This window comes from Rhamphochromis sp. 'chilingali' (genome assembly GCF_963969265.1).
Source record: "Rhamphochromis sp. 'chilingali' genome assembly, chromosome: 11".
Taxonomy (NCBI): Eukaryota; Metazoa; Chordata; class Actinopteri; order Cichliformes; family Cichlidae; genus Rhamphochromis; species Rhamphochromis sp. 'chilingali'.
In genome coordinates, this window is record NC_137938.1 from 32,134,487 (window position 1) to 32,375,590 (window position 241,104).

General features: G+C 39.9%; 2 protein-coding genes and 1 long non-coding RNA gene across 11 annotated transcripts; all 3 read left to right on the top strand.

Annotated features, from left to right (window-relative positions):
- The first annotated feature begins 36,589 nt into the window (after positions 1-36,589).
- On the top strand, positions 36,590-187,278 carry sema6cb (semaphorin 6Cb). 9 transcript variants are annotated; one of them, XM_080897276.1, is made up of 23 exons: positions 36,590-36,775; positions 55,832-55,919; positions 77,907-78,047; positions 97,683-97,864; positions 120,549-120,751; positions 126,972-127,086; positions 128,530-128,587; positions 131,691-131,747; positions 132,143-132,244; positions 137,966-138,056; positions 138,973-139,095; positions 140,164-140,252; positions 140,431-140,648; positions 141,661-141,792; positions 142,069-142,224; positions 144,270-144,311; positions 145,872-146,048; positions 146,497-146,634; positions 153,866-153,943; positions 166,760-166,818; positions 167,272-167,322; positions 171,428-171,583; positions 183,754-187,278. In XM_080897276.1, the coding sequence occupies exons 5-23, from the start codon at positions 120,610-120,612 to the stop codon at positions 185,082-185,084; spliced, it is 3,315 nt and encodes a 1,104-aa protein (XP_080753402.1). In that variant the 5' UTR covers positions 36,590-36,775; positions 55,832-55,919; positions 77,907-78,047; positions 97,683-97,864; positions 120,549-120,609; the 3' UTR covers positions 185,085-187,278. The 9 variants fall into 9 exon arrangements, with proteins under 9 accessions (XP_080753402.1, XP_080753408.1, XP_080753409.1 ...); XM_080897282.1 differs by having other exon boundaries at positions 171,428-171,505; XM_080897283.1 differs by lacking the exon at positions 171,428-171,583.
- Positions 112,710-113,553, top strand: LOC308406188. Its single transcript, XR_013973472.1, has 3 exons — positions 112,710-112,821; positions 112,920-113,325; positions 113,436-113,553. It is a non-coding gene; the product is annotated as an uncharacterized lncRNA (long non-coding RNA).
- A 36,460-nt stretch (positions 187,279-223,738) lies between the features above and the next one.
- LOC308405786 (cortexin-3) lies at positions 223,739-229,647 on the top strand. The gene is made up of 2 exons (XM_080896531.1): positions 223,739-223,848; positions 228,937-229,647. Exon 2 carries the CDS (start codon positions 229,014-229,016, stop codon positions 229,263-229,265), a length of 252 nt encoding a protein of 83 aa, XP_080752657.1. The 5' UTR covers positions 223,739-223,848; positions 228,937-229,013; the 3' UTR covers positions 229,266-229,647.
- The last annotated feature ends 11,457 nt before the right edge of the window (positions 229,648-241,104 follow it).

Below are 241,104 nucleotides of genomic sequence, written 5' to 3' on the forward strand. Positions count from 1 at the left end.
GGGGTTACTGAGTTTACAGTCAAAATGAACTTGAGATGTAAGGACAGGAGTTTGAACTAATCCTGAATCCTTTTCAGCCACGCATCTGCTTCATGATATTCTGAAGACACTGTACTGAATTTTTTGCACCTGATTCATTGCAGGTGACAGCATATTCATATTCAGAGCATGCTGCATTAACAAAAGCAATTTATAAAGCTGTGGAAAATGATTTAAAGGTATCAGATAGAAGCTTATTACTGGAGATGTGTTCACTAGATAGATAGATAGATAGATAGATAGATAGATAGATAGATAGATAGATAGATAGATAGATAGATAGATAGATAGATAGATAGATAGATAGATAGATAGATAGATAGATAGATAGATAGATAGATAGATAGATAGATAGATAGACAGACTACTAAAAAGCATCCCATCAAAAAAATCTAAAGATTGTGCAAATTCCAGAAATCTTTTAAAGAGACAATTATTCGTTGACTGTGAGTTCTATTCACTGCTTCTGCTTAATAAGAAAAATTCTAAAACACTGTGCTTACTGAATATTGAATTGTGTTGATTAAATTAACCGAGCATTAACAAAGAACATAACTGGTCTGTTTCATATCAACCATTAACAACCAAGACAAAGTTGACAAATCCATTAAACCAAAGAGGATGGATCCTAAATGAGCTGCTTTTTTTTGAGTAGGTTCCTTGTGTTATTGACCAGTCATGACTTTGTGCTGGCAACCACATTAACCCATACATACATTCAGTGATAGAGTGATCATTTTCTAACAATTGAACATACCTATGCACTCATTGGAGGAGCCAAGATCAAATCACCGGTATGCCCTATGTCATGGTCTGGCTGAGTCACAGTAAATTTCCACAGTGCCTACTCTCCTCCTTCGGGGGGAGCCTGTGCTGCTCCTCGCCAGAGTGCCACCTGAGACTGATTAAACCAGCTGCATATAAGACCAGCGTCCACAACCTGCCTTCGCCAGATTGTCTGCTAACCCACTTGTTTCATGACTCACATTACAACCTTGCAATAGTCTCGCTCTCCAGGACGTTGGACTCCGTTATACTCCAAACAGCTGGTAAAACTCTCAGTTTTCTGCATCCTCACCTGTCTGCCTCCCTGCCTTCAGTGTTTTTGGACCATGGATCACTAATCCACTGGACTCACCGAGGCCTCGTTATCCTGCTTTCCCCCTCTCGCATGACTCCGCCTGCAACCAAGTAAGACTGTTCAGGCTAACAGTTTGGATTAATTCAGTCATTTCCCCAAGGACCACCCTGACTCTGTTTTCCCTCTGTTTCAGTGCCTCCCCACCACCCACTCGCGTACCACTGTTTTTCTCGCTGAGTCCTGTCAACCACCATTCATGTTCTGGGACAATCTAGTTTAAAGCCCCTTAGTGCTTCATGTCACCTTCTTAGTTCTTAGATCATAGCATGTGACAGTTTGCTCATAGCTTCTATTCATAGTCTCAACTTCATTCATATCTCCGAGTCACAGTTTGTTCTTAGTTTGCGACCCTTGTATTTCACAGTTCATGTTCTTATCCTCTTGTACCTTCACGTCATTGTAAATAAAACCCTTGTTCACATCAAAGTTCTGATTCTCAGCTTGAATCTGTTTTTGGGTTCACTCTACGTTCTGGCTTCCAGCCGTGACTCTCTACCGCCTGAGCCTTAACTATATATTACCATATATTTCATTTTAAAAAATAAGGTTTTTTATGTTTACCAGCTGGACTTGTTTTAAGCTGCTTTTGAACATCAAGCTCTTTATTATAGCAAATTAAATTTGTTGTGAATTTATGCATGTGACCTTTCCACTATTATAGTGTTTTTAATGCCTACTTTTGATGTTCTGAAGAATATTTTCTCCAACAGGATCCTGTGTATGGCAATAAGTGCAAATAAACTGCAGTTGTAATTAAGGAACATGCCACCCTGTGATCAGTGTGGTAGACATGAGTTAATCTCTTCTTTTCATTGCATTTATCGACGAGGTAAAGTTTCTGCATATGTCAAGTTGCTGTAGACTGTATCACCCCCTGTACAAAAAGTAGAGGGAAGAGTGCTAACATTGCTGATAGAGGGCACCACAGAACATTATATGGATCATTTAACAGCCCTGCTACACACAGTCCAGAAGTGGTGAAGGTTGTTTTGTGTCCTCCAACATTTTGAAGTAGAATCAAAATGTTGGAAAATCACTGAACTTCACCACCATTAAACTCATATCTGCTGTCATTTCTGTTGAATATTTTTCAGTACGTGATTTTCCTCAAGTCTCTGGCGATGCCTTGAGCAGAATCGCAAACTTACATTTATCAGAACATGTGTAGATATAGAAATTTATGATCATTATTAACATTTTAATTATTAAAATACAATAAACTGAATAGTAAATAACATTTGCAGTAAGAAAATAATACAATTTCTGTCAAAAACATGTATTTCCCATTAATCATTGGCTTCTGCAGCTTGCTGCCCCTTTCTTCCCTGGTATTATTGTTTCAGCTGCTTCTTCCTTACTTTTAGTAATACCATTGTTTTACATTTATCGTTTCCATGATATGACTTTATTATCATTAGCTTGACATAACATATTTAGTGCAGCAGCTCTCCAGACATGTCCAGCTGAGCAGCAGTAATTGGGGTTTGCTTTTCAGTTTTCACACTGGAAAAGGGGGCATTTCCAGGATTGTTTTTTTTCAATGAGTTATAATGATTTCAGCGTGCACAGACCTGCTGCCTCAATAAACACATAGTATAAGACATAGCACTCCTGTCAGCAGCATTAAAGCACAAGATTTAACAACGTAATGGAGCTAATAAAATACAGTTTGTTTACAGTAATTAATAATATTAAGCACATTTAATTTTACTGAGAAGTAAATAAGAGTGTTTCAAACATACTTTCTTTACAGTTTGAAAATTAAGAAAGTTGAGGAATGATAGGCACTGGACCAAACTGCTGTGAGACACACAGGGGAGTGTCCAAGTTTCCAATTTCTTTCTTTCTTTTTTTACAGAAAAAGGAAGCTATATCTCCTTTTCCCATCTGATAACCCAATGTCAGGAGGTCTCACCGGGGGGTCGGCAATAAATTTATGGGGGCAGAGCTCCTCATGCCAACCTTTTAGCCTCTCCATGGGCTGGAAGAACATTTGGGCTGCTCTAGAAAGATTTCTGTCAGATTTCTCCCAAATTATTCACCAAAATGGGCCTCACATTAGAAGTAGAACACATCAGAAGTACCAAATAGGCTATCCAGCTGTATCATGCCTAATTTAAAAAGCCTGACTGGACCGACTTACTAGATGTTTTTCAGATTCATATCCCATGAAAAATGAAACCTGCAAGACTTATTTTGACTTTAAAGGCTACAGTTTTCTTGTTGTGAATAACAGGCAGGTTCCAATGTTCCTTCAGTTCCCCAAATTAATTTTGTTCAATGCAAACATAGTTCCTGTGACTTCAGTCTTATAGACTGTTTGCAAGCTATTGTCACTCTGTTTTATTGTTCTTTACTGCATATATTGGAGTCATGATGTTAAGTTGTTTTCATTTTCTTCTAAGTGTTTTTTCTAATTCAAGTTTGGATAACAGGTTTGCCAAAAGCACAAAAATACTGATAACTTCATACTCACTGTGCAGGATGGGAGACTATATTAAAATAAATGACATTTTTCAATAAAAGTTGTTGTTTTTTTTAAAGTACATAAAAAAATCAACAACAAAAACATTTATAATGGTTTAAGACTATGCACTTTAACCTTTTCATAAACAATTTGGCCATTTGACTGAATGTAGTGTGAAGCGCTTTGGGGTCCTATGGACTAGAAAAGCGCTATACAAATGCAGGCCATTTACCATTTACCATTTACCATTTATTTCCATCCTATCTGCCATTCCTATCAAATCAAACTGTTCTCTTCACATTAACTAATCTTAATCTCTTGTGTGTTTGAAGTGGGGCCTTTTTCTTCCTTTGAAGCCTGAATGTGTCCTGATAGCTGCAGCATACCAAAATAAATTCCTCGCGCGTAATACCATACTTGACCGAAAAGAAAATCTTGTCCTGATTCAGATGTAGTATAAATGTTAAGACTAAAATTGAATTGCAGCAATAAATTCCTAAAATTAAACAGCAAAATATGTTGCTAGTAAATGCTCACCGGAACAAAACGCAGTGTTGAGCTCTATTCCAGTTTAAACCCTCTACCAGCGGGACAACATCCTTTTCTGAGCCTTTCACAACTGTTGGAAATAAAACTTAAAATAAAGTCGCACCATGAACCATTTAGCTTCATTCAGTTAAGAAATGTACCGACTTTGTGGCAGCATTCAGACACAAGCACTGCTATTTTTAAATGCGGCAGTGCTTATATCAAAAATCCTTTTAGTTCAGCGATACTGAGGTTAAACATGTACTGCGTTTTGGCAATTTACTGTTGTTGTCCAGCGGTGGACTTTTTAAAGTACAGAAGATATTTCTAAAGCTGAAATGCTTTATGATTAAATAATTCCTTTGCCAGTATCATAAAGGAAGGAATAAATCCTACGAGAGGCGCCTCTGGAAGCTGTGACAGACAAGAATGTGAATTGCAGCTATATAAAGACAAATTAAATCAAATTTCTATTTATGTAGCTCAAATCATACGTCAAGCAATCTAACTATAGACTGTTAACTCTAATAAGGAAGACGTCCCCAGAAACTCACTAACAAGGGGAAAAAAAATGGAAGAGCAGCATAGGAAATCCTTTTCCCACGACAGACAGATCATTGTTGTGTGAACAGAACAGAGCAGCATTGTAAGTTTATAGTAGGGAAGATATTTACACTCACTGGCCTCTTTAACAGGCGAACCCCTTTGTGTTAAGTGCTTGGTAAAGCAAATATCTAATGCGCCAATCACATGGCAACAACCTAATGCAATTAGGCATGCAGATATGGTCAAGATGACCTGCTGAAGTTCAAAGCACGGGTCAGAATGGGGAATAAAGGTGATTTAAGTGACTCTAATCATGCCATTGTTTTTGCCAAATGTGCTGGTCTGAGTATTTCAGAAACTGCTGATCTACAGGAATTTTCTTGCACAACCATCTCTTGGGTTTACAGAGAAAAAGACAAAACATCCAGTTCTCTAGGCAAAAACATCTTGTTGATCTCAGAGGTCAGAGGAGAATGATCAGACTACTTTGAGCTGATAGGAAGGCAACAGAAACTCAAATAACCACTCGTTACAAGAGCATGTCTGAATACACAAGCAGACTGGCTACAGCAGCAAAAGACTACACTCCTATCCGCTAAAAACATTAAGCAGAGGTTACAGTTCACATGAGCTCACCAAAATCTGACAATAAAAGACTGGAAAGATGTTGCCTGGTCTGATGAATATCGATTTTTGGAGCAGCATTCAAAATTTTGCATAAACAACATGAAGGCATGGCTCCATCCTGGTTTATATCAGCACTTCAGGCAGGTGGTGGTGTAATGGGGTGGGAGTTATTTTGTGGACTCCTGAGTAAGTACTGGGCATCATTTAAACACCAAAGCCAGCACGGGTATTGTTGCTGACCCTTTCGGTCCCTTTATGACTGCAGTGTACCCATCTTCTGACAGCCACTTCAAGCAGGATACGGCGCCATGTCGCAAAGCTCAAATCAACGCAAACTGTTTTCTGATCCAGTTGGGATGTGGTGAAAAAAAGATTCACATCACTGATGTACAGCTGCAGCCAACAAATCTGCAGCAACTGACGCTAGGATGTCACTATGAACCAAAATCCAGAGGAATGTATTTAGCATCTTGTTGAATCTTTGCCATGATAAATTAAGGAAGCTTTTAAGACATGTTTACTCTGAGAAGAGGCTTGTCTTTTTAGGTAGAGCACAGCAGTGTTGCTTAAAAGCAGCTTTTTCATATTTTTTGAGGCTGTCTACAGTAAAAGTTGCTTAGAACAAGTGGCTGACAGCTCCATATATGATATGAGTACCAGAATGAACATAGAAGGAGGGAGATAGAGCGTTTGCAATAGACATGTTCTTTTCTCTCTGCACAGAAATAGTAAAGGTCAGACAGGAGCCCCTAATCAATCTACTATGTTTCACTATTTTGGATGTAAGTGGAGTGCTGATCTGGAGGTCAGTGGTTTCACAATATTAACTTGGTAATCACAACATTTTTTTTTGTTCGGTTTTTAAGAGGAGCCCTATAATTGGACAGTGTCAATGGGTTTTTTTTTTAATAATTTTAGTAGAAATAAGGCTTCAGAGATTGCAACCCATCCACATAACATACTACTTCATATTTGAATTACACAGAAATCATAGTGAGGCCCTTCGCCAGGTAAAGTGCTTGTATCTGCTGAACAAGGTTTGATTTTCCTCTGCTGCCAAGTCAAACCCCACAGTGTGAGACAGACAGCCGTGTTATTTTGGCCAAGGCCAGCACGTCATTATCTTGTTCTCAGCTTGTCTTTGGAGGATTTCAGGGCAACAGTGATGTGTCCTCTCCATTCACACTCAAACACAGAGTAAATATGCACACAAACATAACTCAGCGTGATGTTTTTTGCTTTTATCTTGCCTTTTCCCCTCTCTGTTTTTGTAGCAGTGACCTGTCCTGTATTATTGTATGTCCTATGCTACCTACAGGGATCCATATACAAATTTATAGACTTAGCATGCATCAGGGCACAATGTACTTCTTGGACACAAACCCTAGCCTTAAGGGGTAAATTCCACTATATTGTTAAAGAAATAGATCTCATTCACACTGGGTGCTGTGTGGATGAGATCATATTCCTGTTGATTTTGGCCTCTAAACCCCTGCTGCTTCACACAGAGGAATTATATTATATATATTATATTATATATTATAAAATAACCATGGCTCTGCCGACCGTTATTATAGGAACTAAGTTATTTATTCTAAAGCTGGAGCAAGTGGTCTCTGTTCAATTATATCTACTTAACTAGATTCCGCTAACTAAACTTCACTAATACTAATTATAAACTTACAGAGCACTGCAGCCTATTTACCAGAAAGTGTATTTTTTGTACTTAATACACTAAATAAAAGTAACAGTGCAATACCAATACATTGCTTATGTGAATAATAGTATTAACAATCTGTCCAAGAAGCCTTATGAGTAACATTAATCAGCAATGCATCCATATTGGACACCAAGCTTGCTTGTAACTTAGCATTCTACCCTGGCATCCATATATGGTCACTTCTAGCTCCAAATAAACCAACATGGCAGCAGCCAAAGGGCTTATGTTAGAGACTGAAAACAATACAAGACTGCACTTGACATTGTGTCGTTACCTCGTCATTTTTTCCAGACCTTAGCTATTAACCTGTTAAACATGCATTACCATATCAGCAACAATTATGCTGCTAAAAACAATAAAAACAAGATCCAGTCTTTTGTAAAGTCTCAGCCATGTCTGAAACAAGCACTGGGGGAAAATGGTCTCCTGTCTCAAAAATATCCTCACTCTAATAATGCAGCCAATATGGTCTTCACAAAGGTAAAGGCACAATAGCGCATAGACAGACACAAACAACTCATAAAACACAAAATATGTCAGCCTGTCACACAGCCCAAACCATTTTAAATCCCCTGTCCCCCCTCCCTTTAGTACCTGTTTATCACATCCACAAATTCCCAGCTGTGCACACACAGTCTCACAACACACCAGCTCATTTACTGATCAAGGGCTTGTCTGCATGCTGTACGCCTCTTTTGAGCAAAGGTGAAGATGTAAAGGCCCAAGATAGCTTTAGTTTGAGGGCTTGGGATACTGAGACTGAGCCAGATCTTATTTCTCCATGACTGGGGTTGTCAAAAGCTCAACTTCCTGCAAAGTTGGCTTCTCTCATAGTCAAAAGTGACAATTACCTTAAAAGAACATGTAAAAAGGATTTCTGATGGTTGAATTATCTTTTCATCTGAGCAAAAGCCGTGAGGAAAGACTGTGAAGACAAAGACGTTGCTGTCTAAGAAATGCCACCATTTCTCCACTGCTGCACAAGATATTCACATTTCAAATGCCACCAGGCACAGGCATTGGGGGGGGGGGGGGGGGAGTTAGCAGAGGGGGGATATTGTGGGAGGGCTGATTTGATCAAGCAGCAGGCGGCTACAGATCACCCCCCACCCCCCTTGCTCTCCACCATCCCATCTCTCTTCCACGGAGCGAGGGAATAAAAGTGACAGAGTGCAATCACTGTCTCTTATCTACCAATGAGGAGAATGGGTAGGGATGAGATTGAGTGACCAGCCGGCTGTGGCGTGTCTGCCGTGTCAGCCTTATTGAATTATGACTCGGCAGGAAGTGGCATGTTATGAGCCGCACGGGGCCACGGCAAGATATCACGGACGTGGATTCGGGATGAGGCGACAGGGCGGTAAAGTAGCTGAAATGAAACCTGTCTGTATGTAAAGTTCATGATGTCTTTTATGGGGTAATGAGATTTGAAAAGATACTGGATTGGCTGTGATGAAAAGATGAGCTACAGCAGGTTTCAGGTAATGTAATATATCCTGCTTTGAACATATTGACGTTTTCAATATAAGAAACAATGGCTGTGGATGGCTAATTGTCTAAAAAAAAACATCACTGAGATACATTTGATCAATAGGGGGCAGTAAGACACAGACAGAGACAGATGCAGATACAATCACGTTGTAAAGATGCTATGGCTAAACTTTAAGAAAGTAATAAGAAATCATGGAACACAAAATTTGATATGTTTCCCTGATGAAATAACTGTAAAAGAGCCAATATTTTGGATCTTATCTCTGATTTACTTTCTACCAAAACTTGAGAAAATGAAGATGCTACATTGGCCACTCAACCATAAAGTCTTTTGATTATTGTTTGTTTCATATTTCTTTGCACGAAATCAGACAAAAATAACTGTAGACAAGTCAACCAACAGATACGAAAATACCTGTAACCCTCTAAAGCCTGGACCATTAAATAATAATTGCCAATAACAAAACTGTAATATTAATTTGCGTATATAAGTTTTAATGTGTATCATATTTGTACATGAGGGGTTTTTTGCAGTTTATTCCTTATTCCTTATGTATTGTGCAATTTATTTTGTTTTTTCAGGGTTATAATTTGGTAGAGTCTCAAAAACACACAAAATTTCAAGTATCAAATATGATGCACTTGCTTGGACTAAGGACTGGGCCCTTGTTAAAAAAATCAAAGCTTTTTCATACTGAGGGTGTGGCCATGAAAACAATGTGACATGCCATTGGATGTTGGGACACATAATAACATGACGCTAAGCGTCGGCCAATGAATGTGAACTAACAACCACAAGGTCGGGGGTATGGCTGCACTGTAGGAAAGAATCCTAATATAAAAGTATTTTACTGTGCATTTTACAGTTCTGTTCTGTTCTTCTAAAATATCATTAAAGTTACGTAAATAGACTGTGACTTCACATTTCAAATGTAAATTAACGTTAAATCACTGTAATGTAATAAAACATAATTCTCATGATTATTAAATGTATCTGTCTGTACATATGCATATTTAGATTGTTAAAATACATTCACAAATGTATCATGATTTCACAAATATCTGTCCGTTATTTGAAAGATTGAACTGTTCAATTCAAATGTAATGCTATGGAAAATTATATAACATGATTCCTATAAGCTTGTGTTACATCACATAAGTATTATTATCACTGCTCTTTAGGGCGATCGTGGCTCAAGAGTTGGCAGTTCACCTTGTGATCAGAAGGTTGCCGGTTCGAGCCCCGGCTTGGACACTCTCGGTCGTTGTGTCCGTGGTCAAGACTCTTCACCTACTGGTGATGGCCAGAGGGACCGATGGTGCGATATGGCAGCCTCACCTCTGTCAGTCTGTCCCAGGGTATCCGATCCATTATTTTTTAAGTTAACTGTATATTTCTGTACATTTACGTATTATGATTCATATTGCCACATTCAGTGACCTGTTTATAGGTAATTTCATTGTTTGATCACGTTAAAATGTTCCTAATTTAATGTTTAAGATCACTTGAAAAGGCAAGATCGCATGTAAAATTAGCACAACAAACTGTATTGTCATTACTGGAAATAACTGTATTTTTATGAGGAAGTTATTTTCTGTTATTTTACGGTAGTATTTTGGTGCCCCAGCTGCCGGAATATTACCGTTTTTTAAAGATGTTTTTTTAACAGTGTAGTCTTTAGGACTTTAGAGTATCCTTTTTAGTTCTTGTTGCCTTTCAGTGTGAATTTTTTGATTCACCGTGCTTTTGTTTTTTAGGATCTTCTTTCTATGATAGTGCTGCCTTGTTCGTTGTCTGCCTGTGTTTCCAGCGTTGTGTGTTCCTGACTACCTTCTAATTATTTTGGAGTTTTTCCAATTGTTTCCTGCAGTAGAGTTTTGCCGTGTTTGCTTTGGACTTATTGTCAAGTAATTCAACGTAACAAGTTTTGCTTTGGAGTCCTTGGATTTGATTAGTCTTCCTCCATTAACCTTGACAACAATAATTTGTGGAAGTTCAGTGCTAGTTGGAATTTTTCACCCCAAGACGTTACCAGATGGTTTGAGAGCAACTTCTTAATTGCACTATACGAGCCCAGTAATTAAGCATTCAGACTTTGTAATTGTGAAAGTTCTTTGTGTTTCTGCCTTACATTTTTTTCCCCTTAATTTCAAGTCAAAGCTTGATGTTTTGACAGTTTTGACATTCACGTGTCAAATTGTCAACTCGTGAGGTTTGCAAAAACGAAATCAAGTCAGACAGCAGCCCGACTTAAGAACAAGAAGTCCAAGTCTGCAGCCCTAATTAATACTACTACAATTAAGCTGGCTGATTACAAAGAATTTAAATGGCAAAAGCTGTCACTAGCAAAGATTTAAAGATTAATGAAGCAGTACAAACATCTGCAAAAAATAAAAGTAGTATCTCCCTATTGGCCTACCAAATGATTAGTATATTATTAGTTCAAATATTAACATACAGTTAAGTGCTACTTTTATTACAGTCTTTAACTATTTATAGTACTACATTTATTTAACCTCATGGTTAAATGTTCAGCTATAATGTGGCAAAATATGACTTTTGTATCTCTTCATTTTCATCTTTTCATTTTCTTCTTCCTTTAACTTTACATTTTCAACATCCTTCCAGATCTTTTTCACCCATTTCACACTTTCATTGTCTGCTACATCTAAGCAGCTGACCCCCATATGAGCAAGAGAACACACAAGGACAGGACAGCAATTATCAAAGGTACATTGAGGCCTGCTCTGCAGCTCAGGCTTGGGATTTGTGGAAAATTACACGGCAATAAAATGGTTGCAGTATTTCTATGCAGATATATATAGATGTGTGTGTGTGTGTGTGTGTGTGTGTGTGTGTGTGTGTGTGTGTGTGTGTGTGTGTGTGTGTGTGTGTGTGTGTGTGTGTGTATCTGATACAGAGGGCAAAGGCTGTATTATGGCTGTTGAGGTATTATATGAGAGAAAAGATACAGGCAGGTGTGTGACTACATGCCCTGCCTTGAAATGAGTTCTGAGCAGAGGAGTCACCACAGAGGGCAACAGTCAAGATACCATAGAAAAGAGTAGATGAGAGGGAGGTAGTTCTCTCTCTTGACCATTTATGTGCTTTGTGAAATCACAGATATCTGCTGTCTGGTCTAATAAGTGCTACTGAAAGCATCACAAGTACAGCTGCAACTGTGAGGGAGCTGCTGTCACCGCTGGCAGTCAGACTTTACTCACACAGCCGTCAAAACATGGCGCTGATATGAATAAATTACAACCAAAACTAGAATACTCCTCACTTCCACATCAAAAAGTCTTTTTAATCATTGTTTTGATTGACATTTATGTTTTTTGTTGTTTTGTTTTTTTCTCTGCTAAATTGTTTACTCAATCCTGAGTCCCAACAAAAGCAAACGATGCCACTGAACCTAATTATATGTTATGGATTGTTCAGTCTCGATTAGATCTGTGGATGCACAAGCGCTTTTTATTAAAAATTAATGAGTCCTTTGATCATATTCATTATTATTTAGGTATTATTAAAACCCTCAACATCCAAACAACACCTACCTATTCGGCACAGAAATTACATTTCATTTTTATTCTGTATTTGAACTCTTTTAGTGTTTTTGCTAAAATGATCCCTTTAAAATGGCCAACAGAGAATAAAAGTGAAACTAAACTGGTGTAATTTACCTTGTTGTATTATTTCATGGGTATTTTTTAGCTGTGGGGTGTTTTTTTATATATATTATTATTATTATTATTATTTGCCTTGCAGAAGGAATTCAAAGCCAGAATGTTACACATGAAAATCAGGATGAAGTATCTGCAGATTTATTTTATGGCTACTTTTCTAATGATGTTGTTGTATTTCAAGGTCATCACAAGCCAAGGGAGTAAAAACCTTTTGTTTTCTTTTTGTATTTTTTGTTTTTTTCTTGAATCACAGGCATGTGGATGTCACTGTATAGACATGAAATAATGGAAAAACTCGATGCCGTCCATCCTGTCATCTGTGTAAAAGTGATTCGTGTTGCTCTAGTTTGAGAGCAGGTAGTGGGGTTTTTAAACAATCCAAAGGTTGGTGGTTCAATCCCCACCTCCTCTAGTCTACATGTCAGAGTGCCCCGGGGCAAGATACCAAACCCCAAATTGCTTTGAGTTCATCCATCAGAGTGTGAGTGTGTGCTTGACTGTCACAAAGCACTTAAAAGGCATCGAATCAAGAGCTGTAGGAATAGCTGAACGACGCTTGTCGTGGAAAGTGGTTTGAGTGCTTTAGAGCAGAAAAGTACAGTATAAGTACCACTATTCTTTGTTAACAGTACATTTAGAAATATACATTTTCTGGGCATCCATATGAACATCCAATTGCATTTGCACTTGCATCTGCTTTACTCCTCTGGCTTTCATTGGAAAAGCAAACCAGAACATCTTTCCCTAAAATGCCCAATCAGTTTACAGAGACAGAGTGCTGAGTCCAGAAACAGATGGATTCAGTTTCCCTTTCTTTAAAGCATCACAGACCACAGCCAAGTTGGTAGTTAAATCTCTGGTCTCAAAGCAGCTGATTATGAGAAGAGAGCTGTCTGTGGCTGCAGTGTTTTCTTGATATATTGTTCTGAAATGAAATACTTTGTAGGCTTAATAAGTAAAATAAATATGCATGGTTCCAAAGCAGTTTCACAGATGTGCTGAAAATGACCTATTTTAGCAGAACCTGGCAGTTTACCTAAAAGAATGTCATTAATGTGGGGTTCAGTGAAACCTACAGTGACTCACAGTCTATGCTGTTTTATGGACCTTTCCACTATCCAGAAAAAGGGTTTTTGCAGGGAAACTGTTCCCCGAATCACTTCCTTTTAGCCAGTTGCCCACCTTTTGTTTATCTGAGACTTGTGTTTGACCCTTGACCCTAATGGGCTGATATTTTGCTAGCGGTACAGCACTGCTTCTCAAATATTATTTCATCTTAATGTCAAAATATTGTATGTGTTTTTGTTGTAAATTTTCTGTGAACGGTGCTTTTCCAAGAAATAACCCTACTATAGGGAGAGTTATTGTTCCTTGTTTCAGTAAAGGTCAGAAATAAAATAGCTGTTTCACTAGCAAAAAGACCGGAAGAGATTTAACACAGCAAATAAAATGGGATGCCAAACTATGGAGCGTTTATCACTTTGATCTTTGCTGGCATTAGATTTAAAGGTTAATAAACTTTTTTTAAAATGTAAAGCAGCTCCATAAAGTTTCACAAAGTTAGCTGTCTTTCAGTTTATATCAAATGTTGTGTTCAATAGAGGACATGTATGAATGATTTATATACATTCGGTTTTAAAGGAATGCTCTAGCAGTTATCCTGAAAGATTTCTACTGAAAACTTCTCTTTCTTTCCCCTTTTTGGAGGACAACAACTACATCAAAGTGATAACAGGACGCAGCAGTTGTATATGTATTTCTGTCAGGCAGAAACTGGGTTTAGAAACATTAAACATACAAATACTGATCAAAGGGAGAAAGGGGATGATACTGCAGGATCTGTGTGACAAGTTGGATATCTTAAAAGGTTTTGACACATTTTTGCCATGGTTTCAGTCTGATCCTGTGCAGTCATAAATCTTGGCTGGTTGACAGATTTTCTCTCTGGTTCAGTGCTTCAGTAAAGACATGAGGAAATACTGTGAACTCAGTTTTATGAGTAGTCATGAATTCATTTCCTCTGTTTATGTACCAACAGTTTGAGGTCATGGTTTGGGTGTCCACACACCACTGAAAGCAAACAAAAGAGAGATCACACAGGAAAGGACAACTAACTCAGATCAGTGCTCTTTTAAAAGCATTTAAAATATATATTCTCCGATTATGAGGTTTTGCAGTCATGTAGACGTGTAGCTAACTCCAGTGTGTTAACTTGTCTGCCATATGGGATGTTTGACAATCAGAAAGGCCAGGTGAAAATTGTTCTCAGTCACAAGGACCCAGAGACCAGTAAGGAGCCTGTCTAGAGACCACTGGTCATGAGGGAAAAAAAATATTATATTATATATATCCCCCAACCAGTTAGCAAATCCTTGTGATTGCTTTGGTCAGTTGCTTTCACAGCTGTTCATAGTTTACATGGAAGACAAGGACTTGTTTACAAACCCTTGCCAGCTATTCTCCAAGCTGTAGTGAAAAAGACTGAGACGAACCAGAAGCAGAGACTCATTCTGAAAGTCAAGGTTGACCTGTTGAAATGTGTTGACTTCAATGCTGAGGGAGAACTTTGGCTTTGAAGTTGTGTCTCATCTTTAAAGTCAAAGTTGTTTACAGCTTGCATCACACTTTTTTAAGTTTTACAGCCACTTGGCTAAAAGTTAGCAAGTGTTTGCAGACAAGCCAGCAAGCAATCTGCAGCAATCTGCTGATGACCAAAGGAATCATAACCACATTGAATATGGAACCAACTCTAAATTTAGATGCAAAAATATGACCACAAAAAAGGCATGCTGTTACACAATGAATCAGTGTGTTACTCGTTCTTTGTAATTGGACTTGTTAATGAAACTCAAGGAGAAACAGCATGCATGTACTCAACTGGAAACATTACAAATTTATACAGGACATGCAGAGCCAGCTGCACATCACCAGCACCCATGTACTGATTCTTCACGTCTGTAATTCTACTATATAACTATGAGGTGACAGTTAAAATCCATGTTTAATCTTTAGTCATATTTTCCCAAATTAGCATTATTTTTGTGTTAGAAGTAGTTCACTCACTGGGCCCACGTCCTCACTGTGGGTTTGATAGCGTTTTAGTAGATAAAGGTGAATGGCTTGAACGTGAATTGAGCTGCATTTGGGGAAGGCCTTGAAGGGGACTGGCAGCAGCTCCCGGGCCTGGCAGATCCCCGTGTGCTAAATAGAAGTGAAGAAGTTAAAGACCTGAAAAGGGGAGGGAGGGTGGAGCAACTAAACGACAACAAACAGCTTGTAAAACTGGGGGAACGTATATAGATAAGAACTGGAAGGAGCATCTTTGGAGACGTGGTCCTGCTCCTGAAATTCAGATATTTTATCTCCAGTTGTAGTGTTGAGCTTGGTGGCAAAAGCTGTTGCTTGCTGCTTTGGTTAAGTACTGCACTCCCTATGGATTATATTCTTTAAAGTGAATATAAAGCTCAAAAATGCAATATTGGGGTTACACGGGCCATCGGTGTGGATTGCAAAACATAACCTCTTTTTCTTAGTGCTAACTATTCAACAACATTGTCAAGTGCATGAAGAGAAGAGTGCCATCTGCTGAATCACAAACTACATCAACAGAAAATCAAAGTAAGATGCTGCGTCGTGCTGCCCACATTGTCTGGCAGGTGATCTCAGGGAAAACTGCGCAGGAGCACACAGTAGTAAGAGCTTAGCAACAAAGATGGAGACAAAATGAAAAAGAAAAAAAAAGAAATAAAACACTCTGTCACAGATTACCCCTTCATAAAGGATTCTCATTTCTAACACATCCTTTCTCATCAGAGCCAGGGCTGCTGATCTAACTGAGCCAAAGATTTTCCACCCAAATAAAGATGAAAAAGGAGGAAAAAAGCAGAATAATCAGGGACACGCAATATGTCTCACACGCATCATCATACTGCTGCCACTTCTCTTTTCGTGGCGATGTTTTGTTTGTATGTTTTTGCTTCCACAACAGCCTGAAGATAGAGTCAGGCTACCACAATGTGGCAGTACGCCTGTCACCTCGAGGTGGTGGGGATGGGGATGAAGGGGGTTAAGGGGGGTTGAGGGGGAGGAAGTCACATGCAATTCTGCATTAATTGGTGTCACTTCACCAAGGGAGGGGGCATAGTGTTACATTAGGTCTCCCTCTGCTCCTTTTTCCCTGACAGTCTAATTAATGTTTCTGAGCTGCAGTGCACCTCTGTGTCTGCAGGCATGCATGTGCTGTGCGTGTGTCCGTGCATGTGCGTATGTGTTGAGGGGGCTTGTAAACAGGTATGTGGGGCACATGAAAAATTTCCTGATGAGTTATGGGTCATCAACACCTTATCTGCTGCTAATCAGCACTGCGTTTCCTCCCTCTCTCAGCCCGGCACCTCTTCATCACCCCTGTGCTTTTTGCAAACTCCTGGGTCCTAAAAGGAGCTGCTCTGTCACTGGGTTACTAACCAGTGTTTTTCATGGTAAATCACAGAAAAGGCTCTTTCTTTCTAACTGAGTGCTGTAAACATGTTGTAGAAGACTGGAAATGTTTGACGGACCTATCAGTGACATAATCAAAAATAGCATCCAGGCCCCAGGAATTTAAATAATGTAGAAGAGACTTTAAGACAAAACACAAAGTCCTTGATTATTTTATATAAACAACCATCGCCAGCCCCTAAAGTCACAAATATGTTATACTTAGGGATTTGATTTGATAAGGTTTTATGCAAGTCAATGCCATTATCTAACCTGCTCATCGATCCAAATCTTTATTGATTTCCATATTGATCGTTGACCCATTTTATATGTGGAAATAAATATACCTACACAGACTTTTCAGGGTCAGTACAACTGCTTTATTATCTAAAATCCCAAACAGACTGCTGCTTAATGCTAAACGTAGCATCTTAAGTGGAGAGAATGTTTGTATGGCCTTATTTTTCATTCAGGCTTTGTGAATCACATAAAATTGTGTTAAGCATCTGTACAGATGTTCAGTTGGGGAGCAGTAGCTGCAGCACCTGTGATTGCACATGCATACACAGAGTGTTAAATACATGGCAGCTCTTCCATGTTGTGTAGAAAAATGTTTCATCGTGTTGCTGTGATTGGTGTTTCCAGCCTAGTTGAAATTATCATGTATACAGACATTACAACTAGCACATCATCTTTCTCTGGGAAGCAGTACTTTAGAGCACTTTGTCCGCTCTGCAGTGACTCCTTTTTTGGCAACGCGAAACTTGCATGTATGACATTGTTGATTGGTAATCAGTGTGTAGTGGCAGCAGGTGCGGGCATTGATAAAGGAATTGATAAGCTCAGGCGCATATGATACTGATGCTCTGGAAAATTTGGGACCCGATTTCAATTCCCATCCTTAACAGAGCAGCACAGCTATTCATCGGTTAGTACTGTTGCTTCACAGTAAGACGGTCCTGTGTTTGAATCCAGTGGCTTATTGCTGCTTTAGTGGCTTTGCAGTTGATTGTTTCTTAACTGTGTGATGTTTAGTATGTTTCAAGTTATTTTTCCCCTGCAGCAGGTAACCATATTAGAAAATTTTCATTTAAACCTTTAATCGTTTCAATAAATTTCTTACCTGTGTGAGCATGTCACCAGGTAGAAAACAACAGAAGCAAAGTCTGGAATTAGCATTGGCTCTTTAACATCACAGCTCTATGACATTAAACAAAAAAGTCATAACCTTCATAATTTTATGACTCATGGACTGATATGAGTGAGCAACTTTGTTGATTTATCATCCTCACATTCTACGTATGTGTAATATGTAAATATCGATCGGGTTTTTATTATCTGCAACATCCCCGTTTCTGAATAGATCCAATTTTCCTAAAAGATCATCTGACATTAACCCAGTTTCCCTCTTACAGTTTCAAAAGTTTCAAAACCAATCATTTATGCAGGGAAAGTAACACACAATAAGCCACCATTTATGTTTTATTAGCCCTCTTATTACCTTGACATTTTCTTGACATTATTATCTCGGCGTTATCTTGACAAACTACGACTGTGTTCTGCTCGTCTGCGCTGCTCCCCCTCGACAAACAGGAGCTTCATTGGGAAAACTCATATTGAGGGTCAGGAAGATTAGACTTTTTAATAACAAGGCCAATATTTGACTCTAGACTTCGCAGTGCAAAAAACATCAATATTTTTAGTCATTAAACAAATGCTGAACAAAAAAAAAAATTACTCCCGGACCACTTCCCACTCCAGAGGCACGGCAGACGGATGCTGTAAAACATTTAATCACCGCTCTTTAAAAGCTCAGATTTACTCACCCCACACTGTAGAAGGCTGCAAACGGTGTGATCTGATCTGTTTAAAATACTGCCCTTCATTCGCCCAGGGCAAGAGGGCTTTTCTGGCTCATTTTGTAATGTGACTTGCTATTTAACTGCCCACAAGTGATGTAGAGAGAGGGAGCTAGGGAGCCAGCAGGCAGTAGAAGGTCAGCCCAATGTGAGCTGCCGTGCCTGCCTGGTAAACTTTCCCGCATACCCAGTGTCGACCCGCAGCCCACCAGGCGCGGCGCAGCTGATGAGGCAGGCATCATTGAGTGAACCAGCCAAATCTCCCACCTACCTACCTCCCACTAAATTCATTCTTATTTGTTATTCACATGCCCTTAAGGGCCCGGTGCCTGCCTATTGACATCCATGCCAGCCTCTCTGTGTCCATAACACCTATCTGACTCTGGAGCTGGTGGGTGGGTGAGTCTAACACAATGCCCTTTTTAGAGGCCCCTAGCCTCACCTCAGACCATAAATTTAAGAACTTTGTATACACAAAGCAAAAGCGTTTCCAGTATCAAGTAGACCTTTTTTCTGCGTAACCTTGTGGTGCCCTGCATTATTTCTCTCTGATGAATCTCAGAAGGGTCTGCAGCTGTCTCACCATGTGCTGTTTCTGCAATTGTTTGCTCAGGTTTGATGGATGTGACGCCTGATCCTTGTGACAAAGTGGCTGCTGCAGCGAGCCCAGAGCAACTCCTCGTGCAGCCCGCCTTGCTTGCCTCGCCTTGGGCGAGTGATGTAAGCATCCAAGACAAAACCGTGATGACGAACACATGACGAGGTCACAGGACATTCTTCATGACTGACAGGCAGCATAATAAGGGCCTTTGTTTAATTAGAGTACATGAGGAAAACTGCTGAGTCAAATCCTGTTCTACTTGCGCCAAACAAAAAGTCACCAGGGTAGGTGATGCTTAAAGAGCAAAAGACAAAAAAATAAAAACAAAACAGATCATTAACACTGTGACGTCCAGGCCAATTATATTATCCTCTAATGCTGAAACAGTGGTTGGTACACAGGGCAAAAACAAAGTCCTCTCAAAGGTTATACACTTTGTCGTTGCATTTTTGGCTGTCCAGTCTCTCAAATTTCCTTGTTAAAGTTCAGTAAAGTTCAGCTCTTAAAGGAGATTCCTCAAGCAAATCCTCTGATCATACCAGCTACATTGGAATCTAATTGATTTTTGCCATCTAAAGTCCTGGTGTGACGAGAGTCTTAATGCTAAAAATCATTCACCATGTTTGGAAAAAAAAGTCAAGTCAATTGTGACTAGTCAGAACTGAGTTTGAATTTCAGTTCCACTTCAGGGATCCAGTACAATTACTCTGTGTGTATCAGCCACCTGAGAAATTTCTGCAGTGGGTGCAGGTAATGGGTTATTGTCCAAGATAACTGTGAGCTAGTGCGAACTCCTGGACAATTCTCTGAGTAATAATCCCTGAAATCCTGTAAACTATCAGGCAGATCAACTAGTGCACAATAATGGAGAGGATGTGAAGATTGCGGCTCTTCCTCTTCTTCCATCTCCACTTGCAAGCCTGTTTTCTTTCAGATGGGTAATGACACTATTTGGGAGGACAGCCTTGATAACTCTGCTGAGATAATCTGATGTTGTAATCCTCTCTTCTGTAAATTGGGCCTTTTCGACTGCCAAGACGATGGCGCTCTGAAGTGCTGTTGAGAAACACTCTCCTACATATTACCCCCCTCGTTTCCCATCTTATACCCCATTTCACACATTTTCATGTTGCCATTTTTCTGTTTTGTGCACTGCTTTTTTGCAAGAATAAAAAAAACTGTGATCCTTTTAAACTACAGCCATTTTTTTTCTCCAAAATCCATTTGGAGAGTTTTCCCATTTGGTGTCTATGAAATGGAAGCTTTTCCAAGAACTGTCAACAAAGTTAAGGGCCCTGCATGAGGTGGCTGTTTGTAAGATTATTATTGCTCATAATAATCAGCATGCCTTCAGGCGAGACTGTGTCTTTTGCTGCTTCATCGAACGCAGATGAGTGAGGTAGACATTTGGAATGAGACTGTATATTGTATTTTGAAATGATAATGATGATGATAGGATTGTGCTAAACATGCTTCATGGGTGACAGCTTGGAGAAGCTGCAAGCCAGCATATCTATTTTGTTACTAGGGTTCTCGTGCCATATGGTCTATTAATGTAAGAACTGTAATAAAACACTCTTTTTGTCTAGTTATGAGCTGGCTCAAAGAGCAGTTAAGTTGCACAATGACCACTCGTACATGTATGCAGACCTTTTTTTATTTGTAAAATTTGCCACTGAAAATTGGACCCGGAACTGCGTAAGTGGTGAAGAAAATGGATCGGAAAGTGTTTATAACTTATGACAGGATCTGATATCGTCGTGTTGGTGTTGTTCCCAGATCATCATGAAAATGTTGTTCCAGGTTCAACATTGCAAGTGACCAATCACATTGTTGTGACGTTATTCTTTTGCGTGCCAAGCCATTCGTGCATTTATGAAATTCCAATGTTGCAAGGACAATATCAGTTCTGCTTACCGTTTATTAAAGGGTTACGGTTAGGGTCAGGGTGCGTTGATTGGCGGACAGAGGCGATTTCTCTCAGCTTAAGTACAGTTTTTTGTTTAACAGCGGGTTTTCCCGAAGTCGCAAAAGTATGACATCACAACATTCTGATTGGTCACTTGCAATGTTGATCCTGGAACATCATTTAGTATGATGATCTGGGAACAACACCAACACGATGATATCAGATCGTGCTTTTTATAACATAATAGAAACTGGATTGGGAAAATGAAACTAATATAAAGAGATAAATTTATGTAATGACTTAGATCATTAGTATAGTAATGATATACATGACTCAGTGTTTGAATGTGAGAGTGAATGAATAGTGGCATTGTAAAGCGCTTTGGGTGCCTTGAAAAACGCTATATAAATCCAATCCATTATTATTATTATTATTATTATTATTATTATTATTATTATTATTATTAACAGTTTCCAAAAAGATGCTTTTTTTTAGAAAGTAGTGGTGAAAAGTTGAACCACTTAGGTTTTTGGACCTGTGCGCCAAAGGAGCAAATAAGTAGATAAATCAAGACATAAAAATGATGAAAGACACTTCAGGCATTTTTCGTATAATTATAAAGAATGATCATCATGATCAGATTGATCATTACACTGCCATCTATTAATGCGGTACCTCAAGGTTTGAGGTAATAACGGCAATTTTGGACCATTTTGTGAAGTTTTGTGTTACCAGAAAGAGAAAAAGGGAGGAAGAGCAAAATACAAGGTTAATTTAGGTTGACCAGTTGGACCCTTAATGATTTCCTTTCCTTTATTTCTACTAAAGTAGAAAACAAACTATAAAGTTGGTCACAAAAAATAACTCATCGTTCTTGTCCTTTGTACTTAAGTGTTTAACCCTGTAATGCTGAGAGTATCTGACTATCCTCTACTTGATTAGTGCGATTTTGTTTTTCATCGTTACCTTCTTACATGTTTTTATTTGTTTAAATAATCAAACTGTTGGTAATAAATTCCCCAAAGGTTCAGATGTGGCAACAATGATAAGAATACAAACTCAAATATGCAAATTGTTCAATAAACACTGAAGTTTGGTTTTTTGTTTTTTTTTAAATCAATTTTCTAACAATTTTTTCATGGCTCAGGTCATACAGAGGTAAGTAAATGTAACTGTTTTTCCTCTCCCTTCAGTTAGTAACATTTGTTTTAATCTATACAACAATGTACTATATAATAGTTTTCCTAATTTGCAGTATGTGTGTTGGTTTCCCAGCGGACACAGTTTGTTCGTTATCGAAAAGTTCCACTGCAGACACAATCACAGCCTTGAAAGTTAAAGTAACAGCGAGGCACTGAATGAACCCAGCAGAAAAATGTCCTTCTCACACTGTTTTGTTGCTGCATTGAATGTTGTTTTGGAGCCTTTGTCTGTGCCAGCTCTGACTTCTATTCCAGGTGTACACATCGTACTGTTAAAGCTATGCACATTAAATGAATGCAATGAGATCATGAACAATATCACTGAGCTGAGAGGATTTTATACAGCCTTTTAACTGACCTCCCTGATGTGCCAAAAAATGTGTTACAGAGGAATTTTTAAAATGAAATTACAAATAAGTGAATTTGGGTGAAAAACGACTTGGATTTAAGTTCAACTTTATTCCTTAACCTTTGGGTTTATGATGCAAGTCAACACATCTACTGTATGTTCAAAGTTTGCCTCTCACTACATTCTTCTTCCCAGCACCTGCTTTGTTATCGATCCACATAGGGTCATCTCTCTAATGGTGGAATGACCTTCCTATTCCAGTCATAACAAAGGATTCACGCCTCGCTTTCTTTGTAGACTGAAAACTCACCTCTTCAAGGAGCGCCTCATATCTCTCCTACTCCAAACACTGAATCATATCCATTCTCCATATCTTTCCTCTCCTCTTGTTCTCACATGTTCTCATCAGAAATCTTTCATCTTTTCCCCTTAGCCTCTATTTCTATTTTTTGCTCCGACCTTTCATCATTCTGTCACAGTAACGTTCTGAGGGTGCTGCGGTTGTAACCCTTGACCTTCCTAGTATGGTTTTCTTAATATGACGGTGAGCTGCTGCCGGGGGTGAAGTTCATTCTGCTTTTAGGTTCGCTGCTATTCGTCAGCTAAAGGTCTACACTGTAAATGAAAGTGGATATAAATGGATAAAAAAAAAAGAAAATGGATTATTGGGGGGAGAAAAAAGAAAGCCTTAGGGCAAAGTATATATACGATAGACCAGACAGAGGGGTAGTGCAACACTGTAATGGATGCAAAAAGCTGGCACACTTTGGAGGATGTTCAGAGTACATGTTATTCCTTTCACTGGAAATGGAATGTAATAACCGAATGGAGTCTTCATTATAAATCTGCCTTTTTAATATGTTCCTTACTTGTTAAGGGGATGAGAAAATTATTTTGCATCCTTTTTTACTTTGGAACATGCAAGTCTAATATTAAAAACCCATTGTACTTTGAGGCACGTGCGGAGTACCATTTAACCTGGTGCCCTGACCATCAAAGACCGTGAAAACCACCATTTGGCTCATTTTAATCTGAATATGAAGCATAGTAGAGTTAAATCTTAAAAAAACAAAGAAGAAGAAGAAGAAGAAGAAGAGAAAGTATCCAGAACCTAAACAAGGACATTCACAAGTTCCTAAAGAATACAAGACTTGCAAGAAAATGTAGCTATAAGTGGAACAATTTAAATGCTTTTGTATGCTTAAAAGAATAGGATCAGAACGTGTATAAACTCCAAAATTTGTCGTTTTAGAAGTCCCTCAAAAAGCATTTACGGCTTTGAAACTGGATGTGCAAATGACAGCTGACAGAAGCAGCTGTTAACTGTATAAAGATGTAATATGTCATGTTTTTTTCTTCTGTCTGTTTTCTGAGCGACTTTGAAGAATATTCCATATCTTGTAATAGTTTGCTTTTTTTCCTGCCATTGTGGGTGTCTTGTTTTCACCAGCTGCTTATTGCCCTTTCCTCCTTTGTAATTTGGGCTTTTCTCATTTATCCACTTTGTGCCTTCTTGTCGCCTCTCTCCTCCTGCATATGACCCAGAAATTGATCACAAAGCGCCATCTTGCAGGACGTCAGGATGCATCTGCATCTGCATCTACATCAAAGAGGAACAGGGAAAGAGAACTGCTGGAGGAGCTTTGAGCAAGAATGCACAGGCGCACTCTTTGTGGAAATGTTTCTAACCATCAGTTATAAACAAGGTGTGACACCCAGCTTGAATATATAAAATGTGACAGTCATTGAGGGGTGGACACAAACACAGGGCATGAACAGAAAAGGGTTCAAGTCATAAAAAAGATGTTAACAGGTAGTGGTCATACACAGGGCATCAGACACAGTGGGAAACAATCCAAGTGAGGCCAAAGCAAAAGGCAACGTCAAAAAAACAAGCCAGAGGTCATACATGAGGAAATACAAGCAAAACAACAGGAAGAAGCGATAATGGGCAGAAAGCTAAAATAAGAAAAGACAATCTCACAACTGGGAGGTGAAGGCATGAGATATTTACACCGAGAAGAAAGATCGACTGAACACAGGTGTGGCTCAGAAAGGGCAGAAAACAGGACAAAGACTGGGCGTAGAGCAAATTAATGTAGACAAAACAGATTTGAGAATAAATTCATTATCACGATAGAAAAAATCTACATATGAATAATTCTGTTGTAGTCTTTGTTTTCTGTTAGTTTTTGTGGGATGAGCCACTGTGTAATAAAATGTTCTGTTCTCGGCCATTTGTGGCTTTGATGTAAAAACAAAAGCAAAAGCTGGAATAATGAACACTGATATGGTCATCTGGGACAATAAAATGACAGGTAGCTTGTCAACAAAACAACTGATAGATGATGCAGCCCATACCTACCCATACATCATAATTAATCAGCATTGCCTTCAAAGGATTGGTCTAAATGGAGAACATGTTTTCTCACAGGCTTAGGTGAGTTATTTTGTTGTGCTCTCTGTGGGGTTTTTTTTTCCAATATACACTCCATAAAGACTCAGGTGAGATTAGTTTTTTTGGACCTATTCAACTTTTTTGTATATAAGGGCTTATATAAAGACATTCATGTGATTTGAGTATTATTATACACTTAGAACCAAACCACTACATACTGTGCGATATGTGCTAAAAGCAATATATAACTAACCAAGACTATTTCTAATCTTTTATAAAGTGTTTTTTTTTCTATATAACTGGTACACACTGGGCTTTTTTCTGCCTTGCTGCTCTTTGGTTATTACACTAAATGGTCCATAAGCTTTCCTTCAGTGTCCCTTAGACTGTAACAACATGTATCAGCTGTGGTATTTTTCACATTTCATAAGTATTATGTAACACAATATGAAACAAAATTGTTATGGCAGTTCAGTATAAAAATGCTCATTTTCAAGAAAAACACTATGAATCAGGCCAATTTCTGGCAGTTAGGTTTCTAGGAATGCTTTTATTCTCATGGATGTCTCACATGCTGTTTTAGCCACACTGTAGTGGGTGGATTGCTGCATCTTAAGGTCCTTGGGTTCAGACTGTGAGTGTCCTTCAGCCAAGTGGCCTAAGTTCAAATTAAAGTGTCAGCAAATGTCCACTCTGCCAGAGTGCCCTTGTGTCAGACGGTGAAGCTACTGTGAAACACTATGTTTTCACCGTTCACCACTATCGATTCTGTATTAGTGTATTTTGGGCAATTTTTAACACAGAACAATGGACCATAATTTGAATAAAAGCATTCAGTGTCTGATCCATTATTGAAACATGAGGGCATGAATACCCAAAACACATATATATGGCAACACAACATCATAAGCTACTTAAAATGTGTAATAGAATTCACGAGCTTATATAAGCTGGGGGCTCGTGTGGTCTTAAATTTAAGACTTTTTTTCTTTTCTTCTCTTTTCTTGTGATCACAATGCTCCGTTGTGCTTGCAGCTTTTTTGTCTGTTCTTTGATGTTTTGTGTCTGCCGCTGAGGTTGATGAGGATGGCTAAACTAAACCAAACTGTACGGTGATAAAACTTAAACGGTCTATAGAAAAACCCTAAAATACAAAAATAGAATCGAGAGGAAATGTTTTGAGTTCGTGATCATTTTCTATTGGTTTTTCACTACTCTCTCTTTATTCTTCTCCATTCTTTTTTCATTGGCTCCATGGTTGACATAAACAAGTCATTACTGCAGCTTTAAAACAATTGAGATGCCTATAAAAACTTTCAATTCTGAGAGGAATCTTTTCACAATGCTTTAACAAAACCATAAATAAAGGATGCAAGCATGTCCTGTAATTAAAAAAAAGAAGAAGAAACATGAAAGCCATTTATTATCAGAGATAATAAAATAATAATGACAACAGAGCAGCTTTTTGTAACTAAGTCATAACCTCCAGGAAGTTCACATAAAATATTGTTACGCCTGAGGTAATGTAATTGCTTTGGTTTATCTCTTTATTAGCACGATTACTCAAAAGGTTCTGAACAGATTTACACTGAAAACTTTTCCCATAGGAGAATCTTGGTCCAGTTTGCTGGGGTGCAGCTGTTTTCACACATGGCAGGAAATGATTGCATCCACTCTTCTATTGTAGCTGCAAATTTCAGAAGCAGCTCTAAATAGCCAAAGTGCTATTTTTTAATCAAAACGTGTCAAGCTGTATGAAGCACTGAGGATGACAGAAATCCAGGCAGGAAGATTCCAGTCAGTTTTCAAAATAAAAGACTTCATGAAGACTAAGCAGGTGTGATTTTAATCTCCGTTAAAGATGGAACTGAATAGCATAACAGACATTAAAAATATGCACCCCATTCACTGATGTATTTCCAAATTCAGAGGTGATTGACTTTTAGAGTCAATCTGGATCTAGATTGGATTTTTTCCATTGTGAGATGGTGCAAAATTGGGCCTTTCACTGCACTAAACCCCAGAAATTAATATCAAATTGAAATGAGAAAAACTGGAGAGATCAACTTCATATTCTCAAGAAAATAAAACCAAAAAATCCTGATCCAGATAGTTTTCTGAACACAGAAACTCGATTCATTCGTTGTGTGGTGGTGCATCAAGTGGGCATTTTGCAACAACAGTAGATTTCTGTCTGAGGCTCAGTGTCTTGGCATTGATGGGAGTAGTGAGAAAAAATTAGAGCGCCATTTGTTCTGCTTCCATTTGTCCTGAAGCTGACCTCTGACATTCATTCAGATGATAAACAAGCAGCCAGATTCCTCCTAATCTTTGTTTAGTTGAAAAACCTGCTGGGGATAACGAACCCCAGTATTGGATTAAGATCACACAGACAGCAGATAAACACAGCCTATCACTAATACAGCCAAATGGCTAGACATGTTTCCAGACTCTCCTTATGCCTGCTAACATTATGAAATCACCACTTGTTCACACTCAGCTGTGAGGGGATAAGTATTGTAAGAGTTATTTAGATCAGATACATGAAGAAGACACATGTTTTATTTTCACTCTGCAGTGGAACATGTTTTGGTTTTGTGGTCCTGCAAATTTCATTTAGTAAGACACAGCAATAAATGTTTTATCAATTAGGTGCTCTGTGTCAGCTTTTATTTTAGTGTGTTTGCATCAGAAATTTATCAGATATAGAAATCGACCTAATGTTATCACTACATACACATTTTCACAAAATTCAGCCTGACATAAACAACAAAAACGTTGTCAGTCTGTGTCTGATCTGACCTTCAGTTTTCTCTCCTTGTGCACTTCTACAGCACTTGCATTTATTTTTTACATTTGTTTAAACCGTTGTGTTTGTATGTGTTCCACTATCTAGTTGCCATATTTAGAAACTGCTGTGCCCAAGTTTTGTGAGTTTGAAAAATGTTTGTTTTCACACTGTGAGTAGATAATCACTGACCCACGTATAGTCTCTAAGGGTTACATATTGAAACATAATAATTCATAATCTGGTCTATACCACATCTTAAAATAAGGTAAATAGTAGGGGTGCAACGATACACAAAATTCACGGTTCGGTTCGGTTCGATACTTTGGTGTCACGGTTCGATATTTTTTCGATACAAAAAAAATGGTCATGCCTTTTTAATTTGTCATTTATTAAAATTATAAATATATATTTTAACTCAAAAGTACAGTTTTTAAATTTAACCCTAACCCTTGTGCGCGTTTTTTATTTTGACAGCGAATGCGCACCTGCGGACCACTTATGTGCAGCCCTGGTTATTTAGCTCGTCATATTGCAGCCACAGAAATTCTTTTGTCCATGAAACCATAAAGCTGCACTTTCTTTTTGCCTTATAGTCTCATTTGTTATAACTTCTCCGTTTTGCGGTAAGCTTTTCTTTGGCTGTCACTTCTTCACCCCGACCTGTCTTATTTGGCTCAGCAGAACTAAAATATATATCCTGCTGCTTTTACACACGCACTCACATAAGCTCAGCGATGCTCTGCGCGATCAACCTCTCACATGTTTAAGCTGCGGAAGATTTCACTTGTCATGTTTGCATAGTAAGCTAACGATTAATAAGACGATGTCAGAGGAATTGGTGCACAAATTATCATCACTCACAGATCAGTGCTTTCGCTCTCTATACACCGTTCGCACGATTGCAAAGTGAAAGCAAAAAAACAAGCGCAAATTCAAACGCGATTTCAATATGTCACATATTGACAGTGGCTCACCGATGCCAATGACATAATTACCCGGCTACATTTCTGAAAGAATGCAAAAGCATTGACATATATTTTTCCTTCCTACAATAGCCCGACGGGCAGGGTAGCCCGTCTGGAAAAAATCGCTAGCCCCAGGACGTCGGGCTAGCGATTTTGCGAGCCCTGTATCTGATTGAGGAATCACTCATCTTTGGAAAAGAGAGTTTATTACAGAGAAATGTCTCTTTCCAAAATAAAAGCTATACTATCCGCTTCTTCTGGGCTATATTCTCAGCAGCATAAGGAGAATCATGTGCTAACAGCTGTCTAAATGACTCGGCTAAAGTTAGTAGCATGCTTGCTTTTTTTTGTCTGCTTCCACTTGTCTTTGCACTACGATGATGTCGGCGTAAATGTGCAGTCATATTCGTTGTGTTCCCACTAGTGCTTTCAGGTTAATCTCGTTGAAATGACCTTAACGCCACAACACGGCAAATCTCCGTTAACGAGCTACCGCCGATCGCCCCGTGCATGGGGCTAGACGGCCAACACGTTAACGAGCTAACTGCGCTAACACACTAGTTCACACCCATGTAATTAAGCATTGCGTGGCACATCCAACATACTGTTTTACTTTAGTCCATGACTCGCTTACCTTCAGGGTCATACTTCACATGAAAACCAAAATAATTCCAAACGCCAGATCTGAATGAGGGTGGGGGAGGTCCATCTTGCAAGGAGAGCTTAACTTCTGTCTTGCTAGCTTGCCCTGCGCTCTTCCTTCTGACTATGCTGTCTGTGTTGAGCGCTCAGTGGATCTGCGCTCGACAGTGCAGCCTAGGCGGAGTAGTCGAACGCAGATTCACTGAGCGCTCAACACAGACAGCATCGTCAGAAGGAAAGTTGATAAAATAAATTACAAATGTTGTATTGTTCGATACATATGCGTACCGAACCGAAAGCACTGTATCGAACGGTTCAATATCGATACGAATATCGTTGCACCCCTAGTAAATAGAACAGATGAACTGCACATGACTTATTATAGTGTGTCATTATTTATTTACCAAATATAAGCCGATATGCAGGAGCAGTTTGTGAAAACTAAATGCTTGATTAATTGACCATCAGCAAGTGCCACTACATCTATTAAGTTTTAGTTTGTATTGAGAATCCAGGTTTGTGATAACACAATGCTAAGGACGAAAAACCTCAGCAATGATCTTAGGGAAGCAATTTTTGCTGCTCTTCAGTGGGATGGGTTATGAGGTCATTTCCAAACAATTTGAAACACATTGTTCTACAGTGAGAAAAGATTATTCACAAGTGGAAAACATTCAGCACAGTTGACAGTCTTTGCAGGAGTGAAACCAAGGCAGTCTAAAAGTCTACATCTCAGCCTCAGGTAGGCTGTTAACTGTTAAAGTTCATAATACTAGAAGACAGACTTCAAGAAGAAATAAAAGACTTATTTCAAACAATTGCCAGGAGAAAGTCTCATCTCTCTAAAAAGACCATACAGGACTGCTTCTGTTTGCAAAGCTGAGTCTAAACAAAATACAAGACTTCTGGAAAAATGTCATTTGGAGATGTCTAGCCAGGATGCACAATACCATGTTTGTTGAAAACCAAGCATAGCATATGTCGAGCATAACAAGTATCAAGCATGTTGGTGGAGGGGTCATGATTTAGGCTGGTTTTGCTGCCTTGCAATCATTCAACTCCTCACTATGTCAAAGAATTCTAGAGTTAAATGTGAGGTCATCGATCTGACAGCTAAGCTTGGTCATAACTGTGTCATGCTACAGGATAATTATCCCAAAATGATCCCACACTAGCAAATTTACACCAGAATAGTTAAAAAAGGAAAGAAGGTGTAGCAATGCTGCGGTTAAAGCTCAAACCTCAACTCTCCTGGAATAACCTTAAAAGAGATGGGCATAATCAAACAGCCACAAATCTCAATGAGCTTAAATAACATTGTAAAGAAGAGTGAGCAAAAAAAAAAAATACTTGTAGTATGCAATGCATAATTTTTCAAACATAAACATTATCTTTGACAATAATCTCAACACCACCTTCTAAAGTTGCCACATAAAATTTTATGGTATTATTTTCTTGGCAGTTTAAAGTCAGACAGTAGCATTACCATAGAATACATGAACAAATTCCACTCATATTCCCCTAGAGCTTAAAAAGATAAATTGTGCATTACATTAGTCCTTTGCCACATACTATCAATCCAAGTTTATAGCAGCAGTATAGCATGAATATATTTACATTATATTAATGATTATTGACAGGCAGGGATAAGTCCAGCTTCTGCGTAAACACAGGGGATCTGTGGTGTACAGGCAGTCTTTGCAGTCCTGTGAGAGGACGAGACACCAAAGCCTTGTAGAGCACTGTCATCATTATGCTGGATTCATAGCCCACACTTCTTCTCTTCTGTTCTTCCATTTTCATTGCTTTAGCTTGCTCAAAGAGACCCATGGGACCAAACAGGGAATATATTGCTTGTGTGTGTTTTTTATAATTGACTCTAAGGTGACACGAGTCCTCGAGTTGTTCCAGCAGACTCCAAAACAGGTTGTTTGAATTTGCCCATTGTGTTTACATGATTCTCTGTCAATGCAGGCATTTGTTGATATGCTGCATGATTGCCAGTATAAGTTGCAGGGGCAATTTTGGAGACAGTCTTGTGGTCACAGGAGTATTTTGTATGCATTAACTTGTTTGGTATTTAGATTGCTGGCTCTGTGAGTTGGGTTATTGCAGTATTGATGCAAGCCTTTCACTGAAATGGACCAAGTGATTAATCCTGCGATTTCATCAACAACATATTACCACTTTATATCGATAAATATACACTTTACTTATAAAAAAAACAAGTACAAATTGTATTTCTCATTTAGAAATTCTGATCACCTCAAAGTTTTTACAATTTTAACATGAAAGAAATGCATTTAGTTGAACAAATGTTATACAGCGTTGTAATATACTGCAACGGGCCAATGTTTAACGCAGCCTCCAATATTGCTGTCTTGTAATATGCAGTGGATATATTAGTGGCAAATAAAAACCTGTCTATTAAATGTTGGATTCCCGTCTTAATCTGACTCAGCAGAATCACCTCTTCATGATTCCTAATGTTGGCAAGGAAAATGTAGAGGGTACAGTAAACAGAAGTTAACTAACTTTAAGTAAAAATAACACATTGACAGGTGTGCATTGGTGGACAGTGGTGTAAAATAAATGAATGGAGACAGTACTGAAATGACATCGATCGGGCATAGCACTAAGACCAGTGACAAGTGAAGTGAATAACACTGTTTATCTCTTCATCATGGCACCTGTTAGTGGGTTGGATACATTAGAGAGAAAAGAGAACATTTGTGCTCAAAGTTGATGTGTTAAAAGCAGAAATAATTGGCAGGCATATGGATCTGAGTGAGTTTGATGGGGTCAAATTGTGATGGCTAGATTTCTGGATCAGAGCATCTCCAAAACTGCAGCTCTAGTGGGTTTTTTCCAGTGGTCAATATCTATCAAAAGTGTCTATCAACCACTGGCTCACCGACAGCCAAGGCTCAATGATGCACATGGGGAACGAAGGCTGGCCCGTGTGATCTGATCCAAAAGGTGCAAAAAAGTTAATGCTGGTTGTGTTAGAAAGGTGTCAGAATACACAAAGCATCACAGTTTATTGCATATGGTGCTGCATAGCCAGATCTGATGATTCACGTTACCTTTTGCATCACATGGATGTTTGTGTGCGTTGCTTACCTTGGGAACATTAGGCACCAGGATACGCTATTGGCAAACCAGCAGAGGCTGCGCAATGCTGTGACCCACAATCTGATGAAAAACCTTGGATCCTGGCATCCACGTAGATTTTACTTTGACATGTACCACCTACATAAGCATTGTTGCAGACCACGCATGCCCTTTCATTGAAACAGTATTCCCTGGCTGTGGCCTCTTTCAGCAGGATAATGTGCCCTGCCACAAAACAAAAGTGGTTCGGGAATGGTTTGAGGATCACAACAATGACTTTGTCCTCAGAATTCTCCAGATCTCAGTCCAATCAAGCATCTGTGGGATACACTGGACAAACAACTGTAATCCATAGAGGCTCCACCTCGCAACTTAGAGCTCATGCCTCGACAGGTCAGGGCTGTTTTGGCAATAAAAGAGGCACTAACACAATAGTAGACAGGGAGCCATAATGTTTGGCTGATCGGTGTACGCTGACAAAAGCGGTAAATTTATACACAGTTCATTATGTCTGTCTTTGTTCTGTTATTTTTCTTCTTCATTTACAGTTGCTGCAATGTGTTCTAGATTTTTTTGTCTTGTGATATATCAAATATCACAGGATCATATCATGGTGTGATGGTACCATCATGTCAGGAGAATGACTGAAGTGTTTTATTGTTATATGTTGGAAAACCAAGGATGGACAAAGGGCTAAAGCTCCCGCAAAAAGGAGAAAATTCCTGAATGAATTTGTTGGTATTCTTGTGCACAGTTTTCAAGTTGGTTGTTACAAAAATCTTGGCGATCCTTCCTCAGTTGATCTGGGTATCTATTCTGAGTCGCATCTGTCTTTTTTTGTAATCCCAAAATCACTTGATGAGGCCTTGATAGGGGCTGTGGGGGCTCCATGCAATCTGTTGCAGTGCTTCTTACAAATAATTCTTCATGATTCTCACTAAATGGTGCAGAATGAGCTCAAAAACTAACAAAATAGTGAGATTAAACTTTGAACATGTTAAATAGCTAAAACAGTTGTATATTACTGTATATATTCCACTTGTCTGATGTAAACACACAAATAATTTTCCAAATTTGTTTGAGTAGGATTGAACAAATTTTAGCAAGAAAAATAATTAAGACATAGGCCTGCTGTGCCATAAGTGTGCTCATATCGGTTTAGTCTAACAACATCCTTGTTTCTGTGTAAACAAATGAGCATCAGTTTGAATGATGACGATGATGACAGCTGAAACCACTGCTCCCATTTTCCCAGCAGTTACTGTGTTTACATCTCTCAACACCTTTGTTGTATTTGCTGTGTGTTTTCGTTAGATAAGAAGGCAAAAAGTCAAGTTCAATCCTCGTTGTATGCAGAGAGTCACAGAAAGAAAATGATCTGCCCCGTATTTAAAATGTCATTGTGAAATAACGGTTGGATTGACAGAGTGAGAGATGTATTATTATCAAATAATTATTATCAAATTAAACAGATGCATAACCTGAAATGCTGAACTATGGTTATTGTCAGCCCAGCAATTATTTTGTCAGAGTGGCCTTGATGTCCTCTACACATGAAATGGTCTTTATTGAGAAACCACCACATCCCTAGGCTACAAAGTTATTTACATTAAGGCTCTAACCACTGACCCGCTTATTTAAGGAAAACAATAAAATAAGGAAAACAATTTGCCAATCTTTCAAGCCTCTCTACTGCCAAAACCACTGCAAATGTTGTGGTGAAGTGAAAGTTGCCAAAGATTTACCAAATCCATGTAAATCATGGCCCTCTGAGCTTGTGTCCTCTCCCTCTCCTCAAAAGCCCTTCAACACAACAGGCAGCATCGCACTGCCAAAAGAAATGTCTGGAGTAAATCTGCTGGTGTTGAGTCACAGCTAACCCAAGGCACATCCATTTTTTTTCTGCGGCTCGAGGCCAAAGAGAGATCTAATAAACAAGTAGGACCTGAGAGAAGGGCCCCTCATTTATCCGACTACCAGAGCAGTTAGTATCATAGCACAGAGGCCACTTGAACTATTGTCCTGTGTATAACTCATGAGCATTTTGACAAGAAAGACTGACTGAAATGGTAATGCAGTAGATGAAGGCTAGAGATGAATGAGACACAGAGTCCATGGCCATCTATTAGATTATCATCAAACAAAAACGCAGTCAAACCAAATTCCTCAGCGCTGCCGTCTCTACACAGGTGTCTTATTAGTGTTTCTGGCAATGCATGGCACATCAGCATCACAGCTGATTAACTTTTGTGGATACATTTTGTTCCCTTCTTCAGATTATACTCAGCTATTTTCCTCAGTAGGATACTGACAGAACATGCACAAGTTTCATAGTGTAGCATCCCCTATGGAAATGTGAATGTGTTATGTATGAAATTATAGTATTTGTGGAACACAAACCAAAATGATCTGAAAGTCTTTTAGTTAGTTCCAGCATCTACAACTGATTTTATCCTCTGCTTTATAGCCATTTAAGCTGAATATCTTAAGGTTTAAGAGTGTTAGCAGGGCAAAATAAGAAACTGTATAAAGAGCTTTTGTAGCACGTAAAGAAGAGTATTTTCATTGTTTTCTAAAATTTTATATTTCTAACACTTCATGTATAATATCAATTACTGATAATTACTGTAATGAACGGCTCTTACACTAACAATATTCACTCATACATGTATATTCTGTACAAACAGCAGAGATTAGTCGAATCCACTAGCATGACTATACTAAATTTTGTTTCTGTTATAAGATGCTTTATTATAAAGTGTAAAAAAAAAAAAAAACTGAATTCAGAAAAATAATTCTCTAACAAACATTTTATAATACCCTATAGTGCGGGCTAATGTGCAAGATAATCCGGTTGTTCAGTGATGACGCGACGAATCCTACTTCCGGGTCTAAAGTAGTCTGCATTTAATATGGCTTTTGTGTTGTTAACATGTTTAATGTTATGTATTTTCTTCTATTTAATCTCAAAAAGCTCCTAAAACAGTCAGTGATCACTGTTGACCTCCCTCGGCTTTTATTACCACTAATCATTTATTTAAGCTCAGTTTTTAAAACCTTAGGATGTAACTACAGCCCAGCCCATGCAGCAGTATATGAATGACTAACCTCGTATTGTGGATGGATTATCTCAGTTGTTCTCCTGGCTGAAGTTTGGTCCTTTTACAGCATCCTGCCATGCGATTACATTTGTTCCTGACCACCGAGAACACTCACGTTAACTTTTATCGAGTGGGAAAAAAAGTTAGCTTGTTTATATTATGCTAACATAGCTGTGTCGCAAGCACGTAGCACATCATTATATACCAGCTAGCCAAACTTCAGTAACCCTACAAACGTCACTGCTATTTAGTTTTCTGTCTTCATTTATGCTGGAAGTGATAGCAGAGCTGTACGTTTTAATTTGTTTCCAAAACCCCGCAGTCAGGACATGCTATATTGTATTTGGATAGAAGCTAGCGAGCTAACTTCCTGCTAACTTCTAACTCCGTTAAATGTCATAAATTCAGTTTTCATGGATGCCTGGATGTTAAACTCAATTGTTACACCCGGTAGAGCAGAACGCTGATCATTTTATTAAAGATGAAAGACTTTAGACAGTTTTTCAACTCTCAGTAATGCCATAGTGATCGTTTGATATATGGACCTGCAGCAGAGTTTAGACCCAGACACGGCTAGTGACGTCAGACTGAACAATCGGATAGTGCGGCTAAAGTACTTTCACATTGGTTTAAATAGATTCAACTCCTCCCATAAAGTTAAATTATCTGCGTTTAAACCTCGTATCTCGCGCTCTGATTGGCTGGCTAAACTGTATGGGGACCCTGGTGCTGAGGCATTCAACATCTGGGAGAAAAGTGAGCATTACAGGGGCGGGGCGTAGCGCAAAAAAACTGCTCCATTGGCCAATCGAAGGCAACCTCATCCTAACTTCACTCGTTGATTGGTTTGAATCCCTGTCAAACAGCACTACGGGGCGTGGTCTGAGCTGCAGCCGAGGTGTTGTGATTTTAGTCTAACCAGCTTCAGTCCTGTCACAACAGTGAGGGGCGTCTTTTCGCTACGCTGGCGCTCTGGGAATACTAACCATTTCAGAAACAACTAGCTAAAACTAACAACCCCGCTTTTTTTCCTTCGTCATTCTCGAGACTTTACAGCTTGTTCTCTGCGACAGTATCTCAGAAACACTGCGACGTGTGTATTTTCAAGGTGGAAGCACGAAGGTAAGTGGTTCGTTTACTAGTTGAGGACTTTGGCGATGCTGTTGCAGCTGTGCTTACTTTGCTAAATACGAGACAGATGCTTTAAGTTTGCCACAGAAGAGAGCTTATTTAGGCACGTGAAGATCGACGATAATCACTTGAAAACAACATATCAGACGCTTTTAATAAACCTGAACTGTCCCTGTACTCTCCCGGAGTTTCATTTATGGTCCGGAGAAGCCGCTGCTTTTCTCGGCTGTGTTTCGAAGTCCCCGTTTTTTCTGCACTGGTAACTGAATAACAGAAATTACAATCTGACATCAGCCAGGGTTAGACCAGTTTTATATAATAGTTATTTTTTTTGCAGTAGCCATGTTCCTTTTTGTTTTCATTATTTTCATGTGTGTATCACGGACGGGTTTGGAAGCTGTGTTAACATCGGCAGCGAAAACTATATGCATAGTCATATGAAACCCTGACATACACGTTTTCTCTCTTGTTGCTGCAAGAGTCCCCAGCAACTTATCACAAATAAGCAACCGATAACACGTCTCTGACTGGCATCTCGCCTGAGACACTAATTGAATTTTTGGTTTATTTTCTGGCGGAAGCAGCCCAAACTTGTTTATCAAGGACCTGATTGTGGAAAAACAAAAGAAAGAAAGAAGGGAAAAAAGCGGGGGATTAGTGCGTAATGGAGACTGTTCACCATCAGATAGAGGGGGAAATCAGTGTGAGTTTCTGGAAAAGAAAAGCAGCAATTACGTGGCAGTTGGATTATTGTGAAACGGCACATCTCCCTCTCACTCTGCACAGATTTTACCTCTTAAATCACGCTTACTTGTCTTAATGCCAAACTCGGAGGGAAAACGATGAGCTCATTGTTCTAACAGGTTTCAACGGGAGAACCTGCATTAGACCTCAGTGTTGCCTACGGTGCAGAAAGAAATTGGAAACCTGTGTTTTTCTTCTCTTCTCCTGCTTTCCTAGGAATCGCTGGTGAATGTTTATGTTGAAATGGATGCTCGTGGCTGCTTTTAAACCGTCCTCCGCACAAAGGGAGACCACGATTTGTCTCAGCCCGTTGTGCATTAGTCCTCTAATTTCCTTAAGTGGGTGTTCAGTTTCAGTTGAGGCTAAGAACATTTCAACAATAAATAAATCTCTGTTGTGCATAAACACTGACAGACTACACCACTGCCTTTTCGATCCTGGACTCTTGCAAGGTGATATTGTAGACTGCATGCCCTCTTGCTTAACTCAAAGGCTGCCCGCTTCTGCCGTTTCTCTTTGCTGTATCTGTAGCCTTGCAAAAGTTTCCCAGGCATTTTAAAAATTCATGTTCAGCTTAAGGGTTGCTTTGCCTGGATTGAACAGCAGAGCCAGCACTTACTCGTCTAGCATGTGCCTTTTTGTTCTGGCTGTGGCATGATGTTTTCCTGGAGCAGTCAGATGTTTAAGCAGAAAGTGTGATTAGATCTTGTGATCTTCTTTGGGGTTTTTTTTTTTTTGCCTTGTCCCCACTCCTCACAGCTGCTGCAGTGATATCATAGGATGATGAAGCCACAAATGGCTTGCGGTTTCCTACCCTAGTTGTACAATGACTTGGCACTCTTTGCTGCTGCGAGGACATTGCAGTGTGCCTTCAGGTTATTTTATTTGACATGTAACTGGTGCGCTAACCAGAGGAAAGGTGCTGCTGCTGTTGTGCAGGACTAGTGGGATGCTTCTGTGTAACGTATCCAATGCTTAAGCAGCAGCAGCAGTGGTGGTCTGTGGTCCCATCTGTACTGTGCACAGTTCATACAAATCTACATTCAGCCCTCATTTGTGGTTGTCGCAATGAACCAACTCTTTGGTTTTTTTGTTTTTTTCATTCTCTTACCATTAGGAAAGTCACATTCTGCTGATGGGTGAGTTATAGTTGTGAATGTGAGCGAGAGCAAAGTACCAGCAGTGCGTTCATTTCCCTGTCACTGCTGAAAATTGCTTGCTCTTCGTCCAGCTCTCATTTTCAGGCCCCGATAGGTCGGTCGCTCAGTTAGCATGGTTAATGGTGCATTTAGCGCAGTGTGTAATTTTATTTCCAATTTCCATTCCGCTGCTTGCTTTTAGTTTGAAGTGACAAGAAGCCCCGATGGAGGGGCCCTGTGTGTGCAGATGGCATCTTCCTAATGGTCCTCAGGGTAATGATGGTTGAAATAGGCTCCTAACCAGGGGCTGAGGACTGTGGCCCTTGGGGGACATTCAGCAAGCCTATTTCCATTTTCATCATCAAGATAAAGTACTCAGAACATAGGCGTATGTACACACACACAGTTAGTCTGCACTTTGGATTGGTCAGAAGGAAAAAAAAAAAGAAAAAAAGAAGAACTTCAGCAGGACTGATGAAGACACTTTAAACCCTCAGGCGAATTTGAAGTTTGTAAATTGCTGTGCCCTATTTTGAGCTCAGTGGAACTTGAGGGCATAGATAATATATTTTGGGATAAATTTTGTTTCACATCATGTTCAAAATTGTCTGAAGCGCTTTAGACTTTAAGCACTTGTGCAACTGCTGATGTCTAAAGAAGGGTGGGTGCAGTGCCGTGCTTCAGGAAGCAACAGTTAATCGCCACTCCTCATCCGCAACATATGGGACTTTGTTTGGCCCTGTACCTGAGAGAGTCACCGGTCTGTGGCACCTCATATTTCATTTTGATAATGGCTGGTAACCCGTGGCAACTGTGGAGGCAATGAGAGCTTGGCTTCTTGAAGGGCATGGTTGAAAAAGGGAAGAGGGTGGGTTAAGAGGATGTGAAGTCCAAGGCTGCTTCCCCTGCTCTTTCCTGGTTGGTTGCGTTGTGTCCAGCGAAGGATGTGGGACCCCTGGGGAGTGAATTATTACCTGTCAGCCCCGCAGGCTCCCTGTCATCCATAATCCAGGGCTGACACAGCACAGGCTGGTCCAGGCTATCTGCTGGGACCACAAGGCCTTGGCCTCCAGGTCTGGCCTGGTTTGGCCGTAGCTGGTAAGAAATCGCATTAACATGTTGAATCAAGCGTTACAAATGCACAGTTTAAGACTATCATACAAACCTACCTTGTGCCTTTTGCATTATAGCCAGTGGGTCTTTGTTATTATTCTGACTAGTGTAGCTTTTGGGGGGGTTTAAGTTGGTTCTTTTTTTTTTTCTTACTGAGCAGAAGGAGCTTCTTTACTGTGCCTTGAAGTAAAGCTGTTGCTCATCATTTTGCTGATTCAGTGTACTGTATCTCCCAGGTTTATCAGCCTGTGTGGTTTTTAAAGTTCATTTACAGATTGCCAGTGGCACAGACATAATATATACTGCCAGCTGCATCTGTTTTCCTGTGATTGTCGCAGCTTGTTGAAAGTAAAGGTGAATACGGCACTGACAATTTTTGTCCGACAGGTCTAATCATTAACTGTTAGATGTGAATCCTTAGCAGGCATATTATTACTTTTGATTTCAAAAACAGGCGTGCAGCTTCATCCTGCAAGTGGTCCTGTGGTTAGTGTAGAACTGAAAATTATAGCCAAGCTGATGAGTGTGTAAGTTTTGGGAGGAAAACCTTTGAGTTCAGTGAAAGGCTAGAGGGAAGAAGTGAAGGAAGAAGAAAAAGATGGCGGGAGGCGGCAAACCACAAACTGGACAAGAGACAGGCCTTGGTGCTTTTATCCAGACTGGCTGTCTTCCTGAGGTTTTGTCAAGCTGTTCCTCAGAAACATTAACCCCTTGTCAAACATGGACTGGGTCTCTGTTTTCCAACTCGCCACAGCCACATGCAGTGCGGCAGGAACACAGGATGATTGTCTGGTAACACTTCATGAAGCATGGTGGATGCAGTCCAGCAATTGGAGTGGAAAATATAACCTGTGGCTCTCAATGTCAGCAAATTAGCTCAAATTCATATTTTTAGTCTAAATGGGGGTCTCGTGTATCACAAAGGAGTCTTTGTCAAAAATCAGACCTCAGCTTTATTCTCCTTTGTTTCTTTTCTGTATTAAGTCATGCACTGAGGTTTCACTGTTTTCAGTGTGGTTTGTCTTTTTAAAAATGCTGAAGTCGAGTAATGATACTTATAGTTTCATGCTTTTTGTCTCTCTCACTCCATATCAGTTGCCCTTTAGATGAAGGACAGAATACCCATCTTCAGATATCAGACACACTCACTCTTTGATTTGTGTAACAAGGAGGCTGTGTACGCTACCTACGGGGAAGCTTGGAAGCAGCATGCACCACAAAAAGGATTTCTTCTGAATGGAAAGAAAATGAATCATCCAAAAATAAATTCTTGTCATTTTTCATGCATATTCTATGTGGAGAAGTAGCTGTGTGCGCTTGAAGTTTTTTATATAATATATAAAATTATTAGCTATTGAATAAGCACAAAGATCCTCCAAAATGCCCATTCAGCTGTGTGATCCACAGAATCCAGTTTATTTTGAAAACCACAACAGTCAGTAGCAGAGCTCCCCAAAGATTAAGATAATGCAGACATCACAACAGGCTCTCTTACATCCACAGAGAGCAGAAATCCCCACATTTATGATTCCATTTCTTGCCTCTATGTTTAATTGTAGGAAGCAACTGATATGAGGAAACACGTGTCTCTTTAAGTAGCCTCTGCTCATAAATACTAGCTCTTGATTCTTGAACTCTTAGTTGGGTCAGCTAGGGAATGGCAGAAGGGCCCAGTTTGTTGCTCCAAATGATCTCTTAATTACTTCATAATGTGGGCAGTCCTCCTGCATCATTGATTAGCCAGTCAGGCTTAACATGGAACAAATTGCTCCATGACTTTCCAGTCTCGCGCCCTTATTGCTTGTATTGGTAAAATTGGAAACTACAGTGAATGTTTTATGTTTTTTATAAACTAAATATTAATTTCATTCAAATGGTATATACTGTACACCAGAGACCTTATTAGTTGTTTAGCTATTTACCAATAGTTACCAAAAGTAACATCATAAATGCAGAACATTAAGGCAGTATGGGATCATCTTGACAGAGAACGTAACTAAAGACGACCAACATCCGAATTTCCTAAAGACTACTTAAAGAAATTACAAGAAAACTTTAATTCAATTAAGTTCAAATCAAGTTAATTCAGTTCACTTTTATTTATATAACACCAAATCACAACAACAGTCATCTCAAGCTTTCCTTAAGATAGTCCAGGGTGCGTTGAAGAATAAATGGTCATACCAAATATTGACTTATATACTGTATTTACGCCTATGTTTGCATATTATTCAATGCACTGCACCTATTTCTAATTTTTAAGAAAAATATAAAGTAAAAAGGGGGGCAGGTCAAGACTTTTTCATAGTGCTGTACTTAAACATGCTGGTATGTTAATAAAAATGATCAGACATTAGGCACTAAAGTTGGCTTGTACTTGCCTATTACTGCAGTGCATTTGAAAGTACTAAAGTAGACAGTTGGATATCTGATTATTAATATCAGCATTGTTACTGAGCTTGTCTTGCAGTGTTTCGTTTTCTGATTTTATCTTTGTCTCCACACAAAAACATTGTTGAAACCTATAAAAAGGCCCAAGTGTACAAAAAACTCTGCGCTTTAATGTCACTGTTTTGCGATGTGTGACTCTCAGAAAAACATGCCAGCTCTGATAAAAGGAATTGATGAGCTTAGAGGCTTAAAGGCATACAATTCCAATGGATTGAAAAATGTGGAGAACTGTTTCTCGATTCCGATCCTTTGTCCCATCTAACTGTTTTTAGCAGTGCAATTTATTGAGACTGCCCAGTCTATGTCACACACATAATGGCCGAAACACTGGAAAAATTGCAGCTGGTGTAGCATATGGGGAAGATCGAACAAAGAACAAAAACCTGTATTAGTTATGCCAGAACAACTGGCTTCGATAAACAGAGTACAGAACAACACAAAACTACACTTTAAAATTAGTGTGTGAGGGAGCGAACAAACTATGTATTTTATCGCCTGAAACACAGCCATGATATGTTACAAATGCTGTGTAGCAAAGAGAAATGTTGCACATTTGCTGCAGTCAGTTACAAAAGCTTTGCTAATGTGAATTAATTAGGTCATATTTGGTTGTTTATGACACTTTTTTTTTTTAAGTGTTTGAGTATTTTAAGATAGCTGCTCTGCATGTATTCTTAATATTTTGGTGGCACAGTTGGAGAATGATATTCAATTCTTGGAGTTAAACTTTGTAACTTTAATTTGGCCATAACCCAAGAACTAGAAAACACAGATCTCAAAGTAGACAAGAATAACAGCAGTAAAAGTTACACATGTGCAAAGTGTCCTCTATGAATTACCCAGTTGTGTGTTTTTGCAGACCTGGGCTCACAGAGCATGCAAATTGCCATCCTTCTGAGCTGAGCTTGCAGGGAGTGTGTGTAAGTGAGACGGCCTCTGGCCAAACCAGCCAGCTGACTTCCTGTTGGCTCCCCACACACATGAAAATAATCACATTGGTATGACTCCTCCGCACTTTCCAAATGATGTTGTATCGGATGGATCAAATTCTGGTAATAATTGGGGTCATTCTCTAATCATTGTAAGCTCGACCATCTCCATATACATTCACTGAAATGGGAAAGTCAGCCTACTTCCAGCATGTTTTTCACACTTTGAAATCTGAATGTTTGAACAGGAACATCTTCAAAACTGTTAAAGATAAAAACCTGAAATTTTCAATGACCTTTCTGGCCATAACATTGAAGCAGGATCTATAATTCAGGACAGATGCATTTAAAAAAACAAACAAACAAACAAACCACTTGAATAGTGGCTAGTCAAGAAACATGTTATGGGTAGACACAAACATATTTGCTATATACAGCTATAATTATATATGTCTAAATTTTAAACTATAGATTTTACAGGCAGAAACTTTGAGCAGAAATTGTTCAAAAACTGTAATGATTTGATATGGAATAAACCAAAGGAGTTTTGGGTTTCTTAATACTCGTAAAACAAATGTGTTTTAGCAGCTCCTTTTCCAGCAATTTGGTTTATTGCTGTGTGCATCACAAGATGAATGTGGAAGTTGTAGTAATGTGGTTTGGCCAGTTTGCTGTGCAGCCCAGCAACATTTCCTCGTGTTGGATTTTTGTTTTTCTAGAGCAGGAGGGCTGGTAGATCTTTGATTTGGGTTTTGTTTTGAGTTTTGTTTTTTATTCGCTTGTAAAGCGAAAGATAAGAGAGAGATTAATTTTGCCTTAATAATTAACTTATTTCAGTTCTGCGCTGCATCAGTGCAGTTTTGAAGTTCTTGTGTTTTGACAATTAACCACAAAAGATTATATCAGTCCTTTAGCTGGCAGTATGGCAGTTTAAGTATGATGAAGTTCTTTATTTTGTTTCCTGTGCATTTTCCTGTTTTATTTCTGACAATTTTTGATCGCCTTTCCACTAAACCTGGAGCCTTTTTATAGTGCATGTTCTCAACAACGTTTATCTATTTTCTCTGTTGTGCAGTATCGTGTTTTCTTCAGCATTTTCGTCTTCATTGCTGGTTGTTGTTTCTTTCTTCTTCTTTTTTTTTTTCTGTGTGTGCCTCACTTTTCAGAGATTGGCTCTCAATCAAGTGGTGTGGGCAAGACTGTAATGCTGTTTTCAATTTGTGAAGTTTTTGCTTCTTTTAGTGGAGCTTTTTTTTTCTTTGCCTGTTCAGCCACAGTGGCTATCACAGCTTCTACTAACAGCCAAGTTACTCTCCTATTTCCTGCAAACAAACAGCTGTTGTTTCTGGAGGAAATGTAACCATCCATCTTTGTCCCTGGCAAAGACCTACAAGATAACCAGAGCTCTTTTTGTTTTGGTTTGCACTTTCAAAAAGAACATTAGGCACAGCTTATTTTCCGTAGAATAAGTTGTTACAGACATGTATTGCTTTGAATTGGAGCACGTCTCTATCCAAGACAAACATTTGGGTCTTTTTAAAAAATATATATTATTAATAAAAAAAGGGCTAGTTTGTCCCTACATGTTTGGCTGGATATCATTACACACAGAGCTTTTGGTGGCACAGATTAAAATCTCACAACTCCTGAAATGGTGAACTGAGAGAAAACAAGGCTGATCCAGATCGGGTGGCAGAAAAAAGACTGGCCTCATTTAAGCTGGCTAACAATGCCTGAGAATCAGCTGTCACCCGTGTCTGTTTTGTTACAGTTGTTTTTAGACTCTTCATTAGTCTGCTGTTTAAACAGAGTGATACTTTTTAGTCAGATGCATGCCTGCTTTGCGCATTTCGAGGATGAGAGACTTTATTTTTGTAAAGATTGTGAGTACTGTGTGTAAGGAATTTATGTTGTGTCAGTAATCCAGTCTGCTAATGTTTTAGAGCAATATTGGAGCTGCTGGCATCATTACTTCTTTTTTTGTTTTTTAAAACACAAATGCAGAATGAGGCCTGTTTTCATAGTAAATCTTTTGATAGCTGATCATATGAAACAAGCAACTGTAAGTGTCATATTGCACTTTAAGCCACTGTATTTATTTTATTTCTCATACTATAAATCAACTGATTAGTTTTTGGAAATAACAATAAAATGAGTTGATACTTCCAGGTCTGCATGCACGTAAATGTATCAAGTGTATAATGGGGGGAAAAAAGAGAATCCTGCCAAATTCTCACATTTGAGAGGTTTGCCAAACATAATTGAAATCCACCAGAAGTGGGTTGCACTGAAAGACTTGGAAGGAAGTGTGCAAAGTGTTGATGTTGAAATGGCCATCGCTAAGGCTGTAGAGCAGATATGCGGAACGAATTGGGTGATGCAAAGCAATGTGGGTTAAGAGTTTCTGGCAGAGTGAGACTGAGAGATTGAATATCTGATTTTTCTCAGGTTTCTCTTTTGATAATCTGTTGCACAGAAATTGTCTGGCTTGTCAGATCTCGACTGAAGCAATTAGGTTGACTGCATGAGGGAGGAGGGGTCTGGTGTGTTGTTGCTATTGAAGTAACTTTGAGTTATGATCATGCCTCATTGTTGCTTATTGCAGTTTTTTTGAAATGAGAATTTTTTATGGCCCTGAAACGTGAAATGAAGCAGGAAATTAAAAACCTACGTTTTTTTTCCCCCTCCTTCCCTCCTGTCCTATTCATCCACAGCTGATGCCTTCAAACAGTAGTAGTTCCTCGTTTCTATTCTCCACGCACTCAGGTGACAGGTATTCACATATTTAATTCATTTAAGTGGTCAGAGAATTGATTTTTTTTCTGCAGGGAGTTATCTCACATCTTTTGAAAATGAAATGGGCTCTTCTCACAGCTGGATGGTAATATGACAGTCATACTTTGAAAGAAGATCATAAATGCATCTAATTTCCAAACTTTCCAAAAATAGCCCAAACCACTTGACCCCATTCCTTGAAAGGTTGGGCAAGTCTACATGCACTTACCGTACTGGTCTTACTTTAAATGGATAGCAGAAGTTAAACTCTGCAAACCTTAAATTTAGGTGGAAGGTAGATTGATATTTTCCGGAACCGAGACTGGCTTCCCAACTCTCGGCCTCCCTCGGGGTCTTTATCCGATTTCTTATGCATGCACCCTGCGCTTTGCAGATAGGAATTGTGGCTGATTTTGTGCAAACAACACTCTGCATACCCTTGTGCTTAAATCTGTAATGTGTTAAAATTAGAATCTATAGTGTGTTTTCTTTTAAGATTTAACTGTGAATTCCTGGGTGAGTATGAAATGTTTTACCTGTGTGAGCATTTGGGGCCGGATGTTGGCCGCTTTAATCTGCTCTGACGCTCTCATGCTATTATTTGTGTATATTTTAGTGGTCACCATATGTGCAGTGAATGTTTGGCTTGGACAATGTGCGATAAGTCTGCTCGCCTACACTTAGCTTGGTCATTTTCATCCATTTCTCAGAACTCCGGGCTTGTTTCCATTAAACTGAGGCTATTTTTATATCAGTGTTTGAGGGGGAGGGTTTATCAGGGGGTTTCAGTTAGTGTCATATGAATCCAAACCGGGCAGGGGTCCAGGGTGAGTAAAACAGACCTCCTCCTCCTCTCAAGTGCCCTGAACTCTTTCCATTTGGAGAGTGTGTGTACCAGTTTATTAACCATGTGTTGACTCACTGCCACAGCTGTGTGATTGTGTATGAGTTTGCATTCTTGTGGTTAGGGGAAAAAAAAGAGGAATTCTTCATAGATTCAGCATGAATCCCTTGATGGTTAAGCACTGATGCAAAGAAATGTTAAGAAGAATTAAAATGTCACACTGTGTTGCTTTTTTTTATTTCTTGACCATAGACTAAAAACGCCAAACGTGAATTTACTGACACAAATCAGAGAAAAACAAATTAAAATGCCCCAAAACATGAATAACATAATTGGATTAATACGTTAAAGCTTGCTCTATACCTCTATAAGGTCTTGACTAGGGATGGGTATCGTTTAGGTTTTATCCGATACCGGTGCCAAACCGGTACTTTTGAAATGGTGCTCAAACCGGTGCTTAAAGAATGGAGAACACAAACTTTGTCCAAAAACCTCTCATGTTCAGCTGTTTGTTACCTTTTTACAAAAAAAAAAAAAAAAATGTTAGCCTTTTCTGCAGCTATGGGGCATATATGGTATCACTCTTGGCTGGAAGCAGTGCTTAATCAATGGAAAAAACACAAACTTTGTCCAAAAACCTCTCATGTTTAACTGTTTTCCACTTTTTCTTTGGTCATTTTAGCCTTTTTGGCCAGGGTGAAGGGAGCATCTACCATCAAACAAGAAGACAGCTGCATGTAGCTATGATGGTGTTTGCTAGTTCACCTTACATGCATTAATGTAATAACGTGGTTAGCCTACTCAACGTAAATTACACACGAACAACATTAAGCTACTCACACAGAGAAGAACGGCTGCTGCTGCCATCATCACCCGTCATTCATTTCTGCTACACTGGCAGGGCTAGGGGCCAGGACTCTATTCTTCGGGTCTTTGGGGGATGTTGCTCCGGGTCCGATAACTGGCAACCCACCCGCAGTAGATGTGCACGGTGTGAGGTCTTGCAGCAAGCTATCAAATACGGCGCATTTCTCGGCTTTTAAAAAAAAACGCTATGCGTCGCCAGGTGTTTCATCGGATTTGAGGTGTTACCTCCTTTGACAGTATCAGCTTAAAGCACTTGTTGCAGGCTGCTGAGTTTGCATCTTTTGCTGTGAAGTACAGCCAGACTTTTGACCGCTTCGCCTTGGGCATTTTAATCTGTAGCTCTGCATAAGAGAACGTACGTACCTAGACCCGCCTACTATCCTCGGAAACGTAAAATGATTGGCTAGAATCTAAAATGTATCACAGCTTAGGAAAAATAAAGCACCGAAATGTGCGCTGCTTTTCGGTCTGGTTACTACCGTTTATGTCAGAACCGGTACCCATCCCTAGTCTTGACCTCAGTAAATGCACGGAAATTACTTTTATTTTGATTTTGCAATAGATTAAATTGAATTCAACTTAATTGCTGCTTATTCCCTAATCAAATAAGCAGAGGATCATTTGAGCACCAAGTTAACATTTCTTGCATCATGCTTCATGTGTTATCTCAGATTGTGAGCTGTTCATCTTTCTTCTTTTTGCATTACAAAAAAAGCATCTTGCATACATGACACATTTATAATTGGGTTATAGTGAGTGTGACTAAATAAGAAAGCAAATGGAAACAAAGGTTGAATCTTCTTACTTGAGCATATATAAATAAAATATAAAATAACCATCAATTATGTCAATTTGCAGCTGTGTTATTGAATTTTGGATATCCACTGGTGAAGGAAAAGGTCATGTTGCTTGTCAAAAAATTCTGTTAGTCAAACTATAATTCCCCGAACATAAAAACAATCTTAGAGTAATTGCACATGATAATTTTGGCGTGTGTGTGTGTGTGTGTGTGTGTGTGTGTGTGTGTGTGTGCGCGCGCGCGCGCGCTCCACAGTGATGTGGATGACTGTGCCGGGATTTAAAAACATGTTCATTAATTTACTCTGAGGCTGTAAACTTATTTCCACCAAGAGACACACAAACACAACAAAACACACCCACTCAACCACATGAGCAACTTCCAATTTCCAGCGAATGAAACCTTGTTTGAGCTGTCTTCATTGCCTCCCTCTCTGTCCTCCCGGCTTCCATCGTCTCTCCCTGAGGGGCAGTTTTTAGTGACTGATGGCATGAAAGCCAGCTGAGGGTAAACAAACCAGCAGACCACACTTTTGCTTTAATGTCACAAGTCAATGACATGCAGCTGGGTGAAAGGAATGAGAGGGGGGGGGGCAACACCTACACTTTCACTCTCAGGGCCATATCTGAGGCTGACAGTAGCCCTCCAGCTAAACACAGACAGTCTGCATTAGTGTTGGCCTGTAGCTACAGGTGCCAGGAGAATCAAGCCCAGTTTTATAACTTGGACAGAAAGACATGGTACGAGTGTTTATGCTGCTCTGAAGCAGGTTTATACAGCTTTGTTAAAATTATCATTATTAGGTGTCAATTTTGCAGCCTTATGGAAAAGAAAGAACAGTTCTATGAGCTACAAACCTTATTATGTACACTTAAGTGTATTTCAGTTGAGCTGTATTTTTTTTGCACAATCACTAAACAAACACTATTTCTCGTTATTCAACTATGAAATATGTGGGTTCTTTAAAAAAAACCAAAAAAAAAACCGAGGGGGGCTTCCCCTCTGTGTGAGGCACCCCGGATTCTTACTCGTTTGTGGGCCATGAAGTTATCAAATACCAAGTTTCCACAATATGGCAAGATTAAGAGGAAGGCCTGTTCAAATTGCAGTGTCTCATAGTTTTCTTTTGTTTGGTTTTAAGATTTTAGTCATTTAGACCCAAGTAGGTTTGACGTGGGTCAACCTTTTACAGTGCAACTCTGTCCACCAGCAGCTGTCAGATCCTTCTGGAAAAATAAGGTTTGATCTCACAGGATAGTTTTTGTCAATGGAATTTAAATGAGTTTAAAAGTGCCACTGAGTTGGCAATATTTCTCCTGGATTACTAAGTATCAAACCCTTTCTACTAGGATTGTGACAATAGTAGAATTTCACATTGGATATCAATACCCAGGAAATACTCAGTATGACTTTGATACCAGATTGTCTGACTGTGCTATGTTTCTGTTGTCAGAATTTTGTTGCTGATCAGAGTTGGTAAAGTAGGGTGCCGCTCTTGTCTAGTTGCTAGTGGGCTTATCTCAGCTTCAGAAAGCTTGCAAATAGCTGTGATATAAATTAACACTGCCTGTTGACTTTACAGACACGCAGGACTCAACATTTGCTTTCTAGTTCCAACATTACTGTCATCATTTTTTGTACTATCCCCCACCTTAATGATAACTTAACAGATGGCTGATGTGCCAAAGGGGTAATTGCTATTAGTTTTACAGTTACTGTTAATGTTTGCAGTGTCTGTGTGAAGATATACAATAACTGCTAACGGGCGCTTTAGTGGTGTTGAAGTGTAAAGTGCTGTGTCAGCCTGGAGGCAAAGGTGGGATGCTGCAAATAGTAGTTGTTGTTTTTTCCTACCTACTTATCTGTCTCATACAAGCAGGTAAAACAAAATGGACTAATGCAGAATTATTGTCACATGCATGGGGTTTGGGGTGTGTAACATATATTGACACAATAAAAGAGTGCAAACATTAGGCTTGGTGTCTGTTTTGTGATAAAACAACCAACTTCTTCCAGTGAAAGTAAAGTGCTATGCCATATATAATGGTTTTTATTGTTTGTTTCTTTTTTTAAAATATTTTTGCCATAAGTGTCTTTTTTGTAATTTCTTTTCCAAAGCGTCTTGAGAAGTAGATCTCTTCGATTTCTAAAGATCTTTCAGAAACACTTGACTCTGACCTATGAATCATCAAGCATATAAAAGGCACCTAACTCAAGGGATGGACCAGTGTTGTCTACCCATACCAGAAAACCTTTTAAATTGTATCTTTAGGCACTTTAGTAGCACTTTACTGCCTGGGACATAAATGCATAATTTGTTCCTATTTCTTTAGTTGAATCTATGAAAAATGCCAGAGATAATGACACACATGCACGCCATTCGAACTGGCATCAGAAATGACATCAGTGAAAGTGTGGCTGTCAAAAAGCCATTCTTAAGGAAAACTGGGAGAAAAGGCTGAACTGTTCCTGAAGACTACTTAAAGAAATGATTAAAAAAAAGTTTGCCTACAAGGGTTCAGGCTATGTTGAAGAATAAAGGTGGTCTTACCACATTTTCACTTTCAGGCTTGTTAGAATTGTACAAACTCACATTGCACATTTCAGTAAATCAATCTATTTTTCCAATTTTTGAGCAAAACATAAAGACAGTACTGTATGTTCCAGAAACATTGCTCTCTAACAATTCAAGTCATTAAAAAAAATAGCAGAATAACTTTAAGGCATAGTCGTGTGTGCATGTCAAACTGTCTTTGAACACATTTCAAATTTGTACTAACTGAAAAACTCGATATATTGACCTTTTTGTGAAAAGGTTCTGCACGAAAGATGGGGAATTAAATCAAATGTCATGTGCAAGTTTTATTGACTATATAATAGCAATTCAAAGCCGTTTATCAAGTACCAGCACCCCAACCGAGATCTAGTGCACTTCCTGCAGCGTACTACTGTGTTTGCCGCTCGTCAGTCAAAACCCCTCTGATTTGAAAATTAAATCTGTGAAAGAAGAGAGCTACTGACTGGCCTATGCCTAACATGTGCAGGAGACAGAGGTCAGTAACTCCATAGACGGCAGTCTATTCACAAGGAAGATCTTTTTAATTAGACTATGTTCTTTTAATTAACCAGCCAGCATAATATCTGTGTCCATTTGTCAGCCCTTTACAATGCTTAGCGGAGCAGGGTGAAAATACCTTCTTTTGTCTCCTCACTGTTTCAGAGATCCCTGCTTCCTATTATTATATATCATTGTTCACTGAAATGTATTTTTTCTTGTCTTTTAGATTAGCATGATAATACCCCCATGGAGGGGAGGAAAAGTGGTGAAGAGCTATTGCAGGACTGCTCGTCAGGCTCACTGTGTGCAAGACCGTGGTTATTATCATACTGAATGCACCATCAGTTAAGCTAACAGCCCAAATTTCGACATTTATCTCCAATATCATAGCCTGACTGTCAATTGCACAGGGAACACTATGGAAAATTACAGGTTATGTCTTGCTCCTTGGAGCCTGGATCGTTCCCCAGTGTAATTACGTTATGCTAATTCTGCCCCCCATGTACTTCCCATGACAGAAAGAAGGCTTTCCAACTGTTCAGATATTAAGTAAAATATGAAGGAATAAATGTGGCGATTTACGCTACGGCATTGCTCGCGAAACCCGAGCACACCCCTTGTTTCTCCATGGAACTCTAGGGGATTGAGGAAAAGGCTCAGCTAGAGCTTGTAGCCATGTTTCCATAGACCGGTTCAGCTGCAGGTCAGGCCACCTTGAACTCCTCAGCTGGAATTATTGTGTCAGAGGTGGACAGGGTCAGGCCACGCTCCTCCCTTCAACACAAGGACTTTGTTAGTGTCGGACACGCAGCAGACACTGGCAGCACAAATCCCTGTCACGCTCTCGGAGTAGAACCCTGCATGGGTCAGAGGTTGTGTGTTAAGGGGGCATCCCCATTTCATGACCTGAATACTGATTGATTTCCTTGAATGGCTATCAAGGTAGGGGGCCTTGCCTAGTGATTGCAGGGACTGGTCAAACCACTTACCCTTACCCCATGTGGCGATTGGCAGTGAGAGAATGCGGTACAAGGGAAGGGAAAAGCCACTCTTTGTCACAACATGCGCAACTCCTCTGCTCAACTGTGTACCTCAGCGGGCGTATGTTTTCACTTTCCCTGAAACAAGACACTAGACCACATGTTTCCCTTTTAATAGGCAGCTGAGTGAGGAAAGGGCAGGAGTGTGGTCTGTTTGCCATTTGGTAGAAGATGGACGAGGCAACACTCCCTAGTTCCTCTGATAGATTTATTAGTTGTTCAAAATTGCACAACTGAAGTGGCCATTGACCGTTATATCAGTCATTCAATTAGCGGTGTTCAAAGTGCTTGACAGTCACCTAAAAGGCTGAACAATTTTCTTTATTTTCACAGCCAGACGAGTAATTAATCATTCCTTTCAGTAACCATGTTCTGGTAAACACTAACCAGAATATGGCAACAATGCTAAAGTTGGAATAAACAATAAACAAAATCAAAGGCATGATAAAATGAGCCCTTCAATTACTGTAAACTTCAGAAAGTTTTCACTGACTTTGTTTACCATAAACTGAATTTGATCTGTTAAAATGACTAGCACAGGGAGAGCAGAATAATGCACAGAACTGTGATTATGATTACTAAAAAGTTCATCCTTATAGAGTATCTGCAGTGGGACAATGCCATTTAAATGTCTCCCATCTCCTCAAGTGAAAAAGAAAGGTCACAAATAAGACTGAAACATGGCACTCATCATCACTATAAAACCTCATGATCCCTTGTACTGATGGGAAACCCTTTAAACCTGAGTTTCCCCCATCAGGGTGGATTTGATATTTGAAGTTGGCTTGTTTCTGCTTGAGGAAGCAGCACAACATGTCCTTGTGTCCTTTTACTGAACTACTAGTAAGTGAACACATTTAACAATGTTGTCAATTGTTCAACTAAAAAAATAATCTTACCCATTGTTATGATTTTGGTTGATCATGTTGTTAATGTCTGTGTAAATTAGTTGTAAAACGGCCTTATTGACAAGAGCTTGTGTATTTAAAAAAAAAAAAAAACAAAAAACAAAAAAAACAAACTAAAATATTAGTTTAAAAATAAGGTGAGAATAAGTTCAATGTGTGATTGGCCTAAATATTTTAGTGGCTTTCAGCTTTGAGTCATCACACGAATTGTCACAGCCCAGATCATACACTCTGGAGTGATATGAAAAGTGAATAAAAAAGCGAATAAATATTCCTACAGCGAACTCGGATGATTAACCAAAGGCTGAGAGTTAGAGAAGATGTGAGCGTTCACACTGAGGCTTTTTGCTTTCCGTGCAACCTGAAAGTTTGTGCTTTTTAGTATAATTAAATAGTAATTAAGAACTGCTAATCACTCCTCCCCACCATTGATCTGAAAAAATGTGCATGTGGTGTGTTTTGTTCATTGGAACTGAGAAATGATAGTGTCATCTCCTGTCTCATTGTGGTGCATTTCTTTACTTTGGTCACTTGAAAAGTCGTTCCCCAGGCGTGAGCTTGGAGGAGTCGATATAACCGTAATTGATTCTTTATACTGAAATGACTAAAAGCTTGAATTTGCAAAAGCAAGCAAATAAGAAAACAAGTAAACATCCAGTACAGAGATGAGGCATCAATTTGATTACTCCTTCAGCTGTAGCTCCCAGTTGTGGTTTTGAAATTATTCTATTAGAAGGATCTAGTTTATGGGTTTTATTAAGAGCTGAGTGTGAGCCCAGACTAGTCCAAAGTTCTAATGATCAGGGATTCTCTTTCATGCTCGTCACACGCTCAGGACAGATTAATATAACACTAAGAAGAAAAATCTCCAGTACTTCTCTTTAATGTCAGGGCTTATTTTTTGATTTTTTTTTGTCAGTATTGAAAATGCAATTTAAACCGTTTGCAACCTTAGGTAATATGTTTGATATTTTATATATTTATGTAGCAATTGCCACACAATACTGAGTTGTATATTTTGTGGCAATTGCCCCCCTATTTCTAGACACGTTGCACGAATCTACCAGATGGCCTGATGTATGGTATTTAAATCTTCCTTAGTTCTGGTAAAAACACAAGAACACAGTACTGAAATCTTCTAGATGCATTTAGGGGCAATTTAAAGTCTTGAAAGTGCACCAGAGATAGCTTTGTAGCTCAGGCAAAGGAATTTGTTTTCCACAAGCCCTTATCTTCCTTTTGAAGTTTTGTGTTTTTTCTCAGACAGTATTGTAAGTTCCAACAAATACCAAACACAGATCCTTATTGTCAACATACCACTGATGCAAGAAAATAATGACCGCACGCCCAATGGTGTCACAATAGCTGGTATAGGCTGTTACTGATGCACAGCAGTTCTACTTTCCATTTGGGACTTGTGGTCCTTTTGTCAAAACAGTGAGAACTTGAGAGAGAAGAAAATATGCTGGCGAGCTGGCTATGCCTTAACCTTAACTGAACCATCATCAGCATGTGGCTGCCAGCTGGAGTGTTTGCTAATCCAGAGGATGCTGCCTCTGCAAGTCTTTCTGGGCTCTGCTACTTGAAATTTGCAGGGTGTAAAGGTCTAAACCTCAGTCATCACCATTTGTCTGAATTAATATTGGGACAGGTGGAGATCCAACTAGGTCATTATATTACACAGTATTTCACAAAAATGCTTAATAGTTATTGCTGGTTTAATAATTGAGACTCTACATACTCCCTATGGCTATATGATAAAGCAAATTAAATACTTTTGCTATAGGATCAGGAACTACATCCTTCTAAAAGAAAGATAATCACTTGTCAACTTTTATGCATCAGTGACTCAGAATTTCACATTTTACATTTCAGCTTTCAGCTCAGATGGAATTTTTTAATTTTTTTTTGGTAATATCAGGCTGTATGAAGCTCTGTTTAGGTTTGTGCACTGGCAAGGTGAAGACGTTTTTTCTGGGAGCAGACTGCCAGAGCAGATTGTGAGCTGAGATGCCATCATCAGATTTGGCAAGTTTGGGCTCTTGGATTTGTCAAAAGATTTTGTTCACTTATTGCAAAAGCAACCTGTTGTCATGCGAACAGCATTTCCAGCAACGTCTTTTCCTCAGAGTTCAAAGCAAGTTGATTCACATTTTCATTTCACATTCTGGCATTTTTCTGATGAAAGTGAATAGGACACCCAGCAATGGATACTTGTCATTGTTATCTATACTTTGGAGTTTTAGAGATTTGTGATGGAGAATACAACATGACTACTATGACTGTTTTTCAAGGCTTAGGCAGCATCACCGTAAGCTGTCCTGCATTATGTCTGAGATGTACACAGATCTAAGAGGCATCTCCTATTTTTCATTCACAGATTCACTGACAGCTGGAGTGTGTACCAAGCTGGTCTAGTTACCTGTTTGGTGGATCACTGGATTCAGCAGAGTGTTTGAAAAGTTAAGGTAAGCTTTGCCGCTTCTTTCTAAAAGTGTGACTTTCTAAATGGATCCAATGTAATTAAAAGTTAAATAAGATTTGATTTGATGAGGCACGGAGTCACTATTCACTGATCTTTCAAATGCAGTATTTAGATTGAACTGAATATATGTGACAGTGAAAGTTCTACTTTCATGAGGCATCTACAGAGGATACTTAATTAATGGATGGTCTATGGAAACACTGCTACTGCTGCTTTTTTTTAAAAATAGGTGATTGAACATACAGCACTGTATCTATCTAATTAATTTAATCAAAGGTAAGGAACCAGCTTTAACACATTTGCCATACAGCATTATCCAAGGACAAACTTAATTTAGTCCACTGGTTTTTAACTGGTGGGCTAAGCAACTGAATGAATATGCTATTTTTAGGTAAAGACTTTGCTGATAGTATTCCTTTATTCAATTAAAATATAATTTTTTTTCTTGCAAATCACATAAATTGTGAGGTGTTGAGCATGAACTTTTTTTGTTTTCGAAATAGGGGGCATTCATAAATTTAGAGAACCACTGATTTAGTCAGAGCGTGCATAAGAACCACATATTACAGTGATACGTAGAAAGTGTGACGGACTGAGCTCATGGTTTGAGTTTGCAAGTTGTCAAAATTGCTTGAGTGGTCAAGATTTCTATATTTCTGTTTTTGCTCTCACTGGTTTGAATTTGATGAAGCTCTGTTAATGGCAGTTGTTGAATTTGATGACATATGGGACTGTTTGCCTACATTGCCAGAAAATGAAAATGTAGAGTTTGTCAGATTGCACAGCGCATTTGTTAGAATGGACAGATGGGAAATGGTTACTTTAAATCAAGAAGTTTTGGTTCCTTATGTTGATTTAGAGTGCTCATCATCACTGTTACTTAATGTCCTCAGGGGGAAAAATGTCCAAAGTCTCTTCATTCATCGATACTCGATAATTGCAAATTGGCACATGTCTGGTGTTGACCATGTCAATGTTTTCTGGTGCTGTGAGCTCTGTTGTCAGGTAGACAGGTAGTCAATGGGGAGAATAACTGAACAAATGCATCAGAAACTTGTAGCATCACTGAAAAGCTATTGTGTCTGGCCAAGCATTTCCCTTGTGAGCTTGAATGTGGACAGTAGAGGACAGGGCCAAGGAGTGCCGATGACAGGATGCCTCATGGGAAGGCTGGAGACAGATGGCTGGCCAGATGTAGCCCTGCTGTGACCTTGAAGGCATCTGAAGGTAAAAGCATAAAATGTCTCAAAAATGGCAGACAGAACAGCAAAGAAATGGGAGTGTTTTGTTGTGGTCTTCTCATGAGCTGTTTTGGTTTTTAGACTCGTTGTTATGTTCTTTGTTCTATTAGCATGTCATCATTTATGCTCCTAATTTTCTTTGCGGTGAGCTGAAGTTTTTGTGCACATCCGGTTTATTTTTTAGCTCACACTGTTGAGGGATTATTAGACACACGAGGCACTCACTTAGTTGTGCAGCTTTACGTTGAAAAACTTTTCTAGCAACCCTAAGAGTAAGATCTGATGTTGCAGGTAGGTAAAATTACTCAGGTTTCAGTTCATAGTCATTTTCACACATGTACTGCATACATTTTTGGAAGAAAAAGGTCAGCACACTGTGCACAATTGCCCTTTTGCACTTCAGGACCCACAGCAGGAGTTTTTGTCAGGCAAGGGTGCTGCCTCGGCAGAGTCTGCAGGAGGTAACCACTAGCTGGCTGTGAATTTGCTGAACTATTAACCATGCTGTTCCTGCATTAGTGCAAATCGTACAACACACAGACTTTGTACTATGCAACTCTCTGCATAAAGACCATTTAATGTATTTAATGTTCCAGCAAACTGTTTTGGATGTTTGCACCAGCATCAGAAAATGTCTAGAAAAGTACTGAACTGCATTGTATGTGTGAATACAGATGCATGATGGACTTATGTATGCTATTTTCCATAGTTTACGTTTACTGTTATTCATGCCAGTTAATAATAGACAAAGAAACTGAATGTAAACATAAGTTAAGAGTCTTGTTCATCTTTGCTTCACTGTACAATGTTGGGCTCTCTAAACACTGGGAAGTATCAGGTGTCAGCATGCACATTCTTAAACCCAGTGTTTAAAGGTTTCTGTGAGAATATCTTATTTGGTCATGTCTTCTTGATTCTCTCTGGATCGTGGAACTTTATTTTAAATTTGGAGTGAACTTTCCACTGTTGCTGGCTGAACAGTAGTGATTTTATGTCAATACTAGAAGAGACACACTCCTGATGCAATTCAAGCAGCAGACTGTGAAGCAAACGCCACCAGCAGCCCGATATTGTACAGGCCTCTGGGGCTTTGAGCACAGCAAAGGGACAGCCTTGATCAGAGCTGGGAACTGGATGGTGAGCTAAGGGTGGGGGGGTTGCTGTGAGAAATAAGAGGAGATGGAGGAGGGTAGAGGTGTCAGGCGAATAATTGGGGTGAGGAGATCTCAGGGGTGGATAGAGGGAAGCTTTATTAAGACCGCTCAAGTCTGATGTGCTTGCATGGCCGCCTAGCTCTTCCTCACACACCCACGCCTATGGGCCAATCCGCCATTTCCACAAGAGACTCTGTAACAACAAAGGGATGAAGGCCAAAGTCCTCAAGCTCCTTTCAGTCACAGATAAGACAAAAGACCCCATTACTTGAAAAGCGCTGATGGGAAAGCAGCAGTATATGGATCTGCCTTTTCTTTTAAACCAAGGCTCATTGTTGCTTCTTTTAAGCTATGCTGCTGTTACTTGCTGCTGTATTATATCCTGAGATCCTGTAGATTTACTAAGTTCGATGAGGTGCTGGTAATGTGTTTGTTGTTGTACCGTAACTGGTGAATGCTTGATAGTCTTTTTGAATTCCTCCGCTCGTAGAGGAAATGTCCTGACCTCTTTGCTAAGTTCCTCTGAAATGCACGCTTTTGTCATTAGCTCACTGTGACACATTTAGACACGTACTTAGCACACTGCACAATACGGTTTGCTTTTAATGCATTTTGTTTGTGATACAATGAATGCACAACTTGCAAATGTACAAGCTCAAAGTGCAGACAAATATTACCACTTAATATGGATAAAAGATGAGTAATCTTTTTTGTTTTGCCTCACAATGGGAAAACAAACTTTCCAGGGTGACCGTGACCGATCGTATCAAGTGTGATGGTGAGATTAGGAGCTTAACTGCTTATTTTCCCCTGCTCTGTGAACATTGAAATGTTACTTTTGAGTCAATGAAGTTCCCATATCAATAATTGAATCCTTTGTAGATGTGTGCTTCCTTGAGTTTGGTATTCTGAAAATGTTTGCAGTTTCACAAAAGCAGATTTTTGTGAGTGACACAACAAGGATTTTGAGTTGAAGCAGGAGGCGGTTATGGGGAGAATTAGCGGCCTCCCCCAGTTCTCTGCTGTAAATTGGTTTCTGTGGAAGTCATGAAAAAGGGGGCTTGGAGGTCTGTTTTCTGCTTCCTTAGTAGCTTGCTAATCCCCCACGGCTCTGGCTGGAGGGAGAGCTGCTTGCACATATACAACCGTTGTGGAAAATGGCGTTTCTCCTCCTCCAGCCCTCTTTCGTCCTCTTTCCACTCGGTCCTGCAGGGCTTGGCTAATCCTCTGCCTGGTCATGGCAGGGAGATTGCAGCCTTTTTCAAAGCTGGCTGGACTTCAAAGTTACAAGGATACAGGGACTAGAGGAGGTGGGAGAAAATTGGGTCCACCGCAAGCAAAGACTGCAAGGGGTTCACCTCAGCTATTTCTTTTGCTGTTTATGAGGTGACACTGAAGAATTTGTGGTCTCAAAGGAGAGACTTTGTTGATCGTAAAGACAAGACCTTAGAGGTGGTGGCTTTTTTGGATTATGATTTCTATATAAAAAGAAAAAACAATACCCTTATGCAACAATGTGGGGCACCAACATGCAAAGTAATAATAGACACACAAATGATGCAAGATTCGTGATAAAAACACTAAAAGCTTATGTATGCTTTTACCTCTTTAGAAAATCAATCATGTTAGGTTTTTTTTAAACTTTTGTAAGAACTACTGCCAAAATGCACAACGAAAAGGGAAGTGGTATTTTTTTCCCTATTATTTTAGAAAGTGTGTTTACTTTGAAAGATCAATAGATTTTGAACTCTTTTCTCTACGCGTTCCTTTTATGTTGGCCGAGTCTTATCAGGTTGTCATCAATTTAGCATTGCCCAGTTGGACTCACAGGTGCTCAAGATTTTGGTTCTGTCATTAGACTAGTCTTTGTTAGAGCTTCAGCACTGATGTTTTGTGCCAGTTTTTTTTTTTTTTTTTTTTGTCCATTACTCTTTATTCTGCTGGCAAATTGTCTAATTTGCTGGAAATGCCTTTGAATGCTGATCCTTTGTTAAATTCTCAGATGACAGAGAGATTAGAGTGAGATCATTCCAGATGAAGAAAAATGTCTGCTATTGAAATTTTGTGTAGTAGTGTGTAGTTGGCTTTGTGATGTGTTGACAAGCACTACGCATGTTCACTCTGAAAAGTCAGACGGGAACTTAATTTGCATGTGAGTTTGCATGTGTGTTGCGACACACATCTCGTGGCAACAAAGCTCTTTGCATCCTTGAAGCCATAATGTCTCAGTTTGTGTTTAAAAATGCTTTTTTACTACTTGGAATAGATTAATATAATGAAATTGAGAAAAATGAAAGACACACTTCAAGGATATACTTTTAAAATAATTCCAATTCTTATTTGCCAATGTCAGAAATCAGTTTTAAGTAGTTTTACATAAGTCTTGATAGAAATTACTCAAAATGGCTTGTAAATCCCTTTTTTTTTCTTTTTTTTTTTTCTTTCTTACAGACTTACTTGGTATTTCAGTAGACTGCTGATCCCAGCTGTCCTTTAATTTAAGAAAATATTGGCTAAAAACAACCCAAGAAAAAAATGGTCAATGGTCACACTGTATTTCGTCTTTCTTTAAGCTACTCAAACCCTTTAGGCCATTGTGTATCCTTCTTTATTTGGATTTTGTCTGGCTTTTTAAATATAGCTTTTAAAAAAATATTTTCGTGGCTTTAATAACTTATTTTATTTAAGGTCTTGACTACAAGGAACCAGGATTGCAAGTTTATTGGTACTCCCTATTCACCATCAACATGGTAATTACTTTAAGTGGACTCTTGGGGAGGAGGAGGCACAGGGTTAGAATTTTACATGATTCCCTGTTTTGGTGTTCAGGGAAGTGTGCAGTCAATATATATTGCGTCAGTCAGATCTAATTCACACCCCTTTAACCAAGCGGGTGCGAGATGTCAATAAGCTTTTCTAAGCTTCACCCTGGGGTAACCCTTCATGAAGGTTGGTTAGTTTTAGCTCAACTAGGAGGATTATGTAATTAACCATGGTTTCCTTAGTAACTGCTGTTATGGAGTTTCATTGCGTTCATTTTATGTCATTAGTACCGCTTACTTTAAATGGATTTTAGATGCTATCAATATGCTCATGGTGCAGAAGACCTGCAATCTGCTTACTTTGGTCTGAACCGTAGCAGAAAAGTTTAATGTGTTTTTGTTTTTTTCTTATATGCTTTAAGGTTTAAATGGTTTAATTTTGGCATATTGAGCTCAGATAGCACTGGCCGATGGCTTTGAAACAAAGGTTGGTGCTTACAGGAAAGTTTAACAATCTGAGTTTATGTGTACTTCTATGTTAAAGAAAAAAATTATTATTATTATTATTATTATTATTATTATTATTATTATTATTATTATTATTATTATTATTAAATGGAGAGGGATCACATGGATGTCAAGTACACAGCTTTAGGTTTTATTGGCATCCACCCTGCAGGTACAGTAAATGAAGTGATTTTATAATTTGCTTCCAAGAGATGCACTTGGGCCAGGTGAACTTCTTATTCAAGCCACATTATAAAGGTTAAAACAATGTCAAAGATGTATCATATGGAGGCGTAACAAACTATTACACGCCTAGTTAACATCAAAAGTGCAAACAGTCATGTAACAGAGTGAGTATTGTCCAGGAGGTCTGTGGATTCCCTGCTTTCTGGCTCCTTTATTGTGTGGGTCAAACCACACCAACCTTCCAAACTTGACCTGCATTTTGATTGCAACTACATGCTGTGAAGCTTTGTGACTAACATGTTTCAGCATGCTTGCATTGACATTTTGTTACACAGCTGCCAAAGTGTTTAAAACTGATGCCCTGAGGACAGACGAACTCAAAGGGTCAAAACATAACCAGCTATGTTGTCTTCTGGGTTAATGATGGGCAGAGTTGTTTGATTTGGAGATGTAACTTTTCAACTTCCAATGAGATTATTATATTTTTTACTGCGAAGAGCATGCCGTAACTGCTGCAGAGCAGGAGGCACTTTATCCGAGAGCCTCTCATATTTCTTAAATTGATGTTTACAAATTCCCTAGGTGGGGCATTAAGGAAGATTGGTATATTAATTGCCATCGCATGCCATCTAAACGGGTAATTGCAAGCTGTTTGCTGGAATGCAAATGTGCTCAGCTTCAGTTTGATGGAGCTTGTTTATTGAAGTGCTGGTCGCTGACAAATTAAGATGGTTAAATTGATGCCCTTTACTTTTAAGTAATCAGTTTGTTTGCTGATTGTTGTATTAGAGTAATAGCAATTTGCCATTTTTCTTTTTTTTTGGGGCATATCAACACATTAACAACAGCTCAGTGGCAAAAAGGACACGGTTGGGACCTCTGTGTGCTACACTAACAATTATTTTCATTATTTGTTAAACCTCCAGTCATTTTAGATTATTTATTCAAATGTTTAGAGTAGCTGTTTGAGACTTTTGGAAATGAGAACCTCTAACTTATCTGAGAACTATGACTTTTACTCGGGTGTTTAACATATAACAACAGCAGAATGTAACAAAACAAAGGAGCGGATGAATTAGTTTGTATGGAGTACATTCCTCTTCCATTTGTGTTGTTACTGTTTTGAGGCTGAAATATTAAGTATCGAAGTCCATAGCTACATGAGTTAACCCATAATTACTCGTATGTATAACAATGCCAGCCCTACAGATGGTTGTGATTTATTTGTTTTTTATTATTGTCTTGCTCATGTATATCAAATTGAGGTAATATTTTTTTGGCTACATCACCACACTCTGTGAGCAACTAATCAACTCAATGTTTCATCACGATAACTCATGCACCCCAGCTTGTAAATTGTTTTTTCCATATCCCGGGGTTCAGCAGTGCAACTGTAAAGTATGCAAATGTGATTTACTTGCATAAAAATACATTCTGAGCCTCTTGGGTATTCTTCCTCAATAAAAGTGTTTATATCTATGAGAACCAATGAATATGAATGACTTAGTTTTTTTTCATTTCTTATCTTATAAAAAAGACATTTACCTGAATGCCATTTTTCTCTGCACCACTGTGATTTGAGTTAAGCTACTTTCAGCCATCGTTACCATGAGACTGATCATGACTGATGAATGTCTGTGGTAGTCAGCTTAAGATATTGGCATCCCCCTCTGTTCCAGAACACCTCAACACCTACCGTTTTTAATAATATTGGCCGTCCCATATCTTTACATATGTGTGGGTGTTTGAAATAAGTTCATTTTCATTCAACCCTTCTCGGCGGGCTTGACTCCTGCACTTAGTATCCAATTTCTGCCCATTTGTGGGCGTAAGCAGCAGAACACTCTTTCTACAGCTCCCGTTCGCTTCCTGAATTTCTCCACACATCAGCACACACCGTCTGCAGGGCTGATCCATGGAGAGGGGGGTTAAGCGCTCTCCTCATAAGCACCTGTGTACCTCAAAGATCAGGGGATGAGAGTGGGCGGGTGGGATAAGAACAGAAGGCGAGGATGAAGCAGTTGAGAGGGTGAGGAAGGTGATTACTGAGGGCCAGCTTCAGAGAAAGTGGCACTGGGAAGAAAAGATGATAGAATTCTCTTTTCATTGTGGTACAGCTGAACCATTTCTCTCTCACTCACACACTCACTCACACACACACACACACACACACACACACACACACACACACACACACACACACACACACACACACACACACACACACACACACACACACACACACACACACAGTTATTTGTCAGTCCTTTCTTCCTGTTTGCGGTTATTTTCAATCACTCCGCCTGCCTCTTAGAGCCCATCGGCCTGTCCTCTTTCTTGTATTTCTTTTCACCTTTGTTATCATTTCACTCTTCAACTTCTGTGATTGGAGAATACTGAGCATCAATGATCTAATCTCATCCCTATTCATCACTCTAGGGCCTCCCTTTCCCTTTTTCCCCTCCCTTTCGTCAGTCCCCACATCACTCAGTACACAACTTGCCGCCTCTGATTTTTACCTCTTTGTTTCACATGTTTTGTTTAGCTTTTAAGTCCCCTTTTTACTCATCCGGCTGACTTGCCTACCGTAGAAAAGTTGACACGGCATCACAAGCAAAAGGCTTGGTAAGCTTTTTAGAGCCAGTCACGGTGCACCATTTCCCCCATCTTAATTACTGCTGAAACAAGCAGCTATGGGAAGTTTCAGCACTGGTGGACCCGTCATTACTGACAATCTCCCAGCCTTTATCTGCCATAGCTAAGACGCTCTTGCACTGCGGGGCTGTGATGATTGCTTTACTGAGCTTGGGTAAGAATACGGGGGGGGGAAGAGGATGATCAGAGACTGTGCAGTTGGAGGTTTTTCATAACGGTGAGAGTCATAGCGGTGAAGCTAAAACCCTTAAACTTAAAGTATTTTAAACCAAATGCTGCCCAAACCCTCCAAACCACCATCTCAATGTCCATGGTGATTTAACACTCTCCAGCTCCAAGAGGAGAACTTCAAATCTATTACACTCACCCTGTCTCGTCAAGCATGCTTTTGCTGAGGTGTCCAGCTCTTGGCTCCCAGCCTCCTGTCAACACAAGGCGCTAAAGAACACCAGATTGTTTGTGCCCTTCAGATGAAGGCATCAGCACTTGGAGCTCAGGATGTCAGGAGTCATTTACTTGTCCTCAAGCAGTGTTTGCATCAACTAGCAAACCTATTACTTATCAGTTACAAACCAGTTCTTAAAGCATCGTGTATGAGTGGATTGAGACCATGATGCAATTTGGAGCTTTTAACTGTTTTAAGGTTTCTGTAAGGAGAACTGTTATGCTCATGTATTGATTTTGTGACTCCTAAAAAATATATATAGATATAGATGTATAGAAAGAAAAATAAATAAAAATCTATTTCATACTTTGCTGTGGTGCAGCTCTTTCACTGCTCTAAACACATCATTCTCACTTCCATCCCCCTCCCTTTAAGACAACTTCCCTCTGATTGGATGTCACAGACAGAATACTTGAGCAGTAGGTGTAGCTTCTGGACTCGCAGCCAGAAATGGTCTGAGATGACCATATTAATCCTGCCTGTTCTCACTGACATTGTGCTGACCCAGTTCACATATTTTACTGAGCCAAAAAACTGCCAGAAACACAAAATAATTGGAACAGTCTTGAGCTTTTGAATAGCAAGAATAACTTGCACATACTCTGACTACATTATTTAAAAAAAAAAAAAAAAAAAAAAAAAAGAGGGGTTGCTGAGGCGCTCTGTAACACCATTTTATTCTAAACAAATGTATTATTGGAGCAATTCAGCAAGCAAAACAGACTGATGTGCATTGACTTCCAAGTCTTCAGCAGGATCTCTACGTCTTTGAAACTCGTTACGTTTAATATAAACAACTATCATATATATATATGTGAGAAAATAGGCCCACTATAAAGGTTCCCTGTTCCTTTTTTTGGAGTACACGTCCAGTTTGCAGAATAATGTATGAAGTCCAAAATCAGTGAATTGTATAAAGGTCTAACATGTGTATTTAAAAAGATTTTGAAAAACAGATCAGAAGTACTTGTGATATGTCTCAGAAATAAATGATAACTTGGAAACTTCTGTATCTGCAGAAAGCTTTTTGCTCAATATTTCTTGGGTTATTTACATTTGACGAAGCATGACTCATTGCTTCGAGAAACTGTTAAGTCTGGCATTCTTTGTGGTTGAATTGTTATTTCAGAAGCCTTTTCTTCCATTTTTAGGAAACAAATGTATTTCTGGCTCTGAGATGAGTCACTAAATGTGAACATAGTGATAATCAATCCGTAGTAGTAACCCAAAGGCTCTGGAAATGTTCGCCGCTGTAGACCAACCAACTGTTTTCACCAGCCATTGTGCAGCATATAGTCTACCTTCTGTGCTCACTGCTTGTGCTTCAGTGTTCCATGAAATAACTTGGCTAAATTTGCAGGCTCGTGGGTGTGTGATTGCATGCAAGTGCGTGTTTGTGCGTGTGTGTGTAGAGCTCCATCCGCTTCCAAATGGACGTGGGACTGTGCTAAAAAGGGAGAAGTGAGGCAACTGCTGGCAAAGAGCAACTGCGACCCAGCAGGTGGAAACAGGTGTCATTACTTACCTGCCTGGCTGTTAGCACCTGCCCCCAGGTGGAAAAAACCTGTTCTTGAGAAAACAACCCAGGTAGAGGGACACAAGGGAGTGAACCTTTTTATTTTTCCATTCTGTAAGCTTGGGCGGGCTGCATTTCTTCTTAAGTGTATTCTTGTGGTCATTGTGCTTCACACAAGCTTGAAAAAACAACTTCAATGCACAGCCTTGCTGTAATTTTGAGTCTCAGAAGAAAGATTTGGAAATTTACCATAATTTTATTTCCACAACTTGGAGCCGGACTGCAGATTTATATACTTCCTTAAACAACTTCAGAATAACTTTGAAAGCCAGTATTTCACATCTTTTGCCATTCATCTCAAGTTTACATTTTCTGACTATACTGTTTTTACTGTACTGAAACTAGATGATGGCTTGTATAGTGTATATTCAATTTGTTTAAGCTCTGTTACCAGTTTTTACACTGCTGATACTCTACCACCCCATAATCTCATAAATTACTCATCACTTGATTTCTACTCAGAGGTCACATGCATAATTCAGAAAACATACATAATATCATAAAGGAGTAGATTGAAATTCCAGCATTATTGGTGTTTTGTCTCCTTCTAAGCTTGGGTAGAATATGTAAAAGTGCAGCATGGGAGTTTATTTTTACAAGTAGAGCACAGTGGGAGGATTTTTTTTCTCCCCGAGGTTGTTACAGTCTTCTCAGTTCTCTGCACAAGCTTTGGATATGCTTTCCAACTGCATAATACCAACTCCAACCATGCCGGTGTTGTCTCAAGGGCAAAACCTGAATAGGGAGTAGCTCGCTGCCCCGTTGATGGATGAAGCTCATCCATGTGCCAAGTTCAACAAGTCACCCGCTCTTCCCTTGCCATGCACCCCTTCAGCCTTTCTTTCAGCATACTGGTCTGTGTGCCCCCTGCTATTGCACTCATCTTCTCCCTTTTCAAATGGTAATAAAACTGAACCATGCTGGAACTCTTCAGCTAGGAGTGAACTCTCTCTTCTCAGAAGAGAAATTATGGATGGTCATGCAGAGTTTTTAAGGTTTGGCCCAGCAGGCACCAAAAATTTTCCTTGTGGCCGAATCATTTTGGCCACAGTCTAGGCAGCTTACCGCAATACACCACGGGTCTCTGGCTATTGTTATTATGCATAATGGAACAAAATCCAGTTTCAGTGCCCTCTCTGCACACCCCCTCCCCTCACTCTCTGCTCCACAACCACTAATGTAGGGGATGTTGCCTGGCTTCTGCATGCTAGTGTGCTGACAACTGCCCATATTAAATTAAATTTGCCTCTTGAGCAACATAAACAACTCACATCCCCCCCCCCCCCCCCCCCCCCCCCCCCCCCCGCCCAATCAAAGCCCGTTTAGCCAAAGGACAGACATTGACGATCAAAAGCTGAGCTCCAGCAAGGCTGCTCTTGGTGTGTTTGGCTTGTGGAAAGCGTGGACACGATCACACATAAAGTAGAGAGAAAGAAGAAACATAAATTTGCATCTGTCTTCTATTGTTTCATGGTTCCTTGTCTACTCATCCCACAGCCATCAGCTGTCAGTACACCTGCCAGATAATATAAAGAAAGCTTTTTTTTTTTTTTTTCTCCAGAGCTTTTTTTTCCCCAGAGTTTTAACAGATGCAGCAGTTTCAAAATATTTTTAAAAAAAATGTACAAAGCAACAGTATTTGCGTCAGTCTTAATTGTTGTGGAACATTTTCTTTCTATAGTTCATCAAAAGGGTGTTGCAAAAATGCAGTGTGACAAATATTCATGACTGCTCTGAACATAAAATATTAAAGGTGCGCAGCTGTGGTGCATTAGAGGTATGCATTACGACTGTGCCATTGGCAAAGGTGTAAAATATTGCCCATTACAGCAAATAAATAACAGGGCATTGTTAGAAATAACAGAGCGGTGCAATCAGCTGCTTCTGCAGTGAGCCTGTCATCCTTTGGGAAAACTGCAACACCGCCTTCTTGGACTGCTCCACTCCTTATTCTGGCTTGCAGCCTCAGTTTGCGCACTGCACATGTATTAGATTTCCACCTGCTGTTGCTGGTTCTACTTATAGTGACCCTTAAGCTCACAGCAGATCTCCATAGCAAAAGGCAGACTGATGTCACCAAATGCCATCCACAACAGTGGAATGGAACCACTGTAGCTCCTATGCTCTATACATTTTTAAAAGTTGTAACGTCCGCCATTTTCTTTGAGTATTTATTACACGGCGTGCTTCTGGGAAAAGCCTGTTCTAACGTTTGAGTCTAAGGTTTATTTTGTTTTGAGTTGTCTTTCTGTTTCTCATCATTTCAGTTTATTTTGAAAAATCTCAACAGGATCTTCAGCTCTATTGTGAAAGGTTTATGTGGAAAATAAACAAGCGGACGGTGGAGCCACACGCTGGGTTTACCGTTGTCGTTACTTATGACAACGCGTAAAAACAGTCGCTTGTCCATTCGTAGTGTAGTTATTTTAAACATAAGAGAAAGAGAGAACTTTAAGAAATGAATATAACCACTACAGTACCATCAAAACGATGAAAAAATATTGCCGTAACAGTTGATTTTTGGGACACCACGAAACAACGATGGTGTAATTTGAAACGATAGACGTTTTCACATCTTAATCCGATATATATCGTTATATCGAACAGCCCTGTTTGATTTGTTGATTACAAATGTGATTGACGTATAAGGACTTAGGCCTGAAGTAACAATCGAAAGTATCAAGTTTGCAGCAAGTGCAAAGTTAAGATTTAACATTAAAACTTAACATTTAAAGGCTTGTTTTAGGGCTTCTGTCCCTAATTCTTTGAGTCCTAATCTTCCGTGCCTCACAGTCATTAAATGTTCATGTGTGCTCGTGGTTGAGGTTTAAAATCACTTCCAGGTGCATGAAGATTTTCAATGAGGCAGCAAAAGCGTTGGCTTCTGTCTGTCGCATTGAACTCTTGCAAAACTGGTTAGTAGGACGAAGTCTGAGATGCATTTACCATATGTTGCCTGCCAGTTCTTCTTGAAGGTTTGACTTTGCATAGAGCAATAAAGTACTCACAGCACTGGTCAGCAAAATAAAGTGATATCTTTTTCTTTCTCTCTGTAAAAGAGACAGAAAGAGAGACAATCTTGGCAACACTTAATTTTCAAAACAGCCAGACGTGTCCATGAAGGCAAGGCTACACCCTATTAAACATTGAGATGAAAAGCACTTATTAAGTTCTTGTCAACATAAATAAGTTTAGGCGTGTGCTGTGAGCCAGCAACTATAAACCAGTTCTTGGCCAGTTTCCAAAGCTGTTGTAGTGAGCAGCATTTACTCATGATCGATTGTCAGCTGATTTTTGTTTTTAAATCCTTCACGAGGTTCAGGGTTCCTCCGAAGCAGCTTCTTGTAACTTGGCTTCTATCTTTCTTATACTGCACATGTGAAAGGCCACAAGTTCCTAGAGTTCATGTAGCGGAAAAAAACACAAGAGTACAAGAGTCCAGCGCTTGTTCCTGCAAATAACACGAAACAAATTGGATACAGAGACAGAGGCTGTTGAGAGAGGACAAGCCAGACTAGATGACCATCTAGCCCTTGCAGTGTCAGTGACCCAACCAATATGCTGTTGATCTTTTTCCCTTAAATAACTCCAGTCTTTATTGCTACAGCCTTTATCAAAACCTCAGATCATGGAAGAAAAACTCTGGGTTGTAAACAGTGGGTTGTTCGCTTGATTACAGTTGCGTGCTTGTGCTAGTGTGTGCGTGAGTGGAATCTTGTTGATTGTCTGCATGAGCTGATTGGTGGTGATTTGTGCGAGGGAGGGATGGAGTGACAAAGTAAATTGAGGCGGGGAGTGGAGTTGTTGACTGCCAAGTTGTAGGCTCACTGTATAACTTGTCTGCAGCTTGCTACATAAGTCATGTTTTTTCTTGGGGCTTTTCATAGCACAAAAAGGCAGCAAAGCAACAACTAGGGTCCTCTCAAAAGACATTAATCTGAAGCTGGCACCGCTCTGAAATGATCACCTCTCACTTCGTATGTCTTTATTATGGTTTAACAACCCTCTAGAGTTGAAGATTGTTCTGTTTGTTTGGTTCTTTGTTTTCTTTCTCAATAATTAAAGCCTAAGCCTAAGCAACACAAACTTGCCTTTTAAAAAAAATAATAAATAAATTCTGTTTGGGGTACCTATTGGGACTAAATATTGGTTCACAGTATGAAGGAAAGCAGCACTGTATTCAGCTACAGCCATGCCTCCCAGTGGTGCCGCAGCATTGTCACTGCTACTGGATTTCAACATGGAAAACACGGCTACTCTCGCAGAATCCAGGCGTGTGTTTAAGAAGTTTGCAAAACAATGCCTGAGTGCCTTTTTTAATGTCTTTTTTTTCTTTTTCACAGTTTATTACTTGTGTAAAACTAAGAAATACAGAAACAATCAGCTGACATTTGTCCAGGAGGGAAATTCTAGGGCTCTGTAATTTAGTCATTTGTGTAAGAGGGTGGCAGTTTGGAGATTTTTATTTATTTATTTATTTATTTATTTATTAGGATTTTATTGGAAAACATTCCCACTCATATTTCCAGTGGCTTTGACTCTTAATTAAATGCAGCCTCTAAGCAACCTTTTAGAATTTATGAGTGTATGATGACAGAGACAAAAGAAATCCTGTCTCTTCAGCAGAAATATACACGTCTGATGGTTTAATGCTACATTCATGCAAATATTGCCTGCTGTCCTTGTTTCAGCTCAACTGTTTGTTCTTTCATTTTTTCCTCTTTGCTTCTCTCTTTGGTACCCCTCCCTTTCTCTTCTGTTCTCTGCTCCTCCCTGTCATCACCTTGGCAAAAACCCTTTCACAGGCCCTGAAACACTTAATTGACTTTTCATTGGCACAAGCTGTAATTGGCTTTTAATCACCGTTTTACATGTTTTGAAATTCAAATCAGCAGTGTCAGCTCAGAGAAAGGGGCCTCTTCAGTGCTTTGCTGTCATTCACGGATGCTACAAGAGGAGCATCTCAGTATTGATGGCATGTTTAACATCTTTCACTTGCTAAGTGAGTGAACGGAAACTTCAGGGTTTGTGTATAAGGTCCCTTCTGCAAGCACCAATCTACAGACTGAGTGATACTTGATAGAAAACATTTGGTTTCGCTGTGGCTCTTTCTGACAGGCAGCAGTTATGAGACGTTAGCATCATTTGCACAAGAACCAGGTAGATGGTGCCTTTCTTGACCTCTCTCACCATTTAATGCTAAAAGAACCCAAACAAGTTCTGAGTATCATAAAACTAATATGTCATATCCCAGTACATGCAGTGGAAAATAATGGACAGCTTAATTTATGTAACAGTAAAAAGCAAAGGTAAGTCATAAATACGTCAGCAACCTCAAAGTGTGCATTGTGTTATGCAAACAATGCTTTTTTTTTTTTGCTCTTATGGTGTCTATAATGTAACTATACAGAGAGAAATGTGTATATAGGTTTATAAACTTGCCATGGATTTGGCTGAAGGCCACGTCAGGCATGAAGATGTGCATTGTGAGCACTGTTCGATAAGTCAGGGTCAGTCTTCCACCTCCGCTCAACACTCTAAAAGCAGTTCCCACGCTCTCTGTTACCGATGGATGAGAGATGAGAGCAGCCGTGTACACTTGGATGGCATCAGTTTTACAGTACCCCTTTTGTGTGTGTGTGTGTGTGTGTGTGTGTGTGTGTGTGTGTGTGTGTGTGTGTGTTAATTTCTGTCTTTGTTCTGACCAACTGTGAGCCTGGCAGCAAAACCTGAGCCGTGCTTCAAGATGCCTGTAAACTCCTATACTTCAGCATGGCCTGTAGTTATTTGTGCTTTGCTTGGATAGCAAATCCCTTCACGATTCCCAGCTCTAACCCTTTCTCACATTGGTTAAAGAGCCATAGGAGACAAGGATTAGCATACATAAGTGTTTTTTTTCTTTCTTCACTTTCTGTCTCCCTTTCAACTTTTAACTCCTTTGTTTTTTTGTTTTTTTCACATCAACCCTCTCTCCTCTTTGTCGATTCCTGTCACTTTCTCTATTTCCTCCTTTCATTTCCTCCTTTTTACTCCTTTCTGTGTTTTCACTCTCTCCTCTCCCTGGTGGCTGAATGATCGTGAGTGACGTTTAGCAACTCTTCAGCCGCCAGGAAGGCTTTGGGAGAGAGCCCACTCTTTTTAGAGCATCCGTGATGCTCCCCAACAAATTGTGACACTAAGACGAAATGTAAGCTGGCAGCCAGCGTGTAAACCGTTCAACTCCTTAGACCCTGGACAGTTTTTTTGCTCCACTGCTGCATAAGACTTATTTCATTCTCCTTTCACATTCCTTCGGCGCCCAGCTGGAGAATGGAAAATAATATTTTTTATTTATTTTTTATTTTTTTTAACTTCTGGAACAGAGCAGAGGAAACCCTGTTGCTCGACAATCCCTCCCACCACAGCCTTTCAGCTGCTCCAGTGTCTTTCCTTGATTTAGGATGTAATTCAAAGATTTGCACTTAAATTCTTCGTTTTCTCACTCATTTCTGTCTCACCTCCACTAAAACGTTCCTTTCAGTTTTCATTATCATTGAACTGTCAGGACAAAACCTCCTTGTTGTAAATCACGGTTCTCTTTCCACCCCAGCAGGAGGGATTCATTTTCCAATTCACTTGCCACATGTGATTAATTTTGGTTGAATTGTGAGGGAGGCAATTATGATTTCAAGTAATTCATATATTACTTAACATTGAATAGTCTCCTTAGGTCATCATTCAGGCGCTATATTAACTTTAAATAATCAAAAATAATAAGACTGTGATAATGCACATTCTGAAACTGAAATGGGAACGCCGAGCATTAATATCGTTCGGGTTTGTCACTTGGCAGATTCATGTGTTATTAAACACCCAGTCAAATTTGAATGAATGGAAAAAATTTATTAGATCAAATGATTGAAGGTCTTTGCTATTTGCCAGTAGCTGATCTAATCAATCAAATGTTCTATTCTAGTTCATTAATTCTAATGTTCGAAACACTGTAAAATGCTAATGTTGTTGCTAAATCTTGATGTACATATGCCAGTTTATTATTTTTAATAGTCCCGTTAATGCTCAAAAGAATTACGTGGACTAAGTTGCCCATTTGTGCACAGCCCTAATTGGTACACTATGTGCAATTCTAGTATTTTATGAATAATACTAGCTTATTTTGAATTTGATGGAAATTCAGTTCAAATCAGCAAGTCTCACAACAGTTGGGATGGGGCAACAAAAGAGTAAAATAATAAGTGGCACTGAAATGAGAGAGCTGGAGGAACATTTTATAACAAACTGACAAAATGTCATTTAACCTAGTTAGCTCACTGGGTAAAAAAAGAAAGAAAAAAGAGCATTTTAGAGAGGCAAAGTGTTTCTGATGTAATGCAGGTTGAAGCTCTAGCATGCAGAGAAGAAGCCATATGTGACCATGATCCACGGGTCTCGGATTTGCAAGTCATTGCATTGTTTTTCTATAAAGCGCCCACACTTTTTTGGATTTGGGATGTACATGAGCAGTGCATCAGTAGCTGTGGGTTGGGATGATAAATGCTGGCAGTGAAGATGGTTTGTATGAGCTTATTTAATTGTAATAAGGGGATAATCCTTAAATTCCAGCTGGCTTTAATAAAAATTAGAAGTTCCTAATGTAAAATGGCCACAGTATGGTTTCAGTGTGGCTCGTCTGAGCTGCGCTGTCCTGGTGAATAAGGGCTAAAATTCCCAAAAATAAAATCTGTAGAAAAACCCCAAAACATAAAAAGTCACAGTGGTAGAAGTTTTTTGTGGTGCTAACACACAACACACATCAATACGACTCTTCACAAAATCAATCCATTGCTGCTTTTGATTCGGGAGAATGAGCTGTTCTGCAAATTTTGGCTTCCAGGACGGATACGTTGGACAAGGACATAGCTAGTGTAAGAAGCTGTGTGCTGCTGTACCAGTAAATGTAGTAACTGATTGAGCGGGAAAACCACAGACTTAAATGTCAATGGTAAAACCGCACACACTGTGTAAAGTGTCTCTCCCACATTAGCTCAGTAGTTCAGCAACCTCTCATATTAAGCTTCAGCAGGTCTTCTGTCCAACCCTTCGTTACTGATGACCCATTATCAGAATCTTTGTCCCTCTGAGGCTGTGAAACCAGACTGATAACGAGGCTTGCCATTTGAAAGGCCACAGTATTCTCACTGTGTCATGTCTCATTACAAACCACCACGATATTTGTTTACATCCTCTCCTGGCCCCTGAGCGCTCTTATCAAGACCTTTTTTGTAAGAGCCCCTGCAGTCCAAAACACCTTCATCAGAGATGGGTCTGACAATTTCTGCATTAGTGTGAAGTGCAGTTGCACTCTATATTTTCCATCCTCTGCTGCCCCCTCCTCAATTATTTCTTTTTCTTTTTCAGTGAGATGAGTCTTATTTCTGTACAATTGCACTGATTGTAATCTATTCCAGCTTTTTTTTTTTTTTTTAAAAAGAGCTCAACCTGAAATGAAGCCATTCATCACAGAGTAAACAGCATAGCAGAAGGGCAGGAGCAGGAGAATAAGAGAAAATGCTTGGGGTAGAGGCAACAGAAGAGAAATCCATGCTGAAAAAGCAAACAAAGCATGACACCCTTTGCCTGACAGAAGTTCGCCATCCCCTGCTCTCCTCACGAGGATGTGACATTTAAGAGGGTGGTGTCTTGTTATTGCAGGCCTAATTAACATTCCACGTTACGCCAGCTGGAGATGGACACCCTGCCAGTGCCGTCCCCCTTTTCACCCTCGTGTTTGTCCATGAAGTTCTTTGCTTTCTCTAAGTGTAACTGGCTCTCAGTGTTCCCTCATGCCCTGAGGTCTTTATTGTGTGACGATGCACACGGGCTCTGCCAATGTCGTCTCAAATGTTCCACTGTGGTCAGTCTATTTGCCATTGCCAGAGGTGTCAGGCAGTAGTAACCATGGTGACAGTGTAAGGTCTGAATTGTTGGAGGTGTCGGAGCCCTCGGGGGTGCTGCAGATCTAACTACAAGAATCTGTGGCGCCCAGTGAACTTTCTCTGTCAGGTCAGTTACCGTCTTATGACAAGATGTCGAAAGTGATTGATTTCATTTTTTTTTTTTTTTTTTTTTTTTTTATGAAGATGTATTTAAATTTAAATATATTTCTCAATATATCAAAGTGGCCATGTCTGTGGAAGTTTCTCTTTGATAGTTTTGTTTCCACCATGAATGTTATGATTGCTGATGTGATTATTTTTGTATTTTTATTTCAACCTTAAAGCTGCTGTTTTTAGAATGGGGTTTAGAGGAGAATTCCTGTCTGACCAAATCAATTACCGTCAGTTTAAAGCAGTAAACCGGTTTGTTAAATTTAAAGATCCCAAAGCAACAGTTAAATAAATGGGCGACTTTAGTCTAAGAAGACCTGCACAACTTCCAAACTGCCACGAGGATGGTTTTGGCAAAGGATTTCTCTCTGAAATAAAGTAGGTTTAAAGCAGTGAGCTGTTTTTGAAGCCTAAAGTTGACAGAGGTGAACGATCCTGTTCACTCCTGTGCTAGTGATTTGGTAAATATAGAGAAGCTTAGTATGTAGAAATATGTGAGTATTCAAGGAAATTTATATAAAAATGGTATTGACGTAAACTTGTATGCACAGCCCCCCCCCCCCCCCCCCCCGCCCCACATCAAAGAGTTTAAGTTATTACCCCATGGCTTTACTTTTCAGACCCTGAATGCTATGACCATCATGTACATGCATTTCTATAGAGATTAGACGGGGATTTTTCGGATTTCTTTTTTTATTATGTACTTTTTATTATGTACTTATGTACACAGTCGATATCACCACAGAGCTCATTTAAAATTTGAAGTAACTCTTCAAAAATGTTACACCAAAAAACAGGTTTTTTTTTTGTTTTTATTTAGTTTGGTTTGATGTTGGTAATGATCAAAGCAACGATTTAACAAAAAAAGAAAAAAAAACATCTCTATATTCACTCCCCATCCTTCAGTGATTTCCAGAAAGAGCTGAAAACATTTAGTGTGTGAGAACAAGGAGCAATCTGACATGCAGGGCAGGGGGTACAGAACTGAAAGAAAACAGAAAATTGCAGACAACAAATAGTGGATAGTGACTTTGAAGTATATATATTTTTGTTTTGGTACAGGCGCTGTACTTATTATACTTGATGCTTAGATGTTATCCTTTTTGCACAAAACCTTAAACACTCTCTTCAATGGAGAAACAGAGTGACATAATATCGGACGTTGCTGCAAAGAAAGTTAATTAACGTTATAGCGTTTATGGACCTCTTGAAAAAATGCGAGAACTCTTTTTTTTTTTTTTTTTTTCTTTTTTTTTTTTTTTCCTCCCTGCTGTTGGTCCTCATTTCAAAAAAAGGGGGGGAAGCTTAGATATGGAACAACAATTTGATATTAGAGCATTAATTCTTGAGTAAAATTAAAGAATTAGAGAACCAATTTTTTTGAGAGATAATTTCAAATACAAAGCTTGAAACATTGTTAGTCACACAATTGTCACACATGTCACACTGACAATATTGTGAAATGGTGTGAATGTGAGGTATCAATCATTACCATAAGTAGTGGTGTGTGCACCTTAACCAAATAATACAGCATGAAGCTGTGCACAAAATGTGTCCTAGAATTCTTCAAACTAGCCAAAAATACACCAAATAAATTGGCCTCCTCCTGGTTTTAGCACATGTGTATGTGCTTCATTGTGATTTATTCATCACCTCAGTGTTTGGCTACTTATCAGCAGTGCAGGCAAGTATTGAGCTTGTGGAGATGATAGAATTGTGGGACTTGCTGTGCCGGGCTGGAACAATAGACGATGAAAATAAGAGTGGCAGTGCAGAGTGGGGGTGGGGGGGCGTTGTCACTCGTGTGAAAGATGGATGCCACACAGAGCCAGGGCTGAAAGTGGGACAGCTCTCAGAAGGACAACCGGGAGACAAAGGGCTAAGACACCAAAAAGCCTCAGAATCGGCAGTCTGAGGAGATCTTTCAAGGACTGATTCCGCAGTCCTCTGTTTCAGGCATGCCAGTCTAATAAATAATAAGCATGCGCGGTTTGGTTTTGAAGTTTATGGCCCCTTCTCTGCTGTCAGTTCAAATCAAACTCCAATTTAGATTGTATTCCTCTGCGCATTTGTGCCTCTAACTGTAGTGCTTTCTCCCACTGGTAGTAAATTCCAGTGACATTTCATCGTCTTTGATATCCTTGATTGTGTACTTCACCTCAACTAAAACACAGCCTCTGAGTCTGTGCTGGTCTCTGTAGACTGTCTCCACTGATCAATTCTTCAGCCCATCTGTCTGCCAGGCTTATTCACAGGGCCGCACCATAGGCAGACGAACTCTCACGGCAGGAGTCTTCATTAAACCAATCCTCCCTACCTCCTCCTCTCCCTCCCTCCTTTCCTTTTTCTATCTCTCCACAGGCCTGGGGAAAGTTAATAAGAAGATTCGATCAGCTGGCAAACCACCCCCCCACCACCCCCACCTTCCTCGACGCCATCCTCTTATCCCAGCCATTGTCTTTGTCCAGTGTTGCTGTGACTCACTGACATAGTTGGATGCTGGTGAGTCAATAATGGTCTAACCTCAGCTGTTTTTTGATGGGGGTTAGTTCACTTAATTTGAGAAATATTGCTAACTGTTCCAAGTATCAGATGTAACTACAGCAGTATTAACGCAGCTTTATCAGTTGTAGCAAACGTTGTTCTGCCTTATGTTCATATCATAGCTTGATTAAAGCTGCTAAGTAAGTGAACTTATATTAGCTGTAGTTTCTTGTTTGTATACTGTTGGAAACTAATGATCCAAAGTAATCCCATCTTTTTCTGTGATCGGTTACCTGTAAATGAAAATCCTGTAAATAGCTTTACCTCACTTCACACCAGTGTAAATCACTGCTGTCTTGATCTTAGGGTTCAGGCTTACGTTACTGTGCATACACAGAAATAACACTGGTGTCTGTGTCGGGGCAGTATTTGTTATTTGTACCAAAGTTTTTATGTTGAAGTCGGGAATAGAAGAGCACGGAAATGGGGCAAAATATGTGAACAGCAATCTTAGTGTTATTTTCATCTAAGCTGTGTTGGAGAAGGCACATTTTTGCCGAGTGTTAGGAGGATTAGAGCGAGAGGAACTGTAAACAAAAAAGGGCTAGTAATATATGGTCATCTTCAGCCTAACAAGACTTCCCTATTTACTGAAACCATCAGAACCCTTGTATTTTATATTTCTTTCTACCTGCTGCTGTGCTGTGCTTTGCAAGGTGAGGGGGTGTCGGTTTGGCTCAGTTGTCCTGCCAGAGAAATGGATTTGCCATGATGGATGGCATCAGTGGCACTGTACAGGTCTCAGCCTGTTGCTGAATCACAGCTTTAAACTAATTTTGTGGGCACAGCAGAGCCGTTGTGCTTTGTGCCCGAGCTTGGGACCTGGCTCATCTAACAGCCCAGCTGAAGCTTGCATGCCAATTACACCCCCCCTCCAACCCCCACCATTGGCCAAGAAGAGCAGGCAAAGCAAGAAAATAAAGAAGTATCTGCTCACTTGCTGAGGCAAACACTTTGCTTTAGTGCCCTTGTAATTCAGTAGTGTAGGTAACAGCCATGCGCTGTAATATCCTGTGGGCGAGCACCGAGTTAATTTAATTATACTCGTCATGGTCACTTTCCTTCCCTGTAAAGATTGTTAACGTAAGTGTACTACTTTTATAGTCGCAATTTCTGCTTGATTCAAAACATCTCGGACATGTTGACATCTTGTTGTGATTTATAAGTAGCGTGTGGGGCTCAGATTTGTCTTAAGCGTTGAAGCTCAATGAGCACTGTTTATCCTGTGCATGCTTTGAAAAGTGATGCGAAACCCAAACTGACGAAATGTCCAAAAGTTTTTATTGATGGAATTAATTTTGCTCAAGATACTTTCATGTCACGCCCTGTTTTTAATTTTCCATAGACTGCTGCACTTGCATGTGTTTAGCTTAGATTAGAGGTTTGCTATTGTGTGGCAGGAAATGTCTTGAATTCAAGGTCTGCATCACAGCAAAGAAGAATGTCTATTGCATAGTGTTTTGACCTTGAGCCCTTTCTTGTTCTAATTACTGGTTTTGCTGTGTTCTTTAGACTTCTGTGATTCGACTTAAGCATTTCCCCGTGACATAAGATTTTGATGCAACTAGGAAGATGGTGAAGTTGTAGTTGGATTCGCAACTTGTAGGTGTCATAGGAAAAATCAAGTGCTTTCACATTGTTGGATGTCATCTCAGTCTGATATTCAGTGCCTTTATTTTATTTTTTTTAAACTTGGGATTCAATTTACTCTTATGGCGTAACAACCATAAATAATGAGCATAAACTGATTTAAATCAAAGCGCTTTTAGTCATGGTGAGTAAATGTAAACGGCTTAAAGGTGTGTTTGTTATGTTTTGGGGTATAATTAATCATGATTGTGCTCTTGACTCCAATCTCTTTGTGGGTGCTTTGCATTATTGTGCTTTTAATTTACTGTGTGAGAATTTTGACTTGGGGCGCTTTCAGAGTGAGACGCGACAACAGCAGCAGCTGCCATTTATTCTGCACGGCTCTCACCAGATTACACAGTGGCCTGCTCTGCATCCAGCAGCAACATTTTTGACATGGTCAAACTCGAGCAGCAGCAACAGAAGAAAACTGCTCATTCACGGTTCTCTACCCCCACAATGCCCTCTCTCTGTTCTCTGGTCAGAAATGACATGCGGGTAAAATAGCATGGTGGCAACATGCTTCTGATACTCGGACCTTTTTTCACACCGACATTCTGACTTGTCACAATAGGTAAAGCAAGGCTGCATAATGGTGACTGCATCCATTCAGCAGCAGTCAGGCTTCTGAACATGCTGCTTGGCTGCCATCGCTTACTGGGACACTTCTTATGCTGAGCACAGTCTACACAATATTTTTGTTTATGTATATGATGGCCAACATTTCAGATTAGATGATTAGAGCCATAAAAGCTTGTTTCTTGTTTTTTTTTTTTTTTTTTTTTCAGTCAAGCTTGCTGGCTTTCACGACATGCATGATGTCAGTGGAAAGGAGAGTCGAGCTAGAGAGTTAAGCTGTGTGTGTGTGTGTGTGTGTGTGTGTGTGTGTGTGTGTGTGTGTGTGTGTGCGTGTGCGTGTATTCTGCTTCACAGTTCCACCTACCTAAACTGGATAATGAAGCAGTCATGGAAGATTTTTTTTTTGGGAGAATAAAAAAAGTGACATGCAAGTCATTGTGCAGGGACATTATAATGTACCCCAGATATGAGAGATGTGAGAGAAAACAATCAACTGACATGCACGTTAACCATTTCCAACAAGACCCTATGTTGTGTGTGTTGGACCATAACTGGGCTGTTATTGTGCAGTCTGAACTTGGTAAGTATTAATTCCACCTGCGTTTCCTCCCCCTGTGGAAATTGTGATGTAAGAATTCTGCAAATCCACAGTTTGAAAGGATATAGGCATCATTACTTAATCGTAATTGGATCATGAATGAACTCTTATTCTAATACACTGTTTTTACAGTTCACGGTTTACCTGAAATATCTTTAAACATGAAAGCTTTCAACACGCTGGCATTTGTAACAGTTCAGGACAGTTAAATGCCAAAAGTAACATGGCGTCACCTCAAGACTGGTCTAGTCTTGAGGATGTTTGTACCTCAGTTTTAGTCAATAGTGGAAAAAGTTCTGGCAGTGAATCCAGCTTAAAAGAAATTAGTCTTAGTCACGCAAAGTATGCTGCAGTTGTGCGTCATAAGGATGCATTTTAGGGTGGCTTTACCCTATTAGAATTGGTAAAACATTCTATACTCTTAGGACAGCTTTTACTGATGGCCTGTCACGATGCAGGTAGTGCTAGGAGGTGATACAAACATTAAAGTGACAGTATTGTTCTCCTGCTATCTTTGTGCACCCACCAACAACTCCCTGGCCATCTCATCTCTCCTCCTCTTTTAGAATCAGACACAGGGATTCATGGCAGCAGTGTGTGACCTGGGACCTGTTTGGGTCTGCAATGCATTAAGATGAATACAGCCATCCCACTGTCAGATGATAAATGGCGGGCTGCAGGGAAGGCTCTTCACTATGTAAAAGAGGTGCTTGCAGACATGGCACTTTCATCAATCAGAATGGGAACCGCTGTAATGTTGTTACACCACAGAAAAGATGTACAGTCTGTTTCCGTGCAGCACACAAATGAATCCTCTTTGTCTGTTTGGATAATGCCTTTCACCCTCTGCGTTGCAGGGGACGTGATTTGGGTGCAGTGATGAGATATTTAGGTGCATAAAGTCCTTGTTTTGAGCTTCATTTAAACATAATCCCACTGTGTAATCAGCTGTCCTTACACAGGTGTAACGTCGCCTTATCTGCGCTACAATTTTTCCGTTTCGCTCAGACGGCAGCATCAAGGTCTCAATTAAAGTGACACCTGGTATCTCACATTCACACTTCCTCGCGAAACCCCAGCAGAGCTCCCTGACAGTGAGCCTGGAGCTGCTTAGTTAACACTTCAGAAACCCTGGAGATGATTTTGGGAAAGGTGCAGTGGAGTGACGGTGTGTTGTCTCTAAGGCTACGTTCACACTGCAGGCAAAAGCGCATCAAATTTGACTTTTCTGACCCTATGCGACCCATATCTGATGATGGTATGACAGTTTGCACAGCACAAATCCGATATTTTCAAATCCGATCTGGGTCACTTTCGAATGTGGTACTGAATCCGATACATATCCGATGTTTTAGAAAGCGACTGCTGTTTGAATGATCATGTCGCATTAAATCTGTCTTTTACGTCACTTACACAAGACAGACGCCAATTATCAGCTCAGGAGAAGCGCCCGAGAAGACATCGCGAACGCTTCCTGGCCATCCGGTGTAGATGTCAGTGAAACTGTTGGGAAGACAACGTTGGAGAAACGTGAACATTTTATTTGTACTGTATAATCTGCAGATTCTGACAGAAATCTGCGACTATCCTTGGAAGCACCGCTCCTCTAAAACAGCAATAAGGATCATTATTAGGTTACATTATTATGTAAATAACAAAATAGCTTAAAGCAAAAATTGGGAAACGTAAAGTCAGAAGTCTTTATATTAAGGGCCAGCAGTCAAACAATACGGTTTGCTCTGGGTCTAAACAGAGCGCGTTGTGTGTGACGTCTTCTTTTGCGCATGCGGGCCGCTTTGAGGGTTCACGTTAGAGCGCGTTTGCTGTCGCATTTTATTTGTAGTGTGAACAAGCAGACAAAACAAAATCGGATTTGATCAAAAAATCAGAATTGAGCATTAAGACCTGCAGTGCGAACGTAGCCTTAGATAAGAACAGCAGACGGGTTTATGTGGGACACGCAAGGGTGAATAGTGCAGTCCCAGGTCACTGGTAAAGAAAGCAAAAGGTAAAGGAATTTTTGAGGGGTTATTTTTATCTTTTATTTCTTGTCTTTTTCTTTCTTGTTTTCTGTTGTGATAAAGGATCCAGTGTGAATTGGGATTTGGTTGTGGAAATATTATGATTAGTCTTTAATGTCTCTGTGTTTGCGGAGCTCATTTAAGTGCCTCGGCTCAATAAAATGTGTATGTTTTTCTTTAAATTGCTTGCTAAATCTCTAATATCAGTACCCACACATATATCATTTTCACCATTTCTCAGTTCTACTCTGTCTGGTATTCTGCCTCTTCTACAAGCAGCACTTTCTTATAGCTCAGAGGATCTAATCATTCTCCTGGCTTTTGTTTTTTGTACGCTGCTAATCTCCTCCCCGAACCTACTGTATCTCTACCTCCCTTTTCTCACGTCTCTTCCATCATGTTGCTACCCTCTCATTCTCTCTGCATGTAGCCGTTGAGTCGTAGCAGTTCTTGTGGCAGGAGGTGTGGTGTAACCCCGGCTGTTTTGGCAGATAAGCCTCAGCCTGCCCACCTGCTTCCCCGCTGCTTGTCAGCCAAATAGGACTTGCACTGTCACTGACATTCATTCGGCGGCAGGAGGTTGCCTCCTCGATGGATCCGCCACAGCCGCCTCACCGCCTCTAATTTTCATGCATGAGAAGGCTGAAGAGCATTCGACTCTCCTTGAAACAAACAGCAAAAGTCTCAAAAGAATTAAACCAGTGAGTGTTAAAATTGCTCCCTGTTTCAGTTTGAGATGGATTTTACGTTTATTTTCACTCAACCTTTATCTTACCTGTGGAGATCAGAGTATTGCTTTTTTATTCTGGCTATATAATCGCAACACAGTGTACAGAGAAAAAGCTGCATTGCCAAAAATCTAAATTCTAACAGATTTTGTTGATCAGTCTGTTATTTTTTTATGATATTTTTTTTTTTAAACAAGCCTTCCAAACTTGACAGTTTCCCATTAGTCTGTATTTAGACTCCAAGTCTACAAACATGATCAACAACAAGAGGAAATAAAGGAGAAAGTTCAGTGCCAGTATACCAGCTCTAAAAGAACATTTGGGACTGGCTATTTTAAAAATATCTGTGAGGATGAAGTCTGTCATTTTAGATTTGGGGGAGTTTTACTCAATTTTAGGGCTTGATCAAAATCGGGGAGCAACACATAAAAATCAAATAAAAAAAAAAAAAAATTAAAAAAAAAATTAAAAAAATTTAAAAAAAAAAATGTTTTTTTTTTTTTTTAATTTTTTTTGTTTTTTTTCCCCCCTTCAGGAGAGACTGGTTTGACTTGTTTCTCTTGTATGCTTTTATTCATACTGCCCTTCCTTAAGGGCATTGTCCTAATTGAAGATTTTTAAGCCAATAGGTTATGCCTGTGAAACTGGATGACAGCAGCTTGGGCAAGACTGAGAACCATCAAGTATAATGTTGTGAATACAGACTGCGAAACCATATGCCTCTCAGGCACTCGTGTGAACACGGGCCTTTAGTGCTGTAATTCCCTTTAATTGATTTGTTACTGCACTAATGGTGGTTATAATATTGAGTTGTCTTCTTTGATGATCCAATCATCGCTGCTGTCAGAGAGGCACTCCTCCTTCGCTCAGGCACCAAACGCACTTCCTGAACTATGTACGCAGCTATTGAAGCCAGTTGTACATTTGTGGATTTGTAGCACTGAGGCGGCAGAGCAGTGGGAGCTATAGCTCTGTGTCTTGAGCCAAAGGAGTGATTGCCTGGTGAATAGTTGTATGGTAAAGGTCAATAAACCGTGGCTAGGTTATTGTGTGGCAGATTGAAAAGGAAATTATATTGCGGTGAAGACGGGGAGGTGTGCGTTTGCATGTACTGTTTTTATGTGTGAAATTGTGTGTAGAGGTGCAGCCCTGTGCTCTTTTCTTTCCGTCGTGAGTTTCTCTTGGCAGTGAGTCTTCCAGCTGACCTGTCAGTGTTATTCAGCCTACAGGGCTGTGAAATGACCCACCACAGGGCTCACCTGGGGCACTGCAACCTCTTTTCGCTTTTCCCTTCACACTGTTGCTCCCTAACTATGTTTTATTCCTTTTCCTCCCTGTGTTCTCACTGCTTTATATTCACTCGCCACACCTCATTCACTCTGTCTTTTCACTCTTTCACACAGACAGAATTGCTGTACTTTCTCTCTATTCTCCAGAGACTTAATGTTTCCTGTTTGGATCCTGCTTGCAAGGCTTCAATAAGAATCGCTTAATGAAGTAAGAGGGGCGATGCAGACCCCTATTTTTTTTTTTTTTTTTTTTTTTTTTTTTTTTTTTTCTCATAGACTACTGAAAATGTTCCAGGAATAGGAACAACCTATCTCAACAGCTCGTCTTGCTTTCTGTGGTTTTTGGCTGTGTCTGATGCTCTTCTATTATGTACAAGACGAGAATGCCAAGTTTTTTCTTTTCCATTTTTGTTTTGTCTTCTCTTCTGCTGCAGTAAATTTATCCCCTTATCCTCACAATACTCAAAACACACCCTGCTCTACCTGCAACTTTGAAGCTTCAGGTGTTTTATTGTGTGAGGTTGATTTGGGGAGCAAATCCATGTTGTTCTGGTCCAACATGCCGGAGCACTGTACTTTTGCTCTGATGGTGAAGAGATGGATGATTGAAAGAGATTAATCGTCATGGAGCAGACATCAGTCAAGCTGACAAATGGCAGCCGCAAACTTGGAAAGCCATTAGCGGACCAAGGCGGGAGTGAAGCCCAGCCAAGCCCTGCTGATTTCCATGAGTCTCCCTTCTAAAGCACAGGCCCGTGCCAGGCCGCAACACAGTGGTGGGTGTGAGCACCACCTCAGGTCCCTTCTGGCCTTTGCTGCTACCAACCAGTATGTTGACATAGGGTTGATTCTCAGCCATTAACGAACAAACGCTCCAAAGAAACATGAAGGAGTTAGTCCATCATTTCACTTACCTGTCATGACTCAGGCAAAGAACTCACGTGAGTTGAAAATAAGGGCGTTGACTGGCGTTATGTCTTACTGCTTAGGGTTTACAGTGTCAGCATTAATGTTGTGATTCAAACGGATTCAGATTCAGACAATTTGAACAAAATAAAATAAGATGATGTTCCAAACTGATATTGAACATTTTTTGCTGAATGTGTCAGTTTGGAATGGTTTCGATTTTGATTTTCACTGCACATATTATGCAAAACAACTTTTTTTGAGCCTCTCGTACAAAACCAGGTGAGAGGTTAGCTGTTCTGCTTTGACTGCACTCCACAGAGAAGAAAATGTGTGGTAGACATCAGCGAGTGCTGTGTTTTCTTTTTCTGAGTGCTGTGTTTTCTTTTTTCTTTTTGTTTTAGCAGCTGCTTTTGTAAAGGAAATAGCTTTTTTGTTCAAACAGAAATAAAGAGTCACTTGGGAGGGAGGGCAGATGAGGGGTGGGGAATGGGCTCGTATAAACACTGTGCCAGAACTGTTCTTCTGCAATTAATGTAAACTGACACCGAATCTACTAAAGAGTGTTCAGAGTCGTATTTTGCAAGTTGTTTTAAAAAAATGCATCAGAGTGAAGCAAAAAAAAAAAAAAAGCAAAAGTGGATTAATGCAGCATTAAAAAATAATTTACCCTATATTAGCAAAGCATTAGGGCCAGAAATCTCTCTTAAGTTACTATAAGAAATGGCAATGTGGATGCAAAATAGACAAGAACAATGAAAGTCTCTGGCAGTGAAGTATCTGATGCTCTAGTTGAAGGGAATACCTTATCTTGCAGACAATGTTCTGGAATGTATCAGTGTTGTGTTAAATGGCGTACAGGTGGGGAGAGAATGTCACTCTGCAGGAAATGCCATGAAGCACTTACAGAGGTAGCATGAGGAATGTGGTCAAACTGTTGCTCAGACCAGCCATCCAGTTGTTGATGGGGGGAAGATGCACTTTAAACTGAAAACAGCAAGAAGCCCCCTCACATGGATAAACATTTGGACTAAATTTATTTTGTAATTTATTCTGTGACGTCACACAACTTTGGAACACTGCAAAAGGGCATTGAGTAAGTAATTTTCAGCTTTTTATTCGTCTTGTCTAAAACACTTTGGCTACAGACAAGTCAGTCGTTAGTCTGACCTCAAGTCAAAGTCTCTTTAGAATGGGATTGATTACAAGTTGAAACACTGTAACCGCTCGATGGACAGACCTCAAAATAACTTGCAAGGACGTATAAACGCTAACATAATAAATGATATTTGATTGTTTTTCATGCAGGCTGCTCATTTAAAATAATCTGTGTATGAAACTTGTGATTGATACTGGGTATACAGCATGTAATTATTACTTTTTTCTTTCCCAGAAGAAAGATGACAACTATGAAGGAGTTGAGCTGATATCTTTGTCTGTTGCTTGGAAATACTGGAACTGTGTCATGTTGCTCATGCAAACATGACCGTGTGATCGACACGACCGTCATGCCGATCACGCAAACATTAATGTTCGTGTGATTGACATGGCACAGTGCCACCATTTTTGATTCCTACAGCTTCTTTTCTGTTGAAACCAAAAAAATTTTTTTGTATTTCTTTATCTTTTTTCCCTGCAGTCTCATGCTGATCATGCAAACGATTGCAGATTTGTGCAAAAAATGGTGGCACTGTGTCACGTTGATCACACAAACATTAGTAGACCTACATCTACTAACCTGTTACGTGATCAACGTGACACAGTGCCAACTTTTCAGATATAGATTTGCCATTGTTTGAGTGATCAATGTGACACTGACATTTGTAGAAAAGAAAAAACAAACAGATAAGAACTGCAACAGAGATAAAGGTAAGGCGTGTTGGCATTCCAACAGAAAAGAAGCTCTAGTTGAGCTGCGGTAGGAGTAAGGTATATGCACAAAGTGTCCTCCAGCTGTGACCGATACTGCAGCCACGTTTCTTAGCCTGTGATTCAGCAGATAATATGATCACACAGAGTGCAAACATAAAATCGTATTAAGTTTATTAGAAGCATGTTTTTAGCGTGTGGCTCTCAAAGAGCTTTGTTGAAATCACTGAGATGGCACTATATTTCGTAAACAAATATGTGACTCTATGCTTGCACAAAACAGAATTGGAATGATGATAAAACACTGGGAAGTGGGGACAGAACTAAAAAGGGAATTGGATGATATAGAAAACGGGAAAAGAAGGAAAAACAAATGGACTTTGATCTTAAGGCTATAGGTTGGAGTCTGTGACGAAGCATCCCAGTTGAACGCTCATACTAAGACAATTTTAAGGAAGTGGACTTAAAAACTCACTTTTGTTTTTCAGTAAATGGATTCAATGAGTCATTTAGGCCAAATACAGGACAATCAATGTGTATACTTGGTGCCTTCAACAATAAAACAAATCTTTAACTTCAGTTTTTACAAGCTTGTCACACTGAGATTGTGTGTGAACCTTACCTTTTACCTTTGTTACTCTGACATGCTCCCTTTTTGTAGGATTTTAGTTTTAGTCTTTAGTCTTATAAGCTGTTGCATTTGTTATCTCTCCAGGAAACTGCAGACTAGTTATAATATTGTCAGTCTGTGGGTGCCTGTTGGAAGGATTTTGAAACAATATAAAATTTAATTTACTATCGGAATACCTTGTTTGCTTTAGAGCTCCAAACACCTGGAAACTGGCAAACGTGAGCTTAAGATTGTCGGAGGGGAACCGGATGGCGTTGACAAGGCAACGGGAGCTCATTATCTCATCGTCTATGCTGGTCCACGGTGCGCCATTGATGGGTGCCAGAGGAGAGTTTCGAGCAGACAGATGGGGTTGAACTCTGCATTTCACGCAAAAGACGAGTGAGCTGGGATAACAGCGTCCACAGAAATGACATGTCGGTGTTGTAATCCTGGATTACCTGTCTGCCTTGCTCTACTTCACTGTTCGTGTTGCACGTTCCACATTAGACAAGATGACAAACAGTGGCTAAGCCTGAGCTGCTGTGAGACTATTTGATATGTATTGTCAAGATACAACATGTATGCATTTAAATTCAGCTATCTAACACTCCTTACCCACACGTTTTCTACTGACCATTTTTTGAAATGATGTCTGAAAAGGACAGGTAAGCCTGAAGCAGTTAAAGAAGAGGGGAAGGCGGAGATGCATCTGGACCCATTTGAAATTACTGCTTGTCTGATTTCTTTTTTCTTACTTTTCTGTTGGAAGTGAACATACAGCACTCAACTTGCAGCAGGTGGTTTACGTCATATCTTCCAGGAGTGAGCTATTTAAGTTCTAAAAGATTAAGTGTTGGACTATGGCTAAAGCTTGCAGCATAAATCCTGGTGCACAATACACCAGCTTCCTGAGCAAGAGACCTTCTGAACAATAAAAATTTGTTTTTGGTCAGGTAGACCAAAAAAAGCGACTGAAAGTCACGAATATGAAACCACATAGTGAGCATGAATTATTTACTACAATTTAAGAGATTTTAAGTTAACAAAGACGGTCAAATAAAGGTAGTTTTATGTGGCATGTTCAAGATATTTTTATTCCTTTTTTTTGGATATTTTCAGGCGTTCTTTTGAATTTTCACTGAGCTGAGAAATCGGTGCACACACCAACCAGGCTGACAGCTTTGGCTTCTGTTTTTGAGTTCTGGTGCATCTTCCATTCCAGCAATGGTTATGACAGCTGAAGCATCTAATTGGCATGGAGCTGTGGTCATAAAAGTTTTCCTTTATTCAGACTAAAAACAAGAAGTTTTGTGTCTCGAGCCTATTTGTTAGCATAATTATGTAGCTATGATGCGTATTACAGGAATTAGTTTTGCGTAAGGTCTGTAGGGAAACACCTGAATTGAGACAGTTTTCTGACTAATTATGTTCATGCTCACAGAGTTTTACCTTTGTGGGTACAGATTGTGGAGGACTCTGGTCATGTCACAGCCACAGGAGCCTGCAAAGCAAAACCTCTAACAAGTAACCCATGCCTTTGTTCAATTCCCATCCACAGTATTTTATTTCTAGAGTGTAACAACTTCTATTCTGAGAGTTTGAGAGCTGTTTACACTTCTGTCTCTCAGCAGCGAGGCTTTCTTTGCAGGATGTGTTCTGCTGCCAGTGTTTACCAAGGGATGCGCCTTGTTTGCAAGAAATGAGTGGGAGAAAGAGATTTAGTGTTTTTCCTGTTCTCGATTTGCATGATTTTAGTTGGAAGCACTGTGGCAGCCGGCAGAATCTTAGACACATTTAGTTGGCACAAATAATCACAGCTCTTAGTGCAGGCAGAGACTTGACATCTTGGATTCCTTCAATCCTTTCAATAAAGCTTTTTCATCATGTATATTATATCCAAACCCCTAAGATGAGGAGTAGCTGTCCTTAGGGGCGAAAGAACAAAGATGCATGAAAACAATCGTGATTATTAAAAGCTCTAATTGAATGTAACAAGTACATTTTATGCAAATATTGACCTGTAATGAACTTGACATCTTCTTTCAGTCGCTTCCTTTGGGGGTCATAACAGCGAATTATTTGCTGCCATCTTACCTTGTTCCTGGCATCCTGCTCGTTCACACAAGCCCTCTGCTGAATGGCCCTATGCAGCTTAGTTGCTTATTTTTATTCCTTTTTTTTATTTTAAAAACTACATATAACAAGAACCTCTTTTTGTGTGTAATCCTGTTGAATTTATGCTTCTTTGAGTTTTAATAAATCACTGGAGCTGACAGTATAGCGATGTCACAGCTGGTACTGAGTCAGGCAGTTGCATTACTGTAGGTTAAAGGCTTTTAAAAAAGAGGAAAGGAAACCACACACATACAATCTGAGTTTTGTTTTGTTCCATTTTATATGTATTGTCTGAATTCTGGGGGGGTTTGGACTTTTTTTTGAGTTCTTTATAATGATCTGTGTGACATTTGCACGATCCATAAGTGCTCGTATCAGACTTGGGCATAAGAGCATCAAAGGAACATTTGCCTGTTGTTCCTTCACAGTTGTTTAAAGCAGTGGGCAGTAAATTTAAAAAAACAAAAGAATAAATCAAAAATGCTCAAAAGGAAACATTGGTCTTTTTTTGTGAATAAAGGATTAGGACGGTGTAATTAGAAGGTTCAGAGTTCAGTAGGGTGGAGAAGCAAATCGATTGCATTTGAAAGTAAAAGAGTAGTCAACTATTGTCTTTTAGATGGGAAGAAAACTTTGAGAAAACGGAAAGGATCAATGTTTTCTCTCTGTCAACATATACGGCTATATGGGGACTCATCTCATGTTATTGCTATTTCTTTGTCAGCTCACATGATATTTACTTTTGCGATTTTTCCCATTTAGTTGTCAAAGTTAATGAAAGGATGGAGAGATAAAGCAAATATAACACATCAACAAAGCAGAGCACAAACTCATACTGTTGTGTGCACTGTACAGCCAATAACACGGAGTTTCACTAAGGCAAATCAGATATGAATAGACATTCATACTTCCGAACTGATGCCTCACTTGCTGTGGGAGGGAGACAATTGATGTAATTGTGAAGAGGAATGGTGACAAGATGTAAAAACAAAGGCACTCTGTCACAAACACACACAGAGACAGTTTTGTGTATATTAAAGCTCAGAGAAATGTATTTGTGCCTGCAGAGGAAAGTATTTGTATTCTTGTTTGCATAAAAATGAGTTGAGGCATTTATAGTAGGGGCAACTGAAGAAAAAGCGCCTTTCAATATAATATGCTCTTTAATAAAGACACAGGTTGGCAGATTGGGAGTGTCAGTGCATGTGGCATACAGCCTCTTCAAGTGATTTATGAGCACACCGCTAGGCTATTACATTATGGGCCCGAGTCCTATTCAGTGAGGGTGATAAGAGCAGCCCACCTCTGTTGAAACACTGCAGGTACAAGCGTTTTGTTTTAGTGGAATATCACTAGTTTTTGATAAAGGAATTAAGTATGAGGAGAATCTAATCATGTTGTCTCTGCTGCAGCTGTATCTCATCCATTAAGTTAGAGTTTGTGCTTTTGTCCTTCAGAGTTTGCAGAGCATGTTCGAGGGAAGATTGCTTGGAATTGTTTGCATCTTCATTGAATTTCAAATTGAAGATCTCTTTTTAGTGTGTAAACAATGTCATGCATCAGTTATACTTGCATGAAGAAGAAAAAAAGGCAAAAAGCACATTTTCTAACCTGTAGAGGACTGGTTTCATTTACTCTGGAGAAATGTCTTTAACTCATAAGAACAGTGAGGGAAAACATGCAAGTCTGCAGTTTCTTGCCGCTCTGTGTGGCTTCGGATTTGGCCCCGCATTCGCAGAGGGAGAAAGGTGAGAGGCCAGCACGGCGAGGTCAGAGTTGACGCCGCAGTCGAAAGGCCAGTTGTCAACCTCCGGCGGAGAGAAAAACAACGGGGCATCAGCTAGAGTGGTTTGGAAAAAGGACGAGTCAGGGTCGCTTTCAATTAGCACAGCATGCTGTCATAGCAGTGAGCCACCGAGGCAGCGAGAAGGAGGTGAGAGGTAGCTTTGGGCTTATGGAAAGAAGAAAAAGGAAAGCAGCTACAAACCAAGATTGACAGAACTAAACATGGAAAGACATGCACTGAGGCAGTTGTTTTAAAGAATGGATAAGAAAGAGCTTCCTCTATGGCTTGTGGTGTTACAGGTTCCTAACCCAGAGGCCTGACGGTAACAGTCTGTAACCTTTGCTTGCTCAAACCCTGTGTGGCTTCAGTTTTTCCTTTTTCTTTTTTTTTGTCCCGCTCCAAACAAAAAAGTGCATCCTGGCAGCGATGGCACAGTAAAGTTGGTAAATAACATGTCAAGAGTTCTGAAGGTGGCTTAAGTTCAAAAGACTAATCATGACAGTTTCTGCATTGTGCATGAATTTGTTGGTTGTATTGTCCTTTGGGATGATGTGTCAACAGATTTCAGTTATGGTAGTCTAACAAAGCTCCGTCTTTAGACATTTGTTGCTATAGCAGTGGAGTCAAGCATAAATGAACTTTGTCAGATACGAGGAACTGTCTCAGAACTGCCTCCCAGCAGGATGGAGGAGTGGAATAATTAATAGGTCTAATATTCCACTTCATCCTGACAGCTTCTCGAGAACTCATGTGTGACAAGAAAGCGTAAAGACCCGTCTCGCTGTCAAACAGGCTGATAAAGATGAGTCTTTTTATGATTCATGACATGAGATAAGAAGCACAAAAAAGCAAGCCCTGTGTTGGCGAAGTGCATCACTGGCAGTCCAGCTGTGATGTCGATGGCATTATGTCAGATTTGTGAGATGGATATGGACGACTGCACTGTGGTGCAGGCTTTCCTTGTAATTTTGCAGTTGGGCCAAATGCATGTTTTCGACAGGCTTCTAGAGAATAAATCATTTTTTTTTCTTGTCATTTTTTTTTTCTTTAAAATCAAAAGTGGCACAGTTATTGCACTGAACGTAGCAATGCATGCTGGGACTGTTCTCCCATGAGCTTTGTGAAAACCAGCAGAGCACGATATGGCTCTCCATGGTCTGTTGGTGTAGAGGCAAGCCGAAACAAATAATACAGCTCCCTATTTGGAAGGCATTATTCCCACAGAAGTGTGAGGCTATTTATGTTGAGTGTGGGCGTGTATAATGAGTGTGGCCATACCAATGTGCCAATTAGTCTCATACATGCATGCCTGCTTTGCCACTTGTTGGGAATTAAGATGTGATTTTGACAGAAATAACTGCAGCTGTGATGTCGATCGTGGGCTTGGATTATGTGAATTTTTTTAAGCCTGATGCCTGCTTTAATGAAAGATGGTTTTCCAATAAATTTTAATATTTGGATTAAAGTGCTTCAGAAAGACTGTGTGACTGTGTGAGACAGTCGGACGCTGTTAATTGAAAGCAAGGATAATTATTATTATTAAGAATAACATCTCCCACAGTCTGCCAGATGGGTCCTGATCAATTTTACAATAAATACGCCTTCAAACAAAAATGCATCACATTCATCTTGTGGAGGTTACACTGTGACACTGAATATCACGAAACTGAGTTTTACTTTGAGTCCAAAATGTGAGCAAAACCAATTTCAGCCCAAAGTGACTTGGGGCAGAAATTAGTGTTGTGAATTTAACTGAATGCTGTGCGGAAGAAAAGATGGCGGTAAATATATTTGCCTAATCATTTAGTGACTTTACCACTCACACTACACAATGTGTGTAACACAACTCAAGGCTTTGATGTGAGTTTTATTAGTTTTATCTCTAAAGGACAGTTGGGAGATTAAGTGTAACTTAATCTCTCCAAACCTCTGTGCCTGTTGGCAAATGGCAGTTTTCTGCAACACTAGCATTACCCTCATTACATGAAAACTGGATAGAAGTTGGCCTTATCATGTTGTGTTTTCCAGATGGCAATAGCTAACAAGACAACAAACGTGGGAATAATAGGAAGGGAATGGCCTCGAATCAAAGCAACAAATAGTACTGCTGTCGACCTCAGTTAGTACTACGAGCACTGCAGGTGAGTTGTTCCTTTGGCATGGACAGGTGCGTTTAAGAGAGAGGCCTGCAGAGAACCGAGCAATTTATTAGACATTTTTAAACCAATCGGTGGGTTGGCTCTTGATTGATCTCTTGTTTATTGCACAGACTCGGGGTATTCTTTCCTTAATTTAATACGGAACTGAGAGGAGAAGCCTGATTTGTAATCTGCAGAGCCACTTTTCCTCACACTGTATGTATATTTTTCAGCCATGCTGGCTCCAATACCATCACACTTGTCAGGACTCTGGTCTATTACTTTCTCCTCCTTTTCTAAAAGACAGCAATTAATCTAATTAGTAATCAATCAGCCTTTAGGCCTCCCGCCCCCTCTGTGCTAATGGAGGATATGACAGGCCTGGACCTTGCATTATTAATACCACCATTCCTGTACCCCTAGACCCCCCCCCGAACGTCCACTGCCAGGGGGCCATTGATCACTACCATAACCAAGCGAGCACTGCAGGGAAGTTTTCCAGCGTAGTGGGATTGTAGACGGGAATGTGGTGTGTCGTGGTGTGGTGTGGTGTGTTGCTGTGAAATCCGTTCAGTGGGATTTAGCATAATTTTGGTAACGGAAAGATTTTGCCAACTTTGCTCACGGGAGACTGACTAGATGCGAAACTTCTAAAAATGAAATATTTGCTTGCTGGTGCATTGAGTCTGTGGAGAAGCTCATGGTGCACATTTGAAGGAGAAGAGGGATTGTATGAGTGGTGTTAATGGGAATGTTGTGCTCTGAAAAGCTCATTTGGTAAATGGGGCTCACCTCAAAACTATTATGGCAGGATACGGGGGCCTCTCTGCGGGACTATTTCTAGAAAATGAGATTAGAAATTATAAAACGCTGCTAATGCCGGGGCACAGTGATCGCAGTGTGGCAATAAAACAATCACTGCAACATTATCCTTCATCTCCCATGCGCTATATGAGCACCCAGTCTAATAGACCCAGCAGCTGAAGTGATGGAGCCTGGTAGCAGCCCCACCAGCTGATCTCATTCACTCTAATCAATACTGGAACCTACTCTGCCTAGACTGGGTGGGAAAACAGCTGCGCAGAACAACAAAACTTCACCCTGTGTCCTCTTTAACTGAATCTGCTGATCCTAATTTATCTAACCTGTGTGCCAGTGGCTGTTAATCATGCTGTCGTCCAGACTACAGGTTGTTTTTGAGAACGACAAGTTGAGGCTTGTGTGACATGGATGTTTTTGAGAACATCCCTTTTGTTTGAGATGAAGCCCTACCCTTAAAATCATTAGTCAGTTTAAAGCTGAAATGACAACTTTATTATTATTATTAGTAGTAGTACTGTATAAATGGGGTAAATGTAGGCTTTGTGGTTGGACAAAACAAGTAATTTTAACATAATTTGTATTAGTTTCAGCTTTATTTGAAATAAAGTTGCACATTAAACAAAAAAATTAAGCAGGTGATGAGTGATTAAAGGTGTTTTGGATAACAAACACCTTATTTTAAACATATTTCTTTCATTCGTCACCCTTCTGCATGCACAGTATGTGTTGGGGGAAAATAATCATTATTATTGTTGCCTAATATTTTTGATGGAGATGATTTTTGACAAAAAAGACAGCTGCAGCCTGTCCGCAACATGACTGATGGGTGGGAGGCTGGAAAAGAGTGGTCAGAGGTTCTTTTTGTTCTTTTTAAAGCTGACATCATTCTTTACTTCACCAGGCCACTTCCCATGACTAAATCAGAGTGTGATTTGGCGTAGTGGCCATAACATTTAAACTAACCAGCCATGTGTTTAGAGTATAACACGGCCTCCTGCCTTTACACCACACAGGTTAAGTCACCACAAACCAGCGTGCCAAAGCTGTCACACCACTCTGCTTAATTTGCGGATGGCTGGGGTTGTTAAGTATTTACAAGCCTTCAGTGGCTTTATGAATCTATGATGGGAGTGAGCGTTGGTGTTGAGCTCACAGCAGCTGCAGTCGGCTGCCTCATTCAGGAGGGATTGGGAAAGCAATGCAGCTCATCTGCTGCGCTGTGTGAGTGAGTCAGTGGACAGGCTTTATCTGTGGCTAAGGATTTGGGGACTCACTCTGCGGTCACAACCTCTCTCCCCCCCCCCCTTTTTTTTTTTTTTTTTTTTTTTTTTTTTTTACTCGAGCGCCATGTGTATGTAGGTTTATATAGATTAAGAAGTCATTTTCTTAGGAGGTAAGCTCGGTTACGGGAATTCGTGCACTTTCCATTAGTCATCGCTGGTTATCTGAGATGACTTTTTGTGTGTGCGTGTGTGTGGAAAGCTGAATTTGGGATAATGGATTTACAAGGAAGTTCATCTGTCATGAATTCTCTTCAGTGCGATTGTGGTTTTGCTATGGGGAGGTTGGGTAAAGAATGACTGTGCAGTTGGAGAGATGAACTAACTACAGAGCAGCACTGGTTTAAACCCCCAGCTGTGTTGCATGAATGAGTCTCTTGAGAACAGAGAGGGGCTTCAAGCGAATGAAGAAAGTTTCAAAGTTCTGACAAGTCTAGATAGATGTGAAAAAGCTCCCAGCAAACATGACAAATAGTAAAGCTCCTAAATATCTGCTACAAAGTATGAAAAAAAACCAAACTTATTTGCGTGGTTAATGCTGGGGTAACAGGGTTATGCAGATCAGAAATAAAGTGCGGGTGTGTTAGGTTCAGCTCTATTTTTATACCATCGTTGCTCCGTTTTATTATTTTGCAGCTAATATTTGGAGGTGCATCAGTCCTGTTGTTCTACATAGTCTTACCTCCATATTGAATGTTACAAAACCAAGTTTTGGATGAAGTTCCCACACAGTTTACCATAAGCGTGGGCACGTTTAAAACCACAAGGTGCATTTGGTCCACATTTTGTGTATATATGCAGAGAGTGTGGGCAGAGGTTTGTGCATTCGTGCTGAATAATCATGAATTTGTCTTTTTGTTTATACATATTTGATATTGTTTGTTTTATTACACAGTGAATGCACACTCATAAATCATAAAATTGAAAGAGGGAATGAAAATATAGGACTGGGAAAGAGCAATGTGGTCTATAAGCAACATGAAGCTGCTTGCCTATACCAGCACATCTGCTTCCGTTTCTGCTTGTGTTGGTTGTGATGTTATGACAGCAGAGGGACTGAGGAGTTTACACTGAGAGGACATAGAGCCCCTCTCTGTGGGATCTCTTTGGGTCAGTGGCCCCGTTTAAGGAACCCCAGAGGTTTTTCGGCAGTGTGTTTGCAGTGCAGCTGTCTTTATTCTGCTTTACATTCTCATTTTTTTTTCTCTGTTTGCTTTCAGAGGAAGTTCACTGAAGATTGAACGTTTTTTGAATGGAAGACCTCAAAGAGACTTTTAATCCTTGAAGACCCTGCAAACACCTTATCTTCATAACCCCTTCTGCACACGGCTGCCGAGGTCCTTTCCCGAGAGACGAAGGGGCAGCAGAGATTGGTGGATTGCTGGATGTGACAAACACCTTTGTAAGTTCAGTTTTAGCTTTCCCTTGATTTAAATTTTTCCCTTCATTTTGGGTTAAGGAATTCCCAATCTGTAATCAGGATAATATCTTAGGATATTTCCAGCATTGTACTTGAGTGAGGGCTCCTGGACACCTGATTTCACTCCTTTGCATTTTGCTGTGTTCAATATTTAAGATTTAATAAGCAATCAAACGGTTCATGAGGTTTACCCAAAAGTACAGTGATTGATTGATTGATTGAAAGTGGCAGCTTGATGGCACCATTAGAAACGACCAACTTCCATCAGATTGAATATAAGAATTTGATTTCCATGCTAAATTTTGAATTCAGCAGTGCAGGACAAAACAGAAGTTTGCTTTAGATGGCTTTATGATCTGTAGAGCATGCAGCATCGTCTGCCCTTAGACACGTCATTGAGAGAAGCCAAACATGTACCAGAAAAAATGGAGGTAATGGTTGCAGAAACACAGGCGAGGATGTTTTAAGCATACAACACAAATACGTCAAATTAACCATGACCAGGCTTTACACTGCGTTCCTCTGTGCATGCTGTAAACTCTTTCAGAAGCATAATTTCACACAATTTTGTGTATTGCTGATGAATGTGAGAAATGATGACATGTTTGTCTGCCACGAATTTGAGTGCATAAAGTTCATACCCTGTGAGGCTCACATTGGCCATAGTAATAAGAGAAAACCATTTGGCAGTTAAGAGCTTGATTGTATGACACAGTGCAGGTCATGATTTCATTTTGTGTTTTTCCAAAAGCAAAATGACTCGAGGGCTTTCAAGCAAAGCTCTGCCTCACAGAAACAGGTAGACAAATAAACGTGTAAAAATCGTTTGTAACTCGAACACATTGTTTTCCTGGGGTTGGCAGAGGCTTTGTCCCCACGAGCTGTTATTTACGATGATCTGACACTATGAATGCTCATGTTGGACTCTTGATCTCTTTATTCATACCACCTTTCAAAGCTCCACTGTTGTGTGATCCCTCTTTTGGCTGGCTCTGCATATGTGCAGCACAGGACCATTGTAGAGTGTTGTGCGTCAGTCAGAATGAATAGGAGCCCACCGCTCTTGCTTTGCGGTGTGCTGACAGCAGGGAAACAATACATGATAGCTTGGTTAGAAGGTTGAGTTTGTAGGAATTAGGTTGTTGGTGTTGAACCGGATCACTGGCATCACGGTGGCATAAGGGGCCCCGATGTGGACACCCATTTTCTGCCTGTCATTATTGATGACACAAAGACGTATCAAAAAGGGTGAAATGGGACAGAACAGCAGTCAGTGCGGGTGCAAAGGCGTGAAACATGATCAGACCACTCTGTTGAATAGTGGTATTATGGTGCCAAAAATGTGAGCGAGAGAGAGATGGGGGCAGAAAGAGAGTGACTGGCATTGCTTTCATATCTTGTCACCTACTCACTCCACAGTGCTGGCACTGTGAAGCATAGTTTGATGCATAGTTTAGATGTATGAACATTTGTTCATGGCCCACATGGTTTTGCAAGAAAAACAAAAAGGGTCTTTGCACGCCAAACCATAGCAGCCGAAAGCTGCAGGCAAATCCTGCCCTCTGTTTTAATTTGTACAACTTTACAAGCAGGGCACTGAGCTAAATTTTCGAACCTGCATGATAGGAATGAAAATCACAGAGGGGTTAACATTTTAGAATTGTTGTCTATTTTTTTTTCCAGTTTATTCAGATAACAGATTAACATTCTTTTCCACCCCATCACTTCTCTGCATGACCCTAGTTTTAGCACCTGTCTTTTCAGCTACAAATAAGGAAAGCTGTCTCTAAATCAGTAACACACTGAGAATGCAGCTGTCTCTGTTTCCTCCTTTTTATTTTAAAATTAAATTGTGGATTTTTTTTAATTTTTATTTTTTTAGTTTGTTTTTGCCTTTTCCTAAAAACTCATATGGTTAGAAGATGTGACATACGTGCTGGCCCATGTTTTAGCCCAGGGTGTTGCAATGTGGTTTGTACTGGAGTCACCAGGATGCCCCCCGTGTATATTTCTTTGTCTTTGCCCTCTGATAAACTTCAGTTGACCTCTCTCACTGCATGTCTCGAGGGCTTGAGTCTTTGTCAGTGCCCTAATTTTCTCCTCCTTACCCTTTTTCCCATCTTCATTCCTGACTTGCGCTCTTGTTCAGTGTTAAATGAACGCATGGCCACACTTGGATGTGCTGTGACAAATTGGCACACAGGAGGCAGATGGTGATGGGGAGGAGACTGGTTGTCATGCCATTTGCTGTAACGACATGAATTGATCTCCGTGCCACAGAGCAGCCAAACACGCTTCACTTGTGTAATCCTGACTTTGGTTAGCGCATACCTGCATGCACACACACGTATGCCTACACACACACCCCAACAAACTCTGTTCCACATGCCACACTACACCAGCCTTCCGTCCCCATTAGTATCAATGATGTGTGCAGTGGAGGCGCTCGCTAACTGTCATAGGCTCTTTGCTTGGATCCGCTCAGAGAGGCAAAGGGATGCTCAGGGATTTTGACAGAGAGACAGAGCTCAGACTAATGGTAGGCCGGTGAGAGTCGGGGAGCCCTAAAAAAGAGCCTACGATAGGCATAGCTTTGCCGGTGTACTGTACGTGTCAGCCAGCTGTTCTATTTACAGAGCTGCTGTCTTAACAATGTTTGCCCATGAGGCTTTGGTGCAACTCGTCTAGAATCCCCATGGGTGTTTTTTATTGCAACATGACTTCTGGTAAAATTATAGTTTTCCTGACAGGACTGGCATTGCTCATTAGGCCTTCCAAGGGATATTAAATTTGTTCCCCAATTGGGTTTTCTTTGTAGCTGCATTAAAATATACTCATCTTAGCTTAAATTATGTGTGGATACACAAGAGACTATGTGTTACGAATTGGTGTAAAATTAAAAAATGAAGCAAGCTTTACTTTATAATGTTGGCACTCTTGACACTTGAGCAAAAAGGTAAAGGGTCAAGGACAGGTTAACAGTTAAACTACTAAAATTCCTGCTGTAGTATCTTACAAATAGTTGTCAGTTTAACACAAAAACAAGCGGGCGTAGATACCATCAGACAGGAAGTCTTAACTTAGTGTAAGACTGATGAAATGCCCAACGAACCAGTGTTTGATAGGGAAACTGCAGAGAACTGAGAAAGGTTAATGGGTTGTGGTCTGTAAAAATCACAACAAGTACTGAATTCACGTACACGCCAAAACACTGTAAAGGCCAGCTCAATGACAGGATTTCCTGAAGCAGCGGTTCAGAAAATCAAATTTACTGATGAACTTTTCTACCCCTACCTGATCGATACAGTCTTCAATACACGGTAGAGGGTAGGAGTACGAGTCTGTACAAAGTCTTGGCATGTTGTCAGACTTGGACAAACATAGCAATGCCCAACTAGAACTGGAACGTCAAGATATTTTCGTCGGACAAGATAAACCCAGTAAAAACATGTGATTGGATTTTAAGTCTTTACATCTATGTTCTGTTCACTCAGCTGACTCTTATATGGCTTCAGTAGAGTTACATGACAAAGCTGCTTAGAAGCAGTATGATCAGATAATTCTGATTTGAAACCATCCTCCAAAACTGCGCACAGGCCAGCAAACGTCATCTATAATAGGGAACTTAGAATTGGCAACGAGCTAACATCTGATCTCCAGGGAGAAAAACGCCTCTCTCGCTCTCTCCACACGCTGATCATAAAAGCTCCTAATTCTTCTCTGGGTGGATACCAAACTCTCCCTCGTCGGCTTCTATTCATCCTGGAACAACAAGGCAAACCCTCCTCCCAATCACGCTTAAATTGTGCACAGTATGCGCGCAAGGCAGACTTCACTATGTGGTTAGGCTTACTTGAGCCTTGGCATGTGTCACATGGCTTTATGTAGGCTGTGACATTTCAATCGTCGCCAAAAAGCGTATGTGAGGATGCACTCATGGACACCTGCATGACCTAACTGATCATGAGAAAAGTGGAAAACCACGTCATGGAATTCTAGACCGAACTGACCCTCAATCCCCTAGTTCCCTTGGCGACAGTCTGCCTGATGTGAGTAAACCTTCTGCTGATTTGCAGAAAACATTTTTGAGTATGTATTAATGTCCGTTGGGTGCCTCAATAAAAACACCCCAGTGCTAGTACATTAAAAACCACCATGCAAATATCAGTCAGTTGTAATTAATCTGATTTAAAGTTCTTAGCCATGATTGCCACTGTTAGAATATAAACATGTGTCTTTCGTAAGGGAAAGCAATCTGCTAGTCACATATGGCTCTAAATTGAGTTAACCGTTAAAAGTACAGGTTTTCCAAATGAAAGGGGATCGTTAATGGATCCGATTTTCTTTTCATTAAAAGCCTGCATTCAGTATGTGGGCGAGAGGATGGGATAATTGCTGGCTTTAGCGCTCCTCACCTGGAACGTGACAGGATAACTTTCCCACGGTTGTTTAATATTCAGTGAACTCGCGAGCCCTAAGCAGGGAATATCGATCAACACATGTAATGTATTCCTTGCATCCCTAACAGGCATCTGTAGAGCAAAGATCTCAAATGGCAGAGTCTCCTTTCATGATTTTCCTCAAGCAGTGAATTATTCTTTTTACAGATCACTATTTAATCTGGTATTCAACAGTGTTTTGATGAGCTTTATAACTACAGAGAGAGCCAAATCGACTTTTCTCTGAAACATACCTCTCAGACTAATATTTGGACTTCAAAGCAACTTTTTGCTGACTTTTATATTTATCAATGGCTAATTAACCTCACATGGGAAAGCAGAAATGATGCAATTTCTTGGGGCTAGCTTAACTAGCCAGCTTAGCAAAAAAAAAAGAAAAGAAAGAAAAGTGCAAACCTCACACAGCATGCAGTGTTTTATGAGATGTCCACACGCTATTAGACACTCAGAGTTGCTGGACAGGAGCCAGTTTGTCAGTTTGTTACAAGAACGCATACAAATGCATTTGTGCGTCTGTGCTTAAGCACAGCCGGCAAGCTGTGAGGAGGAAAACAACTCTCTGTTTGTGATAACAGCTCTTTCAATGTCAGAACAAACTGTCTGCTGGCCTCACTCCCCATAACTAGGACTCGTGTTCACATTGGCCATATTCACACTGAAACAAAAAGCTTCCAGAATATAGAGTGCAAAAACAAACCTGCAGCTAAGTTTAAATAAATCATCTCCCTGTAATGGGAAAGAAGTAGAAGCGTAACGGCTTCTACAATGTCAGCAAACATGGCTGCAGCCCTGCCGTACACCACTCAGGCTTAACATCTGTGTCAAGAACAAAATTCAAGTGATGTGGATGTGCGCTTTACTTCACTCCCAGTTCTCACATCTCTAAGTCATTTTATCCTTCTGCTCAGGTTGGAAACATTAAGTGAATTTGGATAATGAAGGTTTTGGATTGCATTGAGGTGAAAGTCAGGAAGCCCTCCAAAGTTTGACTCAAGGCTGTTTATAATTACAATTTAAATGAGCAAAGGGTCAACAGTTTGCTAATATTTTTTGTCTTAAACAACAAGTAAAGGTCATAAAATAGTGACTCTTATTTTAGAGTTGGTCTAGATTTAAGCATAATTTATGGTAATGCTCTATGCTATTGAATAATGTTTACTTTGAGGGCAAAGCCTAGATTAATTCAATTATAATAAAGTTCATATATTTGCCCATTGAAGTTCTGTCACTTTCACCCTTCAGATAACTCCTGTGCACATTAAAATTGATCTGTTTGGACAGTTGGCTGGAATCCAAAAGAGCTGCTTGAGATGGAATAGGATCTCAGATTTTTAGCTTTCGGCTGTTTGCACTTGTTAGCTTGACACTGTCTCGCCAAGTTGAAATAGTAATTTGTTTTTTGGTTCTTTTTTTTTTTTTTTTTTTTTTTTTTTTTTTTTATAACTTTTTTGTCTTTGTTTGTGCCAAAATCAGTGCTCTAGGAAATCCTTCTTGTAACACATCAATTTTGGGTTCTATGGTTATTATTCTAGGGTTGCTATAGGTTATTTGTCACATAAGCCCTGTTTTAATTCAGGAAATCCTTGAATATACAGGCTACAGGTTTTAGTTTCTCATTACATTTTTTTGTGTCAGGTTTGTCTGCAACAGGGTATATAGTGTGTGCAAGCAAAACAAGGGTTCGGGTTGGCGATTACGGACTTCAGAGTTTGAGTAGTCTAGCTACGGTCTTTCTCAAAACACAGAGAATTGTGCTGTGGACAGTATTAAGGTCTCAGCCAGTGCAAGTAGATCAGAAAACCACAGAACTGCAATAGATGTAGCATCTCAGACCTGCCTTCAGCCAACAGACTTGAAGGAGAGACTGAAGCAAGCCTCAAAGCCTGTTTTTAATGACAGAATGTGCTCTGTTATTGAGAAGACTGATTAAAAGCCTTTTGTGTCACAGTCTGGGCGGCAGTAGCATATGGCCGGAGGGCTTAAGCATAGAAAAAAGAGATCTGTAGTACCAAATCCCTGGGACAGAAGCAAGGAAGTAAAGTCATGGAGATTAAAGTGAATCTTCCTCATTCCTCTGCTGCAGAAAGTCCTCATTTGTGTATAGGCTTTTAGCTGTCGATTGGGGTGCAACACATAGCACTGCACTGCAATCAAAAAATGACTGAACATGTTAAATTGGAATTTAAAGGTATGCTAGATGACTTCAGGTTAGAATTTAATAATTTCAGAATGCCCTTTGGTGAAGCAGGCATGTTTCTTTCTTGTATACCTTCAAGCCCTGCAGCCTATGGCCCTCAACTGACCCCTGGTCCAAGTTTAAGCTTTAGGGAATTTTGTATTACAACTCTCAGGTTGGCTAATGGATCCTTTTAGGGAAAGTAAATATGGACCTCTTTTGCAATTTCTTTAAAGACGTTTTTGTTTGCAAACCTCTGCCTGGCCTCCATCCAGTGTCCAAAGTTTGGAAATTCAGTGTATAAAGAAAAACTCTGTTTTCACATTGTAGAGAGTGTTTATAGGTTTGGGTCCATACTGTGAATCTATGTCAAAGACTTATAAACAAACATAAAAAGACAAATGACAACTGTTCTTCCTCATATACACATAAGAGTTCATCAAGAGTGCTTGCATTTGCTCTCAGGCTTTTGTTTTATACTTTCAAGTCACTTTCAGGGAATTGTTGCACTGTTTCAGGGAACGGTTGGACTTTGGATGAACTTCGCTCTAATTACATGCAAATCATGAAAATGCATTTATAACACTTGTGTTTGTTAATATGTCACAGCTTAAAAATGTACAAACTTTTAAATCAAAGGAACTGTAAAAATTATGAAGTTAAAAGAACCAAAGATTCAGAAATAATGCAGATATATTCCTCTAGTGATAACCTGCGAACACTTTCACTGTCCCTCTGGAGGTGTGGAGGTTTGCGTTTAAATTAGCTCATGCATATTTTTGAGAAACTTTATAGTTATCTCAGTGATTTTCTCCTAGACTCGAAATAGTCTACCTGTCTCTTTATTTACCTTTAATTTTTTTTTCATTTTGACTTGCCTGAATGTTTGAATCAGAGTTCAAAATTTTCTCTGCTTTCATCTTAGTTTACCCCTCTGAGATCTGAACAGTCTCATTGCTGTTCTTCTTTTTGAGGCAAGCAATGATGTCAGTTACTGAAAGAGGATCAGATTTTATAGCTCTCATACTGCTTCATCAGTACCCAGCACATATTCTTCAATTGAAGAACAACATGGCACTCGCTCCGCAGAGGCTCGTACATAATGAAAAATATGCAGCAGTTGAGCATCAAGGTCATTGTCGAATAGGATTTCTCAAGAGGGCTGAAAAGTCATCTACAGAGTGAGCAAATAAGGCCAGGTGGCTGATGAACTCCAGGAATAGTTTGACAAACCCTATCGCCAGTGACAAATTAAAGTGTCAGCGGCCGGCCTGTGTGGCATCACATTACCTGTGTTATTCTGTGATAAGTCTCATTGCCGAGCCAGCAGCACATGGTCGCCTGGAAAACAGCCTGAGACAGCTATGAAGACAGAGGTACAGTAACAGGAGACCTGGGCAGATGCTTGTCGCTGAGTATTGATTGGACCAGACGTCCAGACGACTTTAACAGCCACTGACGCAGGCTGTCGAGCTAGAGTGGAAGCTACCTCTTCTCAGCTCCCAAGTCAAACTGAAAAGAAACTTGAATAAAATGTGCAATTATGTATTGTTACATAGCATCAGCTAATATGCTAATGTTTCCTGGGGACATATAGCCTATTTACACATTCATATTCAAAGGTACTGAGCAGCCATTATGTTAGTTTGCGACACAGGCAGCTTTTACAATACATTTTCATGTAGTACTATTGCACATACTGTGTTTTCTAGATAATAGCTAACTGCTATCATTATACCAAAGAAGCTGGAAGAGTTATTATCCTATGGGTACCACTTAAGGTTTTTGGAAGTAACATTCACGATTACTCATAGGAAAAGTAGTTTATCATACACCGTGGTCTTTAAACACAGTTTAAGGTTTAACGAGTCAGCTGTTGTTACACTTGCTGCTGTAATAAGTTAACACGTAGCCTCAGATTTTGAGATGTTTGTGATTGGACTGATCCTGTGTCTTCATTTATGTTATAGGAGAATTGTGAGTAGGGCTGAGAATGCTCCCAGGGATGTTAGTGGTGGGATTGCATGGAAAATGTAAGACTGATGCAAATGTTGACATGGTACCTCAAACTACATTGATTTAAATTCTAATGTCTTGTTCTTTATCTCTGAAATGATATGGAGAGTCATCACACCACTTATCCCTATGGACCATGCCAGTGATTTTCTCTTTAGTCTTCATAAAACACCAGAAATGGTGAATGTAGCGTGCCTACTCTAAATCTAGTTCAAAAAAATTAAACGTGGAACATAGAAAATATTTTAAATCGCAAGCTTCTATTTCTGCTGTTTCTTTGCTGACTTGCATTATGAGACTTTGTAAAATCACAAGACATGAAAAGAAATTTGTATCACCTTTAAAATAGTATTAAGGTGACACAAAATATATTCACCAAACACCAATTTGTTATTTAAATAGAAACCACAGTGGGAAGTGATAATTAAGAACATGAATTATGACTATTGAGACTTCCAAGTCATACAATCAGCATGCCTGTCTGTTGTGTGAGGACACAGGACCTTTGACTATGGCTATCAAAAGGTGTCATACATCACCTAAAATGCCTCTACGCATACAAGAATTCCTCTCGAAGTACACACTTTCTTTTGCTCTCATATACAGACACCTTCAGCCTCATGTCAGGGCAGCTGCAAGAGTAATGGCCCAAGGTCTCCTCCTGAACACAGACTAATGAGAATCTCAAATACGACAAGCAGAGTGCATTTATCACGCACTCACACTTAATGACACCACCACCCAGGCTCAACTGCATGCTCATGCCAGTATCTAGCTCCCTTATAGATGGCCCCGTTTGTCCCTCTGCTTTTCTATTATTGTAGCTGCCTGGTCAAGCCTAGTGGAAGGATGGAGGGGGCGGGGGGGAGCAGAATCAGACTCTGTGTTTGCAGGTAAAAGAAGACCTTCTTTGTGTGTCTCTCTCTCTTTTAATTTATGTGTTCCTGTCTTTTTTTTGTTCAATACACCACCCTCCCAGTGTGAATTGGTCTATTCTCAACTTCTTTTATTCTCTTTGTGTCTGTTTTTTCTCTTGTCTCTAAAAACTGAAAAATGCAGATGAGTGGAACTCTTCAGCTGAGGAATGGTGAGGGAGTTGACAGATGAATGCTACATGCACTACTTTGATCTACCTCAATGAAGTGGTGTTGTTTTATTTGTGGGGTGACATGGAGCTTTGTACGAGGACTCTTGACTTGAAAAGCTTTAGAGATCTGCCTGTCAAGGTAACACTGATTTTCACACAATTAGACACCAGGCAGCAGATATTAAGAGGCATAGTTTCTATGTGTGTTCAGTAATTCAGTTAAGCTCATCATTTTAGGAAAAAAATCTCATTTAAATAATGATTAATGCTCACTTCAGGAGTTAATCATGTCAAGGTAGTGAAAATGTCATCATAAATACAATGCCCAATGCATTGATCTTTATGTTGGGAAGAATGATGATTGGAACTGTAATTAGTTGACTTCCATGGGAGCCCCATTGCCTCTAATGACTGTTGGGTATTTAGACAGAGATAAGGACTTATCCTCCTTAAGTGCTGGAAGGCTACATTATCTATACTGAGATCCAAGCCAAGCTTTAACACAACTCAGACACATGCAGGAATGCAAGCAGCCAACAGTCCCATTCAGGAGTGCAACAAAGATGGTCTGTAGGAGAGCCGACAATAGTGATGTACTGTATGCCTCCAATGGACCTGAAAATGACTTGGATCACTTGAGGTGCAAGTAGTTCTGATCATTTGTCACCAGGTTTTTTGCAGAAGACTAATCAGCTAAGCAGAAAGGTTGCTTTCTAAATATGATAAATAACTAGTACAAGCCCTATTTGTCTGAGCAATGCCAAGTTATGTGATAACTTCATCTTGTTTTCAGGTTATGTAGCATCTGTGAGTTAGAGGAATCATAAAAAATGTCAGCTTACTCAACATGTATGTATGCAGCCAATCTAGCCATGCAGAAACTTTCGTGTATTCTATCAGAAGTGATGAATCTTTTGGCCTCCACTGTTTTCATTAAAAGAAACACTGGGGGAGTGTCTTAGTCATTAACATGAGTGTTACTTTGTTTTTGTGTATCCATCTGAGACTACCTAAGCTGCAAGGGGACATTAGATGGATGTTATTTTTAAAACTGCTGTAGCTTTTAAGGGTTTAATTGTGGTAAAACCCATTTAACCCAGCAAAGCAGTAAAGATGAGATTCTCTGTTTCTACTAAAAAGAGGTCAAGAATTGCAATCTGTTACTTTGCAGTAGTTCCTCATTTCTTAAATCTTGGAAATTTTCCATCACTTATGTTGTGTTGTTTTGACTCTTGTAGCTCATGCTCAAAGTACTTAATTAATCCCAATGGAAATTTTTAGGGAATCATCCAACAAGGGATTGAGCCCAAAGCTGGTTAGTTGTATATTGCAGTGTCGAGGGTCGTTCTACATTTGTGTCATTTGGCTACTGTAAGTAATCATTAAAGTAATTTAGGCCTGTTAGTAATTTGGTGTTGTAGCAGGACCTGCTAACCTGAAACTGAGTGGTGGAATTGATTGAGTTTCTGATTCCAGATCAGTGATCTGTGCGATACTGCCATCTCCCCCTGTGCCAGCTCCTCCTCCTCCTCATTGAGATTTCTGTCTTTTTACTGTCACTATTCATGTCCCATTTCCATGTTTGATGTCCCAGCTCCTGCTAACTTCCTCTCTTGTTCCATGTCACACTGGAGCCTTTGATGAGGTGAAAGGAGCCACACTGCTACTTGGTGTATGCTAGCCCGTGGCCATTGACTTGGGCAAGATGGAGTTTTTACAGCCATAAAATGAGATAAACTAAGCCTGAAAGCTTCTGGGTCTTTCAGTATGTGTTAAGATGATATCGTCAGTGTGAGACGGTGGTAATAAAAGTGAGGTCAGCTGCCACCGTGGGCTACTGCCCTGATAGGTAGCACTGTCATGATAAGACTGCTGTCTCTTTTCATCTCTCCCTTTTCTCCTAGTATGGGATGAAGCTGACACATGGATGTTGGGTTTGAGTGGAAAAGGCATCTAATAATTGGATGCATGCTTGCGTACGGAGAATGTTTGTCCCAAAGACAATGATGAAGTATTTAATCTTCCCAGGAACAGTGAGCCACACAGGCATGATGATGCCATTATCTCCGTGCAGCACTCTCGCTAAGAAGCCTCACTCTTAGCCTTGATTTATATTTCCCTTCATCAGCATCGACCAGTCAGATTGCAAAAATCATTCATTTATAAAAGCAGGGCTTGCTGCTTTTGTTCTTCCTTAACCAAAATTCACAAAATGTACTTTTGTCACACATTCCCTTGCTAGCTTCCCCCCCATTCCTTGTAATCTTGTTGGGATAATGTGACGGCGATGGATCTTCTCGGTGACGGTTGTGTGATTGCCTCCGCTAACAAGGGATAAAGGCAGCGGAAGAATCTTCACAGCTATTTATCTTCCTTTGATCAATTCTCAACTACTCTGCCTTGCTCTGTTTTATCTTTTGACTATAAATATCAGCTTTGGCACAGCTGAAATTGTGACCTCTTCTTTTGTCAAGACTAAGAGAAATGGTCAGGCGCTCCCCTCATTGCATGATAGTGAAATAAAAACATTTCCACACAGGGTGAAAACACCATTGATTGGTTGCGGAAGACAAGTAACAGATACCTTATGCCTCTCAGCTTTCCCGGCGACCCCTCATTTGAGTGACCTGAACCCGAACTTTAGAAAGATCCCCCTCGAAACTCACTTTTTAGGAGGGAACAAAAGTTGTGGTAGATTGATAATTCATGCAGGATGTCTTTCAAAATAGGAAGTGTGAAGAGTTTGAAATGCAAACGGTGCAGCAAACTAATTGGTACCACAGGGAAGATGGAGATCAAAGAACCTCTGTGTTAATAGAGAACTCGCACTCTCTTTTCGTCCGCTGCCGAGTTAATGGACACAAAGCCACTGTGAAGTCCTCTACAGTGGTGGTCCTCGGTTGAAGCATCCTTAGCAACAGCAAGCAAAAAAGAGATTGCCCATCTTCTGACTCATTTTATCAGTGGTGCAGGTTTTAGCACTGATTGAGTCTTGTCAAATCATGAAAATGCAAGTAAAACCTTTGAAGTATTGATTGCCTAGGTCTTTTTCATGTCTTTGCATTTGTTGTGAGAAAGCCATGAGTATGAGGATTTTTATGTACACTTGTACCTCATGGGGGTCTTTTTTAAATTCAAGCTTCCTTATATAAACCTCACCGCTCTGCTTATTTATCTGATGATAGAGCAGATTTTTCCTACACTGTTGTCTGATTAAAAGCCCACGCCCACTCTACAGTCACTGTTGGCTTTTTATTTTAGCAATAAAGCAGTTGAGTATACAATAGGATCATAAGCAAGATAAGCTTCTAACCCATTATTTGTATTGCTGTTTGCACAACAAAAAGTCTCATTCTTGTTGTGATTTCGGCCAGCTTGGCATACTTCTGCTTATGCATGAGGTTTTGCTTTTGTTTCCTAGGATTACTGTTTTTTTTTTTTTTTTTGACTGCCTACTGCAGTGACAGCTGAATCACAGCCTGCCAAGTCACCACTCTAGAAAACTGTATACACAGTCTTCTCAACGTATTGCTTGGTGTAAATGGTGCAACTTAGGATATAAAATAAAAAAGTAGATATAAATAGATGAATAAATGACAAATAAATGTGTAGGCACACCCACATGGCTGCAGGCAAACCTCTTAGCTCTTTGCGCTCCTCTTCCCATGAGTTTGTTTATTCACCTTAGGGGATGTATAAACATCACCAAAGCTTTTAACCACCTGGCTTGCTTTGACTGAGAGCACAGGCAGTGGCGTCTTAGCTTTAGTTCTGGTCTGAATGCCCATCACCTGGCAACAACAAACCTTTTTAATGGCTGACATCATTCTCACCACATTTTATTGAAGCATTTTATTAGCTTATTTTGATCCCGTCTGGATTGTTGGCTGCTTCCCTGGATAACCTGTGCATCTCTTATGCCCTTGCGAGAGGTCAGCAGTTTTGTGCAAATCGTGACAGATGCAGGCACCGTGATGGTGTGTAAAGTGCACTGTGACAGGAGATTATATCTGCTCTTTCCTCCTTTATATCAGCACTTTCATCATTGCTTTAGTACCAGAGCAGACAACAATGTACAGCATCTGAACAGAGGTGTTGTATTTCCATAATGTCCATGCAGTTGAATCAGTTTACAGGGAGAACACCTGATTTAACATTTAGGATGGTATCAATTAAAATTGGTTTGTCCTTTATAATGTATTTAAGTCAGCCCCCTCGCCCCTAAAACAAGCAAACAAACAAACGCAAATTAAATAAATTTCCCACAGTGCAATACGGAAATAAATTTACCAACAGTTCAGTGATTCCTTTTTGTAGTTATAATTGGGATCCTCAAACACATAGTCAAGGGAAAGTCCTCTGTTCGATTTGTTTGCCGACTTCACCTGTGAGGTCAGACTGGGGTTCCCGAAATAGAAAGTTAAAATTGGAAACACAAAATAGAGAAAACAACAACAATCATCCCACTTTTCCCCCTTTGCTCTGCATTTCTCATCAGTGGCCTCTGGGGGTATCCAATTATGACGCCCTTGAGGGAATGACAGTGCTTGGATTTCTGTCAATACAGGGTTCAGGTAGTGTTTCTCAATAACATTGTGAATTATTGATGACTGAGAGACTGAAAGGAGAACGGGGTAGTTAACATTCACTTTTATATATGAAGAGGAGAAAGAGATGAGGGAGCTAGGTTAGGACAGATGCTGCCCAGCATATTTTAAGCTGATCTATTTGATTAGAAGACCCCAAGGTAAGTCTCGATTTAAATGCCATAAGGACTCCGGAAGATTGAAGGTGGATCCTGACTGACAGGGAGCACAGAATGTTAGTGGAATTATAGGCCTCCCTGAAGATGAATGTAAATAATTAACAGGAGGGAGACGATTGAAGAGGATTTCACTGGTGCAAGCCTTATCCTTCTTCCACTGATAGCCCTTTGGGTTTTTTTTCGCCCATTGCAAATAGACATGAAGACGATGGATGTTGCCTGCAGCGGTTTTGCAGATCGATCAGAGAACCGTCTCACTGTCTGAGTCCTGCATAGATCCCCCTGTGTGAAGTCTGGCCAACTTGATGTCTGTAGAAAGAAGTCCTGAGAGCAGGCCTGACTGCAGGCAGGGCTACTTTTCTCCAAGAGTGATGCCCAAAGCAATTGGTGTTAGCCAGCATCATCTATCCATTCCTATTGAATCCATGCTGCTCAGTAAGACGCTAATATCCTCATTTTTGCTCGAACAACTGACAGTGTACATTATTTATTGCGGAAACAGTTTCCAGACATTTGTTTTCTCTCTCCATCAGCGGGGTTGTGCTTTGATATCAGCTCTCTCAAGATCTACCATCTAAGCTTAAGTACAAACCACACTCTGGTCCGTGGGGATTCTGTGATGAGAAGAGAATGGAGATTTCTGACATGGGGTGACAATCGATGGCCTGTGCAACAGGACAACCCATCACTTGTCTGAACTCTGCGGGCACTGAGGTTAAAGCAGCACTTTCCTGGGAGCAGGCTGAGTGGCATTGATGGCGAGGAGGGTCCCAACCTCCCCTGACAGACATGTCTCATCCCGGATGCCATCTTGCCCTCTCTTTTCCATGGCACAATGCAGACACTGTGAGAATAAGACTACATTATACTGACACCAGGCAGTTGACATACTAATCCAAGAACTAAAGGACTACAGGGACCATTGATTTTCTATTCTCGGTAAAATGCAAGAAGCCAGCCATCACTCCTCTTTGACCTGTGATGCTAATGGACTTTTTAAAATGTTGCCACAGTGATCCCCTAGAGCCGTTCTGTTTTTGCCACTGCAGGACCTTTTGAAAAGCACCAAAATCCCAGTTCCTTTATCTGACATGTTTGTATTCCGCACCCCATCTTCGATGTCTCTGCTGTGTCAAGTGTTTGTACATAGCATCTGCCTGGCCAGCGACAGGTAACACTGGAAGTCTGATTTAATAATGAAAGTGGCATTATAAACATGAACATAAGTGTTTCTTTTTATGTGTTAAAATATGTTTAAAGATCTTTTTATCTAGGTTGTAACTACACTACAGTGAACTGGCTTGTACCATGTGCAGCATCTACCTAAAATCTCGAATCCACCTATGTGTCTTGTGGGGGTTGTTCTTTCAATTATTGTCCAAGGCTCCTTGATCCCAATTCCAATTTGCAACCACGGCGTCTTTGCGGTGAGCCATTGGAAATCTAATTAGTGAAGTTTCTCCTGTCTGGGAGGGTTCAGGGGAGAGTTGAACTAACTGGCAAAGGAAAGCATTGCTTCGAACATTTGTAGAGAATATTTCCAATGAAGAATATTTTCAGGACATTTTATTTTTCACATCAGCTTTTGAACGTTAACCGTGGCTTTATGTGGAAATATCTGAAAGTATGCAGGAAGAGCAGGATTTGAGTGCTTGAGAAAAACAACTCAGTGCAGATGGTGATGTGCTGTGTGATTTGTGTCATGGGACTGCAATGAGATTGGTGATCTGATGAACCTTCCAAAGGGAGTTTGGGGAGGGACAATATGGCTCGGGACTCAACAACGAAATGATTGTCTCACCACACACCATTCCTATCATGTGTTGTTTTTCCTCCGGTCACATTAAAATTCCCCTGCAGTTGTTTTGACAGCAAGACCAAAAAATAAAATAAAAAAAATCATGAGGCAAAAATATTCATTAGTTTTACAAAGCTAGAAAACTCAGATATGGTCTGTCATTCAAATGTTTAAATTTTTTATTCATTATGTGGATTTTACAGTTGGGTCCATAAATATTTAGACAGAGGCAACTTTTTTCTAACTTTGTTTCTGTACATTACCTCATTGAATTTTAAATGAAACAACTCAGATGCAGTTGAACTTGAAAAATGTGAGGAAACAGCATTTTTTAACACAACCCCTTCATTTAGGGCATCTGATTTTATTTCAGATATGTGTCCCTGTAAAATCTCTAAACAGCACAGAAAGTCCATCACAGAAGATTAATTGTTGTTGGAGCAGGTTAATGGAGGTATAAAGGGTGCCACAGATACACTAATGGAAAATGATGTTTCGTAAAGCATCTCAACTCTCTATATGCCTTCTTGCATGAATAATATAACACCATGACCCTAATTGTATATCCAGCAGTGAGGGTCTGTTTTCTTCGCTTACTCTTCTGCCTCTCTTGCTAAGTGTTCACTCTGTAAAGCTTGAACACAGCGTCCTCAAACATACCCCACACTTGACTTATCATGTGGAAGCCATATTCTTGGTGTTATTATAGCACCCAGAATAATAGCCTATTTTGTAATGGCCTGCTGAGAGCAGAGGCTAATGTGGCTAATTGTGTCTGAAATTATCATGGAGTCCAGGGATATGCTCGCTCATTATGCTGACCAGTGTTTCCTGCAAATATGTGAGAACAGAAACTAGTGTGTCTTCAGACAAAAGATTCACAGCCAGGGGGCTCAGAGATATCAAAGCCCACAGAGGTGAAAGGTAGACTCAATTCTGTGGCTATCAAAAAATGAGTGGATTAGCCTCCCCACCACTGAAGCACGGTAAGATCTGGGAATATTAGAGAGTGATTTTTGCATCAGGATTATGCTCTGCTGCTCAGTTGTGCAGCAGGTGTTGTCAGAAAACAGAAGTCCCAGGAGTTGACAGGTGCATACAGAGCAATGCAGCTGATTGAGGATGAAATTGAAATTTAGATTTTAAACGTGACTTTTTACGGGACAGTTATTGTCAGGCAAATGGGGACGCAGAACATAAAAATTTACTTGCAGGAGTTCATACATGAATTTAAATGACTGCATGGCTCAATTCATGACAACGATTTAAGGTCATGATTTCTTATCGTTTTAGTCTGATTTATGCATTAGCCCAGAAAAGGCCTGGATTCTGTGTGGATTCATCTTACAAATCCAGATGCGGTGCTGTTGACTAATCCAAATGAATGTCAGATTATCAATGGTGTGCCACAACATCCCAGAAACACTTACCCCTCCAAAGAGGCCCAACTGCCAGTCTCTCACAGCTTGCTTAACACGTCCAGTTCATTAAAAAGAAAATGATCCAAGCCCTCCCATCAAACCCTAGAACACAGAGAGTGAACATGGAATAGGATCAGCACTGGCCTATATCCTTTGGACAGCTGTCAGCTCACCAGCTATCCCTCTCTCCTTAGACTGCACAGAAAGTCATTAACTGATTAGACTTTGTGTTGGGTTAAATTAAGAGAGCTCAGAGTTCCAGAGGGTAGTTGATTTGTAGACACATTTTTCAGTGTGCTTTGCTTTGTCTGCTAGTGTAACAGATTCAAAAGTATAGTTTATGCTCGTTTCCAGTTCTATATCTTTATGTTTCTTTGACTTTAGCGGGGTAGCTTGATTTGATTTCCAGTTGGAAAGGAAATATGCATCTATCTCATAACCAGCCCTGGTGCAGCTGTTCAGTTCATCCTGTCTAAAACAAGCTGCTTTAGCTTTCCCTTTAAGCCAGCTTTCTTTTGATTAGCTGCCTCGTGTAAACAGAAGGTTTTAACTGTTTAGCGGTTGTGCTCACAGCTGTGGCTGTGAGGACCATATTAACAATATCACCTGTTTTTGATGTTACACAGACCTAATGGCATTAAAAACTGTTGAAAACGGAGCTTTTAGGGCAGACTGAAGACTGTGCTTTTGGCACAAAGGAGTTATTTGTAATATACTGACCTCACTATTTGGAACTTGGGCCATATTTAATATAAGAATCCACTATTGAAACAGCGTCTGTTTGAGAGAAAACGGGGAAATAATAAGTCTACTTTAAGCTGTACAACCAGAACAATGTCAGCGATGGAACAGAACTAAAGGCAAGAGCTTGGACCTTCAGTACGTAATGTCTATCTGCAGGAAATCATCTGATGGAGCACCAAAGACTGTTTATTCTAGGAGAACAATTTTAGTAAAGCCGACTTTAGGTACAAATCCCAAAATGAAACTTGTTTCAATATCTTCCATCCAGAAATTTCCTATAAATATAATATACTGTGATGTTTGATTTCATAGTTTCAGGTAAGCAGTGTCTCTAAAATAATCAATGATGCTGCATTCAGTGCCTGATTCACATACAATAAATCACACCCAGAGAACAAATTTATAATCAGGTGAAATGTTTGATATGCACTGCACAGTGTACACGGCACAGAAATGAGTATTTAATCTTTTTCAAGTGCAGAACTGAAATGTTTTTTTGTGCAACATTGATTCATTGATGTGAGCTTCTTTGGGGAGCCTCATTTGCCAGCATTTAACTTAAAAGTTCAGCAGCTTGTGGAGTATATTTTCGTATGATTTGAGCTCGCCAGTATTTCACACTTGAAATCTGAAGGTAAAAATCAGATTTTCTTTTTTTTGGTGGGGGGTAGTTTTTAGCCTTTATTTGGTAGGGCAGTAGAGGGCAGACAGCAAAGAACAAGGGGAATGATGCAGGAAATAGTGGGTGGAATCTAACCAGGAGCTCTACTTTTCACATATGCTCAACCAGGGGTGGGTGATATATCCAATACACTCGATGAGTATAAAGACAAATCCCTTTTGTCTAGATTTGCAAGTATTTATTTTTGTCACACAGCTTCTAGCAGTAAAGTTTGAAAAATGTCTCCAGCACCAGTTCAGGATAATGAAGTCCTCAACAGTCTGAAACTCAACCTTAACTGTAAGCTAATACTGTATGCACAAACCATGTGGGGTATATTACTTGTCTTGCATAAGCTCTTGTACTCAGTATGGTTGTCTTGTTTTCACACTCTGTTGGTTGCCTTCCTTTAGCTAAGTAGGTTGTCAATAAATGATCTCTGCCTTTCTTTCTCACAAGAATATAGTGTTCCCCGGACACGCTGCTTAGGTTTATGTGCGGCTCTGCGTATTCATGATGAAAGTGGATAAATTTTGACATTCGGCTGTTTTATTGGTAATTTAACGCTATAAATGACAAAAGTTTGTTTAGCCTTTTTCTGCCGTGAATGTTTTTGACGTTTTAAGTGACGTTTCTCACTTATTTGTCTTCATAATAACATCATCTGTTTAAATAGCTGCTTCGCTGGCTGGGAGAAAAAAAACAAAGCAGCCAAATTATACCATATGAGGCTAATTCATCAGGTATATCGCTCTCATATACTTACTAAGGCAGGCCACACAAGCTGCTGTAATTCACAGAGTAAACACAGACACTCGCCTACTCACGTCGATTTATGGTGTTGTGATCATCGCTTGACCTCATTGCTAAATGCAGCTTTCTGCCTGCATTTAAATGAGGCACACTATTATCAATATTGATGACAGTTCATGTCTCTGTTGACTTAATTTTCTGCTCCCACTTAAAACCATGTGGCCCAAGTCTCACTGCCAAGCGACACAGTGCATAAACTTGGGAGGGCTTGTAAGAACCCCTGTAGAGGACACATTGCCCTCAATAAATTGGCAAGGAGTGCAGGTCATCACAGTTTGAAGTTGGTTTCGACAAATCCCTCTTCCATCCATCTGTTACTGTCTCTTTCCTCAAATATCAAACAGATGTGGAAATTAACATTCATGCATAATCTCAGCCTTGTGTACAATGTCTGGAGCTGTTAATTATTCCCACACAGACACCCGAGTCCAACTTTTATGCAAACTTTTTTTTTTTTTTTAAAGGAAATATTCGCAGAGCTCCTTTGTCAAACACTTTATTGAGAATGATAATCTGTGATTTGAATTCTTGGAGGTGGATGAGGTTGCAACATCTTTACTTGATAAGCTGTCATTGATGGTTTTTGTTTGTTTTGTTTTTTGAGATCATTGACAGATACTGCTTGTGGTGTTATTACATCTTTCTTTGACTTTTCAGTTTTGAAATCTTGATTTCGATGGCAGCACCCTTTGTTCGGCTACGGAGTTGTTCCTTTAATTATGCAAGACAAGTTCTTCTCTCATGCTAACAAACGCACAACAACAAATGAATCACTTTCTGTTTACCACCCAACTTTTTTCCAAAGGACGTGCTGTCTGTACATTTGAATGTTTTTAGCACCAGGTGTTCAGGTTGATAAATGCAGCAAGTATTTGTACTATTTAAGTATTAAGCATTTGAGTGGTACAACCTGGCACATGCATCTGTTTCCTTACTCTGTGTGCTTCAGTGCAGATCTGCTTGCAGGTCATGTTAACATTTTCTGATATCTGTTTAAAAGCTGCTTTTAAGCAGTGAGCCTTTTGAGCCATTTGAGCCTTTGTGATAATGGCCCAGGAAATTTTCCTGCCTTTCTCGGACACTAACCCACACCTAAGCCCAACAGTGTTTGCCAGTATTGAAAAGATGCCTGATGCAGACAAGGTCCCGTTATGTGATTGATTAGAGAGTGTATTTTCATCTGTGAAAATTACTTAATAAATCTTTGAGGCTCTCCAGCTTGGGTTTGTGACTTTTCTCACATTGATTCTCAATTTCATTTTTTTACCCATTACTATTCATTTTTTAAACTTTACCAATACATTGCAGTCTGCATAATGAAATATTTTGTCATTGTAGCTTAACATATCCATTCTTAAGTTATATTTGTATTTATTTTCCAACTTCTGAATTGTTAAACCTTTCTACCCAGAGTCCTAAAAGGCTGACTGGGTATTGCCACCACCCTGCATGGTGGGTGGGCGCAGCGTGGACACCAAGAATCACAAAGAAATACCAAAGATAGCTGTCACTTCCAAAAAGCCAATCATCTTCTTTGTAGCAGAATCTGGAAACATATTAGCCTATTGTGTTGTTGCATAAATTCCCACAAGTGAGTTTCCTACACTTTCAACTCTGTGGCGGCAGACATATCTACTCTTTACCATAATAGAAATCCATGTGAATGTTTCTTTTGATCTAATATCACAAGTCCCGGTCACCATTGCCTTTAAATGTACAGCCCTGTCACAAATTATCCAGGTATTAGCTTGGGCCTTTTAACCAGACAGACAGGTGTGGCAATTCTAAACATTTATGGTCCTGACCTATAACTCACAATTGATTCTCCGTATAAAGCACATAATCCTGCTGCCACTCTCTCACTGGTGCAAACAGAAATGTTGAACGTTCTTGCTGCTTCACTGTTTTCATCTTTTTTGTTTGTTTGTTTTGTGTTTTTGCCTTTTTTGTTTTGTTTTTTTATTTGATGGTCTCCACCTTTAGTTCCTCCTGTAAAAGCATATAGTTGTATGTGAGAGATGTTCACCCTGCTCATCCTCATTACATTTCATCAGTTTCAGGCTCTCTTTGGTGGCTCATGAGATTATGGAAAGTCTTTAAAGCCTCCTCATATTTCTTAACCATTGGTGACTGTTGCAGTTGAAGGAGCTGTTTTTGCACAAAGCTCATGTGTGAGAGCCACCTTTTAGAGGTGATATTTAAATATGCACAGGAGTGACCTTTTACCTTTTACTAAATTAAACAATTGCAAGGACATCTCGCCATATCAGGCGGAGCAAGGAGTGTTTATTGTGTTTAAGACACGGTTGGGCAGTGAATGTTTAAGTGTCCTTCTGGTCAGGGTCCTGCAGCCTGCCTTCTCTCCTGGTTGCTTCCCTCACACGTCTGGTTTGCTCTGACTCCATCTGCCTTTTTTTAATGCATTTGCACTCTTACAAATCAGTGGTTGGGCGGACACTCAATCACATCACTGCATTGGCATGAGGCATTGCATGCTAATAGGAACTAAGATGCCACCTTTAAACATTACTCTAGTCATTCTTCAGTTATGTAATTGTTGCCTTTTAAATTAGAATCTCTATAAAATGCATCTATATCCAATGCGTGCTACTATATTAGAAGTCCATGTTACAGTGTTTGACTGTCTTAATTTTGTTACACTGAGGTGTCTCGGATGTCATATTGATAACAACAATGCACCAACTCTGTGCCTTTTCTTTTATAGGTTGGTTGGGTGAATCTGCTGTGGGCCATGTGTTACTGGTGAGGTCTCTTCCTCTGCCAAAATGAGGCTGATGGTCGTCTTGCCTCGACCCATCCTGCCAGCCTTCCTGGCTCTTACCTTTGTCGCCTTCTTAGCTCAGCTGTCCTCAGGAGCCACGCCGTTCCCCCAAGACCTGGAACCAATCAGCGTCGTGGGCAGAGAAAGTAAGTTCAAAATCTGTTGTTGCCATGGTGATCTCTGTTGCAGGAGTACATGTAAATCTAGAGCGAGGGTCACTAAGGCATATCTCGTCACTGGGGGATATAGCTTAGTGAGGTGGATGTGTTTAAGGCTATGTTTGCAGCAAGCAAATCTGTAGATGTTTATTCTGCTGCTGGAACAGCTATAATTAAATTTATTTGTTGAGCTCTGCGCTGACTCGGTGTCGAATAAGGTCACTTCAGTTTTAGTATGCATGATTAAAAAAGGTCTCAGTCAGAGCGGAGGTGCAAACTTTTAGCAAATTTGTAGAATAATTTTGATGTAAAGTGTGTAGCGCTGTTTTTTATTTTTATTGCCCATGTATCTGATTCACATTAGGATACAGCTGGGTTATTTAGACTGTCCAACAGGCTAAACATTGTTTTGAATAATAAAACATTTATTGTATGTGGCATACAACTGGAGTGTGTAAATAATGTCTGCAGTATATCATAAAAAGAACATTTTCACAATGCTCTCATGTAAAAATTCTTCTTCTTTGATTTATTTAGCTTGGTGTAAAAGTCAGCAGCCAAATTTCTCACAGTAGCTTCATTTAGCACTGACTATGAACAGTTGCAGGAAAAATGACTCAGCTGTCACTCTGTGGGGCTTTCATGTGTACTACTACTGACTGGTGTGCAAGAACAGCACTGACAAGAAATAAACAGCAAATATTTCTTTCCTCCCTTGGTTTAGATCAGAGTTTGGCAAACTTGTACTACAAAAAGAGCAATTTTTCAGTATTTTTTGCAAAGCAAAACAAAACCCCATCTGTATGCATGCACAACACATACATACTGCTGTTATAATGAAGGTGACAGCTGGTTAGTTTACTGACATCATAAACATTCTTCATTTTAATTTTCATATTGAGCTTTTTTTCCTGATAAAGAGTTGGATCACCACTGATAATCAATACTTGTCCCTACCGAGGAGACAGTGACTACAATATGGATTTTTTTTTTAGTTTTTTTTTTTCTCTTTTAGTTAATATCACCTGACTTAATTAATGTCTGAATTGTCCATGCTCTTCAGTCCCTAATAATACCATAATTTAATTAATTCAAACACATAATAATGCTTTTTTTCCTGTAATCTTTCATATGAACAAAAGATTTTCATAGCACAACTGTCTCAGCCATATTCCAATGACAGTCGATAGAAGCTAATAATGAATTATTACCCCGGCTCCACATGTTACCACAGCACAAGACATTAAAACTTCAGAGCTACAGCTGGAAACCAGCAAGTTTTTGATTTAAGAGACTCTTGAAGACTTCTAACAGACTCAAGACACTGCTCTGTTGGACCACCTTAGGGACCCATCTGTGGCACCCAATAACTGGGAAGGTCTACAGAAGAGGTCTTGGCTGCTAAATGTAATGGCCCATAATTGATTTAAGAGGTGGCTGAGACCATGGCCCACACAATGTAATTGATCTATCTGGAAGAGAGTAACGCTACCATTAGCAGAAATAGCTGTGCTAATAGTGCTATATGTGGAGCTCCGTCCCAGGTGTAATGAGAGCAATTTGTCACTTCTAGTTCCAGCAGGTGACAGCATGGCGCAAGGTCCCTCGCAACTCTGAGACATCCATTATGAATCATAGTACTTCGTCAGGATGAAGTCTATGAAATCATACCTAAGTGACTCCTTCTTTTAGAAAGCGGACAAATAATTTTTCTTACACTTTTGTTTTTGACTGACACCGTGCTGTTTAAGTTGGGCATATTTAGGTTTTCCACAGCCAGTGCAGCTGATACAGGTTATACAGAACATGAGGCTATTAATAAAATGTCTAGTCTTGTTTAGGATGCATACACTACACTGCCTATTTTCATGATTGGTTTCAGGCAGCTTTTTTGCTATTCTTGGTTCTGTATAATGTCTGAAAGAGGAACTTTCTTTAATCTTAGCATCTTACACACACAACCTTTTCCTTTGTATGTTAGAGGCAGCCAATCAAGAGATATTGTCCTTAAGAGGTGTTGAAATCACCCAATTCTTTGAATCTTTGGGCTGAAGGAAGGACAATACTCGGTGTATAAATGCTCAATCAACAATCATTTATTTCCATACAATTCAACAGTCAGAGCATTACAACGTCCGGACGGGAGAGATGCCTGCAGAGGTTCGACAGCATGTCTCAAAATGGTGACGGGTTGCTCAGCTTTTTATAGTCTCTAGTGGCCCTGTCAGTGGTAGACATTGTTTAAAACACAAGTAAGAGAAATGAGACAACTGCAGACCGACTCAGAGTGTAATTAGAAAACGTGCGCACGGGTGAATGTCTCTCTGAGAAGACACACACACCGAGCACAGGCTCGCTGCTTTATTTATAAGGCAAAAATGGGTTACATAGTACTTCCTCTTTTTAACAGTCAGGGAAGAGGTTAAACATTAAATCAGCTTATCTGATCTTTCACACACTGGGATTAAAATACTGAAGTATATCATGCTTATCTGACATCACAGACATTATAGGAAAGAATGCATCATTATATCATGCTGTCAAAACATCTCAAACATTTCAGACACTTAAGTAAGGAATGCATTATGTTCTCTTTAACAATAAACTTGGTTAGCTGATTCTTCAACAATAGGCTTGGTTATGTGAAAATATATGAACACACGAAATATAAGGCACACTTGGTTAGAATATAAGGCCTACTTGATTATATTGTATTAAAGAGATTTGGTTATAGTGTATAATATAGAAAATCTCTTAACAGGCCCCCATCTAGTCGTAAAAGCCAAAACATCACATTCTTTCTCTGTTACAGCGCCTAAGTTATGACCTCGGCAGTTGTTTCTCTGCTTTCTGTAAGGTGGGGGTGTGGAATGTGGTCTATCTATCGCCCCTGTCTTTAGACACAGAGTCTCCTGCTTACAACCTTCTCTTCATGATTCAACAATTAAGCATGTCAAGAAAACAGTGTAACACATTCCCAGCAGATCAAGGATACAGAGTGATGCACATTTATCTAATGAACTAATATGTGAATATGTTCTGTTAACTCAAAAGTATAATGAGAACTAAACTACATACAGCTCACACACTCTATATTAAAGGGTATAATGTGATCTACAGCAGTATTCTAATTCAACTACTTTGATTACATATATAAGGTAACATATAATAACAGAATAATCTAACAGAGGGACGTTGTTAAGGTTAACCTAAAATCTCTTGTTTCAGTCAGTGAATGAGGTGCTGCTCCAAGGTTCTGCATATGATAAATAAGAATTATTTTGAACAGTTTCTCATGCAAATCAATTCCAACAGAGTTCAAGAATAAAACCCTGCAGTTGAAAAAAGGGCATAAAAGGTTCCTTTTAAAAGTTATCATTACTATGCAGTAGCAATAGCTTTTAAATATTGAACTAAGTCCTAGCAGTTATGGATAACATGTCATAACTTAACGCGTGTCCTTGACAGACTGTTTCCCCTTTCTTTCATTTGTTCTTTAAAATGCAATCTTTGAAGTGCAGTTTGGGGAAAACCTCTCAATACAAAATCGGCTTTACAGCATATCAACTTTACCTACTCCCATTGTCCATGAAGACTAAAAGCTAACCATCAAGATGGTCAAGAAATAACATTGTTCTTAATACTACAAGTGTTGCTGGAGCTTCAATGTAGGATTCTGGTGTAGTTCTTTGAGTACTTTGTCTTATGAGTTGTACGTTCTTCTCGTTGTAGTGATCCTAAATGCCTTGAGTCATTATCCTGGGGGTTTTCTGCTAGCAATGACCTAGCCAAGCTAAACAGGGTGTGAAAGTGCTAAAGAGTAATTAGAAATCCTCATTTGCCAAGGGGGAGGATGGCAGGGCGGGCTGCTGAGCCACTGGGAGTCTCTTCACCAGACAGCACAGCAAGGTCCAGCACTCAGCCAGACATTAGGCATTTAAATCTTTAAACAGTCGATTTGAGACGAGTGGTTAAAGGAGCGTGTACGGCTCCCTGTAGAGAGACTAATTTCAGATTGTGGTGTATTTCTAGGGGGGATTGCTAATTCAGCAGCAGCCCAGGTCAGATGGGAAGCTTGAGGGCACTTAATACAGTACTTTACAGACAGAATGCTCTGGCCTTCAGCTGAATCTTTGCTTAGTTAAAAAAAAAAAAAGAAGACAGCAGGGGAAGTATCTGTGATATGGAAGACAGCGTGGTGTCAGTATTGAGCCAGGCTTATTCCATTTTTGCCTGAAGGATCTTTTTTTAATCAAGTTTTTGAAAGGCATATCCATCCACTGGCTGACTGTTATTTTGTTATTTAAAGTACTGGACACAATCTCCCATTGTTTAAAATAATATTGCCCTCTAGTGAGTTCGTCTGCACTTTGAGTAAAGGAAAGAAAATGAAATTAACATGCGGAAGAGGAAGAAGGGTGATAGGTTTGTAGCTTGAACCCATCCGCTGGAACGTTGAAGACAATATAATTACACTGCTAAGCAAGACACAAATAGGCAAAGTTCTTCATGTTACTCGTGCACGGGAGAGACCGGACAGAGCGCCGTCCCTTCGCTTGACCCCAGTTGCTCTCGTCCGTCCTCCCGTAACACTGTCCTTTTATTGAGGTTACATGAATATGCATAGGTTCATTAACCTACGACGTCTACATACAAACAAAGAGTACCTTGCCTGTGTGTGTGTGTGTGTGTGTGTGTGTGTGTGTGTGTGTGTTGTTGATCAAAGGGTCAAACATCCTTGGTCAGGAAGAGGGTAGACTAGACCCCCCCCCCCGGTGAGGAAGTCCAGCAGTTCATCTAAACAGAAAAGCACTTAGACTAGAACAGACGTAGCTACGTTAATCCTACCATAAAACAATTAAAACAAGATGCGACCTCTTCCCGTGCTCCCAGGATGTAGGTGTGCATGCTAGTGTGGAATGCACACCAAGCCTCTGTAGCCTGTTAAAGATCACACAACTTATCACTACACAATTGATTATACACCTCTAAGCATCTATGGTTAAATATTTCTAAGCATAAATAACAATCAACAATACAAACTCTAACAAAGGGGAAGCTGAAAATCAGCCATAGTGCACCATAAAGTTTATATTATATCACTGTTTCTTTGCACGACTTCCCTCAGTTCATCTTATTTAACATTTTATGTTTGTTTTTTGTTTAATGATTTTCCTGTTGGTGTCATTTGTTATAGAGGCACTTTACCAGGTGAAGGTATTTAATGGCATTGATGATAACACTAAAGACATGTTCACACATGAACTTTCGGAGGTTTCGGGAGAATCGCGTTGGGATATTTTCCTTTCTCACACGTGTCATGCAGCAGTAAATGGTTTGCGTTGGAGTGAGTACATCCTGTCGTTTCTGTGACAGGGATGCATGCAGGAGATGGAACACGTTTCGCCCACTAGTTGGCCTACTTGCACATTCAGCACAATCCTGCATCAGACAGACCTTGCAATAAGGACCTCACAAGAGTATTTAATGTCCAACATTTGCATTTTCGCGTGCACTCTCCCTGATAAGTCCTAGAAAAGTTCATGGGTGCAGTGCATGCATGAAAACGGCTTAAGCTAAACTTTCGTGACCTTTGAAACAGGTGAGACTGATTTAAATGTGACAATTAGAATGTCTATTCAGATGTTTTTGATTTGTTTCTTTGTTCTCACTTGGCACAGTCCCCAGACATGTCTGCTCAGAAATGCTTACGAGGAGCCAGTTATTTAAATCAGATTGACTTCTACGACACGACTGCCTAATTTGCAGCTTAGGATGCTATTTTTCTCCCTGATCCACCTCCACAAGTGTGCATTTGCATACAGTGTGAGCTCAGGGTTTTCAAAAAGACGACTAAATTGTAACCTTGGGTTAGTGTTTCTTAAATTGCTAATACTACTGTGCATGAAATTTTTAGCTGTCGTTGTCAAACTGCCTCCATAAATGTGAAACTGAAAAATTGCTTTTTTTTTTCTTTTTTCTTTTTTCAAAGGGGAAAAAAACGCCACTGACATTTGACAAAGACTGGAAATCCCTTTCCTTTATTCCTAATTTTAGTTTTAAAATTTTGATTCCACGGTGAACTGTCACAGTAAAGTTCTGACATTCCTTTCCAGTTGGGTTTTTTTTTTTTTTTTTGGAGGGGGGGATGCATATGACTGTCTTATACTCGAATAATTTCTTCTTCTCCATCTTTTTGCCCGTGCAGCGTCGTACCTCTACCCCAGCTTCCAGGGACTCATGTCAGACAATGACACTGTCCGCCTGGGTCTGGATTTCCAGCGGATGCTAAGGATCAACCACATGCTCTATATCGCTGCACGGTCAGTCACCATCACTCACCTGCTAATTCAACATAACAAAAGATATAATATAACAATGTTTACATTGTTTACTGAAGTTGAAAATATGACTCAAAACATCTCATGTAAAACGTTGACCATTACTTCATGTTTAAACATACAAATATTAGGACTATAAGGACTAGGGATATTTTCATACATGTTTTTTACCAACCTACTGTAAAATCTGTACATTTATAAAGGGATAGTTAATAATGATGAATGATGACCTTACACATTTATATTCATTAGCATCCGTCTATAAGTCTGATACTATGTTAACATGTGCATGGTTGCACAAAGGCTTCAGTATAATAAATATTTTTGTGATTAATTATAATCATGTTTCTTTAACCTAAACCTTTATCCACACACTTCTTAAATAGTTTGATAAGCAGCCAACAAGCTCTGAATAATTTATCTGAGTATATAAGCAACACATTTACCCATTTGGAGTTTTTTGTTTGTTTTTTTTTAGCCAGTAAAGCTAATTAGTTTTTTTTTTTCTGTTTTGCAGCAAAAACAGGGCAAGAGGTAAATGGGCTCTTGAAAGGACACAATGAAGAAAGACAAAATTTGCAACTAATTGTCAGGGCGGGAAAATAGCCCAGCAAAAGAAATCAGTGTCAACAGTACAGATATTATATATTAAATGCATAATAAAGAACTCCAAGAAGGCCAAGTGAAAGTAAAAAGTGATTAGGGGAAAAAAAAAACATGGCTACAGAAACTGCTTCTTGCAATTTTGCATTTATGTGAAAATGTAAAACTTCCAAAAGGTAAATGTTTCCAAAATAAAACTTTTAGCTCTTTGTGAACTATATCTCAGGCAGCACTTCTGCATCAGACTGCTTTCATGTTTGCAGTTTGGCAGAACCTCTGAAGTTTTTTCAAGTGCATTACACAGCCTAATTTGCACATTGCTCTGCTACTCGATGTGTTTTAGGTTAATTATCTAAACAGTACAGGGTTGCACCTTCTCTGCCCAGTTGCATTGTGCAAAATAAGTTCTGCTATAGTGTTTGGCTCTATTTCAAAATAAAGTGCTCCCACTGCCAAGAACCCAGTCCAAAAAGTTATAGAGGTCCTATATGCACATAAACTGGCTTAATATTTTCTACAGCTGCGTGCAACAAATGCATTCCTCACTTCACAAAGTGATTCATATGGGTTTTGTCGATAGTTGGAAAACTCCTGTGATGTCCTGAAGCCAAAAAGCCAATAAACCTTGCCTGTTAATCCACCTCCCAGTCTGTGTTGCTGCACAGCTGTAATCAATTGCACTCAGAGAAAAAAGGAGAGTTTTGGGGCAGGTTTTGGTGAATTGGTTAAGTTAGATGCTTCTAAAGCTTTGCATTGGGGAAAAAATATGAAGGGTTGCAAAGAAAGATGACATCAATAATGTCATGACTCACTTTCTTGCAGGGACCATGTGTTTGCCATCAATCTTGCAGCTTCATCTGAGCAGATAATCCCACAGCAGGTAAGTGTCTGTCTGCTATCATGATTGAAAATCTTCCAATGTGTTTACTTTATTTCCATCTTATACAAAAAAAACCCCACCATAGCTATATTCTAGTTCAACATAGAACTTTTAATTGATACATGTGTTTAGGTCGATATTCATTTATTTAAGGACATTTTATTTATCTTGGATCATGCACTTGCCATTTGCTTTTAAACCTTAACAACGGTCTGTGGATTTTTCTGAATGCAAAAACCTCACTTCAGAGGTAAATTCTTTCTGTAAGACTTTGACATTCAAGGAACGTTTGATCTCTCGATCCTTCGCGATCAATACCAATAATGTGAGCGTTATCAGGCTTACTCGACTATTTTGGTCTGCTAAAGTTGAAATAAGTTTTAGGATTCTGTGCTCATTAAACATAAGATTAACTTTAAAGTCGTTCACATAAGCGAACATGGGCTTTTACTTGCCAATAGTAATAGTCTGGATAATACATCACCAGGACAAAATAGACCTGAACCCATTTTAAGGAATGGTTTGAACCAAGGTAGAGCTCTTTGTGCCGCTTTTCCTTTCTTGTACATTTTTTGTTCTTTTTTTGAACAGTGGTGTATTTACAGGGGGGATGGGCTGTTTTTTTTGTATCTCGTTATTTTGCTTTCTACCCTTTGCCTTTCACTTTCATTCAAGTATTAAGCAATCTCTCTTCAGACATCTATATCCACTACAAGTGGAGCGCTGCTCTTGTTTGAAGTGCCATGTTCACTCCTATCTGAATCTCATTTGTCAAACATGATTGCACTTAAATAAAAGCCCTCCAAGGCTTGGACTTTTGTTTGGTTGTATATAAATTACTGCCAAACACGGATATTTATTCTGATAACACCTCTGTTCCACACTGAGGACATCTAAACTATTGATTTGGGTGTGGAACAAAACACAAAGAAGGGAACCTTTGAACAAAACTATGTTAGTCGTTTTTTCTACTGGGTTATATGAGGACTTGAACATTGAATGTGTGTATATGATGTGCATTTTTTCTCCCAATTCACCCATACTGCTGCTGCCTCCAGTGTGACAGCAGGAACTGAGAGGCAAATTATTAAAGACTGTATGAATACACCGCCATCACGTTCTCGCTGTCCTACCCTGTTATCCATCTGAGTTCAATTGGTGGTGTGTGACTGACTCATATCAGAAAATGGTGGGTCCCCCATCATCATAGATCCATTCCTTCATGGCGGCTAATTTTTAAACTAGCTCTTCATTTTTCACACCGGGCGCTCATTCGCATTCTCCCCTTCACCAGTCTCCTCGGGCCTGGGTGGCCAAAAGTAATTATTAGTAAACCGAATCGAGCGTGGACAAGGTAAAACCTATTACCATAAATGCTGAGTCCTACTGAATCATTTTGGACCTTCACAAAATCACCTCAGAGGTCTTCCAAACAAAAGTCTTTTTCTATAGCAAAGTGTTGGCTGTAAAATCAGTGTGCCATGTACTGATTACAAAATGATGGATTTGGTGTCAAAAATTTGACTCATGATCTTGAGTTTTATATAAAATAAGTTAGACCAAAGATGTACACCCTCGAGCACCAGGGACATCTCACCTTTAGAGTGAGGTTGGCAATGTGTAGTTTTCCTACAGACAAAATAATTAAAATGAAAGACCAAAAGCAGGAATGAATGACTCCTACTGTAAGTTGGATTGTCTGTATATCACAAATCTGTGACTTGTGCTTTATTTTATTTTTTTTTATCTCTGTCCTGTCTAAACTATCATGCATTATCCTGCTGCTTGAACTCTCATCCATAGAAATTGTGTGATGACTATTTTATATCCATTGTGCTCAAGCCAAGTGAAAAAAAAAAACAGGGTTAAAAATCCAGAAATGTAAGAGAAGTACTGAGATATGTTTTAATTCTATTTTTTGACAATGAGAAAAATACATATTAATAGTAACCTTAATCTTTTATTCATTCATTATCATGTTTATCTGAGAAAGTGGAAATGAAATAATACTAAATTTGTAGATGTACCCTTAACAATTAAAATGCAAATCTATTCTTCATAAGTTTTGCTATACTGAAAGCTGTCTGAGAAAATTGAGAGGCAGCCACAAGAAATGGAGAACAAGGTACCTGTGGGATGAATTGTGCTTCAGGGACTTGTGGTCCAGCTGAAGTGAAACCTCAGCTTCAGTAAAGATTCAAGATGCATTTTAAACCGGTGTTGCTTTCTGTGAAGCTTTAGCAAAGACATAAAAAATATGCACGGCACTGTACAATATTACTTTAACCAAGTATGGCATTGGAATTGTGGCAAATATTTTCGTTTGGTGTGGACACATTTACCTAAAGCTCATTTCACTCAAAAATGTATGTTATTATGTGGCAACGAAGAGAACTCTTGGTCTGGATATCGACCAACTGCACAGAAATATTGAATACTTCAATATTGGCAGCCTTCCACTCAAGCTAGCCAATTTGTTCCCAGACAGCCAATTGAGCCATGCAGCTCTTATCTGCTCACATGCTATTGAGAAATGAGTTTAAATAATTCCAAGTATTTAGCCTGGTATTGATAAGTTCTGAGAAAATTTGGCCACTAAATTAGTCAGCAGTTGATGGGGGAACATTAATCCTTCAGCTGGCAGAGCTTGTTAACAAGCTGATGGATCTTTTTCAATAAAAGCCTGCTGAACGACTAGCACAGCTACAAAAAGTGTATTTTGTCGTGTCTACAAAATAAGGACAGGGCTTTTGGCCAGCAGGTTAATTGAAGCTAATTGACTCCTCCTTATATAGACAGTGAAGTGTTGCGAGCAGCGCTTTGTGTTTTGTTTCACTCGTGTGTGCATTTTTACAGATCCAGAGATTTTTTTTTTATCACTGAGGCACCACAACTGCCCACTGATGAGCTGCTCGAGCCACAGCGGGCATCGCTGATATTTCTCTGTTTGCTTGTTTTTCTCCACAACAGTTTATTGAAATTAATGAGATTTTCATCACAGCTGTCTTGTAATAGCACTTGAACGATTGGGAGCAACAAAAGCTGGGATGGTGAGAAGCAGCTTGTCTTTGAGCTGACAGTTGGCTCTCTGTTCATTTTTCAGAAACTGACTTGGAAGACGAAGGATGTGGAGAAATGCACTGTGAGAGGGAAAAACAGCGTGAGTATAATCTTCCAGACACATACACATTCTCATCTTGTTCTGTTTTCGGTCTTGGGTTTCACTTCTTAGGTCTTCTGTTCTCTGTATTTGCCACTGCCTTCATTTCCTGAACAAGAGAAGCTTTTTAATGAGCAAAAGTAGTGTGCAGGTAGCTTATCAGAAATGCAGCCATCAGGAGAGACATACTTGAGTTTTTTGGCATCACATTTTTCTCTCCAGAGCAACGGTGAAACCCCAAGAATCGCCCTGAGGATTACGATAATGACTGTGAAAACGCAGAAAACTGTTAACCTGCTACAACTCCTTCTTTGATTGTGTTTTTGCCGTGCCAGGACCCACAACGGACCGGCTTTATGATGTGCAATAATGTCCAGGTCTTTTTCTCCTGACAGGATGAATGTTACAACTACATCAAAGTTCTGGTACCACGCAACGACGAGACGTTATTCGCCTGCGGCACCAACGCTTTCAATCCCACCTGCCGTAACTATAAGGTAGGAAACCGTACACCCGTGTGCCGCCGTCTGGCCTCAATTACAGATAAGAGATCATATTACAGCTGTTTTGAGGTTCCCTGTCCTTGTATATTTTGTCAGCTGGATGCTGTTATTTGATTTGCTAATGGAAATGACAGTTTAAGCTAAACTCATGCCACATGCACACGAAGCCCGTGAGGTGTTAAAGTCATCAGGATGACAGTTGAAACCTTAAATTCAAATTTTATTTGTCTCATACACAGTACGATATGCAGTGAAATGCTTAGACAACTGCTCGTGACCTAAAATAAAAGACTATGAATAAGATGGCAGAACTTGAGTGATTGTGTGGTGGTGCTTGAAATCCTCTATTGACATCTGTGATAAAATATCTCATAGGTTTGATATTTGTTTTTATGAAATAGAAAAACATGTCATGCACACTTATGGAGAACATGCCCTTAAGGTTGGGTAATAAATAAATAGCTGGCCAGGGTGTCTTGGAGAATAACACCTTACAGCAGCTGCACCAGAGATAATTACAATGTTTCATCATAATATAATAGAGCAGTTTGAACAATTGAACTCTACAGCATGCATACATTAATTTACTATTAAAACTGGTCAAATAGATGAATTGCATAAAGTGGATTAAAATAAAGGTCAGGCATGCGTATGGAGCCCTGATTATTGTAAATAACAAGCTGATGCAGTACATCTGTAATAGTCAGCTAGAGCTCGAACAATAGATTAAAAAAAATGTTAGCAGCACTTGGGAAAAAAAGACATCTACTGTGATGTAACACCCACAAACACTGCCACAAAGAGAGGTCGTTCCAGGTTGAATGCAGCATTCGTCAGCTTTAAAAGAAGTCTGGCAGTCAGCACTTCAGCGATAATACAACAAACAGCTGTGAGCTTAAGCTACAGGCACGCCTAAAAAGATAACTGGAAAAACTGATTTAAGACATCAGCAGAGGCAGAGACGCGCAGGCTGAATGCAGACAAAATAAAGAACCAACTCTTAGATGTTGAAATAAACACACACAAATATGGAGCCCAAACATTTAAATATTAGCAGAGTATCTGTACTTAAATATTACTGCAATGTATTCCCATATTTGTGTGTTACATAGACTTCAAACTTCGATGTTGATAGAACAACGTGTTGGTAAAACACGAAGAGCAGACTGTTGACTGAACACAAAGTATGCTGATGGTAGCTTGATTCATACCTCTTAGACAGCAAAGCTGAATGAGTGGGGAGTGGGAATATCAGGGACCATAATGGCACAAAGTTTGAGGCAAATCCATGCTAGTACATGAGGCTCTCAGATGCACCTAGCCTCCCTGGTTACCCCTCCACTTTAGAGATAAATAACAGTGTTTATAGCCAGCTGAAAGCACTATATTTTAGCAGGAGCACAGGTACAATTTTTGTGCGGACAATGTGAGTGTAAGTCTTCCGCAGTTTGAGGACTATTGGGAAAAACCTGACAGGAAGCAGTGCAGTGGAAGCTCTGAGGTGACATCACAGCTCTGGACTGGGATTCACAGCAGGCTATTAGAAGAGAAGGGAGTAGACGTCCTACAGCACCGACTGTAAATCTAAGGGTGTGGGGGAGTCTGCAAACCAAAGAGGAGTTGAATAACTCTAGACTTTAGTTTTTATAGTTTTCTTCTTCTCCCCAGTGCGCTAACCCACAAAGTAACTCCTGGGGTTTCCAACAGTCCACAACATTAGAAATTAATTAGAATTAAACATTTTCAAAATAAGGGATTATTTTGAAGAAGCATAATGGATCTGCTGTAGAGAGCAAAGTAAAAACGTTTTCTGATGGCTCCTTATTTCCTGGTGGATGCATACTAAGAAGTGTAATTAACAATATTTAACCAAGTGCAGTGCATAAAGATAGCTGTTTAATTTCTTACTTTTGTAAAACAAAAAATAATCTGCCAGATGTTTAAAATGAGAGTTGCCCTCACTGCAGAATGATTATGTCTAGTTTTGGGAAATCGGAAGTCATTCTACTGAACGATGCTCAGTCTAGTCTCGGGGCTTATAGACGCAGGATCTCCACAGGCTGATGTTTGCTTCCAGGATCAAATCCTGTCTCAGTCATGTCCTGAAGGTCCTGTAGAGAAGTTGATATAAAATGTTTAGAGAACTGCGTAGCGACCTACATTCACACATTATCATCGTTTCCCTGCCACAGACTCAATTTTGGTAAAAAGAGCAGCTTTACATTTTTACTAAAACACATCCACACGTTCGTTCTCTCTGCAGCCTCCAACGCCCTTTTTTTTCTGACAAGAGATGACTATCCACACAGCTGGGGAGAGAGGGAGGAAGTGTAAATCATATCAAGGAATCTGTCTCTGGGAATCCACGAAAAATCTGTGGAAGACAGTAGGGGATTGGGTCAGAGGCGTGTGTGTGTTGTTCAAAGAAACGAATGGATGCCCAGCCATGCACTGGCAGCTTGACTGACCAGGCTGCTGAGACAGCTGGTGTGTAGACAACAGTGAGGCTGTCTTCAGCATGCGGTTACGATACAACTAAACCTTGAAGCATCAAATCCGTCTGTCTTCATGTGCCCACTGGGGTAACGACCCTACAGTCACTGCACAACTTTGCTGAATCCTAATTTCTCTCTGATGTTCTCTCTGAAATGTTTTTGGGGGATTAACAAACTGCTGTGAGGAGAAGTTGGCTGAAAACTGGTGATTTTTATTCAGATGTAAACAGAATTAATTCTCGCTTAAAGAGGACCAATCTTCAGATGATTACTGATTGGGAACTGAATGGGACTAACCATGTTTGTTTTGTTTTCTTTGTTCAAAGTCCTCCTGATTGTATTAATGTTTTCTTCTCATTAGTTACACCATTTAGTAACATCAGAATAATTTTCTTGATGAATTTTCGGGGTTCAAGGTTTCTTAGAGGTTGAAAGCTTCCATGGATGCGAGATTCCGAGTCTATTTTGGAGAATTAACTTACTTCGTAAGTAATGAACAAATACTGTGGAATGCACCCAGTTCCTTGCAAACATTCCCAGTGTTGAAAAAATGCCCCAAAATTGCTTCTTTTTTACCAGTCTTACATTAAAATTTTTAACCATGTTTGTTTATTTAGATTTTTTTTTTTTTTGAGAGGCATGTTTTTAATTTGCTTTTTCCTGTTTTTCTGCCTTCTCTGATTCGTTAAGCTGTAAAACACATTAACAGCACTTTATCTTTACTGCTGTTACCTTCACTTGTGCAACTCTTCACCTGTATTTTTGTGAAAAGCACTATTTACCAAATCTAATCAAAGTTCACCTTTTAATGCTGAACAAGAGGCACATTCAAAAAAACGAACTACAGCAGTGTAATTCTTTTTATTACTGCAACAGCAGCACAAAATAAAAATCTCAGTCAAAGCACTTGAAGCTACACCAAAGTGATATTTGGGGCAGAGCTGTTGTGCTGGATTACATCAGCTTCAGGAGTGTAGTGTAGCATAAACACATACTCTGTTAAGAATCTGAAGTGTTTTGTACAAATCCCTTGAGACATTTATGCACAATTTAGAAGGCAAAAGTCTATTGTAAGGTTTTGTCTTGCTTATTTTCTCCTCTACTGCATGATCTTATTGCCAAATGTACAGGGAGCAGGCAGCCATTACCCCACCAGAAATGTGAAGTCGTTTTTTATAGCTAAACTGGTGTGAACGAGCTCAGTCACAGGGTGCTGTTGCACCACAGTTAGCTGTGTGGCTGCGCTGGAGAATGGATTACAACCCATTTCCGGTCTTGCGTATTGCCACAAAAGCAAAGTCCGTAAAGAGTAGATACCAACCAATGTTCCCTTAACCTCAACTCATCGCGAGTGAATGAATAGTGGCATTGTAAAGCGCTTTGGGTGCCTTGAAAAGCGCTATATAAATCCAATCCCTTATCGCGGCCTGGAACAGCAGCCTAACTCTAACTTAACCCTAAGCTTACAAAACATATTGTCATGGTCCTGGGTCGGTGACCCAGCGCTTTTAGTTTGTTATCATTTTCCAGATGATGATGATGATGATTGTTTTAGTTCTGTGTTATATTCGGTCTGCCTCTGAGTCTGCGTCTGTATCTGTCTGTCTATGGTGTCACCCCATCTGTTTGTGAAGCTGTCTGTTTAGATCTGTGTCTTGTTTGGTTCCCCGTGTCTGAGTTTCCTGTTTTATTGTGAAGGTCTCTGTCTGATGTGAGTGTTCAGTTTACATTTCCCCTGTCCCGTCAGTTCTGATTTCTCCCAGCTGTGTTGCCCTCCTGTCCCTCATCCCCTGATTACTGGTGTGTATTTAAGCCCTGTGTGTTCTCCTGCCTGTTGTCGGCTCGTCTGCATTCATCCGTCTACCTCTGCGTTCTATGGTGTTCCTGTCTCTGCGTCTCTCTGCCCCGCACCCCTTTTGTATGGTCTCAGGTTTGTCACTTAGTTTCTCCCAGTTTAGGTTTCCGTTTGTAAAGTACTCATACCTCGTTGCCTGTTTTTGTCACCACCACCTTTGTAAATAAAACATCACTCGTATCATCAGTTTGCTGCATCTTGGGTCCTCCTTTTCCTCCACACCACACGGCTCCCTCCGCCAGCCGTGACACATATCCATACCTGACAGTGTGAACGTGAAGTGGTCTTGTCATGTCTCTTGGAAAACAGCATCTGCTGGGGAAAGTGGTTTACCATTTAAGTGCAGGAGAAAAACACACTGGCTTGTATTTTTTAAAAACAATCTCTCGTGGGGAACACTTAGCTCGGGACGCATTGAAACTTGTTTTGGTGAAGCATTTGCACACAGGGAGGTGGGTGCTGTCATGAAATGGGTAATTCCTATCAATAGAGAAAAACATGAAAACTGTAAAAGACATTCACAGTCCAGGCTGCCTGAAAGAGCATTGTTTTTTTTAAATATTCTGAATATTGTAACGTGCAAATATAGGTTTAGATAAAAGTTCTTCCCTTTTAAAAAATGCAATATATTTCTCCTAAATGCAGAGCATATGTCTTGTATTGCTCTTGTTATAGTTGTGTAACTGTTAGGTTATCATGTCTACTCCACATTCATGATCTCTCTATTTAGTTTTGTAGAAAGGACCGAGTTTGACAATCATCTTGCGGAACAACAATAGAACAGCAATCACACAGAGCTATGTGTCGAACAAGCCTGAAAAATCCAGGCCAACGTGTTTATGCACTGTTAACGCGGTGTATGTGTGTCAGTCACCTTGTTGACACAGAGGGCGGTGAAGTCGCTCTGCTGGGTTTCTCTTGTTGTTGTGTTTGAGGCTCGCAACCTTGTTAACAGCAGGGGCTGGAAAAATAGCAGCTTTAATATCTGTGCCTGAGAGATAAACTGGCCTCTCTGCTTTCACACATCTTTTATGGAAATGACCTGTATACAATACACCAAATAAAACTAATCTTTATGATGCATGTGTTGCCTTTCATTATTACACAGTGATTTGATACACCTCCTTTGCGTCCAACTGCAATTCTCACTGCATTAAAGACTTTTGGTGTTTGAGGCTGATTGATTTTTTTTTTTTTTTTTTTTTTCTGTCAGGGCAGAAACAACCTCGTGGGTTTATAAGTGTAAACAGCGGTGTTGTTTTCTTGTTTACAACTGTCACTCTGTGTTTTATAGCCCATTCTTCTGTTGGGTTAGCTTTGAAGCTTTGTATACATCCTTGTAAAGCTGCTTCATTTCTGTCCTAGATGTCGACACTGGAGCAGGAAGGGGAGGAGGTGGTGGGACAGGCTCGATGTCCCTTCGAGTCCCGCCAGTCCAATGTCGGCCTTTTCGCAGGTAAGTAGTGACCCAGATGATGTTCAAACTTGAAATCTCACAGGTTCAGGTTTCTCACTGCTGATGATCTGTGCTGTGACATTTTTATTATATAGGTCAGGCTTGGAGTAATGTTTTTTTCTTTTTAATCAAACTAGCGTTTATTAAATGAACTTGAAGTCGGGTAAAACGATGTTTGTGGTGGACTATATTCAGAAGAAGTCACATATATTTTGCCTGTTTTGTTTTTTATATTAACCTTGTGAAAATATGTTATAAATGTATTAGAAGGGGGTGGAACAATAGGAAAATGATGTTCATCTTTCAGAAACAGAAGAGGATGGTTTGCTAAAAGTGGGTAGCTGTTACATATAAAGGACCATTTCTAATCAATAGGCTTAAACGTGTAACTGCACTTGGCGTTCTGTCTCTCTGACGTGGTAATTGGATACTAAGATAATAATATATAATCTGCTAAACTGCATGTTAACTTCAATTAGTGCCTCATTACAAGTGTGTCTCAGTAAGAGTCTGAGCTAAAAGCCTGAAATGTCGATATAATTGAGTATCTTGGCATAAATCATCAGATGGTATAATCTGAAGTTTCCTCTTCACAGATCCCGGTTTGTGGTTAGATTTACTGCTTTATGAACATAGCAGTGAAGCAAGTTGATACATTGTGAACACATCAGGATCAAGTTCAGGGAAGAGAGAGCCAAACGTACACTCAACCCTGCCAGGTTTCCACTGACATTTATGCAAAGTTCACACAGGCTGTTATTAAAGCTCGCATAGTCTCCTACAACTGCTTTCCTTAGCCTCCTTTTAAAGAGGAATAAAAGTCACCTGTGACCAAAATAGACACTTAAGAGAAGTGGGTTAGTGGGAATTGTGATCCTTGACTGTAGTTCTCAATAACTTTTTTCCTTTTTCTCAGGTGGTGATTTCTACTCTGCCACCATGACTGACTTCTTGGCAAGTGACGCAGTTATTTACAGAAGTTTGGGTGAAAGCAGCCCCGTGCTGCGTACAGTGAAGTATGACTCCAAATGGCTGCGAGGTGAGAAGCCAATGCAATAAGGTGTAATGTAATAGCATATCAAATGCAGCTGTGGCTCTGTAATGCGGTTGGTGGTAGGTTAAGGAAATGGAAGATTTTCTGATATGGTGTGGGATCTGAGACCTTGTTTCATTTCAGATGACATCCTAAATGTGTAAACTACTAAAATTCACCGAGCTTTGAGGTCTAATGCAGGGCTTATCAAATCTTGTACAAACATTTACATGGTTGACATCTGCAGGTAGCACTGACCTTTAAATTGAACCTTTATTTTGGAAGTAACTTTCTTCGTGTCCAGGTTTATGTTTTTCCACACTTTCGAGCCGTTACAAATAATTAATAAACATCAGTTTCATTTGTCAAAATCTCCCCTTTAGTTTTTATTGGCACTGATACCAACAAATATTTTGTCACTTAATGAGGGTATTTTTCACTTCATTGCAGATGTGAGTAGCCTCATCCAGTGAAGTGAAAAAGATGGCTAGAGTATCTTGACTTGTTATGTGTCACTTTCTTTATGCATTTAATTTCATCTGATTTCAAAAGGGAGGAAAGAAACAATCGCTTTTCCTCATCTGGGAGGAAAACGGAGCCGAATCAACCTTCCAGTAATAAGAATGTTTGATTGTTATCATCACAATAATTGGCAATTAATTTGGCGTTAATTGTTTTAGCTATATTATCTTTATGTGCAATAGATTATTTTTTTTATCCTCGTTAACAGCGCTGAGCGAGTGGGGTCGTTTCAGTAAAGCAATTGCTTGTGACAAGATAGAAATGTATTCAGAGTTGTAGAAAGTGCTGTTGCAGAATGTTTTAAGTTATCTTTATTTCACTACTGATGCAGGACTATCTCTGCTATTTCACCCGAATAAGGATCTGTTATTGGAAGAATTGGAAGGACATTTTTCTCTGCTAAAATTTGGATTTTCCATTTTAGAGCTCAGGCATTTCACATTTATCTACGATTTATAAACCAAATTGAACATCTGTGTTTACCAGCTCCACGTCCAGCCTGTCATACTGGAAATAAGTCATCATTACCATTTTTTTCCTTGTCCTCTACAGAGCCCCATTTCCTCCATGCCATTGAGTATGGGAACTACGTGTACTTCTTCTTCAGCGAGATCGCAGTGGAGTACACCACTCTTGGCAAGGTGAGGTACTCATTTCAGAGCAGACACTACACAAATTTGTGTTGTGTGTTGTTTAAGCTTGTTGTCATTTCTGCTCGAAGTCAACATGCAGAGCACATTCCTGACTGCTGTTCAGTATTCCGTGTCGGCTGCGTCTGAGTGTGGTGATTATAAATGATTTCCACTCCTGTCCCCTCAGGTGGTTTTCTCAAGGGTTGCACGTGTTTGTAAGAACGACAATGGGGGCTCCCCGAGGGTGCTGGAACGTTACTGGACATCATTTCTTAAAGCTCGGCTGAACTGTTCTGTTCCTGGTGATTCTTTTTTCTACTTTGATGTTCTCCAGTCTCTCACCAATGTACTGCAGATTAACCACCGGCCGACTGTGCTCGGAGTCTTCACCACACAGGCAAATAGGTTGGCATTTTTTCATGTTTTTTTCAAGGTAAAGATGAAATTGAAATGTCCATGTTATAGTTAGTTAGTAGTTAGTGTGATAATTTCTCTCTAGTCACGTTTGTTTAATCCTCTTTTATGTGATCTGCAAATTTGACCTGTTAACAATGAAATGTTACAGAATTCGATAAACAAAAACATCTTCGCTAAAGTTAATCCAGAAAATGTTTGTTTTCTGCGATGTAACTTACTTGTAAGGTACTACATGAGCGGTATCTCAAATGCTATCACTAGTAATATTTTTTTTCACTTTTCTGCGTCTTCTGAAACGTCGCTGAGCCAAAATAGCAATTTACACTATTCTGATGCACTTTTTGGCTTTCAGTGAATGTCATTGACAAACAGGAAGCAGTTCCTATCATGCTCTGCAGGTCTAAACTCTTACAGACATCACCCTGCAGAGTTGTTTGTGGCAGACACAAATGTTCAAATCAGTCTGATCGGGTATTAAACTGAGTTTAAGCAGCCAGCTTTTTCTAATTGAGAATAGATCAGTTATATGTTCTGCCCCCTGCGCTCTGCTGGAGCCTCACTATTCTCTGACAGAGAAAACTTTTGTTTTTGTGAGAAAGAGCAACATCTGATAATATCACAACGTGATTTTCATGATTGTCTGGAGTTCATATGTCAAAGCAGCTGGGAGGATCAAAGTCATTCACTGCTTTCCATGAAAACATACAGTACAAGCTATTAGTATGTAATTCTGGATGGATGCATTTTTAACTTCTGCAATATGGAGACTGTTCTGTTTTTTTTCCTTGTATCGTATCTACACTGTAGAGGGTTAGAAAGAGGTAAGAATATTTGACATATACTAGTAGTAGTAAAGACGAGCACAGACAGAGCAATCAAAAATCATATTTCTGGCCACTTGTGACAGGAAGTCAGTGGGCTGAATTCTTGTCTTTAGTTGGTGAATTCCAGACTTTTGTCTTGCTCTTTGTAAAGTCTTCTTTTGGGGTCCTTTTAACAGCATCACTGGCTCAGCAGTCTGTGCTTTCTACATGGATGACATAGAGAAGGCCTTCAGTGGTAAATTTAAAGAGCAGAAGAATAGTGAGTCAGCCTGGACACCTGTTCCAGAGGAGCAAGTCCCAAAACCAAGGTGAGAGACTCATCTTTAAATAGAAACTGTCACTTTCCTAGAACATTTTTTTCTGCTTTTGACAACAGAGCTTTTGCAGCTGTTGCTGTTATTGTTCTGCACAGACATCTCTTAAAAAAAGGCAGCCACACAAGGCACCTGTTTTTTCCTCCTGCTCCTCCCAAAAACAAACAGCTGCCAGTGTTTTTACATCTGCCTGTGGAACCAGATTTATGTCTAATGCTTTTTTTTTTTTTTCTCTCTCTCTCTCTCTCTCGCTCTGCTGTTGTCGTGCAGGCCAGGCTGCTGCGCTGGCGAGGGATCAGCCGCCGCCTACAAGTCATCCACCAATTTCCCTGACGAAACTCTGACTTTCATCAAGTCTTATCCGCTCATGGACGAGTCCGTCCCCTCCGTCAACGACCGACCCTTTTTCACCCGCACCACCAGCAGGTAGAAGATTTGTTTCAATAAGAGAACAGATGGAAAGTATTATGAAAAATATTTTTGTTAAATTACTTTCAGTCACTTTCTGATGGCAGTATATGTACTTGGAATTCACTAACAAAAGGCAGTTGGCACCTGCCAGCATCTGCACAAACTTGTGAAGTGTTGAGTTAAGAATTACATTCTCCTACAGACTAAAAACATGTATGTTATGTTAACTGGTGGCTCTAAATTACCATAGATGTAGATGTGAGAGAGTGGTTGTGTGTTTATGTTAATGTGTGCTTTAACAGACGGGCGAGTTGTCCAAGGTGCTACTCTACCTCGGTTAAAACAGACAATAGGTTTAGCGTTGCAGGTCTATCAGACAGCTGAGAATTACAAAGAAATGCCTGCTATAATTATTTAAACAATAAAAACTGGTGACATTTAAAGGAGGACTTGCATAAGCTCTTTGGTTTCATTTCCTGTACTTAGTGCATCAACACCTGGAAAACAAATGCAAAGTTATTCCTCAAGACCTCTCAAATGGTCACGTATTTTTTGGTGAACGTTGTCATTAGATCACATTTAAAATCATTACCGTGAGTGTTGCTGTTCAGAACGTGGCTGCAGTTATAAAACAGACCTTTAGGAGAAAATGCCAGGATTATTTCTTTGGTACTTTAGTGGCTGTTTGCCTTCACAGCATCATGTACCAGCAGTGTTTTTCTTGCAACCGTGATTGGTATTGATGAGTGACCTCAAGTGGAACACACTACCTTGCTTGCCATTAAAGCACATTGAATTTTTTTCAACACTGGATTTACATCAAACATGAAGGGGGCACAAGGAGAGGACTTGTCTGTAGGGCTGGCCTAGCTCCACAGCCCACCTGTCAAAGGGAGGACGTCGTTGGTGTGTGTGTGTGTGTGTGTGTGTGTGTTGTGATATTTGAGAATCCACTCATACCAGATGACGTTGCCGTGAATGTTAAATTGGTGAAAAGTGTCACAAGTGTTTCACGCAGTAGCTCACAAACCTCAGACATGTATGTACTCACAGCGGATACATATCACCGATTCAACTTACAACCGCAGGCACAGTCTCATAGTATACAGGAGCCTTGTCCACGCCTGCTGAAGCAGAGCCAGGCTGACAGCCAGCCAGACACTGCAGTGGCTCCACACTGGGGAAACATGCACCGCTTCACATCTGGCGCCAAAAACATCACATCTGCTTCGCCTATCCCCAGAGTGATGCTAGATAAATGAAATCTAACCAGAAACGCATCACGCGCTATTGCCGAGTCATTGCGGGGACGTGCCCGTCAAGTTCATGTGGGTAAACACACCAGCCTCTGTGGGACCATCTGGGAGGCACTGAGGGAGAAGTGAGGGCACAGAAGTTGCTGCGGGTGTCCTTTTTATAAGAATCTAGAAGCACTGCAATGCCAAAGAAATTATTAGAGGAAGTTTGTTTGTTTAAATCCCCGGGCCAGAGAATGGAAATACAGCAGAGAAAATGAATGAGTTAAGCCTATCCACCTCTCAGCCACCACTGGACTCAAGGTGCCCTTCAGCACAGCTTTTAATCCTCACCTGCTCCAGTGGAGCCAACAGTAGACAGCTGTGGTGATACTGGGCACCTCCCAGGTGTAACTGCGAGAAGCTGGATGAATATGAAGCAGGGTGGCACTCCAAATAAAGCGGTGTGTTGCTGGACCATTGAACCACCAACCTTCTGATTTAGTAGCTGACCTGCTGGACCTCCTGACAACACTTACCACCAGAAAGTGTTATGAATACCTCCAAGTGTATTATAATTATAGGGAAACGAATTATGGTTTTTACAAACATACTTTCTTTATGGTAATCTTTCTAGCATAAACATGTTCAGTTTTATTGTTTTTGTTGTTGTTCTGTGCTGTTTTCTTAGGTGACGCTTCGATTCATTCAATTTGTGACATTACCTAACAAAATGGATACGTTCAGTGCAAAACCTATGGACCATCACAAGATTCAAGCTTATTAAATCGGCACTGGGTTGTTTTTCTTTTTTCTACCCATTAGAATCAACAGCTCGACTGAGACGTCTATATTCATGATTACCAGGTGAGATAAGAACCAGGCTATGGGCTGGGAAGATGAAAGAGCCACCTGTGGCAGGTGAAGTGGAGAGGAGTGACTGCCAATAGTGCCACTCGACTTCAGCCTTGGCGCTGACACTCGACCCACACTCTCAATTTTCCTTGTGCACAAAAGGAGGGGGTGTGACTCACGCACGCACACCCCCTCACATGTGCATGCAAACACACTTCCCCAACCTTCCTCCAGACCAGTCCTCAGGGATCTTTTATTCTACCATGATAACATCTCATTTTGCTCGTGCCACACTTCAAATCCTGTCTCCCCCCCACCCTGGACCCCCACCAATTCGCATACCGCCAGAACAGGAGTACAGAGGATGCAGTCTCCATCGCACTGCACTCTGTCCTCTCACACCTGGACAACAACAACACCTACGCCAGAATGCTGTTTATAGACTTCAGTTCAGCGTTCAATACAATCCACCCTCACAACTCATCAGGAAACTGACAGACCTGGGCATCAGTTCCCTCATCTGCAAATGGTTACTGGACTTCCTGACCAACCGCCCCCAACATGTCCTGGATAACCACTGTTCATCTACAATCACGATGAACACCGGTGTACCACAAGGCTGTGTGATGAGCCCTTTCCTCTACTCCCTCTTCACCCATGACTGCAGACCTGCCGATGGTTCCAACACCATCATTAAGTTTGCAGATGACACCACGGTGATTGGCCTCATCAGTGCCCGTCAAGTTCATGTGGGTAAACACACCAGCCTCTGTGGGACCATCTGGGAGGCACTGAGGGAGAAGTGAGGGCACAGAAGTTGCTGCGGGTGTCCTTTTTATAAGAATCTAGAAGCACTGCAATGCCAAAGAAATTATTAGAGGAAGTTTGTTTGTTTAAATCCCCGGGCCAGAGAATGGAAATACAGCAGAGAAAATGAATGAGTTAAGCCTATCCACCTCTCAGCCACCACTGGACTCAAGGTGCCCTTCAGCACAGCTTTTAATCCTCACCTGCTCCAGTGGAGCCAACAGTAGACAGCTGTGGTGATACTGGGCACCTCCCAGGTGTAACTGCGAGAAGCTGGATGAATATGAAGCAGGGTGGCACTCCAAATAAAGCGGTGTGTTGCTGGACTTTCACACAAATACAACCAGAAAATAGAAAACCGGGCCTCTGTGCAAGACTGCATAGAAAAGTGGCTCAACAACACAAAGAATGGATCGATTGAATGGCTCTGGGTGGGCGGATAGATGGATAGATGAATTGATAGGATGAAGGCTTTAAAAGATGTAGGCGATGAAGGAAGGGGATGGTGGGTTGGTAGATGAAGTGACTGATTTTATACTGATGCTTTATACAATGAGCTTAGTACTCACCCACTGTTTGTTTTGTTTACCACTGAAACTCTACTTTCATAAAACAAAGAAGCAATAATGAGATGCTAACCAGAGCATTTGGTGTTGTTGACGCCCACAAATTTATGCAAGCAAGTGACATGACAGCTTAAATTTAGATGATCTTCAGTGTAGATGTAAGTCGCTTTGTCTTGTTGTCTTGTTTTTTTTAATGCAGGTTCAAGTTGACTCAGATTGCAGTGGATACATCTGCAGGGCCATATAAGAACTACACAGTAGTCTTCCTCGGGTCAGATAATGGCCATGTGCTGAAGATCCTGGCCAGCACTGAGGGAGCCAACGCATCTTTCAGCACCCAGCTCCTGGAGGACCTTGATGTCTATAACCCTAACAAGTGAGACAAAGTCTATTATGTGTCATGTTGCTTCTGTATTAAACGATGCGTGTTCTTGTAATTGTCTCTTTGGTTTATTGCTCTCTCTCTTTCCATTTCTTTTGCTTTCTCTGTACTTTACTTAGCACATCTCTGTTCTTTTCCTTCTCTGTTGCTTGTTCTCCTCCTCTCCTTGTTCTGCCTTGATCTGTCCTGCCCACCCACTCTTTGGTCTATTGTAACACTTTGCATCACCCTGTACAGCTGGAGGGGATGCTTCCCCCCCCCCATGTATTCTTTTGTTTTCTTGCTGCACAGCTTGAAAAATCTATCTGCATGGAGTTTGATTCACAGTCGGCTTTCTGTATAATTTTCAGACTGAACCAGCCGTGTACAGCGCTGATTTAAAAAAATGAAACGAAATACAAAATGCCTGATTGTGACAGTTGGTGTTTTTCCGTGTTCCCAGGTGCAATGTGCAGGGGGAGGATAGGAGGGTCCTGGGGCTTGAGTTGGACCGGGATCATCATGCGTTGTTTGTGGCGTTCTCAAGCTGCGTGATCCGTGTGCCGCTGAGCCGCTGCTCTGAGTACAGCCACTGCAAGAAGTGAGTCAACTATACAGTAAAGCATTATCGCCACCAGAGTTTGGACAGAATATTATGCATATTCTGTATAAAATTTTTGATACTGATCAGTATATTTTGTTTAAGTGAAAGGTCCCAAAACTGTGCAGTACCTCAGAAACCATGCATGGGTTTTTTGTTTTCTCGTTTTGTGCCACAAAGAAAATGACACTAACTGATCCAGGTAAATCAAGTAAAGTAAGATCAGTTTCCCTTTAGCAAATGCATCCACTCACAATGCTTTTATAGGCTTTTGAATAGAGTACTGTACCATAAAGCAGATGTTGGACTATTATTTCCCCAATTCTTAGAATTGGACCACTTTTTCAAATAAGTACTATTAAGTTATTTGTGGTGTTGGCAGGTAAGTGACCATAGGAAAAAAATGAAAGGTTATTGAACCCATTAGCAATTTCGTATGCCTTCTACATTGGAAATTCTGTGTTGAAAGGTTGGACGTTTTCATAAGCTCAAGTCGTCAGATTGCTGTCTGATCTTCATGTTTGAGTATACGTGGTCCATTGTTTATACAGCTGTAATAAGGAGCATTTGCATGTGCGAAAGCATGCACAAATGTTAACTGGCAAATTCGAATTCGAAATGCAAGCATACGAGCCCCAAATGTAGTCCTATTAAAGATATTTTTTGCAGCTGTTTTTGTTTGTTTTAGATTTTGGAGTGTGTTTATACTGTACGCTGGCAAGAAACTAGATTATCCACAGAAATCAGAAAACACATTTGCATGCATTATAAAAGTGTGTGTGCATGTGGAAAGTCAGTAATAAGATTTCTCCACTTGCTTCGACATTGTTTTGAGGGAACAAATGGTGCTCCTTTCTTGATTTTCCCTGTATTGAGAGAGCATAACTTTTGCTTTAGCGTTTGATGTTTCAGATGTCAAACGTTCACCGGTACAAAATTACGTATACCCTTTCATCATTTTGTTCCCTTTCTTACACGTGTGTAGCCGATGTTTAAAAGGCTGATTGCGTTTACGGCCAAGAAATCAACCACTTTAGGAGAACAGCAGGGAAAAGCTTTAAGCCCTCCACCTGAACTTTAGAGACTGCTTTTACATGAAGTTATTATCAGAGTATTAGGTTACCGCAGAATGGCGAAAAAGAATGTAAAACACATGATGGTAAGTATTTCACCTATGTTACTTTCATGTATTACTTTTAGGAAAGGTGTGGTTACATCATTGGTCCGCACAGATCTGCTGTTTTTATCTGCTGCGATTTTCATCTCTGTGTTTGAACAGAAGCTTCACTGAATGTTTATGCTGCATGCTTCAGGTTGTCGTTTATCTGCCCCGGTCCCATTGCATTCAGTCAGTTTTGCTTTTATCCGTTTCTAAGTTTTCCAACTTGGCTTATATTAAAAAACTTTTCTTTGTAATTTTTCAGGGGTTTACTCCAAGTTCACGTTGCCTACCATTGCTCAAACACAGCCCGTTGTATTCTGTAATTTATTAAACAGGCCAAAGTAAAAGCTTTTGTGAAGGAACACACTTATAAGCAGAGCACAGCAACAGCTTCAAGTATCCTGCTTTGCCAAACTACATTATAGCCTCAGCTAATGTAGTTGCTCCTCAGCTTCAAGGTCTATTTTTGGTGCTGTGAGGAATGTTGGCCCCTTATAACTCCCCCCTGTTCTCAGCCCCTTCAACCCAGAGGAAGGATTTCTCCTCAGCTACCCCAGGGAATGCATATACCCCCATAGCATGCAAACCCCTCATTGCAAAGGCCTGGAGAAGCTCTCAACATCATTTAGTCATAAATTGCATCCAGCTGATTGGCTGAGAGCCAGTAATGTTGGTCACTGCTTTCTTTTCCTGATGTTGTAAGGGAGAGAAAAAGGAAAAGAAGGAGCAGAAAGAAAATGGATAGGGCCTGTCTTACTTGAGCTCGTGGCCTTGCTGCATCCACAGATCCTTTTTAGAGACTTACAGCTACAGCACACCTCATCCTGGGATTAGCGTCCCCCATAAGCAGCATCACCACTGTCCAGGAGGTCAGATTTCAGCCACAATATCCTCCTTTACCACACCGCTGAAACAATCTCCCTCTAGATGAGATTTACTCCATCTCTCTCGTGTCTGCTTCCATTTTCTCTCACTCTTGGCTTGTTTCTCTCTCTCGCTCACTAAAACCAGTACCGTCAGGTTTGTTTTCTCACTCGAGGCCCTGCTGCCAATATTAGGTTTCAGAAAACGCTCTGTTTTGAAGAGCAGCAGAGAACTGGATGAAATGGGAATTTTAATAAAACAGTGTAATAAAGGGGCAGAGGAGGCCCCAAACCCTCAAAGTCTTTAGATCCAAGGATTTTCAGCTCGCTTGACTATTTTTTTTATTTATTTATTTTTTAATATGAACTGGTTCAACTTGCTCATATTGTTATTCAGGACTGCTCTTAAATAAATGTATATCAATTGATGCTGTCACATACAGGGTACTGTTAATTAACTGAAGATGTAATGCCTCAAAGGGTAATTCCAGGTTGTTAAAACTTGGCTTGTATTTTTATAGCATTGGCTGTATTTTCTGTAACCTATGATGATCTTGTATTGTATCAAAGTTATTGCTGATATCCGGGAAGATTGCAAGTCTATAATAACATCCGAAAGGTGCCAGACACATGAGCAGTCAGGTTAATAGAAAGGCTTTAAATCAGACAGTCTAATCCCCCAAACAAGTCTCGCACATTAAATAACAAAACACACTGTAATTGCTCAGCAGAATAACACTTATAAGCCCATTCTTATTTCAGAACCTCATTTTTTTTCTTGTATAAGGTTAGAGAATAATGATAGTCGTTGTTGAACTATAGCTATGACTGCCAGTGTGAGGCAGTAAGCAGTCTCCTGTAATAAATTATCCTTTTTGCACTTCTTATGGGTAAGAGACACGTGAGTATTTTCACTTCAGCATAAATATATAATATGTACATTTGGTCTGGAGCTAATGTTCATCTTGGTTAAGAAGTTCATTTGACTTGAAATATAGTGGTTTCTAAAGCTGTGTCGCAGTCAGCACAAAAGGTCAAAGTTGAACTGTAATGGATATGTTAACAATACAGGGCCCTATTTTTTTTTTTTTCTTACAGGTAATCTGAAGAAAGTGTTGTATATGTGGTAAAAGGAGCTTTGAAAGGAAAGCGCCTGGACTTCTTTTGTTTTCCTTGAAGATGTTTCACCTCTCATCCGAGAAGCTTCTTCAGTTCTAAGAGCAACTGCTGGAGAGTCCCAGATTTTAAGTCCTATGGGGTGTCCCCCAAGAGGGCCATGGACCCCCTGTTGATCCTCTAACTAATCACACGAGTGAAGGTGTGAAAACGGGTGTGTGTCACCTTCACCCAGGGTTTTGGGTGAACCCACTGTGAAGTCTAGCCCCACCCTATCATGTGATTTTCTGAGGTCAAAAGGCCCAGGATATGAGTAGGTGTGTGGGAGTGGTTAAGGCGTCTGAGCAGGGATCTCAAAACTGGATTATAGATGGCAGACAGGTGTCGTAAGCCATCGCCTCTGTTCAAAGATGGTCGTTCACAGTGGACACAGATGGCTTCTTTCACTCCTCTTTCAAACCATCAGTCTTCTCTGTCCAAAATGTGAACACTGGCATCCTCGATATCGCCTCGATAATAGAAGTCAAAGAGGTCCATGAGCCTCTTGGGGACACTCCCGTAGGGCTTAAAATCTGGGACTCTCCACCAATTGCTCTTAGAACTGAAGAAGCTTCTCGGATGAGAGGTGAAAGGTCTTCAAGAAACTTAAAGAAGTCCAGACGCTTCCTTTCCAAGCTCCTTAGACTACGATCACCTGGATGACTGAGAACCTTCACAGACATGTTGTCCATGTGATGAAACCACATGTGCAAATGTTAAGCAGCATAGTAACTATTCAGAATGGTTAATATTACCTTTTAGTTTTCCATCAAGCAAATATATGTAATCCTTAAATAGTTGTTCACCAGTGACATATCATATCTGAAATCCTTTCCACTCAGTATTTTGTTATTCTCAAAATTGTGGCTGCATAACAGCTGGAAGTCATAAGGCTCAGCCTTGGAGGCCCTCGGCAGCTAATGGATGCGCGCGCGCGCGCACACACACACACACACACACACACCATGACTTACACACCACTGTGTTCACTTTAGTTTGACAGATAGAACTCTGAAGTTTTAAAGAGTGGCACGGGACACACACAAGTCTGTTTTAGAGAAACTGCACTTACGACAAAGAACAAATGACTTCACTGCACATCTTTAGAAATCAGAGCTGGAGAACTGACTGTGCTGTAGTGCTGATGGCTGTTTCTGACCTGTAAGTGTAGATGAATCTCTATGACGACGGTGAGAGGAGAGTTAGAGAGTCAGTTAGATGTGTATATAAATACAGACCCTATGGCGACTGTATGAATAATGTATTAATGCAGCACACAGTGTCACATATTGGCAGTCACACACGGGGATGAGGCTAATTTCAGGTTCTTGATACCTAGAGGGCTTCAATTTGTGATGCTGGACAAAAACAAACACTTCAGTTTTGGGTTTTTTTATTTTGGCATTTTGTTTTTCATTTCCCATGCATGTTGAAGTGTCAGTAGCCCTGCATTGAACACAAGCAAAACGAGGATTGAAACATAAAAAGACATGCAATGGTGTCTGGATTTTTACATTTTTGTATACCGTGTTTAGATAGACATCTGACAATGATGATTTCTCCAGCCACTTCATATTCTAAGCCCCTCCAACCAAGAATGATTCTGTTATTGCAAATAAATTATCCTTCAGAATAAAAAATATTCCAAGCTGTAAAGAAAAAGATGTTGGTTTACCATGCTTACATCATGCCTAAAGACACAAATACAAGTCTACTTTTGAGGTAAGCACTCAGAAATAGCCAAGTATATGACCTTGCCTAAACCTACATTAACAACAGGGCTTTTGTATTATTGTACTGTCCTCCCAAGAACAAGAACCGTGGCAATTGTTTGTGAAAATGCCTAAAGCGAGCGGTTTATATCTGTATGTCTCAGTGTTTTGTTTTCTTGACAAAGCATGTGGATCGAGGGTGTTTTATGTTGCAGGAAAGGTAAAGATATAGGATATTGTTGTAGAGCCTCAAAGGTCCACATTAGGAGGTCTGGGTGTTTGAATTAATCCACACAGCACACCAACTGCTGTTCTGGAAGACACTGACACATGACATCCTGTTGATAAGGGCATCAGCTCAAAGAATCTAATATCGGCTCTTTTAAAAGACAAAGACAAATGTTTTATTTTGTCACTTGACATTACCATTATTGCAGTGCATTTGATTTAGCTTTAAAAAGTCATGCATTATTTATTTATCTTCCATTCCACGTGATCGTACATGTTTTTCCATCAACCCAGTATGCAGATAATTGAAGAAAATTGTTGCTGTAGCAATTGGAATATAGTTACTGAATTTAGGATGGGTATTATTTTACATTCCTTATTATTTTACATTTTACATTCCATTTTACATGTATTGCTTTGTAAAGTGTTGCACTTAATGCGTATGATCTCAAGGTTAGGGATAGGTTTTTATTGTCGTTTCAATCAAGACAGAAAGAAAGAAAGTTTGTGTAATGCTTTGGCCCGTGTATTTATTTATACCCAGTTTGCAGCTGCAGATTGCACAAGTACTAATGGGAGAATATGTCCTGTCTTGACTTTCAGTTTTCCTGACCTGGCACAGTAATATGTTGGCACAGCTGCACACACCTGCATGTTCAGTTGAGACATCAGTAAATACTTAAAGATATTTAAAACGGGTCACAGGATCTTTGTTAGAACTTGCTTTTTTGTCTGCCTTGAAGGTTTACTTGACTTGTTTTTCTTTTCTTTTCTTTGGAATTAGGCTAAAAATATCTCTAAAGTAACTGTAGATGGGAAAAGCAGGAGAGCATTATTGTTTTTGTCATTCTTTTTGGGCGTACTTTATGCTCATTATGTCGGTGCTGCTGGGTGAATACCACACACATGCAAAAAGTAAACTCTGCACCTGTGAAAAATTGTGTTCATTCGCTCACTGAGACCCAGTGTTGTTTTGCAGACACATACTGGAAGTATGAAGGCCACATGATTCATACAACACAGAGAGGGAAAATTGCATCCACAGACTTGTGCAGAATGCAGTGTTAGAGTTTTATCAACAAAACTGATGTGTGGGTCTCAAAATGGAAGAAAAGTACTGAATGTTGCAATGCTGCAGGGAGTTTTTACTGTAGGAACTGTGACTAAGTGAGGTTAATGCTGACTGCTATAAGAAAGAGGTAAACAGGTCCAGGTTTTTATACTAAAGCAAACAGTATCAGCTTACTGTTGCAGCAGTCTGCATGCCTCGTCAGCGTGACTACACTAAAATCTTGACATTCATCATATGTCTCTAATTATTAATGAACAACTTAACCTAGCTAGATTTAGAATTGATGTATAATGCAAAACCAAACAGATGCTGGTTGTAACTTTTAACCTGTGAGACATGCAAAATGTCACAAAACCATTCTTTTATCCCCTAATGTCTATTTGTGTTTTTATAGCCAGATAAAAACAAGTCTACAGTCCAACCTCTAATTACAAACTAATCTGATTGCCATCTAAATTCTGCCTCTTTGTATGCGTATCAACATTAATTTCTGTTGTAGAGAATGCAGTATTATTGGAAGCAATAACAGGCATGTGATTATTTGTATGAATAATTATTCCACCATAAAGTCGAAGCTATACTCTATTTGAATGTTATACATTATTTGTATAACACCAGATTTTAGAAGTAAAGTAGTGCAGCTCTTGAGCCTCGGACCCCCCTGTTTTTATGCAAATTAAATAAAGATGTAAAGATTTATGCTGCAGTTTCAGTAACTCTGCTTCTATTTCGTCAATTAGTGCTGCTTGGTAAATGATGTTTTAGCCACACTTAAAGAAAATGAGGATGCTGCAATTTCATGTTAAATGTGTTTATTCAACTTATCTTTCTTTTCTTAATGAGACATTAAATGTTCAGCCACGTGGTGCAAACCAGCCTACACATGGAGTTCTTTACCCTTTGTTAGTTGAGGGATGTGGGGCTTTTTTAGGTTTGTGGCTGGGTAGTGCCTCATTACCCAACTAACATCCACTGTCTGCATGCATGCTGTTCTTCATGTTTCCTTCTATCATTAACTGTCTGTCTTTCTATTATGCAGAAGCTGTTTGTCCTTACGGGACCCTTACTGCATCTGGCTCAAGTCGGGCAGCTGTGTCATAGTTTCACCTGGTTTCAGGTAAGTCACACATGCAGTGAGTAACAATAATTTTTATAGGGCTTTAAAAAAAACACCATTATAATCATTAGGCGAGCGCTGACTTTGAAATCAATCAAAGCTGCTTCACTGCTGTGTTGTTTGTATCAGAAATTGCCAAAAGCATTTAGTCTAATGAGGTTCACTGCAGTGCTGATTTGAAATTATTAGCTGTCTGTTTCATTTCATTGCATACATTTAATGTCAAGTGAAAGATCTTTGCTTGAATGGCAAGCTGCATAATGTAGGCATTTAATTGTTAACATTCCTACAAATTTTACAATCCTCAGTCATATTTTAGGCACCTGTGCCAGGGTCTGCAGCGTGTTGCTGTAGTGCAGTTTGCTCCATTACCGTCATTTTTAGTTCTATGTAGAGATCCGGGATAGTAACTGTTTCTCATGCTCATGTCTAAAATTCAAAGTGCTCTGAGTAGCGTCTAAAACAACACCCTGACAGCAGAACAGTGCGACATGATTATCAGATTTGAAGACTCAGTGATTATGAAATGATACACATTTCACTGATTCACTGGATTCCAATCTGTTTGCATTATACTCAACATGGTCAAAGGTCAGCTTTGAGTCAGGAAATTTTGGTTAAGCACATTGTTAATTAAAGTTATTATTAATTGCTCTCTGGATGTGAGCAGTGTAGCTAAAAAACAAAAAGGCTGCATTACAAATCTATGTAAATGGTTATGAGACAAGTGCCTTAAACCAGCATGTTGTTGAATGGTTAGCAGGGGCCAGAAGTTGAATTACACAACATCCTATACAAAAAACACTATATTGCTTACTTTAAACATTAAACTACTGAGGCTATAACTTTAGAAAAAAAGTATTTAATACAAAATGATGCTAATTTTGTGAATTATAATCTCATTTAGAGGGAAATTCAGAATAGAAAACAAGATATGATTCACAGTCTGGCTACCCTGTAATTGAAAAGTCACAGTGTCCCTAAGTTTCTCAATCAGATCAACTCTGCTGTTGGTTTAGTCTCAGAAATCAAAGCTTGATGCTTCAGAACAGATGTCTGCTAACCACTAAGCGGTTGGATATTGATTCTGTGAATTAACTCATAAGCTGATTCTGTGCAGTTGTAAATTCAAGCTACTTATTTTTTTATCTTTTACTTTGAATTGTAGTGGGGATTCAGATCTGTTGAAGGATACAAAATGCACTCATTTAAAAATGCCCTTTGATAGATACGTCTTTCTAATACCAGCTTGGCCTTCCAAATGCCTTAACCCTCTCATGGCAGGCGTTGCCGATTTGCAATAGTTAAAAACGAACAAGCTGATTACCCCACATACATATTTTATGAGGTTTTTTTTACTCGAAAGTACCACTGCAGGACATGGTTGTGCATTAGCAACAAAAAGTTTAATTTGAGCCTGAGAGGGTTAATTCTTTATGGCACAGATTCAACAAGGTCCTGGAAACATCCCTCACAGATTTTGGTCCATATTGATATAATAGCATCACAAAGACTTGTTGGCTGCACATCCATGATGCAAATGTCCAAATTCCAACACAACCCGAAGGTGCTCTGTTGGATTGAATTCTGGTAACTGTAGTGGCCATTTGAGTATAGTGAACTCATTGTCATGTTCAACAAAAAAGGTTGAGATGATTGAGCTTTTTTTGACATGGTGCATTATCTTGTTGAAGGCAGCCATAAACCCATAAGACCCTTGTCCTCTGACCTCTGGCATCATCGAGGTATTTTCACCGAGAGAACTGCAGCTTACTGGATATGTTTTCTGGTTCAGACCATTCTCTGTAAAACCTAGAGATTGTCGTATGGGGAAAATACTCAGACCGATCAGTCTGGCATTAACAACTATACATGTGAACTACCTTTTTCCCCCAAATCTAATTCTCTGTTTGACCTTCAGTTCTTTTTCACATTGTCTTTGTGGCTGATGACATTGGCTTCCTGTTATGCGACTGGCTGATTCGATATCTGCATTGCTGAGCAGCTGAACAGGTGTACTCAATGAGGTAGCATATCTTAGTAACAAATATATCTATCATTAACACTAAGCTGCTTTTGGCAAATGAGTGCTAGTACAAGGTGAAGCTATTAAGGGAATAAGCTGACCTTGGTCTTTATTAATTAAGGGTCATTCTGCAGTTTATTTCAGAGGGCACTGCAATGAACTGTTAGTTGACATTGGTTTTCAGGCTCCACTTCAGTGAGTGGCGGTCTGTCCAAAACTAAAACATACTTTAAAAGTTAAAAGCCCTTCATGTCGTAAAAGTAATTTTCTGATCCCATCTATAATAATGAATCACCCAAACAAAATTGTGCAGATTTGCTTCATAATCAAACACTCCAGGAGGTTTCAGCTGTTAATTCTTCCCCGGACGAACATATAGTAATTAGTGGGAACCGCCACTGTGGTGTTTGGTCAGTCTGAAAGCACTTGGGAGGGCACAGCGATATAAAGGCATTATTAGTTTCTTAACTCCCAGGCACAGAGGACAGGTTCGCAATTTAGTCAATAATGTGCAGCCAAACAGGAAGAGAAGCAATAATTTTTTTTAATCTCATTTCACTCCTCAAGTGAGTTGTTGAACACTGCACGGATCAACTTGACCTGCTGGGGTGATGTGCTCTTGACAATCAATAGCTAATCTACGATGAGACAAGTGGGCAACATCAACATGATGAATATGTGATCATCATTTTGCCGGACTCTCAACATGTCTCACTTTTGTTTGTTGTACTGGACGTGTTAAAGCTGTGTAATTGGGTTGTTGATGGTGAAAATGTGGTGGGTGAGAGGCAGACAGGTCAGCAGAATTAAAATCCAAATATATTTCTTTGCCCTTGTGAACTGGAAGGAAGTTTGTTTTACGTGGGTTCTCCCCGGGTGCTCCGGCTTCCTCCCACAGTCCAAAAACATGCAGTAGTGGGGATAGGTTAATTGGCGTTTGGAGTTTCTTTTAGCAAGTAAAATCCACGCATCCATCAATTGGTCCATCAGAGCTCAAAGCTTTTCAAGATTTGTGTGATCTTGTAGCACTGAAATAACTTGTATAGTATAATGTTCTGCTATACACTCTCCTCCAGTTTTGGCTAATGAATACATCTTTACTCATAATACTTTTGGTGAGGCCAGTTTTTCCACACCTCAGTATAGTACTAGGCAGAAAAACAATTCTGGTGCCATTACTGCCAACCTGTTTGGCTCTGCCATTAAAAGGAAAGTTAAGGTTTGCAGTAGAGCACCAGTAAAACCTGCTGCTGCAGCTCAGTTTGTGCTCCAAATTTAATCTACGCCCATTTTCCTCTGTCCCAGTATGTTTGAATATTAAGACAAAAATTTTTATGCTTCATCTATTTCTGTTGTGTGTTCCTTCCCGGTGTAAAGGAGTAGGCAGTTAAGATCTTGGGAGACACTGGGGCACTGCATCTGATTCTCCCTTTCACTTTGATGTGTGATGTGGCTACAACTGTTATGCAAAAACACGAAATTGAACCTAGCCTGTGGTTTGGTTACTGGAGAGGTTGCAAGGTGTACCCGGCACTACCCGTGGAGGAGGCCGACATAATTAAGCAGAGCTGGCGCTTCTCCCGTGTGGCTTAGGGCAGGAAGCAGGATGCTGTGTTGATTCATTCGGTTTGTTTTGACAAATAAAAAAATGAAACATGATTAATTTATTTGCAGTGATGCTGATTATAGGACCTCAAAAATGTGCATCTAAATTGACCAGTCTTTGTATTTGTAGCTAGGCTTTTATGCTGTAGTGTACTTGCTAATACAGGGTCTGCATCTAGCCTGTGTGATGTATGACTGATGTTATCAGCATGACTTTCTCCGCCAGATGTTTGGCTGGTTGCTTGTTCAGCAAGCCAAGGTGTAACACAAGATTGATGGAGTTCATATTCTTTCTGTATTGCATCACAGTGATAGGTGCGTGAGACATTTTTTTTGAACACATATATATTTATGTGTAGTGTGTGGAGAGAAACACTGCAAGGAATTGAAGTTCAGGTTCAGAAATGGTAGTAGGAGACAATAAAGGAAAATAAAAATGGAGCAGGGGAAAAACTTTTTGCAAACTTTCCAATACTCAGATTGAGAAAGAGTAGCAGTCTGGTTAATGCATCAAAAGCCAGTTCCATAATAGAGATTGAAAATAATAATGTCATAGTTCTATTTAAGGACGATCACCTGAGACAATTTTGTTTCACGGCCACTGCAGACCACTACTGTATGCTGTAGGAACAAAATACGCAATGCAATTTCAGCTGGACTCTAATGTGCAAGCAACAGGTCGGCCATTGCCTCTGTTTTCTTCAGACCCTTCCCTCCCCCTCTTCTGAAGTCTGGGCCATAAAATCAGAAGTGATGTTCAGCTGCATGTGTTTCAATCATGCAGCCATGTACCGCTCCGTTTGGTAAAATAGGGAAGAAAGATGGATGGCTGGTTGGTTGGATGGACAGATGGATGAATAGGTAGGCAGATAGATGGTGGTAATAAAGGCTAGAGGAGGAGGGGTAGGAGGTAGGAGTAAGGGCAGTTAAAGGTACTATTTTCTTCTCCTGACAGTCAAGGACTATGTGCGTCCCTGTGTGGTTGATATACAACCTGCTGCTAAATCACCTCGCCTGGCGTTTTTTTTCCCTTCCTTTCTTACCTCTCTGTACATGGGTTGTAAACTGTTGTGCTTGGAGTTTGCTGTAGACTGACATCGCACTACATTTGCCCCTGTCTCACACACAAACACACCGAGGGAGAGGAAGAGAGGGAGAGTGGCACTCTCACTGTTGACTGGCTTCCAATAGATTATTCTGACGGCTGAAAATGTGCAGCTCTGGAATTATTGCATATCTTCTGCTTGGCCACCCAGACATATTACTTTCCCTGCCCTTGCACGGACAGAGGCTAATGGGATTTTTTTTCTAATTCATGTTGCTGTGCGCCACGTTATATTTGTGTATTTGAGAGAGCCTGGTATTTTGCTTCTTGTACATAAATCATTATTTTTGTTTTGTTTTCAGTCTGTGTGGTGAAATTGTTGGCATGTGACTGTAAAGGGATAGATTTTAGGAAAATATAATAGCTATTTTGAGAGTTTTTTGGCCAAGGATAGTGACTTCCTGGAGTTTTGTGACTTTGCGGTTGCCAGACAACCATCCGATTCCACCAAATGGTTAGCTTATCTTAGCATATAGCCTGGAAACAGCTGGTTGTCTGGCAGGCTAGCATTATTAACACTATTCCAGAAAGTCGCTGCACACAGACAAGGAAAGGAACAGCATATTGTAGATTTTAAGTTGTGGTTTATTTACAGAGTCAAGTTGGCTCAAATACTAGAGTAAAGTGGTTAATCTGATAATGTGTATCCTACTGAGGGGAGGAGGAGGGGCAGGCATTACTTACTGGGTTTATAGAGAGCTGGATGTCAGCTAGAAATTCGCTGCATTGTTTAGAAATCTGTGAATGTTTTATGGGTTTGGGCTTTTTTATGCCTCCTGGTGCATGCTGAGATAATCAGTAAAGACACGCTGCTTTCAAGAAAGTAAGGAAGAGATTATGATTTAAAATATTTTTGTCATTATTAAGAAATTTGTGTGGAATGAAATATAAAAGTTGGTAAGCACCATGAATTTTCAGAGAGTTTGAGAACTGGAATGAGTCTTAGGGTTGGTGATTGTGGTTGAGGTGAAGACCTTGCAGTTCTCACTGGATGGTCCTCGCATATAGAGGAAGTTTTGATGTGGCGTCGTGCTGCCAGTGTGCACTGATTTATGGATATAGTGTGCGGTTTGATTTATGAGTCGTGTTTAGCGTGCAGGACAGAGCCACACTGGAAGCCAGCGGACCGTAGTCTGAGAAAGATCAGCCAAAATATCCTGTCCAAACTCAACTACAGTATGGGAACCCTGCCAGGGAGGAGGAGAAGTATGAGCAGACAAAAAAGAAAACAAAGGGAAGGAGGAGAGGAGGAAAAAAGAAACTGGGAGAAAGGACAAAGCCAATAGGTGCAGAGAAATGTTCATTAAATGAGCGGAAAATAATGAAAAAAAGAACACGGGGGTAAATGAGGGAGAGAAAGTTTAAGGAGCATTTCTCAGAGCCGAACATGTGTTATTCATTTAGATTTTTGTATTCATGGAAAGAAGCGGTCTGCTCCAGCTGTCTGTGTGCGACTCTGAAGTAACATCAGATTTTAAAGCTGCATTAACTGATATCTTTTATATATGTGTATATATATCATTGAAAGATGGTGAGAAATAGCAAGTGAATGAGGAGAAAGGAAAAAGAGGATGATGAAGGGATGGCGATGGGACGGGAGAGGGGTGAAGCGATGTGAATCAGGCAGCAGCAGAAAAAAATCTTTTTGAGATGAAGCAGCTCAAAAGTCATCTTTCTCCTGGGACTTCCTCCTCTGTCTGTCTGTCTTTTTCTCGCCGTCTCCTCTCTCACATCACTCTTTTCATGGACTATCAGTCACTTCTTTCCCCCCCATTCCTTTCTCATCCAGAGGTGGCATAAATTTTAATGACTGATTTGTGGCAGATCCAGAGGATAGGTGGGAGAGAGCAGAGCATATTCACAGCCCTGTTTCCATCTTTTCTTCTCTCACATTGAAGTATGGCAGTACCAGATGGCTTGGCTTCATATCATTTCTGGGTGTTTTAGTTTATCCATTATGCATTTAATGCAATCAGTGTCACCAGTGCATAATGCCAAGGACAAAGAGTGGACAGAGATCCTAGAAAGAAAAAGCATATCTGCTCTGTAATGAAGATGAAACGGCTAGGATGAGGATCAGGCCACCAGTATTTCTACTCAAGATGTGATGATAAAGTTCTGCACCTCTGCTCATTAGATGATTTAAATTTGGCTCATTGCTCCTTCAGGGTTGCTTCCTTGTGCACCAACTTTGTTTATTTAAATCACAGTCCTGTTCTGAGTCTTTGCAGTCTTGTGTCGACAATTTAGCCTTTTCTATGTCAAAATGGTCACATTTTGTAGCTCCATCTACAACCCGGAGATCAAACATCAGTGTAGTGTCAAAGTCAAGTGAGTTCTTTCCTCAGGGCTAGACTGTACCCAATGTTCTCTCTCAGTTGCCTCATGGTATAGTACAAATGCACCAACAAGTGACCTTGACCACAGTGTGCGTCAGCAAGAATTGCAAGTTTTCTGGCAATTTGATGCAGTCATCAATCACCACCTGCTCTTCTCTTTAGATATGGCTTTCTTCTCTTCCACAAAATTAAAGACTCACTGTTTTCACTCACCAAAAGAACTCCGGTGTGCATTACAGATATAAATGATCACGTCAAAACTTCCAGAATATTTTAAAAGTAGCAGTTGCTTTGCAGCTCTTCCAAGCTGATGACGTTTAATGAGCTGAATTTTAATCAGGGCAGCGTTTGGATTTTCATAGTGTTACAGGACTCACCGGTTCCTGAAGGTGTCAATCACCTTAAAAATACATTTCTTCTCTTTCAGTTTCTCAGAGGCTTAGGAATTTCTTTAAAAGTGAACACTACTTTTTAGAAAACACTAATCAAATGGATTAAAAGAACAAATATGGTCTATTTGCTGGGGACTATTTTTGGCTTTGGATTAACTCATTCTGCTCCAGTATTTCCAGTAATCATCAGTCTATGTGGGATTAATAATAAAAAAAAATCTACTATGTGTGGGAGTTCAGTGCAAGAAATCATAAATAATATGTCACCCACTGCAACCTCACCAATGTGTTTTTAGAAGTATTTGGAGAGCAGTTAACCTCAATCTACTAAACGTTTCAGTTATTTACTTTGTTTTGATCTGTTTTGGACTCGTAAATACTGAAAATATAGTTAAATGCTCTAAAATCTTACAGATTCTGCACACTTTGGTTGTGTTGCAGTTTATCTGGGAATTAAAATATGGTAATATTGATTAAAAATAAAAATGGGACACAGGCATACCCTGATGCCAAATGCCACTAGTACCATATAATGTGATGATGGTTTCACTGACTGCCAGCTGGAGCAGACTCTGCACAACTTCTGTTCAGTCATGGCGCCAAATCATAAATATAACTGGCTCTGCAGTCATTATTTCCCTGCTTTAGGACATTAGCAGTTATACTGTATGTTATGTGGCTCAAGGGGTTGGGAATCGCATCTGTAACCGGAAGGTCGCCGGTTCGATCCCTGGGCTCTCTGTCCTGGTCGTTGTGTCCTTGGGCAAGACACTTTACCCTACTTGCCTGCTGGTGTTGGCCAGAGGAGCCGATGGCGCGATATGGCAGCCTCGCTTCTGTCAGTCTGCCCCAGGGCAGCTGTGGCTACAACTGTAGCTGCCTCCACCAGTGTGTGAATGTGAGAGTGAATGAATAGTGGTATTGTAAAGCGCTTTGGGTGCCTTGAAAAGCGCTATATAAATCCAATCCATTATTATTATTATTATGTATAGTTCATACATTTTTCCCCAAGCACCTTGTATTTAAATTTCTTTGAAGTTATACAATATTTATTATTATTTTACTGAAACACTGAAATGCGGTCAACTCTAGAATATACATACACATGTTTACATATTACATATATATCTGTACAAAATATTTACAGCCATTCAGGTTGTGTATGATTGTATCCGTGCAGTTCTCCATCCTGCCTTGGTGGTTACACGTGTGATTAATTTGAGCCTACGTTTTTTCCTTATTTATGGATTCCCGTGTGAAAGAGTTATTTTCTTGTGCAGATGCTCACCTTACATGTTATTTAAGATTGGCGTCATTAAAGTGGAACGTCAGACATCCAAAAACATTATTTCTCTGATCTGCTAAATAAAATCAATACTGTGCTCCTGGCTGGAAGGGCATTTTGTTTTGAGTGTCAGAATAAAGATAAAGACCACGGAACAAATCTAGCACACCAGGCAGAAATTTAGATCTCTTTGCTCAGCAGCATAGTAAAAGCTGCAGTACTTGAACCTAGACTGAAAGATTTTGTAAATAAGAGCAGTGAGCGCGTTGTAATTGTGAAGTTGAGCACGACAGTGTGAGTGGTCCTTGGGTTCAGCTGTTTATTCATGCTCATGAACTCCAGGACAATTATGGTGAAGAGTGCCAGCGGTTTTGCATATTTTTTTAAACATCAAGGTGACCGGTCAACCTACTAGTTAAAACAACTCTATTTATAGCCTTGGTTTACTTTTAATCCACAGTGTGAAATAAAATAGTCTTTCCACTTGCTGATTGTCACTTCACTGTTTGACCTTCACTTTAAAAAATGAGTTTGAGGCGTGTGTTTTTTGTTTTTTTTCTTTTTCTGGTGAACAGCTAAAGGTGGATGGAAACGGCAGGGTGAAAATGTTGGTCATTTCAGCTTAACATTGTTTGTCCAGAGGGAAATTTGCCTCGCAGCAAAATGAATTTATAATACAAAATATAGATGTAAGTACACTCTCCAGCCACTTCATCAGGTTCAGCTGCTCATTAACCTCCTAGGACCTGGCGTCCATAAATGTGGACATCACATTTTGGGTTGTCCACACCAAAATACTACATTTTGCTCTACAAGGCCTGATATCCACTTACGAGGACATTATACTGCCACTGTTCTATTGAAATTTTAAACAAATATGCTCATATGTTGCTCTCATTTTTCTCAGAAACAAAAATTAGGTAAAAAGAAAAACAACAAAAACCTGATAATTCTTTGTTTTTACATTCATCAGGTGCCAATCAGCCCAAATATCAAAGAGAAATTAAAAATGCATGCCATGGAGAAGTTCAGGTCTTAGGATGTTAACCCAAATATCTAATCAGCTGTTCAGATGACAGGAAGTCAGTGATCTTAGGCAGACATGGTCAAGGTAACCTGAGTGTTTCAAAAACTGGAGGCCTGCTGGATTTTTCTCCTATCTAACCAGCCAACCTCTTAGGTTTACAAGAATAGTCTGAACAAAATAACATTGTGTTGATGTCTGAGGGTTAGAGGAGAATGGCTCGGCTGCTTCACATTATGAAAGGAAGGTAACAGTAATTCAAATAACCAGTCATTGCAACCAAGGTATGCAGAAGAGCGTCTCTGAATGCACAATACGTGGAACCTTGAAGCCGATGGGCTTCACTAACAGAAGGCCACACTTTGTATGACTCCTTACAGCTAAGAACACAAAAATGAGGCTGAAAGGGAATGAAGATTAGACAGTGGGTGATTGAAAAAACTTTCCCGATTTCTACCACGGCATACAGAACTGGAACCACATAAAATGTGTTGTTGATGGTATAACGGGGGGATATTTTCTTGGCATACCTAGGACCTGTTCACCTTTGTTTAAATACCACAACCTACCCCTGTATGACTACAGTATACCCATCTTCTGATGGCTACTTCCAGCAGGATCGCACACCATGTAACAGGGTTCAGATCATATCAAACTGGTTTTCACTCTCTGTACTCAAGTACTCCACAGTCACCAGATCTCAATCCAATTAATCCAAATCTGAGAGCCACTTGGGGGTCCAACCTGGTAGTAGCAAGGCATGCCTAATTAAATGGCCAGCGAGTGTAGAAATACAGAAGCAAAAAAGCTGTTCACTGTACTGATTAAAAGCAAGTGCAACAATGGTAGGGTGAATAAAAAGCAAATGACAACTAACATACAAAGTCTGTGACTTAAACAAAAGGAAAAAATAGAAACGGATAAAAACTTCATCAGTTGTTTAATGTCAAGCACACCAGCTACTCCCAAGCTGTGAAAATGCATCCTTTAAAGATATATCTTCTTTTGTTTTTCTCAAGTTTATCTCGCAAACTACTCTTTTCTCCACACAACACTGAGTATCAGCATGGTGTTCTTTGATTTGATAATCACCTCCTGTCCTACACCAACACTCTCCCTCCTCAGGAAACATAAGAAGTTGGTATAAAAGAGTCAGGGTTTTTAGTGAGTAACAAAGGGTATAATTTGGTGCACCAGGTGGGCCCATGTGAGCTAATCAGCCTCCTTGCAGAAGGTTTTACAAACACAAATCCCTAAATTTGACTGTTTGCAGTGAAGAAATGATTATTTGCGCTGATTCCCCCCCACCAACCCCCTTCTGAGTTTAGTATTATTGCTTTTTCGATGCTCATTATTTGAATTTGTGCTTGCAAAAGTGTTTCTCTTGTCTCTGTGTTAGACTTTTTTTGCTAATAATAGATGGATGCTGGGGGTCTGTGTTTGCATAAAATCTGTGTGAGACTTATGTTTCTGTTTAGGTTATATAAGGAACTAATTGGTTTGTTATAGAGTGGGCGTGTGAGTGTGCTTTTACAAAGTGTTTCTTCTTGTATACTGGATCATTACACTTAAGCTTATGCAGTATATGAGCCTGTGTCTGCTTTATTTGGTTCATTACAACATGTGAATCAGAATCAGAATCAGAATACTTTATTGATCCCTGGGGGAAATTATTTATGTGGGAGGATTGTTGGCGACGATGTGAAGCTCATTTCAGCTCAGCTTGGAAAGACTTCCGCTCCACCGTGCACTGGCTCAATCTCAATGCTTAACCATCAAACGGATGCATCTGGATGAGCCGTTTATTTGTGATTGACTTGAAGGTAAAAGATGGCTCGTCTGTATTAAGGGGAAAAGCGTATCAATCGTAGGCGCGTTTTGATCAGAGCAGCAGAAAATCAATAATTGTCAGATTGTGTTTCTTGTCAGTTTGAAGTGGTTCAAAAGGTGAATTAAGAGGATTTGAGTTACATACTCACAAGTTCACAAAGGCAAAAATTACACGGCGAAAACATTTTTGAAGGGACTTATTTGATCTTTTGTCTCTTCACTTCACAGTGGCTCAGTTTATGACTGTCACTCAATTAAATGTAATCACACTCTACAGAAATGTAACCGAATGTAGAATAAAGTGCCACACAAGCATGCATAAAGTCTGGGGACCACAAAAACATTATAATAATTATACAAATATTCATTAACCTTCCACATCACTTACATAAAACAGTAAATGGTGTTTTGAATGAGACCTTGTGCTTCCTCTTTTCCTCTCTGAAATCCACAAAAAACATTTAGAAAGCTTTCTGCAAAAGCAATTCATTTTTCTGCATTTATTTCCTTCACTTTGTGCTAGGGAGTCAGGAGCAGAAAATGTCTCAGTGAAGACATCAGGGAAAATGATAGGCTTTGGTGTCAGTGAGTCTGACCTGATACACTTCACTGTTTCATCCGGCGATCGTACATGGCAGAGCAAGCGAGCGAGCAAACTGTAGGTACCAATTTTATCAGCTGCAGCTTTGGTAGACTTAAATAAAGTGCAGCTAGAGGAGGTGTTGTGGATAGAGAGAGAGGCTTATATCTACAAATTGTAGGAAATGACTAAGTAGAGTACAGGCAGAAGAGCCAAGCTGAGGAAATGCAAGGACACACAAAAGTAAATTACTACTTTCATCACAAACTAACTTCTGGAATCTGCTGAACGCCACAAATTTGATGGTATACAACCTTGCAGGAAGATCTAAGGGTAGATTTTTTTTTTCCTTCAGTTCTGGCCACTACTGTGTCCAAACAACAAACACTCTGACCTCAGCCAGATGTAAAACAAATTCAATTTTGTTGTTCTTTCTTTTCTTTTTCCCCCCCTTTCTTTTGGTGCGCTTGCCTTCCTGTCTCCAAAAGCTGCTTTTGAGCAAAACCAATTTTGGAAAGAGGTGCTTTGTTAGAAATGGACATTGAGTGAAATGGATTGATGCAAATTTACTGACAGGCTTCGTTGTCTTTGTTGCTGTGTGGGTGTGCGTCTTTGTTTCTTTGTCTTCAGAGGCGGGTTTGAACAGGATGTGGAGAACGGCTACCATCAGCACCCCGATACCTGCCACGGTGAGATGGAACAAACTCATTTATTCGTAGGAATTTACATGATCAATAAAGGCAGATTTAAAACTACTGATTGTTATCAGATCTCGACGGCAGCTGGCGCAACTGAACAAATTAAAATGGAGCGTTATGTTTTATTTTAGCTATGGCTGCAGTTTAGTTCATGTTGAAGGAGCTTGAAAAGTAGTTTGTCCACCTCCGTTCACAATCCCTGCTGGAATACTGTTCTCAATCTTTCTATGCTAATTAAACATTTGCTCAAAGAAGCATGTTTTTGTAAGACAAAGTGAATTGTTTCCAGCTCTTTTGCATGTGTCTGGGATGTGATGAGAACCACTAACAGGACAAATTCAGCAATCATTGCCTCCCATCAGAACGTAATGAAATGTTGTCCAGAAAACGCAAATCTTAACAAATAATATCACACTGATATTGTTTTGTATTTCTTTTCTCCAGATGTCTTGGCAACCACTCGCAAGCAGAACACAGCACTGGATTCAGCGTATGGTCAGTGGACACATTTATTTATTTATACGTATATTTATTTCCATTTATGTCCCTTTTCTCTAAAGTCAACAGTCTCACAGCTAAGAAACAACTAACAGCCTTTCTTATTCCCAAAGGGATGTTAGTTTTATCTTTTCATTTATTTATTTAATTTTGGAAATTTTGTTTGCATCCTGTATTATTTTAGAAGGTTTTTTTTCTACTATGCATAGCAGCAGCACTGTGAGGCCCAGAGGTGTGTAAGGAAGTTACCTTGAAGATGAGACCAGCAAAAGTTAAAATCAAGTAGGTTTTTGTATGAACAGAAGAGAGATTGGAAGATTGGAAAAACCTTTAAGGCCGTATTAGTAAAACAGCTGGGATATTTTTTAAAAATATCCCCAAATATCATTGCAAAGGACTTCTCACTCCCTACGAGTCAGATCTATGCAGTTATGTGCCTGTAAAGTAAATGTTTCCACACTTGGCTACATGGGAGGTTAGAGAATCTTTTACTGAGGCAGCTGAATGGCTGGCACCACCTCTCCCTCTTAGCCAGTTTGACAGTTTAAACATTGAAGCCATTGTCTGAAGCATCACTTCTTTGATGGACCAGGAGCTCCGCTGGCCAGGCTGCCTAATGCCCTGTATCAAGAAGGATCATCATCCCTGTCACGTTCCATTACTCCCCCGCCAGCCACACCGCACAGCCCCTGGCATGGCCGGAATAGAAATAGAAATGGCGCTAAGCTGGCTAGCACTCAGATAAGATTGAGGAGGTGGTGTTAGGACAATTTTCTGACACTGCTGCATTCAAAAGTAGTCATTTTCAAACAGATGGTTGCTAACAAGGCTCATTCACTTTTATCTACACAGCTAGTGCACCCGCCTCAACTTTTTAAGGAGTTGAGGAGTCAGATCCCTTTGTCACTGGACAAATTGAGGCACAGGGGATCTAATGGCAGTGGCTGATCCAAGACAGTGATTTATAACAATACCGAGCCCATCATCCTAGAAGATGCTGGCCATTATGGCTCAGAACTATCCTTCCTACATCTGTGTCTTTTTCTTAGAACAGAGGCCACTTTGTCTGCTCGAGGCTTCAGCCCAGACCTCCACAGTCCCACACTGCCTCAGTAGTCTGTAAAGCCTCACTGCTGGAGGAATTACAACTCAGTTGGTAGCAAGACTTGATGAGCAACCCTACTGCTTAATCCTGTGGGGTTCTCACTACCCTAATGCTTCACTGCTCCATTTGAAGTTTTCCACACGCAGTCAGATTCTGTCTCTGGTTTATTCTTTTTTGTGTCTATAGTTTTTTTTTTTTCTAGCTGATTCACAAGAAAAGCCTTTTAAGTCTCTACACTGAACATCAATTATCAGCTTTCCGAGACAATAAAACACTCCATATGCCTAACAAAGCTGTTGTCATTCGGGAGCTCTGTTCCCTGTTCGAAAAAACCACCAAAGGCAGGGACGTTTTCTTTCTTCCACTGTCACCCAAACAATCACAGCCAGCACAGGGATTAGCTTGAGACAAGCACCTGCCTGTGTAGGTAGTAAAGTGTTTCTGTGTTTTATAGTGAACGGGGTTTTTGTGCTTCACTAACAATAAAAAAGACAAACATTTTATTAGATTTTCTTAAAAAATGGTAAGTTAATAAAGTAATGATGAAGTCATGGAGCTGCCGTCCAAAGTGCCAGGGCCAAGCACCTCCTGGTACAGTTTTAATTTGCCCAGCACAGATGGCGAACTGACAGGGCTCCTCATTCAGAGTGAACACTGTCAACTGGCTCACAGTGAGAAACGGAGAGAGCAAACTCTTCTCATCCAGTCTGGGTGTGAACTCTGCAGAATGCTAACATTATGGCTGGCTTATTAGTGCGTGAGCCCAAGCCAATAGCAGCATGCTGCTCACCATACCTCAAGGACAACAGAGAGCTAATCGTGCAATCAAAATGTGGAGTGTGTCATTGGGAAAAAATATGTTTGATAATACCGTGCCTGTGGCAACTAATGCCCAGTGTGTTTCTTGGCATATGTTTGAACCAAATCCAAATGTGTTAGTCATAATGTTTGCTGGGCTACACCGAGGTGATGGAGAAGTTAAGTAACTTGTCAGGAATGAGTGTTTTTAGACAAACGTAAGGAAAATGCAACTTAAGGTGTCTTAGTAATGCGTTGGGACACCATGTATGATCAGAACAACTCCAACTGATTTTTTTTTTTTTAAGTCACTAAACTGCACTGAAGGGAAGAAACACGTTGTCATCCCAAAGGAGCTTCTGGTAACACTTTCTAATACAAAACAAAGAAATAATTATACTTTAAATTTAAGCATTATCCAAGTAATTTTAAGTATTTTTTTGGTAGTGGATGATTAATTTTAAGTATCATATATCCATATCACAGATTATGGAGTGACTTAAGTTGTGTTTCAACAGTAGGGAGAAAACATGTACATCGAAGTAGTCAAAATTCATTTGAAATAGTTTGCAATTTTGTAGTAATTTTACAATATAGGAAGTTCTTTTTCCCCATCTTATATCGTAATTCCGCTGTAACACAAGTGCATGATGATTGTTGTAATATTCAGGTATCCTTTTATTTTACCAGTATAAATGTGACAAGGATGGTTTTTGCTTGCTTTTATAGGAAAAAATAAATTGGTACCATCAAAATTGGAACTTACAATGACAGAGCAAAGTCCAGCTGTTTCTTTTAGTTTTTTTTTTTTTTTTTTTTCTCAAAAGAAGTGTGCATGAAAGGAATGTCTTCTCTTCTGTAAAATACCTGGAAGTTAACAAGGTTAAGCCACTCCCTAATCTTTAATATGGTTATGCAATACCTGAAATTACTTATGCATTACTTTAAATTACTTGCAGATTAAATTTAAACTCTAACCATTTCTTTATTTCCTCCAAAAGCCTGACTTTTACCACATTGTTATAGTGTACCTACTTTTAACTATTTTATAATTACATTATAATTTCAAGAAAAATCCAATGAAATTCCATTTATTTACAGGTGATTTATGCCCGTCACAGGCTGTATTATAAAGTGCTACCGATCTTCTTTCCTTTATTGTTTTGATGATTGTGGAGGAAGAACACTTTCTACCATGTGAGTGCTGGTCATCAGGAACACCGTAGCTTGTGATACATATCATTTTCATTCTCTTCAAACTATTCAGTGGCCCTTTCTGTCCTATAGATGAGGACATTGCCGTCCTGGCCACTTTTGCACAACAGAAATGTTGCATTGTAGGTTAAAAATGATCGCTCTGAACATTTGTGTATTGATTTGCAACAACCTGTTCCTTTTAGCAGACACATGGACCCAAACCGTGTTGTGAAAATTGAGCCACTGGATCTACTTACTGCTCAGGGGTTCAGGTTTTTCCTTTATTTTGTCGCCCATCCGTATGTTCATTCATTCACTCATGTTCACTCAAGAATTTAAGCTATGAGTGAACCTTGGTGGTTCAAAGGATCAAAGGATCTGATTAGATAGGAATATGCATAAAAGAATAATAAGTTGCAATACAATAAATTCAGAATATGAAAACTTTTTTTTTTCCTGAGCTCTGGGAATTTATTCAAGTGTTCAAAACCTTAGTTGCAGTTATGCCATTATGAAAAGAAATACTTATATTATTATTTCAGTGTGAACCTTTTCAGAGCATACTCTCATCGTGCCCTCATAACTGTTTAGAGTCGCAAAATGTGAAAAACAGCTTTTTAAAATGGTACAAGCTGTTTTTGGTTGTAAAATATTTTTTGAGTCCAGGATATGATCACAAATGCTGAGATGCTTTAATCTCATTTTGCTGGAGAAATACATTGTGACTTGAAGCAGCTGGTTAACTACACTGCAGAGATTTAAATCACTGTATCTGCGGAGTGGCGAATTGACAGACGAATTAACTTGTGCTCTGTCTGCTCATCATGTCCCTGACAGTCATTACAGGGTCTTTATGTTAACGGGTGATGGTTATCTTTCGACTCAGGAATCACCCTCATTTCTCTAAAGTTGATTCTACAGACTGATTCACATTTCACTAATCACTCACTCTGTTGCCCCCTCCTCCTCCTCCTCTTCCTTCCCCCTTCGCTACAACCACAGGGAAGACCACACCCACAAGCGCCAGCACAACCTATCATGGGGCGGCATTCCCAAAGGAGGCAGGTGACCCTGAAAGAGGTACAGGTCCTGATCGCCCTCCCCCTGTTGGGGAACAAGGGTCACCTGACTCGGAGCCAATCAGTGTGGAGATGGAGGGTAAGGGGGAGGGATGTATGTCCTCGATACACTCTGACCTGCTGAGGATTGCACTGCTGGGCCCCGAATGCCTCACTGTACACTTCTAACCAGACTAAAAGTAACCCAAAATATATATATCACTCTGGTGCAACAGTTTCCCGTTTTCAGCATGCATACCTGCAAAGCAGTTCAGTCATCTTGCATTCAGTCTCACACAGCTAATGAAAAAACACAAGTGAGACAAATTCAATCAACACTTATTTTCTCCAGTTTTCAGTCATACATTTTTTCTCTCTGCAAACTGTGAAGTAGACTGATTCTGAATTGTCAATGACAACAAATACTCTCCAGTAGAACACAAACTTATATTGGAGGCTGAACATTGTTCTGAATGTGGTGGTATGCATGCTAATATGGGCTTAATGTTCTTCTGGGGTGAAATATCGCTTTCATTATCTGACTAACACGTAACTCTCTAGTTAAACCAATCTCTTAGTGAAAGGGAGAAGGCATTACTAATTGATCCTTTTGATTCATATACTTCATTAGTCCCTGCGATTCATGACGTGATGCATAATTTCCCACACAGCTTCACCTAATGGTTCTACTGACTCAAAGCCCAGTGGGGTAAGATGAAAGTGAGCTAAATGACAAGTTCTTGGTACAGTAATTGGAGACCACATTGTGCATAATCACTAAACAGAGATGGACATTAATCAATACAGCTGAGTCCGGTAAGCTTAAAAAGTGTTAGAGGATCTCGCTTTCTCCTTATGCGCAGCCATACATCTTGATGTGCTCTGTTGACATGGCAGCCATAAACGTGACGGATTTGACGACGTAAATAGATTCTGCGTTGCACTAATTAACTCCTCGCATCAAGCGGAGATCCTAGGTCTACACAACACTGCTCCCGCATGCCCTTTCCTCATCTTTTATTTATTTAGCTCATCAACACACAAATATCCCCTCAGCGTCAGTGTTCTGATGAGAAAAAAAAAATCACAGGCCAGGTAACATTTCCTTCTCTCTTTACAAGACCATTCATTTACAATTTAAATGCCCCTTCCAGTTTTAGGCAAGAGTCAGCTTTTAATACAAACTTTGAGAATGTAATGTCAGCTTTCAGGCTATTTGGGGTTCTACCACCGATGATACTCTCTCTATACCTGAATTTGATTCTGAGTCACTAAAATAATAATTTAAAATTAATTTTTTCAAAGTAAAATGACAGTATAAAACAAAAAGAATTGATTCCCTAAAAATTGTGGCATACGCTTTCAACAAATAACATCCCACCAAGCTCCTCCTGTTCTTCAGACTCTGTCAGAAGAAAATACTATAGGGAACAAGCTGTTTAGAAAGATGCTAGCGCCAATCTCCTTCATTACACCTAAAACCACTTACTTTGGTTTCTACATACTTTGATGTCTCTTTCACACTTTTTAGCTTTAACTTCTATGGTAAAAAAAAAGTGTTATCAATAAAAGTCATTATTAATTCTCATAACTCAGCACTCGTCTTTCCACAGCTTGCAAAACTGGTGACTTTTGCAGCAAATAGTATTAATATTTTCTTTAAAAATGAACAAAATGATCTGTTGTTATCATTCATGTCTTCACACAAAGTGACATACGCTGTTTTACACTTATCGATGTATTTGGCACAAATTATTTTATCAATAAGGAGGTTGTCTGCTAACATCAGTGATTAATAACAAAATCCTTATGGTAGTTTTAGGCTAAATTAATAAAATCTACTTTTTCTTTCTGCTTTTACTTAATTTGCTACAATGTTGCACACAGAAAAAAAGCTACAAAATCCTATATTTTAGAAGGTGGAATCGTCACATTATTTAAAAAATCAGTCCTGCTTGAAAGGTTTCATTGTTAACTCAGACATCTATAATTTCTGTAGTTATAAGTGCTGCAGTGATTTTGAATTAGGTTTTATTACTGCTCAAGTTTAAAGTGCTCTAGTTTAACTTCAGTTCTGTTCTCACATTGTTAAATACATCAAACATTTCATTTCTCAGTAAGAGCATAAACTCTTCCACACCAATCCTCAGCTGCCACAGTAAATGACATGACCTATAAAAGTCTAACCAGTTTCTGAATATTTAATTAATTCTTGATCTTCATTGTCTCGAGTATCATTTTTTTCCTCACTTTTCAAGATGACAGTTCAAACTTAATCCTGATTAACATTCCAACCATTTGGCGTTTCAGCAGCTGTTACTCTGAAACGATCTTGTAACGAAATAGGAGCTGCAAAGCAAGAGAAAGTTTTTGAAGCTTTGCTGTCTTGAGTCAAAGCATTTTTGCAGGTTTACAAAAGAAATGCAGTTCATTGGCTAGAATTCAATGAAGACAAAACATCGTGAAGCAGTGTTTTGTTCTCTTCTCGCTGCTTGCCTGTGCACACACCGTGTCAGAATCCGTAAATCCTCACCATGTAAAATAAGCTTCCATTCAGGCAGAAACACTGTGCGGTGGCAACGATGAGCCGTTCAAGCTTACATTTTAAAATAAAGTAAATAAATGACAAGCAGGACCTTAAACCAGGAAGTCAGAGAACATGTGGTGTGTAAGTGAGGCTGTTACACACCTCCCAAACGATGTGCCAGTAGACGGATTAGGACACAAAATAAACTTATGGTAAAAGTAAACTAAAACTTGATTTAATGATTGTCCATCTTTAGGCCCAGTCTTTACTCAAAACATAGTGTCCAATAATTACAGCACCAACTGACCTTGAGGCTAAACCAGTGTGAAATAAAGTTTTCTGATATACTTCTGATTACTTTCAGCTGTATATATACTGCTGTGATGGTTGATGTTCATATAATTAAAGATATGAGCATGCTCAGGCAAAGATTACTAATAACAATAATGTTTAAGTAATCCCTGTGAGGCACAAGGTCAATCTTCAGACTGCTCTAAATACTGTTTCTGAAGGTTTTTTTTATTATTCCTTTTTTTATCTCAGTGATGTCAAAGATGGGGGTGTCTCATTATGGTCATTTCAGGGATACACAACTGCTGTTCAAACACTGTCTGCAACGAGCAGCTGATTAGAGTAAAGCCGATTTAAATGGATAGTGGCAGAGGAGCTAAAATGTCTTGTTTCAAACGGTTGATTAGCTGAGGGGCTAAGTGTAAGTTAAATTAAGATTATTTAGAATATGGAAGCATGCTCCTGTAATAGTAGAAGTACTAATGAAGGTAGTGGTGGTAGTACTCGACTAATCCGTGAATAAAAATATAAAACTGTAAATGAGCTTAGTAGGTCTTGTTTGTGATGCTCGGAGGTTTACACATGTAAAATAATAAATGGGAAAGTAGCCGACGGGCTGAGTAATATTAGTTATAAGGACAGCTGCAGCTGTCTGCCATTAAAAAAACACAACTGACATAGTATTGAAGATGAATGATCAAATGCTATAATCTTGAATTGGACTTGCTGTAAAGGACTGAGATTTGACTCGGCATGCACTGCCTGTCTGCAAGAGATGCATCATAAATCTCATTCTCATCTGAGGAAACAGATGTGCATGTTAATCAATACTCCTGTAGGCACTAGCTTGAAATGAGTCTGGCTTCACATTTGAGGCATCTCTATAGGCATCGAGTGTGTTTTCTTTCAAAGTGCTAAGCCACCATTTATTACTTATAGATTCAGCTATGAGCACTTATAAAACACTTCATAATGCACAGCAGTGGCTGACAGGATTAAAACTAGATGCTAATGGAATTGCTGATGCTGCTGACATACTGCTTGCCTACAAACTTGGAAACAACTTTGTTAGTCAAGTTTTGGCAGCAGTTAAGTTGCCATGAAGCCCCCAGGCTACATAATCAGTGTAAAGTAATGTGAAACACAAACTCTAGACCTTACTCACAACAGCAATTTAGACTTGTTAGAGTAGGAAAAGCCCAGGTGTCACTAATGAGATTAGAAATGGCTGGAGTCTCTTCAAGGTCCCAGTGAACTCTGTCAGGATCATCAGCCCCGTAAACAGAGCTTAACCATCATTTACTTTTTTCTGCACTTTTCTTAATCTAAAATATCTGTGAAAAACATTTTTACAACCCCTGTTTTTCATAGAAGATGCAGAGATTGGAGAGCGGACTAAATACTATATATGGTTGGAAAAATGATCAAAAGTGTCTATATATGTTTACTCCTAATAGGAGAACTTTTTTGTTTTGAAAAAGAGAAAGGTGCCTTAAGCCTGCCAAACAATTCACAATGACTATTCAGCTGTTTATAACAGTATGAACAAGTGAAAACATGAATGAAATTCAGGGCTGTTCTTACCTGAATTGACAAAGTCTTTAATTTTGAGGTTTGACCACAGTTCCTGTGATTTTACTCACAGAAAATAGAAAAAGAGGGGGAGACTGGTCTTGTGGGGCAGCAAACATGATACAAAACATTTGGATAGCTGTTAATCAGAAACTTCTGCATATGCAGATGTCATATGGAATATTACAGTAGCTTAATCACTGCTGTCACCATGCACTTCCCAGTGGCTGCAGCTAATTTGTCTCACGCAGTCATTGCCAAATTTGCCTCAACAAATGAACTTTGTCACACACCGAGCAGAGGGCTCATCGGTTAGCAAGAACATCAGTCCACCTTAGATTTTAGCTTCTTGTCTAAATGTTGTTGTGCAAATAAGCAAACAATTGAAGTGAAGCATCTTAGCCAGATTTTCAACTTTTGCCTTGAAGCTTTGACTTTTAGGGGCAGCCCTACTAGACACATTCAAAATGTACAGTAACACAGGGTTAATCGGTGTCCTAAAAGGCATCCAATTCTCAAACCACTAGTATAGACTTTAAACACTAACCTTCACTTCTGGTTCTACTTTTCAACTTGTGGCCTGTGTAAGATGGTGATTTCCTTCAGGGCAAAACTAAAATTAACTTTGGAAAAAGGATAATTGGTAAGGCAGTCACTGTTACATTGAGAGTGTGAAAGAGCACCTGTGCTATGGGCAACAGTTCAGATATAATGGCTCAAAAAAGTAACCCCAGATTTCAAGGTTTGCCTTTGAGTGGACATCTCTAAAAGAGCCTATGAGCAGAAATAAACCCTTTTATTAAAGGTGCGAATAAATAGAAAAGGCAGATATTCGACACATAAGCTATGCTAATCCTAAATGCATTATCTCTTTAGTGTAGCTCAGTTATGGTTTGCTCTGATGTGGATAGCTGCATTACATTATGTAAACACCAGAAAAAACTAAAAGGCTGGGGCAGAGACCTGCTGACCTGCTGCTATTTAGAAAAGAGAACAGCAGTCGGGTGCACTCGAGCAGTTTCTGGCTGGGAAAACGCCCACCTCTCCATTTTGTGTGAACACACATTAGTCTCCGGGCTAGCAGAAGTGTGTTGCATCAGATTCCCAGTTCCAGACCTCTCCGGTTTGTTTTCTCCCCTTCGTCTGCCCTCTATTGTTATTTGACCTTTTCCTTGACTCTTGCACATTTAGATGAACCAGCGTGGGTTGGACCAAAAACTCAGGTTAGCAGCTAATTTAGCTGACAAGCGTGGGGAGATGGCTCGATAATAGAATCAAGTCGGGCGGGCGTTTTCAATCTCATTAAAACACTACAGGAGGAGAGCAGAGAGTGAACTCGAGCTGAACCTTTTCATGAAGGAGGGATGGTGTCCTGGGGGGACATTGATGCCAGCTAGTTTTCTAAAGAGTTATTTATACTTCTGAAGACCATGGCAACAGACACAGCCTGTATCATTAGTCAATGAGCTCTGACTGTGTCCCTTCTAACCACCCTCCAATATCCACTCCTCAGAGACACTTCATTCCACATCAGCATGCGTACTGTTCGATAATCAGATATCCGAAATCTTCTTAGACTTGTTTGTCTTAAATGAGATAAAGTTGGTAAAGTTGTAAGCAGTGTGTTGTTATAAATAAATACCCAATGTCATTTCTCACTATTTAAAAGAAAGGGACTTACTTTCATACTTTTAAGCACAAAAGTGTGAAGTTGAGCATTCAAATATTTAATGCATTTTTTAGATCTTTAGGGTCAGACAGAGGCTGAATATTCAGAACATGCTCATTATGACAGTTAAAGACTGCCGCCGTCTGCCAAATTTCATTCAACCCGTCGCTCTGTGTTGACCCTACTGGCTGTTTTTGCATCATTTATCACAAGTCGGGCCACGATGTGCGCACACATTAAGCGTTTGAAAAGCTGCTCCAGTTTGGACTTCCTGAGTCCTAGTTGTGGCGTAAAGGTTATGCAAAACTAGGCCATCTTTTCCCTTCACTCAGCTCACCAGCACTTCACAGCGACTGAGTGACATCATGTTTTACTGCAATGTGCTATAAAGACTAACCTTTAAAGGCATTACACATACCAAATACTTCACTTTCCATACTTGGAACTTTTAATGGCTTTTTATTCCATATTGGCTATTAAAGCTCAGCTTAGCTCAGGGTGTCACAGAAATCCACGGGGCCCACAGTGGTGAAATCCAACTACGCAGTAGTCCCGGCCCTTAGCCTTAACCCCTTACCCTTTTATCTGTCTCATTGACCTCTGGGGGAGTGTTACTCCCACTTTACCTGCTTGTTTTCTTTCTCTTTGTTCTTTTCTATGTTTAGTTGGACTAACCCTTTAGCTTTACCTGCCTCCTTTGTTGAATTCTTTCTCACTGACCCTTTTCATCGTCTCTTTATGATCTGCCTTTCCAATTTTACAGCCGATGGTTGAAACTGTGTGCAGGTGTGTGAGTGGCCCGCAAGTTTCTCCATCTCTTAAAGCAGCAGTTCATGCCAAATAAAGCACAATTATAAATGTGCACACAAAGACAATTCGAAGAAAAGATTTCACACTTCAGGTGATGTGGCCACTGATTTTCCTCACCTTTTATTTGTGCGTCTTCATTACAGTGTAATATTATTATTGTGTTATGCTTTATGAAAAGTGACTTTGGTGTGGACTGTCTCTTTAAGTTTACTGGTGAAGCCAAGATTCTTCCAGTGCCACGTTTCTGCTGCACCAGATGCATTGGAAGCATTTTGTTTCACCATCCACTGAATGGCAAAATAAATAGCTCTCTTTGTTTCTGATGCAACTGCATGTAAAAAGGAAAAAGGACCCAGTGCATGTGCTCTGCATAGTTTAAGGGTTTGTGATGAGTAAACCCGATACCAATTTATATAATGACAACAAAAAGCACATTTACTCATGTAAGTAAACTGCAGTCCAGTAAAAGATGCACCTATTTTGGGAGATATCAGCCTCTGAAGATTGTGTTCGTGGCCCATTTCCTTGAGGAAGAGTCTTTCTTTTTTTCCAGCAAGATTTGTTTTTTTAGGCAAACAAAGCTCAGTCACCTTTAGATGTGCTGACGTGGCTTCGTCAAGTGTGGAGGCTGATAAATTAGAAGAAGGATAAATCAAATTAAACCTGTCTGCACAAGAAGTGAGAAAATGTGTTTTTTGGGTAATCTGGAAGGCTAGACCCTTTAACCAAACTATTTACTGTCTGGGTTTTTGAAGCAAAATATATTGTTGCTGCTGCTTGAAAACATGTCTGTCTTCTCAAAGCACAGGTGTAGATATTGAAGGATGTCAGGCAGACACCAGATTCTGATTACCAGATGTCTCAGCATGGTTAATTTACCAATATTCAATCAAAACTGTAATGAGATATATGCTCTGTATGCATCAGCACACCAGGAATGAAATGCAGCGCTCATTACAACTACTTTTCAATTGGAATGGATCTGTTACATTACACCATATCACCTTAGCTCGTGTGCATATATTAAACCGCATCCAATTGGCTGAGCACTGAGGTGGAATATTATGCAAATGCCTAATAACAAGTGTACATGATTGAATTCACTCTGTCAACAGCCAGAGCCCTGCACACATACAGCCCGGATATTCCGTGTATCTGTGTGGACACGCACACTGATGCGCACAATCATGCTCCATTTGCTAACCATGTCTGTCAGTGTGCAGACATCAAGTATTAAAAATGTCAAATTACTAAAAGCTCACAGCAATGGGGCAGAGCTGCTCTGCTTTTCACACAGACTTGAAAAAAGGCAAATAATTAATTTGTTCCGATCTTCAACCTCAGGGTGTCTCTCAAGAGTTAAATTGTTATTTTTGGTGTGGAAGCATTAGCAGACGGGGGGCAATGCTTGTCTATGAAGCCTGGGGCAATTTTGTCTCATTGGCTTCTCATTGGGATGGAGTAGCCATTAACAGAACAATTACATGCACTTGTAAGCTTGCAGAAAGCAGAAACTAATTAGGGCTATTTTGGAACGTCTTCACTTGATACGAAAAAAATAGAACATAAATTGTTTTCCAGGTTACAAAGCATTTAAACACACCCTTGAGAAAAGCCTTCTCCACTGGAAAAGTTGTGCGTGAGAGAAAAAGCTCTGAATTATTATGCATCTGACCTTGACAGTGTTGGTATTCAGTCCCTCTTTATATTTAATATTTAAAATTCAAGTTTTGTAGAGTGCTAATGCTTTAATGTCCTGCAAGACATGCAAAAGGAAATTTTCACAATTGAGCAAGTGTGAAACTTCAAAGGGTTCAGATTACCGGTAATTGGTGTCATGGAAAAGCTTATGGGTGTTTGTTAATGAAGTCGATTTGAGAGCTTGCAAAGACAGGATCCATTTATTTAATCGCGCACTCCTAAGATAAATTGTCACTTCCATTGTAATTTGTTTTCAAACTCTCCTTTATCACCTGCAGGGAAAAAAAGGGAAACTCTTAAAACACACCTATCAACAGTAAGCCCTCCTTACTTTGTTTCCCCTCGTGCAAAAACCAGCACCAATTAGTAAGACGTGGCACAGGCAGCGCTATGTAAAATCTGCCTGTTTACATAACCTGCCGTGCTATCTATTTTTAACAATATGGATGCAATCATAAAGTGCTTCTCTTCCTACGGCACTGTGGAGGAACGCGAGGCTTGTTCTCCATCCGTATCACAGATGCCGCAGAGCACCAGGCTTCAAAACCCAGCAGAGTGACGGTCTGTCACTCACCCCGTCAAGTCTGCATCTCTCACTCTGCCTCTCTCCCAGTCTTCTTCTTTTAATTCTTCTCACATACATTTGCTCCCTCTCAGTCTTTTTCTTTTTTATTTTGGTCCTCTTCTTTTTCTTTTACACTTGCTCCCCTGTGTCTTGGATCCTTGGGTCCCCACAAATTCACCTCCCCCCCCTGCAACCAAGGTTGAATTTCATTCCTTCATCTTTCTCTTCAGTTATTTTTTTTTTTTCCTGGCTATCAACATCCGTCTCTCGCTCCTTCTCTCCTTTGCCTCGACACATGCAGCCATCTGTCTTTTTACCTTTTGGCAGACTTGGGGTACTGCTATATTAAGCCACCGCTGAGCCAAGTCCATGTTGAGTTGACACAAAAATATAATGTGACAACGTTGGAGAGGAACACTGATGGAGAGCTGTGTAATTAGTGTAAAACTCTGTTAACATGGGGCGACCCCCCCCCCCTCCCAATAAAGACTTTTTTTGAACTACATATTTATTTAGTTGCACACACTGTTTCGTTTTTAAATGTTTGTGAAGTGGTGCAAATTCAGTAGGTAAAGTTGGCGAGCACTTCCTGTCCGCCACCTAGCTGCTCGCCAGGCTGTTGGTATGATTCACCGGGTATTAATTTCACTGTGACCGGTGGCACCATATGTCCCACATACCCACTGATTGAGTTATTCAGCCTGCTCATGAAACATGTTGTGACAGGCCATTCATAGGTTCTGGGTTTGTTTACCTCAGCTGTGTGTTTTACCTCCTGCTGTGGCACTTGACTCATAGCCCTCAACCAGGAGGAACATCGCTATAAGCCTGTAAGCACAGACACTGAGGAGGGTGTCGTGGTCCAGAGGGAGAAGATGACTCACAGCCACGGGGAAGCCACGGGGGTGACGGGAGACAAAGTGCACACCGAGATGAGAGCAGAGTTTTACCACTCATTACAAAAGCTGCACGCCACCAGGGAACACATCAGTTAGATCCAAAATCTTGGAATCATACTGATGCTGCAAAGCTGATTGAAAGAAATGCCCAAGATTAAAAGAAGTGGTATTAATGGGCTCACTGCAGCATCACTCCTGATTGCCTCGCCCACTGGGATTGCAATTATGATTTATGACTTTTTAATGCGGTCATAAGTTGAAGCAGTCATAAGAATAAATGGCTAAAAACTGAGAATTTTTAATTGGAAGCTCTATTAAAAGCATTATTTCCAAAAAGATTAGTGCACCACAGAATCCTTCAGCTGGGCAAACGATGGTAAATCACCCCTCACAATGAATGCAGTGATACATTATGAAGGGATGGTACGCTTTTACAAGCACACCTGCTCAGTTCACATAAAAGAAGTGAAACTTTTTCGCTTCTTTTAACTTCATGACCTAAATAATTGAGTCTTTCTCCAAACACAAATTGCTAGAAACTGTAACATACAGCTCCGTTGTGAAGAGAGATAAATCTTGTTTGATTATTATTTCAGCATATCAGTCCACTGTTGTAATGAGATTCTGTCAAATTAAAGTTGTAATGATGACAGGAGGCAAATTGCTCGTCTTTCCTTGTCACGTGTAGTGTAGTTACCGTGGTCTCTTTTGAGGCTTAAGAAAATGAATTTAGATTCCACTCATTTGTGCTTTTGTCTCTTGTGCATTTGTGCAGAGATTTAACTGAAACTTAGCGAGTCTCTGATCAGATTTTCTCTGTGTAATATCTTACAATATTTCCCTCTAATTCCATAAACACAGTCAGAAAGGCCCTTTTTGACTCTCCTAACACATAGTTATTGCCTTTAATAATGTTATGTAGGCGGTTTTCTTCCTGCTCTTCACCATACTAAAAAGTAAAAGTCCTTTAGTGTCAAAACCGATATCCTCTAAGACTGGCAGAGAACTCGGGTTCTCTTCGTGACTCCCTGGCAGACTAAGATGATATCCTAAAACTGCACATGCTTGTTAACTTTCCTAGCAATCAAGAGACGTTACTGTCTATACAAATCACAATATGTTATATACCATTGTCACAATGCCAGATTGCTTCACTGATCCCTGATTGCTTTTCTGTTTATTATTCATTTTTCTGAGAGGAATTTTAATTTCTCTAAGTTTTAAAAGTAAAGTAAATATTAAAACTATTTATAATGCAGACCTAATAACTGAACTGGCTGCCTTAATACTCATCCACAAATCGCTCTTTAAACGCCTTATAAACTATCATCAAGGCTGATTTAGATATAATTGTTTTCCATTTTAATTCCTCCACTAAGCTTTCATGTGCTGCTGAATTTAGCTTGTGGGGAGCACCTGCATTCTTCTCTGTTTTCAGTTCAGCTCAGCTGTCCCCCTCTGCAGACTAATCAGTTTCGCAGAACTGTCATTAAGGGCAGAGAGAAGGGTCTGTCACCACAGATGGCAACAGCCTCTTGCAAATGAGCTCTGATTACAAGAGGTGGCAGGTTTCTCTCTCCTTATCATCCCTGCCTTTCACGCCATTAGGCAATCACGGTGCTTGGGTCACAGCTCCTAAGGACAGTTACATGGTAGATTTACCTTAGCTAATGTCCTTGTGTTCTTGGTGTGCTGTTTCGCAAACTGTCCCCTCAGCTTCATTTTGAAAGAATTTGACAACCTCATTTGAGTCTGTGTTGGCAAAGGTGCCAGACTCGGTGAGCTATTGAATAGACCTGTTATTTTTGGCTCGTTCATCGTACCAGGTGCTCTCGCTCCTGATCCTCGCATTGGAAGGCGAAGTCTGTGAAAATGACATCAGGTTCCTGCTGCTGTGCTCCCATCAATATTTAAAGCTCTAACTCATTTCAGAGTTGATTCCTCACTGACTGGGGAGCTCTTGGCCTCTGCCTGTCTGAGGTGAAAGCACAAGTCCAAGAAAGAAAGGCTGTATTCATCTATTAACAGTGGAAGGAAAGGAAGCCAAGAGCTTAGTTCAAACACCCCTCCCATGCTGTTTCCCCACATAGTGAAGCTCCTGTAAACACAACCTGTCTGTCCCAGCTGTTGCTTGACCTATATTAGCTCTTGAAATTTTTTTTTTATTTTTTTAAACCTTCTGGCTCAGTCAGAAAAACTAACTGGAGTACCTTTTTCTCTTTTCATCTGTTTTAAGGTGTGAGGCGACCTCCAGAGCAAGACAAACCCAGTCCTAGTGTCCATTATACTCTTCTGATTGCTTGTGTTTTGGTGGCCTTTGTCCTTGGTGCCTTCCTCTCTGGCTTCCTGGTTTCATGCTACTGTAATCACACAAGCCACAAGACCAAGAAGTTGTCGAAAGACCCCGAAGCCCCAATCCCACATGCTCTATCACTGCGCAGCCTGGCCAAGCTCAATGGCCTCCTGGACAGCCAAAGTAAGGACGACAAGCTGGAGGTGTCATCTCCCAAGATCTACAACTCTTTCTTCGCCAACAGTAAGGAGCATCACCCATCGAGGAGAAACGGTCATCATGGAATGACAATGGGAGACTTGGTCCATGCCCAGCATCACCAACTCCACCATTCCTCAGAGCTCTCTGGTCTGCCTACACCAGACTCGACCCCAGAGCTGCCAATTAAGAGCATGAAAGCATTCAAGAACCAGTGGGAGAAGAATCAGAACTGCAACAATGCCAAGGAACCAAAGTCCCATAATATTGGCTCCAGGCCCAGCTCTGCCCTGCTTCACCAGCAGGTCTTCCCTTACTCCCATGGACTGTCTAATAGCCAGTCAGCAGCCGGACACCTTCATCCCGATGAACGCAAAATCCACAATGTTGAGCGTGTGTTGTCTCAGCAGCCTTACGCTGGCTACTCTCAGAAGGTGATGGAAGTAACCTCACTCGATGAGCTTCTGAAGCACATCCACGAGGCTAGCGGCAGCAAGAACTCTCAGCTAATGAGCCCATCTGGTCTGATGGCCAGCGGAGGTGGAGGCCAGCTAGTCTTTGCCAACCGTATCCAACCTCAGATACCTGAGACAGAATCAGCCCCCTACTACAGCTCATCCACTTTACCACGTGACAGCCTCACCCGTCGCATGGATGTTCCCCCAGACATTCCCATGCACCACCAGTCTACCTTGGAGAGGAGGCATTCCTCCCAAAGGCAATCACTGATTGCTGCAGCCACCAAAATGCCCAACGGAGGTGGAGTAGTAGGAGGAGGGGGAGGAGGAATGATCCCTCGCCAACACAGCTTCAGCCAACGAAATGGCGGGCCCCACCAGCCACCTCCCCTTTTGGCGCGGATGAACTCGACGGGCAGCGCGTGTGAGGTTCACTATCCCCTGCTTCCCAATGGATACCTGGCACGTCAGCACAGTTATAATGGAGAACAGCAAGAGGTTCCACACAGGGGTGCGATCGTCCGTCGGGCAGCTTCTCTCAAACCTGACGTCCCTCCCAAGCCCTTGTTCATACCTGCCACATCCCCAGTCAATGAACAGGGAAAGTTCAACTACTGAGGGGTATGCTCTTGGACTAAGAGAAGGAGCCTCCCCCCCTCCCCTCATTGTGTCATCTGTAAGAAACTTTGAAGAAATGCAGTGAGTTTGGGGTTGCAGACCTTTACCTGAAAACGCAACCAACTGTGTGGCACCAGTGTCACTGTGGACAAAAGCCTCAACCAAACTTGTTTTTTGCCGCTTCTTTTTGTCCAACGAATATCTTTGTACCATATTGGTATTGCTTAGCTACTTGCTTATTATAGAACCGCTTACTTGGGTGACGTGATGCCACCTCCTTATATTAGGCTGCCAATGTCCTCAATGTGGATTTACAATGCAACTCCGTTTTTGGACACATTGATGTTGGAAAAACTTGACACATCAGTCATCTTGAAGACTTAAAAGCTCGAGGCTCGCTTAGATTCATGCTTTTGCTTAACCTTTTCTGATGTAGTGTTGGTATCCGGTCCCCACCCACCCCACCCTCGAATGTGTTTATATTATGCATGTGTGTGTATATATATGTGTGTTTATATTTACACCGTATATGTATACATATACATATGCAGTATGTGTAACCTGTGGTTAAAAAAAAAAAAAAAAAAAAAAAATCCCCTGAAAGTAGTTATGTCTTTGCCTTACTATACTCTCTCATCTTTGGGCATATCAAACGATCCCCCCGCCCAAGCCCTAAGAAATATCTTAGGGGCATCAAATGTTCATCAAATGTTGTCATTTGGCTCCAGACACCAATTCAAATTTGGTCACAATGACAAGACAAAGGAAATACGTCAACAAAGCAGCTACACTCGCCTTCTCTTTTATTTTTTCCTGTCCCAGCTGATGTCAGGTGACAACATTCGGGTCCATTTAAGTTCTTCAAGAATGTTTCGACAACATTGGTGCTCCGCAACTCTAGTGGGTCTAATATTCTTTGAAATGGAAACAACCAACATGTTTCTCTGAAATTTTTTGGACCCAAAGAGGACAAGACAAACACGTCTTGCCGTCTGGTGTTAGGAGAATGAACACTGAACATCGAACAGACTGCAGTTATCATAATTATTAACTCTGTGGCTATTGGTTGTAAATAAAGGAATAATTACTAGCCAAATTTTAACTGTATGTGTAAATGTGTGCCTTATTTAATAATAGTGTGTGACATGGGCTTAGGGGTCAATGCAAGGGGCTCAGATGGCAACTATGCTACAGTATATTGTAGGTGTTTGATTTTTCTATGGTTGTCAGTATGTGTCATACAGTATCTATTGTATATGTGAAGAGTTTCATTCCAGAATAAGATATTTCTCATCGGTTCTAATTAACTGAATTAATAGTTTGACTGTAACACCCACTAATAAATCATATTTTATGTCATATATTGACTATAATTTTTTTTACAAAGTAGGCTAATATTTTGTAAATTATCTAATTTTTTTTTTTAATCGACGTAAAATAACTAGTACCCTTTTTTCAGCATTGTTTTGGAATGAAACCCTTCGTTTTTCGCTTTTCTTTTGTTTTCATCCCAAAAGTGTGAGCCTACAGGTTTTTAATGCGAGTGTGGGACACAGCAAGTACAAAGCCTGAGACTGCAGACATTCAGGTTTGACTGTATACTGTCACTTTCACCTGGGTGTCGATTTCCTTGTAGGTGCCATTGTTACGTTTTTGTTTTTTGTAGTATTATCTTCTTGGGTTTCTAAAGGAGCAGTTCACAGTTCCTCTTAAAGTTATCACCTACAGATGAGTAGCCATTGTAGAAGTTGCATTTACCTTATGGGAGGAAAAAGTGTGTCTTGCTTGAGTTTTGAATGTCAGGATATATGTTTTAGCAAGTGTGTGAAACCATACGGTTTCAGTTCTGTATGAAAATAAATCCAGGTTGGTGGCATGTAGCATGACTTCTACAATGGTTACTGCTGTAGATGTTGACCTAGTGGTGCCACCGGGTGTTGAATTTCAAAACATGGACAAGAAATATGGAGCAGTGCAATGAACTCTGATCCGACAGGCTGAGATTGTCTCTTGGATCGATACTTGGGAAGTGATTGTGGAACCGGTTCGCAGGTGACCGTGCTGCCAAACACTGCTGAGGATTTTCACCTCATTAATGGTGATGCCAGCCGGCTGTGCCTCAGACATATCACCCCTTCAAAACTCAACTGTTGTATTTTTCAGGAGAGTCGCTTTGACCACGGTTGGCTGGAACCGTAATCTATTCTGTGAAAACAGCACTATGCTATTTACTGTATCTGAAAATGGTGTTTATTGATTGAAATTTCCCAGAGCTCATTTGACCCAGTGTAAAGTTTACCATTCACACTACTCCAGCTTCAGTAAATTAAGGAAAAGTACCTAACATTTGTAAGGAAAAAAGTTGATTTGGTAATTAACAGGCAGCAGAGCATTAAATAGCCTTTCAGACGGCAAATAAAAAACATCCAACTTGATTTGGGGTTGGGGCGGCAGTGTTTCATAAGAGGAATTGTGGCAGCTACAGTGTTTCAATGGATTTATTTTTCTGTTTTGGTCTATTTTGTTTGTTTGTTTTTAATCTGCCGGTTAACAGATTGTACGGAAATGGGGACGGTCTCGCCTCTTAAAAGTTCTATCAGTATTTGATTTGGTGTAAATACATTCTATCTGGGCGAGGTCTCATTGATTCAGTATTATGTTTTTCTCCGTTTGATTTCCAGGCTTTGCCTCTTGACTTACTATGAATTTGGTCTCACAGAATATCATTGTATGTCTCTTATACTAGGAATAAAATGGAAAATATGATGAACGTTTCACTGGTCAATGTGTCAAAATAATCCCGGTAACATCGTTGATGGTCATACACAAAGTCTGAAAACAAGAATAGCAATTGCAGTAGCAGATAAACCAGTAGCTCATTAAAGAAACACTTTTCTAATCAGAGTATTGTATCAAGCAGTTTGACCTTGTGACAAGGGAGTAGGTCGAGGAGTTGTTAATCAGTCTCAGCTGCTTTACTGTTAATGAAATTAACAACTTGTGCAAAATAAAAGTGTGGTCTTAGAGGTGGATGCGACTTACATTTTTTTCCTGTTTATTTTTTCACTAGTTTTGCATTTGTCAGTGTTTGTAGCATGAGGCGATCCCGGACCCTACAGAGGTTTGATAGGTAGTCCATTTTCTCCCAGTGCAATCTCAAGAGAATGGAGGAGATTCCTGGAGACTGGCAGTTACTCTAGGAGAGCTGGACAGGGCCATAGAAAGTCTTTAACCTATCAGCAGGACTGCTGTTTGCTTCTTTGTGCAAAGAGAAACAGGATGAGCACTGCCCGAGCTGCAAAATGACCTCCAACAGGTCACTGGTGTGAATGTCTCTGACCAAACAATTAGAAACAGACTTTATGAGAGTGACCTGACTGTCCAGTGTCTTCTAGTGGGCCCCGTGCTTCCTGCCCGGCGCCATGATGGCCAATTGGTTTACCGGTATTGGTGAAAAGCCCTGGTCCCTGTGCTTTTCACAGATAAGAGCGGGTTCACCCTGAGCACATCTGAGATATGTGAAAGGGTCTGGAGAAGCTGTGGAGAGTGTTATGCTGCCTTAAACATCGTCCAGCATTACCAATTTGGTCTGGGGAGGCATATCTACGAAGAGATTTACAGAGCTCTCTATGATAAGCAACTGTGCCCCGGTTGCTATTAGATATTGGGATGAAATCCTTAGACCCATCATCAGTGATGACTCATCATCAGACCCTATAGAACTTGGGTGCTTTACAAAGTCCCATTTTGAGTTGCTGAAATAAAATTTTGGCAAAATAACCAAGCATACATCATTTTTTTCGCTTGGGTTTTCTGGCAGTCTTTGAATTCAGCCCTATGTAAGTTGATGATTTTAATTTGCATCAAACAGTGTGGCATCCTTTTTCCCCCCTAACACATTACCCAGTCCATATCAGTACAAACACCCAGCAAAATTCTTATTCCCATTGAACTCGGAAATGTTGTCAAAGTATTCCTATAATTTTTTGAGCAGTGTGTAGTAGTATGCATCTTGGATCTGTTTGCTCTCTCTACTAAGTGCATATTCTGTCCCATGTCTTGTGATGTCTGAGAGATATAGATGTAAAATTTGGATGTCAGTCAAGAAGCAAGTGATTTGTTTTTTGTGTGTGGATGAACGATGTTTGTTTTTTTTTTTTTTTTAAGGAATTTTTTCAGTGGTTCTGGGAAATAAAATGTTTTTCTGTGTCTCTGGGATTTAGAGTACAAGATATACTAAGCATCAATTTAATTTGTGCTTTTAGTACAGAGAAAGCCAACATGTGATTTCAACTGCCATCTCCAGTAAGAACCAATATACTAATTGTTTCAATACACAGGGGGCAGTGATGAGCCCATTAGAGTCTGGCACAGCAACCCGAGTGAGATGAAACGTACTCCAAAAGTACTTGGAAAAGCAACAAAAGTAGAGGATTTTTTTTCTTTTTTCTTTATGAAATGTCTTCAAACAAATTAATTCCCCAGTGAAAGCTTTAAATAATAACAACAAAACAGATTTTAGTGAGTTCTTGTGATAAATAACAGCACAAAGCACCACAGGAAACAGCCATGATCCATGTCCAAACAGCGAGCCAATTCCATCCGTGCTCCCAGGAAGAGGGAAAACAAACATACTTCCTTTTTTTTTTTTTTTTTTTTTTACAGCTGCAGGGATATAATCTCAAATTTTAGGCGAGCTAAATCAATATAAATGACATGCACTGTTCCCCCTCCTTCAATTCTAGGGTTTAACCTATCAGGACATTACAGGTTCCAAAATGATTTAAAAACAACCTCAGCTGAATAAAGGTGACATACATATGACAACATTTTATCATTAATTTAACAAATAGTAAGCCAACATGCAGAAGCAGTGCATGAAAAACTAAGTACACCCAATGATTGAATTTCAGCAACAAGAACTTGAAGTAGTCATTTTATCTCTGACTTCATCAGTTTTTCACATTGAAAGACACAGTTTTGTTCATGTCCTGTTACATAACCAACTTTCAGACAGATGACCTCACATTCACTCTAGAATAGTTTGGTATACAGAGGAGTTCATGCCTCAATGACTGCAAGGTGTCCAGATACTGTGGCTGCAAAATGAACCCAAATCATCCCCTTTCCACCACCGTGCTTCACAGTTGGTATGAGGTGTTTGTGTCGGTGTGCTGCGTGTGGTTTTCACCGAACATGGTGAGTCAAAAGTACTTACAAAGGTTTGACTTCTCAGGTATGAGGTAAGCACTAGGCTTCTGTTTAAAGTTGAGTGGACTTTAAAGCAGCTGACTTGTTTGCAGATCTATATTTCAACTCATCACAGGAAAGCAAATAGTGTCATTTTCACGAGTCTGAAAGAAAAAAAAAAAGAAGCTGTGTGGTGTTTGTAGAAGTAAATCTGAATTTAAATGCTGACTCACATTGAATAACCGAATCCTTGCAGGCTATTACGTAAGTTAATAAACAATCATGTTGTGATTGCACCCCTACAGTGAGTAAACAGCAAGGAGGTTCAGGGTCATGTTGAGAGACATTTCTGCTGAGTTACTGTTGATGGAAACGCCATGTGTGAGATTTATTTTGGTTCTGTGATAGTCATTTTAACCACCACACCAGTCTGACTAAAAGTACTGTGAACAGTCTATTTGCAACATAACAAAAAGATTCATACTTGCCGCAAGTGTTGTATGACTATTGAGTAATATTGGGATTATTCTCCCAGGTTAAGGTTGCTTGCCTACTTCCTTGTTGGTAAATAGTTCCTAATGACTTTAACTTTATTTTTCCCCTGTAATTTTATGTGAATCAAACTGACAAATGTATTTCAGGTGAGTTATCTGCTTGAGATAATCTTTGAAACATTGCGAACAAATATTTTCGATCATGCTTACATTGTGTTTTTAGCCGAACCCTCCACAATCTCCTGCAGTGTGAATGCGGGATTTGCAGAGGCTGATTACCAATGTAAAAGACTTGCAGCAGCAACAAAACAAAGCTATTAAAGCAGCTTTGCTACCTTTTCAAGGAAGTCTGCAAGCTTCACTTTACTGTAACGTCCCTCAGACTGATGTCTGCTGCCTCCTGTAAATGCATTAAACCGCGCTTGGCATTTAAGTAAAATGATGTCTTCCCCTTAATATATACAGTTAAAGGACTGTGATGGGTGCTGCGATTGACCTTTTAGCCAAAACTGTTCTCCTAATGAGGTGGTATTGATTAGTTTATGCAATTATCCTCCCCGCAGTCTATTAGATAATCATACCTGTTCCAGTGTGAGATCCCTGCCCGTGACAAGAGGTGGCTGACAGATCGAGGTGTTTGTTGCAGTTGGACATTGAACTCGGGCTGGATAATGGACCGCGATTAGCCGCACCATAATCACTGGATTCCAGCAACACGGCTGTCGATGACCGGTAGTCCCAGAGAGGTCAAGCTTTTCTCAAGCATGTTTCAAATCAAATGGCTTCTGAGAATGAACAAGTGGTGATAGCATTAAGTCTCCACTGGAGCTAGTATTTGAGTCTATTCCATAAGCACAAAAATCATTTTCACTGAAATTCTTCCTTTATAATTCAACTTTTGGTAATTCTACCCTCACATATTGATATTATTGTGATACAATCCAGCATGAAGTTTAAATAACTATTTGTGTTTTAAGAGGAAGATTCAATACATTGTTTTTTTTGTTTTTTATAAAGGCGAGGCATATCCTGCACTTCATATGGGAATTCTGACCTTCAGCATGAAATACATTAAAAATGCCAAATAATATTAACTACTAGCACACTGAACTCGCTGCAAGAAACTAATCACTTATATTTTCAGACCTTTCTTCACAATTTTTATATTCGTTTTATTAGAAATCAACCAAATGCTTAGATTTCAACTCAGATTGTGTAAGCAAATTTTTGTGTGAGATGAACTTTTGATGGAATGAAAAAAAAAAAAACCAGTTTTCTATTTGATGTTTAATGTTTTTTTGTTTTTTTTTAATGTTTTAGTTTTTTCAGTTCTCGTTCCGTTCTGATTGCTACTTTTCTCTGCGTTTTGCACATCGTCTTCTGAAACCTAAAAATGGGGCTCTTTGTTGCCTGGAGCTACATCTCGATCTCTCCATCTCTCTTAAGACTGTACAACTTTAAAGTACGTATGACATTGTCATTTCTTTGTTTGTATGTTTTGCTTTGTGGTGTGAAAATGAACATGGCCAAATACCCCTGAGACATTCTCCTGCAAAATATTTTGATCTCTAATCCAATTATGGACTTTCACCTTGTTTGCACTTTAGATGTCCACAAAAAGAAAAAGCAGAATAAGAAAGTGAAAAAATGGTGTGACTGACAGAAAAAAACCTTTCCAATTACTGTACTCAGTCCTCTACCTCTCCTAATCTGTCTGACTGGTGACTCCATGGATTTTTAAATGTGTTTTATGTTGTCGACCATTCCAGCGTGACCTCTTGCACCTTCCCCATAACCCTCTGCCCTTACAAAAAATACAGGGGAGTCATGGTATGCACCAGTAATGACTTTCTATTCCCCACATCAGCGCCCTGCCAGCAGCACACTGACAGCTGGCATCACAATTCATTATGTGTCTGCTGGAAAAGGCTTCAAAGAGCCAGGGAGAAGCTCTCTCCATATTTCACTCTGTAGACCTGTCAGTAAAATAATCACCAACACTGACAAGTTGCCAGTTGGTTATTTTTTTATTTACTCCTTATTCTTTTTTTTTCAGGCAGATGTTTTGAGAGCACTGATCCTGATTTCAGGGCACACTTACTGTTCTTTGTCCCTCACTTGAAGTAACATACTTTCTCATCAGCCCCTCCTTGCATTATCTCATTCATCACTGTCAACGGATGGTGAAGTAAAAATCTTGATTTTGCTGTAAAAGCAAGAAGAGCGATTGTGCAGGTTGTCTGGTGGGAGGCAACCTGTCTCCTAACAATGTTGGTCTATCTTGGACTGGCTACAGTCACTCTCAGACAGATTGGCGAAGGCTTGCAAATAACTGCTGTTTAATTGATAAAGGCAGACAGACACAGCCAGCAGATTGCAATCAATCTCAATCGGCCTGCATCGATGAGCAACACTCGTCTGCAATGCAACTCTTTGCAATTGGAAATTTGACTCAACTGGTTGCCAACTGGTCAACTGCATCACTATTTGTTGACTTTCTGAATTTCTCTTTCAACTCAGTGAGTTTCTGTCTGGACCCTGAATCTAAATAATTCTTGTAAATGTCTGTGTGTGTCGGAGATCTGTGATTTTTCTTTCTTTTTTCATTTTATTACAGTTCATTACAGTATTATGATGAACAGATTGCATGCAATTGACAACTTGACCCCATTTAGTCACAAACTGATAGCAGACTGATAGCACGCTTTGAAGCAAATAAAGTAAATTAACTATGGCAGCAAATTACATTTGCAATAATGAGTAAACTTAGATATTCAATGTCTTAAATATTAGCCATTGCTAATATTTTATTATGAGTCAGTTTTCCAAAGTCGTCGTATGGGAAGGACTGTCTATTTGAGTGCAAACTATTCAATAGTTGTTCAAACTCAGGATCAAAATGTGGCACTATTCAGCTGACAAACCGTGATCAGCACTACCGTGGCTTTCTGATGTGTCATTTTGGATCACAGGACAATTTCTGTAACTTTAATTTTTAACTTTTAACTGAACGGCCGATGTGCTCGGTGAACGACCTAGCTGCCCTGCGCCTCGGGATCATATGCAAAGGCTGCGTTTCTGCTCTGCTCGCTCCCAGGACTCGATTGAAAGCATCCAAAAAAGTGTCTCATTAAAGTGGGCATTAATTTGAGCTTGTTAAATATCCTGGCACAACTTTCATCTCGTTTCGTGACAGACACATTTTCCTGAAGCTGACAGTAAAGGAAGTTTTCAGTTAGAACTTGGCAGTTGGATCCTTTCCCTGTCAGGATGGATTGCGAAAGCCGGGTGAAGAAAACGGGCAGAACTTTTCTGAAGTCTCTTTTCTAATTTACTTTCCGAAGCTTTGAAGCACTGTGTGTAAAGTCTGTGTGAAAATTCAAGTGAAATGAGGGACATTATAAGGTCTACAGCTGCCTGTTGGGACTGATCTCACTCTTTTGTCTTTATATTCCATTCTATATTATGGATGTTATCAGATGTTAACAATGTTTCACTTTAAAATGATTATACACTACTATTTCTAATAAAACCCAAGGGTCTTCTATGTGACAGCTGCTATATACTGTTAATTATACATGTACAATAAGTGAAAAACCTAAAAAAAAAAAAGGGATGCATATTACACAAATGTGCAAATAGCTCAAATTGCCTCAACTTGACCAAAGAAAATGATGAAATATTCCACATCTATTTATTGCAAATAATAATTTAATAATACGTGACACTATAACACTCTCAGGCGGTAGCAGCTGTTGCTAAAAGCTGTTGTGGGCGGGTGTGAATGCAGGAATGTAAGACCGAGTGTCGAAGGATTATTCTGGTTTACTGTAACTTGGCATGTGTCTCATTAATCTGGCTATTGTAGATCAGTGGGTCACGCTGACTTTGTACTCGCTACTTCAGCTGTTAAGATGTGCAGAAAGTGAAAATTGCCATCTCTGTGCAGACTTTAAAAGAATATTTAATCATTTATAACTATCGTCTAATTTCAGATCTGCCCAAAAGTAAACAGTAATTCACAGCAAGCATCAATCGTTTTACCAAACGCATTAGGGACTTCTATTTAACAATACTTGCACTCTGCTTAAATCAATGAAAATATATTGATAAAATCAGGTAATAAACATTGTATAAGCATTGTTATTGGTAACAGTTTTATATCAAAGCAACAATAGTACTTTTTACCGTCCAGGAAAACAAGGCCTGTTTATTTCTGCACAGCAAACTAACCAATCATCAGCCTTGCACCAGGAAGGAAGGGTGTTTAAAAGAACAAAAAGCTGTGCCACATGAAATACAGAGATTCACCTGCTGTGACACCCCCTTGGGAAATAAAGGAGCAGCAAAAAGTACCTTCTTATTCTTCATGTGTTGCGAGGCTGTGACAAACCCCGAAAATCTGTCTGGCTATGGTGAGCACTGGACATGGCTACTTCTCAGGAAGGTCTTTGGGACACTGGACAAAGCCAAGACAGGAGGCATGAAGATGGTCTTGAGTGAATTGAAACAAAACAACAGGAAAGTGGAAACTCTTGGCAGCCCTGTTTGTGGCTCCGCAAACCAATAAACACCAATCCCACCAAATCGTTGTCTTCCCAGCGGGGGTTCAAATATTACCGTACTGTTAGATTCTCATCTAACATGATAGAGATTTGGACAAAGTGATTGTGCTTCAACCCGCCAGCTGCGCCACTATTTTACGCCAAGAGATAATCGGCTTTTAAAGAGCAAAAATGTCTACTTAGACCTTTGAGTTTATCCAAAGTGCTTTATTTTGCTCTGCTCGTTCATTCGTGCCATCCTTTATTTACTTTTGTTTTCACCCTCCGGTTAAATTTAGGCACCAGAATGACTTGTTTAGGTTTGCGGCATTAACCCTGCACAGTGAAAAATGACACCTAATTAAATGTGATGTCAAGGAGTCCTTCACAAATAACCTTTTGTGGTTTATTATTGTAGAGCCTTTACCTTACAATATAAAGCGATTGTACTGAACACACTCGTCAGTTGAAATATTACTTATCTAATTACATTGAGTCTCTGTACACAAATTCTGCATATGTGTAGCATTTGCACCATAACTTTATATTGTCCTGATATTGAAAACCGTCCAGTCAGGCTTGTTTCCAGTGTTTGAACTGGAAAGCATCCATTCAGCAGGTTTGCTTCTTTCAATTAGAGGAGCTGCTGCTGTCAGGGTCGAGCACTGTGAGGACTTTGCCTTCAAATGGATCCAATATGTACACTTTTAATTAAACTAAATTTACTTGCAAAAATCACTAAGAAACTTTTTTTTCCTCACTGAGCAAGTGCATTAAAAAAAACAAACAACTTAACTACTTCAACACCACAGGCTACATGAAAGGTCTGCCATTATAACAAATTAATGTTTCCCCAAAACGAAGAGCCGTTCAGCTGCCTACTGAGACAATTTACTTATCTGAGTTTTCCTCATGTTGATTTTCATGACATGCTGATACATATTAATGTAAACCGCTGGAAGTCTCCAAATGAGATTTCCAAAAACAAGATGTTTAAAAAAAAAAAAAAAATCATTAGAAATGAACTGTAACCATTAGGCTCCCACGTTTCAGTCAGTATTGTTAGAAATAAATACAAAATTAATTATGACAATAAAACAAAAAAGGTTTGCACTGACGAGGACAAAGATGCACATAAAAACCCAATGAGCATGAATACATCCATACTGATCATCCATCACTGGGTGAGACGTGGCTGCCAGTCCGACAGCGATTCACACCTCACATGCATGTTTTTGGATTGTGGGAGGGCGTTGGACTACTTCCATAATGCACTTGAACATGCAATGTCCACACACAAACCCCACAGCTGCATTTGAACTCAGGACGTTTCTTGCTGTGAGACTTTTTCTTAGCAACGAAGGTTGAATTTGCAGTCAGATTAGGAGGAACAGAGACAAATTTCCAGAGTGGCAAGGTTCAAAGTGTCAAAGAGCGCCCTGTAAATGTTTTCAAATATATGAGCGAGAGGTAAAAAGAACAATCTTACTGCCCAGGAGTGTTTCTTAGATCAGGCCCTTATTTGGCTGATATCTGATCTCCCCGTTAGCATCTCATTTCTAACTCTGCACAAAATGTACAGAGTAAAGATATAATTAAGTGGGATTTGAACCACGAGGAACAGCAGCAAGATGTGAACAACACAAATTGCTATCCATTATCTGCTGATTTAAGAGGGGTCATTAAAGCTCGTACAAGCGCACAGTAAGTAAATTGAAGGACCGCGTGGCCCACTATTAAACAGTGTGATTCCTTTCAGTAAGCCGAGGCTGAGTATGGATTTGTAAACCTCAAAATATATTTAAGAGGTCAGCTGAATATTTACATGGAAAGACCACCAAATTAAACTGTTAGACTGGCCACATACTCTTTATCAGTCAGATAAAACACAACATAATGTAAGAAGTAGTTGTTTCACAAGCCAAGACGAGAGTCAGCAACCTTCTTTCTCCTGCAGCCCCCAGTATAACTCTCGCTCGCTGTGTCTGTGCTGTTTATTTTAACTGTGAGCCTGCGCTGGCAGCTTGCCCAGGGCTTTTGGGGAGGACTCGTAGGCCGCAAACCACGGCACATTTGGAGGCTTTTAAATGCCCCATAAACACTAGTGGAGAAACACACGGAGCTGCAGCACACAGAGTGACAAGACTTCCATCCGCTGCCTCCCCTCAGCCCCTCTACCCCCACCCCCCACTACCGAGCCAAATACCAATTCCTTTTCCCCGAAAATGGCTTCAGTGAAAACTATTACATTTCTCAATCTGATATGCCTTTGCTGCTTTTTTATAAGAATTTCCATGAAAGAGCCTTTTATGCTGAGGCGAATGAGAGGAGAAATTACAGTTGTTATAAAATGTCTGGGCTGCCAGGAACATCACAGGGCTCAACGCCTCATATGAAATCCTTCCTAACTGATCGAATAGAACAGACCGAGCCGGAGTAGATAAACGGCTAAAAAAAACCCTTCTGGCTTCTGTGGAGCACGAGCCTCAGAATCAGCTGACTACCAGTTGTTAGTTTAGACGCTGTCACGTGTTTCACTGATCACGATCCGGCATCGACTCTGAACTTAACTACATCTCAGTCCAGCGTACTCTGACCTCTGTCTTACCTCTGTCCAGCAGTCAATTCACTCACACTCCGTTTATGGACTCTTTTTTTTTTCCCCCAGCACATTTAATAAAGGATCTTGAGGCCTTCTCAATAAGGAGCAGACTGTGCTGTGTTTGGCAAGGCAGACTTGGACCCTGATCTTCTTTTGCGGCTTAAGAGTAGAATCCTTCAGTTATTGAATTTCTATCAGCTTTTTCCTCCGTTAATGTTGTGGTGGTGGACGAGTGAGAGCCTGGTCTCACTTAAAGTCAGGGTGAAATGGCAATTAGAGCATCTGTATCTTTTTAAAATATGATGTATTTCGGAGTGAAATGGACATCACTATGGTACAGCAGCCACAGTGGTGACTTTTATCCAAGTTTCTGGTCGATTTGATTGGACTGTTGAATCGTGAGTGTGGCCTTGTAAACCCGTAGCTCTAGTAGACTGTTATTATTTTTATCCACATTCATTACATTCACCTCTTTTTGTTGCATCAAGAAGTCGAGCATAAATGACGGCACCTCAGCCACATTTACTGAAAGTGTAAACAAGTATAACATCCATTCATGTTATCCAAACACACTCCAGTCCAGAAATTCACTCTTCTGGCTACAAACTACAGTCAAGTGTGATGTATGTAAAAGCCGACAATAGTTGCCCCACATTATGTATAACTGGATGCACAATATGTAAGTGGGGGGGGCACTCTGGTGCTGGGGTGGCAGATAGTTTAGCGGTTAACACAACAACAATGTTCTGGGTTAATTGGTGATTATTCATTTGCCACAGGTATGAGTGTGTGTTCTGGCCCTGCTGTTGGTTGTTCTAGTGTGAACAGTAGTGACCAATCATGTCGGAGCACACTGTAAGCACGTTTTTAGCAGTCTGTGCAGACAGCAAAGGAGTGATTGGCAAAATGAAAATGAAAACGATCCAACTCATCTATCATCTGACAACAATTTATCTCTGCATCAGCTTTTTCCACTCATACATTACCAGTTCATTTGCAACCATCCGTGGCTCAAAGGAGCTGAACATATAATGCTGCTGTAGTTCAACAAGCTTTTAAAATTTCAAATAGAATTTTTACAAAGATTGGACACAAAGAAAGGAGATGGGAGGAAAAAAAGCCCCCATCGCCTTCTCCAAAGAGGAAAAACACCGTGAACCAGCCACACACTTGGACACAGCTGACTTCTTCCTTAAACAAACATTAGCAAAACTAAGCTAACAGAACCAAAATGAAAAACGGGACTACTGATAACTACCAGCTCAACTGATATTCAATTAAAAAAAAATCCTGCAAAAGCAACCGAGGGATAACAACAGTGCTGATGATAGTGAGGGAGATACTCCATGCTCCACTTGGTTTGGCTCTATGAGTTCAGGTGGACCTTCTGTAGCCAGTCAACAGGACGGCACCAAATCAGAGAGGAGAGAACAGGTTAATACGGATAATAGAAAGACAATAACAGGATGATAGATGTGCCGGCACAGAAGGGCAGAACAGTTAATAGAAAACATGCTGCGGGTGCAGTTTAGTCCCCTTAAAATGTATGCAAATTATTAGACCGTGTTGCCCTGATGGAGAACTTAAGATTGGATATGTTTTCTGGTGCTTTTAGGAAGTATAATATAAACAGTGTTTTCATACATCAGTAATGGCATTTCAATTTCGGAGACTGGATTCCCCAAGAGAACGTGCTGTCTTTGCTCTTTTATATCTCCAAATCTGTTCATGTGTCACTTCATTTAACAGGTAATAAGAAGAGGTCAAACAACCTGCCAAAGCTTCACAATGTAACATCCACTTCTGTTCAGCTGTCAGGGTGATATATATATACCTGGATTCACTGTGATATAATGAAGCAAACCCTTATGTAGGAAAGCCATGAACTGGTCCATCTCGCTACTCTGAAAGTATTCTTCTTTTCTTTTGTCAGATCTTTTCCGATCTCTCTTTCACTTTGAGTCCTGGAAATCCTGCCAATACATAAATGAAGCTCACTGGTTAACATCTGTCATCATATACACTGTGTAACTGTGTAGTCACAGAGAGACCTTTAGTATTTGTAAAGTTAAACTATGTCTTTAAAAAGCTGGAAAAGTCATATTCTGATTTTAAGAATTTATTAATTTTAAATATATTTTAAAAATGGTGGTAAGTGGAAGATTGTTATTCTCATCTCAAACATAATTAAAAGTAAGAAATATGTTCACTAACTGGACAAGGTATATTAGATATACCTTGCTAATAGCGAGTGAATTGTTTCCCTTCAGAACTGCCTCATTTCTCTGTGGTACAGACTTAACAAATTGCTGGAAAGATTTTGGTCCATATTGACATGATAACATGGCACAGTTGCTGCAGATGTGTCAGTTGCCAGATGTGCTCAATGTCATGATCAAGACACCATTTTGAGATGATCTAAGCTTTGTGACATAACATCCTGCGGGAAGCAGCCGTGGTCATTATAGGGTGGACGTGGTCAGAGGCAAAACTGTGGCATTTAAACACTGCACCACCAGCAGCCTCAACTTTTGAGTCCATGCAGGTTGAGTCCATGCTTCCATGTGTTTCATGCTTTCATGTTTCTGACAGTACCATTTGGATGTTGCAGTACAGTGCTGCTGTAAACCATCTGCTTTAAGGGCTGTCATATTGTGCCTTCAGAGATGCTCTTTTGCATGCCTTGGTTGCAACAAGTGGTTATTTGAGTTACTGTTGCCTTCCAACAGCTCAAACCACTCATTCTCCTCTGACATCTGAGATCAACAAGATGTTTTTGTTACCCAGGAGTTTTTTGTTTTTGTTTTTGTTTTTTTTTGTTGTTTTTTTTTCTCTCTTCCCCCCCTTCTCACCGTCTCTTCTCCCCTTTGGTTTTCTTTCTTTCTCTCCCCCTCTTTCTTTCATTCTTTCCCCCTGTCCTATCCCACAGTTATGTCTGTCCCGTTTGCAACTGAAAATAAAATAAATTCATAATTATAATAAAGGTCAATCAAATGGACCAATATGGCAAGGCCATGATGATCCACTTGGTAAAATAAATCCGCTTGGCATCTTTCTTGGCCTCAAGACAACAATTCTGATGGCTATAGATCCAAACGGGACACACAAAAAAAAAAAGATGTTTTTGTTCAAAGAACGTCTGCTTACTGGGTATTTTCTCTTCATTTTGAACCATTATCTGCATTACATCAGCATTTTCTGAACTACAGTCCAGCCCGTCTGGATTTAAATCACTTTTCTTGCCCGTTCAGATGCTCTGAATTTCAGGAGGTCTTAACGACTCCTTGATGTTAACGTCCCTAAATGCACTGAGCAACTGCAATGTGATTAGCAGGTTAGATATTTGCATTAACAAGCAGCTGAATGGGTGTACCCAATAAAGAGGCCAGTGAGTGTTGAGGCTAACACAGAAGATCTTAGTAGGCATCAAATTATCATTCAGTAATATTAATCTAAATAGCTGCATATACAGCAAAAAGTTATAAAAGAAAAAGTTCTGTAAAATTATTAGATTAACTTACTTTTTGTGGTCGTTTTGGGGATTTATCAGTCTTGCAGTGAAAGCTGGTAAATCTGGATTATCAAACCCAACTTGAAATTATGGAAGAAAGTTAAGAATCCATCCAAAGCCCTGTATATACACAGTAACCACAATTACTGTGTTAGCATGTCTAGATACCACCAGTGTAAAATGAGAACATAGTCATAGTGACACTTCATCCATCCATCCAAAATTCACAGAAATCAGAGTGTTACTTATGACAGCTGTATGGTTTTAAAGTACAACCATATACAGGATATTTTGCAGAATATGTTTGATTTTTTTTTTTTGGGGGGGGGGGGGGCATGTTGCCCTGTATTCAAAGCCGCTGCACTTTGCCATAATAGGGGCTGAGGTCAGTGAACAGTTATGTGGTATGGTTGGCATGCCCGGCACTCCTTGCACTCATGGCCCGATGCCTGACCCAGCTCCCAGTGCTACTGTAGCGTGTCTGTGTGTATGTGTTAGTGGTTTAATTCAGAGCACTCAGGCGAAGAAGAGGTCTCGACTCAGCAGTTCAGACACTTTCACCCGGAGACAAGGACCCACCTGTGCTTGTCTGTTTCATGAAGAATCTGATTCCGCCTGTCGCTCGCACTCCCTCAGCCGGCCATAACCTGTTCACCCTGCACCTGTCCTCACCAGAGCTTCTCGCTCCATTCCTCCTCCCCTGACCCGCCACATCCATTGCCGTCCCATTGGAGCCAGCTGGAAATCCCCCAGCACAACCGGTTCTGGGCGCTCTCTTCCAGTCCATGATGATAACCGTCATCCAACAGCTCAGTCTGCACTAATCTGTCCTGCCAGACCAACTGTGTCCATATTAACAGAGGAAAAAACAGGACTCTCTCTAAGGTCACTGGTGTTCGAAAGCACTAGTGGTGCAGAGGTGAATGATTTAATTATAGTTCTTCTAAGTGCACTGCTTCTAGGTGCAAAAAACCCAAGTCTTCATTCTGTTTTTGACCTTTCTGCAAACACAAAATGTAGTATCTAATGCTTGCTATTATGTTCCAGGGATGCCCTCAAAGATGTATTTTTAGATAATGTCCTCGGGCTAACAAAGGGCTCCTCTCTTGCTTTCTCTGGTGAGCAAAGGAGCCACAATCGATGACCAGACATTGTGCTGCTGGATAAACTTCCCACAACAGGAAAGCTCAGGGTGTTCCACTGTACAAAACAAAAGAAAGAAAGCTTTGTGTGGTTTGTGTCATTTGATATTTCATTATATAGTCATCATCCACAGCTTGAAGAAGCAAAGTAAGACATTAAGTGGGAGGCAGAGATGTCAAGTCATCATTGTGTCTTATTTATCCAGCTAGTGCTGTAAAACTTGCTGTTAAACTGATGAGCCAAAATATCATGATCACTCCAGCCTTTTATGGTTTTGGTCCATCGTGTGTCTTCAGTCTCTGAAAGTGTTTTCAAGTCATTTTTCATAACTTTGAGCTGGAAATCTTCACCTAAAAGCTACAAAGTAGAACATTTTATGGCAAGTTAAGCTAATGTGAAATTAGCATTCATTTAGATTTCTTTTGGATTTTTGACACTTGACAGATGCAAGCCTGGATCTAAGATCTGTTTGGCTACTACATGCTCCACTTTCATCATCTATTGTCATATCTCATCTACAGGTCAGTGCAAGGAAAGCAGCTCAGCAGGCTTATTAGAGCTTGTTTGAAAACCGCTCTCTGTTGCTGTAGGAAACAGTGAAAGTCTAGCAGTTTAGACTTCTTCTGAAGCACTAGCAAGCTAAAGAAGTTTCCAAGCTAAGCAAATGCTTACTAGCCAGCTTCAATATGCTTTCAACCTGTTTGTTGAAGCTGTTTGCAATTAGTTAGTGAACTTGTGTGATTGTGGGATTCCCTGCAAAAGCAGGCCACACAACTTCAGTTAATCACTAACTGCAACAGTGCAAAAATACAAGTTTATTCAGAGGGCAGCTACTCCTTATTCTGAAATTAAGGTTGATGACACTATGGATTCTGAGCCAAAATAATAAATGTGCCATAAAAACCAAAACAGTGAGTTAAAAGAGGCTAATTTGAGTTTCAGAGTTTGCTAACTGTCAGTGTGGTTATTATCGTGAGCAGGACCTTTTTGCAGAGCTTTAAGTCTTGTAATTTGATTGATTGTTTATTTTTAAAAAAGACTGACTTAATAGAAGTTTAAATAAAATCCTGTGATTGTTTTAGCTGTTGACCAAGGCTAAGGGTTTGTTTTTTCTGTAGCCAGCCAAGAATTTTGAGGTCATTCTTTCTACGAAGGATATTAGACCAACATGTGGGGTAATCATGCTCAAAAAGGGTGTTTTTACAGCATTACACACCTGATATATGACTCCACACTTATTTTATGTTCACATGCTGGTTAGACACTGAAAAATAAATATGTTTTAAATAGATTATTTATACGCTGCAGGTGTTTTTCCCCTTAATTTTACTATTTGTACTGGGCAGACACAAAGAGGAGACTGAGGGGAAAAAATCTAATTGTATAGACGTATATGCAACCAAACAAGACAAGTAAACTGCTTTTTAAAGGAGTTAGGGAGTGTGAAGGTAATCCAAAAAATGCAAAAAACTCAAGAGGTTAGTGGTATAAGGAGACAGATGTTAGTGTTTGATATCCAGCTGTTCTTCATGCTTGGAAAGCTGAGCATAACAAAAATGAACTGAACACAAAACTGGAGCCAAGTTGAAGTGAAATTCCTCCTGCAGGGCCAAAGAGGAGATTTCTGAACTCTTTAAAATAAAGTAATCACAGGGTAAACAGTGCAGAAAAGTCCATCGTGTTTAGTAAACATTACACATGCTGGAATAAAACGCAGTTAGACTTCAAGCAAACAAAATATAAAGCACTCCGCATAGGAATTACATCCTGGTACAGGAACGTATAAAGTAAACAGAGTTGACTTCATTCCAAACAAACACCTGTATGAAGGTTATATTTCATCTGAAATTAAATATTGATATAGTGTCAGTGATGCTGATGTGATAAAATGGTCAATAATTGTGTAACTATTTTTCCCCCTATGCTTTTGCGCAGCTATGTGTTTGCTATTTGTTTATACATCATCTGCATTTAATCATTAGTTATTATTAATCTCTGGCTCACTTTGTCCTGTCTTCTTCCCATCGCTCCCAACTAGTCATGGCAGAAGGCCGCCCCTCCCTGATCCTGGCTGTACTCAATGTTTCTTCCTGTTAAAATTCAGTTTTTCCTTCCTTTCCTTTGCTAAATCTCAATTAATTTTCATGACCTTAAGTGTTGTTGTCCTTTTTTTATTTTTTAAATAGTTAAAACCCAGGACATAATTAGTACAATGTTTCTAATTAAATAGAAAATGATTTATCCATTTTTTAAAAGAAAAATCTTAAATAAAAAATGCACACAAACCAGTAAACAAAGTAAAACAAACACGTACTGTTGAGAAACTATAATACAAAAATTACAATTAAAATTCTCAACAACAAAAACAACAACTGGTGAAAATCTAAATAATATTTAAACAACTTAACAACCTCTAAAGCGTCTAAGTCACGTCAGGTGACGGCGCAACATCTAAACACAAGAAGGGGGAGTGGGAGCAAAGTGCTCTGTGCTGACACTCTGGCGACCTGGCTGATTCGTCTTTGCCAAAACCACAGAATTGCAAACAAGGACGGAACTTAAAGAATCGATCTCAGCAGGCTAGTATACTGATGCCGATGGCTTGGTATTGATACAAGCGATATTTGGGTCGATCCGCCCACCACTAGTTTTCTCTGTATAATTGGAGTCTTTCCCTTACAATAGAAAGTGCCTTGAAGCAACTGATGTTGTAATTTGGTGCGACATAAATAAAAAGACCTTTTTAAAAGACCTCTGTTTCAGATTTTGTAGATATCAAATTCATATTTTTACCATGGGTTGCTTTTGGCTCTGGTAATCATGAAGTGAAAATATGACATTGTGCCATTTTGCAGATTGCATTAGCTCTGTCGTTTTAAATAAGTCACATGCTGATCATTACAGCAGCTCTGATTCATATGTTTTCCTGCACTTCCTTTCTCACTTACTGATATTCTACCAGATGGTGTGGTTGTCTCAGTTCTTCAGTTCTCTTTATGAGATATTAAGGTTTCAGCCTAAGTTACATATGAGCTTTTTTCTGTCATGGACACACTCTTGACTATATAGCGCTTATAGTTACTCCTGTGAACTCCTCATTTCACTCTCAGGACTTTTCTCATCAGTGAGCAAAGATTAGAGGACAGTTTCTGTTGCCTTCCTTCCAGCATTAAGAAAATTGTCTCTTTCAGCCTCTCCTGAGTGGTGGTAGCGGAGCTGATTACTCTGCAGGTCATAAGTTAATTGTTTATGTGACTTGCATGTCAACTAGAAATATGTCATCTGCATCCCTGAGAGAGGAATAAAAACCTTGACACTGCATTAACTTCAGTGAGGACTGCAAAAACTGAAAAAAGATTATTGGATCTTCACAACAAGCCCGGCTTCTTTTTCAGAAGTCAAAGATCACAGTAATGGCTGGCAGCGAGGAGCAGCCTTTTCTTTTTATTGTGAATATTTTACCACAAATAATAAATATGAACTTCTATGAATGTCTGCAAAGCTCAGCAACACACTGTTAACCTGTGAAATATAGGCAATAAATTTGGGCGCCCGGAAGTAAAAACTATGAGTCAAAGTTTAAATGTGATTATGCTACTGAGCTAGTGACAAACGTGTCTGGAAGCATTTTCATTTGGTGCAAATGTTTAGGATGAACAATCAGAATGTGCAAAAACATCATGGTCATTGTGACTTTGCTGCTTTTTTGGCCAGATGGCAATTGCAGCAAGAATTTGCACAAATCTTTAGTAGAATACAAATTGTGAGTTTTTATATCTGACCCAGGCACAAGGGGGCCACAAGACGGTGTGCTCCAAGCACTGGTCCAAGTCTGGATAAATGGAGAGGGTTGCATCTCTGCAGGGCATCTGGCCTAAAACATGCAGATCATCTTGAATGAGGGATTGGAACAACAAGTTAACTACGAAGTGGTAGGCCCCGTAAAATCCCACAGTGGGGTCAGCAGATGCTGAATTGCATGATGTGCAGTGGACACCTACTTTCTGCAGAGTAAATCACAGACTACCAAACTTCATGTGGACTTCAGATCAGTTCAAGAGCAGTGCACAGAGACCATTTCCATGGCCAAACAGCTAACCCAACATGTATGTGCACCGGTGCACAGAAAAAGATCCATAAAGACATGGATGAGTGAGTTTAATGTCCCGAGTCTATCGGGTTGAGATCAACCTTGGAGATGATGCAATGAGCCAGGCTTTGTCATCCAACCTCTCAAAGAATGATCAAAATTTCCAACAAACCCACTCCGAAAAAATTGTGGAAAGCCTTCCCAGAAGAGTTGAAGCTCTTCTAGCTTCAAAGGGTGGGCTGCCAACATATTAAACCCTATGGATTAAGAAAAGGATGTCACTCGAGTCCATAAGAATGTGAGGGTGAATACTTAAGGCAATATAATGTACGAAGTACAACTTGACTGGCTGGTGGAGGTGTGCGACTGTGATGGAACAATTTGCATGTTATGTTATATCAAACTGACAGTATTATAGGTAACTGTGAGCATAAAAGTATATTAATTTAATGTGATTTTAGGGTTTACACATAGTCTGCAAACTAAAATCCAAGCTTTGTGCATATGAAATGTTACAGTTGTAATTATGAACAATGAATGAAGAAAATATTAAGTTTATGGCTAAATATAAAACATGTAGGATCCTATTTTACAATCCTGCCTGCTAGAATAAGTTTTACTGCTACTACAAATCTGCAGTAATAACTGCAGTGTCTGAATCGCATCGGTTTAGCTCAAATATTACAAAGAAATATTAAAAGAAGGTGTATCAGAAAACACTGAAAAAATACAACAGCTCGTTACGGATTCAAAATATTGGAGATGGACACAAGAGGAAAAACCACAATAACAACACTGGTCCGGCCGGGTCAAGTCAAACGATGATTTTAATGATCACACGCGTGGGAGATGGATACTGTACGCAGACAGCATCAGATCTCAAAATGGTGGAGCATTGATCAAACTCTTATAGCCTCTAGTGGCCCCCACCTAATCATAAAAGCCTAAACATTCACATTCTTTCTCTCACACGGCGCCTAAGCTACGACCTTGGCTCCCTGTTTATCTGCTCCTGCTGAGATGGGGCAGAAAACTCCAGTATATTCTGTTCTCTTCTAATCAGACAAATAAGGCGATGACTTTCTGCGAACAGTATTTCTTATAACTCAGCAGTATAATGCATCATAAAACAATATCATTCATTCACAATAAATCAGCAGTCTAATGTAATGCAAATGTAATAGTTATCACCTTCTTCTAATTCAGGAGAATAATGCAAACTAAAACTACATAATAATTCACAATCTTTAATTAGGGGTCTAACATGGCATAAGGTAATATTATAATCCCACAAGCTGCGGTGAGATTTGGACAAAGTGGCTTCTTATTAACATTTTAACAAAATCATGATCTTTCACTAACTTTAACCAGGCTAACCACGTGTCCAAACTTGTTTCTACACTCAAATCCTCTTTTATTTCCTTTCTGAATGTAGAGATGTTGTTGTTGTTGTTCAGTGCAGAAAATATTGTTGTTGAACTTAATCTAATGTAAGTTCTTGGAGATTTGGGTTTGTGTTCCTTCAGCTTCCCTTAATCTTACACCAATTGACTTTTTTTATTTATTTATTTTTAAATATCTCTCCCTTAGAGATGGGGTGAGAAGTTTGGCCATTCGGGAGGTGCTCAGAGTAGAGCCGCTGCTCCTCCACATCGAAAGGAGCCATCTGACAAGGATGCCCCCTGGGCGCCTCCTGGGCGAGGTTTTCTGGGCATGTCCCACTGGGAGGAGGCCCCGGGGGAGACCCAGGACACGCTGGAGAGATTATATCTCTCGGCTGGCCTGGGAGTGCCTTGGTGTCTCCCCGGATAAGCTGGAGGGAGGTGGCTGGGGAGAGGGAGGTCGGGGCTTCTCTGCTTAGGCTGCTGCCCCCGTGACCCGGATAAAGCGGAAGAAGATGGATGGATGATTACTTTAGTTGGATGCTTTTTAAGTTTGCACACCAAAATGCACTATTTAGGATTGCTGCAGTTAAGAAATGCATACAAAAGCTAATACTTGAGGTTGGTCTTGTCACCCTAACAGCTGAGAAAGTGGAGCAGAAGCTTCTTACCATTTGTTGGCATATAATTTCAATAATTTCACATTGTATTCCCCCACCACTTGATACAGTGTTAAAAGATCATGTATTATTTCATGTATTTCTCTGTAAAAAAAAAACAAAAAACAAAAAAAAAGACTGAATGTCTCATTTAGCTTCAAATGTAAAATTAAACAGATTTAAGAGGTTTCAAGGGGATGTACTTTACTGCAGGCTTTTAGAAGCCTTTTATTTCTCTTTTCCTTCACTGAACTATATTTTTATTATTGCTGTTGCTGTTTTTTAAGGGTCTCCAGGAACTGAGAGGTAAAATAATGAAAGCCGCTGATTAAATGTGTAAAGGTACAGTGCGAATTTCTAAGCTTTTTACAGATGATCGTACACGATGAAGTTTAGGAGACGGGTGCAGATGTGGCATCGCAGTCAGGACATCGTTGCTTCTTTGTAGCTTTATCAGCTTCTCCGCTGCTCTTTGTTAAATTCAGGGATTGCCGTATGGCTCCGTTTTTACAGACTTCACCTCTCAAAGCCGCCCGTCTGCTCGTGCTGACGACAGCAGCTTTGAGGCCAACCCACCCATGGCTCACGCTGATACTCAATTAGTCCTGAAACAGCAGTGCTCCCATCAAACTAATGATTCACAGCAAACCCTCGCTCGCTCTCCCCTCATTCTCCCTCTTTTTGTCTCCAATCTCTCCGCCATGAGACATTTCTTCCCCCTCCTCAAGCTCATTTTTTCTTTAAATTGCATGTCTCAAAATGGCGGCATCTCAAGACCATTACTGTCAGCGTGAGATTGAAGAGATGACAGTTTTGAGGAATGTGGATTTCTCTGTGCAGGCGGTAACATGGTTAGTCTTTGTCACCCTAAATGAGTTTGGGGTCACGTGGAGTGTGTGAGTGCAGAGAAAATGGAAACCATGAGCGCAACCACAGGATTGATCTCGTAGACTCACCGCATTGATTTCCCTCTTCACCACCCATTTGTTTTCTTGTTCGATGAATCAGCGGACATGCTTCGTATGAGTCATGTTGCCATCACATGGGGAGGAGGGGCCGTTGACCAGTGATGTAGTGTGTGTTTAACACATGCAGCGCTCTTGTTCTCTCTTTGCTTTATTATCGTATAGGATTGGCAGCTGTTTTCTTTTTTTTATGTGAGGCTTTTATGGTTCCAGACACGGCATTCCTCTTGAAAAGAAAAGTGTGTCACGTATTGAAGCAAGACTGCAACCTTGATGAACCCACACTGGCTTCCTTTTGTCTGAGAAGATAAAGCTTGATTGATCAGTATTAAAATTCAAACAAATAAGCACATATACACCTTAAAAGGCTTTAGTCTGATAAACCCACACACAGAAATGACAGCAAATACTATTTGCTGTCATTTCTAGGCTGTCCTACTGCAGGGGCCACTACAGAGGGTAATTAACACCACCCATAAAATCATTGGCTGCCCTCTGCCACCCTGGAGGCCATCGGCAGATCCTCCTGTCTCAGAAAAACCAGCGGTTTGACCCCCTGCACCCCGCCCACCACCTGTTTGACCTGCTGTCCTCTGGTCGGTGCCTCAGGTCAATCAAGTCCCACACCTCCAGACTCCAGAACAGCTTTTTCCCCTGGGCCATTTGGACTGTTAACAAACACTATCCCCCCACACCTTCCCCTGCCCACCCACCTCACCAATCTGAGCAATGGTCTGAGTTACCCTCATCACTCAGACCACTCACACACAGACTCTATACTCAGACCAAGTCCTTTCCACTACACTTTGTTCTCCAATGTGTGCCTTTCTCTTGATTGTATATATTTCTCATGTTTATTATTTATTCCTGTTGTCTTACTACTTATATTTTATTCCTGCACTGTTGGCGTGGAACACCCATAATTTGGTTGTACATGTAAAAAGACAATTTTTTTCTATTCCTTAGCCTTTTAACATACTGTTTTGCAACAAATTAACAACATGCTGCCATTTCGCTGCTTTCTGCGTCTGTTTCACCGCAGAGCTTTGATAAACTGTCACCTGCCCACCTGCAAATAACAGAGTTGGTGAGGAGCTGGGAAAGAAAGTGGAACATTAAGTAATTAAAGAGCCAGGTGTACTCAATAGTTAGTTACCAACAGAGGAGAACCGAAACAAGATGAAATATTGAATTTCTGTTACTCAGAAAACATGACTGAAAATATGTGCAAATTGACCATCTGCTGGGCTTGTAAGCAGGCTATTGTTTGCTAAACTGTTAGCTAAAATTACTTTATGCTGTAAACTGTGACAAATGAGTCAAATTTTCTGTCAAATCACTGTACTTTTAATTTTGGACTCACCAGGTGGAGGACATATGCCCTTTTATTGTTGTTGTTGGGTTTTTTTGGTCTCTGCTGTGGCCTCTACCCACTTCTGATGGAGATCTGCACCACTTGACCACTCGTCTGTCAATAGTTTGGTGTTTTCATTTTTGTTTTGTTTTGTTTTGTTTTTCACTGTCAAAGCAGTTCCAGTGAAGCAGAACTGTGAATTTATTATCTAGACAGCTAAAGCATGAGCTCTATGGGATGAGCGGTGAGGAATTTGTAGCCCTCCCTTTCATAAATAAAATAATTTTCAAGTCTTTGACTATTATTAATATAATGTCTTTACCAAAAATAATCATATTTATAATAATGAGCCACTTGTTGTGTCTCCATGAGTCACACATGAGTCTGTGGTCTCGTCCGCTGTAGTGAAGCCAAGACTGACATAGGCCTTCATAGTTTTGTTTTGGTAGATGTAAATCCAATCCCTGCTTTAGGGTTACCTGGGTGTACTTTCACAAAGCTGTCCATTGCCATCCCATCAATGTTGTACCCCATTAACAAGCTGCTCCTCCATTTCAAGAATCACTGATAAGTACATTTTATTTACATACAGTAAAAGAGAAACATTAGGTTGGATATGAAGATAAATCATGTATGAATGGACTGGAGGACCATCGTTTTAGTCCAATGGGGTAAGAATCACGGGATAATCTCCTGCTGTGAGGAAGCAGCAGAAACACATCTGCTCATAGCTCAGCATGTTTACCCTCTGCAGCTGGAACTACAATACAAGCAATTAATTAGTACTTTTACTGTATATGTTTGTCTACGGGTGGATTTAACAGTCACAACTGTGCACTTCTTGGTCATGAAACTGTAGATGATGTATTAAAAACTAAAAACTAATTTGCATCCCAACTGAACCCCAGGCTATATGACTTTTGGTAAAATATTAGTGAAATGCCAAATGAAGATGTTCACTGCAAATCTATACTGGAGCCTTGAAAAGTGATTGTGGGAGCTTCTTGTTCACAGTCAGGCGTGTTTAGATTATACTGCACCACTAATAGACAAATTCCAGCTCATTAGAAATGAGTATTGTAATGAGATCATTTTTCAAGACCATTTCGGGCAGATCGCCAAGTGTTCTCATTTCTAGGACTGTTTACCCATTTGCTAAAGTCAGGAATTATTTGCCAGCATGTCTAGCAAGAAAAATCTTTCATGGAGTTTTCAAACTCTGATTATGCACTTTCTGACCAGACTGATATTAAATCAATTATGTTAATTTGAATGTCACAGCAGTTCAAAAGTTAAAGTCCTGGGCCCGGTTGACAGGACTGTACAGCATCATTCAGACTCACTCTTTCTTTACACACAAGTTTGTGCTAATACTTCCCGTAACTATATCACCAACACGACGTCCTCTGATTCTGGCAAACCACTGAAATCAAATGGGAGTGAGCCATCCTGCCAACATTAGACAATGACAGGAAATGAGGCATATTTATCACTCTGCAGCGAGGGAATCAACCCTTTCTCACAACAGTTCTATCAGTTCAGGTTTCTAATCAACTTGCCTCATTAATTCAAATGACGCGACACAACAAAACCTTGTTGCAGCAATCAGAAGGTTAGTTAATCCAACTAATTAGCTTCCAAGTGGCCATGGAAAGATCGCAGGCTTTCAAAGGGTTTCCTGGCCTCTTTCCATTTGCACAATAAACGATAAATGAAGACAAAAGCATCGAGCCATTTTATGAGTTTAACTGCAGGCAGGATTTCTAGTGATAAGAGCAGAAGTCAGAGAATACATGGGCTTTGTGAGCGTCTGTGTAAGTGCTTATGTGTGATGGGGATTTCTTTAGTCAATCCACACCTTGTCACATACCTACAAAGATCTGTTTGAAGGTTTAGACTTGTCTTTTGGGTTCAAGCTGAGGACTGGTTAAAGCTAGGGAATATATTGTGTCAGTCCTCAAAGGTAGATAGACAAATATGTGTGCAGAATCAGGCTCTAACAACATGAGATACGGTATACGCTTGATTTTCTGTCGTATCCTGTCAGTGAAGTGCCCACAATTCATCCAGACCGTCACTTTAGTAAATTAAACATTTGTCCAGCTAGCCAAAACTCATCAGGGTGTACTATCAGGTCTGTACTGCCGGCCCCCAGACTCCCATCCAAACAGTGTTTAACCACAGCCAATAATTCCTAAAACACACAGGATGTCTCAGTTGACAGATGAGAGGTTGGAGGTTGTTTGTACTTTAGCACATCCATAGCTACATACTGACACCCTGTGGCCACTGCTGGGTAGTGCAGGAAGTCTTCATTAAGTATCATCACAAAGAGCACATCCTAAGTGTGAGAAGAGTATTTTTTCCTTGTTTTCAGTACAGAATGGACCTGTTTGCCACATTTAAGGGAGCTATTCTTTAAAATTTGGAATGCTGTTTTCCCAAAGCATGTTACAAATGTAAATTACTTTTTCTAACATTGAGCCACAGGTGACGGGTGAAGTGAACACTGATCGTCTTGGTACAATGCACTGTTTGGCTCTGAAAAATCGAGGGCTTTCACCAACATAAGCATTAGTCAACCCCCCTCACAGAAAATGTTATTTCCTGACAGCAACAGCCTCCCCCAGCTGGGTAATGTACTTCACACACACGAGAATTACTTGAAGAATACAACAATCCTAGTCCAGGGGATCAGAACCAGAACCAGCCTAGACTGCACCCCTCTGTCATCAGATCCCAACACCTTGGATGCCTTAGAGGTCCCATGTCTGTGCCTCAACAGGGCTTGGGGATCTACACAATACTCTCATTGTTTCTTTATTGTCATGGCTCCACTAACATCCACTAACATTTTTTTAAAGCAGAGGAGTGGTAGGAAGCTGTGTTGCATGTGTTTGTGTAGTTTAATAATTACCCTTTCAAATGTGCAAATTAATGAAATGAAAAACGCAAATATATCATTATCTCGTTTATATTGGCGCTAATGTTTTTGCTGTGACCACTGTTGAAAAGACTTCAGCTTCCACAGGGCTTTTGCTGTGGATCTTGCTGATAACACCAAAATTAGCACTAACAGTACTGCTGGCAGAAGATTGAGCTTGCCTAATTTCACAACAGTGATTCCATTTGCTTGCAGTAATTACTCTATGGCACTGAAATTTTATTATGTTTTGCAGGCCTAATGCTAGAAATGCTGTATTTTTCAGGTTTTCAGAGAGAGCACTGCAAGCTGAAGAGAAAGCATGTCTTATCAAAAGGCCAGTGCTGTCAATAACACACATGCCGAGAGGAAAAAAAGACCTCATACAGAGCAAGTCCATTCTGTCAGTATGGTGCACTGTAAGGCTGCAGCTGTAAGTAGGGATAAGCAAGTGCACAAAAAAAAGTGGCTATCCTTCGCTGAGATCAGATAAATGAAATGCACAGACAGTAACCATTAGGACTGCAGGTTCCCACAAATACTCAATAATGCCTGAGATGCTCCCGGAGATTACTCAGGGCTCCAAATTGGATTAGCGAAGATGCTTCTGCTAGCAATTAGTCTGAGAGAATAGATGAGCTGAAGGAAGCACAAAGCTATTAATTAATGCTGGAGGGGAGATGTGCCACTTAGTTTATACGGTAGCAATGACGATGAGCCTCTGAGGGAGAAGAGGTGTCAAGCAAAGTAGCCCATCATAGGAAAAGTGTAGAAAGGAGCAAGGAAATCAATAAAGTCTTGAGCTCTGCTTTTAGTACAGTTGATGGCAGACTTGCAGACGAGTTTGCATGCAGGCAAGTCTCAAGGAGCTGCAGCATTAGGAAAGTTTGTAAAGTGTATGGTTGCGTGTTTTCTCACACTTGCCTCATTAGGAATTTAATTTGAGAACTCTATGTTGCAAAGCAGACAACATGAAAGGCGTCTGTGGGGACGGGGCAAGACCAGGGGCTCCAAAAAGTTGTCTCATCAGTCCACACACCAAACTCCTGAGTGTTCCCTAGAGTCAAGAGCACTCGAGCAGAATGCAAACTGTCTTTGAGTGTTGAGCATACCTTTTCAAATGCAAATTATTGGAATCTAAGTGATGTGGTCAAATGACTTTTCCCTTCTAGAAAACTTGACATAAAAGAAAGCTTTTAGATGAGAGTCATTCCTGCAGAAACTTGACATCTGCAAAAGTTTTTCTTCTGCTTCAGTTATTCGCCATCCCTATTTAGCGTTCACTGTCCCGGGACTACTTTTGTGTTTGTTTTTACTTCACTTGCTTCAGTTTCGAGACTTTTCAAAAGCCCTTGACAACATTAGTGTGTCTTCCACTAAAGACAAAATACGATGTGTTGCTTTTGTAGGAGAAAATGATAATTTATTAGTGCTTTTTAAGATTAGCTCTGTGTAAGAACTCATTCAAACAAGCAACATGAAAGACACCTGGCAGGGGAATAAAAAGATTAATACTTTTATTCTGAGCACAGGGAAGCGTCATTCTACAATCACCTTACATTTAAAGCAGCAAACAAAAATTTTACTACTTTAAACACTACTGACAAAGATTAGATGTGCCAGTCATATTTCTCTGAGCTTAAGGAACCGCTATTTGCCACTCTTATGCACTGGGACTACTGCAAATGGGCTTGACTAATACTTACTGAGCAAATAACCTTAAACTGAAGCATCTTTACTCAGATGCTCGGATAATTTGGTAATCCTTTTGTTCTTTCTGTGGTTGAAATCTGCCTCGTTTTATCTTTTCTAGGAAAAAATGTTTGTGGTGGGTGAAAAGAAAGTGTGTAGACTTTCCTTGTACTTGAATTTGAACTGAAAATATATGTTTGTTATTGAACCTTATCTTTTTACTTCAAATTCAAACTGTGTAAAATAGTTTTGATTTTTTTGAAGTATAAAAACCCCCCAAAACGTATCATAATGCATTTTTTTTCATTCGTTTAAAAACCCCAAGCATTATATTGACACTAAGGTCAGAACACTGTGGGAGCACTGGGGAGATTTTGTGGTATAAATAAAATCTACTTTCGATTTCAAATGAGTCACAGATCCACTTTCAGTATCAGCAGGATTCATTTGTTGACTCTCTGCTTGTCATTTCACACAGTTCACATCAGTTCAACCGTCCTGGTCCCATCGCTGTCCCAGCCTTTTCCTTTTTGAGTCCTGGGGCATATTTTCTTCTGTGTAGGAGCTCAGATGCTCTGCCGGTCACCCACCCCCAGAGTCCGTCAACTGCTCTGCTTGGCAAGCTGGTTACACAACCTCCCCTTTCTCATTAGCCAGCCACTGTGCTCACTAGTCATTAACTCTCTTCTCCTCTGTCAACCAGCATATCTGTTTCTCTTTTAAGAAGCTTCTTTTTAAAATACACATCAGCTGGCTTTCCAACAGCTAGTTATCCCTTTGCCTCCAGACAGCCAAACTTCCTTCTTTCTCCCAGTTTCTCCTCCAGTACCCCCAATCTGTTGGTTTTCTGGTTGTTAAGGTTCCTTGTCTTCCAGTAGCCAACTCCCTTGGGAAGCATTGCACTTGCTGCTGCAGCACTGTTTGACCCTGAGTCTTTTTTTTCTCAGAAAAAAGTTGTCTGGGCATAAGCTTAAAATCTGCCTCCCAGTCTAAGCCTAAACATGAAACTTAGATCTTCAACAGTCTATTCTACTCAACCCAAAAAACCTAAACATGTTAGCTTGGACGTGAGCCCATGTATCAATATAAAACCTGCTGTCTCTATGCCTGAGCCTAAACCATAAGCTGTCTTTCTATATAATCCAAAGCATTCACTCATCTCTCTGTTTAGGTCTGACTCTGCCTCTCGGCCTGAGTTGGACACCAATTGGTTTCTTGTTCTCAGCCTAAATATCAGCTTATCTCTTTTCTGTCAAACAAAATGACAAAAAAAATCATAAGAATCTGGAAAAAAAATCTGAAACCAACACGTAAAAGTGAAGCAGAGCAGATATGTACATATTTTTATTTTGTACTTGTTCTGAGGTAGTCAGACACATCACCAGGTTCTGTTTGGGGTCAGCATCACACATCTAAGCCAAAGTCAACCGGTGCTTGTATACTTAAAGGATTTCTCCCCTTGAGTCACAGCCATTGTGACACAAGCCAGGTAGGATTTAAAAAATAGCAGCTGCTGACATGTATCAAGTTGTAATGAGCAGCTGCTAAAATCACATTGTGTTAATAAGGTTGCAGCAGGATAATGTGTTTGCCCATGGCAGCACTGATTGTCCACTTTAACCCTAAAGTTCTTCATGCCTGCAGCCAAACACGAAAACGAGTGACATTAATAGTATCAGTATTTTAAATCTGACGCTTATAGGCTGATGTCTCTGCATTTGGGTAACAGCATCCCTGAAGGAAATGTATCAACCAAGGTTCCATCAAATATTTATTTTATTTAACGATTAATCTGTTTCTCCTTGAATCAATCCATTATTTGTACCATAAAATGTCAAAATAGGAAATATGCTCACTGTTCTTTCTCTAAGCCCAAGGTGAGATTTTCATACTATTAGTTTCGCCCAAACAACACTTTAATCCACAATCCCGTGTAGAACAAAATGTATATTTGAACATTTGGATATTCAATATATGTAAAGTCATTTAATATACAATAAATGTATAATAAGTGGAAACATTAATACATGGATGATGGATGAAATGTAACATTTATTAAGAGCACAGAGCGGGGTTTTTTGTTGTTGTTTTTTTATGTTGTAGGTTTTATAACACTTGTTTTTGGAGAAAAACATCTACTATCACACAATGTTACATTCTGTTTCACCTAACATAACACCCATAACGACTGAAATCTAATATACTGAGAGGAAAAATGGCAGGAACAGTCTGGAACTGTTGGGATTTGTTATATAGCCATGTCTTTTTTTAACCATTCTAACCATTACAAGTATTAATGTCCTTACTTCGCATCATAAAATACAGCCTCATAACTACCATTTAGCATTATCAATATTAACTCAACACATATTTACACGTAAAACACAAAACATCATTATTGTTGCAACCAGTTGTAGAAAAACCTGCTTTGTTTTTCCTTTTGATCTAATTTTTTTAATCTCACTTTACTCAGAATAAATTCATTCTAATTTGTTGCAGATGCTTATGCAATGCACTTGTATTTATTCACTGCATTTCTAGTTTTGCCGACCAATCAAAATACTTGTAGCTGCAAGTCACACTTTAACTATGCATCACTATATTTTATATGCTACAAACACTTTATCAACTTCATATCCACGGTCAGTTTAGAATGACCAGTTAAACTGTCGTGCATTTCTTTGGACTGTGGGGGGAGGCCAGAAGACAGACCAGGAGGAAATTTCTTCTTACGATGATGGTTTGGGGAGAACATTCAAACTCTGCACAGAAAAAAAAAGGCACCAGCTAGGATTTGAACCAGAAACTGTGAGGCAATGTTGCTATCTACTGCAATGTGCTCTATTACGGATCCTGTGTCTGTGTCAAGACACGCTCTATATGTATCATATGTGCTCATTCCTGTGCTGTTTCACTGTTATACTCTTTGGAGAGTGCCCCATAACTCTTGAAATATCAGCAGGTCCCTGTCTCTGTGGGAACCTGGGCAAATGTGATGTAAATACCGATTTTTCTTGTAACAGTGCAAAGGTCCCTCCCGAACTCTGTCACCAGTGTCCCATAAAACATACATACAGACATGTCATATACAGTTTCACATGTGCAGAAATCCCTAGAATCACAGTTTGGTGGTGGTCGAAATGAACCCACACAGTATGTAAGGGCGAAAGAGGTTATAGATAAATATTTATGTCTTTTAAGCTTATTATGCAGGAGCAATCAGCTGAGAGTTACACATTAGCATTCACTGCCTCCTGCAGCTGATCGTGTACCCACTGTAGCTTTTATTGGCAGATCAGTAGCAGCTTCACATCTATCAAGCCGATTGCTTGCCCAAGTAAGTTTCAAACTTACAAGGTCTGAAACAGCTCTTCTGCAACATGTTTGTTTGTTTGTTTGTTTGTTTGTTTGCTTGCTTGCTTGCTTGCTTGCTTGCTTTCAGTAAACAAAAGGGTAGCAGGGAGAACACTCCACAGATTTCCAAGATGAGATGACCTTCCCTCTGTGAAAAATGATAAGGGACAGAAATTCACCTAGGACAGAAAACTTTATGTGCCGACTATGTAACTCCCAAGGATCAGCAAAGGTTTCCTCCTGAAATCCACAGTGATACACAATGTAATAAATTCAGTTTTCTTTGTTCTTTTTTTTATTCTTGTTTTTGTTCTATGATATAGAAACTGGAAAAAAAAAGTTTTTCCCAAAGAAAATAATAATTCTTGAATCATATTAAGGAACATTGTACAGGTATTCAAATTGTTTTGTAATTAATTGGTTATAATCTGTTACTGTAATGTAAATAACATTGGCCAAAAAAATCCTATATTATATACATATACATCCCCTATATGCCTATATGTTGTAAATACAAACAATGGCAATAAGAATAGTTTTAAATGTTTCTATATAGCATTATTATTACTTTGGCCAATGTAGTGACACTGAAGGAGAGGTCAGAGGTCAAATGTGATGCGACAGCCACAGGATATTGAATTCCTAGTTGTCACTGTGTCACTTATCACATTTATATCAATTAAAAACTTTATTTGATTCTTAGCCCATTAGCACTGATGTTTTATAAAAACCAATGTTTACTCTGTCATCCAAGCTGCACCAGAATGACAGTTTTGTACAGACATTCGTGGTTCCTCAGTGATGAATCTCAGTGACTTAAGAATTAAAAAAAATCCTAAAGTACAAGGAATTATTTGAAGTGGTGAATATGTTAAATCTTACTCTAGTTGAAAGATGTTAACACAGTCATATCTGGTGCATTTTAGCATGCTGCTGTTTGCTTTGAGCACCGGGTTGCATAATGTGTAGATTTTAGTTTGTGTTGACAGCAGTCTGCTGGAAATAACATTTATTTCTAACTAATTTACAGCATCAAACACATTTTAAGCAAAATTACATGTAAAGTTTTATCAACTTTACAAGAATAAACGTTTACTAATTAAAGAACATTCAATTCATTTTAATTCAATTTTATTTATGTTGCATCAAATCAAAGTTGTCTCAAGCTGCTTTATATTGTAAGGTAAAGACCCTACAATAATGCAGAGAAAACAGAAAATCCCAGCAATCAGACGACCCTTATGAGCAGGCGCTTTGGTGATAGTGGGAAGGAAAACTCCTTTTTAACAGGAAGAAACCTCCTCCGGACCAGGCTCAGGGGCGGCCATCTGCCATGACCAGTTGGGGTGAGGGGAGGAAGACACACAGTGTGGAAGAGAGATATGCTGTAGTATAAAGGTAAATTGAAGCATGTCAGACCAGCTACTATATACTGTATACTTATTGTAATTTGGAAATAAATGTGATTTTTTTTTGGGGGGGGGGGGGGGGGGGGGGGGGGGAGTGTTGTTTTAATAGACACTAATGGGCTACACTGGCACCCAACAACCTTCAACCTTCAACTCAGTAAGGAAATATGTCACGGATTTGGTTACATAATAGGACAATGAGAGTATTCCTGTTTTTTCCTCCTTTAGTCAGAGTTGGTGCAGACATAAGGCAGATACATTTGCTATAACTGTATCTTGACAGTTGCTTTAATCACTGAGGGCTGAGAGACTGACACAGCAGCATAAGAGCCAATCAGCTGTCTTCTCTGACCTAGCTATCCAATTAGCAGCTCCCTGTCCTGGCTTTCATAACTGTGTTTTGTACAATCTGTTATACATATGTAGTTTTCCACTGGGTGAGTGGAAAGCATTTTTAAATTCATGTGTTTTTTGTGAACTACTTTGACTGTAGACTCTTTTTTTTTTCCTGTGCAAAAAGAATAAATTCAGTCATGAAACACTTTTCTGTGAGATTATTAAAAGGATTTCTAAAGTTTCATTTAGAAAGTCCGAAAGGCATTATTATTGCTTTTACTCATTGATGTAGTTATTAAAAAAAAGATGTCAAGATCTGGAGGCCAACCAATCTAGCATGGGCTTTAATAAATAGATAGTGAATTTATTTTTATAGAGTGTGACTATAGATGATTAACAGCTCTTTCTAGTTGTATTGTTCACACTAATATTTCAACCACAGTGAAGCAAACTTTTACACTTCTGTTACGTTCCCCCCGAAGGGGTCTAGGCATGTGAGAGAGGGGACCAGTAACAAATGAGTCCGGAATCAGAATGAAAAAGGAAAACAAACAGAGTTGTTCTGTATTAATAGAACTTTATTACGAAATGGTACAGGTGGATTACAAACGACATTAACATTAACTTAAAGGGCCGGCAACGCCGTCTTACCAACAACGCCAAAGAAACAAAGAAAACGCTCGCAGCCACGAAAGGCAGGAAGACTACCAAACAAACACAATAAAAAAGGAGGCACTTCCCACACTTCCTACCCTACTCCCCACCACGGGGAGACACTCTCAGGGCCCACAAGCCCGTCTGCTCACTGGTCAGAAAGAGGCTGTCTGTCCAAAATCTAGCACAGAACCGCGTAGAGCCACCGAGGAAAAAGCCACCCTGCTCACAGCTCATCCCCAGTTTAAATAGCCTCAGAGGATGATTGCTGACTGGAGTCAGGTGGCAAACGAGGCTAATCAGCAGCAGCTGTGTCCTGGGGAGAGAGGAGAGTGAGAGAGACAGAGAGGGGTAGGAGTGGCAAGAGGGGTGGAGGCGGGGAGAGTGGGCAAACACCCCACCCACACACTCCCACAGCCTCACAGAACGTAACAACTTCCTTCCAAACTTTTCATAATTAGATAAAATATTCATGAAATAAGGAATTTTAAGGTTTAACGCAAGATGTATTTGATTCTCAGCCAGCTCTCATTTGAATAATTAGGGATTTAACGGCTGACATTTTGGAAAATACCAAGAAGCCGAGAGTTCAACATTAATCTCATTGGTACACTAAGTGTGAGAGTACAGCCAGGAGACCATTAGTTCAGCTTTGCACAACAACTGGAAAACACTGCAAGTTCCTTGTCGGTCTTTGTCCTGGAGTAACAAAATCCACTAATACTTTTAAATTCTGAGTAGTCTGGCAAGCTCACGGCTATGAAATAGTCTGACAGATAAACTCCTACAATCTATGGAGGTTCAAAACTGCAAAAAAATTTAAAATACAGAAAACACAAGCCAAAAAAAATTAAATACACATGCATGTCATTAGTATAATAATTTACACATCGTTTTGGCAAGTGAAAGGTCACTAGTTTGAGCCCAGCCTGCAGGGTTGCATTAAGTAGAGCATCTAATGTAAAGCTACCTTCTATAAAAGCTACCTGCTGTGGCAACCCCTTATTTATTTATTCAAAGCATAGAATTTTTTACTTGCTGAGCTTTAGAGATGTTTGTTTTTCAAAAAGTTAACAGTGTCTTTGTTCTACCTTTATATGACAGATATATTCCTAGTTAATGTTAGACCCCTGTTATACCCTTTTAGAATGTGGCAGAGATGGTATTTCTGGTAAGCTGATGCTCCTAGTAAAAAGGACAAAACGATGAAAAAACATCTTCCCTCATAAACTGTGAAAAGGTAGAAAACAGTTCATTACTGATATGGAGTTTCAGTGGTTTTTCTTACACCTGCAGTCTTCAATCAAGGCCACCAGATGGAGATGCAGTACAGCTGTTGGACACTCATTTGAGCAGGACATTATATAACCTGAGATTTCCCCAAACTGCTGCTCTGCACAGTCACTCTGTGACCCTTCACGGTCCGTCACGTTTTTCCACATCTCTGAGGGGATTCGTGTTTGTCACTATGAGGCAGCTAAGTCTCTGGAGACTTAGCTGCCTCATAAGAAAAGTTTTCTGCTTTAGATGTCATCACATCTTAATTTCCCACCTGTATACTGCCCACAGCCAAGCTTGCACTCCATTCATGAAGTTTACTCTTTATTTTTAGATGACTACTCTGCTGTTTTAGAGTAAAGTGTGTGACAAACTAAAACATATTAATCTAATGACGTGGCACGTCCTGTCTTCCCAAATCTCTGCGGGGATTCGTGTGTGTCACTGTGTGGCAGTGAAGACTCCAGAGCTTGTCTCTATAAAAGGAATGTTTTCTGCTTTAAATGTCATCACATCTTAATTTCCCACCTGTACACTGCCCAAAGCCAAGCTCACACTCCAAGTTTACTGTTTATTCTTTTGACGAATACACAGCAGTTTTACAATAAAGTGTGCGACAAAGATCAAATACTAATGTAACAACATGCATTTTAAAATATCCCAAGGGTGATTTTATATTCTTCTCACCTTTGAGTTAAAGTCTCTCAGACGCTATCACCTTTTTATTATTATTATTTAATTTTCGAATTACCTTTAAATATGTGTTATATGTGTGTTTATGACTCAGTTTGCATGTATTGTATGAGGGCCACACCTTTCCCTCATCCGCTTGCAATATATAGCCTACCTGGAAGATTGCTATGGCAACAGGTTGCCAGTAGCGACTGGGTACCACTACATCCCTGCCTGTGTGTCTGCGGGGATAAGCGGCGCGTCAAGAGCAGAAGAGGAGAGAAAATCGAGCAGCAGAGGGTGAGGTCTGCTCGGCTCAGTCAGCAAAGACAGAAGAAAGAAGCTCTGACAGGCTTTTTCTGTCATGTAGTGAGGAGCCCTGCGGTCTGCAAGGACGCGTCTGTTCGTCGTTTTTGTTGTTTCGGTGAAAGACCTGCAAAGAGAATCGTCGGATCTAGCGGAATGGAGACCTGCCGCTGACGGAGATTCCCGAGCTCCCCTGATAACAACAGGTTAGTGTTTACAGACTCGGTCGCTCGCACCTACGGCTGATGCTCCATCTGACCACAATCCTCTTCGATATGAAGCCTTTTAAAAAAGAAATGCGTTTATTTTGTGCTTTGATCTTCGGGCTGTAAAGGTGTGACAGGTGCAGGCAGACGTACCAGAGGCGAAAGAAATGGTATTTGGACACATTTTGATCCATCCACGTGTGCAGCGAGGAGTCCAGCTGAGGCTCATAGGAATAATGGGTTCAAGAAAGCGGGCAATTTTGAGCCGTTTTATTGAAACAACAGGGGCAGTTTCAGACCGAATAGCCTATATGTTGCATTTAAATGGCGGTTCATCATTACGCGCTGGATTGTTAAGCATTCCTGCGTTGAATCTGCGGGTGTGTCTACCTTTGATTACAGTTGCATTACAAGGATTTGGATGAATTGGTCGATATGAATAAGAATATCTCAGTATGAGGACTCTTATTCATAACACCACTCTTTTGCATATTACATGTTTAATTTTGCATCCACCTGCACTCACATGTATAATTAATTTTGCAGTGGTTCCTCTTTGCTTACATTTATTTACACAAAGTATGTAACTTAAAAAAAAAATTAGGCCAGCTGAAGAATTTGATTTCTTCAATTAATCTTCTTCAGCATATATGTTTAAATAAATGCTGTGTGTGTGTGTGTGTGTGTGTGTGTGTGTGTGTGTGTGTGTGTGTGTGTGTGTGTGTGTGTGTGTGTGTGTGTGTGTGTGTGTGTGCAGGCTTTATAAAGATTTTAAACCTTTTATCTGTTGCATTCATGAACCGTGTCTGTAGAGAAAAAGTCCACGACGTTGAAAGACATATAAATAAATAAATTTAAAAAATAATGCATTAAAATGGAAACATATGCAAAATGTATATTATGGCAAAATTGTGTATATTTTACTCATAAATGGCCATCATAGTGTAATTTCTGCAGTTATTTTATTGTAAAGCACATTTATACTGTGAAATGATTCAAAACATATTGAAGAATTCTCCATAACTGCTTAATTTGACCTCCACTGATGTTGTTTTCATTCTCTATTAGTCATAATCACAACACAGACATGCAGAGCCTGCAGGTTACATCAACACTTCAACATCACTGGAATCATTTCTAAATTTGGCTCGATATCCTCGTCACACTCACTTCCTTGTCAATTTTACTCTCAGCGTCTGGCACGCTTTCATATCTTTTCCTCACCACAGCAACTGCAGCTGATTTTGTACAGTTGAACTAAAAAAAATAAAAATTGCGCCCTTACATAGCTTCTAAAATTCGACACTGTGTATTTGTATCGCTGTCATCTACTGGCAATTTCAGGGCTACAGAGGCAATTTGCTTTTTTCTGAAATTCAGCTGCTGATGAGCAAAGCACAGACCGATATGTGACCTAACGTTTCGTTTTAAAATGAAAAGCTCCTTCTAAAGTTGTCACTAGCAGCTTAAATGTTTAGCGTATCCCTGTTAAATACTGTCAAGAAAAGCTCCAAACTCCGAGTGCTTAGTCATGGAGCTGCTGATGATGTAAATGTTTGGAGTCTTTGAAGTCTATTACATAACCTTGTAACAAATATCAAAGTGGTTTCCGGCCCAAAGTGCTAATACCCTGTAACCTCACTGTGTCATTGCAGGACAAGACGGTGAGATTATGATTTGACAGTAAACCAGCAGACAAAGAAAAACAGCTATGTTCCTTATCATTTTTTACTGTGAGGGCAATGAATCACTGCTGTGAAATATCATTTTTGAGTTTTAAGTGTGATGGATTACAGGCTGCTGATCAGCGAGGCATGGCTGAAGGCTTTGCTCTCTCTGGGTCTCTCCTGAGAGTTGCTAACATATTTTTTTTCTTTTAGGCAGAAAGAGACAGCTCTTCTGCCCGTCTTGTCACTTTGAGTTGTCTCATAACACATTCAGCACTCCTCCCAATGTGATTGTCAGTGTGTGTGACGGCTTGTCGCACTTACAGAAGCATAACTGAAGGACAGAACCAAAAAGGATTAGACTTTGGGTTATGCAAACATTTCTCAGAGAACATTGCAAATCAGATAATAAATCTAATAGATGGGAAAATGTCTGGGAGGAGCCAAAGTTTTTCCGTAAACGAGTAACGGCAGGCCCACTTTACGCAACCCGGATCTAACTGGTATACCTTGTTCCTCTAGCTCGCTTCTCATCAGTATGTCCTGAATCATCCGACAAGGCTCTTGTTACATTACATTTACATTTATTTTAAATGTATCTGAATTTTAATCATACTATATTATATTTTATAGGCATATATTCCAGTACAAAGGGACTGAAAAAACATTGAAGAACCTCTTGTCATGTCTGCTCAAGTCCAAATCTGTCAGTTGACCGTTAGCTAAGAGGACAACAAAATTTATGTGTGTGGAAATTTCAACTAACCACCAGTACAACCACTGGGGTTTTACTGATGACCTCGCCACTGAGGGCAAAGATGATGGGGAAAAATCAACAAATTTTTTTTGCCTAATCTTGATTGTGTTTGTGTTGTGTGTGTCAGTTGTGGCCCAAATGTTAGTAGCCATGTTTGACGTGGGTTATTGACACATGGCTTCATTGCAGCAGTCGTGTCTCAAATGTGGCCCTAAGAAAACTGCATATGTGGTCCACATTTAGGCCAAACACACATTGCTTTCTATGTTGTTTCTGCAGCTGGTTTGGGGATTTCAAAGTCATTTGTCGGGAGGGATTTGTTAATGTTGCCAAGCAAGCTGAAGAGGAAAACTTGGCCTTCTTCAACAGAGTCTGGATCTAAACCAAGCCCATTTAATGGGCTGTGTGAAAATATCTGATAAGGTGATTGAGGCAAGCTGAAAGGTATTGGCGCTTATTGCAAAGCAACATTAATAGGTCCAGATGATCAATAGGTTATCTGACATTACAATCAAATGACAAACTGACATGCCAGATATCAGATATGCTGTTTTTCACAGGTGTCCGTTGAAACTTTGGCTTGTCTTTGGTGTGTCTCGGACACAAAATGATTGAAAAAACCACCGAGATAGACAACTCTAAAGTATGTTTCTCCCACTTCATGCCAAATAATTTGGTGTTCTGTGTAATCTGATGGTCAGGACCCACAAGAAATGTTAACTGTGTGATAATACGATACGTAAGCCAAAAAAAGAAGGGAAAAACTGTAAGGATTTACAGATGTTCCTCCAATCAGTGTCTCCGGCCTTTTAATAATTATTTAAATAGAACAACCACACACATACAACAGGTGGCTTTGGGTTACAGTTGGACATCACTCCAGCTAATATGGTGGAGTTGTATAGCTATGCCAAATGTGGTAATTAAGCAAATTAATAATTTGCTAAGCTACGAAAATTATATACAAAAACGCGTTTTGAGAAAAACAACCTTGTGATATCTGAGCAATCTCAAGGTTTAAAAAATATATTCCCTCTGTAGCTTTCCTGTGGTGTGAAGAAAATAATAATTTTCAAACTGGTTTGGAATAATAACTCGAGTGTTTGCTCAGCAGGAGGAAAAACATCAAACGATGAACAGTCCCGCTGGCTGTTTAGGAATTGATTCATTTACCTGCAGCTGTCTCTATAGAACCGACAACCCAACTGCCTCCAAATTCATTGTATTATGCTCTTTTTTGTTAGAACAAATGATCCACACAGCAATAAGCCTTTCTGGAGATATTTTTTTGAATAACTGAACATAATGAAAAAACATGACCTAACCACTATGGATTGAAATGAAGTCATTCCCCAGCGTCTTTTGCTCTAAGCTCATACATGACATTGAAATAGCATATCAACTCACATACTGCATTACAGAATTCCCCATGAGTTTCCTGATTTAGTGTAATCTAATTGACCCTAAGGACCCTTACTAATTTAATACACTCCTTAAATGAAGCCAGCACTATCCTAAACCTATGTGGAAGTTGGCTCAGTACAGGGGGACTTATTTTATTTTAGGGTCTTTTTTCTGTAAGTCTCAGGTTTGGGTTCAGGTTTGCTGTCTGGTAACTGGATTAAAGGCTAAGGCTGGTGTTATAGTGCACTTTTTATTGACATCAAATCCCACCAAATAAAAAAGCCCCAGCAGTGTGTTGGTCTCTCAATTTTTATGGCTTTAGTTTTTACTGAAGATGTTAATCTTTAATAATTTCCTGTGTATAGTTTCATTAAAAAAGGGGCTCAGCATTTTTGTAAATGTGCTAGGCGCTGTAATTTTTAGGAAACTTTATCAAGAAGAGAGTTTAGGATTTGTTTTTCAGCTCAGGAACACTTGCATAAGATCATATGCGTTAGAATATATAGAATCGAGGTACGAAGATATATGCAGATTTCTTAATTATAGTAATTCATCATACCCATTCCCCTAATGTTTATGATGTAAAGTTCAGAGATATACACTGTGTAAGAACTAAACTAGATCTAAAATATCTCAATTAAAATGATGTGCTGAAGCAATATGAAATAATGCCTTGAGCATAACAGATGTTAAACATTTTGTCATACAAATGCGTTTTAAAATTTCATTTCTATTAAATGTGCCCTTTTCATGCACATTTCTGTCCCCCTGCACTTCTGGGGGTCTGTAGCAGCTCTCTGCTTTGTGTGTTGGTAATCCATCCTTCATCAGGCAGCCGTAAACCTATTTGAATTCATGTTTCATTCATGTAACCTTGTCTGAGGAGAAACTCATTTTTGCTCATGCATGACAATATTTAAAATAAACGTTTCCACAGAATCTAATTTGCTGATGCAGGTTGGTTGCATATGAACACAATTCACGGGAGGCAAGGTTAGAAATTCAGTAATAATAAGCTGTGGTTTAATGAAGCCAGTGACATTTCTACCTTCAGAGCGGTATTGCTTCCATTAAATGTTGTATAACTAAAGCTCCCTCGTGAATTTCATTGCCAAAGGAGTCCTCTGGGCCTTCTTTATTCACAGAGCAGACTTTTTTGCCAAATTGAGTTTTGAGAATTTAAAATTATTGGTTTACTCATTCACCTGCCAAATCACAGAAGACATGATCTATAATGCATCTATCTGGATTTTCACACAGGTCTTTTCCACTGAGTCCATCTTCCCCTCAAAAGTCTTTAAGCAACCGACAAAGAGCTGGAGCAGAGACGATCAAGCATGGATGTGCCCAGGATGGCTGAGGGCCTCTTCAGCAGCACGCTGTCCTCGTCGGGTGGTGGCCATCACGTGCCTTCCTACCTGACGCTTGAGCAGAAGGCTGCCTTTGTCTTCGTGCTGCTGCTCTTCATCTTCCTGGCCCTGCTCATCGTACGCTGTTTCCGCATCCTACTAGACCCATATCGCAGTATGCCCTCATCCAACTGGACAGACCATACTGAAAAGGACACATTTGATTACCGCATCGTGTGAGGACCACTAAGGGTGCAAAAATTATATACGCATATATTTATCTCTCTATATATAAAGAAAAAAAATTACACAAATAGACTGATTTGATGCACTTTGCCAAACAAAAGACTGCCAGGAAAACAAAAGCTTTCAAAGAAATCTTCTAAAATTTAAGACTGAAAATAAATTTGACACGATTATATTGAGTGCAAACCAGAGTTCTACAGCTTCTCCCTGCCAATTCAAAGCAATTCTCAACCACAGCAAGAGAGCCTGAACTACACTATGAAGATTATTAATCAAACCACAAGCTAACGCGGCCCTCAAGTCCGAGCGACACACCAGAGCCAATTAAGGTTCACCCATAGCTCCTTTCCCCTTCCATTAAGTCTCTTGTGGACTACCTCGCTCCTCCACCATCTCATGTGTGGGACTGTTTTCTCGTGTCATACAGGGTCAAATATCTTCTGAGATCCAAGCCAGTTGGATACTAACAGTGTTTACATCCTATCATGTTTACTTACATCCTTAGATTTCTATTGATAATGTAGACAATCAGTGTTTAAAACAGTGAACAAGTATTTGCAGAGTGAATAGTTAAGGTTTTTTAGCGCTTTCATTTGTATGTGTGTTTTTTCTTATTTATGCACAGAGATGAAAGGTCACAAAGACTATTTATGAGCGATATGATTCATGCGAAGTGGAATTTAATGCCTTATGTTGTATAGGATATCCTGTGATAGTTTCTAGTGTCATCACAGAAAGGAAAGGCCATAAAAAAAGACTGATACAGAGGTCACAAAGCAGGTTTAATAATCACAAAGGAGGAAACTGCAGCGGAAAGCTCCCTTTAATGTTTAGGTTTGGACAGATAAATGCCAGCAGCGAGCGACTAACTGTTCTGTGTTTGCGATTAAAAAAAAGAAACAAAAAAGCCCTGTTTGTCCTTTTAGTCATGGAGGGGCCTTCAGTGTCCACGTCTTTAGATGTCAAAAACCAAAAGAGGTATTGAAGAAAAAAAAGTTTACTGTGCTGTACCGTGTGCCTAATTTGAAAAAAGATTGACGTGAAAAAGAAAGAAGATGGGTTCATATTTCTGTTTTTTGATGTAGTTTTTTTGTTTTTTCGTGCATGTCGTGCCCATTTAAATAAGCTTAAACAGCATTTTACTGCCTGCAGTTGGTATATTGACAGTTGGTATGCCAGATCTGCAGAGTGTTGATGATGAAGATGATGACGATGCATTTTCACATCAGACCCTTTATGAACTGATGTTGTGGCTCTTTTGTTGGGCAACTTTTCAACTGTGCGCCTTATAGTGTAGATTGTTTACAGTATTGTAGGTAGCTGAGACACTGGAGATGCTGATGCCACGGTGTCTTTGCACTTCACAGAGATGTCATACAACCTGTTAAAGTTTTAAAAAAAGATATATAGATATATAGAGCACTCCCTGATCTATTTCCAACCAAGTATTACTTCAGAATGTGTCATTTCTGCATTGTTTCACAGCACAAAACATATCAGTTTCACAATAAAGGCTGTAAGATTTTGATTTGCCTATAATCCTTTTTTAGGCCCATTGTTTTCAGTTAACCTGCATCAACATCACATGACTGTAAAGTTTCTTTTTTATTAGTTATTGTTTTAGAGTTAGTTTCATATTCAGTTGCGGTGTGGTCCCCATTGACCAGGGATAGGCAACTCCAGGCCTCAAGTGCCGGTGTGCTGCAGGTTTTAGATGTGTCCTTGATCCAACACAGCTGATTTCAATTGCTAAATTACCTCCTCAACGAGAGTGATATCTAAAACGCACAGGACACCTGCACTTGAGGCCTGGAGTTGCCTACCCCTGCCATGGACTGTATATGATAAAATGTAGGCAGGTAGCTGCTGTGACCATAACCATTAGTTTATAAACCTCCATTTCCAGCACGCTGACATCTGGCATTATGGCCATCACCATCTTTAGTAAGGCTTGTTTAGTAGTGTATATCCCACAGATGCAGTACTTGCTAAATAGTACTAGCAGATATAAACAAAATACTACCTAAATATTACCCAAAACTGGAGCACAGACTTTTTAAGACTGCCTGTTTATATCGATATGTTCATAAAAAGCCATATTTGTCAGAATAGCTTCATTAAAAATGCTCCAAAAGGCACCAACAGTATAAACACACACCATAGCTCACTCAAGCTATGGCTATTCCTGTGAGTGCCTTAATGCAATTTAAACAGTAGTTATTTAGTGGATGTACATTTAACATGGAGACCAAAATCATTTTTGTATGAGGCTGTAAACATGCTTTTGTAAAGCTGAGTATTTTAACACGAGTCTAAAGAAACTGGCGAAATTTTGGAGTCAGTCTCACGTGGATAATTGAGGAACTATAGACTTTAACAATTCTGCATTGGTGTCAGCACTATACAGCTCACTATAATGATCGTAGTTTATGTGTGTGTGTATATATATATGTATGTCATGATCACCTCCTCAATGGGTGGGTCAATCTGAAAAAAACTTTGCACGAACAATGTCACGCATAAAAAAAATATTAACATGTATACATTTTTGTTTTGTTTTTTTAATTTCTAAATCCTAAGTCTTTAGATTTTCTTTTATGTTATCTTCATTTCACAATGAATCACTGCTAAATACAGAATGAAGACTGAAGCAAAAACTCGTCCTGAAGGATCATTTTTAACCTTTAGATTATTACTAAGCTTACTTCATATTTTCCATCTTTTTTTTCTTTACGGTCACATTTTGACGACATTCATTAAAAGATCATACGTTGACATTTGACAACACATGCTAGAAAACCCCATTTTCCATTTTATGTTGCTAGAAAGAAAAGGCAATATTGTAGGCATCTCACAATTTTACAGCCTTTACTGTAAAGCAAACATGTTTTGCACTATGGGCCAGTGTAGCTATGACACATTTTGCTGTGCTACTGGTCTGTCATGTTCCCGCCCGGGACAGCAAGTGAACTGTGACCCTTTTGACAACATGTGACGTTCTTGTGATCTGCTGTGGCCTTTTCCTACCTAATGCAAATGTTGCAATGTTGTGCTGAGGTAGCGTGTTTTTGGTTTTTTTTGTCCCTCCCTTTTTTCCACCGCATGTACGTCCTGCAGAGTGTCTTCTCCGTGCATGATAAATTGTGAAGTGCTTTAATCCTGATGTTGTAGCTGTGGGTCAGTTACTCAAGCAGCTATTTCCTGTCTGTACTGGAGCCTTTTGTTTCGATCTGTTTTTCGCCAAGAGCTGACGTCCTTTTTGTAATAAAAGTGATCACAGTGCACAACTGCCTTTTTAATGTGTTTTATTTCTTCGGGTTCATTTTCTGGCCAGAAAAGGTGTCAGGTGTTAAGAACAGACAAAAACATTACAAATAAAAATGGGTGAGGTAACCATTCGTCCAACCTTTCCTGCCCTTTCAAAGGCAGGCAAATGTGCTGGAGGCCAAACACATTCTTTTCCCCGTTTTATCAGCAGCTGGCAGTGGTAGCCGGCAGGTGTCTCGATTGGTTTTCTGTGAACCCAGACACTTTGTCTCACTACACGCATGCAGACACACACACACACACACACACACACACACACACACACACACACACACACACACACACACACACACAGAGTAGTCTCCAGGCTCCAGGCGCAGGCTGCTCTTTGAGCCGAGACCCTCCAGAATGCCTCGCAGAATAACAATCTTCTCTCTGACACCAACACTGCAATCATCTGCAAACCACCTTGAAAAACCTGCATCATTCCTCACACTGAAGCAAGACATGGACAGATTGGGGTATGATTTTGTTTGCAAGTAAATATAACTTTCTACATCTGTTGTGTTCGTTATTAATTCTGTTGATATGACACATCCACAGTCTTTTTTTTTTTTCTTTAAAGGGAGGGCAGCAGAGCTGAAGCGGATCAGAATTTTAAACGGGAGCTGATCGCACTGAGCTGAAATGTGCAGTCTGTGCTTTTTGGATTATTATGTAAGAGGCAACCTACGTCTTTATTGTAGCCTTTTCACAGTTTGCTTGTGTTAAAATACATAACAGTGATATGGATGCCACCTTTGGCTGATTGCAGCTGCTAACGAGAAGGCAGAACTAAGCATGCGTCATTTGCTTAGACAACACTTCTCTTGTACAATGCATGCTGGAAAGAGAGGGAAATCAGTTTGTTATACAAGAAGCTCAAAGAAGTGAAGATTGCAGGGATGCAGGAAACAGGGATGTAAGAGCCATCATTGGTAAATTACAGAGTCTTCCCTTCTACCAAAGATATTAGCCTTTTTAAAACCTCTGCTTATCCCAAAACAGTTATTAGCATCGCCCAAGTGAGCTGACATTTTGATCATTTCAAACCATAGCCAAAATAGAAACATATTATTTTGGAATGAAAGCCTTCATTTTCTATCTCTGAAATCTCATTAGCTCGTACCAAACAAGGATTAAAATCAAATCGAAACACACCCATACACAGCGAGTGGGAGCAGTGGCAGGGAACATGAGCCATTATGGATCAATATTACAGTCATGCTTTATGCAACATGACTCATATTAAAGAAAGCCACTGATAATTGAATTATTTTAATTATCTGCTCTGCACGCTTAGATGCCTTATGCTGAATTCATTCCCTCCCCAAACGCCCCATTTCACTATTCAGCCTCCAGTTAATTTAATGGTCTCTAAACAGGTTGGAAGGAATTGTTCCCATGTGAATGGAAGTAGCGGTGCAAGAGGACATAAGGCCATGGAGGAGTGATACCACATAATTGATTTTGCTGTGATTCCTTTTCTTCTCAAGAGCTTGTGACCTTTACAATAGTCTGTCGCCTATCTCATTGACAAATAGTGTGTGAGATCAGGGAGCACTGATGGCAAAGAGGATCCATTTCAGGCACATATTAGCCTCTTATGTCAGCCTGATGAGACTGAATTGTCAACTTGTCACTCTTTAATGCGTCATCAGTTATTCTGCATGAAGCTAACTAATGAAAGCTATCATTAGTTACAGCACTGAATAAAAGAAACACGGCAAAGGGAACAAAAGCACAAAAAACCAAAAATGATAAAACAATTTAATAGAATATCTCCCATTTCCAAGCAAAGCTTTGACATTTTTAAGTTGAAAAGGCAATTTTGGGTGAGCCACCATGATGTCACACATTGGTTTCTGGACTTTTAAAGCCCCAAAGGTATATTTGGACCAGAGGGTGGAGTCCGAAGGATAAAGTTTTGACAGACAACCTTTTGAATAACCAAGTTCACCCAACGATTCAGAAGCTCATAGAATTACTTTTAGCAGCAATAAACTAAAGTAATCATTTTCTGTAGGTATGTATTAATCTTCTGCATTGTTATGGATAAACTTTGGTGCATTCGTCTTTACAACGTCAGTTCAGTTCATCGAGGTTTCATTTATGCACAGCTCTCTGAAGGTCGATGCTTTTCAGTCAGTTTGACTCTGACTGGATCATTGTGACACCTTGATTCTTTTTTCGGCTATTCTGTTGTAAATGTTTTTGGTGTGTTTGGGATAAGCTTTAATTGATAAATGGCCTTACATTTGACTGTAGCATACACTGGTAAACTACAGTTCATGGCTGACTCCTTCAACTCCTGTGACGGCAGAATAAACCCAAATTATCACCCATGCTTGTTTTTCACCAGACGTGGTGCTGTGCAAAGGACATCATTCCAAAAGTCTTGTGATTTGTTCAGATCCAACTTTACAAACTTAAGTCATGCTACCATACCAAGAGGCCTGTCCTGGCACTTCCAAACAAGCCATATTTGTTCAACCTTTTTCTCATTGCACTGTCACGAGATTGCTGTGGAGTCTGAGGTGTAGTTCTTGGGGTCTTTTGCAATTTCTCTAAGCATGGTCTGACCTTGGGGTGAATTTTCTGAGATGGCCCCTTCTAGGAAGATGATGGCCGTGTGTCAAACAAGCTGCTAAAATATCTTCTTGCTGATAACCAATTAATTAAGTGATTGACCTGGCTGCAACTTACCGTACGTAGAACATTTTCCCAGGACTGCAAAGAGTCCTGTATGTCCATTGAAATGATCCAAAGGTACCAAAACCATGAATGTTATAAAGAGTGGTTTTCTCAGTTAGTGAAAGTGAGGCCTTGAAGACAGTGACAGCTGCCATCTGTTTATAAAAGTAGCCATGCCCTAACTTTAAACTTGAAAAGGGTGATTAGGAAAATTATTCATAACAACCAAAACTGTATTTTGTACCAGGCTGGAAACATGTCAGTTTCAGAGCTGAAGTTAAACCTTTTAGTATGGGGTCTATGAGCATTGTCTTTCTTTTGGAGCCTACCTCAAGTGGCCACTGGGGGAACTGCAAGTTTTAACACGTAACACTGGCCGTTTAGTTTTTAGCCGATTTAGCAGGTTCCCAATTGGTGTTTGATAAAATTGCCACTTGCTTGGCTCTGACTTCCAGTGAATAAACCTTTAAGGAATAGCATTCTCATTTAAATATGCCTGTTTGTTCCCTCTGTGAGACTCTTCTCTTGAAAAATAAAAGGGGCAGAGGTGCCCTAGCAGTAACAAGAGCAGCTGTTTGCAGAGCGATTACCACACTAAATTGCAAGAAAATAGCCCAGAAAAGCCATTTTAACAGTGCTCCTATGGTGTAGAAATGCTAAATGCTGACATGTAAGTATTGTAATTTCAGATTTGTCCTTTCTCACATGCAGCAGATAACCGGACATTGTTCTCATCTGTTGCTACTGAAAGACAAGGATGCTTCTCTAATAGATTTCACAAGCCACAGGATAAACTGTTGTTAGCTATGAATTCACTTTACCTGGCTATTCTCACACACATACTAAGTGTACTTTAATATATGATTTGACCAAAGGTGGGAAACAACAAAGTACAAATACTTTGTTACTGCACTTAAGTGGATTTTTTCAGGTATCTATACTTTAAGTATTTATTTTTCTGACAACTTTTTACTTTTTCTCCCTGCATTTTAACCCAAATGTCTCCACTCTAAGCTCCTTTAGTTTTCAGAACAGGCTTAGTACTTTAGGTTTAATGTATTTGAGGTAATACATAAAAGACAATCTTATTGGTGTATCCATCACTGGGGCTTGTTATAGCACTACATTCAGGGGTTAAAGTGGGCCGGGTCAATCTGTAAGGACGTTTTTGGTGCAGATGCCCATAAGTTGTGATCAAGAGAGTTCAACATTTACCAAGCGCTACAGAAGGGGAGCGAGTGTACAGGGAGTATTTTTTTTAGTTTTTTGTGTGGCAGATAATTTTACATGCAACGTTTCTGTCACCTCAACAAATATCAGCAAATATACAAACTCTTTGCGTGCAGTTTGCCACACAGTGTGTCTGCTAGCTAGAGGTACAGATGCTGTATTTTCAGGGGAGAGAAAAGAATGAGCGATAACACTCAGCGATGGAGAAAAATATAAGAAAGACAGGACAGGAGGGGGAAAAAAAGTTTATACAAAAGTAAGGATGTTTGATAAAATGGAAATTCCAAGTTTACATGTAATGCCCTTAATTTTTAAATGAATATTAGATCTGAATATGACGTGAAGTCGTGTTTTTGATATTGTAAAACACCCTGCATAACCATCAGAGTTACTGTAAACCTTTATGAAAATATTCTTTAGTATAAGTTGAGTGCAGGATAAACAGGTTCGCTTTTTGTACTAAGATGAAATTACAATCAAGAGCTGAGTTGGACTGGTGCCCAGTGGCTGAGGTATCCATAGCCACAATTGGGTTACATCCAGTTTAGTGCAGATGAATTTGCATTTTAGCTGATGATGCTTAGATTCAGTCACCGAACTCAACCTTTATACCAACCAAATACTGTATTAGATATAGAGAGACAGTATTAACACTATGATGCCAGTGTAGTGAATGGAAATCAGCCAAGACAGCCTGTGCAACCTCTGCTTACATGTTGTTGAACTCAGTTAGATCAGCAAACCTCAAAGTATCAGCATAGATCAGCTGATTACAGCCTGCACACAAAGGAAATTTATTGAAGCCCTCCATAGAAATTATTGTTTAATATGAAATTATTTTTCCAATTTAAAATTACAAATCTCAACTGTAAGCTAGCACTAGAGAAAAGGCATAACTAAAGTTATGAGGATTCATTGTCTAGAAAACACAAATTTTATAAAACTGTTTTTAAATCATCCAATAACATAAAATACATTTCAACAAAATGTCCAATCATGGCTGCATTTTAAGAGGTGGTTCTACTATTCAAGGATAGCTGATCTCCTCAGGCGGGTCGTTTTGAGCCTCAGGGCCCTGATTGATGAAGCACTGTTGCTCCTGGTCGCTCTGGGACAGCCTGGGGGCGCCTATCAGGTGATGTCAAGCTATGAGAGAGCCCACATAGCCTTCAGAGCACCATAACATAGTACCAGGCCATGATAAACTTTTAAGGATAAAATTTGTAAAGCACTGACAGCCTGTGTGCGCTGCAAAGATATGATTCCATCTCCCACATCTTGGTAAAAGTCTGGAGCTGGTTTGTCAGTTACATGTCAGCTGCAATCTGCTTCCCTCCTCAAAGTACATCAGAGCAAGACAGCTGTTCAGGAATACATATCACATCAACTACCAGCCCTCACTCCCACTGAGCCTTTCTGTGCACACATTTCAAGAGTTTTGCTAACAGGGAGCTGCGTGCAATGGTATTTTTCACCACTATGACTGACTGTTGATGTCTAAGAGCTGCCCAGTGTAATGACAGTCATTACCGAAGACCATGGGAGAACTTGACAAGGGCAGCTGGGAATATAAATGCTTCTACTGGCTGTTGTACAAAACAATTTACATAAATTTCACTTGCACATAATGGCTCATAAGCATGGAGATCTTTGTAGGACACAGGAACAGTGAATGCAAAGCAGAAACAACTTTCAGAAAGAACTCTGGAACTGGAATTATAAAATAAATGTTTCTTGTTCAAGCCACTTTAGGATTGTTCATGCAAGAGCTCACAGGAGACCGATTAAAACTGTCAAAGCGTCAAAGAAAATTAGCCCAGGAGTCCCAAGAGTCATCATCCAAAAGAATTTCATTTTTCACAGTGCAAATTTGTCTCCAGTTAAACTCATTGTTAATTAGGCTTGCACTATCAATTTTATAGTCACCAGTCCAATCTGAGACTTGACAAATCTCCCCATAACAAATGTATATTTCACATTTAGAAGAGGGAATAGAACTTGGGAGTTTTCTGCTAATGCTACTGCTGAGTAGCTAGCTTGATTAGCAAGGTGTATCCAAAATGTAAGTGATTTTGAAAGGGAGCTATATTGGACTTGTGACCCACAGGTTTAAAACCAAATGCACATTGTGGCAATAATGAACACTTACTTTCAATCAAAAACTTAACAAGATCAAATAGCAGCCACTGTGTCCTTGATTCCACATGACTTTAAGCCTTAATCTTTTTTCTTCTTTTGGCTGCTCCTTTAAGGGGACACCACAGCAAATCATTAGCCTCCATCTCAGCCTTTTATATCATCATCCACTGTTACATCAACCTTCTGCATGTCCTCATTTAGTACATTCATCAATATTCTTTGTGGTCATGCACCGTCTGTGCCTTTAGATGGTTAATCCCAGCTATTTAAACTCATCTGCCTTGACTATCTCTACTCCTTGCCTCTTCAGTGTTACACGTCTCCTTCAAATCCACACGCGCATTTTTCTTGCTTCTATTGACTTTCACTCCTCCTCTCTCCAGTGCATCCCTGTGCTCTCCAGGCTCTCTTCTGCCTGCCCCAAAGTCCTCAGAGCTCACTTCAGTTGTTAGTACATTTCCATCTCTAACCTGCTCTCCCTAACCTGCTGCACATCCTTTCTAGTAATATCTCTCTGATGTGGAAATTTATATGACATTTTCTCCTTCTTTAGTGTCCAGTCTCTCATGCAACTCACTATAGGCCATTTAATGTCCTATAGCAGCGGTCCCCAACCCCCAGACCACGGACCTGTACCGTTCTGTAGCGGTCCCCAACCTTTTTTGCGCTACAGAACGGTACAGGTCCGTGGTCTGGGGGTTGGGGACCGCTGTCCTATATATAGTGTATCCATGTTTAAAGTCCCTACTCCCATCTCCACACTCCAGGGCTCAGCCAATCTGGTATGGAAATCCCCCCGTGCCTGGGTTAAACGCTAATTAAATTTAAATTCTACATTATATCAGTTCATTTCAGATATTTATTTCTGCTGTAAACTTTTGTATTTTATCTTGGGAATCTATGGAAAGTTTTGGAGCCGGCCTAAAGTGACCATTTGAGGGAATGCAGTTATTGACACCTTCACATTATTTACTGAATGTAGTTTTCATTTCCAAAATATGTTGATGTGTCCAGTTCTCATTGAAATCAAATCTATATTATAGTGGCTATGTAGATGGAGGAGGGTACTCCACAACAAAGGTCAACTTTGATTCAGTGAAGATAAACTATTGTTGTGGGTTCTGCTGAAGTGTCCTTGAGTGCAACATAGAGCTTCTATCTGCTTGATATAGGTCATCATGGATTAGGGCGGATGAAGTGCTCTTACAGTAATTGCTTCATTATTATATTTGTCCATACAGTACACCTCCAGAGACGTTTACTGCCTGGCACATCACTCTGAGGTCATTTATCACAAATCCTGACAGAAAAATAAAAAAATAAAACTTGAAAAGGATATTTTCACATACTTATGGAGCTTTTTTCTTTCCTACCTGACTAGTAGGTGTTTAACTTTAGGTTAGCTCACCAAGAAGCCTCACAAACTGTTTTTGCTCCTGTGTAACTTGTAAAACAATAAATTCTAGATACATTTTGTAGAGAAGGAGCCATTAATATTACAAAACTTTCAGCTCCCATTTATTTGGCGGTTTTAAAATGATAAGTCATCTTGATGTGATTAAATGATGAAGCTCATTAAAAGTCTGCCCACTGCTTCTTCTGCAGACTCAGTGTGAAACACTAATGAAACAACTTTTTCCTTCAGCTTATTGATCTGTTGACTTCTGCAGGAATAAAGCTTTAACATAAAGTATTACCAGAAACCTGCATCCTTTTCTTCTGGGGAAAAAAGTGTATAATGTATCAGTAATTCTTAACCCTTTTTCAGAGCATGATCCCCTTTAGTCAAGTCAAGTCATCTTTATTTATATAGCACATTTAAAAGACATCAAGTGTCGGCCAAAGTGCTGAACAGAAGGATAATATAATAAAAGAATTAAAATAGAAAGAAAACATTTTAAAAAGAATTGTAAGACACGTAAGAGTATATAGCATATAATGTACATGCAAATATGCACATACATTTAGGGATGAAAATATTTTGTAACAATTAGTCTTTGAACTCTAAGACGCGCTCTATGCTGAATTTAACTTTCCTTTAAAAGAGGAAGAAGAAGACAAGTTTTCTCACTCTCACTTTAAAGTGAATGTCACCTTGAGATTGTCAGACATGCTACTGGGGAATCATCACTGAGAGATTGGTATGCTGCATCAGTTTCTCTATTTTTCTTGCATTCTCCATAGTGTCCCATATTAATGTGTTTAATAGTTATCATGTTTTAATCCACTAATTGCCCTGTCTTTTGTTTTTTGAGGGTTTTTTCCAAAGGAGCTGACCAAAACTAGCTACAATTATTATAATTTCAGTGCATGTCTGATCTCCCTTACCTCCTAATCAGTATTCAAAAGCACTGAGCACATAAATAGCCCACTCGCTCTGCTGCCAAAGCAGGGTGAGGATGAACTGTTGGCCCACAGCTGCTGGCTCCTGGTTCACCAGTATAGAGATGACCCTTAGCCCACC

What these genes read in the sequence shown, in the direction of transcription:
- LOC308405786 (XM_080896531.1), top strand. Translation starts at nt 229,014, where the DNA reads ATGGATGTGCCCAGGATGGCTGAGGGCCTCTTCAGCAGCACGCTGTCC.
- sema6cb (XM_080897276.1), top strand. Translation starts at nt 120,610, where the DNA reads ATGAGGCTGATGGTCGTCTTGCCTCGACCCATCCTGCCAGCCTTCCTG. An exon ending in AGTACACCACTCTTGGCAAG is followed by an intron (nt 140,253 to 140,430) that starts GTGAGGTACTCA and finishes CTGTCCCCTCAG; the next exon opens with GTGGTTTTCTCAAGGGTTGC. An exon ending in GAGCAAGTCCCAAAACCAAG is followed by an intron (nt 141,793 to 142,068) that starts GTGAGAGACTCA and finishes GTTGTCGTGCAG; the next exon opens with GCCAGGCTGCTGCGCTGGCG.